The 230,000-nt window shown below is 46.3% G+C and overlaps 4 protein-coding genes across 6 annotated transcripts in view; 3 read left to right on the top strand and 1 right to left on the bottom strand.

Annotated features, from left to right (window-relative positions):
- Nucleotides 1-7,980: 7,980 nt before the first annotated feature.
- pusl1 (pseudouridine synthase like 1) lies at nt 7,981-35,240 on the top strand. The gene is made up of 4 exons (XM_055869906.1): nt 7,981-8,349; nt 32,232-32,286; nt 32,452-32,614; nt 33,054-35,240. Exons 1-4 carry the CDS (start codon nt 8,198-8,200, stop codon nt 33,089-33,091), a joined length of 408 nt encoding a protein of 135 aa, XP_055725881.1. The 5' UTR covers nt 7,981-8,197; the 3' UTR covers nt 33,092-35,240.
- A 6,472-nt stretch (nt 35,241-41,712) lies between these two features.
- tamm41 (TAM41 mitochondrial translocator assembly and maintenance homolog) lies at nt 41,713-62,463 on the top strand. The gene is made up of 8 exons (XM_055869907.1): nt 41,713-42,143; nt 43,545-43,727; nt 55,299-55,391; nt 56,814-56,964; nt 57,890-58,035; nt 59,086-59,251; nt 60,330-60,392; nt 60,506-62,463. Exons 1-8 carry the CDS (start codon nt 42,006-42,008, stop codon nt 60,580-60,582), a joined length of 1,017 nt encoding a protein of 338 aa, XP_055725882.1. The 5' UTR covers nt 41,713-42,005; the 3' UTR covers nt 60,583-62,463.
- A 1,758-nt stretch (nt 62,464-64,221) lies between these two features.
- Nucleotides 64,222-204,275, top strand: vgll4b (vestigial-like family member 4b). Of its 2 annotated transcripts, XM_055869909.1 has the most exons (6): nt 64,222-64,437; nt 68,559-68,635; nt 143,890-144,112; nt 193,038-193,278; nt 193,586-193,733; nt 198,984-204,275. In XM_055869909.1, the coding sequence occupies exons 2-6, from the start codon at nt 68,572-68,574 to the stop codon at nt 199,229-199,231; spliced, it is 924 nt and encodes a 307-aa protein (XP_055725884.1). In that variant the 5' UTR covers nt 64,222-64,437; nt 68,559-68,571; the 3' UTR covers nt 199,232-204,275. The 2 variants fall into 2 exon arrangements, with proteins under 2 accessions (XP_055725884.1, XP_055725883.1); XM_055869908.1 differs by lacking the exons at nt 64,222-64,437; nt 68,559-68,635 and adding an exon at nt 123,831-124,388.
- A 5,328-nt stretch (nt 204,276-209,603) lies between these two features.
- atg7 (ATG7 autophagy related 7 homolog (S. cerevisiae)) overlaps nt 209,604-230,000 on the bottom strand; it is a 98,760-nt gene continuing 78,363 nt past the window's right edge. For both annotated transcript variants that reach the window (XM_055869910.1, XM_055869911.1), the window contains exon 19: nt 209,604-210,659. In XM_055869910.1, the coding sequence (XP_055725885.1) occupies nt 210,627-210,659 (33 nt within the window). In that variant the 3' untranslated portion in view covers nt 209,604-210,626. The remainder of the gene's footprint in view (nt 210,660-230,000) is intronic.

The raw sequence follows: 230,000 nt of genomic DNA on the forward strand, positions 1-230,000 counted from the left end.
CGTTGTGTCTCTCTCCTCCCGGTGCAGCGACCACACCCGTTGTCTCTCTCTCTCCTCCCGGTGCAGCGACCACACCCGTTGTCTCTCTCTCCTCCCGGGTGCAGGGACCACACCCGTTGTGTCTCTCTCTCCTCCCGGGTGCAGGGACCACACCCGTTGTGTCTCTCTCCTCCCGGTGCAGCGACCACACCCGTTGTCTCTCTCTCTCCTCCCGGGTGCAGCGACCACACCCGTTGTGTCTCTCTCTCCTCCCGGGTGCAGCGACCACACCCGTTGTGTCTCTCTCTCCTCCCGGGTGCAGGGACCACACCCGTTGTCTCTCTCTCTCCTCCCGGGTGCAGCGACCACACCCGTTGTGTCTCTCTCTCCTCCCGGGTGCAGCGACCACACCCGTTGTCTCTCTCTCCCCCCGGGTGCAGGGACCACACCCGTTGTGTCTCTCTCTCCTCCCGGGTGCAGTGGCCACACCCGTTGTGTGTCTCTCCTCCCGGGTGCAGCGACCACACCCGTTGTGTCTCTCTCTCCTCCCGGTGCAGCGACCACACCCGTTGTCTCTCTCTCCTCCCGGGTGCAGGGACCACACCCGTTGTCTCTCTCTCTCCTCCCGGGTGCAGGGACCACACCCGTTGTCTCTCTCTCCTCCCGGGTGCAGGGACCACACCCGTTGTCTCTCTCTCCTCCCAGGTGCAGCGACCACACCCGTTGTCTCTCTCTCTCCTCCCGGGTGCAGGGACCACACCCGTTGTGTCTCTCTCTCCTCCCGGGTGCAGGGACCACACCCGTTGTGTCTCTCTCTCCTCCCGGGTGCAGGGACCACACCCGTTGTCTCTCTCTCCTCCCGGGTGCAGGGACCACACCCGTTGTCTCTCTCTCCTCCCAGGTGCAGCGACCACACCCGTTGTCTCTCTCTCTCCTCCCGGGTGCAGGGACCACACCCGTTGTGTCTCTCTCTCCTCCCGGGTGCAGCGACCACACCCGTTGTGTCTTTCTCTCCTCCCGGGTGCAGGGACCACACCCGTTGTCTCTCTCTCTCCTCCCGGGTGCAGCGACCACACCCGTTGTGTCTCTCTCTCCTCCCGGTGCAGCGACCACACCCGTTGTCTCTCTCTCCTCCCGGGTGCAGGGACCACACCCGTTGTGTCTCTCTCTCCCCCCGGGTGCAGGGACCACACCCGTTGTCTCTCTCTCCCCCCGGGTGCAGGGACCACACCCGTTGTCTCTCTCTCCTCCCGGTGCAGCGACCACACCCGTTGTCTCTCTCTCCTCCCGGGTGCAGCGACCACACCCGTTGTGTCTCTCTCTCCTCCCGGGTGCAGGGACCACACCCGTTGTGTCTCTCTCTCCTCCCGGTGCAGCGACCACACCCGTTGTCTCTCTCTCCTCCCGGGTGCAGCGACCACACCCGTTGTCTCTCTCTCCTCCCGGGTGCAGGGACCACACCCGTTGTCTCTCTCTCCTCCCGGGTGCAGGGACCACACCCGTTGTGTTTCTCTCTCCCCCCGGGTGCAGCGACCACACCCGTTGTGTTTCTCTCTCCCCCCGGGTGCAGCGACCACACCCGTTGTCTCTCTCTCCTCCCAGGTGCAGCGACCACACCCGTTGTCTCTCTCTCCTCCCGGGTGCAGGGACCACACCCGTTGTCTCTCTCTCCCCCCGGTGCAGCTACCACACCCGTTGTCTCTCTCTCCTCCCGGCTGCAGCGACCACACCCGTTGTGTCTCTCTCTCCCCCCGGGTGCAGGGACCACACCCGTTGTGTCTCTCTCTCCCCCCGGGTGCAGCGACCACACCCGTTGTCTCTCTCTCCTCCCGGGTGCAGGGACCACACCCGTTGTCTCTCTCTCCCCCCGGGTGCAGTGGCCACACCCGTTGTGTTTCTCTCTCCTCCCGGTGCAGCGACCACACCCGTTGTCTCTCCTCCCGGCTGCAGCGACCACACCCGTTGTGTCTCTCTCTCCCCCCGGGTGCAGGGACCACACCCGTTGTCTCTCTCTCCCCCCGGGTGCAGTGGCCACACCCGTTGTGTTTCTCTCTCCTCCCGGTGCAGCGACCACACCCGTTGTCTCTCTCTCCTCCCGGCTGCAGCGACCACACCCGTTGTCTCTCTCTCCTCCCGGGTGCAGGGACCACACCCGTTGTCTCTCTCTCCCCCCGGGTGCAGTGGCCACACCCGTTGTGTTTCTCTCTCCTCCCGGTGCAGCGACCACACCCGTTGTCTCTCTCTCCTCCCGGCTGCAGCGACCACACCCGTTGTGTCTCTCTCTCCCCCCGGGTGCAGGGACCACACCCGTTGTCTCTCTCTCCTCCCGGGTGCAGGGACCACACCCGTTGTGTCTCTCTCTCCCCCCGGGTGCAGCGACCACACCCGTTGTGTCTCTCTCTCCCCCCGGGTGCAGGGACCACACCCGTTGTCTCTCTCTCCTCCCGGGTGCAGGGACCACACCCGTTGTGTGTCTCTCTCTCCTCCCGGGTGTAGCGACCACACCCGTTGTGTGTCTCTCCTCCCGGTGCAGCGACCACACCCGTTGTGTGTCTCTCCTCCCGGTGCAGGGACCACACCCGTTGTGTCTCTCTCTCCCCCCGGGTGCAGCGACCACACCCGTTGTGTGTCTCTCCTCCCGGGAGCAGGGACCACACCCGTTGTGTGTCTCTCTCCTCCCGGGTGCAGCGGCCACACCCGTTGTGTGTCTCTCTCCTCCCGGGTGTAGCGACCACACCCGTTGTGTGTCTCTCCTCCCGGGTGTAGCGACCACACCCGTTGTCTCTCTCTCCTCCCGGGTGTAGCGACCACACCCGTTGTCTCTCTCTCCTCCCGGGTGTAGCGACCACACCCGTTGTCTCTCTCTCCTCCCGGGTGTAGCGACCACACCCGTTGTGTGTCTCTCTCCTCCCGGGTGCAGCGGCCGCCACAGAACATCAAAGTGTTTATCTCGCTGTCCGTGTTGCTGAAGCTGCAACATAATTACAGCCATTTTCTGACTGAAAAGTTCTGTTACCCGAAAATCCCTAATTTGTCTTGGAAAAACATTCCCTATTACATCAACCCATGCTCTCTTTACGTGACACACGTATGCATCGTATGCACGTGATCAAAGACCTATTATTACTAGAGAACGTTGGTGATGTAATTATTAGTCCAGAATGCCTGTTATTCCAGAGGACGATTCGGGCGGGATTAGTTTTTTCCCCAAATTGCACCCCCTGTAATTATTATAATTATATTTTTTAAATAAATTGACAGGTGTTTATTCTAGGCGTGAAGACATGTCCAGGTGATAGTGACACGCTGATAACTTGGTTCCCAAGTTTCTAAACCATACCGAACCATATTTCCTATATTGTCACCATAATATTTGAATTGAGGAAGTGTCATCATGATCATCAGGGTGTTTTAGTGATCCGCAGCACGTCCTAAATGCCCCCCAGCTTTCAGATGGCAGCTAAACAGTGCAAGTGCACTTGAGATGCATTTTTTAAGGCTTTTACAGATGAGAAAGTGAACTTATCATTTACAAACGTTTAGGTCAGTTGTATGCTGCTGCTTTGCCATCTATTAACAGCAAGGGGTTGCATTAAAGAGGCTCAATATTTTCTACTGATGCATTTGCCAATATTCAGTTCATATATATATATATATATATATATATATATATATATATATATATACACACAAACCGAAAGCATTCACTGTGAAAGTTGATGAGCTTCATGTAGGTCGTTCATATACAGTTTATGCATAGCGCTTTGTTCGATTTCTCAAATCTGTTATTGTTTTCTTGCTCAAACCTCGAGCAACACCTGTCAAACTCAAGACATTTCTCTCAAAACACAGGGATGTCGATTCGCCCCCCCAGGACTAATATTACCAGAGGACTTTTGAGTTCCCCCCCCCCCCCCTCCCCCCAAAAATACCAGTAGGTTATTTTGGCTGGAATTGTTATTCTCCTGACATAGCAGATTCGGACGGGACTAAAATGAGAGATGTGGTGTTTTGTGCTTGTGCATATAATTACATTACCCGACCTCCCCCAGTAAAACGAATCCCGTCCGAAGAGGGCACAATAGGGCCTGACCTATAGCATAATCATAATCACATATAATTACATTACCCGACCTCCCCCAGTAAACCGAATCCCGCCCGAAGAGGGCACAATAGGGCCTGACCTATAGCATAATCACATCAAAAAATTGGTTCCAACAAACTCTGAACACTATAACACACGGGAAAATGGCAAAATGGATGCAAAGGGCTTGACAAATAACTCGAAACAGGGGAATGTTTACTGAGGAAGTCAGATGTGTGGAATAAATGTGACTAGTTGTGGAAAATACCGGAGATCAAGAAGAAGGTAAGGAACAAGCGCCACGGGTGTATTATGTCATGCCAAACAGGTGCTGTATAGATGACAAAATCATTTTTCTGACTGTTTGGATCAACACAAAATAAATTATAGGCGAACCAGAGAGTCTGTTGTAACAATTTTAGTTTGTTTTTGCTAAGCCTTTATTACAGCAAAGACTTAAAACAGTCGCATTCATTCGTGAATGCAATTTCCCGAAATGGAACGGTTTATTTCATGTTTAAGCTAATTATTCAAAGCTCGTTTTTATTTGATCTTTAAACTAAAATGCTTGATTCGATTTCAAATCATAAATGATTATAAATGCTGTGTGAAGACATGACCAAATAAATGATTGATTGATACAGTAGCCTATATAAGTATTGAAATACATTGCATTTCTAAGTATTCAGACCCTTTGACTTTTTCCACATTTTGTTATATTACAGCCTTATTCTAAAATGGATTACATTTATAAAAAAAAATCCTCATCAATGTACACACAATACCCCATAATGACATCACAATACCCCATAAATAAATAAAAAACAGAAATTCCTTTTTTACATAAGTATTCAGACCCTTTGATATGAGACTTGAAATTGAGCTCCGGTGCATCCTGTTTCCATTGATCATCCTTGAGATGTTTATACAACTTGATTGGAGTCCACCTGTGGTACATTCAAATGATTGGACATGATTTGGAAAGGCACACACCTGTCTATATAAGGTCCAACAATTGACAATGCATGTCAGAGCAAAAACCAATCCATGAGGTCAAAGGAATTGTTCAAAGAGCTCCGAGACAGAATTGTGTCGAGGCACAGATCTGGGGAAGGGTACCAAAACATTGCTGCTGCATTGAAGGTCCCCAAGAACACGATGGCCTCCATCATTCTTAAATGGAAGAAGACTCTTCCTAGAGGTGGCAGCCGGGCCAAACTGATTAATCGGGGGAGAAAGGCCTTGGTCTGGGAGGTGACCAAGAACCCGATGGTCATTCTGACAAAGTTCCAGAGTTCCTCTGTTGATGGGAGAACTTTCCAGAAGGATAACCATCTCTGCAGCACTCCACCAATCAGGCCTTTATGGTAGAGTGGCCAGTTTTCAGTGGCAGGGACTGGGAGACTAGTCAGGATCCTTAGGAAAGATGAACGGAGCTAAGTACAGAGACATCTTTGATGAAAACCTGCTCCAGAGTGCTCAGGACCTCAGATGGGGGCGAAGGTTCACCTTCCAACAGGACAATGACACTAAGCACACAGCCAAGACAATGCAGGAGTGGCTTCGGGACAAGTCTCTGAATGTCCTTGAGTGGCCCAGCCAGAGCCCGGACTTGAACCCAATCTAATTTCTCTGGAGAGACCTGAAAATAGCTGTGCAGTGATGCTCCCCATCCAACTTGACAGAGCTTGAGAGGATCTGCAGAAAAGATTGGGAGAAACTCCGCAAATACATTTGTGCCAAGCTTGTAGCATCATACCCAAGAAGACTTGAGGCTGTAATCGCTGCCAAAGGTGCTTCAACAAAGTACTGAGTAAAGGGTCTGAAATACTTTTTTTATTTGTATTAATTAGCAAAACATTTTACTTTGTCACTATGGGTAAAAACAACTATTTAATACATTTTAGAATAAGGCTGTAACCTAACAAAATGTGGAAAAAGTCAAAGGGGTCTGAATACTTTCCGAAGGCACTGTGTAAGTAAGTTATGGTATTAAGACAGGATGCGCTCTTAGAGCTCCATGGTGGTTATACTTCCGATGGCATTGAGGAGTACATCAGTCACTGGCTTTATCAATAAGTGCAACGACGACGTTGTCCCCACAGTGACTGTACGTACGTACGTACGTACATACCCCAACCAGAAGCCATGGATTACAGGCAACATTCGCACTGAGCTAAAGGGTAGAGCTGCCGCTTTCAAGGAGCAGGACTCTAACACGGAAGCTTATAAGAAATCCCGCTCTGCCCTCTGACGAACCATCAAACAGGCAAAGCAGGACTAAGATTGAATTGTACTACACCGGCTCTGACGCTCGTCGGATGTGGCAGGGCTTGCAAACCATTACAGACTACAAAGGGAAGCACAGCCGAGAATTGCCCAGTGACACGAGCCTACCAGACGAGCTAAATAGCTTCTATGCTCGCTTTGAGGCAAGCAACACTGAGGCATGCATGAGAGCATCAGCTGTTCCAGACGACTGTGTGATCATACTCTCCGCAGCCGATGTCAATAAGTCCTTTAAACGGGTCAACATTCACAAGGCCGCTGGGCCAGACGGATTACCAGGACGTGCACTCCGAGCATGCTCTGACCAACTGGCAAGTGTCTTCACTGACATTTTCAGCATCTCCCTGTAATACCAACATGTTTTAAGCAGACCACCATAGTCCTTGTGCCCAAGAACACTAAGGTAACCTGCCTAAATGAATACTGAACCGTAGCACTCACATCTGTTGCCATGAAATGCTTTGAAAGGCTGGTCATGGCTCACATCAACACCATTATCCCAGAAATCCTAGACCCACTTCAATTTGCATACCGCACAAACAGATCCACAGATGATGCAATCTTTATTGCACTCCACATTGCCCTTTCCCACCCGGGCAAAAGGAACACCTATGTGAGAATGCTATTCATTGACTACAGCTCAGCGTTCAACACCATAGTGCCCTCAAAGCTCATCAATATGCTAAGGACCCTGGGACTAAACACCTCCCTCTGCAACTGGATCCTGGACTTCCTGACAGTCCGCCCCCAGGTGGTGAGGGTACGTAACAACACATCCGCCACGCTGATCCTCAACACTGGGGCCCCTCAGGGGTGCGTGCTCAGTCCCCTCCTGTACTCCCTGTAGTACAGTGGTAGGCCTGATCACAGACAACGATGAGACAGCCTATAGGGAGAAGGTCAGAGACCTGACCGTGTGGTGCCAGGACAACAACCTCTCCCTCAACATGATCAAGACAAAGGAGATGATTGTGGACTACAGGAAAAGGAGGACAGAGCACACCCCAATTCTCATCGACGAGGCTGTAGTGGAGCAGGTTGAGAGCTTCAAGTTCCTTGGCGTCCACATCACCAACAAACAAACATGGTCCAAACACACCAAGACAGTTGTGAAGAGGGCACGACAACACCTAGTAGTTTTATTTCATATTTGTTTGTTTTTTTGCTATATGCTTCGACTAAAGACATCTCAGTCGACCAACAGCCTATCGACCAAACAATTGACCAGTGGACTAAATGGGGTCAGCCCCTAGTACAATACCAGTTCCTATGTGACCTGTTACCTTTTGAACCCCTCACAGTTGATTTGATTTGATAGTCATATCACTCTTTTGGGAGCAGCTTACCTGTCTCTCAGGTGTTAAGAACAGTCCACGCATTCAACATTTGTCAACGGGGTGTATTAGAGACGAAGTCAGGTGCAGGACAGTAGAGTGATGTAAAACAGGCGCACTTTATTTTAGTTCCAAAAACCTGAGCACTACATCAATAAAACGCGCTCGGAACACGGAACGTCATAAAAGTAAAGCGCGTCATAAAACACCATAATAACAGGAAACAATTACTCACAAAACATGATGGGAAACATAAATACGAGTAGATTGAAATGAAAACCAGGTGTGTATGGATACAAGACAAGACAAAATGGATATAGGAAAAATGGACGGCGATGGCTAGAAAGCCGGTGACGTCGAACGCAGCCCGAACAAGGAGAGGATCCGACTTCGGCGGAAGTCTTGACACCATTTTTACAGGAATTAACATACATATAACCCTTAACCTTTACCCTTTAACATATGCCCCCTGCCTTCTCTTCCTCCTGACAGCGACCTGGATGTCGGTGCGATGCGCGATGCTGCCGCCCTGCTGGTGGGTACCCATAACTTCAGCTCCTTCCGAGCCCTGAACTCTGAGACACCGTTTAAAGACCCGGTAAAGACCCTGGAGAAGGCCAGTCTGGAACTCGGAGACGCCTTTGTACACAAACACTTCCACAGGTAACCTCTGACCTCTAACCCCTGACCCTAATCCTAACCCTATTTTGGAGCCTGGGGATGCTTTCGTATACAAAGACATTTCCACAGGTACCCTGACCTCTAACCCCTGACCCTATTTTGGAGCCTGGGGATGCTTTCGTATACAAAGACATTTCCACAGGTACCCTGACCTCTAACCCCTGAACTTTAACCCTAACGATAGCCCTTACCCTAACTGTGCAATAGCCACAGTGTGTTAGAAAGCCTTTAGTACCCAACACCATGTTTACATTGGTGGGGATTTGACTTTAAAAACCCTCCTGTAGGCCTCCCGGGTGACGCAGTGGTCTAGGGCACTGCATCGCAGCGCTAGCTGCGCCACCAGAGTCTCTGGGTTCGCGCCCAGGCTCTGTCGCAGCCGGCCGCGACCGGGAGGTCCGTGGGGTGACGCACAATTGGCCTAGCGTCGTCCGGGTTAGGGAGGGTTTGGCCGGTAGGGATATCCTTGTCTCATCGCGCTCCAGCAACTCCTGTGGCGGGCTGGGCGCAGTGCGCGCTAACCGAGGGGGCCAAGTGCACGGTGTTTCCTCCAACACATTGGTGCGGCTGGCTTCCGGGTTGGAGGCGCGCTGTGTTAAGAAGCAGTGCGGCTTGGTTTGGTTGTGCTTCGGAGGACGCATGGCTTTCGACCTTCGTCTCTCCCGAGCCCGTACGGGAGTTGTAGCGATGAGACAAGATAGTAATTACTAGCGATTGGATACCATGAAAATTGGGGAGAAAAGGGGGTATAATTTTTTTTTTTAAACTCTCCTGAATATTATTAGAATCAATCATCATTTTTCAGATCTGATCATTGTAGTGGCCTCTACCTAGAAGGGGAATAATCCATAGTGGAGGTTAGTGGGGGTGTTGGAGAGAGATTTGGTGAACTAAATGGTTTATTCCTCTGGCTGGGTTGTTCCTGTACTAAATACCATTTTCATGCCTTAATTATTAACCCCTGAAATATGGGTTGAGAGACAGATGGTATGTATTCAAACCAGCCATATTTATATGTGTTTATTTGTCTTATATGTGTTTATATGTTTATTTGTCTTATATGTGTTTACAGTATATGTTTATTTGTCTTATATGTGTTTATATGTTTATTTGTCTTATATGTGTTTATGTGTTTATTTGTCTTATATGTGTTTATGTGTTTATTTGTCTTATATGTGTTTATGTGTTTATTTGTCTTATATGTGTTTATGTGTTTATTTGTCTTATATGTGTTTATGTGTTTATTTGTCTTATATGTGTTTATATGTTTATTTGTCTTATATGTGTTTATATGTTTATTTGTCTTATATGTGTTTATATGTTTATTTGTCTTATATGTGTTTATATGTTTATTTGTCTTATATGTGTTTATATGTTTATTTGTCTTATATGTGTTTATATGTTTATTTGTCTTATATGTGTTTATATGTTTATTTGTCTTATATGTGTTTATTTGTCTTATATGTGTTTATGTGTTTATTTGTCTTATATGTGTTTATGTGTTTATTTGTCTTATATGTGTTTATTTGTCTTATATGTGTTTATGTGTTTATTTGTCTTATATGTGTTTATGTGTTTATTTGTCTTATATGTGTTTATGTGTTTATTTGTCTTATATGTGTTTATTTGTTTATTTGTCTTATATGTGTTTATGTGTTTATTTGTCTTATATGTGTTTATATGTTTATTTGTCTTATATGTGTTTATGTGTTTATTTGTCTTATATGTGTTTATATGTTTATTTGTCTTATATGTGTTTATATGTTTATTTGTCTTATATGTGTTTATATGTTTATTTGTCTTATATGTGTTTATATGTTTATTTGTCTTATATGTGTTTATATGTTTATTTGTCTTATATGTGTTTATATGTTTATTTGTCTTATATGTGTTTATTTGTCTTATATGTGTTTATGTGTTTATTTGTCTTATATGTGTTTATTTGTTTATTTGTCTTATATGTGTTTATGTGTTTATTTGTCTTATATGTGTTTATGTGTTTATTTGTCTTATATGTGTTTATATGTTTATTTGTCTTATATGTGTTTATTTGTCTTATATGTGTTTATGTGTTTATTTGTCTTATATGTGTTTATTTGTTTATTTGTCTTATATGTGTTTATGTGTTTATTTGTCTTATATGTGTTTATGTGTTTATTTGTCTTATATGTGTTTATTTGTTTATTTGTCTTATATGTGTTTATGTGTTTATTTGTCTTATATGTGTTTATTTGTTTATTTGTCTTATATGTGTTTATATGTTTATTTGTCTTATATGTGTTTATATGTTTATTTGTCTTATATGTGTTTATATGTTTATTTGTCTTATATGTGTTTATGTGTTTATTTGTCTTATATGTGTTTATATGTTTATTTGTCTTATGTGTTTATGTGTTTATTTGTCTTATATGTGTTTATATGTTTATTTGTCTTATATGTGTTTATATGTTTATTTGTCTTATATGTGTTTATGTGTTTATTTGTCTTATATGTGTTTATATGTTTATTTGTCTTATATGTGTTTATTTGTCTTATATGTGTTTATATGTTTATTTGTCTTATATGTGTTTATATGTTTATTTGTCTTATATGTGTTTATTTGTCTTATATGTGTTTATATGTTTATTTGTCTTATATGTGTTTATATGTTTATTTGTCTTATATGTGTTTATGTGTTTATTTGTCTTATATGTGTTTATGTGTTTATTTGTCTTATATGTGTTTATATGTTTATTTGTCTTATATGTGTTTATGTGTTTATTTGTCTTATATGTGTTTATGTGTTTATTTGTCTTATATGTGTTTATATGTTTATTTGTCTTATATGTGTTTATGTGTTTATTTGTCTTATATGTGTTTATATGTTTATTTGTCTTATATGTGTTTATATGTTTATTTGTCTTATATGTGTTTATTTGTTTATTTGTCTTATATGTGTTTATTTGTTTATTTGTCTTATATGTGTTTATGTGTTTATTTGTTTATTTGTCTTATATGTGTTTATGTGTTTATTTGTCTTATATGTGTTTATATGTTTATTTGTCTTATATGTGTTTATATGTTTATTTGTACAACATGTATTCCACCAGATTTAGCTCATTTTCTCTCGGCCCGAGCTCTGTGTACCGGTACATACACTACATGGCCAAAAGTATATGGACACCTGCCTGCTCATCGAACATCTCATTACTAAATCATGGGTGTTAATATGGAGTTGGTCACCCCCTTTGCTGCTATAACAGCCTCCACTCTTCTGGGAAGGCCTTCCACTAGATGTTGGAACATTGCTGCTATAACAGCCTCCACTCTTCTGGCAAGGCTTTCCGCTAGATGTTGGAACATTGCTGCTATAATAGCCTCCTCTCTTCTGGGAAGGCTTTCCACTAGATGTTGGAACATTGCTGCTATAACAGCCTCCACTCTTCTGGCAAGGCTTTCCGCTAGATGTTGGAACATTGCTGCTATAACAGCCTCCTCTCTTCTGGGAAGGCTTTCCACTAGATGTTGGAACATTGCTGCTATAACAGCCTCTTCTCTTCTGGCAAGGCTTTCCGCTAGATGTTGGAACATTGCTGCTATAACAGCCTCCTCTCTTCTGGGAAGGCTTTCCACTAGATGTTGGAACATTGCTGCTATAACAGCCTCCTCTCTTCTGGGAAGGCTTTCCACTAGATGTTGGAACATTGCTGCTATAACAGCCTCCTCTCTTCTGGGAAGGCTTTCCACTAGATGTTGGAACATTGCTGCTATAACAGCCTCCTCTCTTCTGGGAAGGCTTTCCACTAGATGTTGGAACATTGCTGCTATAACAGCCTCCACTCTTCTGGGAAGGCTTTCCGCTAGATGTTGGAACATTGCTGCTATAACAGCCTCCACTCTTCTGGGAAGGCCTTCCACTAGATGTTGGGACATTGCTGCTATAACAGCCTCCACTCTTCTGGGAAGACTTTCCACTAGATGTTGGAACATTGCTGCTATAACAGCCTCCACTCTTCTGGGAAGGCCTTCCACTAGATGTTGGAACATTGCTGCTATAACAGCCTCCACTCTTCTGAGAAGGCCTTCCACTAGATGTTGGAACATTGCTGCTATAACAGCCTCCTCTCTTCTGGGAAGGCCTTCCACTAGATGTTGGAACATTGCTGCTATAACAGCCTCCACTCTTCTGGGAAGGCCTTCCACTAGATGTTGGAACATTGCTGCTATAACAGCCTCCACTCTTCTGGGAAGGCTTTCCGCTAGATGTTGGAACATTGCTGCTATAACAGCCTCCACTCTTCTGGGAAGGCCTTCCACTAGATGTTGGGACATTGCTGCTATAACAGCCTCCACTCTTCTGGGAAGACTTTCCACTAGATGTTGGAACATTGCTGCTATAACAGCCTCCACTCTTCTGGGAAGGCCTTCCACTAGATGTTGGAACATTGCTGCTATAACAGCCTCCACTCTTCTGAGAAGGCCTTCCACTAGATGTTGGAACATTGCTGCTATAACAGCCTCCACTCTTCTGGGAAGGCCTTCCACTAGATGTTGGAACATTGCTGCTATAACAGCCTCCACTCTCCTGGGAAGGCTTTCCACTAGATGTTGGAACATTGCTGCTATAACAGCCTCCACTCTTCTGGGAAGGCCTTCCACTAGATGTTGGAACATTGCTGCTATAACAGCCTCCACTCTTCTGGGAAGGCCTTCCACTAGATGTTGGAACATTGCTGCTATAACAGCCTCCACTCTTCTGGGAAGGCCTTCCACTAGATGTTGGAACATTGCTGCTATAACAGCCTCCACTCTTCTGGGAAGGCTTTCCACTAGATGTTGGAACATTGCTGCTATAACAGCCTCCACTCTTCTGGGAAGGCTTTCCACTAGATGTTGGAACATTGCTGCTATAACAGCCTCCACTCTTCTGGGAAGGCCTTCCACTAGATGTTGGAACATTGCTGTGGGGACTTACTTACTTACTTGCTTCCATTCAGCCACGAGCATTAGTGAGGTTGGGCACTGATGTTGGGCGATTAGGCCTGGCTCGCAGTCGGCATTCAAATTCATCCCAAAGGTGTTCGATGGGGTTGAGGTCCGGGCTCTGTGCAGGCCAGCAATGTTGTTCCACACCGATTTCAACAAACTATTTCTGTATGTACCTCGCTTTGTGCACGGGGGAATTGTCATGCTGAAACAGGAAAGGGCCTTCCCCAAACTTTTGCCACCAAGTTGGAAGCACAGAATCGTCTAGAATGTAATTGTATGCTGTGGCGTTAAGATTTCCCTTCACTGGAACTAAGAGCCCTGAACCATGAAAAGCAGCCCCAGACCAATATTCCTCCTCCACCAAACTTTACAGTGGGCACTATGCATTCGGGCAGGTAGATTCGTAACGTCGGACTGCCAGATGGTGAAGCATGATTCATCACCCCACAGAACGCATTTCCACTGCTCCAGAGACCAATGGTGGCGAGCTTTACACCACTCCAGCCGACGCTTGGCATTGCGCATTTTGATCTTAGGCTTGTGTGCGACTGCTCGGCCATGAAGCTCCCCGACTAACAGTTACTGTGCTGACGTTGCTTCCAGAGGCAGTTTGGAACTTGGTAGTGAGTGATGCAACAGTCGGCGGTCCTGTTCTGTGAGCTTGTGTGGCCTACCACTTCGAAATCATTGAAGATAACATACAATAAAGTCTGGGACTTCTTTCCGTTGTGGTCCTCGTGAAACAAGATCCAACACGGTTGTATGACAGAGAGATAATAAAACATAAAAACAAAAGAAGAAGAACGTCTATCTCATCACTGCAGTGACATCGTAGGGTACATTTCATATGGGCAGACATCAAACCATTTTTTACTTTCTTTTTAAAGTATTGGCTGCGTGCTCGGTTTTTATACACCTATCAGCAACGGGTGTGGCTGAAATAGCAGAATCCACTCATTTGAAGGGTTGTTTATATACTTTTGGTCATGTAGTGTATTTCATAAAGGTCCCTATAGTAAGAAACAGGGGAAGCCTGCTTGTCAATTATTGATAAGCCCAAAGGTTTCGCCACACTTTTAGTACGGTGGTGTACAATGATATAGAGAGTATGAAGAGTACTGGAGAGACCGGGCAGGGCCGGGCAAGACAGGACAGGAGGAGATTACACAAGGATCAGAGGAGTTCCAGAGGAGGAGAGCTTCTAGAATGGTGTTGCGGTTCTAGAATGGTGTTGCTGTTCTAGAATGTTGTTGCTGTTCTATAATGTCATTGCTGTTCTAGAATGTTGTTGCGGTTCTAGAATGTTGTTGCGGTTCTAGAATGGTGTTGCTGTTCTAGAATGTCGTTGCTGTTCTAGAATGTCGTTGCTGTTCTAGAATGTCGTTGCTGTTCTAGAATGTTGTTGCGGTTCTAGAATTGTAACAGTCCTGACCTATTTATGTTAGTTTTTATGTGTTTTTGGTCAGGGCATGTGTTTTGGGTGGGCAGTCTATGTTATCTGTTTCTATGTTGGTTTCGGTTTGCCTGGTATGGCTCTTGATTAGAGGCAGGTGGTTTGCATTTTCCTCTAATCAAGAGTCATATTTAGGTAGGGCATTTCTCACTGTTTGTTTGTGGGTGATTGTCTCCTGTGATGTCTTCGTGTTGTTTCGATGTATTCACTTTTGGAGCTGTTTTGGCTGTTCGTATGTTTCGATGTCCGTTCCTGTTCGTGAGTTTACGTTTGTCTATGTAAGTTTATGTTCAGGTTGCGTCAACGTCGTTTTGTTATTTTGTAAGTTTTGAAAGTGTTTTGTTTTGTTTAGTCTACGTCGTATTTGTAATAAAAATGGCTTATTTCCCTGACTCCGCATTTTGGTCCGAAGATCCTTCTCTCCTCACCTCATCCGAGGATGAGGAGAGCGACAGCTATTACAAGAATGTTGTTGCGGTTCTAGAATGTTGTTGCTGTTCTAGAATGTCGTTGCTGTTCTAGAATGTCGTTGCTGTTTTAGAATGTCATTGCTGTTCTAGAATGTCATTGCTGTTCTAGAAGGTCGTTGCGGTTCTAGAATGTTGTTGCTGTTCTAGAATGTTCATCGCGGTTCTAGAATGTCGTTGCTGTTCTAGAATGTCGATGCTGTTCTAGAATGTTATTGCGGTTCTAGAATGTTGTTGCGGTTCTAGAATGTCGTTGTGGTTCTAGAATGTCCATCGCGGTTCTAGAATGTCGTTGCTGTTCTAGAATGTAGATGCTGTTCTAGAATGTTGTTGCGGTTCTAGAATGTTGTTGCGGTTCTAGAATGTCGTTGCGGTTCTAGAATGTCGTTGCTGTTCTAGAATTTTTTGTTTTATGTTCACTTTCCACAGTAACACAAACTCCGATACAGACACAAGCATAGACACCAGTCTAATCCTGCATGTGAAACAGATGCTTTATGTTCTTTATTCTGTTCTAGTAATATTGAGAAATAGTTTTGACATGAAACCTACTCTAAATTGTATTCCTGTTCCCATTCAGTTTGTCAGTGTTCCGTTTGCCAACATGTTATAACACACACACACATTATGTTCTTCTATCCCCTATACCCAAAATTCATTTCTCTAACCTTTAACCCTAACATTAACCTTAACCCAGACCATAAACCTAACCACTAACCCCTTACATGTCATCATCAGACAGCAGCATTGACATTCATTTGCATGTGACCCAGTTCTTACAGTGTAGCACCTAAAATGACTCCCTATTCTATTCCCTATCCCCTATTCCCTATTATATCTCCTATTCCCTATCCCCTATTCTATTCCCTATTCTATCCCCTATTCTATCCACTATTCTATCCACTATTCTATTCCCTATTCTATCCCCTATTCTATTCCCTATTCTATTCCATATTCTATTCTCTATTCTATCCCCTATTCTATCCCCTATTCTATTCCCTATTCTATTCCCTATTCTATCCCCTATTCTATTTCCTATTCTATTCCCTATTCTATTCCCTATTCTATTCCCTATTCTATTCCCTATTCTATTCTCTATTCTATCCCCTATTCTATCCCCTATTCTATTCCCTATTCTATTTCCTATTCTATTCCCTATTCTATTCCCTATTCTATCCCCTATTCTATTCCCTATTCTATCCCCTATTCTATTCCCTATTCTATCCCCTATTCTATCCCATATTCTATCCCCTATATAGAATGACTCCCTATTCTATCCCCTATTCTATTCCCTATTCTATTCCCTATTATATCTCCTATTTCCTATCCCCTATTCTATCCCCTATATAGAATGACCCCCTATTCTATTCCCTATTCTATCCCCTATTCTATTCCCTATTCTATCCCCTATTCTATTCCCTATTCCAGTGGTTCCCAAACTTTTTATAGTCCCGTACCCCTTTTAACATTCAACCTCCAGCTTTAGCTCCATCAGTACAGATACCAACACATCTTGACCACCAAAGTCCATTTGATGTCACAAAGCTGTCCAGTACTTAAAAAAATATCCTCCCATGTTGTCCTGGTTTTCAGAAGAGGATGTCTTCCTTAATTGACCCCCCCATAAACGTAACGGACATGTACCAGGAGCTGTGCCAGTCCCGCCACGTCTGTTGACTCATCCAGCTGTAACGCATATAATTCACTGGCTTGTATGCAAAGCAGTAATTGTTTCAAAACATCCCCTGCCATGTCACTGATGCGTCGTGAAACAGTGTTGTTTGATGAAGGCGTTGTCTGTGTAGTTTCTTTGGCCTTTTCCCCCCCAGCATGGTCTCAGCCATATCCGCGGCAGCAGGAAGAATTAAGTCCTCCACAATAGTATAGGGCTTGCCTGTCCTAGCCACTCGGTAGCTCACCATATAAAACGCTTCTAGCCCCTTCTTATTAATGGTATCTGTTGCTTTTATACATGTATTACTACTTGAAAGTCATCTTTATTCTCGCTCAAAAAACTCCCGTTACTTATTTTTTAAATGGACATGTTTTGTTTCTACATGTCTGTGCAAGAGGGAAGGTTTCATTGAGTTGTGAGATAGTACTTTTGCTCATATAACACACTGTGGGCTGAGGAAAGGCACTACTCCCAATATAAGTGAACCCCTCTTCGAAGGTCCAACGTCCCTGTCTGTTGTTCGGTGCTTTCCCGGGTAAGGGGGCAGTAGTTCTCTGGCTGCATCAGAGTCACAACCGTCAGTGTCCATGCTAGCTGGGCTAACAACAAATGTAGAATTACTGATGCTAGCATTGGATGTGCTCGTGGAAGCAAAACAGTAGAGCTGGTAGTAGCAGTCCTACCAGTAGAGCTGGTAGTAGCAGTACTATCAGTAGAGCTGGTAGTAGCAGTAATATCAGTAGTAGCAGTACTATCAGTAGTAGCAGTACTATCATTAGAGGTGGTAGTAGCAGTACTATCAGTAGAGCTGGTAGTAGCAGTAGAGCTGGTAGTAGCAGTACTATTAGTAGAGCTGGTAGTAGCAGTACTATCAGTAGAGCTGGTAGTAGCAGTACTATCAGTAGAGCTGGTAGTAGCAGTACTATCAGTAGAGCTGGTAGTAGCAGTCCTACCAGTAGAGCTGGTAGTAGCAGTACTATCAGTAGAGCTGGTAGTAGCAGTAATATCAGTAGTAGCAGTACTATCAGTAGTAGCAGTACTATCAGTAGAGGTGGTAGTAGCAGTACTATCAGTAGAGGTGGTAGTAGCAGTACTATCAGTAGAGGTGGTAGTAGCAGTACTATCAGTAGAGGTGGTAGTAGCAGTACTATCAGTAGAGCTGGTAGTAGCAGTACTATCAGTAGAGCTGGTAGTAGCAGTACTATCAGTAGAGCTGGTAGTAGCAGTACTATCAGTAGAGCTGGTAGTAGCAGTACTATCAGTAGAGCTGGTAGTAGCAGTACTATCAGTAGAGCTGGTAGTAGCAGTACTATCAGTAGAGCTGGTAGTAGCAGTACTATCAGTAGAGCTGGTAGTAGCAGTACTATCAGTAGAGCTGGTAGTAGCAGTACTATCTGTAGAGCTGGTAGTAGCAGTACTATCAGTAGAGCTGGTAGTAGCAGTAGAGCTGGTAGTAGCAGTACTATCAGTAGAGCTGGTAGTAGCAGTACTATCAGTAGAGCTGGTAGTAGCAGTACTATCAGTAGAGCTGGTAGTAGCAGTACTATCAGTAGAGCTGGTAGTAGCAGTACTATCTGTAGAGCTGGTAGTAGCAGTACTATCAGTAGAGCTGGTAGTAGCAGTACTATCAGTAGAGCTGGTAGTAGCAGTACTATCAGTAGAGCTGGTAGTAGCAGTACTATCAATAGAGCTGGTAGTAGCAGTACTATCAGTAGAGCTGGTAGTAGCAGTACTATCAGTAGAGCTGGTAGTAGCAGTAGAGCTGGTAGTAGCAGTACTATCGGTAGAGCTGGTAGTAGCAGTACTATCAGTAGAGCTGGTAGTAGCAGTACTATCAGTAGAGCTGGTAGTAGCAGTACTATCAGTAGTAGCAGTACTATCAGTAGAGCTGGCAGTAGCAGTACTATCAGTAGAGCTGGTAGTAGCAGTAGAGCTGGTACTATCAGTAGAGCTGGTAGTAGCAGTACTATCAGTAGAGCTGGTAGTAGCAGTACTATCAGTAGAGCTGGTAGTAGCAGTACTATCAGTAGAGCTGGTAGTAGCAGTACTACCAGTAGAGCTGGTAGTAGCAGTACTATCAGTAGAGCTGGTAGTAGCAGTACTATCAGTAGAGCTGGTAGTAGCAGTAGAGCTGGTAGTAGCAGTACTATCAGTAGAGCTGGTAGTAGCAGTACTATCAGTAGAGCTGGTAGTAGCAGTACTATCAGTAGAGCTGGTAGTAGCAGTAGAGCTGGTAGTAGCAGTACTATCAGTAGAGCTGGTAGTAGCAGTACTATCAGTAGAGGTGGTAGTAGCAGTACTATCAGTAGAGGTGGTAGTAGCAGTACTATCAGTAGAGCTGGTAGTAGCAGTACTATCAGTAGAGCTGGTAGTAGCAGTACTATCAGTAGAGCTGGTAGTAGCAGTACTATCAGTAGAGCAGGTAGTAGCAGTACTATCAGTAGAGCTGGTAGTAGCAGTACTATCAGTAGAGCTGGTAGTAGCAGTACTATCAGTAGAGCTGGTAGTAGCAGTACTATCAGTAGAGCTGGTAGTAGCAGTACTATCAGTAGAGCTGGTAGTAGCAGTACTATCTGTAGAGCTGGTAGTAGCAGTACTATCAGTAGAGCTGGTAGTAGCAGTACTATCAGTAGAGCTGGTAGTAGCAGTAGAGCTGGTAGTAGCAGTACTATCAGTAGAGCTGGTAGTAGCAGTACTATCAGTAGAGCTGGTAGTAGCAGTACTATCAGTAGAGCTGGTAGTAGCAGTACTATCAGTAGAGCTGGTAGTAGCAGTACTATCTGTAGAGCTGGTAGTAGCAGTACTATCAATAGAGCTGGTAGTAGCAGTACTATCAGTAGAGCTGGTAGTAGCAGTACTATCAGTAGAGCTGGTAGTAGCAGTAGAGCTGGTAGTAGCAGTACTATCGGTAGAGCTGGTAGTAGCAGTACTATCAGTAGAGCTGGTAGTAGCAGTACTATCAGTAGAGCTGGTAGTAGCAGTACTATCAGTAGTAGCAGTACTATCAGTAGAGCTGGCAGTAGCAGTACTATCAGTAGAGCTGGTAGTAGCAGTAGAGCTGGTACTATCAGTAGAGCTGGTAGTAGCAGTACTATCAGTAGAGCTGGTAGTAGCAGTACTATCAGTAGAGCTGGTAGTAGCAGTACTATCAGTAGAGCTGGTAGTAGCAGTACTACCAGTAGAGCTGGTAGTAGCAGTACTATCAGTAGAGCTGGTAGTAGCAGTACTATCAGTAGAGCTGGTAGTAGCAGTACTATCAGTAGAGCTGGTAGTAGCAGTAGAGCTGGTAGTAGCAGTACTATCAGTAGAGCTGGTAGTAGCAGTACTATCAGTAGAGCTGGTAGTAGCAGTACTATCAGTAGAGCTGGTAGTAGCAGTACTATCAGTAGAGCTGGTAGTAGCAGTACTATCAGTAGAGCTGGTAGTAGCAGTACTATCAGTAGAGCTGGCAGTAGCAGTACTATCAGTAGAGCTGGTAGTAGCAGTAGAGCTGGTACTATCAGTAGAGCTGGTAGTAGCAGTACTATCAGTAGAGCTGGTAGTAGCAGTACTATCAGTAGAGCTGGTAGTAGCAGTACTATCAGTAGAGCTGGTAGTAGCAGTAGAGCTGGTAGTAGCAGTACTATCAGTAGAGCTGGTAGTAGCAGTACTATCAGTAGAGCTGGTAGTAGCAGTACTATCAGTAGAGCTGGTAGTAGCAGTACTATCAGTAGAGCTGGTAGTAGCAGTCCTACCAGTAGAGCTGGTAGTAGCAGTACTATCAGTAGAGCTGGTAGTAGCAGTCCTACCAGTAGAGCTGGTAGTAGCAGTACTATCAGGAGAGCTGGTAGTAGCAGTACTATCAGGAGAGCTGGTAGTAGCAGTACTATCAGTAGAGCTGGTAGTAGCAGTACTATCAGTAGAGCTGGTAGTAGCAGTACTATCAGTAGAGCTGGTAGTAGCAGTACTATCAGTAGAGCAGGTAGTAGCAGTACTACCAGTAGAGCTGGTAGTAGCAGTACTATCAGTAGAGCTGGTAGTAGCAGTACTATCAGTAGAGCTGGTAGTAGCAGTACTATCAGTAGAGCTGGTAGTAGCAGTACTATCAGTAGAGCTGGCAGTAGCAGTACTATCAGTAGAGCTGGTAGTAGCAGTAGAGCTGGTACTATCAGTAGAGCTGGTAGTAGCAGTACTATCAGTAGAGCTGGTAGTAGCAGTACTATCAGTAGAGCTGGTAGTAGCAGTACTATCAGTAGAGCTGGTAGTAGCAGTAGAGCTGGTAGTAGCAGTACTATCAGTAGAGCTGGTAGTAGCAGTACTATCAGTAGAGCTGGTAGTAGCAGTACTATCAGTAGAGCTGGTAGTAGCAGTACTATCAGTAGAGCTGGTAGTAGCAGTCCTACCAGTAGAGCTGGTAGTAGCAGTACTATCAGTAGAGCTGGTAGTAGCAGTCCTACCAGTAGAGCTGGTAGTAGCAGTACTATCAGGAGAGCTGGTAGTAGCAGTACTATCAGTAGAGCTGGTAGTAGCAGTACTATCAGTAGAGCTGGTAGTAGCAGTACTATCAGTAGAGCTGGTAGTAGCAGTACTATCAGTAGAGCTGGTAGTAGCAGTACTATCAGTAGAGCTGGTAGTAGCAGTACTATCAGTAGAGCAGGTAGTAGCAGTACTACCAGTAGAGCTGGTAGTAGCAGTACTATCAGTAGAGCTGGTAGTAGCAGTACTATCAGTAGAGCTGGTAGTAGCAGTACTATCAGTAGAGCTGGTAGTAGCAGTACTATCAGTAGAGCTGGTAGTAGCAGTACTATCAGTAGAGCTGGTAGTAGCAGTAGAGCTGGTAGTTGCAGTACTATTAGTAGAGCTGGTAATAGCAGTACTATCAGTAGAGCTAGTAGTAGCAGTAGAGCTGGTAGTAGCAGTACTATTAGTAGAGCTGGTAGTACCAGTACTATCAGTAGAGCTGGTAGTAGCAGTAGAGCTGGTAGTAGCAGTACTATCAGTAGTAGCAGTACTATTAGTAGAGCTGGTAGTACCAGTACTATCGGTAGAGCTGGTAGTAGCAGTAGAGCTGGTAGTAGCAGTACTATCACCAGTACTATCAGTAGAGCTGGTAGTAGCAGTAGAGCTGGTAGTAGCAGTACTATCAGTAGAGCTTGTAGTAGCAGTACTATCAGTAGAGCTGGTAATAGCAGTACTATCAGTAGAGCTGGTAGTAGCAGTACTATCAGTAGAGCTGGTAGTAGCAGTACTACCAGTAGAGCTGGTAGTAGCAGTACTATCAGTAGAGCTTGTAGTAGCAGTACTATCAGTAGAGCTGGTAGTAGCAGTACTATCAGTAGAGCTGGTAGTATCAGTACTATCAGTAGAGCTGGTAGTAGCAGTACTACCAGTAGAGCTGGTAGTATCAGTACTATCAGTAGAGCTGGTAGTAGCAGTAGAGCTGGTAGAAGCAGTACTATCAGTAGAGCTGGTAGTAGCAGTACTATCAGTAGAGCTGGTAGTAGCAGTAGAGCTGGTAGTAGCAGTACTATCAGTAGAGCTGGTAGTAGCAGTACTATCTGTAGAGCTGGTAGTAGCAGTAGAGCTGGTAGTAGCAGTACTATCAGTAGAGCTGGTGGTAGCAGTACTACCAGTAGAGCTGGTAGTAGCAGTACTATCAGTAGAGCTGGTAGTAGCAGTCCTACCAGTAGAGCTGGTAGTAGCAGTACTATCAGTAGAGCTGGTAGTAGCAGTACTATCTGTAGAGCTGGTAGTAGCAGTACTATCTGTAGAGCTGGTAGTAGCAGTACTATCAGTAGAGCTGGTAGTAGCAGTACTATCAGTAGAGCTGGTAGTAGCAGTACTATCAGTAGAGCTGGTAGTAGCAGTACTATCAGTAGAGCTGGTAGTAGCAGTACTATCAGTAGAGCTGGTAGTAGCAGTAGAGCTGGTAGTAGCAGTACTATCGGTAGAGCTGGTAGTAGCAGTACTATCAGTAGAGCTGGTAGTAGCAGTACTATCAGTAGAGCTGGTAGTAGCAGTACTATCAGTAGTAGCAGTACTACCAGTAGAGCTGGTAGTAGCAGTACTATCAGTAGAGCTGGCAGTAGCAGTACTATCAGTAGAGCTGGTAGTAGCAGTAGAGCTGGTACTATCAGTAGAGCTGGTAGTAGCAGTACTATCAGTAGAGCTGGTAGTAGCAGTACTATCAGTAGAGCTGGTAGTAGCAGTACTACCAGTAGAGCTGGTAGTAGCAGTACTATCAGTAGAGCTGGTAGTAGCAGTACTATCAGTAGAGCTGGTAGTAGCAGTAGAGCTGGTAGTAGCAGTACTATCAGTAGAGCTGGTAGTAGCAGTACTATCAGTAGAGCTGGTAGTAGCAGTACTATCAGTAGAGCTGGTAGTAGCAGTACTATCAGTAGAGCTGGTAGTAGCAGTAGAGCTGGTAGTAGCAGTACTATCAGTAGAGCTGGCAGTAGCAGTACTATCAGTAGAGCTGGTAGTAGCAGTAGAGCTGGTACTATCAGTAGAGCTGGTAGTAGCAGTACTATCAGTAGAGCTGGTAGTAGCAGTACTATCAGTAGAGCTGGTAGTAGCAGTACTATCAGTAGAGCTGGTAGTAGCAGTAGAGCTGGTAGTAGCAGTACTATCAGTAGAGCTGGTAGTAGCAGTACTATCAGTAGAGCTGGTAGTAGCAGTACTATCAGTAGAGCTGGTAGTAGCAGTCCTACCAGTAGAGCTGGTAGTAGCAGTACTATCAGTAGAGCTGGTAGTAGCAGTCCTACCAGTAGAGCTGGTAGTAGCAGTACTATCAGGAGAGCTGGTAGTAGCAGTACTATCAGTAGAGCTGGTAGTAGCAGTACTATCAGTAGAGCTGGTAGTAGCAGTACTATCAGTAGAGCTGGTAGTAGCAGTACTATCAGTAGAGCTGGTAGTAGCAGTACTATCAGTAGAGCTGGTAGTAGCAGTACTATCAGTAGAGCTGGTAGTAGCAGTACTATCAGTAGAGCTGGTAGTAGCAGTACTATCAGTAGAGCTGGTAGTAGCAGTACTATCAGTAGAGCTGGTAGTAGCAGTACTATCAGTAGAGCTGGTAGTAGCAGTAGAGCTGGTAGTTGCAGTACTATTAGTAGAGCTGGTAATAGCAGTACTATCAGTAGAGCTAGTAGTAGCAGTAGAGCTGGTAGTAGCAGTACTATTAGTAGAGCTGGTAGTACCAGTACTATCAGTAGAGCTGGTAGTAGCAGTAGAGCTGGTAGTAGCAGTACTATCAGTAGTAGCAGTACTATTAGTAGAGCTGGTAGTACCAGTACTATCGGTAGAGCTGGTAGTAGCAGTAGAGCTGGTAGTAGCAGTACTATCAGTAGAGCTGGTAGTAGCAGTAGAGCTGGTAGTAGCAGTACTATCAGTAGAGCTTGTAGTAGCAGTACTATCAGTAGAGCTGGTAATAGCAGTACTATCAGTAGAGCTGGTAGTAGCAGTACTATCAGTAGAGCTGGTAGTAGCAGTACTACCAGTAGAGCTGGTAGTAGCAGTACTATCAGTAGAGCTTGTAGTAGCAGTACTATCAGTAGAGCTGGTAGTAGCAGTACTATCAGTAGAGCTGGTAGTAGCAGTACTATCAGTAGAGCTGGTAGTATCAGTACTATCAGTAGAGCTGGTAGTAGCAGTACTACCAGTAGAGCTGGTAGTATCAGTACTATCAGTAGAGCTGGTAGTAGCAGTAGAGCTGGTAGAAGCAGTACTATCAGTAGAGCTGGTAGTAGCAGTACTATCAGTAGAGCTGGTAGTAGCAGTAGATCTGGTAGTAGCAGTACTATCAGTAGAGCTGGTAGTAGCAGTACTATCAGTAGAGCTGGTAGTAGCAGTAGAGCTGGTAGTAGCAGTACTATCAGTAGAGCTGGTGGTAGCAGTACTACCAGTAGAGCTGGTAGTAGCAGTACTATCAGTAGAGCTGGTAGTAGCAGTCCTACCAGTAGAGCTGGTAGTAGCAGTACTATCAGTAGAGCTGGTAGTAGCAGTACTACCAGTAGAGCTGGTAGTAGCAGTACTACCAGTAGAGCTGGTAGTAGCAGTACTATCAGTAGAGCTGGTAGTAGCAGTACTATCTGTAGAGCTGGTAGTAGCAGTACTATCAGTAGAGCTGGTAGTAGCAGTCCTACCAGTAGAGCTGGTAGTAGCAGTACTATCAGTAGAGCTGGTAGTAGCAGTACTATCAGTAGAGCTGGTAGTAGCAGTACTATCAGTAGAGCTGGTAGTAGCAGTACTATCAGTAGAGCTGGTAGTAGCAGTACTATCAGTAGAGCTGGTAGTAGCAGTAGAGCTGGTAGTTGCAGTACTATTAGTAGAGCTGGTAATAGCAGTACTATCAGTAGAGCTAGTAGTAGCAGTAGAGCTGGTAGTAGCAGTACTATTAGTAGAGCTGGTAGTACCAGTACTATCAGTAGAGCTGGTAGTAGCAGTAGAGCTGGTAGTAGCAGTACTATCAGTAGTAGCAGTACTATTAGTAGAGCTGGTAGTACCAGTACTATCGGTAGAGCTGGTAGTAGCAGTAGAGCTGGTAGTAGCAGTACTATCACCAGTACTATCAGTAGAGCTGGTAGTAGCAGTAGAGCTGGTAGTAGCAGTACTATCAGTAGAGCTTGTAGTAGCAGTACTATCAGTAGAGCTGGTAATAGCAGTACTATCAGTAGAGCTGGTAGTAGCAGTACTATCAGTAGAGCTGGTAGTAGCAGTACTACCAGTAGAGCTGGTAGTAGCAGTACTATCAGTAGAGCTTGTAGTAGCAGTACTATCAGTAGAGCTGGTAGTAGCAGTACTATCAGTAGAGCTGGTAGTATCAGTACTATCAGTAGAGCTGGTAGTAGCAGTACTACCAGTAGAGCTGGTAGTATCAGTACTATCAGTAGAGCTGGTAGTAGCAGTAGAGCTGGTAGAAGCAGTACTATCAGTAGAGCTGGTAGTAGCAGTACTATCAGTAGAGCTGGTAGTAGCAGTAGAGCTGGTAGTAGCAGTACTATCAGTAGAGCTGGTAGTAGCAGTACTATCTGTAGAGCTGGTAGTAGCAGTAGAGCTGGTAGTAGCAGTACTATCAGTAGAGCTGGTGGTAGCAGTACTACCAGTAGAGCTGGTAGTAGCAGTACTATCAGTAGAGCTGGTAGTAGCAGTCCTACCAGTAGAGCTGGTAGTAGCAGTACTATCAGTAGAGCTGGTAGTAGCAGTACTATCTGTAGAGCTGGTAGTAGCAGTACTATCTGTAGAGCTGGTAGTAGCAGTACTATCAGTAGAGCTGGTAGTAGCAGTACTATCAGTAGAGCTGGTAGTAGCAGTACTATCAGTAGAGCTGGTAGTAGCAGTACTATCAGTAGAGCTGGTAGTAGCAGTACTATCAGTAGAGCTGGTAGTAGCAGTAGAGCTGGTAGTAGCAGTACTATCGGTAGAGCTGGTAGTAGCAGTACTATCAGTAGAGCTGGTAGTAGCAGTACTATCAGTAGAGCTGGTAGTAGCAGTACTATCAGTAGTAGCAGTACTACCAGTAGAGCTGGTAGTAGCAGTACTATCAGTAGAGCTGGCAGTAGCAGTACTATCAGTAGAGCTGGTAGTAGCAGTAGAGCTGGTACTATCAGTAGAGCTGGTAGTAGCAGTACTATCAGTAGAGCTGGTAGTAGCAGTACTATCAGTAGAGCTGGTAGTAGCAGTACTACCAGTAGAGCTGGTAGTAGCAGTACTATCAGTAGAGCTGGTAGTAGCAGTACTATCAGTAGAGCTGGTAGTAGCAGTAGAGCTGGTAGTAGCAGTACTATCAGTAGAGCTGGTAGTAGCAGTACTATCAGTAGAGCTGGTAGTAGCAGTACTATCAGTAGAGCTGGTAGTAGCAGTACTATCAGTAGAGCTGGTAGTAGCAGTAGAGCTGGTAGTAGCAGTACTATCAGTAGAGCTGGCAGTAGCAGTACTATCAGTAGAGCTGGTAGTAGCAGTAGAGCTGGTACTATCAGTAGAGCTGGTAGTAGCAGTACTATCAGTAGAGCTGGTAGTAGCAGTACTATCAGTAGAGCTGGTAGTAGCAGTACTATCAGTAGAGCTGGTAGTAGCAGTAGAGCTGGTAGTAGCAGTACTATCAGTAGAGCTGGTAGTAGCAGTACTATCAGTAGAGCTGGTAGTAGCATTACTATCAGTAGAGCTGGTAGTAGCAGTCCTACCAGTAGAGCTGGTAGTAGCAGTACTATCAGTAGAGCTGGTAGTAGCAGTCCTACCAGTAGAGCTGGTAGTAGCAGTACTATCAGGAGAGCTGGTAGTAGCAGTACTATCAGTAGAGCTGGTAGTAGCAGTACTATCAGTAGAGCTGGTAGTAGCAGTACTATCAGTAGAGCTGGTAGTAGCAGTACTATCAGTAGAGCTGGTAGTAGCAGTACTATCAGTAGAGCTGGTAGTAGCAGTACTATCAGTAGAGCTGGTAGTAGCAGTACTATCAGTAGAGCTGGTAGTAGCAGTACTATCAGTAGAGCTGGTAGTAGCAGTACTATCAGTAGAGCTGGTAGTAGCAGTACTATCAGTAGAGCTGGTAGTAGCAGTAGAGCTGGTAGTTGCAGTACTATTAGTAGAGCTGGTAATAGCAGTACTATCAGTAGAGCTAGTAGTAGCAGTAGAGCTGGTAGTAGCAGTACTATTAGTAGAGCTGGTAGTACCAGTACTATCAGTAGAGCTGGTAGTAGCAGTAGAGCTGGTAGTAGCAGTACTATCAGTAGTAGCAGTACTATTAGTAGAGCTGGTAGTACCAGTACTATCGGTAGAGCTGGTAGTAGCAGTAGAGCTGGTAGTAGCAGTACTATCAGTAGAGCTGGTAGTAGCAGTAGAGCTGGTAGTAGCAGTACTATCAGTAGAGCTTGTAGTAGCAGTACTATCAGTAGAGCTGGTAATAGCAGTACTATCAGTAGAGCTGGTAGTAGCAGTACTATCAGTAGAGCTGGTAGTAGCAGTACTACCAGTAGAGCTGGTAGTAGCAGTACTATCAGTAGAGCTTGTAGTAGCAGTACTATCAGTAGAGCTGGTAGTAGCAGTACTATCAGTAGAGCTGGTAGTAGCAGTACTATCAGTAGAGCTGGTAGTATCAGTACTATCAGTAGAGCTGGTAGTAGCAGTACTACCAGTAGAGCTGGTAGTATCAGTACTATCAGTAGAGCTGGTAGTAGCAGTAGAGCTGGTAGAAGCAGTACTATCAGTAGAGCTGGTAGTAGCAGTACTATCAGTAGAGCTGGTAGTAGCAGTAGATCTGGTAGTAGCAGTACTATCAGTAGAGCTGGTAGTAGCAGTACTATCAGTAGAGCTGGTAGTAGCAGTAGAGCTGGTAGTAGCAGTACTATCAGTAGAGCTGGTGGTAGCAGTACTACCAGTAGAGCTGGTAGTAGCAGTACTATCAGTAGAGCTGGTAGTAGCAGTCCTACCAGTAGAGCTGGTAGTAGCAGTACTATCAGTAGAGCTGGTAGTAGCAGTACTACCAGTAGAGCTGGTAGTAGCAGTACTATCAGTAGAGCTGGTAGTAGCAGTACTATCAGTAGAGCTGGTAGTAGCAGTACTATCGGTAGAGCTGGTAGTAGCAGTACTATCGGTAGAGCTGGTAGTAGCAGTAATATCAGTAACTATCAGTTAAGAACACATTCTTATTTACAATGACGGCCTTGTTCAGGGGCAGAACGACAGATTTTTACTTTGTCAGCTCGGGGATTCGATCTAGCAACCTTTCGGTTACTAGTCCAACGCTCTAACCACTAGGCTACCTGCCACCCCAAATGTATAGTCCCGTTGGAAAATATTATTGGACTGTTTGAAAATGTGAAGATTTTTTTTATTTTTTATTTTTCTTTCAAATGTGAATCACATTTTTAATTGGCGTACCCCCGGCGGCATAGTGCGCCACCCCTGGGGGGACCAGGTATACACCAGTTTGGGGATATCTGGTCTACCGTATCAAAAGCTTTGGCCAAGTCAATAAAAATAGCAACACAACATTGCTTAGAATCAAGGGCAATGGTGACATCATTTAGTACCTTTAAGGTTGCAGTGACACAACCATAACCGTGACCAACTGAATAAAGTAGTTCATTTTAGCCAATCGGTTCCCTTGGCAGCTTCTTCCCATGAATCTCAGCATGTTACCTAGCAACAACAACAACACTTCATCCTCCATTTTTTTTTTCTGAATAAGAAATCTGTAATTAATTCTTGACGTTTTGCCCGAGGAGGTCTTTGTCCCGCAATTGTACATCTAGCTAAGCAGTTTAGTGGTTGAAGGAGAGGTATTTCTGACGTTTGATAACGTCCACCAATACTCCATTATATCTCTAAGCCTGAGATCGCCACTTCATAATAAATAGAAGCAAACCAGCTTGTGAAACACTAAATACAACGATCCTTCAATAAAAAAGGTAGCTAGCTAACGACTGTAGTCACATTTTATCACAACGAACCAGTTTTAATGAAGAAGCAACTGTCTGTTCCGCCTCATGTCAGTGCAGTATGGAGTCAGCTCAGCTGCTGAATGTAGAGGTGCCCAAGACACGTGGGGGAAGGTGTTGTGGGAGATGATTGGTTGGTAGTTTAGGACGATTAAGCCAATGAGTAATTAGTGATGTGGGGTGAGAAGGGGGAAAAAAATCGATACAGTTGTATATATCGGGGTATTATTTTTGCCGATATATCGTAAATCTTTTTGACAATATCGCGTTATTTATTTTGAGGTAGTCGGCTGTAGTATTTTTCCTTCATAGCTTATTCTCCATCTTCTTTTTTTAAATAGGGGGAGGGGGGTGGCGATTTTCTCATGAGCAATATCTTTGAAACATCGAATCACAATTAAAGTACAGTATCGTATCGCAATACATATAGAATCGTGAGTATCGCAATACATATAGAATCGTGAGTATCGCAATACATATAGAATCGTGAGTATCGCAATACATATAGAATCGCGAGTATTGCAATACATATAGAATCGTGAGTATTGCAATACATATTGTATCGGCACCTAACTATCGTGATAATATTGCATTGTGAGGTCCCTGGCATTTCCCAGCCCTATGACTAATATGACGGGAGATTCTCCCAGCCCTATGACTAATATGACGGGAGATTCTCCAAGCGCTATGACTGATATGACGGGAGATTCTCCCAGCCCTATGACTGATATGACGGGAGATTCTCCCAGCGAGAGATTCTCCCAGCCCTATGACTAATATGACGGGAGATTCTCTCAGCCCTATGACTGATATGATGGGAGATTCTCCCAGCCCTATGACTGATATGACGGGAGATTCTCCCAGCCCTATGACTGATATGACGGGAGATTCTCCCAGCCCTATGACTGATATGACGGGAGATTCTCCCAGCCCTATGACTAATATGACGGGAGATTCTCCCAGCCCTATGACTAATATGATGGGAGATTCTCCCAGCCCTATGACTAATATGACGGGAGATTCTCCCAGCCCTATGACTAATATGACGGGAGATTCTCCCAGCCCTATGACTAATATGACGGGAGATTCTCCCAGCCCTATGACTGATATGACGGGAGATTCTCCCAGCCCTATGACTAATATGACGGGAGATTCTCCCAGCCCTATGACTAATATGACGGGAGATTCTCCCAGCCCTATGACTGATATGACGGGAGATTCTCCCAGCCCTATGACTAATATGACGGGAGATTCTCCCAGCCCTATGACTAATATGACGGGAGATTCTCCCAGCCCTATGACTGATATGACGGGAGATTCTCCCAGCCCTATGTGCTTTCAGTCTGCAGGGAGAGATGGCAGAAGAGCAGAGGTTCACACACACACACACACACACACACACACACACACACACACACACACACACACACACACACACACACACACACACACACACACACACACACACACACACACACACACGCACACACACACACACACACACAGAGGCACACACACACACACACACACACACACAGAGGCACACACACACACACACACACACACACACACACACACACACACACACACACACACACACACACACACACACACACACACACACACACACACACACACACCATATTTCTCTCCCTGCAGATTAAGACTGAAATACCACTAAAATAGGTAATTAGTCTAACCCCACCGTAGCCATTTTTAGGAGCCCTGTATCCTTGACCATCAGATCAGATACAGTGCATTCTGAAAGTATTCAGACCCCTTGACTTTTTACACATTTTGTTACATTACAGCCTTATTCTGAAATTGATTAAATTGTCCCCCCCCCCCTCATCATCAATCTACACACAATACCCCATAGTGACAAAGCAAAAACATTGTTTTTAGAAATGTGTGCAAATTTATATTTAAAAAAATAAATGGAAATATCGCATAAGTATTCAGACCCTTTACTCAGAACTTTGTTGAAGCACCTTTGGCAGCGATTACAACCTCGAGTCTTCTTGGGTATGACGCAACAAGCTTGGCACAACTGTATTTGGGGAGTTTCTCCTATTCTTCTCTGCAGATCCTCTCAACCTCTGTCAGGTTGGATTGAGAGAGTCACTGCACAGTTATTTTCAGGTCTCTCCAGAGATGTTCGATCAGGTTCAGGTCCGGGCTCTGATAGGGCCACTCAAGGACATTCAGAGACTTGTCCCGAAGCCACTCCTGCATTGTCTTGGCTGTGTACTTAGGGTCGTTGTCCTGTTGGAAGGTGAATCTTCGCCCCAGTCTGAGGTACTGAGCTCTCTGGAGCAGATTTTCATCAAGGATCTCTCTGTACTTTGCTCCTTTCATCTTTCCCTCGATCCTGACTAGTCTCCCAGTCCCTGCCGCTGAAAAACATCCCCACAGCATGATACATGATGCTGCCATCACCGTAGGGATGGTGCCAGGTTTCTTCCAGACGTGACGCTTGGCGTTCAGGTCAAGCGGGAAGCAAATCAGATAATGAATGAATGTGCACCATTGCTAAATGTTCTCTCTCACACACACACACACACACACACACACACACACACACACACACACACACACACATTTCTCTCCCTGCAGACTGAATACCACTTAAAAAGGTAATTAGACTAAACCCACATTAGCCATTATTAGGAGCCTTGTATCCTTGTGACCATCAGATCAGATACAGTATTACACCTGACAATCACTCCAGAGGTAGACATTGTTGCTGTGATGTTGACACAATGTCTCAAGACAACAGTTACCACACCTCCAGGCTTGTGGTACGAGGATGTCATTACTGGTGTTGTTTTACTGTCTCCGTCTCTGTCTCTCTCTCTGCAATATTTGAAATGTCTCTTGTCTTCTTGCAGAGATATTCAGTTCTGGGAGCTCACCTTCAAAAGCAGATCCTTCCTCTACAAACAGGTACGTTGTATTCCACCGTCACCGCCAGCCAGTGTGACCTGAGTGCTGATCGCCAGCCGTTGGTGAATATTAGTGGTGCCGTTACCGTGGTAATAAAAACCATGATTATTATGCATCAGTGGTGCATGTGAACCCAGACACTGTTACTCCTCTGCTTTGTTAAAGGTGCGTAGGATGACAGGGGCTCTGGTGGCAGTTGGCCAGGGACAGATGTCTGTCTCTGGGGTGAAGGAATTACTGGAGGCCCAGGACTCTCAGGCCTACCCACACAAGCTCACATCACCCCCAGAAGGACTCTTCCTCACCAGGGTGGAGTACCACCGGTCAGGTAAGCCTCACCTAACTTTCCAGTGTGTGTCTGAAAACTTTATCAGTAGCCGTCAAAATCAATTGCACTTCTCTTGATTCCTCGCATTCTCTCTCCTCACCACCTTCTCAAAGCCCATTGGATTAGAAGGTTAGAGGGGTAGGTCAAAGGGGAGCCAATGAGAAGGTGGTGAGGAGAGAAGACGTGAGGAATCAAGGAAGTGCAATTGAGATTCTCCCCCCATGTTTCCTCCGTCCTTGTTTCCTCAATTCCTCCCTCGGACGACCTCCTGAGCTGTGAGGAATTGATTAAACAATGACCGTGGAAGCAAGGACATTGATGGCAAGTAAAATGTTCAGATACAGTTCACACAATATACCTTCTATTTGACCTTTGTAGAGAAATTATTTTAGGGCACCATTTTTCCTTTCTGATGTCTGTTGTTTTTTGTCTTCCACAGACCTGCAGCTTTACACTCAGGAGGATTCACAGAGTTGATTGTGGTTCTTATGACCTAGGCCCAATCCCAAATGGACCCCTAGACGTTATGCCCTACGCATTTGTGGAGATCTGAGAGGATTTGAAAAGCAATTTACTAATACCTCCAATTTGCCCCTCTAATAGACTTGGTCAGGGGTGTCAAACTAATACCATGGAGGGTCTAGTGTCTGCAGGTTTTAGTTTTCTAACACCTAGATACCCAGGTGAGGGGAGGTCCTTACTGAGACCTTGACAACCAGGTGAGGGGTTCCTTACTGAGACCTAGACAACCAGGTGAGGGGAGGTCCTTACTGAGACCTAGACTACCAGGTGAGGGGAGTTCCTTACTGAGACCTAGACAACCAGGTGAGGGGAGTTCCTTACTGAGACCTAGACAACCAGGTGAGGGGAGTTCCTTACTGAGACCTTGACAACCAGGTGAGGGGAGTTCCTTACTGAGACCTTGACAACCAGGTGAGGGGAGTTCCTTACTGAGACCTTGACAACCAGGTGAGGGGAGTTCCTTACTGAGACCTAGACAACCAGGTGAGGGGTGTTCCTTACTGAGACCTAGACAACCAGGTGAGGGGAGGTCCTTACTGAGACCTTGACAACCAGGTGAGGGGAGGTCCTTACCGAGACCTTGACAACCAGGTGAGGGGTGTTCCTTACTGAGACCTAGACAACCAGGTGAGGGGAGTTCCTTACTGAGATCTAGACAACCAGGTGAGAGGAGTTCTTTACTGAGACCTAGACAACCAGGTGAGGGGAGTTCCTTACTGAGACCTAGACAACCAGGTGAGGGGAGTTCCTTACTGAGACCTAGACAACCAGGTGAGGGGAGTTCCTTACTGAGACCTAGACAACCAGGTGAGGGGAGTTCCTTACTGAGACCTAGACAACCAGGTGAGTTCCTTACTGAGACCTAGACAACCAGGTGAGGGGAGTTCCTTACTGAGACCTAGACTACCAGGTGAGGGGAGTTCCTTACTGAGACCTAGACAACCAGGTGAGGGGAGTTCCTTACTGAGACCTAGACAACCAGGTGAGGGGAGTTCCTTACTGAGACCTGGACGACCAGGTGAGAGGAGTTCCTTACTGAGACCTGGACGACCAGGTGAGGGGAGTTCCTTACTGAGACCTAGACAACCAGGTGAGGGGAGTTCCTTACTGAGACCTAGACAACCAGGTGAGGGGAGTTCCTTACTGAGACCTAGACAACCAGGTGAGGGGAGTTCCTTACTGAGACCTAGACAACCAGGTGAGGGGAGTTCCTTACTGAGACCTAGACAACCAGGTGAGGGGAGTTCCTTACTGAGACCTAGACTACCAGGTGAGGGGAGTTCCTTACTGAGACCTAGACTACCAGGTGAGGGGAGTTCCTTACTGAGACCTAGACAACCAGGTGAGGGGAGTTCCTTACTGAGACCTAGACAACCAGGTGAGGGGAGTTCCTTACTGAGACCTAGACAACCAGGTGAGGGGAGGTCCTTACTGAGACCTAGACAACCAGGTGAGGGGAGGTCCTTACTGAGACCTAGACTACCAGGTGAGGGGAGTTCCTTACTGAGACCTAGACAACCAGGTGAGGGGAGGTCCTTACTGAGACCTAGACAACCAGGTGAGGGGAGTTCCTTACTAATTAGTGACCTTAATTACAAGTACAAGGGAAGAGCAAAAACCCACTGACACTTGGTCTTCTGTGCAATGAGTTTGACACCTGTGGGTCAGGTGGAAGTTTCACCATATTGCTAATACAAATCAAATCCTCTCAGATCTCCACAAGTGCGTAAGTTGTAGGGTCTGGGAGTCCGTTTGTGATTGGGCCACAGTACAATGTCTCTCAACCTCCGCTCCGGGGACCTGTGGGAGACACATAGTGAACATCCTGGTATTGCTTGAATGTTTTGTTGGGTATATAAAACCTTTATTTTATGTATAGTACAGTATGTATTCTACTAAGTGTATATATGTATTTCTTGCTGTACTACGAAATGTATAATATGGTCATTATATCTGTTTTAAGACTATGTAAACTTTAATCTATGGAGGTGATTCTACTGTGTGAGTTAAATAAGTTCTCTCTCTCAGCCTGTAAATAATGTTTCCTGTATTCAGTGTTCCTGGTTCCTTAATTGTACTCAGTCTTATAAAATGATTTCACTGATGGAACAGTTGCAGCTCAACCTCCAGAATTACGAATTTCAAACGTCTAAACAGCCATTCAAAAAGACACTCGTCTGAGTTATCTATTTTTTTTAGCAGGTGCCTGGTAACGGTTGAATAAAATGAGGAAAAAATAATCTGATCTTTAGACGTTAAGCTTATTAAAGAGCAGTGATACTATCCAGAGCAGTGATACTATCCAGAGCAGTGATACTAACCAGAGCAGTGAGACTATCCAGAGCAGTGAGACTATCCAGAGCAGTGATACTATCCAGAGCAGTGATACTATCCAGAGCAGTGATACTATCCAGAGCAGTGAAACTATCAAGAGCAGTGATACTATCCAGAACAGTGATACTATCCAGAGCAGTGATACTATCCAGAGCAGTGAGACTATCCAGAGCAGTGAGACTATCCAGAGCAGTGATACTATCCAGAGCAGTGATACTATCCAGAACAGTGATACTATCCAGGGCAGTGAGACTTTCCAGAGCAGTGAGACTATCCAGAGCAGTGAGACTATCAAGAGCAGTGAGACAATCAAGAGCAGTGATACTATCCAGAGCAGTGAGACTATCCAGAGCAGTGATACTATCAAGAGCAGTGATACTATCCAGAGCAGTGAGACTATCCAGAGCAGTGATACTATCCAGAGCAGTGATACTATCCAGAGCAGTGATACTATCCAGAGCAGTGAGACTATCCAGAGCAGTGAGACTATCCAGAGCAGTGAGACTATCCAGAGCAGTGAGACTATCCAGAGTAGTGATACTATCCAGAGCAGTGATACTATCCAGAGCAGTGATACTATCCAGAGCAGTGATACTAGCAGTGATACTATCCAGAGCAGTGATACTATCCAGAGTAGTGATACTATCCAGAGCAGTGATACTATCAAGAGCAGTGAGACTATCCAGAGCAGTGAGACTATCCAGAGCAGTGAGACTATCAAGAGCAGTGAGACTATCCAGAGCAGTGAGACTATCCAGAACAGTGATACTATCAAGAGCAGTGAGACTATCCAGAGCAGTGAGACTATCCAGAGCAGTGAGACTATCCAGAACAGTGATACTATCAAGAGCAGTGAGACTATCCAGAGCAGTGAGACTATCCAGAGCAGTGATACTATCCAGAGCAGTGAGACTATCAAGAGCAGTGAGACTATCCAGAGCAGTGAGACTATCCAGAACAGTGATACTATCAAGAGCAGTGAGACTATCCAGAGCAGTGAGACTATCCAGAGCAGTGAGACTATCCAGAACAGTGATACTATCAAGAGCAGTGAGACTATCCAGAGCAGTGAGACTATCCAGAGCAGTGATACTATCCAGAGCAGTGAGACTATCAAGAGCAGTGAGACTATCAAGAGCAGTGAGACTATCCAGAGCAGTGATACTATCCAGAGCAGTGAGACTATCACGAGCAGTGAGACTATCCAGAGCAGTGAGACTATCAAGAGCAGTGAGACTATCAAGAGCAGTGAGACTATCCAGAGCAGTGATACTATCCAGAGCAGTGATACTATCAGAGCAGTGATACTATCCAGAGTAGTGATACTATCCAGAGCAGTGAGACTATCCAGAGCAGTGAGACTATCCAGAGCAGTGATACTATCCAGAGCAGTGATACTATCCAGAGCAGTGAGACTATCAAGAGCAGTGATACTATCCAGAGCAGTGAGACTATCAAGAGCAGTGATACTATCCAGAGCAGTGATACTATCCAGAACAGTGATACTATCCAGAGCAGTGATACTATCCAGAGCAGTGATATTATCCAGAGCAGTGATACTATCCAGAGTAGTGGTACTACCAAGAACAGTGAGACTACCAAGAACAGTGAGACTACCAAGAACAGTGAGACTACCAAGAGCAGTGATACTATCAAGAGCAGTGATACTATCCAGAGCAGTGATACTATCCAGAGCAGTGGGCAAGTTTCTTATTTTTTTTCCTCAAACTTCTAAAACAGCCAAACACGAGTCCCCATGTCGAATCAAATACTACATGTCATCATGTCCTGTCAGTTGTCAGTCAAATTCCCTAGTCAAACCAAAACTAACGTTTAAAGGGATACTTTGGGAATCATCATGCTAGCAGATACCCATAGACTTCCAGTCGTTGCGCTAACGCTAGTTAGCATTGGCTCGCGAAACTACCTCTAACTTCCTTCATACTGAACACAGAGAAAAATGGTATCCACAATTTCATCTGACTCTGGGGAAGTAGATAAAGGGCCTTCTTTGCCAAAATCCCGAAGTATCCCTTTAAAAACTATTGGTTGCTAAATCCGGAGAAATGACAGACCATGTAAATAAATAAAAACTGTTGGTCACTAAATCCGTCTCGATGGACCAGTAAAAACGTAAAAAACGTTTGGCTGGAATGCCCTCACCCGTCTGAGTGGCCGGCTGTGAATGCCCTCACCCGTCTGAGTGGCCGGCTGTGAATGCCCTCACCCGTCTGAGTGGCCGGCTGTGAATGCCCTCACCCGTCTGAGTGGCCGGCTGTGAATGCCCTCACCCGTCTGAGTGGCCGGCTGTGAATGCCCTCACCCATCTGAGTGGCCGGCTGTGAATGCCCTCACCCGTCTGAGTGGCCGGCTGTGAATGCCCTCACCCGTCTGAGTGGCCGGCTGTGAATGCCCTCACCCGCTATATACTGGTTGGTTTGGTTCTGCCCACTGTAGTGCTGTACTGTTAGAACTTGATGTTAAGGCTCGTCACTGTACTCTTGATAGTCACCACCACACACAGCTGTTTCTATTGGAGGATGTTTCTAGATGTTTCTATGACTGTGGTGACTTGAATGACATGGAATCTTATTGTTGTGGTTTTATAAGACAAAAGAAATGCACACATTTGCAATTATGCAATATACATATGTTCATGAATAAATGACAAATAGCATTACACTTACGACATGTCTATAAAGGCTTATAAACACAGCATCGCTATAAAACATAAACCTCTTGGAGAGAGAGAAACCAATTACTTGGATTGACAAAGGGTCAAAGTGTATTGCACCCTCTCTCTCTCCAGCCTTGGGTGAGATTCTTCCAGGCTGAGATCTTATCAGATCTGCCCTGGCGCCACAGTCGTAAATTACTCTGCACATGACCAAGCTCCAAGAACCCTCTGGGATGACTGGAATGACTCTGGGATGACTCTAGAATGACTCTGGGAGGACTCTAGAATGACTCTGGTATGACTCTAGAATGACTCTGGGAGGACTCTAGAATGACTCTGGGATGACTCTAGAATGACTCTGGGATGACTCTAGAATGACTCTGGGATGACTCTAGAATGACGCTGGGATGACTCTAGAAGCTCCCCCATGGAAGGACAATAAAACACCTTAATAAAGACCACTGTAGAAAATGCTGTGGTAGCGTCTGCATGCAAAATATGTTTACCAATACAACAATTAAACCACTTCTGCAACCAATGCAATAACGCTTATGGCAGTACGGAATAATACGTACATATGATAAACATTAGACAAAGCAGCATTTGGCAACTCTTAACATGAAAGAATAGTAAGAGCCATACAGTGGAACATATGGATGAAAGTTATCAAAGTAACAGGAAGTAATCATTCAGACATTTTACTGTCGACAATAAAAAGTCGCCAGAAACACGGCGTCTTCTCCCTTCGGACGACGACGAAGATAAACACTGACCTGAGTGGGCGGGTGCAGTGCCCAGATGAGCATTTCCAAGCGCTCTGATTGGTTGGGAATGGCAAGGCTATGATGGGTGAGAGATAACTAAGGTAGGCTGGGAAGCCAAATCAACGGGACTTAAGGGAAACTGAAGGGACTGTGAGGGGAGAGGAGAGGAGCAGAACAGGCTGTTATTTTTTGTTTACATTCCCTTTAAAAGCACAAGGAGGCATACTCCATGACAACTTGAGTTTTGTAGACTGGGGCACCTGTGGCTCGGCTCTGCAGGAAAAAAATCCTCAGGGAATTAATTACCTTTCCCCAACATGGCTGAAGAACCAGTGTGAGGTTCCGGCAGGCACTACGGTGTTGTAATATACAGTACCAAGTCAAAAATTTGGACAAACCTACACATTCAAGTTTTTTTTATTTATTTTTTACTATTTTCTACATTGTAGAATAATAATAAAGACATAAAAACTATGAAATAACACATATGGAATCATGTAGTAACCAAAAATGTGTTAAACAAATCAGAATATATTTTTGATTTTAGATTCTTCAAAGTAGCCACCCTTTGCCCCGATGAAAGCTTTGCACACTCTTGGCATTCTCTTAACCAGCTTCACCTGGAATGCTTTTCCAACAGTTTTGAAGGAGTTCCCACATACTGAGCATTTATTGGCTGCTTTATCTTCACTCTGTGGTCAAACTCATCTCAATTGGGTTGAGATCAGGTGATTGTGGAGGCCAGGTCATCTGATGCAACACTCCATCACTCTCCTTCTTGGTCAAATAGCCCTTACACAGCCTGGAGGTGTGTTGGGTCATAGTCCTGTTGAAAAAGAAACAATAGTCCCACTAAACGCAAACCAGATGGGATGGCGTATCGTTGCAGAATTCTGTGGTTCCTGACAGGTGAATTCTAAATAAATGACAGACAGTGTCACCAGCAAAGCACCCCCACACCACCGTTACTTGAACTCTGTGAAGGATTTATTTGGGCTGCAATTTCTGAGGCTGGTAACTCTGAACTTGTCCTTTGCAGCAGAGGTACCTCTGGCTCTTCCTTTCCTGTGGCAGTCCTCATGAGAGCCAGTTTCATCATCGCTCTTGATGGTTTTTGCGACTGTAGTTAAAGAAACTTTCAAAGTTCTTGACATGTCTTAAAGTAATGATGGACTGTCGTTTTCCTTTGCTCATTTGCGCTGTTCTTGCCATAATGTGGACTCGGTCTTTTACCAAATAGGGCTATCTTCTGTATAGCGCCACTACCTTGTCACAACACAACTGATTGGCTCAAACGCATTTGGAAGGATATTCTACAGGAACACCTGTTAATTGAAATGCATTCCAGGTGACTACCTCATGAAGCAGGTTGAGAGAATGCCAATAGTGTGCAAAACTGTCATTAAGGAAAAGGGTGGCTACTTTGAAGAATCTCAAATATAAAATATATTTTGATTTGTTTAACACTTTTTTGGTTAGTACATGATTCCACATGTGTTATTTCATAGCTTTTTTGTCTTCACTATTATTCTACAATGTATAAAGGTGTGTCCAAACTTTTGACTGGTACTGTAATTTATCTACGTAGACACACACACACACACACACAAGCACGCACGCACGCACGCACGCACACAACTATGATTAACACTACTTGACATGTGCTGCATTCTTAGTTTACGTAGTGATTGAATACTGTTCTCTCCCGAGCCACACGGTGGCAGTGAACACATGGAAAGGTCCTGCACGGTTGATATGAAACATTGAACCGTAAAAAACATTAGTGTCACGGCAGCAGCATTAAGATTTCCGTTTTTCTCTGATTTTGCCTTCAAAATAAAAGTGCCCGGTAAACGGTATGTGTACAATACGAACCCCCCCCCCCCCCCCCCCCCCCCCAAATGTGTAGCTTTTCATAGTCATAGCGCTTAATGTTACAATTATGTTGCTCAATTATAATTACATCAGAGAAAATCAAAACTGAATAAAATCACTACTTTATATAAGATAAGGAATATTATAAGGTGGGGCACATTGAGAAATGGATATGTTTTTCATGTAGTTGTCTGTTGTGTACATGACCGGTGCTACGCTTAAAAGGGTTTCCTGTTTCTTACAGATCTTATCACGGTTTTAATTTGTTTCCAGTTTTCTTGAGACGTATAGAGAAATAATAATAGGCACTAACTCCACCGTGGTTCGTTGGACAAAGCCTATTGGGAATAATGAATGGCGTGTTTGGATAAACGCCAAAAATAATGTATGGCTTTGTGAGATTTTATACGTTTTTTTCTATGAGAAAATCTTCCTCAGCCAACATAACTTTTTGTGAATTTTAAAGAATTAATGTTACGAAAAAAGCACATTAAGGTTTCATTATTCATAAAGGTAATGTTAACTGACTGATATTATCTCATAGAACAAAACATATAAGATCACCTGAGTCTGTTCTTTCCCCGTTCATTTTTCAACTCCACAGTTAACTCTTTCACCACAGACAACAGCGTCACTTTCAGTACAGTCAACCCCACAGTCAACTCTATCACCACAGACAACAGTGTCACTATCAGTACAGTCAACTCCACAGTCAATTTGCATTGGGCGCATTTATTTGACCTTGGAACATGTTTTAAAACTCAAATGTCACTTAAATATGAACACATATGACTACTTAATGTTAATGTTTAGATAATTATTTTTCACATCATTAATAAATACAGGTATTGACACTTTTCTACAATTTACGAGGGGGACTTTTATTTAGAACATTTCTGAAATTCCGTAACCCGGATGTACTTTCTTAGTGTTGATGACGAGACGCCGATCTTAAAAAAAATAACAACAGTGCGGCTAATATTGGCACATCTAGCTATGTATTAAAGTCATGAACCATGGTCAAAGATAAATTCTGTGCATTGCTATTGCGTAGGCTTATGTGACCGTTTGCTGCTTCACTTTTTGTCGTGTTTGTAATTATTAGATACGAAATAGCGGAGCCGGTTGAATATACTTTGCATGGCCGGTCATCTAAGTTGGCTGAGATGTCATTCTCCACGTTGTTGTAGCTCCATTTATATGAAAGCGACTTGCAATCATGACGCTTCCAGCTTTGCAAAACACCAGTGTGCTCTACCGAAGAATTCTGTCGCAGTTCCCTCAAGACATCAGCCTCGCATTTGCCTATGGCTCTGGAGTATTCAAACAAAATGGAACTAGCCAAGGTCAAATGGGGGTAAGTCATGAGACATAATATATTCTTTAGTATATGCATGTCATTAGACGAAATTATACAGACTTCGGCAGTAGGAGGCCTGGTCGCCAGTGTACTCTCTTGCCAATTTATGGAACCGTCTGTCATGCCAAACTTTGTAAGAGGACAACATGCACAACTAGCAATAGCGCAGAAATACACTATTATAAGTATCTATATATATATATACACAAAAGTATGTGGACACCTCTTCAAATGAGTGGATACGCCTATTTCAGCCACACTCGTTACTGACAGGTGTATAAAATCCAGCACACAGCCATGCAGTCTCCATAGGAAAAACATTGGCAGTAGAATGGCCCGTACTGAAGAGCTCAGTGACTTTCAATGTCGGACTGTCATAGGATGCTACCTTTACAACAAGTCCAATTTCTGCCCTGCTAGAGCTGCCCCGGTCAACTGTAAGTGCTGTTCTTGTGAAGTGGAAACGTCTAGAAGCAACAACTACTCAGCCGTGTAGTGTGTAAAAGAAAAACACTTCTGTCCTCGTTTGCAACACTCACTACAAGGCTAAGATCACCATCCACAATGCCAAGCGTCGGGCAGGAGTGGCACTAAGCTCGTCCGCCATTGGCCTCAGTGGAGCAGTGGAAACGCGTTCTCTGGCGTGATGAATCACTCTTCACCATACTGGAGTATGACGGACGAATCTAGGTTTTGGCCGATGCCAGGAGAACGCTACATGCCTCAATAGAATGCTACCTGCTCCGATGCATAGTGCCAACTGTAAAGTTTGGTGGATGAGGAATAATAATTGTCTGGGGCTGTTTTTCAAGGTTCGAGCCCCTTAGTTCCAGTGAAGGGAAATCAACGCCACAGCATACAATCACATTCTAGACAGTTCTGTGCTTCCAACATGGTGGAACAAGTTTGGGTAAGGCCCTTTCCTGTTTCAGCATGACAATTCCACCACGCTAAAAGCAAGGTCCATACAGAAATGGTTTGTTGAGATCGGTGTGGAAGAACTTGATTGGCCTGAACAGAGCCCTGCCCTCAACCCCATCGAACAGCTTTGGGATGAATTGGAATGCCGACTGCGAGCCAGGCCTAATCGCCCAACATCAGTGCCCGACCTCACTAATGCTCTTGTGCCTGAATGGAAGCAAGTCCGTGCAGCAATGTTCCAGCATCTAGTGGAAAGCCTTCCCAGAACAGTGTAGGCTGTTATAGCAGCAAAGGGGGACCAACTCTATATTAATGCCAATGATTTTGGAATGAGATGTTCGATGAGCAGGTGTCCACATACTTTTGGTCATGTAGTGTAGATATCAATACCGCGGTTGGTGAAATAATACAACAATGTGTAACATGACATTGATCAATGAATGTAACTGACAAGAACATCTCTTCTCCCCCTCCCAGAGAAACATGCTGGATTTTGTGTTGGCTGTAGACGATTCAGTCACCTGGCATACCATGAACCTGATGCAGAACAGAAAACACTATTCTGTATTAAAGTTCCTGGGTCCTAGGAAGATCAGCCGGATACAGGACGAACATGGGGCTGGGGTGTACTACAACACCTTAGTACCTGTGGATGGAAGGGTAAGAGTGTATGTTTTAGGTATTCCCTCAATGTCAGTTAGACCAAGGAGCTGATCGTGGAGCACGCCCCCCCCCCATCCACATCGATGAGGCTGCAGTGGAGCAGGTCGAGAACTTCAAGTTCCTCTGTGTCCAAATCACTAGTTTTAAAATGGTCCAAACACACACGGGCACAGTCGTGAAGAAGAAGAGACAGTGGGTCTTCCTCCTCAGGAGGTTGGAAAAGTTTGGGCCCTCAAATCGTCAGCTGTATCATTTGAGAGCATTTTGACTGGCTGCATCACTGCCTGGTATGGCAATAGCATCACCCTCGATCGCATGGTCTGACACCGACTTGTATATAGGTCCTGGATGGCCGGAAGCTTGGCCTCAGTGATGTACTGGGCCGTACGCACTACCCTCTGTAGCGCCTTACAGTCAGATGCCGAGCAGTTGCCATACCAGGCGGTGATGTAACCGGTCAGGATGCTCTCGATGGTGCAGCTGTATAACTTTTTGAGGATCTGGGGACCCATGCCAAATCATTTCCGTCTCCTGAGGGAGGAAAAGTGTTGTCGTGCCCTCTTCATGACTGGCTTGGTGTGTTTGGACCATGATAGTTCGTTGGTGATGTGAACACCAAGGAACGTGAGACTCTCAAGCCGCTCCACTACGGCCCTGTCGATGTTAATTGGGGCGTGTCTGCAGGTCCCACGTGGCAATCTCATTCCACGCAGGGCCGAGTGTCTGCGGGGCCGAGTGTCTGCGGGGCCGAGTGTCTGCGGGGCCGAGTGTCTGCGGGGCCGAGTGTCTGCGGGGCCGAGTGTCTGCGGGGCCGAGTGTCTGCGGGGCCGAGTGTCTGCGGGGCCGAGTGTCTGCGGGGCCGCGTGTCTGCGGGGCCGCGTGTCTGCGGGGCCGCGTGTCTGCGGGGCCGCGTGTCTGCGGGGCCGCGTGTCTGCGGGGCCGCGTGTCTGCGGGGCCGCGTGTCTGCGGGGCCGCGTGTCTGCGGGGCCGCGTGTCTGCGGGGCCGCGTGTCTGCGGGGCCGCGTGTCTGCGGGGCCGCGTGTCTGCGGGGCCGCGTGTCTGCGGGGCCGAGTGTCTGCGGGGCCGAGTGTCTGCGGGGCCGAGTGTCTGCGGGGCCGAGTGTCTGCGGGGCCGAGTGTCTGCGGGGCCGAGTGTCTGCGGGGCCGAGTGTCTGCGGGGCCGAGTGTCTGCGGGGCCGAGTGTCTGCGGGGCCGAGTGTCTGCGGGGCCGAGTGTCTGCGGGGCCGAGTGTCTGCGGGGCCGAGTGTCTGCGGGGCCGAGTGTCTGCGGGGCCGAGTGTCTGCGTGTCTGCGGGGCCGAGTGTCTGCGTGTCTGCGGGGCCGAGTGTCTGCGTGTCTGCGGGGCCGAGTGTCTGAGTGTCTGCGGGGCCGAGTGTCTGCGGGGCCGAGTGTCTGCGGGGCCGAGTGTCTGCGGGGCCGAGTGTCTGCGGGGCCGAGTGTCTGCGGTGCCGAGTGTCTGCGGTGCCGAGTGTCTGCGGGGCCGAGTGTCTGCGGGGCCGAGTGTCTGCGGGGCCGAGTGTCTGCGTGTCTGCGGGGCCGAGTGTCTGCGTGTCTGCGGGGCCGAGTGTCTGCGTGTCTGCGGGGCCGAGTGTCTGCGTGTCTGCGGGGCCGAGTGTCTGAGTGTCTGCGGGGCCGAGTGTCTGCGGGGCCGAGTGTCTGAGTGTCTGCGGGGCCGAGTGTCTGAGTGTCTGCGGGGCCGAGTGTCTGCGGGGCCGAGTGTCTGCGGGGCCGAGTGTCTGCGGGGCCGAGTGTCTGCGGGGCCGAGTGTCTGCGGGGCCGAGTGTCTGAGTGTCTGCGGGGCCGAGTGTCTGAGTGTCTGCGGGGCCGAGTGTCTGAGTGTCTGCGGGGCCGAGTGTCTGAGTGTCTGCGGGGCCGATTGTCTGAGTGTCTGCGGGGCCGATTGTCTGCGTGTCTGCGGGGCCGAGTGTCTGAGTGTCTGCGGGGCCGAGTGTCTGAGTGTCTGCGGGGCCGAGTGTCTGAGTGTCTGCGGGGCCGAGTGTCTGCGGGGCCGAGTGTCTGCGGGGCCGAGTGTCTGCGGGGCCGAGTGTCTGCGGGGCCGAGTGTCTGCGGGGCCGAGTGTCTGCGGGGCCGAGTGTCTGCGGGGCCGAGTGTCTGCGGGGCCGAGTGTCTGCGGGGCCGAGTGTCTGCGGGGCCGAGTGTCTGAGTGTCTGCGGGGCCGAGTGTCTGAGTGTCTGCGGGGCCGAGTGTCTGAGTGTCTGCGGGGCCGAGTGTCTGAGTGTCTGCGGGGCCGATTGTCTGAGTGTCTGCGGGGCCGATTGTCTGAGTGTCTGCGGGGCCGATTGTCTGAGTGTCTGCGGGGCCGAGTGTCTGAGTGTCTGCGGGGCCGAGTGTCTGCGGGGCCGAGTGTCTGCGGGGCCGAGTGTCTGCGGGGCCGAGTGTCTGCGGGGCCGAGTGTCTGAGTGTCTGCGGGGCCGAGTGTCTGAGTGTCTGCGGGGCCGAGTGTCTGAGTGTCTGCGGGGCCGAGTGTCTGAGTGTCTGCGGGGCCGAGTGTCTGAGTGTCTGCGGGGCCGAGTGTCTGAGTGTCTGCGGGGCCGAGTGTCTGAGTGTCTGCGGGGCCGAGTGTCTGAGTGTCTGCGGGGCCGAGTGTCTGAGTGTCTGCGGGGCCGAGTGTCTGAGTGTCTGCGGGGCCGAGTGTCTGAGTGTCTGCGGGGCCGAGTGTCTGAGTGTCTGCGGGGCCGAGTGTCTGAGTGTCTGCGGGGCCGAGTGTCTGAGTGTCTGCGGGGCCGAGTGTCTGAGTGTCTGCGGGGCCGAGTGTCTGCGGGGCCGAGTGTCTGAGTGTCTGCGGGGCCGAGTGTCTGCGGGGCCGAGTGTCTGAGTGTCTGCGGGGCCGAGTGTCTGCGGGGCCGAGTGTCTGCGGGGCCGAGTGTCTGAGTGTCTGCGGGGCCGAGTGTCTGCGGGGCCGAGTGTCTGAGTGTCTGCGGGGCCGAGTGTCTGCGGGGCCGAGTGTCTGAGTGTCTGCGGGGCCGATTGTCTGAGTGTCTGCGGGGCCGAGTGTCTGAGTGTCTGCGGGGCCGAGTGTCTGAGTGTCTGCGGGGCCGAGTGTCTGCGGGGCCGAGTGTCTGCGGGGCCGAGTGTCTGAGTGTCTGCGGGGCCGAGTGTCTGAGTGTCTGCGGGGCCGAGTGTCTGAGTGTCTGCGGGGCCGAGTGTCTGAGTGTCTGCGGGGCCGAGTGTCTGAGTGTCTGCGGGGCCGAGTGTCTGAGTGTCTGCGGGGCCGATTGTCTGAGTGTCTGCGGGGCCGAGTGTCTGAGTGTCTGCGGGGCCGAGTGTCTGAGTGTCTGCGGGGCCGAGTGTCTGAGTGTCTGCGGGGCCGAGTGTCTGAGTGTCTGCGGGGCCGAGTGTCTGCGGGGCCGAGTGTCTGAGTGTCTGCGGGGCCGAGTGTCTGAGTGTCTGCGGGGCCGAGTGTCTGAGTGTCTGCGGGGCCGAGTGTCTGAGTGTCTGCGGGGCCGAGTGTCTGCGGGGCCGAGTGTCTGCGGGGCCGAGTGTCTGCGGGGCCGAGTGTCTGCAGGGCCGAATGTCTGAGTGTCTGCGGGGCCGAGTGTCTGCGGGGCCGAGTGTCTGAGTGTCTGCGGGGCCGAGTGTCTGCGGGGCCGAGTGTCTGAGTGTCTGCGGGGCCGAGTGTCTGCGGGGCCGAGTGTCTGCAGGGCCGAGTGTCTGAGTGTCTGCGGGGCCGAGTGTCTGCGTGTCTGCGGGGCCGAGTGTCTGCGTGTCTGCAGGGCCGAGTGTCTGAGTGTCTGCAGGGCCGAGTGTCTGCAGGGCCGAGTGTCTGAGTGTCTGCGGGGCCGAGTGTCTGAGTGTCTGCGGGGCCGAGTGTCTGCGTGTCTGCGGGGCCGAGTGTCTGCGTGTCTGCAGGGCCGAGTGTCTGAGTGTCTGCGGGGCCGATTGTCTGAGTGTCTGCGGGGCCGAGTGTCTGCGGGGCCGAGTGTCTGAGTGTCTGCAGGGCCGAGTGTCTGAGTGTCTGCAGGGCCGAGTGTCTGAGTGTCTGCAGGGCCGAGTGTCTGAGTATCTGCAGGGCCGAGTGTCTGAGTGTCTGCAGGGCCGAGTGTCTGAGTGTCTGCGGGGCCGAGTGTCTGCGGGGCCGAGTGTCTGCGGGGCCGAGTGTCTGCGGGGCCGAGTGTCTGCGGGGCCGAGTGTCTGCGGGGCCGAGTGTCTGCGGGGCCGAGTGTCTGCGGGGCCGAGTGTCTGCGGGGCCGAGTGTCTGCGGGGCCGAGTGTCTGCGGGGCCGAGTGTCTGCGGGGCCGAGTGTCTGCGGGGCCGAGTGTCTGCGGGGCCGAGTGTCTGCGGGGCCGAGTGTCTGCGGGGCCGAGTGTCTGCGGGGCCGAGTGTCTGCGGGGCCGAGTGTCTGCGGGGCCGAGTGTCTGCGGGGCCGAGTGTCTGCGGGGCCGAGTGTCTGCGGGGCCGAGTGTCTGCGGGGCCGAGTGTCTGCGGGGCCGAGTGTCTGCGGGGCCGAGTGTCTGCGGGGCCGAGTGTCTGCGGGGCCGAGTGTCTGCGGGGCCGAGTGTCTGCGGGGCCGAGTGTCTGCGGGGCCGAGTGTCTGCGGGGCCGAGTGTCTGCGGGGCCGAGTGTCTGCGGGGCCGAGTGTCTGCGGGGCCGAGTGTCTGCGGGGCCGAGTGTCTGCGGGGCCGAGTGTCTGCGGGGCCGAGTGTCTGCGGGGCCGAGTGTCTGCGGGGCCGAGTGTCTGCGGGGCCGAGTGTCTGCGGGGCCGAGTGTCTGCGGGGCCGAGTGTCTGCGGGGCCGAGTGTCTGCGGGGCCGAGTGTCTGCGGGGCCGAGTGTCTGAGTGTCTGCGGGGCCGAGTGTCTGAGTGTCTGCGGGGCCGAGTGTCTGAGTGTCTGCGGGGCCGAGTGTCTGAGTGTCTGCGGGGCCGAGTGTCCGAGTGTCTGCGGGGCCGAGTGTCCGAGTGTCTGCGGGGCCGAGTGTCCGAGTGTCTGCGGGGCCGAGTGTCCGAGTGTCTGCGGGGCCGAGTGTCCGAGTGTCTGCGGGGCCGAGTGTCCGAGTGTCTGCGGGGCCGAGTGTCCGAGTGTCTGCGGGGCCGAGTGTCCGAGTGTCTGCGGGGCCGAGTGTCCGAGTGTCTGCGGGGCCGAGTGTCCGAGTGTCTGCGGGGCCGAGTGTCCGAGTGTCTGCGGGGCCGAGTGTCCGAGTGTCTGCGGGGCCGAGTGTCTGCGGGGCCGAGTGTCTGCGGGGCCGAGTGTCTGCGGGGCCGAGTGTCTGCGGGGCCGAGTGTCTGCGGGGCCGAGTGTCTGCGGGGCCGAGTGTCTGAGTGTCTGCGGGGCCGAGTGTCTGAGTGTCTGCGGGGCCGAGTGTCTGAGTGTCTGCGGGGCCGAGTGTCTGAGTGTCTGCGGGGCCGAGTGTCTGAGTGTCTGCGGGGCCGAGTGTCTGAGTGTCTGAGTGTCTGCGGGGCCGAGTGTCTGCGGGGCCGAGTGTCTGAGTGTCTGCGGGGCCGAGTGTCTGCGGGGCCGAGTGTCTGAGTGTCTGCGGGGCCGAGTGTCTGCGGGGCCGAGTGTCTGAGTGTCTGCGGGGCCGAGTGTCTGAGTGTCTGCAGGGCCGAGTGTCTGCAGGGCCGAGTGTCTGCAGGGCCGAGTGTCTGAGTGTCTGCAGGGCCGAGTGTCTGCAGGGCCGAGTGTCTGAGTGTCTGCAGGGCCGAGTGTCTGAGTGTCTGCAGTGCCGAGTGTCTGCGGGGCCGAGTGTCTGAGTGTCTGCGGGGCCGAGTGTCTGAGTGTCTGCGGGGCCGAGTGTCTGCGGGGCCGAGTGTCTGCGTGTCTGCGGGGCCGAGTGTCTGCGTGTCTGCGGGGCCGAGTGTCTGCGTGTCTGCGGGGCCGAGTGTCTGCGGGGCCGATTGTCTGAGTGTCTGCGGGGCCGAGTGTCTGCGGGGCCGAGTGTCTGCGGGGCCGAGTGTCTGCGGGGCCGAGTGTCTGCGGGGCCGAGTGTCTGCGGGGCCGAGTGTCTGAGTGTCTGCAGGGCCGAGTGTCTGAGTGTCTGCAGGGCCGAGTGTCTGAGTGTCTGCAGGGCCGAGTGTCTGAGTGTCTGCAGGGCCGAGTGTCTGCAGGGCCGAGTGTCTGCAGGGCCGAGTGTCTGCAGGGCCGAGTGTCTGCAGGGCCGAGTGTCTGCAGGGCCGAGTGTCTGCAGGGCCGAGTGTCTGCAGGGCCGAGTGTCTGCAGGGCCGAGTGTCTGAGTGTCTGCGGGGCCGAGTGTCTGAGTGTCTGCGGGGCCGAGTGTCTGAGTGTCTGCGGGGCCGAGTGTCTGCGTGTCTGCGGGGCCGAGTGTCTGCGTGTCTGCGGGGCCGAGTGTCTGCGTGTCTGCGGGGCCTAGTGTCTGCGTGTCTGCAGGGCCGAGTGTCTGCGGGGCCGATTGTCTGAGTGTCTGCGGGGCCGAGTGTCTGCGGGGCCGAGTGTCTGCGGGGCCGAGTGTCTGCAGGGCCGAGTGTCTGAGTGTCTGCAGGGCCGAGTGTCTGCAGGGCCGAGTGTCTGCAGGGCCGAGTGTCTGCAGGGCCGAGTGTCTGCAGGGCCGAGTGTCTGCAGGGCCGAGTGTCTGCAGGGCCGAGTGTCTGAGTGTCTGCAGGGCCGAGTGTCTGCAGGGCCGAGTGTCTGCAGGGCCGAGTGTCTGCAGGGCCGAGTGTCTGCAGGGCCGAGTGTCTGAGTGTCTGCAGGGCCGAGTGTCTGCAGGGCCGAGTGTCTGCAGGGCCGAGTGTCTGAGTGTCTGCAGGGCCGAGTGTCTGCAGGGCCGAGTGTCTGAGTGTCTGCAGGGCCGAGTGTCTGCAGGGCCGAGTGTCTGAGTGTCTGCAGGTCCGAGTGTCTGAGTGTCTGCAGGGCCGAGTGTCTGCAGGGCCGAGTGTCTGCAGGGCCGAGTGTCTGAGTGTCTGCAGGGCCGAGTGTCTGAGTGTCTGCAGGGCCGAGTGTCTGAGTGTCTGCAGGGCCGAGTGTCTGAGTGTCTGCAGGGCCGAGTGTCTGCAGGGCCGAGTGTCTGCAGGGCCGAGTGTCTGCAGGGCCGAGTGTCTGCAGGGCCGAGTGTCTGAGTGTCTGCAGGGCCGAGTGTCTGCAGGGCCGAGTGTCTGCAGGGCCGAGTGTCTGCAGGGCCGAGTGTCTGCAGGGCCGAGTGTCTGCAGGGCCGAGTGTCTGAGTGTCTGCAGGGCCGAGTGTCTGCAGGGCCGAGTGTCTGCAGGGCCGAGTGTCTGAGTGTCTGCAGGGCCGAGTGTCTGAGTGTCTGCAGGGCCGAGTGTCTGAGTGTCTGCAGGGCCGAGTGTCTGCAGGGCCGAGTGTCTGCAGGGCCGAGTGTCTGCAGGGCCGAGTTTTTGCAGGGCCGAGTGTCTGCAGGGCCGAGTGTCTGAGTGTCTGCAGGGCCGAGTGTCTGCAGGGCCGAGTGTCTGCAGGGCCGAGTGTCTGCAGGGCCGAGTGTCTGCAGGGCCGAGTGTCTGCAGGGCCGAGTGTCTGCAGGGCCGAGTGTCTGCAGGGCCGAGTGTCTGAGTGTCTGCAGGGCCGAGTGTCTGCAGGGCCGAGTGTCTGCAGGGCCGAGTGTCTGAGTGTCTGCAGGGCCGAGTGTCTGCAGGGCCGAGTGTCTGAGTGTCTGCAGGGCCGAGTGTCTGCAGGGCCGAGTGTCTGAGTGTCTGCAGGGCCGAGTGTCTGCAGGGCCGAGTGTCTGCAGGGCCGAGTGTCTGCAGGGCCGAGTGTCTGAGTGTCTGCAGGGCCGAGTGTCTGAGTGTCTGCAGGGCCGAGTGTCTGCAGGGCCGAGTGTCTGCAGGGCCGAGTGTCTGCAGGGCCGAGTGTCTGAGTGTCTGCAGGGCCGAGTGTCTGAGTGTCTGCAGGGCCGAGTGTCTGCAGGGCCGAGTGTCTGCAGGGCCGAGTGTCTGCAGGGCCGAGTGTCTGCAGGGCCGAGTGTCTGCAGGGCCGAGTGTCTGCAGGGCCGAGTGTCTGAGTGTCTGCAGGGCCGAGTGTCTGCAGGGCCGAGTGTCTGAGTGTCTGCGGGGCCGAGTGTCTGAGTGTCTGCGGGGCCGAGTGTCTGAGTGTCTGCGGGGCCGAGTGTCTGAGTGTCTGCGGGGCCGAGTGTCTGAGTGTCGGCGGGGCCGAGTGTCTGAGTGTCTGCGGGGCCGAGTGTCTGCGTGTCTGCGGGGCCGAGTGTCTGCGTGTCTGCGGGGCCGAGTGTCTGCGTGTCTGCAGGGCCGAGTGTCTGCGGGGCCGATTGTCTGCGGGGCCGAGTGTCTGCGGGGCCGAGTGTCTGCGGGGCCGAGTGTCTGCGGGGCCGAGTGTCTGCGGGGCCGAGTGTCTGAGTGTCTGCAGGGCCGAGTGTCTGAGTGTCTGCAGGGCCGAGTGTCTGCAGGGCCGAGTGTCTGCAGGGCCGAGTGTCTGCAGGGCCGAGTGTCTGCAGGGCCGAGTGTCTGCAGGGCCGAGTGTCTGCAGGGCCGAGTGTCTGCAGGGCCGAGTGTCTGCAGGGCCGAGTGTCTGCAGGGCCGAGTGTCTGCAGGGCCGAGTGTCTGCAGGGCCGAGTGTCTGCAGGGCCGAGTGTCTGCAGGGCCGAGTGTCTGCAGGGCCGAGTGTCTGCAGGGCCGAGTGTCTGCAGGGCCGAGTGTCTGCAGGGCCGAGTGTCTGCAGGGCCGAGTGTCTGCAGGGCCGAGTGTCTGCAGGGCCGAGTGTCTGCAGGGCCGAGTGTCTGCAGGGCCGAGTGTCTGCAGGGCCGAGTGTCTGCAGGGCCGAGTGTCTGCAGGGCCGAGTGTCTGCAGGGCCGAGTGTCTGCAGGGCCGAGTGTCTGCAGGGCCGAGTGTCTGCAGGGCCGAGTGTCTGCAGGGCCGAGTGTCTGCAGGGCCGAGTGTCTGCAGGGCCGAGTGTCTGCAGGGCCGAGTGTCTGCAGGGCCGAGTGTCTGCAGGGCCGAGTGTCTGCAGGGCCGAGTGTCTGCAGGGCCGAGTGTCTGAGTGTCTGCAGGGCCGAGTGTCTGCAGGGCCGAGTGTCTGAGTGTCTGCAGGGCCGAGTGTCTGCAGGGCCGAGTGTCTGCGTGTCTGCAGGGCCGAGTGTCTGCAGGGCCGAGTGTCTGCGTGTCTGCAGGGCCGAGTGTCTGCAGGGCCGAGTGTCTGAGTGTCTGCAGGGCCGAGTGTCTGCAGGGCCGAGTGTCTGCAGGGCCGAGTGTCTGCATGTCTGCAGGGCCGAGTGTCTGCAGGTGTTCGCTCCTCCCTTCTACTTGTTTGATGAATTAAGCACTGACCCTCACCTGGTTGTCTAGGTTACAGTAAGGAACTCCCCTCACCTGGTTGTCTAGGTTACAGTAAGGAACTCCCCTCACCTGGTTGTCTAGGTCTCAGTAAGGAACTCCTCTCACCTGGTTGTCTAGGTTACAGTAAGGAACTCCCCTCACCTGGTTGTCTAGGTTACAGTAAGGAACTCCTCTCACCTGGTTGTCTAGGTTACAGTAAGGAACTCCCCTCACCTGGTTGTCTAGGTTACAGTAAGGAACTCCCCTCACCTGGTTGTCTAGGTCTCAGTAAGGAACTCCTCTCACCTGGTTGTCTACGTCTCAGTAAGGAACTCCCCTCACTTGGTTGTCTAGGTTACAGTAAGGAACTCCCCTCACCTGGTTGTCTAGGTTACAGTAAGGAACTCCTCTCACCTGGTTGTCTAGGTCTCAGTAAGGAACTCCCCTCACCTGGTTGTCTAGGTCTTAATTGAAAGGAAAAACAAAAACCAGCAGACACTAGGCCCTCCATGGAATGAGTTTGACACCCCTGGTTTAGAGTCACTGCAATATGAATCTTGTTCCCAGACTCACTTCCATCCAAATGCACGGAGAGTCTGGTAGACCAGTGGGTCAAACTTGGCATTTGTTAACCAATTAGAAAGATGTGAGAAACTCCCGGCGCGATAGGCATTGGCTTAATCGTCTCAATCTACCAACCAATCATCTCCCAGAACACCTCCCCCCACGTGTCTTGGGCACCTCTGTTTACGTCCAGCATCAGCAGCTGAGCTGACTCCATACTGCACTGACAGAGGCGGAACAGACAGTTGCCGCTTCATTAAAACTTGTTCAGTTTCCATCCCAATTGTCGACTGATTTTCATGCAACTATTCTGAAATCTGCAGAAGAACAATTTGCGCATTTTCCCACCAGAAATGTGTTCTTATTAAATTGACTTGTTGCGGTTAAAATGCTGTGCGTGATTTAGTGCACATAGAAAATTACTTCTGCGGTTAAACTTAAATACCCATTGTAGCGAATATAAAAATAAAAAAAACAAGTTAAATGGGTTTTACATCGCATCTTCAACCCTACTGATGGTTTTGCGTTATTTAGCGAATGTGTCCACTGGCCTTGGCATGTGCTCTCTATGGGCCCGTTAGAACAGTTCTCAGATACAGGGCGGGTATAGCCTACATGACGACAATCTGGAACAAAGAGAGTCTTTTTTTGTTGTTGTCAAACGGTAGCCAAGCCTCAATCATCATGTCACCAGAATAAGACCCTCGATATTTACTGGAAAAGGAGCATCAAGCTCATCACCGTGTACTTTCACCACCCTGTGAAGTTGATCGTAACTTATTTCATCTGTAGTCTAATGAACTGCATGCTTTCCTGAGTCGTAGTGCCGCACCATATCTTCGCCAGACTCCAACTTTACTTCGATATGATGGTTATTAGATCGATATATGCGCATTAAGATGTTTCCACGGTCATTTCTCTCATAATTAATTTTACCAACACAAAAAGATCCCACGCAGTTCATCGTATTTTGTTTTTTGTTGTCATTTGGGATGTTTACGACAAAATGTTCTGTTTCCTTCAGGCCTGTTGTGACACTTTTTATCCGACATATATTTTACTCGCGTAAAAAGGTTGGATGGAAGCCTGGTTCGTTGTGATAAAATGTTACTTCAGTAGTTAGCTAGCTACCTTTTTTATTGAAGGATCGTTGTATTTAGTGTTTCACATGCTGGTTAGCTTCTATCTCAGGCTTAGAGATGTAATGGAGTATTGATGTACGTTATCAAACGCCAGAAATACCTCTCCTTCAACCACTAAACTACTTAGTCGTGCAATGTTACATCAATCTAAGACCTCCTCAGCAAAACATTCAATGAATAGCCAGATTTCTTGAGATATGTTGACTTATTCGGACAATTTGAGGGTGAAGTGTTGTTGCTAGGTAACACGCTGAGATTCATGGGGGAGATGCTGCCAAGGGAACCGATTGGCTAAAATGAAATGATGACACATCCTTTACTCAGTGAGGTCACTCCCATATAATTCTACTGTCACTCCCACTAAGGACAGTTTAGGATGGTTGATGTCCCAGGTTTATATGCGCTGTGTGCAATAGTCTGGGGATGAGGTTTCTACAATATAGAAAAACAAGTCAACTTGTAGAGAGCTTAGTTTAAAATAAAACTGCCGATGTGCCCTTGAGCAAGTCACATAATCCTAATTTGCTCCAGGGGCACCATACTACTATGGCAGAACCTGTAAAACAACCCATTTCACTGCACCTATCCACCATCTTGTTTTAATCTGGCTCGTCTCTATACCCTAAAGGTCTTTCTCTCTCTCTCTCGACAGATAATTAAGTATGGTGTGATCAGTACTGACTCTCTGATTGACGACCTGCTCCACTGGAAGACCATGTATATTGCTGGCAGACTGCACAAACCGGTAAGTGTTCGTCCCTGTAGTACAGGTGACTGTACATAGAGCAGAGGTTGTTGAGCATGTACATAACCATGATGTTAGTCATGTAATCACAGATACAACCATGTGATGGAACTATAGGTTTAGTTACAATTCAGTCGTGTACCATGGTTTTGGTACCTGACTGCTGTTGTGTAGGTGAAGATCCTAGTGCAGGGTGAGAACAGGAAGCTGACTATGTTATTGTTGTGTAGGTGAAGGTCCTAGTGCAGGGTGAGAATGGGAAACTGACTGTTATTGTTGTGTAGGTGAAGATCCTAGTACAGGGTGAGAACAGGAAGCTGACTATGTTATTGTTGTGTAGGTGAAGATCCTAGTGCAGGGTGGGAACAGGAAGCTGACTATGTTATTGTTGTGTAGGTGAAGATCCTAGTGCAGGGTGAGAACGGGAAACTGACTATGTTATTGTTGTGTAGGTGACGATCCTAGTGCAGGGTGAGAACAGGAAGCTGACTATGTTATTGTTGTGTAGGTGAAGGTCCTAGTGCAGGGTGAGAATGGGAAACTGACTGTTATTGTTGTGTAGGTGAAGATCCTAGTACAGGGTGAGAACAGGAAGCTGACTATGTTATTGTTGTGTAGGTGAAGATCCTAGTGCAGGGTGAGAACGGGAAGCTGACTATGTTATTGTTTAGGTGAAGATCCTAGTGCAGGGTGGGAACAGGAAGCTGACTATGTTATTGTTGTGTAGGTGAAAATCCTAGTGCAGGGTGAGAACGGGAAGCTGACTATGTTATTGTTGTGTAGGTGACGATCCTAGTGCAGGGTGAGAACAGGAAGCTGACTATGTTATTGTTGTGTAGGTGAAGATCCTAGTGCAGGGTGAGAACAGGAAGCTGATTATGTTATTGTTTAGGTGAAGATCCTAGTGCAGGGTGAGAACAGGAAGCTGATTATGTTATTGTTTAGGTGAAGATCCTAGTGCAGGGTCAGAACAGGAAGCTGATTATGTTATTGTGTAGGTGAAGATCCTAGTGCAGGGTGAGAACAGGAAGCTGATTATCTTATTGTTTAGGTGAAGATCCTAGTGCAGGGTGAGAACAGGAAGCTGATTATGTTATTGTGTAGGTGAAGATCCTAGTGCAGGGTGAGAACGGGAAGCTGATTATGTTATTGTTTAGGTGAAGATCCTAGTGCAGGGTGAGAACAGGAAGCTGATTATGTTATTGTTTAGGTGAAGATCCTAGTGCAGGGTCAGAACAGGAAGCTGATTATGTTATTGTGTAGGTGAAGATCCTAGTGCAGGGTGAGAACAGGAAGCTGATTATGTTATTGTGTAGGTGAAGATCCTAGTGCAGGGTGAGAACAGGAAGCTGATTATGTTATTGTGTAGGTGAAGATCCTAGTGCAGGGTGAGAACAGGAAGCTGATTATGTTATTGTGTAGGTGAAGATCCTAGTGCAGGGTGAGAACGGGAAGCTGCATGCAGCGTTGGTGGGGAACCTGAAGAGCGCTGTAACGGCCTCCTTCCTTATGCTGCCTGAGAGCTTCTCTGAAGAGGACCTGTTCCTGCAGATTGCTGGGCTCTCCTACGCCGGTGACTAGACTTGAGTTACATTTTGAATTATTTAGGGGCAGCTTACCATTACTTCATTTTAAATAAACAGAAACAAACACCTATCACTGAAAGTAAAACCTTTTTTAAAGTAGCTGCTATCTGCAAAGTCAATGTTTTTTTTTTTTTATCTTTCTCCCTAAGCTTTTGACTAGTGTATCATTACTAAAGCTATGCTTCCCAGTCAAAATGTAAAGTTTTTGTTAGTTTTAGTGTTCGTCAGGTTATTTTTTTCATCAGCTGTTTGTTTTTGAGGCAAGCTGAAAGTTCAGTGGCTGAAGTCTCCTCCCCTTCTTCATTGATTGGTCAACAGTAGGGATTCTTCAATTAAGTGTTTTTGTTGTCATTCAACTACAAGTTTTCATGTACATTTTTTTCACTTGAGAAATACTGCACCAAACATCTTAGTTTAGATGTTAAATTGCGCAACTAAGACCTCAGCAAAAACGTAAACAAAAAATATGTAAATAATGTTGATCTTTGATTTAATTCTGACTATTTTGAGGAAATGTTATGGCTATGTTGTTGTACGGCGTATGAAACGGGACAAAGAGTCATATTTTTTTCTGGTTTTCCAAGGAAATTTCTTTTTTAAGGGACTAAGCGAGGCACAGACGTTTGTGTCACCTCACCGAGTTCTACTAGGACCACAAACCCAATCTAGTACGCAAACGCTTTAATTCTCGGCCCGTGTTGCGTCCCAATTCACCACCCTTGAACACTTCATTTATATGCATTTAAAAATGGTGGAAACTCCCTCCACGCAATGCTTACACCAATCATATGCTTTTAAATCCATGACAGGGAGTGAAAACGCACACATGGTGAGAAGGGTGGAGAGTATTGGTTATTAGTGTACTGTTCTGCTGGTTGGTTGTGAAACTGTTTGTTGTCCCTCCCCTTCAAGGGGATTTCAGGATGGTGATTGGAGAAGACCGGTCCAAGGTGGCTAACATTGTCAAGGAAAACGTCCAACACTTCCGCATTCTGTACAACAATATTCTGCAAGAGTGTCCACAGGTGGTGTACAAGCCGCACCAGGGGAAACTGGAGGTGAGATGTGTGTGTGTGTGTGTGTGTGTGTGTGTGTGTACACTAGCCTCAGCAGGGGAGGCAGGAGGTGAGAAACACCGGTTTGGCCTCCATCCCAAATGTGTTCATATGATAATGTGTATACATTCTATATCAGGGCTCTCTAACTGTTTCCGGAGAGATACCCTCCTGTTAGTTTTAACTCCAACCCTGTTCCCGGAGAGATACCCTCCTGTAGGTTTTAACTCCAACCCTGTTCCTGGAGAGATACCCTCCTTTAGGTTTTAACTCCAACCCTGTTCCTGGAGAGATACCCTCCTGTAGGTGTGTTGTAGTTGAATAAGTCTGGAGGGTCAGTTTGTCCAGCTGATGCCCCTCCCCAGGACCCCTAACCAGCTGATGCCCCTCCCTAGGACCCCAAACCAGCTGACGCCCCTCCCCAGGACCCCTAACCAGCTGACGCCCCTCCCCAAGACCCCTAACCAGCTGACGCCCCTCCCCAGGACCCCTAACCAGCTGATGCCCCTCCCTAGGACCCCAAACCAGCTGACGCCCCTCCCCAGGACCCCTAACCAGCTGACGCCCCTCCCCAGGACCCCTAACCAGCTGACGCCCCTCCCCAGGACCCCTAACCAGCTGACGCCCCTCCCCAGGACCCCTAACCAGCTGACGCCCCTCCCCAGGACCCCTAACCAGCTGACGCCCCTCCCCAGGACCCCAAACCAGCTGACGCCCCTCCCCAGGACCCCAAACCAGCTGATGCCCCTCCCCAGGACCCCAAACCAGCTGACGCCCCTCCCCAGGACCCCAAACCAGCTGACGCCCCTCCCCAGGACCCCAAACCAGCTGACGCCCCTCCCCAGGACCCCAAACCAGCTGACGCCCCTCCCCAGGACCCCAAACCAGCTGACGCCCCTCCCCAGGACCCCAAACCAGCTGACGCCCCTCCCCAGGACCCCAAACCAGCTGACGCCCCTCCCCAGGACCCCTAACCAGCTGACGCTTCTCCCCAGGACCCCTAACGTGTGTGTGTGTTCTAGGTGTGTAATATGCTGTGTGTAAATCTTCCAGGTGGATAAGAGTCCAGAGGGTCAGTTTGTCCAGCTGATGGCCCTCCCCAGGACCCTGCAGCAGAGGATCACACGACTGGTGGACCCGCCAGGGAAGAACAGGGACGTGGAGGAGATACTACTACAGGTGGCCCAGGACCCAGACTGTGGTTCTGTGGTGCAGCAAGGTATGTAGTCCAGTGGCTAAGGAGGTGGACCTGTAGCCAAAGGTTGCCGGTTCAAATCCTGGACAAGGCGATGAAACAAGGGGTGAATCGATCTGACCGCTGGTACTGCTAAACCCAGACCAATGATGTACAGTTGAATCGGAAGTTTACATACACTTCAGTTGGAGTCATTAAAACTCGTTTTTCAACCACTCCACAAATTACTGGTTAACAAACTATAGTTTTGGCAAGTCGGTTAGGACATCTACTTTGTGCATGACACAAGTAATTTTCACATACCACTAATAGGTGAAAACAGTATTTTTTTTGTGAACAAATGTTTCATTTTGTCATTATAATAAGGTTGGTAGCAACACGTGGAAATCGTTGTGAAAATCTGTGAAAGTCGACTACAAAACCCACAATGCAATGCTCTCGCTATGGGCTGGCTAGCTAGCTATGATCAATGGGTCATTCGAGAGAAGACAACCTCCCGCGCTATGACAACGGCCGGTATTAAATCTGACTTGTATGATAGACGTTTTCGCGATCTAAAAAGTCCTATTCCTATAAACTTCCTATTGACTTGAGATTCAACAGACTAGTTTTTTTTCTGTCAATTCTGCATTGATATCAATGTGAGGATACTCTTTCACTCCAGTCAGCCCTCTTGAGGTTTATTGCGATGCTACCCTCCATACCGGATGCATTTCTGCCTGGTTGAACTGCAATAGCTCCGATACACGTGAAAAGACCCAGGGAATCGATGGAACATCCGCTCAGAGATCCACAAAATAACAATATAACATTCAAAGTGGGTGAATGTTTACTTTTAATAAATGCATGCTTTTCAAAATATGTTTTACAACGGTAAAGGGAGGATCAAGATAGGGGTGCAGTGGCTTCAAAACAGTGCCCCCTACCAGTCATCTAGTGTGTGTGTGTGTGTGTGTGTGTGTATGTATGTATGTATGTATGTATGTATGTATGTATGTATGTATGTATGTATGTATGTATGTATGTATATATATATATATATATATATATCTATAAATCATTGACCCAGACTCATCTCTTTCCTTCTGTTTCTTTTCTACAGGGATGTCGTCAATAGTGAAGTCTTCAAGCATAACTCAGACTGCCAAAGGAATCGCCACGGCTGGTAAAAAAAAAAAAAGAAGATTAGTTTGCCTCTATTATATATTTAACTCATTGAGGATATCAACACACGGGGCAGATGTACAGGTTTACCTGACTGTGTTCTCCATCATACAGGGCTGCTGAAGTCGCTGTCCTATAGCACCAAGAAGCTCCAGAAGATGTGGAAGGGCTGGAGAATGAAGACACCCTGATCCTCCCAGTTATATTGAAGCAATAAGGCCTGAGGGGGTGTGGTATATGGCCAATATACCACGGCTAAGGGCTGCTCGTCCGTTCGTACGTACAGCGCGACGCGGAGTACCTGGACACAGCCCTTAGCCGTGGTATATTGGCCATATACTGTATCACAAACCCCCGAGGTGCCTTATTGCTTAAATATAACTAGTTACCAATGTAATTTTAGAGCGGTAAAAATAAATGTTTTGTCATACCCGCGGTATACGGTCTGATATACCGCGGCTTTCAGCCAATCAGCATTCAGGGTTCGAACCACCCAGTTTATTAATGGTTATATACTGTACAGTCTCTTTCTGCTGAACTGAAATACCAACCTGTTCCCCTTGGGGTCATTGTTCCAAGAGGATGCAACATCACAGAATGTTTTAGATTGAAATGTGTTGTGTTCAACATATACACGATACCCTTGTCAATAAGCACAATAGGGAATTGTTACATTTTTATCTGCAGCGCTGTGAATGTTTCACCTAATTGAATTACAACCCAGTTACACAAAGAGGTCCTTTTTTAAAATGAATCACTGTTTCCCTGCACCTTTCCTAATCTACATATAGGGTCTGTTTGACATTTTTTAAATCGGCCATTACCTGGGGTGTATTCATTCCGCCAAAGCAAACGTTTTAAGTTGCAGACGTTTCGTCAAACAGAACAAAACCGGGAGTGCTGAGCGATTTTTAACTGAAATTTTGTAGGAGGTGGCTTATGGTAGACAAATTAACATTCAATTCTATGGCAACAGTGCCGGGTGAACATTCTTGCAATCAGCACGCTCCCTCAACTTGACATCTTGTGGCATTGTGTTGTGACAAAACGGCACATTTTTAAACGTGGCCTTTTTTGTCTCCAGCACAAGGTGCACCTGTGTAATGATCATGCCGTTTAATCCGTTTCTTGATATACCACACCTGTCAGGTGGATGGATTATCTTGCTCACTAACAAATTTATGCAGAAAATTTTGAGAGAAATAAGCTTTTTGTGCATTTCAGGAATATTTTACTTCAGCTCAAGAAACATGGGACCAACACTTTATATGTTGCGTTTTATATTTTTGTTCAGTGTACAATGACCATAATCCATTGCACGCCTACTTGTCTGGTCTGTGTGGTGCAGACATGGAGAGAGAGAAGACCACGGGATAGAGAGCAGCTGCTTTGCTAGGTATCTCTACCTGAAAATACATGATCCAAGTGATTGATAGTTGGTATCCAGCGGTCATAGAAGTATGCCTTATTTACTTTGAAGAACTACTAAAATAGTGATTCTGTCAGATAACATAGCACCAGCTCTATAGAGATGACTTAGTGATTCTGACAGACAGCAGCTCTATAGAGATGAGATGACTTAGTGATTCTGTCAGACAGCGTAGACAGCAGCTCTATAGAGATGACTTGGAATTCAAAATAATAAAGTTATCATATAGACCTGAAACAGCAGAAATACTTTATTAAAGTAATGTGAATAAATGATGGTTAAGTGATGAGCAGTAAATGGACAGTCAATACTGTCATGGGACTTATTGTTTCATTCTGTGTCAACCCACAATGCATTTCATGTCAAAAGAAAATAATTGAAACCAAAATTGAAAACCCAGGTACCAGGAGGGACCTACCTGAATTTGACTAGTAGAAACTCTCACCAAACTAAAATGTTTTGTTTGGCAGACTGAATTCTCCCCTGGATAACATCACGGTACATTGTGTGTCACCCACAATGATGTAGGGTGTAAGTGACTTTTTAGTGCACTTAAAAAGAGAATGAAAGAAACAGTATGTCACTCATATCCTTGTAAAATGGCAGTTTTTTTATGAGAATGGATTAAAGTGTCATCACCTTGCTTCTCAGTGTCATTGTCTCTCCCCCCCTCCATTGCGCTTAACTCAAACGTTTTTCTACATTATAGACGGGTTAGCTGACAACGAAAACAATGAGGCAGAATGCAATGTGTTGTGATTCTGAACGGTCAAATAGCGACAATGACAAGAAGCTGCCATGTGGGGAGACATGGGTGGCTCGTTTTTTATCTTGTTCTTGACACCATGTCTTGTTATGATTGTCACGTCTATGCTAATATGGTTAAAATTCACTATAGCTTGCTAACCAACAACTGCAATGATGTATTTGAGACAAGTGCTAATAGCGCAAAATGTAAGTTTTCAATAAACATTAAAGATGAAATATAGTTTACATGTAAACAACTCCAAGCCAACCCCGTATTGTTTTGCTCCATAGTTGCACGTGTTTGTTGCTAAACAACCAAGCAGTCTTTTTATATGATGTGTTTTGGATCATGTGTGTGACGAGAGAGCTAGTGCTAAATAAAATGGTTTGTTTCTGCTTATCTGCTGAATCACTAGACAAGTGTGGTTCTCTTTTAAAAAAAAGGGACTACCTTGACAAAGGAATTGTTATTCTTAAAAGCACATGGAAAACGCTATTGAAATACAGAGTTAAGCCTAGTTAGTTTATTACATTGAAAAATGAGCTTTTGCTCTGGACCCGTTAGGGCACATGATTTCTTCGAGGGTATATTGACGATCACATCTAATGTGCATCCTGCGCGGGATGAAAACAGGATTCACCCCCCCCCCCCTCCAATTTTTTTATTTTATCAAACAACTTGTGTTAAAAAATAAAACAGATCTGATCTCTACACTGGCTCAAGGGGAACCTGGGAAGGCAGGTCTTCCAGCACCAAATACCCCTTGCAAGTGCCAAAAACTTGTATACCTCAGCCACAATAATATCCAGTTTCTTAGACTTATTTGAGTCTTGTGCTGTACAGATTAACTGTGGCAATAATCCTTAACACACAGGGTATCTTTTGTGTGGCAGCAAACATTTACTACAGGCTGTGGTTGCGTCCACTACCGTCACTTGTTTTCTCAATTCTTTTTAAATCTCCTCCGCATAGGAGATTCCATTGACCTCAATCTCCTTTACAGGGAACTCCAGATCATGATCCCCACCACAATTGCAACACTGTCGTCCTTCTACACACCGTTCTTCAGTGTACTCGGTTCGTCTGTACACACACACACACACACACACACTTGAAACATTGTCAAATCCTTTACAATTCTTACACTGCAATGGTTTGGGACGAAAGCTCTTACAGCGTAGTTTACATAACCAGCTTCACATGCAGTAGGTACTTGCTCTTTATAAAAATAATAAAACAGGACCGACAGATATTCTTATTTTCCTCCATTCAACCAGCAGGTCTCTTCCCCTCAAACAGGTTTTCACACGCATCCCAACAATAAGCGATGCATTATCATTCACACACACATATCCTCCACTCCAATTTCAGACAATTTCCGTATTGTTCCAGTTTTCGATATTACTGTTGTCCATTCGGAACATTCATGTTGACCAATTATTCCTCGACGCGCTACTCGATTCGAACTCCGCATCCACTTCCGCCATCTTCCCTCCCACCTCATCGTTTGTCCCTCGGGCACACTATTTCCTTGTCTTGTACCTGCAAAGGATGTGATGCAATGTCATTATCATAATTTATGCCGATATTATTTCATAGAGCTCGACCAATGAGCGCTCTCCACTTTCACCACCTGCTAGGAAGAGAATTCTATCATTCCAAACATTCTTCCCCCTTTCGTTTACAACGAAGTTCGTAAGTTTTGTCAGACCGCTTAGCCATTGTTTTCCCACTCACCTCGGACACAAAACAATTAAATTGGTCCGTTGCTTTTCCCCCCTGTGGATTCAAACTGAGCCAGGATTGTTAGCGTTATTATCGGCGCGAATATAACTCCGAAGATCCCAAAGTGGCGCTCTAAGGAAGCTGGTATGTACCATGTAACGACTAGTCTACTATAATACTAGTTCGATGCTGAGACCTTTTAGTAACCTTCAATGCATGCTTGTTGCGTGACAAGTCATGAATGACATTGTTTTACAACTGAAAGTAGAGGGGGAAAATGTTTCCCAAGGTAAATGTAAGTGTGACTAATGATTTAATGATTGGGAGACGATGAGTAACATTATATCTTAGTTTTAGTAGGCTAAATAACGTTCGAATTTGAAGAAAATGTGCCATAATAAGTCGTACACGGTTTATGTACCCTCCTGTGTTAACTATTCCTAGTTACATGGGAAATGGGATACAGTTGTAACGTTGAAAATCTCATGAGAGAAATGTCCGATAGTGTAGACTATATCAAAGTGCTTTTCGAAAGTGGTTTTCCTGACGAAGAAAACACGAATGCAGGAAAGGTATCTTCGGAATGTTGAGTGTGGGAAGCGAGAGAAGGCGACGGGAGTAGTGCGTGCTGGAGCATTACAGTGGCGGCTGGTGACTCGAACAAAATTAGGAGGACCGGACACTCACGGTATAGGCACCGACCTCTGACGACAAAAAAAACTTGTTTGAAAAAAAACACCTAAGACAAATTATTTTAACCTAAAACATTTATTAAAGGCATTTTATAGTCAAATATTAATCTAGGTGGTAGCTGTGTGCAGGACAGGCTCATCATGGATGTATTGTGTAGAAGAGCTCAACACTTCCACACAGGACAGGATTGTACTGCTAAAGATGTGCAATTAGACTAAACCGCCAACACAAAATGATCACTTATCTCCCCTATTTATTGCAGGATTGTGATATGTGATTAATCAACATAGACACTAGTTCATTTAAAAAAGTTTAAACACTTCACTGAAAAGAATCAAACACTCCAAAATGTACGTGATCTAACTCGTATGTAAAGATTGGACATCCTAGTGTAACCAACAATAGATAATTGAGTAGTAACAAATAGGTTGTTATTATTACTAAAGCATCATTTCAGGTGAACAAAAATGACAAACCAACGGTGTCCAACGTTACTCTACTGATCCGTGATCGACTGGGTGAGCAGACTTCTATTCCAGCCCAGCAATAGCACACACGATTATCAACTCATTAGATTGGATAAACTGAATCGGGTCTGTTATTGCTGAGCTGAAACATAACCCTTCACCCAGCAGACCTCCAGTAGGGTTGGTCTGCTCCAATTGTAATAGGTTTATACATTGTGTGTGATTGTTTGTTTTTTTTACTGTTTTTTTGTGCTAACATAGGTAAACATAATCCATGGGAAATAGGATATTCCCTAAGTCTCAGGTTTGGGACATTCATTGAGATCTCACTCCATCATTTCCATGTATGAGGAAAGAAAAAATCTAAGATCAGGCTTCATTTTACTCAAATTAGACAGCACTGAATAATATGTTGTTGTTTGATTTGATTTTATTAGGATCTCTTTTAGTCCTTATTTGAACTAATCTTCCAAGAGTCATTAAAATATAATTTATAATTCTGTTATCTCTCCTTCCTCAAAGTTTTCCATGCTAGGGACTGGAACTCTACCTGACAACCGGAAATTAGCTAGCTGATTATATTTCATTAACTTAGCTAAACAGTATGTAAAGTTAGCTAGCTCACTAGCTAGCAGCTTATTTGAGTTAGCCTGCAAAGCGGCCTATTGTAGCTAACTAGCTAATAATACGTTTTTTTTTTTTTTTACATTTTCAAAATTTATTTACTTTCTTTAATATGTTCTGTCTCTGATTTAATTGAGTTCCCTAATTTTCTGGTGGTCGTGCGCAGCCAGCCAGCAGGCAAAAAGTGTGTATGTCACGTTTGAGCTAAGCACGCTTCTAAATCATACTTTTTATTTTATTTATTTATTTTTTATTTAACCTTTATTTAACCAGGTAGGCAAATTGAGAACACGTTCTCATTTACAATTGCGACCTGGCCAAGATAAAGCAAAGCAGTTCGACACATACAACAACACATAGTTACACATGGAGTAAAAACAAACATATAGTCAATAATACAGTGAAAAAGATAAAAAAATAAGTCTATATACAATGTGAGCAAGTGAGGTGAGATAAGGGAGGTGAAGGCAAACAGATATATGTATAAATAAATAAAAATATAAAAAGGCCATGGAGGCGAAGTGAGTACAACACAGCAAGTAAAATAAAAACTAAAAAAAACACTGGAATGGTTGGTTTGCATTGGAAGAAAGTGCAAAGTAGAGACAGAAATAATGGGGTGCAAAGGAGCAAAATAAATTAATAAATAAATACAGTAGGTAAAGAGGTAGTTGTTTGGGCTAAATTGTAGATGGGTTATGTACAGGTGCAGTAATCTATGAGCTGCTCTGACAGCTGGTGCTTAAAGCTAGTGAGGGAGATAGGTGTTTCCAGTTTCAGAGATTTTTGTAGTTCGTTCCAGTCATTGGCAGCAGAGAACTGGAAGGAGAGGCGTCCAAAGGAAGAATTGGTTTTGGGGGTGACTAGAGAGATATACCTGCTGGAGCGCGTGCTACGGGTAGGTGCTGCTATGGTGACCAGCGAGCTGAGATAAGGGGGGACTTTACCTAGCAGGGTCTTGTAGATGACCTGGAACCAATGGGTTTGGCGACGAGTATGAAGCGAGGGCCAGCCAACGAGAGTGTACAGGTCGCAGTGGTGGGTAGTATATGGGGCTTTGGTGACAAAACGGATGGCACTGTGATAGACTGCATCCAATTTATTGAGTAGGGTTTTGGAGGCTATTTTGTAAATGACATCACCGAAGTCGAGGATTGGTAGGATGGTCAGTTTTACAAGGGTATGTTTGGCAGCATGAGTAAAGGATGCTTTGTTGCGGAATAGGAAGCCAATTCTAGATTTGACTTTGGATTGGAGATGTTTGATGTGGGTCTGGAAGGAGAGTTTACAGTCTAACCAGACACCTAGGTATTTGTAGTTGTCCACATATTCTAAGTCAGAGCCGTCCAAAGTAGTGATGTTGGACAGGCGGGCAGGAGCAGGCAGCGATCGGTTGAAGAGCATGCATTTGGTTTTACTTGTATTTAAGAGCAGTTGGAGGCCACGGAAGGAGAGTTGTATGGCATTGAAGCTCGCCTGGAGGGTTGTTAACACAGTGTCAAAAGAAGGGCCAGAAGTATACAGAATAGTGTCGTCTGCGTAGAGGTGGATCAGAGAATCACCAGCAGCAAGAGCGACATCATTGATGTAAACAGAGAAGAGAGTCGGTCCAAGAATTGAACCCTGTGGCACCCCCATAGAGACTGCCAGAGGCCCGGACAACAGACCCTCCGATTTGACACACTGAACTCTATCAGAGAAGTAGTTGGTGAACCAGGCGAGGCAATCATTAGAGAAATACTAGGGGAAGAAGACATCCATTACTGTGCAAGTCTATGGGAGCTACAACCACAAGCCTCTATAGCACAGGTGTCAAACTCATTCCACGGAGGGCCGAGTGTCTGCGGGTTTTCGCTCCTCCCTTGTACTTGATTGATGAATTAACATCACTAATTAGTTAGGAACTCCCCACACCTGGTTGTCTAGGGCTTTATTGAAAGGAAAAAGCAAAAACCTGCAGACACTAGGCCCTCCGTGGAATGAGTTTGACACCCCTGCTCTATAGTATTGCATTGGAGGCTTCCCAGCTAGAGGAGAACGTGAAATTCCTGAACTCCGGCTATACCATGGTGCTACCCCTAGAGGGTGCTGTTGAGGCTACTGTAGACCTTCATTACAAAACGTGTTTTAATCAGGAATTTGGTGACGTGACTATATTTAGTATAGTTTTATCTATGAAGCAAAACTTTTATGTTTGAGTAGGAGGAGCCTCAACTGGAGCAATGAATCCACTACTTCGTTCATCAGTTCTGTCAGGACAACGTTTACCAACCGACACATGAGTTCTGTTAATGGGTACAAATGACACATTCTGCAAGACACGAGACACTAGTAAATAATGCGTCCTGCTTGGAGCACGTCATAACCCAGGTATAAGAAATGGTTATACGTGAAACGCTATTGTAACCATGTAGTCCATTTTCGTCATAGTACATAAAGATTGACAAATAACTAATCTAAATCTACATCTTTCTATTTTAGGTTGTTGTGAAGAATGGAGACGCCTTTGGATGTTCTGTCGAGAGCTGCGTCGTTAGTGCATGCGGATGACGAGAAACGTAAGTTTGCTCCTAATACAGTATCTGGGAAGAACTGTGTGTGTGCGTGTGCTTGAGCCTCTGAGCTACTGTCTCTGGTCAGATAATGGTGTCTGATATACTTGAGCCTCTAAGCTACTGTCTCTGGTCAGATAATGGTGTCTGATATACTTGAGCCTCTAAGCTACTGTCTCTGGTCAGATAATGGTGTCTGATATACTTGAGCCTCTAAGCTACTGTCTCTGGTCAGATAATGGTGTCTGATATACTTGAGCCTCTAAGCTACTGTTTGTGGGAAGTGCTCGTTATACTGTATGTAGCTAGGCAAATTAGGATTACCACATGCAACTGCCATCAGGGCCGTGTTGAGTAGGCACTGGCATGGCCTTAGTCCTACGGCTGGCCTTGCCTTGGCCTCAGCCCCTTACCTTACCCCTGGCCCTATCCTAGCCTGGCCCTACCCTGGACCTACCCTACCCTGACCCTACCCTGGATCTACCCTGGACCTACCCTGACCCTATCCTAGTCCTACCCTAGTTCTACCCTAGTCTTTTTCCCCAGTCCTACCATTCTCCTATCCTTGTCCCAGTCCTGCCCTACTAGTGTTGCACAGTATACCCAGAACTTCTGTACGGTTTTCTATACTAGAACAGGAAAAACAGTTCGGTACACAACCCTTGTATGCAAAGTAGTCCTGATTACAAAGCTGATTGTCACACAAACCTTATCCATTCCTTTAGTCTCCCCCGCCTCACATCTCTTCCAGTCCAGATCAGGCTCTAACACTGGCTCTACCCTGGCTCTAACACTGGCTCTACCCTGGCCCTACCTTGGTCCTATCCTGGTCTTACCCTGGCCCTACCCTGGCCCTACCCTGGCCCTACCCTGGCCCTACCTTGGCCCTACCTTGGCCCTATCCTAGCCCTACCCTGGCCCTCTCCTAGTCCTACCCTGGCCCTACCCTGGCCCTCTCCTAGTCCTATCCTGGCCCTATCTTATTCCTACCCTGGCCCTACCCTGGCCCTACCCTGGCCCTATCCTAGACCTACCCTGGCCCTATCCTAGACCTACCCTGGCCCTATCCTAGTCCTACCCTGGCCCTATCCTAGTCCTACCCTGGCCCTATCCTAGTCCTACCCTGGCCCTAACCTATTCTTACCCTGGCCCTACCCTGGGCCCTATCCTAGTCCTACCCTGGCCCTATCCTAGTCCTACTCTGGCCCTATCCTAGTCCTATCATAGTCCTATCCTAGTCCTATCCTAGTCCTATCCTGGCCCTATCCTATTCTTACCCTGGCCCTACCCTGGCCCTATCCTAGTCCTACCCTGGCCCTATCCTAGTCCTACCCTGGTCCTACCCTGGCCCTATCCTAGTCCTACCCTGGCCCTATCCTAGTCCTACCCTGGCCCTACCCTAGTCCTATCCTAGTCCTACCCTGGATTCTACCCTGGCCCTATCCTAGACCTACCCTGGCCCTACCCTTCCCCTACCCTGGCCCTACCTAGTCCTACCCTGGCCCTACCCTCCCCTACCCTGGCCCTACTGCTAGCCTAGCCTGGACCTATCTTTTTTCCCTGTCCCAGTCCTACCATTCTCCTGTTCCCGCCTCACGTCTCTCCCAGTCAAGATCAGCTTCTAACAGATCTGTGTCCAGAATAATAGTGAAGACATCAAAACTATGAAATAACACATATGGAATCATGTACTAACCAAAAAAGTGTTAAACAAATCAAAATATATTTTAGATTCTTCAACGTAGCCACCCTTTGCCTTGATGACAGCTTTGCACTGTGAAAGTTTGTTCAAGTGCAGTCGCAAAAACCATTAAGCGATATGATGAAACTGGCTCTCATGAGGACCACCACAGGAATGGAAGACCCAGAGTTACCTCTGCTGCAGTTCATTAGAGTTACCAGCCTCAGATTACAGCCCAAATAAATGCTTCACAGAGTTCAAGTACCAGACACATCTCAACACCAACTGTTCAGAGGAGACCGTGTGAATCAGGCCTTCATGGTCGAATTGCTGAAAAGAAACCACTGCTAAAGGACACCAATAAGAAGAAGAGACTTGTTTGGGCAAAGAAACACAAGCAATGGACATTAGACCGGTGGAAATCTGTCCTTTGGTCTGATGAGTCTACATTTGAGATTTTTGGTTCCAACCGCCTTGTCTTTGTGAGAAGCAGAGTAGGTGAACGGATGATCTCCGTATGTGTGGTTCCCACCGTGAAGCATGGAGGAGGAGGTGTGATGGTGTGGGGGTGCTTTGCTGGTGACGCTGTCTGTGATTTATTCAGAATTCAAGGCACATTTAACCAGCATGGCTACCACAGTATTCTGCAGTTATACGCCATCCAATCTGGTTTGCACTTAGTGGGACTATCATTTGTTTTTCAACAGGTCAATGACCCAACACACCTCCAGGCTGTGTAAGGGCTATTTGACCAATGAGAGTGATGGAGTGCTGCATCAGATGACCTGGCCTCCACAATCACCCGACCTCAACCCAATTGAGATGGTTTGGGATGAGTTGGACCACAGAGTGAAGGAAAAGCAGCCAACAAGTGCTCAGCATATGTGGGAACGCCTTCAAGACTGTTGGAAAAGCATTCCAGGTGAAGCTGGTTGAGAGAATGCAAAGCTGTCATCAAGGCAAAGGGTGGCTACTACTAAGAATCTAAAATATATTTTGATTAACTACATGATTCCATATGGGTTATTTCATAGTTGTCTCCAGTATTATTCTACAATGTAGAAAATAGTAAAAATAAAGAAAAACCCTTGAATGAGTAGGTGTGTCAACGTTTGACTGGTACTGTGTGTGTGTATTTTATTTACAAGCCCCAAAAATGTATATTTATTTATTTACAAAAAAATGTATGGGGTAAAGGATGCTGACAATTACATTGATGGGAGCTACACTCTATCTGCAATATTAAAGCGGATCTACCCCCCCCCCCCCCCCCCCCCCCCCACACACACACCATGATGTTGTTGTTTAGTTATATATATATTTTTTTTTTACCAAAGTCAGATATAATTGATTCATTAATTGCTTCATTCATGCATACAACAACAAAAAATGGCCCTTCTGTGACTTTGCCTAATACGCTTTTGGTTTATCTGACCGTGGTATCGTTTTGATATCAAGTATTGTGGTACTCAACCTGGTATCAAAGTCATAATTCTGGTATTGTGAAAGCCCTGCCCCAGTCCTACCCAAGCCCTAGGCCTTACAGTCACTCCTCATGGCTGTATCAACACATAAGCATGCTTCAATACTGGCTGAAACATTCCTTCCTAGATTAAGCAGCAGCAAATCCTTCTCAGCAGGCCTGCAGTCTGGCTAGAGCTAGGAGTACATGCCTGCAGTACATGCCTGCAGTCTGGCTAGAGCTAGGGGTACAGACAGGCAGTCTGGCTAGAGCTAGGAGTACAGGCCTGCAGTCTGGCTAGAGCTAGGAGTACAGGCCTGCAGTCTGGCTAGAGCTAGGGGTACAGACAGGCAGTCTGGCTAGAGCTAGGGGTACAGACAGGCAGTCTGGCTAGAGCTAGGAGTACAGGCCTGCAGTCTGGCTAGAGCTAGGAGTACAGGCCTGCAGTCTGGCTAGAGCTAGGGGTACAGACAGGCAGTCTGGCTAGAGCTAGGAGTACAGGCCTGCAGTCTGGCTAGAGCTAGGAGTACAGGCCTGCAGTCTGGCTAGAGCTAGGAGTACAAGCCTGCAGTCTGGCTAGAGCTAGGAGTACAGGCCTGCAGTCTGGCTAGAGCTAGGAGTACAGGCCTGCAGTCTGGCTAGAGCTAGGAGTACAGGCCTGCAGTCTGGCTAGAGCTAGGAGTACAGGCCTGCAGTCTGGCTAGAGCTAGGAGTACAGGCCTGCAGTCTGGCTAGAGCTAGGAGTACAGGCCTGCAGTCTGGCTAGAGCTAGGAGTACAGGCCTGCAGTCTGGCTAGAGCTAGGGGTACAGACAGGCAGTCTGGCTAGAGCTAGGAGTACAGACAGGCAGTCTGGCTAGAGCTAGGAGTACAGACAGGCAGTCTGGCTAGAGCTAGGAGTACAGACAGGCAGTCTGGCTAGAGCTAGGAGTACAGGCCTGCAGTCTGGCTAGAGCTAGGAGTACAGACAGGCAGTCTGGCTAGAGCTAGGAGTACAGGCCTGCAGTCTGGCTAGAGCTAGGAGTACAGGCCTGCAGTCTGGCTAGAGCTAGGAGTACAGGCCTGCAGTCTGGCTAGAGCTAGGAGTACAGACAGGCAGTCTGGCTAGAGCTAGGGGTACAGACAGGCAGTCTGGCTAGAGCTAGGAGTACAGACAGGCAGTCTGGCTAGAGCTAGGAGTACAGACAGGCAGTCTGGCTAGAGCTAGGAGTACAGACAGGCAGTCTGGCTAGAGCTAGGAGTACAGGCCTGCAGTCTGGCTAGAGCTAGGAGTACAGGCCTGCAGTCTGGCTAGAGCTAGGAGTACAGGCCTGCAGTCTGGCTAGAGCTAGGAGTACAGGCCTGCAGTCTGGCTAGAGCTAGGAGTACAGGCCTGCAGTCTGGCTAGAGCTAGGAGTACAGGCCTGCAGTCTGGCTAGAGCTAGGGGTACAGACAGGCAGTCTGGCTAGAGCTAGGAGTACAGACAGGCAGTCTGGCTAGAGCTAGGAGTACAGACAGGCAGTCTGGCTAGAGCTAGGAGTACAGACAGGCAGTCTGGCTAGAGCTAGGAGTACAGACAGGCAGTCTGGCTAGAGCTAGGAGTACAGACAGGCAGTCTGGCTAGAGCTAGGAGTACAGACAGGCAGTCTGGCTAGAGCTAGGAGTACAGGCCTGCAGTCTGGCTAGAGCTAGGAGTACAGACAGGCAGTCTGGCTAGAGCTAGGAGTACAGACAGGCAGTCTGGCTAGAGCTAGGAGTACAGACAGGCAGTCTGGCTAGAGCTAGGAGTACAGACAGGCAGTCTGGCTAGAGCTAGGAGTACAGACAGGCAGTCTGGCTAGAGCTAGGAGTACAGACAGGCAGTCTGGCTAGAGCTAGGAGTACAGACAGGCAGTCTGGCTAGAGCTAGGAGTACAGACAGGCAGTCTGGCTAGAGCTAGGAGTACAGACAGGCAGTCTGGCTAGAGCTAGGAGTACAGACAGGCAGTCTGGCTAGAGCTAGGAGTACAGACAGGCAGTCTGGCTAGAGCTAGGAGTACAGACAGGCAGTCTGGCTAGAGCTAGGAGTACAGACAGGCAGTCTGGCTAGAGCTAGGAGTACAGACAGGCAGTCTGGCTAGAGCTAGGAGTACAGACAGGCAGTCTGGCTAGAGCTAGGAGTACAGACAGGCAGTCTGGCTAGAGCTAGGAGTACAGACAGGCAGTCTGGCTAGAGCTAGGAGTACAGACAGGCAGTCTGGCTAGAGCTAGGAGTACAGACAGGCAGTCTGGCTAGAGCTAGGAGTACAGACAGGCAGTCTGGCTAGAGCTAGGAGTACAGACAGGCAGTCTGGCTAGAGCTAGGAGTACAGACAGGCAGTCTGGCTAGAGCTAGGAGTACAGACAGGCAGTCTGGCTAGAGCTAGGAGTACAGACAGGCAGTCTGGCTAGAGCTAGGAGTACAGACAGGCAGCTCAACACTCACTAGCAGGAAGAAAGAAAATGCTCTTTCATTCAGGGTTTTAAGGTTCCTGCATGGGCTGGTCTGTGTTTTCTTGCAAGTTTTTATTTTAATTTTAAAGAATTCTTGGGGAGGCAGGTAGCTTAATGGTTAGAGCGTTGGGCCAATAAATGAAAGGTTGCTAGATTGAATCCCAGAGTCGACAAGGTACAAATCTCTCGGTCTGCCCCTGAACAAGGCCTGTTCCTAGGCCGTTTTGAAAATAAGAATTTGTTCTTTACTGACTTGCCTTGTTAAATAAAGGTTAAATACAATTTTTAAAAACTAATATTAAAATGAGAAGTGCACTATAAAGGGAATAGGGTGCCATTTGGGAGACCGATATTGACAGAAGACCAGAGTGGTGCCCTCACCACCACCAATACAGGAGAAGACCAGAGTGGTGCCCTCACCACCACCAATACAGGAGAAGACCAGAGTGGTGCCCTCACCACCACCAATACAGGAGAAGACCAGAGTGGTGCCCTCACCACCACCAATACAGGAGAAGACCAGAGTGGTGCCCTCACCACCACCAATACAGGAGAAGACCAGAGTGGTGCCCTCACCACCACCAATACAGGGGAAGACCAGAGTGGTGCCCTCACCACCACCAATACAGGAGAAGACCAGAGTGGTGCCCTCACCACCACCAATACAGGAGAAGACCAGAGTGGTGCCCTCACCACCACCAATACAGGGGAAGACCAGAGTGGTGCCCTCACCACCACCAATACAGGGGAAGACCAGAGTGGTGCCCTCACCACCACCACCAATACAGGGGAAGACCAGAGTGGTGCCCTCACCACCACCACCAATACAGGAGAAGACCAGAGTGGTGCCCTCACCACCACCACCAATACAGGAGAAGACCAGAGTGGTGCCCTCACCACCACCACCAATACAGGAGAAGACCAGAGTGGTGCCCTCACCACCACCACCAATACAGGAGAAGACCAGAGTGGTGCCCTCACCACCACCACCAATACAGGAGAAGACCAGAGTGGTGCCCTCACCACCACCACCAATACAGGAGAAGACCAGAGTGGTGCCCTCACCACCACCACCAATACAGGAGAAGACCCAGAGTGGTGCCCTCACCACCACCACCAATACAGGAGAAGACCCAGAGTGGTGCCCTCACCACCACCACCAATACAGGAGAAGACCCAGAGTGGTGCCCTCACCACCACCACCAATACAGGAGAAGACCCAGAGTGGTGCCCTCACCACCACCACCAATACAGGAGAAGACCCAGAGTGGTGCCCTCACCACCACCACCAATACAGGAGAAGACCCAGAGTGGTGCCCTCACCACCACCACCAATACAGGAGAAGACCCAGAGTGGTGCCCTCACCACCACCACCAATACAGGAGAAGACCCAGAGTGGTGCCCTCACCACCACCACCAATACAGGAGAAGACCCAGAGTGGTGCCCTCACCACCACCACCAATACAGGAGAAGACCCAGAGTGGTGCCCTCACCACCACCACCAATACAGGAGAAGACCCAGAGTGGTGCCCTCACCACCACCACCAATACAGGAGAAGACCCAGAGTGGTGCCCTCACCACCACCACCAATACAGGAGAAGACCCAGAGTGGTGCCCTCACCACCACCACCAATACAGGAGAAGACCCAGAGTGGTGCCCTCACCACCACCACCAATACAGGAGAAGACCCAGAGTGGTGCCCTCACCACCACCACCAATACAGGAGAAGACCCAGAGTGGTGCCCTCACCACCACCACCAATACAGGAGAAGACCCAGAGTGGTGCCCTCACCACCACCACCAATACAGGAGAAGACCCAGAGTGGTGCCCTCACCACCACCACCAATACAGGAGAAGACCCAGAGTGGTGCCCTCACCACCACCACCAATACAGGAGAAGACCCAGAGTGGTGCCCTCACCACCACCACCAATACAGGAGAAGACCCAGAGTGGTGCCCTCACCACCACCACCAATACAGGAGAAGACCCAGAGTGGTGCCCTCACCACCACCACCAATACAGGAGAAGACCCAGAGTGGTGCCCTCACCACCACCACCAATACAGGAGAAGACCCAGAGTGGTGCCCTCACCACCACCACCAATACAGGAGAAGACCCAGAGTGGTGCCCTCACCACCACCACCAATACAGGAGAAGACCCAGAGTGGTGCCCTCACCACCACCACCAATACAGGAGAAGACCCAGAGTGGTGCCCTCACCACCACCACCAATACAGGAGAAGACCCAGAGTGGTGCCCTCACCACCACCACCAATACAGGAGAAGACCCAGAGTGGTGCCCTCACCACCACCACCAATACAGGAGAAGACCCAGAGTGGTGCCCTCACCACCACCACCAATACAGGAGAAGACCCAGAGTGGTGCCCTCACCACCACCACCAATACAGGAGAAGACCCAGAGTGGTGCCCTCACCACCACCACCAATACAGGAGAAGACCCAGAGTGGTGCCCTCACCACCACCACCAATACAGGAGAAGACCCAGAGTGGTGCCCTCACCACCACCACCAATACAGGAGAAGACCCAGAGTGGTGCCCTCACCACCACCACCAATACAGGAGAAGACCCAGAGTGGTGCCCTCACCACCACCACCAATACAGGAGAAGACCCAGAGTGGTGCCCTCACCACCACCACCAATACAGGAGAAGACCCAGAGTGGTGCCCTCACCACCACCACCAATACAGGAGAAGACCCAGAGTGGTGCCCTCACCACCACCACCAATACAGGAGAAGACCCAGAGTGGTGCCCTCACCACCACCACCAATACAGGAGAAGACCCAGAGTGGTGCCCTCACCACCACCACCAATACAGGAGAAGACCCAGAGTGGTGCCCTCACCACCACCACCAATACAGGAGAAGACCCAGAGTGGTGCCCTCACCACCACCACCAATACAGGAGAAGACCCAGAGTGGTGCCCTCACCACCACCACCAATACAGGAGAAGACCCAGAGTGGTGCCCTCACCACCACCACCAATACAGGAGAAGACCCAGAGTGGTGCCCTCACCACCACCACCAATACAGGAGAAGACCCAGAGTGGTGCCCTCACCACCACCACCAATACAGGAGAAGACCCAGAGTGGTGCCCTCACCACCACCACCAATACAGGAGAAGACCCAGAGTGGTGCCCTCACCACCACCACCAATACAGGAGAAGACCCAGAGTGGTGCCCTCACCACCACCACCAATACAGGAGAAGACCCAGAGTGGTGCCCTCACCACCACCACCAATACAGGAGAAGACCCAGAGTGGTGCCCTCACCACCACCACCAATACAGGAGAAGACCCAGAGTGGTGCCCTCACCACCAATACAGGAGAAGACCCAGAGTGGTGCCCTCACCACCAATACAGGAGAAGACCCAGAGTGGTGCCCTCACCACCAATACAGGAGAAGACCCAGAGTGGTGCCCTCACCACCAATACAGGAGAAGACCCAGAGTGGTGCCCTCACCACCAATACAGGAGAAGACCCAGAGTGGTGCCCTCACCACCAATACAGGAGAAGACCCAGAGTGGTGCCCTCACCACCAATACAGGAGAAGACCCAGAGTGGTGCCCTCACCACCAATACAGGAGAAGACCCAGAGTGGTGCCCTCACCACCAATACAGGAGAAGACCCAGAGTGGTGCCCTCACCACCACCACCAATACAGGAGAAGACCCAGAGTGGTGCCCTCACCACCACCACCAATACAGGAGAAGACCCAGAGTGGTGCCCTCACCACCACCACCAATACAGGAGAAGACCCAGAGTGGTGCCCTCACCACCACCACCAATACAGGAGAAGACCCAGAGTGGTGCCCTCACCACCACCACCAATACAGGAGAAGACCCAGAGTGGTGCCCTCACCACCACCACCAATACAGGAGAAGACCCAGAGTGGTGCCCTCACCACCACCACCAATACAGGAGAAGACCCAGAGTGGTGCCCTCACCACCACCACCAATACAGGAGAAGACCCAGAGTGGTGCCCTCACCACCACCACCAATACAGGAGAAGACCCAGAGTGGTGCCCTCACCACCACCACCAATACAGGAGAAGACCCAGAGTGGTGCCCTCACCACCACCACCAATACAGGAGAAGACCCAGAGTGGTGCCCTCACCACCACCACCAATACAGGAGAAGACCCAGAGTGGTGCCCTCACCACCACCACCAATACAGGAGAAGACCCAGAGTGGTGCCCTCACCACCACCACCAATACAGGAGAAGACCCAGAGTGGTGCCCTCACCACCACCACCAATACAGGAGAAGACCCAGAGTGGTGCCCTCACCACCACCACCAATACAGGAGAAGACCCAGAGTGGTGCCCTCACCACCACCACCAATACAGGAGAAGACCCAGAGTGGTGCCCTCACCACCACCACCAATACAGGAGAAGACCCAGAGTGGTGCCCTCACCACCACCACCAATACAGGAGAAGACCCAGAGTGGTGCCCTCACCACCACCACCAATACAGGAGAAGACCAGAGTGGTGCCCTCACCACCACCAATACAGGAGAAGACCAGAGTGCTGCCCTCACCACCACCAATACAGGGGACATGAGAAGACCAGAGTGGTGCCCTCACCACCACCAATACAGGAGAAGACCAGAGTGGTGCCCTCACCACCACCAATCTACCATACTCGGTTCCCAGAGCCAGACAGAAGCATGGCTTGGCAGACACTCGTCCATTCAAACAGGATCAACAACCTCCAGGCTTGTCTGATAGAACCTCTACCGCTATAGATCAGAGGGCTGTTATTCACAAAGAGAGTCAGGTAAGAGTAGGATTGTTGATCTAGAGTCAGGTCCCTCCTGTCCATAGAGTCTTGAGTTATTCATTATAAGCTAAACGTCTAAACTGATCCTAGATCTGCACAGAGACTGGGCCCTGAAGTTTTCCATTGTCTCATCACTCCACACTAGGGCTGTACACTCTTGGCATTCTCTCAACCAGCTTCATGAGGTAGTCACCTGGAATTATTTTTCTAAACAGTCTTGAAGGAGTTCCCACATATGCCGAGCACTTGTTGGCTGCTTTTCCTTCACTCTGCGGTCCAACTCATCCCAAACCATCTCAATTGAGTTGAGGTCGGGTGATTGTGGAGGCCAGGTCATCTGATGCAGCACTCCATCACTCTCCTTCTTGGTGAAATAGCCCTTACGCAACCTGGAGCCACGAGTGTGCAAAGCTGTCATCAAGGCAAAGGGTGGCTACTTTGAAGAATCTCAAATATAAAATATATATTTTAACACTTTTTTGGTTACTACATGATTCCATATGTGTTATTTCCTAGTTTTGATGTCTTCACTATTATTCCACAATGTAGAAAATAGTAAAAATAAAGAAAAACTCTAGAATGAGTAGGTGTGTCCAACCTGTTGACTGGTACTTTACATTTGCCACGGCTCGACAAAAAAAAAATAATATTGGTCAACCAAGAGCCTATCAACCAAACCATCGACTAAATAGGGTAAGCCCTACTCCACACACAGAAGGACTAGCAAGTTAAAACTTTTTTCTTTTTATTTAACCTTTAACCTTTATTTAACTAGGCTAGTCAGTTCGAACAAATTCTTATTTACAATGTCAGCCTCCCGGGAAACAGTGGGTTAACTGTCAGCCTTACCGGGAAACAGTGGGTTAACTGTCAGTCTACCGTGGAACACTGGGTTAACTGTCAGCCTACCGGGGAAGAGCGGGTTAACTGTCAGCCTACCGGGGAAGAGCGGGTTAACTGTCAGCCTACCGGGGAAGAGCGGGTTAACTGTCAGCCTACCGGGGAACACTGGGTTAACTGTCGGCCTACCGGGGAACAGCGGGTTAACTGTCAGCCTTACCAGGGAACAGTGGGTTAACTGTCAGCCTTACCAGGGAACAGTGGGTTAACTGTCAGCCTTACCAGGGAACAGTGGGTTAACTGTCAGCCTTACCAGGGAACAGTGGGTTAACTGTCAGCCTTACCAGGGAACACTGGGTTAACTGTCAGCCTTACCAGGGAACACTGGGTTAACTGTCAGCCTTACCAGGGAACACTGGGTTAACTGTCAGCCTACCGGGGAACACTGGGTTAACTGTCAGCCTTACCAGGGAACACTGGGTTAACTGTCAGCCCTACCAGGGAACACTGGGTTAACTGTCAGCCTACCAGGGAACACTGGGTTAACTGTCAGCCTTACCGGGGAACACTGGGTTAACTGTCAGCCTACCGGGGAACACTGGGTTAACTGTCGGCCTACCGGGGAACACTGGGTTAACTGTCGGCCTACCGGGGAACACTGGGTTAACTGTCGGCCTACCGGGGAACACTGGGTTAACTGTCGGCCTACCGGGGAACACTGGGTTAACTGTCGGCCTACCGGGGAACACTGGGTTAACTGTCAGCCTACCGGGGAACACTGGGTTAACTGTCAGCCTACCGGGGAACACTGGGTTAACTGTCAGCCTACCGGGGAACAGCGGGTTAACTGTCGGCCTTACCGGGAAACAGCGGGTTAACTGTCAGCCTACCGGGGAACACTGGGTTAACTGTCAGCCTACCGGGGAACACTGGGTTAACTGTCAGCCTACCGGGGAACACTGGGTTAACTGTCAGCCTACCGGGGAACACTGGGTTAACTGTCAGCCTACCGGGGAACACTGGGTTAACTGTCAGCCTACCGGGGAACACTGGGTTAACTGTCAGCCTACCGGGGAACACTGGGTTAACTGTCAGCCTACCGGGGAACACTGGGTTAACTGTCAGCCTACCGGGGAACACTGGGTTAACTGTCAGCCTACCGGGGAACACTGGGTTAACTGTCGGCCTTACCGGGGAACACTGGGTTAACTGTCGGCCTTACCGGGAAACAGTGGGTTAACTGTCAGCCTTACCAGGGAACAGTGGGTTAACTGTCAGCCTACCGGGGAACAGCGGGTTAACTGTCAGCCTTACCGGGGACATAGAGATAGACATAAATGGAGGGAGAAAGATAGACAGCAGGGCCCTGGTCTAAAGTAGTGCACTATATAGGAAATAGGGTCCTGGTCTAAAGTAGTGCACTATATAGGAAATAGGGTCCTGGTCTAAAGTAGTGCACTATATAGGAAATAGGGTCCTGGTCTAAAGTAGTGCACTATATAGGGAATGGCGGGCCATTTGAGATGCAGGCTCATGGGAACATAGTGAGAGCTCCTCTGGCCTTCTCCCCATGTCCCCTGCTGGGCTTTTGTTCTCCCTGGGCTGATGATGCCACTGTGTTGTGGTTGAGCGTGGTCTCTTTGTCCTAACACAATACAGATGACCTGTTTCCACAATAGACCTCAGCAGCACAGACTCAGCAGCACAGACTCAGCAGCACAGACTCAGCAGCACAGACTCAGCAGCACAGACTCAGCAGCACAGACTCAGCAGCACAGACTCAGCAGCACAGACTCAGCAGCACAGACTCAGCAGCACAGACTCAGCAGCACAGACTCAGCAGCACAGACTCAGAGCCCCATGGCCCCATAGCCCAGAGTAGGGCTGTTGCGGTGACTGTATTACCGCCACACCGGCGGTCACGAGTCATGAAATCAGTCAAATTCCACGTGACCCTTTGGTCACGGTAATTAGGCTTCTCCCAGCTCTGATGCTCCTGCTGGTCATTAGTAACCAAACTTGCTAACTGCCTGGTACTAAGCACTATAGATTTCGAGAAAATTAACAACTAAGTATTATTATTATTTTTTTAACTTCTCTCATTGACCTCTTAAATCCCAAACCCCAGCCTGGTCTGTTTCACAAAGTGTTCCTGCGATGTTGTACCTCTGGGCTTACAAACTCTGTGACTACGCTACTTCTGCTAGAACACTGATGGGTGGGAGAGGTTCCCTGGCCCAACTTTATCTTTGGGCGGTATCCAGATTGTCATAACGACTATTTTCAATCCGAAAGGTTAGCAATGCTAACAACTACATGTACAATCCCATAGTGAATGCTAGCTAAATGCTAGTTCTACAAGTAACTGAAACAATGCTAACAACTACATGTAAAATCCCATAGTGAATGCTAGCTAAATGCTAGTTTTACAAGTAACTGAAACAATGCTAACAACTACATGTAAAATCCCATAGTGAATGCTAGCTAAATGCTAGTTCTACAAGTAACTAAAACAATGCTACTTACAGTTTGCACAAAACAAATATTAGACAGAAAGGCTTTCTACTGTTACCAAGATACGCTTTTGTTTTATTTAACTTTTATTTAACAAGGAAAGTCAGAAATTCTTATTTACAATGACGGCCTCCCAAAAGGCCTCCTGCGGAGGGAATAAAGATATAAATAATAATAAAATATAAATATAGGCCAAAACGCACATCACAACAAGAGAGACAACACAATATAAAGAGAGACCTAAGATGACAACACAGCAAGGCAGCAACATATGACAACACAGCATGTTGGAAAGACCACATGACAACAACATGGTAGCAACACAGCATGGTAGCAACACAGCATGGTAGCAACACAGCATGGTAGCAACACAGCATGGTAGCAACACAACATGGTAGCAACACAACATGGTAGCAACACAACATGGTAGCAACACAACATGGTAGCAGTACAACATGGTAAAACGTTATTGGGCACAGACATCTGGCACAAAAGGGCAAGGACATAGAGACAAAACGTCACGCTTGATTGCAAGAAGGTAACCACTTAGCTAGGTAGCTAGCTACTAAATTAGAAAAACAAAACGCACAACTGCAGAGCATTTAGCCCATTTTAGACAGTTAACTTTAATAGTTCTAAAGTTATCTAGTAGTGAATTACATACTGTAACTAGATCACCTGGTGCACAAGGCTCCGGTCTCTCGTCGTCGTGACTGGGGACTCCTGGTAAGCTTCATAATGTAACGGGTGAAATCAGGAATACAATTTCCTTTTATCTCTAAAGTAATGCGCAAGTTGACTGCGGCTATTTACTTAAGTAAAATACAAATATTCAAATGTATAAAAAATAATAAAAACCGTTCAAATAAGTAGTATTGATGGTATTGAAAAACCAGTACACCCTGGTATACTGTATAGCACCCAAGCCTAACTACAATGCACTAGACTACGTTTACTTCTGCTACGACACGCGAGAGAAAGGTTCCCTGGCTGAACCACACTCACTGGATCACTCACTACTCTGTGGCGTTAACTAAACTACACTGGCGTCTCCCTCGTTTCTCTTATCTTGTGAGCAGACACGCAGTCCAATAGATGAAACATTTATAGTGTCTACACACTGTGGCAGGAGAGTAGCAGGAGGATTTATGTCTGTAGTACTGTCAAACTTGGTTGTATCCCGGCCTTTAACCTTTGTGTGTGTGTGTGTGTGTGTGATTGGCCCATCCGAGTCAGCACTGCTCCAGTTTCTCCACTTGCACCCAAACAGGAAGTTGTGGTGCTCCGGGTCAGTAGGCTGTTTCCGTCATCCTTCTCTTTCTCTCTCTGTGTAATTTGTTTTGTCATGGAATAAAAAAAATCTGTCTTTTCACATAGTTAGGTGGGGAAGTTTTCTCTCTTTTTAGTGTGTTTTTGTTTTCCTTGTGGGGGGGGGGGTACTCATTTTCATGCTATATATTTACATGAAGTGCAGTATATAAAAATAATCTTCCACCAACAGGTGTCTGTGCCACTGCACCACAGAACCAATAACCAAAGCATAATTTAACCGATTACCGACCAACGTCATCATGGTTTGCTTTTCACTATTCAAATAGACGAAGCTAATGTCAATCTCGACGAACAGAAAATACATGTCTCTCTATGGGCTATACAGTAGGCTTAGTTATAGGTCTACTGTACCCAATCTATAGAGTAGGCTTAGTTATAGGCCTACTGTACCCAATCTATAGAGTAGGCTTAGTTATAGGTCTACTGTACCCAATCTATAGAGTAGGCTTAGTTATAGGCCTACTGTACCCAATCTATAGAGTAGGCTTTGTTATAGGCCTACTGTACCCAATCTAGACACTAGGCTTTGTTATAGGCCTACTGTACCCAATCTAGACACTAGGCTTAGTTATAGGCCTACTGTACCCAATCTAGACACTAGGCTTAGTTATAGGCCTACTGTACCCAATCTAGACACTAGGCTTAGTTATAGGCCTACTGTACCCAATCTAGACACTAGGCTTAGTTATAGGCCTACTGTACCCAATCTAGACAGTAGGCTTTGTTATAGGCCTACTGTACCCAATTTAGACAGACAGGTTGATCGTTAACCCACGGCTCTGCATGCAGCCACCCATGGCACTGCATGTAACCACCCATAGCACTGCATGTAGCCACCCGCGGCACTGCATGTAACCACCCATAGCACTGCATGTAGCCACCCATAGCACTGCATGTAACCACCCATAGCACTGCATGTAGCCACCCGCGGCACTGCATGTAACCACCCATAGAACTGCATGTAGCCACCCGCGGCACTGCATGTAGCCACCCGCGGCACTGCATGTAACCACCCGCGGCACTGCATGTAACCACCCATAGCACTGCATGTAGCCACCCGCGGCACTGCATGTAGCCACCCATAGCACTGCATGTAGCCACCCATAGCACTGCATGTAGCCACCCGCGGCACTGCATGTAACCACCCGCGGCACTGCATGTAACCACCCATAGCACTGCATGTAGCCACCCGCGGCACTGCATGTAGCCACCCGCGGCACTGCATGTAACCACCCATAGCACTGCATGTAGCCACCCGCGGCACTGCATGTAACCACCCATAGCACTGCATGTAGTCACCCGCGGCACTGCATGTAGCCACCCATAGCACTGCATGTAACCACCCATAGCACTGCATGTAACCACCCATAGCACTGCATGTAGCCACCCGCGGCACTGCATGTAACCACCCGCGGCACTGCATGTAACCACCCATAGCACTGCATGTAGCCACCCGCGGCACTGCATGTAACCACCCATAGCACTGCATGTAGCCACCCGCGGCACTGCATGTAGCCACCCATAGCACTGCATGTAACCACCCATAGCACTGCATGTAGCCACCCGCGGCACTGCATGTAACCACCCATAGCACTGCATGTAGCCACCCGCGGCACTGCATGTAGCCACCCGCGGCACTGCATGTAACCACCCATAGCACTGCATGCAGCCACCCGCCGGCTCTGCATGGAGGACTAGGAGGTTTTTCCTCCATGAGATGTTTCCAACAGCAGCCTTTTAATGGTCCTGTCCTGGCCTGTCCTGGCCTGCTCGTTGGCCAACCTCCAGATAGAAATATATTATATAGACCACACATGCCTCTCTGGCATGTCGACTAAGGAATCACGTCAGCTCTGTTCATTGCATTTCTATGTGCAACGTTCCTCAACATTTGCCTATTGAACGTAGTCCTGCCCTACCTTCCCCTGCCCTTCCCATCTACCTGCTCTACCTTCCCCTGCCCTTCCCATCTACCTGCCCTACCTTCCCCTGCCCTTCCCATCTACCTGCTCTACCTTCCCCTGCCCTTCCCATCTACCTGCTCTACCTTCCCCTGCCCTTCCCATCTACCTGCTCTACCTTCCCCTGCCCTTCCCATCTACCGGCTCTACCTTCCCCTGCCCTTCCCATCTACCTGCCCTACCTTCCCCTGCCCTTCCCATCTACCTGCTCTACCTTCCCCTGCCCTTCCCATCTACCTGCCCTACCTTCCCCTGCCCTTCCCATCTACCTGCCCTACCTTCCCCTGCCCTTCCCATCTACCTGCCCTACCTTCCCCTGCCCTTCCCATCTACCTGCCCTACCTTCCCCTGCCCTTCCCATCTACCTGCCCTACCTTACCCTGCCCTTCCCATCTACCTGCCCTACCTTCCCCTGCCCTTCCCATCTACCTGCTCTACCTTCCCCTGCCCTTCCCATCTACCTGCTCTACCTTCCCCTGCCCTTCCCATCTACCTGCCCTACCTTCCCCTGCCCTTCCCATCTACCTGCCCTACCTTTCCCTGCCCTTCCCATCTACCTGCCCTACCTTCCCCTGCCCTTCCCATCTACCTACCCTACCTTCCCCTGCCCTTCCCATCTACCTGCTCTACCTTTCCCTGCCCTTCCCATCTACCTGCTCTACCTTCCCCTGCCCTTCCCATCTACCTGCTCTACCTTCCCCTGCCCTTCCCATCTACCGGCTCTACCTTCCCCTGCCCTTCCCATCTACCTGCCCTACCTTCCCCTGCCCTTCCCATCTACCTGCTCTACCTTCCCCTGCCCTTCCCATCTACCTGCCCTACCTTCCCCTGCCCTTCCCATCTACCTGCCCTACCTTCCCCTGCCCTTCCCATCTACCTGCCCTACCTTCCCCTGCCCTTCCCATCTACCTGCCCTACCTTCCCCTGCCCTTCCCATCTACCTGCCCTACCTTACCCTGCCCTTCCCATCTACCTGCCCTACCTTCCCCTGCCCTTCCCATCTACCTGCCCTACCTTACCCTGCCCTTCCCATCGACCTGTCCTACCTTCCCATCTACCTGCCCTACCTTCCCCTGCCCTTCCCATCTACCTGCCCTACCTTCCCCTGCCCTTCCCATCTACCTGCCCTACCTTACCCTGCCCTTCCCATCTACCTGCCCTACCTTCCCCTGCCCTTCCCATCTACCTGCCCTACCTTACCCTGCCCTTCCCATCTACCTGTCCTACCTTCCCATCGACCTGCCCTACCTTCCCCTGCCCTTCCCATCTACCTGCCCTACCTTCCCATCTACCTGCCCTACCTTCCCATCTACCTGCCCTACCTTCCCATCTACCTGCCCTACCTTCCCATCTACCTGCCCTACCTTCCCATCTACCTGCCCTACCTTCCCATCTACCTGCCCTACCTGCCCTACCTTCCCCTGCCCTTCCCATCTACCTGCCCTACCTTACCCTGCCCATCGACCTGCCCTACCTTCCCCTGCCCTTCCCATCTACCTGCCCTACCCTCCCATCTACCTGCCCTACCTTCCCATCTACCTGCCCTACCTTATCCTGCCCTGCCCATCTACCTGCCCTACCTTCCCATCTACCTGCCCTACCTTCCCATCTACCTGCCCTACCTTCCCCTGCCCTTCCCATTTACCTGCCCTACCTTCCTCTGCCCTTCCTATCTACCTGCCCTACCTTCCCATCTACCTGCCCTACCTTCCCATCTACCTGCCCTACCTTCCCATCTACCTGCCCTACCTTCCCATCTACCTGCCCTACCTTCCCCTGCCCTTCCCATCTACCTGCCCTACCTTCCCCTGCCCTTCCCATCTACCTGCCCTACCTTCCCATCTACCTGCCCTACCTTCCCATCTACCTGCCCTACCTTCCCATCTACCTGCCCTACCTTCCCATCTACCTGCCCTACCTTCCCATCTACCTGCCCTACCTTCCCATCTACCTGCCCTACCTTCCCATCTACCTGCCCTACCTTCCCATCTACCTGCCCTACCTTCCCATCTACCTACCTTACACTTCCCATCTACCTGCCCTACCTTCCCATCTACCTGCCCTACCTTCCCCTGCCCTTCCCATCGACCAGCCCTACCTTCCCCTGCCCTTCCCATCGACCAGCCCTACCTTCCCCTGCCCTTCCCATCGACCAGCCCTACCTTCCCCTGCCCTACCTTCCCCTGCCCTTCCCATCGACCTGCCCTACCTTACCCTGCCCTTCCCATCGACCTGCCCTACCTTCCCCTGCCCTTCCCATCTATCTGCCCTACCTTCCCATCTACCTGCCCTACCTTCCCATCTACCTGCCCTACCTTCCCCTGCCCTTCCCATCTACCTGCTCTACCTTCCCCTGCCCTTCCCATCTACCTGCCCTACCTTACCCTGCCCTTCCCATCGACCTGCCCTACCTTCCCCTGCCCTTCCCATCGACCTGCCCTACCTTCCCCTGCCCTACCTTACCCTGCCCTACCTTACCCTGCCCTACCTTCCCCTGCCCTACCTTACCCTGCCCTTCCCATCGACCTGCCCTACCTTCCCCTGCCCTTCCCATCGACCTGCCCTACCTTCCCCTGCCCTTCCCATCTACCTGCCCTACCTTCCCATCTACCTGCCCTACCTTCCCATCTACCTGCCCTACCTTCCCCTGCCCTTCCCATCGAACAGCGAGGTAGAGAGAGAGTTAATTTTATTAGGCCTATAGTGCATTTGGAAAATGCAGGGTTCAAGTCCAGACCGTGTTACTTTTTCCACATTTTGTTACGTTACAGCCGTATTCTAAAATGGATTCCATTATTTTTTCCCCTCATCAATCTAAACACAATACTCCATAATTACAAAAATGTTATATATATATATATATATATATATATATATATATATACTGCTCAAAAAAATAAAGGGAACACTTAAACAACACAATGTAACTCCAAGTCAATCACACTTCTGTGAAATCAAACTGTCCACTTAGGAAGCAACACTGATTGACAATAAATTTCACATGCTGTTGTGCAAATGGAATAGACAAAAGGTGTAAATTATAGGCAATTAGCAAGACACCCCCCAAAACAGGAATAATTCTGCAGTTGGTGACCACAGACCACTTCTCAGTTCCTATGCTTCCTGGCTGATGTTTTGGTCACTTTTGAATGCTGGCGGTGCTCTCTCTAGTGGTAGCATGAGACGGAGTCTACAACCCACACAAGTGGCTCAGGTAGTGCAGTTCATCCAGGATGGCACATCAATGCGAACTGTGGCAAAAAGGTTTCCTGTGTCTGTCAGCGTAATGTCCAGAGCATGCAGGCGTTGCCAGTACATCAGGAGACGTGGAGGAGGCCGTAGGAGGGCAACAACCCAGCAGCAGGACCGGTACCTCCGCCTTTGTGCAAGGAGGTGCACTGCCAGAGCCCTGCAAAATGACCTTCAGCAGGCCACAAATTGGCATGTGTCAGCATATGGTCTCACAAGGGGTCTGAGGATCTCATCTCGGTACCTAATGGCAGTCAGGCTACCTCTGGCGAGCACATGGAGGGCTGTGCGGCCCCACAAAGAAATGCCACCCCACACCATGACTGACCCATCGCCAAACCGGTCATGCTGGAGGATATTGCAGGCAGCAGAACGTTCTCCACGGCGTCTCCAGACTCTGTCACTTCTGTCACATGTGCTCATGTGCTCAGTGTGAACCTGCTTTCATCTGTGAAGAGCACAGGGCGCCAGTGACGAATTTGCCAATCTTGGTGTTCTCTGGCAAATGCCAAACGTCCTGCACGGTGTTGGGCTGTAAGCACAACCCCCACCTGTGGACGTCGGGCCCTCATACCACCCTCCATGGAGTCTGTTTCTGACCGTTTGAGCAGACACATGCACATTTGTGGAAGAGTCCAGGAAGAGTCTTGTTGGTTCCACCCTTCTTCCATTTAATAAAGATGGAGGCCACTGTGTTCTTGGGGACCTTCAATGCTGCAGAATTGTTTTTGTACCCTTCCCCAGATCTGTGCCTCAACACAATCCTGTCTCTGAGCTCCATGGACAATTCTTTCGACCTCATGGCTTGATTTTTGCTCTGACATGCACCGTCAACTGTGGGACCTTATATAGACAGGTGTGTGTGCCTTTCCAAATCATGTCTTACCACAGGTGGACTCCAAGTTCCAACCATTCTTTATATCGTTGATCTTAAGCTTCATAAATACCACTTTTGTTTTCTTTTCATTGAGTTAGTAGTAGTTAGTAGTTAGTAGTTAGTAGTTAGTAGTTAGTAGTTAGTAGTTAGTAGTAGTAGTTAGTAGTTAAGTCACATCATTTCTCAATTTGCAGTAAGTCAGCCAGTCTGATGTGCAGACAGATTTATTAGCCACTCCTTTTTGTCCCATTTTCTTTCAACCATACAGTTTTTCATTTCCTCATCAATCCATGGAGTCTTAACAGTTCTAACAGTCAGTTTCTTAACAGGTGCATATGTTAATCAATAATTGGAAGAAGCAATTTCATAAATTCATCAAGTGCAGCGTCTGGATGCTCCTCATTAATCACATCAGACAAACAAACATTTTTAACACCATCCACATGAGTCATAGCAAAATATTTTGTATGATCTCTTATACACTATTTTATGCCCAGTTTTTGGAACTTCCTGGACTATATTGTGACGCATGTAATTCCAGTTGATATGGCGAGGGTTGTTTTGTTTGCACAATGCGCTGTCTGTGCACCAGTACATTGTCTATAAAAGTGGATCCTCGTGATTGTATTTTCCTTCATTTGTAGACCACATACAATGCATTCGGAAAAATATTCAGACCCCTTCACTTTTTCCACGTTACATTACTTATTCTAAAATAGATTTTTTTTTAAACAAATTCTCATAAAAACTTGGAGTACTTTTAAATGGAATTCTGGGCAGAAAGACAAATTCAACTACATCTTTCATCGAATCAGATGGCTTATCCATCACAAAACCATTTGATGTTGCCAAATATTTTTATGATTACTTCATTGGCAAAGTGGGCAAACTTAGGCAGGAAACGCCAACAACGAACAGTGAGCCATCGCATTTATGCATAAAAAATAATGAAAGAAAAGCATTGCAAGATTGAATTTTGTAAAGTTAGTGTGGGAGAGGTGGAAAAATGATCATTGATCAATAATGACAAACCTCCTGCCATTGACAACTTAGATGGAAAGCTACTGAGGATGGTAGCTGACTCTATAGCCACTCCTATCTGTCATATCTTTAATCTGAGTCTAGAGGAAGGTGTTTGTCCTCAGGCCTGGAGGAAAGCCAAAGTCATTCCACTACCCAAGAGTGGTAAAGCGGCCGTTACTGGTTCTAACAGCAGACCTATCAGCTTGCTGCCAGCTCTTGGCAAACTGTTGAAAAAAAAAAATGGTGTTTGACCTAACACAATGCTACTTCTCTGTAAACAAATTAACAACAGACTTTCAGCATGCTTATAGAGAAGGGCACTCAACATGTTCTACACTGACACAAATGACTGATGATTGGTTGAAAGACATTGATAAGATGGTTATGGGAGCTGTACTGTATAGATTTCAGTGCAGCCTTTGATATTATTGACCATAACCTTTTGTTGAGAACTCATGTGTTATGGCTTTTCAACCTCTAACATATCGTTGATTTAGAGCTATTTATCTAATAGAACTGATGGTTTTCTTTAATGGAAGCTTCTCTAATGTTAAACATGTAACGTGTGGTGTACCGCAGGGCACCTCTCTAGGCCCTCTACTCTTTTCTATTTTTACCAATGACCTGCCACTGGCGTTAAACAAAGCCTGTGTGTCCATGTATGCTGGTGATTCAACCATATTCGCATCAGCAACCACAGCTAATGAAGTCACTGAAACCTTTAACAAAGAGTTGCAGTCTGTTTTGGAATGGGTGGCCAGTAATAAACTGGTCCTGAACATCTCTAAAACTAAGAGCATTGTATTTGGTACAAATCATTCCTTAAGTTCTAGACCTCAGCTGAATCTGATAATGAACGGTGTGGCTGTTGAACAAGTTGAGAAGACTAAATTACTTGGTCTTACCTAAGATTGTAAACTCTCATGGTCTAAACATATAGATTCAATGGTTGTAAAGATGGAAAGAGAGCTAGCCGTTATAAAGAGATGCTTTTTTGACACCACACTCCAAAAAGCAAGTTCTGCAGGCTCTAGTTTTGTCTAATCTTGATAATTGTCCAATCGTGTTGTAAAGTGCTGCAAAGAAAGACCTAGTTAAGCTGCAGCTGGCCCAGAACAAAGCGGCACATTTTGCTCTTCATTGTAATCAGAGGGCTGATATAAATACTATGCATGCCAGTCTCTCTTGGGCTAAGAGTTGAGAAGAAACTGATGGCATCATGTCTTGTTTTTCTAAGAAACACTAATGTGTTAGATTCCAAATTTGTTTGCATAGTCAATTTACACACAGCACTGACACACACACACACACAACCAGACATGCCACAAGGGGTCTTTTCACAGTCCCCATGTCCAGAACAAATTTAAGGAAATGTACAGTATTATACAGAGCCATAAGTGCATGGAATTCCCTTCCATCTTATACAGAGCATGTGACCTGGTTTAAAAAACAGATAAAGCAACACCTCTCCCCCATGTGACCTACTTGTGTGTATGTACTGACATGTATGTAGAACTGATAGATGTGCACACACACACACTACATGTTCATGATTTAAATGTCTGTAAATGGTAAAGTATTTTGTCTGTATTGTCTTTTTCCTTATGTGTCTGACCTCAGTAAGACTATGTCACCATTTGCTTCGGATAATGGGGATCCTAATAAATCTAAATTAATTTCCCTGCTAGACATGCTGACCCAGAAACCACTGACCTCTTGTCCAGGATTGCCCACTGTTTCTCTCTCTGCTCCTAGTAAGCAGAGCGTTGGGCCTCTGCTAACTCCAACCCACTAACCTCTTGTCCAGGATTGCCCACCGTCTCTCTCTCTGCTCCTAGTAAGCAGAGCGTTGGGCCTCTGCTAACTCCAAACCTCTGACCTCTTGTCCAGGATTGCCCACTGTTTCTCTCTCTGCTCCTAGTAAGCAGAGCGTTGGGCCTCTGCTAACTCCAACCCACTAACCTCTTGTCCAGGATTGCCCACCGTCTCTCTCTCTGCTCCTAGTAAGCAGAGCGTTGGGCCTCTGCTAACTCCAAACCTCTGACCTCTTGTCCAGGATTGCCCACCGTCTCTCTCTCTGCTCCTAGTAAGCAGAGCGTTGGGCCTCTGCTAACTCCAACCCACTAACCTCTTGTCCAGGATTGCCCACCGTCTCTCTCTCTCTGCTCCTAGTAAGCAGAGCGTTGGGCCTCTGCTAACTCCAAACCTCTGACCTCTTGTCCAGGATTGCCCACCGTCTCTCTCTCTCTGCTCCTAGTAAGCAGAGCGTTGGGCCTCTGCTAACTCCAAACCTCTGACCTCTTGTCCAGGATTGCCCACCGTCTCTCTCTCTGCTCCTAGTAAGCAGAGCGTTGGGCCTCTGCTAACTCCAACCCACTAACCTCTTGTCCAGGATTGCCCACCGTCTCTCTCTCTGCTCCTAGTAAGCAGAGCGTTGGGCCTCTGCTAACTCCAACCCACTAACCTCTTGTCCAGGATTGCCCACCGTCTCTCTCTCTGCTCCTAGTAAGCAGAGCGTTGGGCCTCTGCTAACTCCAACCCACTAACCTCTTGTCCAGGATTGCCCACCGTCTCTCTCTCTGCTCCTAGTAAGCAGAGTGTTGGGCCTCTGCTAACTCCAAACCTCTGACCTCTGCTAGGCTTGCGTGTGTGTGTGAGAACATGAGACATAGGTTTCAGAGAGGGGTGGTTTTGGTGCGTTTCTCCTACCGTCTGCATACCAGAGTATTGTGCTGTGTCGGGGAGATCTCGTGTATACTAGATCGCCTGTGAACTATGCAGGGCTGTGGAGATCTACTGAGAGGTGGTTTCATCAAGATCCTCCTCCTCCCACATACCATTTTTACATGTATACATTATATTCAGTCATCTTGTCCAGAAGGGCTTACAGGAGTCCCCGACTACAAAGAATCTTGGTCGACCGAGAGTCGTCCTGTTCTTTCGACCGATCAATTGGTCAATATTGAAACTTAAGTTTCCGTATATAGACAGGCCCCTATGTGTTTTGAATAATAAAATCAATTAGAAATGCACTGAGCTTGTCTGATGCTTTAAGCACACTCTGATTCAATAATTAAGACGCACAAATGACTCAAGAAAGAGCCCGATGGTCACTGTGTTTAAAAAGAAAATAATAATAAATGACACGTAATGCCGGGTATGATTCCCAATTAGAGACAACGATAGACAGCTGTCCCTGATTTGAGAACCATACCCGGCCAAAACATAGAAACAGAAAACATAGAAATAAAGAAACTAGAATGCCCACTCTAGTCACACCCTGGCCTAACCAAAATAGAGAATAAAAGCCTCTATGGCCAGGGCGTGACAGTACCGCCCCCCCCCCCCCCCCCAAAAGGTGCGGACTCCGGAAAACCTGACTTCATGGGGAGGGTCCGGGTGGGCATCTACTTCGGTGGCGGCTCTGGTGCGGGACGCAGATCCCGCTCCACCTCTGGCTCCCCCCACTTTGGTGGCGCCACTCGACTGGGGACCCTCGCTGCAGGCCCCGGACTGGGGACCCTCGCTGCAGGCCCCGGACTGGGGACCCTCGCTGCAGGCCCCGGACTGGGGACCCTCGCTGCAGGCCCCGGACTGGGGACCCTCGCTGCAGGCCCCGGACTGGGGACCCTCGCTGCAGGCCCCGGACTGGGGACCCTCGCTGCAGGCCCCGGACTGGGGACCCTCGCTGCAGGCCCCGGACTGGGGACCCTCGCTGCCGGCCCCGGAGTCACATGACCTGGGTGGGTGTGACTCCATATGATCTACTACTGCATTGGTATTGGTAGACACACAGACCCACAGTGGAGTCTCCAGACCCTTACTGGAGCTTAGTACCTCAGATGCCTTCATCTCTGTCTCTCTGTTGTCATGAGACTCTTCCTTCATAGGCCAGAGATAACGTAGTGCCAAGACACATGTTGGCTTGTTTCCCACTGGACTGTTTTGTAACTCACTGACTCATATTTCCAGAGAAAGAGAAAGGTATGGGGCTTGTTTGTTATCACCTGTGTGTCTCAGACTCAGTCCCATGGATCAGAGCCTCGCGGCAGTCCCATGGATCAGAGCCTCGCGGCAGAGGCGCGGATCAGAGCCTCGTGGTAGACCAGAGAAGATAAGACAACGTAATCACAAGCCAGTCCCACACGTTAGGGCTGTTTTCTAACTCACTGGCTCATGTGTCCAGAGAAAGGGGTGGGGCTCAGCATGTCTGTCTGTTTCAGAGGATTGAGAAGGAATAGGCAGTCTGTCTGTCTGTTTCAGAGGATTGAGAAGGAATAGGCAGTCTGTCTGTCTGTTTCAGAGGATTGAGAAGGAATAGGCAGTCTGTCTGTCTGTTTCAGAGGATTGAGAAGGAATAGGCAGTCTGTCTGTCTGTTTCAGAGGATTGAGAAGGAATAGGCAGTCTGTCTGTCTGTTTCAGAGGATTGAGAAGGAATAGGCAGTCTGTCTGTCTGTTTCAGAGGATTGAGAAGGAATAGGCTGTCTGTCTGTTTCAGAGGAATGAGAAGGAATAGGCAGTCCTGTCTGTCTGTCTGTCTGTCTGTCTGTTTCCGTGTGTGAATTTAGAACAAGGTGGGTCAACTGAGTAGGGATTGGTTGTTCAGAGAGGCTGTTCAGCTAATGAGTAGGGATTGGTTGTTCAGAGAGAGGCTGTTCAGCTAATGAGTAGGGATTGGCTGTTCAGCTAATGAGTAGGGATTGGTTGTTCAGAGAGGCTTTTCAGCTAATGAGTAGGGATTGGTTGTTCAGAGAGAGGCTGTTCAGCTAATGAGTAGGGATTGGCTGTTCAGCTAATGAGTAGGGATTGGTTGTTCAGAGAGGCTTTTCAGCTAATGAGTAGGGATTGGTTGTTCAGAGAGAGGCTGTTCAGCTAATGAGTAGGGATTGGTTGTTCAGAGAGAGGCTGTTCAGCTAATGAGTAGGGATTGGTTGTTCAGAGAGAGGCTGTCCAGCTAATGAGTAGGGATTGGCTGTTCAGCTAATGAGTAGGGATTGGTTGTTCAGAGAGGCTTTTCAGCTAATGAGTAGGGATTGGTTGTTCAGAGAGAGGCTGTTCAGCTAATGAGTAGGGATTGGCTGTTCAGCTAATGAGTAGGGATTGGTTGTTCAGAGAGGCTTTTCAGCTAATGAGTAGGGATTGGTTGTTCAGAGAGAGGCTGTTCAGCTAATGAGTAGGGATTGGCTGTTCAGCTAATGAGTAGGGATTGGTTGTTCAGAGAGGCTTTTCAGCTAATGAGTAGGGATTGGTTGTTCAGAGAGAGGCTGTTCAGCTAATGAGTAGGGATTGGCTGTTCAGCTAATGAGTAGGGATTGGTTGTTCAGAGAGGCTTTTCAGCTAATGAGTAGGGATTGGTTGTTCAGAGAGAGGCTGTTCAGCTAATGAGTAGGGATTGGCTGTTCAGCTAATGAGTAGGGATTGGTTGTTCAGAGAGAGGCTGTTCAGCTAATGAGTAGGGATTGGCTGTTCAGAGAGAGGCTGTTCAGCTAATGAGTAGGGATTGGTTGTTCAGAGAGAGGCTGTTCAGCTAATGAGTAGGGATTGGTTGTTCAGAGAGAGGCTGTTCAGCTAATGAGTAGGGATTGGTTGTTCAGAGAGAGGCTGTTCAGCTAATGAGTAGGGATTGGCTGTTCAGAGAGGCTGTTCAGCTAATGAGTAGGGATTGGCTGTTCAGCTAATGAGTAGGGATTGGTTGTTCAGGGATTGGCTGTTCAGCTAATGAGTAGGGATTGGCTGTTCAGCTAATGAGTAGGGATTGGTTGTTCAGGGATTGGCTGTTCAGCTAATGAGTAGGGGTTGGTTGTTCAGAGAGAGGCTGTTCAGCTAATGAGTAGGGATAGGCTGTTCAGCTAATGAGTAGGGATTGGTTGTTCAGCTAATGAGTAGGGATTGGTTGTTCAGAGAGGCTGTTCAGCTAATGAGTAGGGATTGGTTGTTCAGAGAGGCTGTTCAGCTAATGAGTAGGGATTGGTTGTCCAGATTGGCTGTTCAGCTAATGGTGTTCTGCATGAAACATGCAAATTAAGCTGCCATCTAACAAAGACACTCTGGATTGGTGTCAACTGGAGACAAATGTAATCACTGCTTATGACAACCAGGGTGTATTCATTCTGTTTGGAGCCCTTCGTTTCCTTTGCTTCCCGTTTTAACAAACGTTTTGCAACAGAATTGACGGAATGAAAACACCCCTGCACTATTTGTATTAGTAGCTGCGACCCGTTGTGGTCGGGACCCGTTGTGGTCGGGACCCGCTGTGGTCGGGACCCGCTGTGGTCGGGACCCGCTGTGGTCGGGACCCGCTGTGGTCGGGACCCGCTGTGGTCGGGACCCGCTGTGGTCGGGACCCGCTGTGGTCGGGACCCGCTGTGGTCGGGACCCGCTGTGGTCGGGAGACGCTGTGGTCGGGACCCGCTGTGGTCGGGAGACGCTGTGGTCGGGACCCGCTGTGGTCGGGAGACGCTGTGGTCGGGACCCGCTGTGGTCGGGACCCGCTGTGGTCGGGACCCGCTGTGGTCGGGACCCGCTGTGGTCGGGACCCGCTGTGGTCGGGAGACGCTGTGGTCGGGACCCGCTGTGGTCGGGACCCGCTGTGGTCGGGACCCGCTGTGGTCGGGACCCGCTGTGGTCGGGACCCGCTGTGGTCGGGAGACGCTGTGGTCGGGAGACGCTGTGGTCGGGAGACGCTGTGGTCGGGAGACGCTGTGGTCGGGAGACGCTGTGGTCGGGACCCGCTGTGGTCGGGACCCGCTGTGGTCGGGACCCGCTGTGGTCGGGAGACGCTGTGGTCGGGACCCGCTGTGGTCGGGACCCGCTGTGGTCGGGACCCGCTGTGGTCGGGACCCGCTGTGGTCGGGACCCGCTGTGGTCGGGACCCGCTGTGGTCGGGACCCGCTGTGGTCGGGACCCGCTGTGGTCGGGACCCGCTGTGGTCGGGACCCGCTGTGGTCGGCCGCCGTGGTTTGGGACCCGCCGTGGTTTGGGACCCGCCGTGGTTTGGGACCCGCCGTGGTTTGGGACCCGCCGTGGTTTGGACCCTCTTCTGGGTTGACTTAAGGATGGGTAGGGTTTTTGGAAAATAGGGGGGTGGGACAGACCCATGGCTAAAACACGAGGTGACCTTCGGGGAGTTGAGGTTAGAGGTCAATGAGGTCAGAGTGCAGCTGTTGAACTGTATCTTAGAGTGAGAGCAGAGCGGCAATGCAGCTAGCTGTGTGTGTGTGTGTGTGTGTGTGTGTGTGTGTGTGTTGAACTGTATCTGAGAGCAGAGGGGGAGCTGTACAGGTCAGGAATGCAGCATGAGGACTGTTTTGCGATGTGTGTGTGTTGTGTGTTGTGTGATGTGTGTGTGTGTGTGTTGTCGGATGTCTGTCTGGAAGAGAGGTATGATTGACTAAGATGGTTTTGTAAATAACACCACTTGTACAGTTACTGGCCTAAACGCAATAGCCCATAATGTCAAAGTGGAATTGTGTTTTCAGAATTTTTTTACAAATTAATTAAGAATAAAAAGCTTGAATCAATAACTATTCAACCCCGTTGTTATGGCGATGCCTAAATACGTTCAGGAGTAAAGGTACTTTACTCAGTACTTTGTTGAAGCACCTTTGGCAGTGATTATAGCCTTGAGTATTCTTGGGTTTGATGCTACAAGCTTGGCACACCTGTATTTGGGGAGTTTGTCCCATTCTTCTCTGCAGATCATCTCAAGCTCTGTCAGGTCGGATGGGGAGTGTTGCTGCACAGTTATTTTCAGGTCTCTCCAGAGATGTTTGATCGTGTTCAATTCCAGGCTCTGGCTAGGCCACTCAAGGACATTCAGAGACTTGTCCCGAAGCCACTCCTGCGTTGTCTTGGCTGTGTGCTTAGGGTCGTTGTTCTGTTGTAAGGTAAACCTTCACACCAGTCTGAGGACCTGAGTGCTATGGAGTAAGTTTGCATTAAGGATCTCTCTGTACTTAGCTCCATTCATCTTTCCCTCGATCCTGACTAGTCTCCCAGTCCCTGCCGCTGTAAAACATACCCACAGCATGATGCTGCCACCACCATGCTTCACCGTAGGGATGGTGCCAGGTTTCCTCCAGACATGACACTTGGCATTCAGGCCAAAGAGTTCAATATTGGTTTCATCAGGCCAGAGAATCTTGTTTCTCATGGTCTGAGAGTCCTTTAGGTGCCTTTTTGCAAACTCCAAGTGGGCTGTCATGTGCCTTTTACTGAGGAGTGGCTTCCGTCTGGCCACTTTACCATAAAGGCCTGATTGGTGGAGTGCTGCAGAGATGGTTGCCCTTCTGGAAGGTTCTCCCATCTCCACAGAGGAGCTCTGTCAGAGTGACCATCAGGTTCTTGGTCACCTCTCTGACCAAGTCCCTTCTCTCCCGATTGCGGTTCCAAACTTCTTCCATTTAAGAAAGATGGAGGCCACTGTGTTCTTGGGGACCTTCAAAACTGCAGAATTTGTTTGGTACTCTTCCCAAGATCTGTGCCTCGACACAATCCTGTCTCAGAGCTCTACGGACAATTCCTTCAACCCCAAGGTTTGGATTTTGCCTTGACATACACTGTCAACTGTGGGACCTTGTATAGACAGGTGTGTGTGCCTTTCCAAATCATGTCCAATCAATTGCATTAACCACAGGTGGACTCCAATCAAATTGTAGTAACATCTCAAGGATGATCAATGGAAACAGGATGCACCTGAGCTCAATTTCGAGTCTCATAGTCTGAATATTATTGTAAATAAGGTATTTGTTTTTATTTTTAATACATTGGCTAAAATTTCTAAAAACCTGTTTTCGCTTTTTCATTATGGGGTATTGTGTGTAGATTGAGGATAAAAAATGTGTATATATATATATATTTATATATATTTTCTAACACAGGCAGTTAGAAAAGCCAAGGCTAGCTTTTTCAAGCAGAAATTTGCTTCCTGCAACACAAACTCAATAAGGTTCTGGCACACTGTAAAGTCCATGGAGAATAAGAACACCTCCTCCCAGCTGCCCACTGCACTGAAGATAGGAAACACAGTCACCACTGACAAATCCACTATAATTGAGAATTTCAATAAGCATTTTTCTACGGCTGGCCATGCTTTCCACCTGGCTACCCCTACCCCGGTCAACAGCACTGCACCCCCCCACAGCTACTCGCCCAAGCCTTCCCCATTTCTCCTTCTCCCAAATCCAGTCAGCTGATGTTCTGAAAGAGCTGCAAAATCTGAACCCCTACAAATCAGCCGGGCTAGACAATCTGGACCCTTTCTTTCTAAAAGTATCTGCCGAAATTGTTGCAACCCCTATTACTAGCCTGTTCAACCTCTCTTTCGTGTCGTCTGAGATTCCCAAAGATTGGAAAGCAGCTGCGGTCATCCCCCTCTTCAAAGGGGGGGACACTCTAGACCCAAACTGCTACAGACCTATATCCATCCTACCCTGCCAAGTCAACAAACAGATTACCGACCATTTCGAATCCCACCACACCTACTCCGCTATGCAATCTGGTTTCAGAGCTGGTCATGGGTGCACCTCAGCCACGCTCAAGGTCGTAATTGATATCTTAACCGCCATCGATAAGAAACAATACTGTGCAGCCGTATTCATTGGCCTGGCCAAGGCTTTCGACTCTGTCAATCACCACATCCTCATCGGCAGACTCGACAGCCTTGGTTTCTCAAATGATTGCCTCGCCTGGTTCACCAACTACTTCTCTGATAGAGTTCAGTATGTCAAATCGGAGGGTCTGTTGTCCGGGCCTCTGGCAGTCTCTATGGGGGTGCCACAGGGTTCAATTCTTGGACTGACTCTCTTCTCTGTATACATCAATGATGTCGCTCTTGCTGCTGGTGAGTCTCTACGCAGACGACACCATTCTGTATACTTCTGGCCCTTCTTTGGACACTGTGTTAACTAACATCCAGATGAGCTTCAATGCCATACAACTCTCCTTCCGTGGCCTCCAATTGCTCTTAAATACAAGTAAAACTAAATGCATGCTCTTCAACCGATCGCTGCCTGCGCCTGCCCGCCTGTCCAGCATCACTACTCTGGACGGCTCTGACTTAGAATATGTGGACAACTACAAATACCTAGGTGTCTGGTTAGACTGTAAACTCTCCTTCCAGACCCACATCAAACATCTCCAATCCAAAGTTAAATCTAGAATTGGCTTCCTATTCCGCAACAAAGCATCCTTCACTCATGCTGCCAAACATACCCTTGTAAAACTGACCATCCTACCAATCCTCGACTTCGGTGATGTCATTTACAAAATAGCCTCCAGTACCCTACTCAATAAATTGGATGCAGTCTATCACAGTGCCATCCGTTTTGTCACCAAAGCCCCATATACTACCCACCACTGCGACCTGTACGCTCTCGTTGGCTGGCCCTCGCTTCATACTCGTCGCCAAACCCCCTGGCTCCAGGTCATCTACAAGACCCTGCTAGGTAAAGTCCCCCCTTATCTCAGCTCACTGGTCACCATAGCAGCACCCACCTGTAGCACGCGCTCCAGCAGGTATATCTCTCTGGTCACCCCCAAAACCAACTCTTCCTTTGGCCGCCTCTCCTTCCAGTTCTCTGCTGCCAATGACTGGAACGAACTACAAAAATCTCTGAAACTGGAAACACTTATCTCCCTCACTAGCTTTAAGCACCAGCTGTCAGAGCAGCTCATAGACTACTGCACCTGTACATAACCCATCTACAATTTAGCCCAAACAACTACCTCTTTACCTACTGTATTTATTTATTTTGCTCCTTTGCACCCCATTATTTCTATCTCTACTTTGCACCTTCTTCCACTGCAAATCAACCATTCCAGTGTTTTACTTGCTATATTGTATTTACTTTGCCACCATTGCCTTTTTTTTGCCTTTACCTCCCTCATCTCACCTCATTTGCTCACATTGTATATAGACTTATTCTTCTAATGTATTATTGACTGTATGTTTGTTTTACTCCATGTGTAACTCTGTGTTGTTGTATGTGTTGAACTGCTTTCCTTTATCTTGGCCAGGTCGCAATTGTAAATGAGAACGTGTTCTCAACTTGCCTACCTGGTTAAATAAAGGTAAAATAAATACAAATTGTACCCCACACATACAATTATATGTAAAGGTCCTTAAGTTGACTAGTGAATTTCAAGCACAAAGACCACAAAGGGTTTTCCAATGCCTTGCAAAGAAGGGCACCCATTGGTAGATAGGTAAAAAAAGAAAATCCTAGATGGAAAACTTATTAACAGATTAACCCTTCAGCAGGATAATAACCTAAAACACAAGGTCAAATCTACACTGGAGTTGCTTACCAAGACGACATTGAGTGTTCCTGAGTGGCCAAGTTACAGTTTTGACTTAAATCTGATTTGAAAATCTATGGTAAGACTTGAAAATGGTTGTCTAGCAATGATCAACAACCAATTTGACAGAGCTTGAGTCATTTTTTTTTTTAATGAATAATGTGAAAATATATGAAATATTGTACAATCCCGGTGTGGAAAGCTCTAAGAGATTTACCCAGAAAGACACTCAGCTGTAATCGCTGCCAAAGGTGATTCTGACATGTTTTTACTCAGGGGTGTGAATAATTATGTAGATTAGATTTCTGTATTTAATTTTCAATAAATTAGAAAACATTTCTAAAAACATGTTTTCACTTTGTAGTGGTGTGGGTGTGTGTGTGTGGGGGGGGGGGGGGGTGGCTAAACTAATCAATTTAATACACTTTGAATTTAGGCTGTAACACACAACAAAATGTGGATTAATTCAACGGGTATGAATACTTTCTGAAGGCACTGTATTCTGGTACACCATGCTTGAGCCGTGCACACAATCCAAACGATGCTATTTACAATATGCTCAGACCGAACTGGTTTTAACAAAATACACAACATTATACAAAAAAGGTATGTGGACATCCCTTCAAATAAGTGAATTCAGCCACACCCGTTGTATAAAATCGAGCACACAGCCATGCAATCTCCATAGACAAACATTGGCAGTAGAATGGCCCCTTACTGAAGAGCTCAGTGACTTTCAACGTGGCATCGTCATAGGATGCCACCTTTCCAACGAGTCAGTTCGTCAAATTTCTGCCCTGCTAGAGCTGCCCCGGTCAACTGTTATTGTGAAGTGGAAACGTCTAGGAGCAACAACGTTTTATCTGTGAAGTGGTAGGCCACACAAGCTTGCTAGCTAACTACATCACCTCATATTGGGGTTTCTACCTTATTTCCTGAGTATCTTTCACAGCCAAGGGACTCCATACATACACAATATACTAAGATGAGTCCCAACTGGCACCCTATTCCCAAAATAGTGCACTACTTTTGACCAGGTAATGTTTATAGGTAATAGGTGTTTTGACCCAGGTTAATGGGTATAGGTAATAGGTGTTTTGACCCAGGTTAATGGGTATAGGTAATAGGTGTTTTGACCCAGGTTAATGGGTATAGGTAATAGGTGTTTTGACCCAGGTTAATGGGTATAGGTAATAGGTGTTTTGACCCAGGTTAATGGGTATAGGTAATAGGTGTTTTGACCCAGGTTAATGGGTATAGGTAATAGGTGTTTTGACCCAGGTTAATGGGTATAGGTAATAGGTGTTTTGACCCAGGTTAATGGGTATAGGTAATAGGTGTTTTGACCCAGGTTAATGGGTATAGGTAATAGGTGTTTTGACCCAGGTTAATGGGTATAGGTAATAGGTGTTTTGACCCAGGTTAATGGGTATAGGTAATAGGTGTTTTGACCCAGGTTAATGGGTATAGGTAATAGGTGTTTTGACCCAGGTTAATGGGTATAGGCAATAGGTGTTTTGACCCAGGTTAATGGGTATAGGTAATAGGTGTTTTGACCCAGGTTAATGGGTATAGGCAATAGGTGTTTTGACCCAGGTTAATGGGTATAGGTAATAGGTGTTTTGACCCAGGTTAATGGGTATAGGTAATAGGTGTTTTGACCCAGGTTAATGGGTATAGGTAATAGGTGTTTTGACCCAGGTTAATGGGTATAGGCAATAGGTGTTTTGACCCAGGTTAATGGGTATAGGCAATAGGTGTTTTGACCCAGGTTAATGGGTATAGGCAATAGGTGTTTTGACCCAGGTTAATGGGTATAGGCAATAGGTGTTTTGACCCAGGTTAATGGGTATAGGCAATAGGTGTTTTGACCCAGGTTAATGGGTATAGGCAATAGGTGTTTTGACCCAGGTTAATGGGTATAGGTAATAGGTGTTTTGACCCAGGTTAATGGGTATAGGTAATAGGTGTTTTGACCCAGGTTAATGGGTATAGGTAATGTGGTGTTTTGACCCAGGTTAATGGGTATAGGTAATGTGGTGCCGTTTTGACCCAGGTTAATGGGTATAGGTAATGTGGTGCCGTTTTGAAATGCAGCCTATGGATCTATGGCTCCATACACTCCCTGCTGTCACACAAGACCTTCTTGAACGTTCTATAATCCGTCAAGAGAATGGTGAGAGCAACAGGCTGTAGATTTATGAAGGTGGTGCAAATGACAAACATGTCTTTTTTTTCTTTTTTTCTCGAATCTAGACATTTTTTTTTCTACAACAAACATTACCCTGAGAATTTGACTAAGGAAAGTAAGAAACCAGGAAGTGAATTTAGAGAGCCAAAGTAAGAAACCAGGAAGTGAATTTAGAGAGCCAAAGTAAGAAACCAGGAAGTGAATTTAGAGAGCCAAAGTAAGCAACAGTAACACCCTGTTTTGTTAACCTTTAATTTCGGTTGCTGAGGCATTCTGAACCAAACACAGGCGAAAGGGGCCCATCGAGAGACCAAACCAGGGCCTGTATTCATTAAGCGTCTCCAACCCCCACCCTGTTCATATAACCTTGTTCGTTATGATCAAAAAGGTGAAACTGGCCCTAGATCAGCACTCCCAGTGTCAGACTCTTTGTGAATACAGGCCCAGATCTCACACACACCAAAAAGGATTAATTAGTCGTTCAGACTCGATTCCACGGTTTTCATCTGGCCTCTCATCAGTGAGATTACAGATCCTCTTTTAACTTCTCTCTCACACAACCCTAAAGGGATTTAGAGAGTGGGTGTGGTCTATTCACACCGAAGACCCCACACCTTCAACTCCTCCCACCTCTCCTTAGTCCAAACTAACACTGAAGATCCCTAACCCAAACCTTCACAACTCCTCCCACCTCCCCTAGTCCAAACTAACACTGAAGATCCCTAACCCACATCTTCAACTCCTCCCACCTCCCCTAGTCCAAACTAACACTGAAGATCCCTAACCCACACCTTCAACTCCTCCCACCTCCCCTAGTCCAAACTAACACTGAAGATCCCTAACCCACATCTTCAACTCCTCCCACCTCCCCTAGTCCAAACTAACACTGAAGATCCCTAACCCAAACCTTCAACTCCTCCCACCTCCCTTAGTCCAAACTAACACTGAAGATACCTAACCCACACCTTCAACTCCTCCCACCTCCCCTAGTCCAAACTAACACTGAAAATCCCTAACCCACATCTTCAACTCCTCCCACCTCCCCTTAGTCCAAACTGAAGATCCCTAACCCAAACCTTCAACTCCTCCCACCTCCCCTAGTCCAAACTAACACTGAAGATCCCTAACCCAAACCTTCAACTCCTCCCACCTCTCCTTAGTCCAAACTAACACTGAAGATCCCTAACCCAAACCTTCACAACTCCTCCCACCTCCCCTAGTCCAAACTAACACTGAAGATCCCTAACCCACATCTTCAACTCCTCCCACCTCCCTTAGTCCAAACTAACACTGAAGATACCTAACCCACACCTTCAACTCCTCCCACCTCCCCTAGTCCAAACTAACACTGAAGATCCCTAACCCACATCTTCAACTCCTCCCACCTCCCCTTAGTCCAAACTAACACTGAAGATCCCTAACCCAAACCTTCAACTCCTCCCACCTCCCCTAGTCCAAACTAACACTGAAGATCCCTAACCCAAACCTTCAACTCCTCCCACCTCCCCTAGTCCAAACTAACACTGAAGATCCCTAACCCAAACCTTCAACTCCTCCCATCTCCCCTAGTCCAAACTAACACTGAAGATCCCTAACCCAAACCTTCAACTCCTCCCATCTCCCCTAGTCCAAACTAACACTGAAGACTTCCCTCTTCCTCACAAACCTGCCCAACCTCACCCCATAACCCCCTCCTCTCCCCCTCCCAACCCAATTCCAGACTAAAGACAAGTTCTATCTGAAGAGTCCATTGTCTGGTGTTTCACACATTGTGCAGAATGCAGAACTCTCCATCAGGCCAGGTGTAGAACACTGATCCCATCCAGACTATGGCAACATGTTAAATGTGCAAACAGAAGGGAAAAAACTCCAGACCACCTTTACTCCACACACAGAGACACAGTGTAGCCTAGTGGTTAGAGCGTTGGACTAGTAAGCGAAAGGTTGCAAGATCAAATCCCCGAGCTGACAAGGTACAAATCTGTCATTCTGCCCAAGAACAAGGCAGTTAACCCACTGTTCCCCGGTAGGTCGTCATTGTAAATAAGAATTTGTTCTTAACTGACTTGCCTAGTTAAATAAAGGTAAAATGTTAAAAAAATATATAAAACATACAAAACTCTCCCTCGCCCTCCATTTGGTAAATCTGACCATAATTCTATCCTCCTGATTCCTGCTTACAAGCAAAAAAATGTAAAGCAGGAAGCACCAATAAACAAGTGGTCAGATGAAACAGATGCTAAAGAAGAAGCTACAGGTGGCATTGAGGAGTACACCACATCAGTCATTGGCTTCATTAATAAGTGCATTGATGACTTCGTCCCAAACAGTGACCATACGTACATACCCCAACCAGAAGCCATGGATTACAGGCAACATCTGCACTGAGCTAAAGGCTAGAGCTGCTGCTTTCAAGGAGCGGGACTCTAACCCGGAAGCTTATAAGAAATACCGCTATGCCCTCCGACGAACCATCAAACAGGCAAAGCATCAATACAGGACTAAGATCAAAACGTACTACACCGGCTCTGACGCTCGAAGGATGTGGCAGGGCTTGCAAACAATTACAGACTACAAAGGGAAGCACAGCCGAGAGCTGACCAGTGACACAAGGCTACCAGACGAGCTAAACTACTCTATGCACGCTTCAAGGCAAGTAACACTGAAACATGCATGAGAGCACCAGCTGTTCCGGAAGACTGTGTGATCACTCTCTCCGCAGCCGATGTAAGACCTTTAAACAGATCAACATTCACAAGGCCGCAGGGCCAGACGGATTACCAGGACGTGTGCTGCGAGCATGCGCTGACCAACTGGCAAGTGTCTTCACTGACATTTTCAACCTCTCCCTGTCCGAGTCTGTGATACCAACATGTTTTAAGCAGACCACCATAGTCCCTGTGCCCAAGAACACTAAGGTAACCTGCCTAAATGACTACCGACCCGTAGCACTTACGTCTGTAGCCATGAAGTGCTTTGAAAGGCTGGTCATGGCTCACATCAACACCATTATCCCAGAAACTCTAGACCCACTCCAAGTTGCATACCGCCCCAACAGATCCACAGATGATGCAATTTCTATTGCACTCCACACTGCCCTTTCACACCTGGACAGAATTAACACCTATGTGAGAATGCTATTTATTGACTACAGCTCAGCATTCAACACCATAGTGCCCTCAAAGCTCATCACTAAGGTAAGGACCCTGGGACTAAACACCTCCCTCTGCAACTGGATGCTGGACTTCCTGACGGGCCGCCCCCAGGTGGAAAGGGTAGTTAACAACACATCCGCCACGCTGATCCTCAACACAGGGGCCCCTCAGGGGTGCGTGCTCCATCCACTTCTGTACTCCCTGTTCACTCATGACTCTATGGCCAGGCACGACTCCAACAACATTAAGTTTGCTGATGACACAACAGTGGTAGGCCTGAACACCAACAATGACGAGACTATCGGGAGGAGGTCAGAGACCTGGTTGTGTGGTACCAAGACAACAACCTCTCCCTCAATGTGATCAATACAAAAGAGATGATTGTGGATGACACGAAAAAGAGGACCGAGCACGCCCCCCATTCTTAACGACGGGGCTGCAATGGGGCAGGTTGAGAGCTTCAAGTTCCTTGGTGTTCACATCACCAACAAACTAGAATGGTCCAAACACACCAAGACAGTGGTGAGGAGGGCACAACAAAACCTTTTCCCCTCAGGAGAATTAAAAGATTTGGCATGGGTCCTCAGATTCTCAAAAGGTTTTACAGCTGCACCATCGAGAGCATCCTGACGGGTTGCATCACCGCCTGGTATGGCAACTGCTGGGCCTCCGACCGCAAGGCACTACAGAGAGTAGTGTGTACGGCCCAGTACATCACTGGGGCCAAGCTTCCTGCCATCCAGGACTTCTATACCAGGCGTTGTCAGAGGAAGGCTCTAAAAACTCCAGCCACCCTAGTCATAGACTGTTTTCTCTGCTAAAGCACGGCAAGCGGTAACAGAGCGCCAAGTCTAGGTCCAAGAGGCTTCTAAACAGCTTCTACCCCCCCCCAAGCCGTAAGACTACTGAACATCTAATCAAATGGCTACCCAGACTATTTTCATTGCCCTCCTCTCTTTTACGCCGCTGCTACTCTCTTGTTATCTATGCGTAGTCACTTTAATAACTCTACCTACATACTACCTCAACTAACCGGTGCCCCCGCACATTGACTCTGTACCGGTACCCCCTGTATATATTCTCGCTATTGTTATTTTACTGCTGCTCTTTAATTACTTGTTACTTTTATTTATTTTTCATGTTTTTTTTTTAAATTGCAATGTTGGTCAGGGACTTGTAAGTAAGCATTAGCGTGTGACTTGATTTGACTGCTGGCTGCTATTGTCTTCTATGGTGGCTAGGGTTAGGAGGTAAGACCACACACACACTGTCTTAATAGGACTGGGCCAGTCTGTCAGACATTTCAGCAGACAGGCAGGCAGGCCAGTGTATGACCAGGAAGACTCTCTATGACGTGTGTGTGTTCAGAGAGAAACATGGGCGTCTACTTCAACATCAGTAGTTTTCAGCAAATGAGAGCTTGATATGTCAGATTATATACATTTCCACCATGATTGACTGTATTCTACTGTAAAGTGACTATTACTGTTAAGTGTTCATGACACACAGACACACAGACACACAGACACACAGACACACACACACTGCATCTGGTGTAATTCTACCCCCCCCCCCCAGCCTAACAGTTTAGCTACACTACATGCTGTTCTACCTGCGACTCATAAACCAACTCAAATCTGTCCCTCTAGTCTTCCTCTGAGTTTTTTTTTGGGTGATATCTGCAAGCTAAAATGCTTGATTTTGCTCTTTGAAATTATGTGACGATTTTGTCAAATTTGTTTGACTGAACTATATTATTTGTTTAAAACCACTACATTAAAGGACTGGAACTTCTGACAACCATACTATTGACCAGGACTAAAGGACTGGAGGATACATTGAGAAGGGATTAGTTGTTAGATAGCTAGTAGCTACAAGTTTAGGAGTTTGTGTTAGGAGTGTTTTGCTACCAGTCTGAAGTCATTAGCTAGTAGCTACAAGTTTATAATTGTTATAGTTTGAACTTGACATGGACTGAAATAGTTACGTTATTCATTTTGGGTGACGGTATCAACTCACTTTTTAATACGTTTTGAGCTAATATTCTATTAAGAGGAACAAGGACTCTAAGCAGTAGAACATTTTGAGGTGGCCCGGTACTTCGGTGAACTTCTGCCCAAGTCAAGTACTGGTAATGACTACAGGTTTAGAAGGGTTTTACAATAGAGCAGGTCAGGACATTTCCAAGGAAGAGGTGTGTCTCAATAACAACAGAAGGGATGGGTGTGTGTGTGTAGGTGTGTGTGTGTGTAGGCGCGTGTGTGTGTGTGTAGGCGCGTGTGTGTGTGTGTAGGCGCGTGTGTGTGTGTGTAGGCGCGTGTGTGTGTGTGTAGGCACGTGTGTGTGTGTGTAGGCACGTGTGTGTGTGTGTAGGCACGTGTGTGTGTGAGTCTGTGTGTGTAGGTGTAGGTGTGTGTGTGTAGGCGCGTGTGTGTAGTTGTAGGTGTGTGTGTGTGTGTAGGCGTGTGTGTGTGTGTGTAGGCGTGTGTGTGTGTGTGTGTGTGTGTGTGTGTGTGTGTGTGTGTGTGTAGACGTGTGTGTGTGTGTAGACAGCCCAGGTTTTATAGGTTTCAAAATGAAACGGGCCCCAGTTGCCCCCACAGACTGTGTGGTGTGACCACAGCAGCAAACTTAAGCCGAGACAAGGAGGGGGTGGGCACAACCATGCTGACCACAGGGAAGGTTGGAATGAGTGGGGCTTGGATTTGGCTGCCATAGCAACGTAGTAATACCAGGGGCTGCAGCCCAGTAGGAGCCCAGCAGCATGAGTTACATTAGTTCTGTAATACCCTCACACTGACCTCTCATACTGCTAGTTGAACTACCCTCACACTGACCTCATACTGCTAGTTGAACTACCCTCACACTGACCTCATACTGCTAGTTGAACTACCCTCACACTGACCCCTCATACTGCTAGTTGAACTACCCTCACACTGACCTCATACTGCTAGTTGAACTACCCTCACACTGACCTCATACTGCTAGTTGAACTACCCTCACACTGACCTCATACTGCTAGTTGAACTACCCTCACACTGACCTCATACTGCTAGTTGAACTACCCTCACACTGACCTCTCATACTGCTAGTTGAACTACCCTCACACTGACCTCTCATACTGCTAGTTGAACTACCCTCACACTGACCTCTCATACTGCTAGTTGAACTACCCTCACACTGACCTCTCATACTGCTAGTTGAACTACCCTCACACTGACCTCTCATACTGCTAGTTGAACTACCCTCACACTGACCTCTCATACTGCTAGTTGAACTACCCTCACACTGACCTCATACTGCTAGTTGAACTACACTCACACTGACCTCATACTGCTAGTTGAACTACCCTCACACTGACCTCTCATACTGCTAGTTGAACTACCCTCACACTGACCTCATACTGCTAGTTGAACTACCCTCACACTGACCTCTCATACTGCTAGTTGAACTACCCTCACACTGACCTCATACTGCTAGTTGAACTACCCTCACACTGACCTCATACTGCTAGTTGAACTACCCTCACACTGACCTCATACTGCTAGTTGAACTACCCTCACTGACCTCATACTGCTAGTTGAACTACCCTCACACTGACCTCATACTGCTAGTTGAACTACCCTCACACTGACCTCTCATACTGCTAGTTGAACTACCCTCACACTGACACCTCATACTGCTAGTTGAACTACCCTCACACTGACCTCTCATACTGCTAGTTGAAGTACCCTCACACTGACCTCTCATACTGCTAGTTGAACTACCCTCACACTGACCTCTCATGCTGCTAGTTGAACTACCCTCACACTGACCTCTCATGCTGCTAGTTGAACTACCCTCACACTGACCTCATACTGCTAGTTGAACTACCCTCACACTGACCTCTCATACTGCTAGTTGAACTACCCTCACACTGACCTCATACTGCTAGTTGAACTACCCTCACACTGACCTCATACTGCTAGTTGAACTACCCTCACACTGACCTCATGCTGCTAGTTGAACTACCCTCACACTGACCTCTCATACTGCTAGTTGAACTACCCTCACACTGACCTCATACTGCTAGTTGAACTACCCTCACACTGACCTCATACTGCTAGTTGAACTACCCTCACACTGACCTCATACTGCTAGTTGAACTACCCTCACACTGACCTCTCATACTGCTAGTTGAACTACCCTCACACTGACCTCTCATACTGCTAGTTGACCTACCCTCACACTGACCTCATACTGCTAGTTGACCTACCCTCACACTGACCTCATACTGCTAGTTGAACTACCCTCACACTGACCTCATACTGCTAGTTGAACAACCCTCACACTGACCTCTCATACTGCTAGTTGAACTACCCTCACACTGACCTCTCATACTGCTAGTTGAACTACCCTCACACGGACCTCATACTGCTAGTTGAACTACCCTCACACTGACCTCATACTGCTAGTTGAACCACCCTCACACTGACCTCTCATACTGCTAGTTGAACTACCCTCACACTGACCTCATACTGCTTGTTGAACTACCCTCACACTGACCTCATACTGCTAGTTAAACTACCCTCACACTGACCTCATACTGCTAGTTGAACTACCCTCACACTGACCTCTCATACTGCTAGTTGAACTACCCTCACACTGACCTCTCATACTGCTAGTTGAACTACCCTCACACTGACCTCTCATACTGCTAGTTGAACTACCCTCACACTGACCTCTCATACTGCTAGTTGAACTACCCTCACACTGACCTCATACTGCTAGTTGAACTACCCTCACACTGACCTCATACTGCTAGTTGAACTACCCACACACTGACCTCATACTGCTAGTTGAACTACCCTCACACTGACCTCATACTGCTAGTTGAACTACCCTCACACTGACCTCATACTGCTAGTTGAACTACCCTCACACTGACCTCATACTGCTAGTTGAACTACCCTCACACTGACCTCATACTGCTAGTTGAACTACCCTCACACTGACCTCTCATACTGCTAGTTGAACTACCCTCACACTGACCTCATACTGCTAGTTGAACTACCCTCACACTGACCTCATACTGCTAGTTGAACTACCCTCACACTGACCTCATACTGCTAGTTGAACTACCCTCACACTGACCTCATACTGCTAGTTGAACTACCCTCACACTGACCTCTCATACTGCTAGTTGAACTACCCTCACACTGACCTCTCATACTGCTAGTTGAACTACCCTCACACTGACCTCATACTGCTAGTTGAACTACCCTCACACTGACCTCATACTGCTAGTTGAACTACCCTCACACTGACCTCATACTGCTAGTTGAACTACCCTCACACTGACCTCTCTTACTGCTAGTTGAACTACCCTCACACTGACCTCATACTGCTAGTTGAACTACCCTCACACTGACCTCATACTGCTAGTTGAACTACCCTCACACTGACCTCATACTGCTAGTTGAACTACCCTCACACTGACCTCATACTGCTAGTTGAACTACCCTCACACTGACCTCATACTGCTAGTTGAACTACCCTCACACTGACCTCATACTGCTAGTTGAACTACCCTCACACTGACCTCATACTGCTAGTTGAACTACCCTCACACTGACCTCTCATACTGCTAGTTGAACTACCCTCACACTGACCTCTCATACTGCTAGTTGAACTACCCTCACACTGACCTCTCATACTGCTAGTTGAACTACCCTCACACTGACCTCTCATACTGCTAGTTGAACTACCCTCACACTGACCTCATACTGCTAGTTAAACTACCCTCACACTGACCTCATACTGCTAGTTGAACTACCCTCACACTGACCTCTCATACTGCTAGTTGAACTACCCTCACACTGACCTCATACTGCTAGTTGAACTACCCTCACACTGACCTCTCATACTGCTAGTTGAACTACCCTCACACTGACCTCTCATACTGCTAGTTGAACTACCCTCACACTGACCTCATACTGCTAGTTGAACTACCCTCACACTGACCTCATACTGCTAGTTGAACTACCCTCACACTGACCTCATACTGCTAGTTGAACTACCCTCACACTGACCTCTCATACTGCTAGTTGAACTACCCTCACTCTGACCTCTCATACTGCTAGTTGAACTACCCTCACACTGACCTCTCATACTGCTAGTTGAACTACCCTCACACTGACCTCATACTGCTAGTTAAACTACCCTCACACTGACCTCTCATACTGCTAGTTGAACTACCCTCACACTGACCTCTCATACTGCTAGTTGAACTACCCTCACACTGACCTCTCATACTGCTAGTTGAACTACCCTCACTGACCTCATACTGCTAGTTGAACTACCCTCACACTGACCTCATACTGCTAGTTGAACTACCCTCACACTGACCTCTCATACTGCTAGTTGAACTACCCTCACACTGACCTCTCATACTGCTAGTTGAACTACCCTCACACTGGCCTCTCATACTGCTAGTTGAACAACCCTCACACTGACCTCTCATACTGCTAGTTGAACTACCCTCACACTGGCCTCTCATACTGCTAGTTGAACAACCCTCACACTGACCTCATACTGCTAGTTGAACTACCCTCACACTGACCTCATGCTGCTAGTTGAACTACCCTCACACTGACCTCATTCTGCTAGTTGAACTACCCTCACACTGACCTCATGCTGCTAGTTGAACTACCCTCACACTGACCTCATACTGCTAGTTGAACTACCCTCACACTGACCTCATACTGCTAGTTGAACTACCCTCACACTGACCTCTCATACTGCTAGTTAACTACCCTCACACTGACCTCTCATACTGCTAGTTGAACTACCCTCACACTGACCTCATACTGCTAGTTGAACTACCCTCACACTGACCTCTCATACTGCTAGTTGAACTACCCTCACACTGACCTCTCATACTGCTAGTTGAACTACCCTCACACTGACCTCATACTGCTAGTTGAACTACCCTCACACTGACCTCTCATACTGCTAGTTGAACTACCCTCACACTGACCTCACACTGACCTCTCATACTGCTAGTTGAACTACCCTCACACTGACCTCATACTGCTAGTTGAACTACCCTCACTGACCTCTCATACTGCTAGTTGAACTACCCTCACACTGACCTCATACTGCTAGTTGAACTACCCTCACACTGACCTCTCATACTGCTAGTTGAACTACCCTCACACTGACCTCTCATACTGCTAGTTGAACTACCCTCACACTGACCTCATACTGCTTGTTGAACTACCCTCACACTGACCTCATACTGCTAGTTGAACTACCCTCACACTGACCTCTCATACTGCTAGTTGAACTACCCTCACACTGACCTCTCATACTGCTAGTTGAACTACCCTCACACTGACCTCATACTGCTAGTTAAACTACCCTCACACTGACCTCATACTGCTAGTTAAACTACCCTCACACTGACCTCATACTGCTAGTTAAACTACCCTCACACTGACCTCTCATACTGCTAGTTGAACTACCCTCACACTGACCTCATACTGCTAGTTGAACTACCCTCACACTGACCTCATACTGCTAGTTGAACTACCCTCACACTGACCTCATACTGCTAGTTGAACTACCCTCACACTGACCTCATACTGCTAGTTGAACTACCCTCACACTGACCTCTCATACTGCTAGTTGAACTACCCTCACACTGACCTCATACTGCTAGTTGAACTACCCTCACACTGACCTCATACTACTAGTTGAACTACCCTCACACTGACCTCTCATACTGCTAGTTGAACTACCCTCACACTGACCTCATACTGCTAGTTGAACTACCCTCACACTGACCTCATACTGCTAGTTGAACTACCCTCACACTGACCTCATACTGCTAGTTGAACTACCCTCACACTGACCTCTCATACTGCTAGTTGAACTACCCTCACACTGACCTCATACTGCTAGTTGAACTACCCTCACACTGACCTCATACTGCTAGTTGAACTACCCTCACACTGACCTCATACTGCTAGTTGAACTACCCTCACACTGACCTCATGCTGCTAGTTGAACTACCCTCACACTGACCTCTCATACTGCTAGTTGAACTACCCTCACACTGACCTCTCATACTGCTAGTTGAACTACCCTCACACTGACCTCATACTGCTAGTTGAACTACCCTCACACTGACCTCATACTGCTAGTTGAACTACCCTCACACTGACCTCATACTGCTAGTTGAACTACCCTCACACTGACCTCATACTGCTAGTTGAACTACCCTCACACTGACCTCATACTGCTAGTTGAACTACCCTCACACTGACCTCTCATACTGCTAGTTGAACTACCCTCACACTGACCTCATACTGCTAGTTGAACTACCCTCACACTGACCTCTCATACTGCTAGTTGAACTACCCTCACACTGACCTCATACTGCTAGTTGAACTACCCTCACACTGACCTCTCATACTGCTAGTTGAACTACCCTCACACTGACCTCTCATACTGCTAGTTAACTACCCTCACACTGACCTCTCATACTGCTAGTTAACTACCCTCACACTGACCTCTCATACTGCTAGTTGAACTACCCTCACACTGACCTCTCATACTGCTAGTTGAACTACCCTCACACTGACCTCATACTGCTAGTTGAACTACCCTCACACTGACCTCTCATACTGCTAGTTGAACTACCCTCACACTGACCTCTCATACTGCTAGTTAACTACCCTCACACTGACCTCTCATACTGCTAGTTGAACTACCCTCACACTGACCTCATACTGCTAGTTGAACTACCCTCACACTGACCTCATACTGCTAGTTGAACTACCCTCACACTGACCTCATACTGCTAGTTGAACTACCCTCACACTGACCTCATACTGCTAGTTGAACTACCCTCACACTGACCTCTCATACTGCTAGTTGAACTACCCTCACACTGACCTCATACTGCTAGTTGAACTACCCTCACACTGACCTCATACTACTAGTTGAACTACCCTCACACTGACCTCTCATACTGCTAGTTGAACTACCCTCACACTGACCTCATACTGCTAGTTGAACTACCCTCACACTGACCTCATACTGCTAGTTGAACTACCCTCACACTGACCTCTCATACTGCTAGTTGAACTACCCTCACACTGACCTCATACTGCTAGTTGAACTACCCTCACACTGACCTCATACTGCTAGTTGAACTACCCTCACACTGACCTCTCATACTGCTAGTTGAACTACCCTCACACTGACCTCATACTGCTAGTTGAACTACCCTCACACTGACCTCTCATACTGCTAGTTGAACTACCCTCACACTGACCTCTCATGCTGCTAGTTGAACTACCCTCACACTGACCTCATACTGCTAGTTGAACTACCCTCACACTGACCTCACACTGCTAGTTGAACTACCCTCACACTGACCTCACACTGCTAGTTGAACTACCCTCACACTGACCTCATACTGCTAGTTGAACTACCCTCACACTGACCTCTCATACTGCTAGTTGAACTACCCTCACACTGACCTCTCATGCTGCTAGTTGAACTACCCTCACACTGACCTCATACTGCTAGTTGAACTACCCTCACACTGACCTCATACTGCTAGTTGAACTACCCTCACACTGACCTCATACTGCTAGTTGAACTACCCTCACACTGACCTCATACTGCTAGTTGAACTACCCTCACACTGACCTCATGCTGCTAGTTGAACTACCCTCACACTGACCTCATGCTGCTAGTTGAACTACCCTCACACTGACCTCTCATACTGCTAGTTGAACTACCCTCACACTGACCTCTCATGCTGCTAGTTGAACTACCCTCACACTGACCTCTCATGCTGCTAGTTGAACTACCCTCACACTGACCTCATACTGCTAGTTGAACTACCCTCACACTGACCTCATGCTGCTAGTTGAACTACCCTCACACTGACCTCATGCTGCTAGTTGAACTACCCTCACACTGACCTCATGCTGCTAGTTGAACTACCCTCACACTGACCTCATACTGCTAGTTGAACTACCCTCACACTGACCTCTCATACTGCTAGTTGAACTACCCTCACACTGACCTCATACTGCTAGTTGAACTACCCTCACACTGACCTCATACTGCTAGTTGAACTACCCTCACACTGACCTCATACTGCTAGTTGAACTACCCTCACTGACCTCTCATACTGCTAGTTGAACTACCCTCACACTGACCTCTCATACTGCTAGTTGAACTACCCTCACACTGACCTCATACTGCTAGTTGAACTACCCTCACACTGACCTCTCATACTGCTAGTTGAACTACCCTCACACTGACCTCTCATACTGCTAGTTGAACTACCCTCACACTGACCTCTCATACTGCTAGTTGAACTACCCTCACACTGACCTCTCATACTGCTAGTTGAACTACCCTCACACTGACCTCATACTGCTAGTTGAACTACCCTCACACTGACCTCATACTGCTAGTTGAACTACCCTCACACTGACCTCTCATACTGCTAGTTGAACTACCCTCACACTGACCTCTCATACTGCTAGTTGAACTACCCTCACACTGACCTCATACTGCTAGTTGAACTACCCTCACACTGACCTCATACTGCTAGTTGAACTACCCTCACACTGACCTCTCATACTGCTAGTTGAACTACCCTCACACTGACCTCATACTGCTAGTTGAACTACCCTCACACTGACCTCTCATACTGCTAGTTGAACTACCCTCACACTGACCTCATGCTGCTAGTTGAACTACCCTCACACTGACCTCATGCTGCTAGTTGAACTACCCTCACACTGACCTCATACTGCTAGTTGAACTACCCTCACACTGACCTCACATACTGCTAGTTGAACTACCCTCACACTGACCTCTCATACTGCTAGTTGAACTACCCTCACACTGACCTCTTACTGCTAGTTGAACTACCCTCACACTGACCTCTCATACTGCTAGTTGAACTACCCTCACACTGACCTCTCATACTGCTAGTTGAACTACCCTCACTGACCTCATACTGCTAGTTGAACTACCCTCACACTGACCTCTCATGCTGCTAGTTGAACTACCCTCACACTGACCTCATACTGCTAGTTGAACTACCCTCACACTGACCTCATACTGCTAGTTGAACTACCCTCACACTGACCTCATACTGCTAGTTGAACTACCCTCACACTGACCTCATACTGCTAGTTGAACTACCCTCACACTGACCTCTCATACTGCTAGTTGAACTACCCTCACACTGACCTCTCATACTGCTAGTTGAACTACCCTCACACTGACCTCTCATGCTGCTAGCTGCAGAATTGACCCAGGAAACAGCAGAGGGAGCACGCACCTTTCCACATCGTCTGTGGACCTATTGGGGCGGTGAGCAAATTGAAGTGGGTCTAGGGTGTCAGGTAGGTTGGAGGTGATATGATCCTCGACTAGTCTCTCAAAGCACTTCATGATGACAGAAGTGAGTGCTACGGGGTGATAGTCATTTTGTTCAGTTACCTTCGCTTTCTTGGGATACAGGAACAATGGTGGCCATCTTGAAGCATGTGGGGACAACAGGCTGGGATAGGGAGAGATTGAATTTGTCCCTAAAGACACCAGCCAGCTGGTCTGCGCGTGCTCTGAGGACGCGGCTAGGGATGCCGTCTGGACAGACATCCTTGCGAGGGTTAACACGCCTAAATGTCTTACTCTCGTCGGTCACGGAGAACGAGAGCCCACAGTCCTTGTTAGCGGGCTGCGGGCTTCTCTCTGTACGATTTTGTATTTCATATATCTTTGTCTATTGGATGTTCTTATAAGCACTTTAGTATTTCCTAGAGTTATTAAAGTGACTATGCATAGATAATAACAGAGGGTAGCAGCGGTGTAAATGAGGGGGGGGAGAATGCAAATAGTCTGGGTAGCCATTTGATTAGCTGTTCAGGAGTCTTATGACTTGGGGGGGTAGAAGCTGTTGATCCGTCTTATGGCTTGGGGGGGTAGAAGCTGTTCAGGAGTCTTATGACTTGGGGGGGGGGGGTAGAAGCTGTTCAGGAGTCTTATGACTTGGGGGGGGGGGGGGGGGGGTTAGAAGCTGTTCAGGAGTCTTATGGCTTGGGGGGGGTAGAAGCTGTTTAGGAGTCTTATGGCTTGGGGGGGTAGAAGCTGTTCAGGAGTCTTATGGCTTGGGGGGGGGGGGTAGAAGCTGTTCAGGAGTCTTATGACTTGGGGGGGTAGAAGCTGTTCAGGAGTCTTATGACTTGGGGGGGGGGGGTAGAAGCTGTTCAGGAGTCTTATGGCTTTGGGGGGGGGGGGTAGAAGCTGTTCAGGAGTCTTATGGCTTGGGGGGGGGGGGGTAGAAGCTGTTTAGGAGTCTTATGGCTTGGGGGGGGGGGGGGGGGGGGGTAGAAGCTGTTTAGGAGTCTTATGGCTTGGGGGGGGTAGAAGCTGTTTAGGAGTCTTATGGCTTGGGGGAGGTAGAAGCTGTTCAGGAGTCTTATGGCTTGGGGGGGTAGAAGCTGTTCAGGAGTCTTATGGCTTGGGGGGGTAGAAGCTGTTCAGGAGTCTTATGGCTTGGGGGGGGGGGGTAGAAGCTGTTCAGGAGTCTTATGACTTGGGGGGGTAGAAGCTGTTTAGGAGTCTTATGGCTTGGGGGAGGTAGAAGCTGTTCAGGAGTCTTATGGCTTGGGGGGTAGAAGCTGTTCAGGAGTCTTACGGCTTGGGGGGGTAGAAGCTGTTCAGGAGTCTCTTGGACCTAGACTTTACGCTCCGGTGCCGCTATCTGAAAATGTAATGTTTTTGATCGTTTGGAAGTTTAGTGAAGCCCGTTCATTTTCAATGAAAGAAGTGAAGTGGGGGATGGGGGGGGAGTTGGAATAAGCTGGACTTTATTCATATACCCAGCGAAGTCGCGTCGTGATTGACTAATCGAAGCTCACTATAGCTTCCAGCCCCTACTGGATTGGCTGTTGATACCTAGCAGTACATCGCATGCTTGCTAGCACCCACACGAAGGCAAAGCTAGCGTGACTATAGTAGGTCACTGTTGTTAGCCATACAGTACGCCTTTGCAAAAGTGATTCCTCATTATGACATGATCGACTTTACCCTGTATATCTAAAATATGACCATATACACTGATTGTTTGGTGAACCTGAACAATCAAAATATCAAATGTATTTATAAAGCCCTTCTTACATCAGCTGATATCTCAGTGCTGTACAGAAACCCAGCCTAAAACCCCCAAACAGCAAGCAATGCAGGTGTAGAAGCACTGTGGCTAGGAAAAACTCCCTAGAAAGGCCAAAACCTAGGAAGAAACCTAGAGAGGAACCAGGCTATGAGGGGTGGCCAGTCCTCTTCTGGCTGTGCCGGGTGGAGATTATAACAGAACATGGCCAAGTTGTTCATAGATGACCCTACAGGGTCAAATAATAATCATCACAATACAGTCTATTGTAAGCCCCGTGTAGAGGGTCTAGTCAGATGAGCGAGGATGATGTAGTTCTACTAGTCTGGCTGTTCCCATCACCTCCCTATCTGACCTTTTTCCTCCTCTGTATTGTCAGGTATTACTACTTCGCCAGGCTCAAACACAGTGTAGTGACTTTAACTCAACTAAATGGTTCAAGACTTAGGTTTGACAGTCGCTAGATCAGGGTTTAGGTCCCAGTTAGGGAATTCACTTCAATGTCTGTTTTTTAACCAGGTCAGTTGACTGAGAATACATTCTCATTTACAGCAACGACCTGGGGAATAGTTACAGGGGAGATGAATGGGCCAATTGGAAGCTGGGGGGTAATTAGTTGGCCACGATGGTATGAAGGCCAGATTGGTAATTTAACCAGGACACCAGGGTTAACACTCTACTCTTATGATAAGTGCCATGGGATCTTTTGCAACCACAGAGAGTCAGGACCCCTGTTTAACGTCCCATTGGAAAGACGTCACCCTTCACAGGGCATTGGGATATTTGTCCCTAATCACTGCCCTGGGGCATTGGGATATTTGTCCCTAATCACTGCCCTGGGGCATTGGGATATTTGTCCCTAATCACTGCCCTGGGGCATTGGGATATTTGTCCCTAATCACTGCCCTGGGGCATTGGGATATTTGTCCCTAATCACTGCCCTGGGACATTGGGATATTTGTCCCTAATCACTGCCCTGGGGCATTGGGATATTTGTCCCTAATCATTGCCCTGGGACATTGGGATATTTGTCCCAATCACTGCCCTGGGACATTGGGATATTTGTCCCTAATCATTGCCCTGGGACATTGGGATATTTGTCCCTAATCATTGCCCTGGGACATTGGGATATTTGTCCCTAATCATTGCCCTGGGACATTGGGATATTTGTCCCTAATCATTGCCCTGGGACATTGGGATATTTGTCCCTAATCATTGCCCTGGGACATTGGGATATTTGTCCCTAATCATTGCCCTGGGACATTGGGATATTTGTCCCTAATCATTGCCCTGGGACATTGGGATATTTGTCCCTAATCACTGCCCTGGGACATTGGGATATTTGTCCCCAATCACTGCCCTGGGGCATTGGGATATTTTATTTCAGACCAGAGGAAAGGGTGCCTCCTACTGGCCCTCCAACACCACTTCCAGCAGCATCTGGTCTCCCATCCAGGGACTGACCAGGACCAACCGTGCTTAGCTTCAGAGGCAAGCCAGCAGTGGACTGCAGGGTGGTATGCTACTGTTTAGTAAACATAATTTACTAACGGCTCATATCATACGCCTATGTATATGCTTGTGAAAAGAAGAGATGCACTTGTAGTCAATGTCTGCTGTGGTTTTTGACCCTGTGTTTCTATCGCGAATTAGCTTCCAAGAACTGTGACAAAGCTGTTAGCTGTGAATGAAATGTCTGTTTTTGTTGACATGTTGGCCGTGAAAGCCGTCTGTCAGGTAGTGGTTTTCTGTACCACTAGAGGGCAGTAGAACATCACTGTACATTGTCCTGGAATAACTTTGTAAACTCGGCAACTGATTTCTACATGGATTTACTTTGTAAATAAGGTCTAATTTAATATTCGGTAAGATATTTGGTCAATTATCAGGACATTTGCAATTTTTTGTCTCCTATTAAAATGAAGAAATCATGTGGTATTTAAAGATTTGAGTAGTGGATTTTGAGGAACGGTTCTATAACAATAGAGAACACTACAGAATTATAGGTGCCAAACTGTTTTGTCTTGAAGAACACAATAGTTCCATAAGGTCACAGTGAATGTCCCATCTGTTTGGAAGCAGGAACCAGGTTGAATGCATTTCTGAATAGAGCTCTCTTTGTATGTTGTTTTGGCCAAGACCACACCGTTTCCTGTCTGCCAAATTTTACATGGGCTACTAACCCCTCCTTGTTTTTTTGCTTTTCTTTCTCCTCGCTCTCTCCCACACTCACTGGCTCCCACCTCCTCTTCAGGGCCGGATTACCGCATTTGGGGCAAGCCCCCCCCCCCCCCCCCCCCCCTTCCCCCTCCGCACACACAAATAAAAAAAATCTGCAAACTCACACTATTTCAACACATTATGCCATTGTGTAGAGAAAAATGTGCAAGTTTATGAGATTCTACACATTCTGTCTTGATGCTAAGAAAAGGCATTTAAAGATAATTTCCTGCAATTCTTCACTTTTTGCCATGAGGCAGGGTGGAAAATTAGCAGTTTCTATGGTTCATCTCATGATTTTGTTCACATTTTGACATGAGGCTGAGAGAATTTTACAGTTTTAAAGCAAATTTCCCTGCAATTCTACACTTTTGTAAAAAAATGTCACCCCCTTTTTTCCTCCCCAATCACGATCTTGTCTCACCCGCTGCAACTCCCCAACGGGCTCGAGGGGGGCGAAGGTCGAGTCACGCGTCCTCCGAAACATGACCCGCCAATTCCGCGCTTCTTATCACCCTCTCGCTTAACCCGGAAGCCAGCTGCACCAATGTGTCACACCGTTCAACTGACGACTGAGGTTAGCCTGCAGGCGCCCGGCCCGCCACTAAGAGTCGCTAGAGCGCGATGAGACAAGTAAAGACCCCCCCCCCTTCCCGGCCAAACCCTCCGCTTATCCGGACAACTCTGGGCCAATTGTGCGCCACCCTATGGGACTCCCGGTCACAGACGGTTCTGATACAGCCCGGGATTGAACCCGGGTCTGTAGTGACACCACTGCGATGCAGTGCCTTAGACCGCTGTGCCATTCGGGAGACCCAATTCTACACTTTTTGCTATCATATGCAAATGTTTTGGTGGGGGGGGTTTGGGGGCCCCCCTGGAGTGCCCATGTGTTGGTAATCCGGCCCTGCTTCTTTTCCCTCTCTCACCCCTCACTGGTCCTGCCTGGCCCTGCATTTGGAAGGTTGGTCTTGTGAAAAAAAAAATCCCTGACATCTGAGGAGCTCCCGGGATTTAGCAAGCATGCCTAGTGGTCGCAGCCTGCTCTGAGGAAACGGGGTGTACATTCGAGTCATACCAAGCAAAGCCTGCGTGTCAGTGCAGTCGACTTTACAGCTGGCTGTAAGGTTAGGAAGAACTGGCGATACCTTTTTTTTTGTCTGAACATTTATACAATCTTTACAAGTATTATAAAAACTCAATTTTGAATTTTGTCGGGAACTATTTTAAAGCGTTTTTACCTTGATTCGATGCTATTATTTTTGCGCGTGGAAAACTTGAGCTGAAGGCTGGGCCTTTTTAGCTGCTCTGTGTCGACCGACTCGTCCACGTAAATTTAAACTGACTGCATCGTTTTCCCCTCTCGACTCGGTTGGAAGCAAAAAAAGCTGGTCTTTTTTGCTAAACTGTTAAATGCTTGTTTCAAAAATGGATCTGTTGAACTATCAGTACCTGGACAAAATGAACAACAACATCGGCATACTCTGCTATGAAGGTAAACACATTACTTTAATCAACTCCGTTATTTTGTTGATTTGGGAAACTGTTTTTACACGTGAAATTGCAACGAACAAAATGACATAAAGCATGACATTTAAAATCGCTGGTTAATTTGTTGCTTATAACTTTTATTATATTATCTGTTTTGAAAAAAGAAAAAAAAAGCTGAAATTGTATTACTTCATAAAAGTTTCATGATTTGTGTTTTAAATAAATCGGAAATATCACATCCTCCCCCCCTACTACTGCTCTAGATGTGTTGGATACTCATGGAATAATGTGTTTTCTATCGTAGAAGATATTCAACATATTACAAGTGTTAAAGTAGCAGTAAGAGTTTTTTAACTGAAACCGTATCAACTGAAATACACTTTCACGCCAGGGGATATTTCCTCTAGAAATGTGGGAATACATCTGACCTCGTTTCCATTCTGTTGCCCCCCCCCCCACCCCCCCCCCCCACTACACACCAATGTTGTACTATTGAAACTAAGATTTAAAGAAACATGTCTCTTATTGAACATCAGAGGATCCGTCATTCCCAGTGTAATTGTTATTGTTCAGTCTTGTGTGAATATCAGCTCTTACCGACACAAGTTATTATTGACTCACAGGAATGATAGAGAGGATTTGCAGAATTGATCTGATTTGCTCAATATTAGATTGTTGTATTTTGACTTATCTACCTGCTGGACAATTTGGTCATCCATTTGCGCTCGAGCGGGGGTGTGTGTGTCTCTGTGTGTGTCTCTGTGTGTGTCTCTGTGTGTGTCTCTGTGTGTGTCTCTGTGTGTGTCTCTGTGTGTGTCTCTCTATCTGTGTGTGTGTGTGTGTGTGTCTCTCTATCTGTGTGTGTCTCTGTGTGTCTCTGTGTGTCTCTGTGTGTGTCTCTGTGTGTGTCTCTGTGTGTGTCTCTGTGTCTGTGTCTGTGTCTGTCTGTGTCTGTGTCTGTGTCTGTGTGTGTCTGTGTCTGTGTGTCTGTGTCTGTGTGTGTCTGTGTCTGTCTCTGTGTCTGTCTGTGTCTGTCTGTGTCTGTCTGTGTCTGTCTGTGTCTGTCTGTGTGTCTCTGTGTGTCTGTGTGTCTCTATGTGTCTGTGTGTCTCTATGTGTGTGTGTGTGTGTCTCTCTCTCTGTGTGTGTCTCTCTCTCTGTGTGTGTGTGTGTGTGTCTCTGTGTGTGTCTCTCTCTCTCTGTGTGTCTCTCTGTGTGTGTGTGTGTGTCTCTGTGTGTGTCTCTCTCTCTCTGTGTGTCTCTCTGTGTGTGTGTGTGTGTCTCTGTGTGTCTCTGTGTGTGTCTCTCTCTCTGTGTGTGTGTGAATATCAGAACATCTCCCCCACTGACCTAGATTCTGGTGGAGGAATTATCCCGGTTGTGTCAGACACACTCACCATGTCGACGTATCACTGACAGAGAGTCATTGTCTCCGTTCTTGTCCTCTACTTTTATCAGGTAATAAATAGTACTAGGCTGCTCCAGACAGAGATGGACTTTACATGCTGTTTTGACTGTTGTTGGTTAGGCCTATCTGTGGTCAATTGGTCCTCCATTGTGGACCATAATCACACTGTATTTACATATTTCACTCCAGCACAGCGGTTGATGAAATCCATGGGGCTTTTTTTAATGAGGAGAAGGATAATTGTGGATATTCACTATAAGCTAAGTGATGTCCTGCATTGCGTCATTACGTGTTGTTTTCCAACAGGGTGCGAGGCGGTCATCATGACTAGAGGGTCCAGTATATACGGGTCTGTAGGTGTTGGGTAATGACTCTGAGTCTAGTGGTTCAAATACTATTTTCAAGTCATTTCAAATACTTAGTAGCTCTAGATATGCTAGATTTAGCTTTCCTGTTGCAATCAAACCAATAGAAACGTCCCTAAAGTACAAACCCTAACCCTGCCCTTGTGGCACTCCGGGCTAAAACCAAAAATCATTTGAAACAGAATTTGAACTGAGGAAGGTGTGCTAAAGAGGATGACAGTGTAGGGGTGGCGGAGGGGTCACCAGCCCCTAGCACCGTCAAACTCAACTCTGGACCTCGAAGACAGTTCCACTGCTGGTTTCATTGTTCCCCTCTAATCAGGGACTGATTCAGAACCGAGACACCAGGTGGGTGTTAATTAATGATCAGGTAGAACAGAACACCATCAGTACTCTGGAACTCGTAGGGCATTGTTTCCCAGACTTGGTCCTCGGGACTCCCAAGTGGTGCACGTTTTGTGTTTTGACCTAACGCTACACAGCCGATTCAGCTAATCATCAAGCTTTGATCATTTGAATCAGCTGTGTTGAATTAAGAGTTGAATCCCCCTAGCCCTCCTGTTGCTGACCGTCACTAGCTGTCGGTCAGAGGGGTAGACAGACATATCATGCATGCTTTCCTTCCTGGGTTCAACATGATCTCTCTCTCTCACCCAATCACTCTCTCGGATCTCTCTATCGCTCAATCACTCTCTGAGATCTCTCTCGGATCTCTCGCTCTCTGATCTCGCTCAATCGCTCAATCACTCTCTCTGATCTCGCTCTCAATCGCTCAATCACTCTCTGAGATCTCTCTCGGATCTCTCGCTCTCTGATCTCGCTCTCTGATCTCGCTCAAATCGCTCTCTGATCTCTCTCTCTGATATCTATCTCCTCTCTCTCGGATCTCGCATTCTCTCGCTCTCTCTCTCTCTCTCGCTCTGATATTAATTCAATTTAAATTCAATAAATTCAAATTTATTGGCATGGGAAACATATGTTTACATCTCTTACCTCTCTCTAGGTTCTCTCTCTCTGATCTCTAGCTCTCTTTCTGGTTTCTCTATCTGATGTCTGTGAGGTGGAAATTGGAGACAGAGGGATGGACTGATATGTAAATAGAATAGCTCATCAGAACGACAATCACAAACCTTAAATCCACCCGCATGCCCACTTCCTGGTTTGGCTACTGCCTGCGTCACCACATTCCCTATGGGCCCTGGTCCAAAGTAGTGCACTATATAGGGCCCTGGTCCAAAGTAGTGCACTATATCGGGAGTGGAGTGCCATTTGTAATGACATGGTCATGGCCTACATGCTGCTGCTGGTAGGGTACATTTAAACCTGCCTGTCACAGCGACAGGGCCTTAATCACTGAGTCCATCCAGCGTGTTGCTTACTAAGGGGATTCTCAACATTCCATCAGTGGAATGAACAGCAGTGTCCCAACATATCAAGATCTGGCTTTCTGTAAATCCCTGTGAGCTACAGAGAGAAATATCGACAGTGCCCGTGCGTGAAGCATGTTTTCTTCTTTTGGCTCTATACTCAAAAGTTTGGATTTGAAATCAAACAATGACTATCAGTGCAAGACTGTCAGCTTTAATTCGAGGGTAATTTGATCCATATCGGGTGAACCGTTTAGAAGTTACAGCACTCTTTGTACATCGTCGTCCCCCTATTTTAGAGGAGCAAAAATAACGGCACAAATTCACTTGTGTATTGAAGTAGTAAAAAGTAGGGATGCAAATGTTGGTCAATTTTGCTGCCGGCTAACTGACCCTCTACCTGATCATCAAACAGTACATGTTTTCCCCCAAAACAGTAAAATGACGTGACCAACAGAAAATACTATCAGAGATCTGTATTTAATGGCGAGATGCTTATGTTTTCCCCTTAACGATGGGAGTCGTCCCAAAATAAGCACGTAGAAACACATTGGGCTTATTTTGGACAGATTTTTGTCGAGAGTGAAACCTCTCCCTTTGCCTCTTCCTCTCTGATACCATGCATACAAAGACCAGACATTTGTCATTAATTAAGGCTTGCTATTGTTGCATGCTTCCATTAAGCTCTATCATCTCAGTCAAAATAGACTATAGCATAATATTTAAAAAAACGCATGTTTTTTTTGTCTCTTATCTTTTACCAGATCTATTGGGTTATATTCTCCTACATTAGTTTCACATTTCCACAAACTTCAAAGTGGTTCCTTTCAAATGGTATCAACAATATGCACATCCTCGCTTCAGGGCCTGAGCTACAGGCAGTTAGATTTGGGTATGTCATTTTAGGGGCAAATTGGGGAAAAAAGGGGCGGATCCTTAAGAGGTTCATGCAACTCCTGTAATGAAACAGCTAATAATTTTCAAAATGCAAATCAGCGGAATACACAGTTCTAAACAGCCTAATATGAGCAGTTGTGACAGAGATGAAAATCTCTGTGAGAGAAACTAACAAAGATGGGGAGTCTAATAGCAACAACTGTGATGGGTTGTGGGATGCACGATATATCGGTAAGCATATCGGAATCGGCCGTTATTAGCTAAAAACTTCCAACATCGGCATCAGCCGGAAAAAGGGGGATGCTTGCAAGCCGAAGAACACCATCCCAACCGTGAGGCACGGGGGTGGCAGCATCATGTTGTGGGGGTGCTTTGCTGCAGGAGGGACTGGTGCGCTTCACAAAATAGATGGCATCATGAGGAAGAAAAATTTGATGGATTTTTTTGAAGCAACATCTCAAGACATCAGTCAGGAAGTTAAAGCTTGGTTGCAAATAGGTCTTCCAAATGGACAATGACCCCAAGCATACTTCCAAAGTTGTGTCAAAATGGCTTAAGGACAACAAAGTCAAGGTATTGGAGTGGCCATCACAAAGCCCTGACCCCTATAGAAAATTTGTGGGCAGAACTGAAAAAGTGTGTGCGAGCAAGGAGGCCTACAAACCTGACTGTTACACCAGCTCTGTCAGGAGGAATGGGCCAAAATTCACCCAACTTATTGTGGGAAGCTTGTGGAAGGCTTCCTGAAACATTTGACCCAAGTTAAACAATTTAAAAGCAACACTACCAAATACTAATTGAGTGTAGGTAAACTAATTAAAATAAAGTGGTAATCCTAACTGACCTAAGACAGGGAATTTTTACTAGGATAAAAGGTCAGGAATTGTGAAACTTAGTTTAAATGTATTTGGCTAAGGTGTATGTAAACTTCCAACTTCAACTGTTTGTGGTGTGTGTGTGTGTGTATGTATATGTATATATATATAACCTACAGTTGGGAGCTCGTGGCAAATCTGTCAGTGAACAGCATGCAGCCAAAACAGGCCTTTCACTACATTTCAAACATGGGATAGCACAGGTTGGAAAGCAAATGGCTCCTGCTGAAACAAAAATACTTATCTGTCTGTTGACTTATAAAATATTTAATCAACTTCAAAATTAGGCCTATTGAGCGAACGGCATAATTTTTTACAAACTTAAACGAGTGAGATCGGCTATTAGGCACGAGCGTCGGCCATTGCCGGTGAGTGAGCTGCGAATCATTTAGTGAAACTGGAAAGTTTTCTAAGGTTGTAATTAATGTAATTAATAATAGTTCCTCTTGACATTGTACAATATGTGTGTCTCCTCCAACACCACACGCCTAGGCCGAGGATATTGATGGATTCAAGACGAGGTCGTTTAAAAAAAATTCAATCTCAGATTCTCAATTTGTCAGTGTCAAAGTAGCCTGACATTTCATTCCTTTGTGAAAAAGGATTAAAAATGTATTATTAAATTTATTATTAAAAAGGATTCTGCTAAAGTCTCCAGTCATGTAAAATGAAACAGGAAATGCATTTTTATAAAAAGCCCGATTTTATTTCCCCCGGACTTTAGGCTACAAAATAATTCTGCAAGCTCCTCTACTTGTTCATCTGTAGTCTGGACCTCTATGTAAATGCGATGATATGAATGCAATGCTTTATTATGAATTAGATTTTTCCGTTACCTCAGAGTTCCCCAGATCCCCTCTGCTCTTACTTTTTGTTCCGGCACCTTCCGATTGACAAATTTGAGCACTGTGAGGAAATCTTCATCAAATAATTGCCTCCACATTTTTAATTTTTTTTTAATACATTTTACCCCCTTTTCTCGTGGTATCCAATTGTTAGTAATTACTATCTTGTCTCATCGCTACAACTCCCGTTCGGGCTCGGGAGAGACGAAGGTCGAAAGCCATGCGTCCTCCGAAACACAACACAACCCAACCAAGCGCGCCTCCAACCCGGAAGCCAGCCGCACCAATGTGTCGGAGGAAACACTGTGCACCTGGCTCCCTTGGTTAGTGCGCACTGCGCCCGGCCCGCCACAGGAGTCGCTGGTGCGCGAGGAGACAAGGATTTCCCTACCGGCCAAACCCTCCCTAACCCGGACGACGCTAGGCCAATTGTGCGTCGCCCCACGGACCTCCCGGTCGCAGCCGGCTGCGACAGTGCCTCCACATTTCTATGGATGGATTTTTGCAAGGTAAGACACGCCTCATTCATAAAATATTCAGGTTTCAAACAATTATACCGTCTCCAGCTCACCTTACGTTATACCGTCTCCAGCTCACCTGACGTTATACCGTCTCCAGCTCGCGTTACGTTATACCGTCTCCAGCTCGCGTTACGTTATACCGTCTTATTTAAGACGTAATTTAATGTGTTTAAGTCCCAAATGGCACCCTATTTCCCTAGATAGGCCCTGGTCTAAAGTAGTGTACTATATAGGGCCCTGGTCTAAAGTAGTGTACTATATAGGGCCCTGGTCTAAAGTAGTGTACTATATAGGGCCCTGGTCTAAAGTAGTGTACTATATAGGGCCCTGGTCTAAAGTAGTGTACTATATAGGGCCCTGGTCTAAAGTAGTGCACTATATAGGGAATAGGGCTCTCGTCAGAAGTAGTGCACTATGTAGGGAATAGGGCCCTATTCGATGTGAATTTGTTTATCTGAAATCCCAAAATGATCCCAGATCAGCATTTCTCCTCGTGCTCTGTCGTGGTCACTGTCCGTAATACCGGGTCCAGCAGAATGTCTTCTGCCTCCATCTCTGTCCACTCCGCCGCCCGGCTAGTCACGTGACCCGATGACAGGACGGAATCCATCTCTACCCAGAAGCTACATTGTGCTGTGAACTTACTGTATCTGTTTGGTCTGTCCCAGTCACTCCGGACCACGGCAGCAAGGCCGCAGACTGATCACTGAGCTATTTTTGGTATGCAGCTCTGAAGAAGAGGGGGAGCACATGTGTAGTAGTCTATTCCAGAGTAGAGAGACTAGCTGTCTGGACCTGTGGACAGAGTAGAGAGACTGGCTGTCTGGACCTGTGGATAGAGTAGAGAGACTGGCTGTCTGGACCTGTGGACAGAGTAGAGAGACTGGCTGTCTGGACCTGTGGACAGAGTAGAGAGACTGGCTGTCTGGACCTGTGGACAGAGTAGAGAGACTGGCTGTCTGGACATAATAAGTATAGATGTTTAACTAATAAGGATTTAGTTAAGTTGGACTGAGACAGAAGCTGCTATCTCCTTTCAATTCAATTTCATTTCAAATTCAATTCAAGGGTGCTTTAGTGGCATGGGGAAACATATGTTAACATTGCCAAAGCAAGTGAAAATAGATAATAAAGAAAAGTGAAATAAACCACAAATGTACTGGTAACATTACACTCACAAAAGTTGTAAAATAGTGTAGACATTTCATATGTTATATGAATTGCAATGTTGTAACAATATGTAAACAGTTAAAGTACAGAAGGGAAAATAAATAAACATAAATATGGGTTATATTTACAATGGTGTTTGTTCTTCACTGGTTGCCCTTTTCTTGTGGCAACAGGTCACACATCTTGCTGCTGTGATGCACACTGTGGTATTTCACCCAGTAGATATGGGAGTTTCTCAAAATCTGGGTTTTTTTTTCAAATTCTTTGTGGATCTGTGTAATCTTAAGGGGAAATATGTGTCTCTAATATGGTCCTACATTTGGCAGGAGGTTAGGAAGTGCAGCACAGTTTCCACCTCATTTTGTGGGCAGTGTGCACATAGCAGACCTGGCTTTCAAGAGAAGACAGGCTGAGGGAGGCCTCTCTCTGTCTTCTCTTGAGAGACAGGTCTGCTGAGGGAGGCCTCTCTCTGTCTTTTCTTGAGAGACAGGTCTGCTGAGGGAGGCCTCTCTCTGTCTTTTCTTGAGAGACAGGTCTGCTGAGGGAGGCCTCTCTCTGTCTTTTCTTGAGAGCCAGGTCTGCTGAGGGTGGCCTCTCTCTGTCTTCTCTTGAGAGCCAGGTCTGCTGAGGGAGGCCTCTCTCTGTCTTCTCTTGAGAGACAGGTCTGCTGAGGGAGGCCTCTCTCTGTCTTCTCTTGAGAGACAGGTCTGCTGAGGGAGACATCTCCCATCTCTGTCTTTGATGGATAACTACTTTGTTATAACACCTTTCTTTGACCTAAGGCCTTGTTTGGTTCAGCCAGTCCAAACATAGCTCTGTGACCACCTGTGTCCTGGGCCTCTTACCCTGGCTGGCCTGTCATTGGCTCCGTCCGGTTGTTGTCATCTGCTGTGGCTCTGCTGGGTTGAACTGGCTTCACTTCCTGCCCCTTCTAGCTGAGTTTAAAGTGTCTCAACTCTCTCTGAGCCAGCCCCTGCCCCTGCTAGCTGAGTTTAAAGTGTCTCAACTCTCTCTGATCCAGCCCCAGCCCCTGCTAGCTGAGTTTAAAGTGTCTCAACTCTCTCTGAGCCAGCCCCTGCCCCTGCTAGCTGAGTTTAAAGTGTCTCAACTCTCTCTGAGCCAGCCCCAGCCCCTGCTAGCTGAGTTTAAAGTGTCTCAACTCTCTCTGAGCCAGCCCCAGCCTGCCTGCTGGGGGAATGCTGACTGTCCCTTTTCCTGCTGAACAGGAGAAAAGTGTGTGTGTGTGTGTGTGTGTGTGTGTGTGTGTGTGTGTGTGTGTGTGTGTGTGGAGATGAGAACCCATCGAGCTATGGGCCTTTGTTGTCCCACTCCCAACGGCTGCCGTGGGTAGCGTACGAATAGCCTGCCTTCTCCTAGATCTGTCTGTATCGTCATCCTAACTCTTTTTGGCACAGGGCTGGGTAAAACCGCACAAACAGGACTGGTACCATGTAGCATTATTTTATGCTACACTAATAAAATAAAATCATGGAGATGGACGGCTTGGTTAGCGCTAGCTGGAGATGACCGGCTTGGTTAGCGCTAGCTGGAGATGACCGGCTTGGTTAGCGTTAGCTGGAGATGACCGGCTTGGTTAGCGTTAGCTGGAGATGACCGGCTTGGTTAGCGCTAGCTGGAGATGACCGGCTTGGTTAGCGTTAGCTGGAGATGATCGGCTTGGTTAGCGTTAGCTGGAGATGACCGGCTTGGTTAGCGTTAGCTGGAGATGACCGGCTTGGTTAGCGTTAGCTGGAGATGACCGGCTTGGTTAGCGTTAGCTGGAGATGACCGGCTTGGTTAGCGTTAGCTGGAGATGACCGGCTTGGTTAGCGTTAGCTGGAGATGACCGGCTTGGTTAGCGTTAGCTGGAGATGACCGGCTTGGTTAGCGTTAGCTGGAGATGACCGGCTTGGTTAGCGTTAGCTGGAGATGACCGGCTTGGTTAGCGTTAGCTGGAGATGACCGGCTTGGTTAGCGTTAGCTGGAGATGACCGGCTTGGTTAGCGCTAGCTGGAGATGACCGGCTTGGTTAGCGCTAGCTGGAGATGACCGGCTTGGTTAGCGCTAGCTGGAGATGACCGGCTTGGTTAGCGCTAGCTGGAGATGACCGGCTTGGTTAGCGTTAGCTGGAGATGACCGGCTTGGTTAGCGTTAGCTGGAGATGACCGGCTTGGTTAGCGTTAGCTGGAGATGACCGGCTTGGTTAGCGTTAGCTGGAGATGACCGGCTTGGTTAGCGCTAGCTGGAGATGGACGGCTTGGTTAGCGCTAGCTGGAGATGACCGGCTTGGTTAGCGCTAGCTGGAGATGGACGGCTTGGTTAGCGCTAGCTGGAGATGACCGGCTTGGTTAGCGTTAGCTGGAGATGACCGGCTTGGTTAGCGTTAGCTGGAGATGACCGGCTTGGTTAGCGTTAGCTGGAGATGACCGGCTTGGTTAGCGTTAGCTGGACATGACCGGCTTGGTTAGCGTTAGCTGGACATGACCGGCTTGGTTAGCGTTAGCTGGACATGACCGGCTTGGTTAGCGTTAGCTGGACATGACCGGCTTGGTTAGCGTTAGCTGGACATGACCGGCTTGGTTAGCGTTAGCTGGACATGACCGGCTTGGTTAGCGTTAGCTGGAGATGACCGGCTTGGTTAGCGCTAGCTGGAGATGACCGGCTTGGTTAGCGCTAGCTGGAGATGACCGGCTTGGTTAGCGCTAGCTGGAGATGACCGGCTTGGTTAGCGCTAGCTGGAGATGACCGGCTTGGTTAGCGTTAGCTGGAGATGACCGGCTTGGTTAGCGTTAGCTGGAGATGACCGGCTTGGTTAGCGCTAGCTGGAGATGACCGGCTTGGTTAGCGCTAGCTGGAGATGACCGGCTTGGTTAGCGCTAGCTGGAGATGGACGGCTTGGTTAGCGTTAGCTGGACATGACCGGCTTGGTTAGCGTTAGCTGGACATGACCGGCTTGGTTAGCGCTAGCTGGAGATGGACGGCTTGGTTAGCGCTAGCTGGAGATGGACGGCTTGGTTAGCGTTAGCTGGAGATGGACGGCTTGGTTAGCGTTAGCTGGAGATGGACGGCTTGGTTAGCGTTAGCTGGAGATGGGCGGTTTGGTTAGCGCTAGCTAGCACAGGGGAACAAGAGGGCATTGTTTCGTGTTTGTTTTGACTCTTTTATGTAACTGACTTTCATGCGTTTCTAAGTATTTATAAAAGGCATCCACATGCCAGGGACTCAGTTTAGGTTACAGAGAATGTAGGCCATAAATATAATTTAACAGAGACATAGGGTCAATGTTTAGTTTCTGCTAAGAGAGGGTTGGGGGGGGGGTTGAGGTTCTCCCCTCTCTGAGCCTCTAACTCCAGCCTTCCCGTCGTGTTTGAAGTCCGCCCGAGGGCTCTCTCTCCCTCTCATCATGTAGAACTTAATAAGAGTCTTTGAGTAGATCAAACACGCAGTGTTTCCCCTGACACAGATCTTTGTTTCATACCGCTCTGCTCTGTTCAGACGACAGCTTACCTTACTACTGTACAATAAAGGTTGACTGAGCTGTTGTTAGGCTTCACTTTGTTGTGTCATGCTCAAAGAGGAAAGGGCCTCCCCCGAATTGTTGCCACAAAGTTGGAAGCACAGAATCGTCTAGAATGTCATTGTATGCTGTAGTGTTAAGATTTCCCTTCACTGGAACTAAGGGGCCCGAACCATGAAAAACATTATTCAATTATTCTTCCTCCACCAAACTTTACAGTTGGAGCTTTGCATTTGGGCAGGTTGCATTCTCCTGGCATCCGTCAAACCCAGATTTGTCCATCGGACTGCCAGATGGTGAAGTGTGATTCATCACTCCATAGAACACATTTCCACTGCTCCAGAGTAAAATGGCAGCGAGCTTTACACCACTCCAGCCGATGCTTGGCATTGCGCATGGTGATCTTAGGCTTGAGCCGTTGTTGCTCCTAGACGTTTTCACTTCACAATAACAGCACTTACAGTTGATCGGGGCAGCTCTAGCAAGGCAGAAAATTGACCAAATGACTTGTTGGAAAGGTGGCACCCTATGACGGTGCCACGTTGAAAGTCACTGAGCTCTTCAGTAAGGGGCCATTCTTTTGCCTATGTTTGTCTATGGAGATTGCATGGCTGTGCGCTCGATTTTATACACCCGTCACCAACAGGTGTGGATAAAATTTGAAGAGGTGTCCACATACTTGTGTTCATATATAGTTGTGTGTGTGTGTGTCTATATACAGTTTAGCTAAATACATTTAAACTCAGTTTTTTACAATTCCTGACATTTAATCCTTTTTCAGTTCTGCCCACACATTTTCTATAGGATTGAGATCAGGGCTTTGTGATGGCGACTCAATACCTTGACTTTGTTGTCCTTGAGCCATTTTGACACAACTTTGGAAGTATGCTTGGGGTCATTGTCCATTTGGAAGACCCATTTGCGACCAAGCTGATGTCTTGAGATGTTGCTTCAATATATCCACATAATTTTCCTACCTCATGATGCTATCTATTTTGTGTAGTGCACCAGTCCCTCCTGCAGCAAAGCACCCCCACAACATGATGCTGCCCATGCTTCACGGTTGGGATGGTGTTCTTTGGCTTGCAAGCATCCCCCTTTTTCCTCTAAACATAACGATGGTCATTATGGCCAGTCAGTTCTATTTTTGTTTTATCAGACCTGAGGACATTTCTCCAAAAAGTACCATCTTTGTCCCCATGTGCAGTTGTAAACCGTAGTCTGGCTTTTTTATGGCGGTTTTGGAGCAGCGGCTTCTTCCTTGCTGAGCGGCCTTTGAGGTCATGTCGATATAGGACTCGTTTTACTGTGGATATAGATACTTTTGTACCTGTTTCCTCCAGCATCTTCACAAGGTCCTTTGCTGTTGTTCTGGGATTGATTTGCACTTTTCGCACCAAATTATGTTCATCTCTAGGAGACAGAACGCGTCTCCTTCCTGAGCGGTATGACGGCTGCGTGGTCCCATGATGTTTATACTTGCGTACTATTGTTTGTACAGATGAACGTGGTACCTTCAGGCGTTTGGAAATTGCTCCCAAGGATGAACCAGACTTGTAGAGGTCTACAACTTTTCTTCTGAGGTCTTGGCTGATTTCTTTGATTTTCCCATGATGTCAAGCAAAGAGGCACTGAGTTTGAAGGTAGGCCTTGAAATACATCCACAGGTACACCTCCAATTGACTCAAATGATGTCAATTAGCCTATCCGAAGCTTCTAAAGCCATGACATAATTTCCTGGAATTTTCCAAGCGGTTTAAAGGCACAGTCAACTTAGTGTATGTAAACTTCTGACCCACTGGAATTGTTATACAGTGAATTATAAGTCAAATAATCTGTCTGTAAACAATTGTTGGAAAAATTACTTGTCATGCACAAAGTAGATGTCCTAACCGACTTGCCAAAACTATAGTTTGTTAACATGAAATGTGTGGAGTGGTTGAAAAACAAGTTTTAATGACTCCAACCTAGGTGTATGTTATCGTCCGACTTCAACTGTATATCACACACACAGATAGAGATACGGTATCCATGGATACACACACACTAGCGGTCAAAGTTTTAGAACACCTACTCATTTCAGGGTTTTTCTTAATTTTTTAAAACTAATTTCTTAATTGTAGAATAATAGTGAAGACATCAAAACTATGAAATAACACACATGGAATCATGTAGTAACCAAAAAAGTGTTAAACAAATCAACATTTATTTTATATTTGAGACTCTTCAAATAGCCACCCTTTTGCCTTGATGACAGCTTTGCACACTCTTGGCATTCCGCTGTAAATAAGAATTTGTTCTTAACTGACTTGCCTAGTTAAATAAGGCCTGATTCACGCAGTCTCCTTTGAACAGTTGATGTTGAGATGTGTCTGTTACTTGAACTCTGTGAAGCATTTATTTGGGCTGCAATTTCTGAGGCTGGTAACTCTAATGAACTTATCCTCTGCAGCTTAGGTAACTCTGCCTCTTCCTTTCCTGTGGCAGTCCTCATGAGAGGACTGCCCGGGTTAGGGAGGGTTTGGCCGGTAGGGATATCCTTGTCTCAGTATGTAAAAAAAAAAAAAAAAATGTAATAAAATGTATGCACTCTACTGTAAGTCGCTCTGGATAAGAGCGTCTGCTAAATGACTAAAATGTAAATGAGAGCCAGTTTCATCATAGCGCTTGATGATTCTTGCGACTGCACTTGAAGAAACTATCAAAGTTCTTGAAATGTTCCGGATTGACTGACCTTCATGTCTTAAAGTAATGATGGACTGTTGTTTCTCTTTGCTTATTTGAGCTTTTCTTGCCATAATATGGACTTCGTCTTTTACCAAATACGGCTTTCCTCTGTATATCACCCCTACCTTGTCACAGCACAACTGATTGGCTCAAACGCATTAAGAAGGAAATAAATTCCACAAAGTAACTTTTAACAAGCCACACCAGTCAATTGTAATCCATTCCAGGTGATTACTTCATGCAGCTGGTTGAGAGAATGCCAAGAGTGTGCAAAGCTGTCATCAAGGCTATTTGAAGTATCTCAAATAAATATATCAAATGTTTTCTGATTTGTTTAACACTTTTGGTTACTACATGTGTTTTATTTCATAGTTTTGATGTCTTCACTATTATTTTATAATGTAGAAAATTGTAAAAAATAAAGAAAAACCCTGGAATAAGTAGGTGTCCAAACTTTTGACTGGTAGTGTATATATTACAGCCACTAACCTTTGCCCCCGCACATGTACCCTAAATATAGCTTTGTTTCTGTTATTTTATTTATTTATTATTATATATTATCTATAATTGTTATTTTTCAACAACAAAAAATTATTGTTCAGTTTATTTAGTATTGCCTTTCTTAACACTTTTTTCTTAAAGTAAGGCGTTGTTGGTTAAGGGCTTGTAAGTAAGCAGGCAGCCCTGTCTCCCAGGATGTGTGACGCCCCCAAGACCACAGCCAATCGCATGCAGACAACAACGCAGCTAGTCTTGTAAGCAGTTCACTGTAAGGTCTCCATCTTTTTTTGTATTCGGCCCATGTGACAAATAACATTTTGTTTTGATCAGTTGTCAGACCAGGTGACAGACCAGGTGACAGACCAGGTGTCAGACCAGGTGACAGACCAGGTGACAGACCAGGTGACAGACCAGGTGACAGACCAGGTGACAGACCAGGTGACAGACCAGGTGACAGACCAGGTGACAGACCAGGTGACAGACCAGGTAGAATGGCCGATATGATCTAAACCGTTTTGCTACATTTGGATCCGTTTGTAACATTTTGAATCGGATTGAACCGGTTTTCTGAGCGGTCGATTGGGTTCTGAGGACCGATGCACTCTTAACGAGGCGTATTGGTGAATTGGGTTTATGGAGTCCCGTTTCAGTGTACATTGTTGACATGCGTACTCGTTGTTTTACATGTCAATGTTACGTGGCAGGATAGTCAGGCTGTAGCTGACTTGTTGTTCGATGACTCGTCGGGCTGTAGTTGACTTGTTGTTGGATGGCTCGTCGGGCTGTAGTTGACTTGTTGTTGAATGACTCGTCGGGCTGTAGTTGACTTGTTGTTGGATGGCTCGTCAGGCTGTAGCTGACTTGTTGTTGGATGGCTCGTCGGGCTGTAGTTGACTTGTTGTTGGATGGCTCGTCGGGCTGTAGTTGACTTGTTGTTGAATGACTCGTCGGGCTGTAGTTGACTTGTTGGATGTCTCGTCGGGCTGTAGCTGACTTGTTGTTGAATGACTCGTCGGGCTGTAGTTGACTTGTTGTTCGATGACTCGTCGGGCTGTAGTTGACTTGTTGGATGGCTCGTCGGGCTGTAGTTGACTTGTTGTTGGATGGCTCGTCGGGCTGTAGTTGACTTGTTGTTGAATGACTCGTCGGGCTGTAGCTGACTTGTTGTTGGATGGCTCGTCGGGCTGTAGCTGACTTGTTGTTCGATGACTCGTCGGGCTGTAGTTGACTTGTTGTTGGATGGCTCGTCGGGCTGTAGTTGACTTGTTGGATGACTCGTCGGGCTGTAGTTGACTTGTTGGATGACTCGTCGGGCTGTAGTTGACTTGTTGTTGGATGGCTCGTCGGGCTGTAGTTGACTTGTTGTTGGATGGCTCGTCAGGCTGTAGCTGACTTGTTGTTGGATGACTCGTCGGGCTGTAGCTGACTTGTTGTTGGATGACTCGTCGGGCTGTAGTTGACTTGTTGTTGGATGACTCGTCGGGCTGTAGTTGACTTGTTGTTGGATGACTCGTCGGGCTGTAGTTGACTTGTTGTTGGATGACTCGTCGGGCTGTAGTTGACTTGTTGTTGGATGGCTCGTCGGGCTGTAGTTGACTTGTTGTTGGATGGCTCGTCGGGCTGTAGTTGACTCGTTGTGTTGTGAGTGGCTGTGCTGTGTTTAAATGTTTTTTTATTTTTTTATTTAACCTTTATTTAACCAGGTAGGCCAGTTGAGAACAAGTTCTCATTTACAACTGTGACCTGGCCAAGATAAAGCAAAGCAGTGCGACACAAACAACACAGAGTTACACATGGGATAAACAAACATACAGTCAATAACACAATAGAAAAATCTATATACAGTGTGTGCAAATGAGGTAAGATAAGGGAGGTAAGGCAATAAATAGGCCACAGTGGCGAAATAATTACAATTTAGCAATAAACACTGGAATGGTAGATGTGCACAAGATGAATGTGCAGGTAAAGATACTGGGGAGGAAGATAAATAAATACAATATGGGGATGAGGTAGTTGGATGGGCTATTTACAGATGGGCTATGTACAGGTGCAGTGATCTGTGAGCTGCTCTGACAGCTGATGTTTAAAGTTAGTGAGGGAGATATGAGTCTCCAGCTTCAGTAATTTTTGCAATTCGTTCCAGTCACTGGCAGCAGAGAACTGGAAGGAAAGGCGGCCAAAGGAGGATTTGGCTTTGGGGATGACCAGTGAGATATACCAGCTGGAGCGCGTGCTACGGGTGGGTGCTGCTCTTGTGTTGTGAGTGGCTTCGTTGGTTTGTTTTTAGTGGCTGTGTTTTGTTATGAGTGTTTGGCTGGCTGGATAGTAAGGCTGTAGCTTGTAGGCTGTAGCTTGTAGGCTGTAGCTTGTAGGCTGTAGCTTGTAGGCTGTAGCTTGTAGGCTGTAGCTTGTAGGCTGTAGCTTGTAGGCTGTAGCTTGTAGGCTGTAGCTTGTAGCTTGTAGCTTGTAGGCTGTAGCTTGTAGGCTGTAGCTTGTAGGCTGTAGCTTGTAGGCTGTAGCTTGTAGGCTGTAGCTTGTAGGCTGTAGCTTGTAGGCTGTGCTGTTAGTGGATGGTTAAAGTCAGACCGTCCCACTAAACTATTCTCTTAATTACCTCTTCTCTTTCTCAATCTTTCGCTTTTTCGCTGTCTCTTTCTCTCCCTCTTTCTCGCGCTCTCTCTCTCTCTCTCTCTCCTGCCAAAAACAATGATGTCACCTCCGTTGCCATGGAGCGCTCTGACTAGCAGAAACACGCCAGTCAGGAAAATGGGCCGCTTGTTTAGAAGGCTCCCTCTGCACATTCTAGACATTTCTAAATGCTCTTAGTTCATTCCATTTCAATACTCGTTGTTTCAATTGTTTCCCAATAAGAATGGACTGGATTGTTTCCCCCCTAGTATTTCGTGTTTATTTTATTTCTGTGAACAATACTTTGCATTGAGTTGTATGACCCCCCCCCCCTAGGCCTAGATTGACAATGTGACTACTGTGAATTGGTGAGGTGAACAATGCTGTGCGTTGTTAACGGACAGGAGATGTGTGTGTGTGTTGTAATGATCTGATTTGAAATGTTTCACATGACACGTAAACTCCGCTCAGTAAAATGCTTCTCAGAGTTGAGTGAGTGTAACACTGGGATAAACTCATCTAGTGGAAAGTCCCCGTGCGTACATGTTGCCAGTAGTACTTTTCCTGTCGTCGTCTCCCCCCCCCCTCTCCCACACACACACAAACACCACGAACTCTCTGCTATGCTTTGCTATTTTCTGGGACCAAGAAGGAACAGCATACATCATGTATTCTAACATGTTTTCGTTATTCATTCCATTTCAAACCAGTTTTCCTGCAGACCTACCATTGCTAGGACATTCAACATTCAGCAAAGTGTTTTACAATGTTTACCGGACGGTTTGATGCTAAATAAGACAATAAAACATTATCTGTGTGGTTAGTGTACACTTTTTAACACAGTAGTGAAGTACCATTCCCAGCTGCTCCACGGTACTGTAATCTAGCTGAATTATTCCACGGTACTGTAATCTAGCTGAATTATTCCACGGTACTGTAATCTAGCTGAATTATTCCACGGTGCTGTAATCTAGCTGAATTATTCCACGGTGCTGTAATCGAGCTGAATTATTCCACGGTGCTGTAATCGAGCTGAATTATTCCACGGTACTGTAATCGAGCTGAATTATTCCACGGTACTGTAATCGAGCTGAATTATTCCACGGTACTGTAATCGAGCTGAATTATTCCACGGTACTGTAATCGAGCTGAATTATTCCACGGTACTGTAATCGAGCTGAATTATTCCACGGTACTGTAATCGAGCTGAATTATTCCACGGTACTGTAATCGAGCTGAATTATTCCACGGTACTGTAATCGAGCTGAATTATTCCACGGTACTGTAATCGAGCTGAATTATTCCACGGTACTGTAATCGAGCTGAATTATTCCACGGTACTGTAATCGAGCTGAATTATTCCACGGTACTGTAATCGAGCTGAATTATTCCACGGTACTGTAATTGAGCTGAATTATTCCACGGTACTGTAATCGAGCTGAATTATTCCACGGTACTGTAATCGAGCTGAATTATTCCACGGTACTGTAATCGAGCTGAATTATTCCACGGTACTGTAATCGAGCTGGATTATTCCACGGTGCTGTAATCGAGCTGGATTATTCCACGGTGCTGTAATCGAGCTGGATTATTCCACGGTGCTGTAATCGAGCTGGATTATTCCACGGTGCTGTAATCGAGCTGGATTATTCCACGGTGCTGTAATCGAGCTGGATTATTCCAAGGTGCTGTAATCGAGCTGGATTATTCCACGGTGCTGTAATCGAGCTGGATTATTCCACGGTGCTGTAATCGAGCTGGATTATTCCACGGTGCTGTAATCGAGCTGGATTATTCCACGGTGCTGTAATCGAGCTGGATTATTCCACGGTGCTGTAATCGAGCTGGATTATTCCACGGTGCTGTAATCGAGCTGGATTATTCCACGGTGCTGTAATCGAGCTGGATTATTCCACGGTGCTGTAATCGAGCTGGATTATTCCACGGTGCTGTAATCGAGCTGGATTATTCCACGGTGCTGTAATCGAGCTGGATTATTCCACGGTGCTGTAATCGAGCTGGATTATTCCACGGTGCTGTAATCGAGCTGGATTATTCCACGGTGCTGTAATCGAGCTGGATTATTCCACGGTGCTGTAATCGAGCTGGATTATTCCACGGTGCTGTAATCGAGCTGGATTATTCCACGGTGCTGTAATCGAGCTGGATTATTCCACGGTGCTGTAATCGAGCTGGATTATTCCACGGTGCTGTAATCGAGCTGGATTATTCCACGGTGCTGTAATCGAGCTGGATTATTCCACGGTGCTGTAATCGAGCTGGATTATTCCACGGTGCTGTAATCGAGCTGAATTATTCTCATTTATGTTTAACAACCATGTGGACGTGATCAGAAGAAAGTTAGAGAATAACTTTTTACTGTCCGTCCGCATCAGTCACTTGGTTCAACCATATTCCTGGAATCCCAAGTGAAATTAGGTTGAAATGGAAGAGGATTTCACAGTTTAAAACCCGGGAGGGTGTTTGTTTTTCTGAGTGGCCGTAGTGTTGTTGTAGAGGGGTTTTTCCTTGCTGTGATTGTGTAGAGATGTATTACCTACCTCGACATGTCTCTGGAGAAGGTCAGTCTTTCCTCAGGAAGCTATGTTTTAATGTTGAAGATACACTTCCTCCCCATTTTGAGAACAAGACTCCTACATGTTGTCTTCTCTCTCCCCATCCAGGCGAAGCAGCGCTGCGAGGTGACCCCAGGATGCACCAGTCCATGTCCCTGTCATCATCTGGCGGCACCAACCATAGTCACCGGACAGGTCCTCCTCCCATCAGCCCCGGCAAGAGGAAGCACAGTCTCAGCCACAGCACAGGACAGGACCAACAGGACAATGATGACCAAGACTGTGACAACCAACACGTGGCCAAGATGAGCCGGCTGTTTGCTGCACAGCTGTAAGGAAACACACACAAAGTGACAGATTTCTGCAGATGACGTTAAGTTTTCTTCACATGCATTTCTACCATCTTATTGGAATGTTGCCTTCGGTGCAGGAATGTCAACGTTTCCAAAAGTATTGCAGATGTCCACTGTTGTCAGAGGGGCCACGTGAGGGCTGTGCCGCCAGCCATAAACAGTAGTTAGTTGTAAACATTAGTAATCCTGGATGACCTGAGAGAGATTGCTCTGCCGGGAGGTTGTCATGGCTCTATTCATTCCTCACGTACCATGGCTGGGCTGTGGAGCTGGCGGGGGCTGACCATGCCCTCCCTATGTTTCCGGGCTGCTTCTCAAATGGCACAACTAGGTCAAAAGGTAGTGCACTATATAGAATAATATAGGTTATATAGGGAATAGGGTGCCATGTGAGGATGCAGCCCTGGTGGTTGAGGCTGCTGCCCACATAACACATTTCTGCCTTCCTGCTTGTCGTCTTCTCCCCCCCCCTGCTTGTCTTCTCCTCCCCTTCCCTGCTTCTCCTCCCCTCCCCACCCCTGCTTGTCTTCTCCTCCCCTCCCCTCGCTCCCCTGCTTGTCGTCTTTCCCCCCCCCCCTGCTTGTCTTCTCCTCCCCTTCCCTGCTTCTCCTCCCCTCCCCTCCCCTGCTTGTCGTCTTCTCCCCTCCCCTCGCTCCCCTGCTTGTCATCTTTCCCCCCCCTGCTTCTCCTCCCCTCCCCTGCTTGTCGTCTTCTCCCCTGCTTGTCGTCTCCCCCCCCCCCCCCCTGCTTCTCCTCCCCTCCCCTGCTTGTCGTCTTCTCCTCTCCTCCCCTCCCCTGCTTGTCGTCTTCTCCTCTCCTCCCATTCCCTGCTTGTCGTCTTCTCCTCTCCTCCCATTCCCTGCTTGTCTTCTCCTCTCCTTCCCTGCTTGTCTTCTTCTCCTCTCCTCCCATTCCCTGCTTGTCTTCTCCTCTCCTTCCCTGCTTGTCTTCTTCTCCTCTCCTCCCATTCCCTGCTTGTCTTCTCCTCTCCTTCCCTGCTTGTCTTCTCCTCCCATTCCCTGCTTGTCTTCTCCTCTCCTTCCCTGCTTGTCTTCTCCTCTCCTTCCCTGCTTGTCTTCTCCTCTCCTTCCCTGCTTGTCTTCTCCTCTCCTTCCCTGCTTGTCTTCTCCTCTCCTTCCCTGCTTGTCTTCTCCTCTCCTTCCCTGCTTGTCTTCTCCTCTCCTTCCCTGCTTGTCTTCTCCTCTCCTTCCCTGCTTGTCTTCTCCTCTCCTTCCCTGCTTGTCTTCTCCTCTCCTTCCCTGCTTGTCTTCTCCTCTCCTTCCCTGCTTGTCTTCTCCTCTCCTTCCCTGCTTGTCTTCTCCTCTCCTTCCCTGCTTGTCTTCTCCTCTCCTTCCCTGCTTGTCTTCTCCTCTCCTTCCCTGCTTGTCTTCTCCTCTCCTTCCCTGCTTGTCTTCTCCTCTCTTTCCCTGCTTGTCTTCTCCTCTCCTTCCCTGCTTGTCTTCTCCTCTCCTTCCCTGCTTGTCTTCTCCTCTCCTTCCCTGCTTGTCTTCTCCTCTCCTTCCCTGCTTGTCTTCTCCTCTCCTTCCCCTTCCCTGCTTGTCTTCTCCTCTCCTCTCTTCCCCTCCCCTGCTTGTCTTCTCCTCTCCTCTCTTCCCCTCCCCTGCTTGTCTTCTCCTCTCCTCTCCTCCCCTCCTTTTAGTTAGGTAGTCATATTAGCTATCTATCTATGCTGGCTCCTTGATGAGGTGGTTATCGTACATCTGAACAAATGAATGTGTGACGTGTTGTACTTTTGGATGATTTCGTGATAACGACAAAACTGTTATGTAGTGAGAAGTCGTGATCTTAAAATAACAAAGGAATAGTTTTTTTTTTTACGTACCATGGTGTCTAGACAGAGCAGAACCCCGTCGATGTGAACGGAGCCATGCTCTTCCGTCCGTTTCCTGTAGTCCAGGATCAGCATCTAGTGCTTGTTAACAACCTGGTAATCTTGGGCGGAATCCAGATTTTCTCATACCGGGATTTACGGTAATACCGGCAAAGCACACAAGGGGCTGCTAAAAACATAAGAAAAGCCCATTGAGCCTCTATCAGAATGTAACAACAAAATAAATTGCACAAACTAATTGCCAAATTACATAGACCCTCTTAATTAAATGCTAATGAGTGAAAACAAACGAATTACAATAACAGAGACTCGCCAATAGATAAAGAATGCTATTGATTCGCCAGCTCGCTTGACAAACAAACACGTGACTGGCTCAACTTTTCTACGGTAATCTTTATCATTTTAAATAATAAAAAAGTATCAACAAATACTAAAATGTATTGAAAAACTAATAATAACGTTTTCACGGTATTGAAAAACCATTTCCGTGGCTTTTTCCAAATACCCCGGTATATGGTATGTGTTACGACCTGGGAATGTGTTAATTAGGAGCCCTCCATAAGACAGACCAAACAATGACAGCACTTCGTCACCACAGACAGGTAGGCTGCGGGGCAGGCAGTCAGGCAGACAGACAGGTAGGCTGGGGGGCAGTCAGACAGGTAGGCTGGGGGGCGGTCAGACAGACAGGTAGGCTGGGGGGCGGTCAGACAGACAGGTAGGCTGGGGGGCGGTCAGACAGACAGGTAGGCTGGGGGGCGGTCAGACAGACAGGTAGGCTGGGGGGCGGTCAGACAGACAGGTAGGCTGGGGGCGGTCAGACAGACAGGTAGGCTGGGGGCGGTCAGACAGACAGGTAGGCTGGGGGGCAGGCAGGCAGGTAGGCTGGGGGGCAGGCAGACAGGTAGGCTGGGGGGCAGGCAGACAGGTAGGCTGGGGGGCAGACAGACAGTTAGGCTGGGGGGCAGACAGACAGTTAGGCTGGGGGGCAGACAGACAGGTAGGCTGAGGGGCAGACAGACAGGTAGGCTGAGGGGCAGGCAGTCAGGCAGACAGACAGGTAGGCAGTCAGGCAGACAGACAGGTAGGCAGTCAGGCAGACAGACAGGTAGGCTGGGGGGCAGACAGACAGGTAGGCTGGGGGGCAGACAGACAGGTAGGCTGGGGGGCAGTCAGACAGGTAGGCTGGGGGGCAGTCAGACAGGTAGGCTGGGGGGCGGTCAGACAGACAGGTAGGCTGGGGGGCGGTCAGACAGACAGGTAGGCTGGGGGCGGTCAGACAGACAGGTAGGCTGGGGGCGGTCAGACAGACAGGTAGGCTGGGGGCGGTCAGACAGACAGGTAGGCTGGGGGCGGTCAGACAGACAGGTAGGCTGGGGGGTAGGCAGACAGGTAGGCTGGGGGGCAGGCAGACAGGTAGGCTGGGGGGCAGGCAGACAGGTAGGCTGGGGGGCAGGCAGACAGGTAGGCTGGGGGGCAGGCAGACAGGTAGGCTGGGGGGCAGGCAGACAGGTAGGCTGGGGGGCAGGCAGACAGGTAGGCTGGGGGGCAGGCAGACAGGTAGGCTGGGGGGCGGTCAGACAGACAGGTAGGCTGGGGGGCGGTCAGGCAGACAGGTAGGCTGGGGGGCAGGTAGTCAGGCAGACAGGTAGGCTGGGGGGCAGGTAGTCAGGCAGACAGGTAGGCTGGGGGGCAGGTAGTCAGGCAGACAGGTAGGCTGGGGGGCAGGTAGTCAGGCAGACAGGTAGGCTGGGGGGCAGGTAGTCAGGCAGACAGGTAGGCTGGGGGGCGGTCAGGCAGACAGGTAGGCTGGGGGGGCGGTCAGGCAGACAGGTAGGCTGGGGGGGCGGTCAGGCAGACAGGTAGGCTGGGGGGCGGTCAGGCAGACAGGTAGGCTGGGGGGCGGTCAGACAGACAGGTAGGCTGGGGGGCGGTCAGACAGGTAGGCTGGGGGGCAGGTAGTCAGGCAGACAGGTAGGCTGGGGAGCGGTCAGACAGGCTGGGGGGCAGGCAGGCAGGCAGACAGGTAGGCTGGGGGGCAGACAGACAGGTAGGCTGGGGGGCGGTCAGACATACAGGTAGGCTGGGGGGCAGGTAGTCAGGCAGACAGGTAGGCTGGGGGGTGGTCAGACAGACAGACAGGCTGGGGGACAGGCAGACAGACAGACAGGCTGGGGGGCAGGCAGACAGACAGACAGGCTGGGGGGCAGGCAGGCAGACAGACAGGCTGGGGGGCAGGCAGGCAGACAGGTAGGCTGGGGGGCAGGCAGGCAGACAGGTAGGCTGGGGGGCAGACAGACAGGTAGGCTGGGGGGCAGGTAGTCAGGCAGACAGACAGGCTGGGGGACAGGCAGACAGACAGACAGGCTGGGGGGCAGGCAGACAGACAGACAGGCTGGGGGGCAGGCAGGCAGACAGGTAGGCTGGGGGGCGGTCAGACAGGCAGGTAGGCTGGGGGACAGGCAGACAGACAGGTAGGCTGGGGGGCGGTCAGACAGACAGACGCGGTCAGACAGACAGACAGACAGACAGGATCATATCACAGTTGGTTAAACTAACATAACTCTAAGGCATCACTACAGACCCTGGTTCGATCCCGGGCTGCATCACAACCGGCCGTGATCGGGAGTCCCATAGGGCGGCGCACAATTGGCCCAACGTCGTCCTGATTAGGGGTTTGGCCGGTGTATGGCCGTCATTGTAAATAAGAATTTGTTCTTAACTGACTTGCCTAGTTAAATAAAGGTTAGACATATACTGTTTTTTTTGGCACATGACAATTGTCCTTTTTTAACCTTTTGAGCGGTTTGTCTCAACAGAAGATAGTACTGTCTAAATGGGATAGCAAGGGTTATCTCTTATCTGATTTATTACAGCTTCCAGATCAGTAGTTTTAACGCCTCATTGGTGACAGACGGAGGGCAACGTCTAGGGATGTTGTATCATACGGCATAGTTCTGCAGTCGTAAACTAACTTGCAATAAAAGTAGGTGCCGTTTTCCAGCACCAAGTCTGTAGTTCTTCAGATAACCAGGTTCATTCTGGGTAATGATGTCAACTTCACTCTGCTGCTGTCTTGAATAAGTGTTGTGTTACTGATTTAGGTATATTTTGGACAGTGTCACTGGAATGCTCGCAGCTGGGTTTCCCAATGTAATCCGTGATAGTTTGCAGCTCCTGCCACATCTGATGAGCGTCAGAGCTGGTATGGTATGATTTGATCTTAGTCCTGTATTGATGCTTTGCCTGTTTGATGGCATAGCAGGATTGTTTTCATAAGCGTCCTGGTTAGTGTCCCGTCCTTGGAAGCGGCAGCTATAGCCTTTAGCTCAGTGCGGATGTTGCCTGTAATCCATGGCTTCTGGTTGGGAAATGTACGTGCGGTCACTGTGGGGACGACACAGTCAATGCACGTATTAATGAAACTGGTGACTGATGTGGTAAACTACTCAATACCATCGGATAAGTCCCGGAACACATTCCATAGTCTGTGCTAGCAAAACAGTCCTGTAGCTTAGCTTCATTGTACCACATCTGTATTGAGATCGTCACTGATACTTCCTGTTTTGAATTTTAGCTTGTAAGCAGGAATCAGGAGCATTGTCAGATTTGCCAAATGGAGGGTGAGAGAGAGCTTTGTAATGTGTCTCTGTATGTGTGTGGAGTAAAGGTGTGAATGAAACAATGGCGACAGACAGAGGGCAACGTCTAGGGATGTTGTATCATGTGTGCCTGTGTGTGTTGCCGTGGCAATAACCTGCAGCTTTGTGTGTGCCTGTTAGCTGCAACCTGACCCTTCATTCTGGTGCTGGGCTGCACCTAGTTCTCTCTCTGGTTTCTATTATGGTGTTAGTCAGTCAGGGCAGACCTGGGCCCTCGGGCTTAGGGGTGAGGGACACAGGAAAACAAGCAACCTTTGTCACAAGACCCTGTAACGTGGAAACGAGGGTAATATTTCCCTCCCTGGTCAGTTCAGCAGCAAAACCATGAAAATGTAGACTTGTTGAATTGTAAGACAAACCGCTCTGTGTTGTTGACTGGAGTTCAGACGACAGGCAGCGGGGGCCATTTTCTCTTTCTCAAAACAAAGAGCCCTTATCCTGTCAGTCAGATGGCTGTGGGCTGGAAGCCTGCTACTGCCCGTCTCTCTCCCTCTGTCGTGTTCCCTGCTGCAGTTACTCTCCTGTTAGCTGTCCCTGTCTGTCTGCATGAGCTCCATGACTACAGCTTTAGCGCCACGACTACAGCGCCACGACTACAGCGCCACGACTACAGCGCCACGACTACAGCGCCACGACTACAGCCCCACGACTACAGCCCCACGACTACAGCGCCACGACTACAGCGCCACGACTACAGCGCCACGACTACAGCGCCACGACTACAGCGCCACGACTACAGCCCCACGACTACAGCTTTAGCGCCACGACTACAGCGCCATGACTACAGCTTTAGCGCCACGACTACAGCGCCACGACTACAGCGCCACGACTACAGCGCCACGACTACAGCGCCACGACTACAGCCCCACGACTACAGCGCCACGACTACAGCTTTAGCGCCACGACTACAGCGCCACGACTACAGCTTTAGCCCCACGACTACAGCCCCACGACTACAGCTTTAGCCCCACGACTACAGCTTTAGCCCCACGACTACAGCTTTAGCCCCACGACTACAGCTTTAGCCCCACGACTACAGCTCCACGACTACAGCCCCACGACTACAGCCCCACGACTACAGCCCCACGACTACAGCCCCACGACTACAGCTTTAGCCCCACGACTACAGCTTTAGCCCCACGACTACAGCTTTAGCCCCACGACTACATCTTTAGCCCCACGACTACAGCCCCACGACTACAGCTTTAGCCCCACGACTACAGCCCCACGACTACAGCCCCACGACTACAGCCCCACGACTACAGCCCCACGACTACAGCTTTAGCCCCACGACTACAGCCCCACGACTACAGCCCCACGACTACAGCTTTAGCCCCACGACTACAGCTTTAGCCCCACGACTACAGCTTTAGCCCCACGACTACAGCCCCACGACTACAGCTTTAGCCCCACGACTACAGCCCCACGACTACAGCTTTAGCCCCACGACTACAGCCCCACGACTACAGCCCCACGACTACAGCTTTAGCCCCACGACTACAGCTCCACGACTACAGCTTTAGCCCCACGACTACAGCTCCACGACTACAGCTTTAGCCCCACGACTACAGCCCCACGACTACAGCTCCATGACTACAGCTCCATGACTACAGCCCGGTTGATGTAGAACTGAATATAGATGGGCTGACTGGGGTTGATGTAGAACTGAATATAGATGGGGTTGATGTAGAACTGAATATAGATGGGGTTGATGTAGAACTGAATATAGATGGGGTTGATGTAGAACTGAATATAGATGGGGTTGATGTAGAACTGAATATAGATGGGGTTGATGTAGAACTGAATATAGATGGGGTTGATGTAGAACTGAATATAGATGGGGTTGATGTAGAACTGAATATAGATGGGGTTGATGTAGAACTGAATATAGATGGGGTTGATGTAGAACTGAATATAGATGGGGTTGATGTAGAACTGAATATAGATGGGGTTGATGTAGAACTGAATATAGATGGGGTTGATGTAGAACTGAATATAGATGGGGTTGATGTAGAACTGAATATAGATGGGGTTGATGTAGAACTGAATATAGATGGGGTTGATGTAGAACTGAATATAGATGGGGTTGATGTAGAACTGAATATAGATGGGCCGACTGGGGTTGATGTAGAACTGAATATAGATGGGTCGACTGGGGTTGATGTAGAACTGAATATAGATGGGGTTGATGTAGAACTGAATATAGATGGGCCGACTGGGGTTGATGTAGAACTGAATATAGATGGGTCGACTGGGGTTGATGTAGAACTGAATATAGATGGGGTTGATGTAGAACTGAATATAGATGGGGTTGATGTAGAACTGAATATAGATGGGGTTGATGTAGAACTGAATATAGATGGGGTTGATGTAGAACTGAATATAGATGGGGTTGATGTAGAACTGAATATAGATGGGCTGACTGGGGTTGATGTAGAACTGAATATAGATGGGGTTGATGTAGAACTGAATATAGATGGGGTTGATGTAGAACTGAATATAGAGCGTTAACTCTTTATCAGAGAGGGATTGGAAGGTTCCAGAAGACCTTCTAAATACAGTGTAGCTGTTTGGGACCTGCAGAGCCCTGTGGTTTGTATGACGCTGGCAGTATAGCAGGAGCAATGTTCATAACCTGTGGTCCTCCCTCCTCTACTCCCCCTGTGTATAGTGTGAGTGTGTGTGTGAGAACCTGTGGTTGTGCGTCCCTCCCTCCAGCCTGATTCTTCCCAGATGTTTCCTGTGAGACTGCAAGGTCACACACACACACACACACACACACACACACACACACACACACACACACACACACACACACACACACACACACACACACACACACACACACACACACACACACACACACACACACACAGCGAGAGAGAGGCTCCACTTACTCAGTGAGTTGAAGCAGAAATATAAACCTAACCCAGCCCATCAACAGTTGTGGGGTTTCTTCTCAAACAAACGACACTGAAACACAATTGTGAGAAAAAGCTCTGGGGTTTTATTGCTCTCTAGGCCATTTTCACACACAAGACACCCTTCTTTGCCTCTGAATAAAGTATTCAAGCTAACTAACATTGTTATCTTATGAAGTGCAGTCCAACCCTATATCTGTCAACAGGAGAAGGTAACAATTCGACAGTCATCTATGAGTAAACAAACTGGAACTTGTAAAATGAATCACTTTGCTGTTCTACGAGAGGCGTGATGAATGACTAAAGAACTACAAAGACCAGTGGACTTTCAGGGTTTTCTCAGACTCTCTGGAAAGTAGTTAGTGTAATTAAAGAACTACAAAGCTACGTAGTTACATTAACGTATGGGTTAGTACTCTGTCTCAGCATTGTTCATTAACATATGAGTTAGTATTGTCTCAGCGTAATCACATTAACATATGGGTTAATATTCTGTCACATTAACATATGGGTTAGTATTCTGTCACATTAACATATGGGTTAGTATTCTGTCACATTAACATATGGGTTAGTATTCTGTCACATTAACATATGGGTTAGTATTCTGTCACATTAACATATGGGTTAGTATTCTGTCACATTAACCTATGGGTTAGTATTCTGTTACATTAACATATGGGTTAGTATTCTGTCTCGGCATAGTCACATTAACATATGGGTTAGTATTCTGTCACATTAACATATGGGTTAGTATTCTGTTACATTAACATATGGGTTAGTATTCTGTCTCAGTGTAGTCACATTAACATATGGGTTAGTATTCTGTCACATTAACACATGGGTTAGTATTCTGTCACATTAACATATGGGTTAGTATTCTGTCACATTAACATATGGGTTAGTATTCTGTCACATTAACATATGGGTTAGTATTCTGTCACATTAACATATGGGTTAGTATTCTGTCACATTAACATATGGGTTAGTATTCTGTCACATTAACATATGGGTTAGTATTCTGTCACATTAACATATGGGTTAGTATTCTGTCACATTAACATATGGGTTAGTATTCTGTCACATTAACATATGGGTTAGTATTCTGTTACATTAACATATGGGTTAGTATTCTGTCTCAGCATAGTCACATTAACATATGGGTTAGTATTCTGTCTCAGTGTAGTCACATTAACATATGGGTTAGTATTCTGTCACATTAACACATGGGTTAGTATTCTGTCACATTAACACATGGGTTAGTATTCTGTCACATTAACATATGGGTTAGTATTCTGTCACATTAACATATGGGTTAGTATTCTGTCACATTAACATATGGGTTAGTATTCTGTCACATTAACATATGGGTTAGTATTCTGTCACATTAACATATGGGTTAGTATTCTGTCACATTAACATATGGGTTAGTATTCTGTCACATTAACATATGGGTTAGTATTCTGTCTCAGTGTAGTCACATTTACATATGGGTCAGTATTCTGTCATATTAACATATGGGTTAGTATTCTGTCTCAGTGTAGTCACATTAATGTATGGGTTAGTATTCTGTCAGTGTAGTCACATTAACATATGGGTTAGTATTCTGTCTCAGCATAGTCACATTAATGTATGGGTTAGTATTCTGTCTCAGCATAGTCACATTAACATATGGGTTAGTATTCTGTCTCAGTGTAGTCACATTAATGTATGGGTGAGTATTCTGTCTCAGCATAGTCACATTAACATATGGGTTAGTATTCTGTCTCAGTGTAGTCACATTAATATATGGGTTAGTATTCTGTCTCAGCATAGTCACATTAACATATGGGTTAGTATTCTGTCATATTAACATATGGGTTAGTATTCTGTCTCAGTGTAGTCACATTAATGTATGGGTTAGTATTCCGTCTCAGAATAGTCACATTAACGTATGGGTTAGTACTCGCTCTCAGCATTGTTCATAGTCACATTGACATATGGGTTAGTGTTCTGTCTCAGCGTAGTCACATTAATGTATGGGTTAGTATTCTGTCTCAGCATAGTCACATTAACATATGGGTTAGTATTCTGTCTCATTGTAGTCACGTTAATGTATGGGTTAGTATTCTGTCTCAGTGTAGTCACATTAACATATGGGTTAGTATTCTGTCACATTAACATATGGGTTAGTATTCTGTCTCAGTGTAGTCACATTAACGTATGGGTTAGTATTCTGTCTCAGTGTAGTCACATTAACATATGGGTTAGTATTCTGTCTCAGCATAGTCACATTAATGTATGGGTTAGTATTCTGTCTCAGCATAGTCACATTAACATATGGGTTAGTATTCTGTCTCAGTGTAGTCACATTAATGTATGGGTGAGTATTCTGTCTCAGCATAGTCACATTAACATATGGGTTAGTATTCTGTCTCAGCATTGTTCATTAACATATGGGTTAGTATTCTGTCTCAGTGTAGTCACATTAATGTATGGGTTAGTATTCTGTCTCAGTGTAGGCACGTTAATGTATGGGTTAGTATTCTGTCAGTGTAGTCACATTAACGTATGGGTTAGTATTCTGTCTCAGCATAGTCACATTAACGTATGGGTTAGTACTCTGTCTCAGCATTGTTCATTAACAAATGGGTTAGTATTCTGTCTCGGTGTAGTCACATTAACGTATGGGTTAGTACTCTGTCTCAGCATTGTTCATTAACAAATGGGTTAGTACTCTGTCTCAGCATTGTTCATTAACATATGGGTTAGTATTCTGTCTCAGTGTAGTCACATTAATGTATGGGTTAGTATTCGTCTCAGCATAGTCACATTAACATATGGGTTAGTATTCTGTCTCATTGTAGTCACGTTAATGTATGGGTTAGTATTCTGTCAGTGTAGTCACATTAACATATGGGTTAGTATTCCGTCTCAGAATAGTCACATTAACGTATGGGTTAGTACTCGCTCTCAGCATTGTTCATAGTCACATTGACATATGGGTTAGTATTCTGTCATATTAACATATGGGTTAGTGTTCTGTCTCAGCGTAGTCACATTAATGTATGGGTTAGTATTCTGTCTCAGCATAGTCACATTAACATATGGGTTAGTATTCTGTCTCATTGTAGTCACGTTAATGTATGGGTTAGTATTCTGTCTCAGTGTAGTCACATTAACATATGGGTTAGTATTCTGTCACATTAACATATGGGTTAGTATTCTGTCTCAGTGTAGTCACACTAATGTATGGGTTAGTATTCTGTCTCAGTGTAGTCACATTAACATATGGGTTAGTATTCTGTCTCAGCATTGTTCATTAACATATGGGTTAGTATTCTGTCTCAGTGTAGTCACATTAATGTATGGGTTAGTATTCTGTCTCAGTGTAGTCACGTTAATGTATGGGTTAGTATTCTGTCAGTGTAGTCAGATTAACGTATGGGTTAGTATTCTGTGACATTAACGTATGTGTTAGTATTCTGTCTCAGCATAGTCACATTAACGTATGGGTTAGTACTCTGTCTCAGCATTGTTCATTAACAAATGGGTTAGTACTCTGTCTCAGTGTAGTCACATTAACGTATGGGTTAGTATTCTGTCACAGCATTGTTCATTAACAAATGGGTTAGTATTCTGTCTCAGTGTAGTCACATTAACGTATGGGTTAGTATTCTGTCTCAGCATTGTTCATTAACATATGGGTTAGTATTCTGTCTCAGTGTAGTCACATTAACGTATGGGTTAGTATTCTGTCTCAGCATTGTTCATTAACGTATGGGTTAGTATTCTGTCTCAGCATTGTTCATTAACAAATGGGTTAGTATTCTGTCTCAGTGTAGTCACATTAACGTATGGGTTAGTACTCTGTCTCAGCATTGTTCATTAACATATGGGTTAGTATTCTGTCTCAGTGTAGTCACATTAATATATGGGTTAGTGTTCTGTCTCAGCATTGTTCATTAACAAATGGGTTAGTATTCTGTCTCGGTGTAGTCACATTAACGTATGGGTTAGTACTCTGTCTCAGCATTGTTCATTAACAAATGGGTTAGTATTCTGTCTCAGTGTAGTCACATTAACGTATGGGTTAGTACTCTGTCTCAGCATTGTTCATTAACATATGGGTTAGTATTCTGTCTCAGTGTAGTCACATTAACGTATGGGTTAGCATTCTGTCACAGCATTGTTCATTAACGTATGGGTTAGTATTCTGTCTCAGCATTGTTCATTAACAAATGGGTTAGTATTCTGTCTCAGTGTAGTCACATTAACGTATGGGTTAGTACTCTGTCTCAGCATTGTTCATTAACATATAGGTTTGTATTCTGTTACATTAACATATGGGTTAGTATTCTGTCTCAGTGTAGTCACATTAACATATGGGTTAGTATTCTGTGACATTAACATATGGGTTAGTATTCTGTCACATTAACATATGGGTTAGTATTCTGTCACATTAACATATGGGTTAGTATTCTGTCACATTAACATATGGGTTAGTATTCTGTCACATTAACATATGGGTTAGTATTCTGTCACATTAACATATGGGTTAGTATTCTGTCACATTAACATATGGGTTAGTATTCTGTCACATTAACATATGGGTTAGTATTCTGTCACATTAACATATGGGTTAGTATTCTGTCACATTAACATATGGGTTAGTATTCTGTCACATTAACATATGGGTTAGTATTCTGTCACATTAACATATGGGTTAGTATTCTGTCACATTAACATATGGGTTAGTATTCTGTCACATTAACATATGGGTTAGTATTCTGTCACATTAACATATGGGTTAGTATTCTGTCACATTAACATATGGGTTAGTATTCTGTCACATTAACATATGGGTTAGTATTCTGTCACATTAACATATGGGTTAGTATTCTGTCACATTAACATATGGGTTAGTATTCTGTCACATTAACGTTTTGGTTAGTATTCTGTCACATTACCGTTTGGGTTAGTATTCTGTCTCAGCGTAGTCACATTAACGTATGGGTTAGTATTCTGTCTCAGCGTAGTCACATTAACGTATGGGTTAGTATTCTGTCTCAGTGTAGTCACATTAATATATGGGTTAGTTTTCTGTCTCAGCATAGTCACATTGACATATGGGTTGGTATTCTGTCATATTACCTTATGGGTTAGTGTTCTGTCTCAGTGTAGTCACATTAATATATGGGTTAGTATTCTGTCTCAGCATAGTCACATTAACATATGGGTTAGTATTCTGTCTCATTGTAGTCATGTTAATGTATGGGTTAGTATTCTGTCAGTGTAGTCACATTAACATATGGGTTAGTGTTCTGTCTCAGCATAGTAACATTAACATATGGGTTAGTATTCTGTCTCAGTGTAGTCACATTAATATATGGGTTAGTATTCTGTCTCAGCATAGTCACATTAACATATGGGTTAGTATTCTGTCTCATTGTAGTCATGTTAATGTATGGGTTAGTATTCTGTCAGTGTAGTCACATTAACATATGGGTTAGTGTTCTGTCTCAGCGTAGTCACATTAACGTATGGGTTAGTATTCTGTCTCAGCATAGTCACATTAACATATGGGTTAGTATTCTGTCTCAGCATAGTCACATTAACATATGGGTTAGTATTCTGTCTCAGTGTAGTCACATTAGTATATGGGTTAGTATTCTGTCTCAGCATAGTAACATTAACATATGGGTTAGTATTCTGTCTCATTGTAGTCACGTTAATGTATGGGTTAGTATTCTGTCTCAGTGTAGTCACATTAACATATGGGTTAGTATTCTGTCACATTAACTTATGGGTTAGTATTCTGTCTCAGTGTAGTCACATTAATGTATGGGTTAGTATTCTGTCTCGGCGTAGTCACATTAATGTATGGGTTAGTATTCTGTCTCAGTGTAGTCACATTAACGTATGGGTTAGTATTCTGTCTCAGTGTAGTCACATTAACATATGGGTTAGTATTCTGTCTCAGCATTGTTCATTAACATATGGGTTAGTATTCTGTCTCAGTGTAGTCACATTAATGTATGGGTTAGTATTCTGTCTCAGTGTAGTCACGTTAATGTATGGGTTAGTATTCTGTCAGTGTAGTCACATTAACGTATGTGTTAGTATTCTGTCTCAGCATAGTCACATTAACGTATGGGTTAGTACTCTGTCTCAGCATTGTTCATTAACAAATGGGTTAGTACTCTGTCTCAGTGTAGTCACATTAACGTATGGGTTAGTATTCTGTCACAGCATTGTTCATTAACAAATGGGTTAGTATTCTGTCTCAGTGTAGTCACATTAACGTATGGGTTAGTACTCTGTCTCAGCATTGTTCATTAACAAATGGGTTAGTACTCTGTCTCAGTGTAGTCACATTAACGTATGGGTTAGTATTCTGTCACAGCATTGTTCATTAACAAATGGGTTAGTATTCTGTCTCAGTGTAGTCACATTAACGTATGGGTTAGTATTCTGTCTCAGCATTGTTCATTAACATATGGGTTAGTATTCTGTCTCAGTGTAGTCACATTAACGTATGGGTTAGTATTCTGTCTCAGCATTGTTCATTAACGTATGGGTTAGTATTCTGTCTCAGCATTGTTCATTAACAAATGGGTTAGTATTCTGTCTCAGTGTAGTCACATTAACGTATGGGTTAGTACTCTGTCTCAGCATTGTTCATTAACATATGGGTTAGTATTCTGTCTCAGTGTAGTCACATTAATATATGGGTTAGTGTTCTGTCTCAGCATTGTTCATTAACAAATGGGTTAGTATTCTGTCTCGGTGTAGTCACATTAACGTATGGGTTAGTACTCTGTCTCAGCATTGTTCATTAACAAATGGGTTAGTATTCTGTCTCAGTGTAGTCACATTAACGTATGGGTTAGTACTCTGTCTCAGCATTGTTCATTAACATATGGGTTAGTATTCTGTCTCAGTGTAGTCACATTAACGTATGGGTTAGCATTCTGTCACAGCATTGTTCATTAACGTATGGGTTAGTATTCTGTCTCAGCATTGTTCATTAACAAATGGGTTAGTATTCTGTCTCAGTGTAGTCACATTAACGTATGGGTTAGTACTCTGTCTCAGCATTGTTCATTAACATATAGGTTTGTATTCTGTTACATTAACATATGGGTTAGTATTCTGTCTCAGTGTAGTCACATTAACATATGGGTTAGTATTCTGTGACATTAACATATGGGTTAGTATTCTGTCACATTAACATATGGGTTAGTATTCTGTCACATTAACATATGGGTTAGTATTCTGTCACATTAACATATGGGTTAGTATTCTGTCACATTAACATATGGGTTAGTATTCTGTCACATTAACATATGGGTTAGTATTCTGTCACATTAACATATGGGTTAGTATTCTGTCACATTAACATATGGGTTAGTATTCTGTCACATTAACATATGGGTTAGTATTCTGTCACATTAACATATGGGTTAGTATTCTGTCACATTAACATATGGGTTAGTATTCTGTCACATTAACATATGGGTTAGTATTCTGTCACATTAACATATGGGTTAGTATTCTGTCACATTAACATATGGGTTAGTATTCTGTCACATTAACATATGGGTTAGTATTCTGTCACATTAACATATGGGTTAGTATTCTGTCACATTAACATATGGGTTAGTATTCTGTCACATTAACATATGGGTTAGTATTCTGTCACATTAACATATGGGTTAGTATTCTGTCACATTAACGTTTTGGTTAGTATTCTGTCACATTACCGTTTGGGTTAGTATTCTGTCTCAGCGTAGTCACATTAACGTATGGGTTAGTATTCTGTCTCAGCGTAGTCACATTAACGTATGGGTTAGTATTCTGTCTCAGTGTAGTCACATTAATATATGGTTTAGTTTTCTGTCTCAGCATAGTCACATTGACATATGGGTTGGTATTCTGTCATATTACCTTATGGGTTAGTGTTCTGTCTCAGTGTAGTCACATTAATATATGGGTTAGTATTCTGTCTCAGCATAGTCACATTAACATATGGGTTAGTATTCTGTCTCATTGTAGTCATGTTAATGTATGGGTTAGTATTCTGTCAGTGTAGTCACATTAACATATGGGTTAGTGTTCTGTCTCAGCGTAGTCACATTAACGTATGGGTTAGTATTCTGTCTCAGCATAGTCACATTAACATATGGGTTAGTATTCTGTCTCAGCATAGTCACATTAACATATGGGTTAGTATTCTGTCTCAGTGTAGTCACATTAGTATATGGGTTAGTATTCTGTCTCAGCATAGTAACATTAACATATGGGTTAGTATTCTGTCTCATTGTAGTCACGTTAATGTATGGGTTAGTATTCTGTCTCAGTGTAGTCACATTAACATATGGGTTAGTATTCTGTCACATTAACTTATGGGTTAGTATTCTGTCTCAGTGTAGTCACATTAATGTATGGGTTAGTATTCTGTCTCGGCGTAGTCACATTAATGTATGGGTTAGTATTCTGTCTCAGTGTAGTCACATTAACGTATGGGTTAGTATTCTGTCTCAGTGTAGTCACATTAACATATGGGTTAGTATTCTGTCTCAGCATTGTTCATTAACATATGGGTTAGTATTCTGTCTCAGTGTAGTCACATTAATGTATGGGTTAGTATTCTGTCTCAGTGTAGTCACGTTAATGTATGGGTTAGTATTCTGTCAGTGTAGTCACATTAACGTATGTGTTAGTATTCTGTCTCAGCATAGTCACATTAACGTATGGGTTAGTACTCTGTCTCAGCATTGTTCATTAACAAATGGGTTAGTACTCTGTCTCAGTGTAGTCACATTAACGTATGGGTTAGTATTCTGTCACAGCATTGTTCATTAACAAATGGGTTAGTATTCTGTCTCAGTGTAGTCACATTAACGTATGGGTTAGTACTCTGTCTCAGCATTGTTCATTAACAAATGGGTTAGTACTCTGTCTCAGTGTAGTCACATTAACGTATGGGTTAGTATTCTGTCACAGCATTGTTCATTAACAAATGGGTTAGTATTCTGTCTCAGTGTAGTCACATTAACGTATGGGTTAGTATTCTGTCTCAGCATTGTTCATTAACATATGGGTTAGTATTCTGTCTCAGTGTAGTCACATTAACGTATGGGTTAGTATTCTGTCTCAGCATTGTTCATTAACGTATGGGTTAGTATTCTGTCTCAGCATTGTTCATTAACAAATGGGTTAGTATTCTGTCTCAGTGTAGTCACATTAACGTATGGGTTAGTACTCTGTCTCAGCATTGTTCATTAACATATGGGTTAGTATTCTGTCTCAGTGTAGTCACATTAATATATGGGTTAGTGTTCTGTCTCAGCATTGTTCATTAACAAATGGGTTAGTATTCTGTCTCGGTGTAGTCACATTAACGTATGGGTTAGTACTCTGTCTCAGCATTGTTCATTAACAAATGGGTTAGTATTCTGTCTCAGTGTAGTCACATTAACGTATGGGTTAGTACTCTGTCTCAGCATTGTTCATTAACATATGGGTTAGTATTCTGTCTCAGTGTAGTCACATTAACGTATGGGTTAGCATTCTGTCACAGCATTGTTCATTAACGTATGGGTTAGTATTCTGTCTCAGCATTGTTCATTAACAAATGGGTTAGTATTCTGTCTCAGTGTAGTCACATTAACGTATGGGTTAGTACTCTGTCTCAGCATTGTTCATTAACATATAGGTTTGTATTCTGTTACATTAACATATGGGTTAGTATTCTGTCTCAGTGTAGTCACATTAACATATGGGTTAGTATTCTGTGACATTAACATATGGGTTAGTATTCTGTCACATTAACATATGGGTTAGTATTCTGTCACATTAACATATGGGTTAGTATTCTGTCACATTAACATATGGGTTAGTATTCTGTCACATTAACATATGGGTTAGTATTCTGTCACATTAACATATGGGTTAGTATTCTGTCACATTAACATATGGGTTAGTATTCTGTCACATTAACATATGGGTTAGTATTCTGTCACATTAACATATGGGTTAGTATTCTGTCACATTAACATATGGGTTAGTATTCTGTCACATTAACATATGGGTTAGTATTCTGTCACATTAACATATGGGTTAGTATTCTGTCACATTAACATATGGGTTAGTATTCTGTCACATTAACATATGGGTTAGTATTCTGTCACATTAACATATGGGTTAGTATTCTGTCACATTAACATATGGGTTAGTATTCTGTCACATTAACATATGGGTTAGTATTCTGTCACATTAACATATGGGTTAGTATTCTGTCACATTAACATATGGGTTAGTATTCTGTCACATTAACATATGGGTTAGTATTCTGTCACATTAACGTTTTGGTTAGTATTCTGTCACATTACCGTTTGGGTTAGTATTCTGTCTCAGCGTAGTCACATTAACGTATGGGTTAGTATTCTGTCTCAGTGTAGTCACATTAATATATGGGTTAGTTTTCTGTCTCAGCATAGTCACATTGACATATGGGTTGGTATTCTGTCATATTACCTTATGGGTTAGTGTTCTGTCTCAGTGTAGTCACATTAATATATGGGTTAGTATTCTGTCTCAGCATAGTCACATTAACATATGGGTTAGTATTCTGTCTCATTGTAGTCATGTTAATGTATGGGTTAGTATTCTGTCAGTGTAGTCACATTAACATATGGGTTAGTGTTCTGTCTCAGCGTAGTCACATTAACGTATGGGTTAGTATTCTGTCTCAGCATAGTCACATTAACATATGGGTTAGTATTCTGTCTCAGCATAGTCACATTAACATATGGGTTAGTATTCTGTCTCAGTGTAGTCACATTAGTATATGGGTTAGTATTCTGTCTCAGCATAGTAACATTAACATATGGGTTAGTATTCTGTCTCATTGTAGTCACGTTAATGTATGGGTTAGTATTCTGTCTCAGTGTAGTCACATTAACATATGGGTTAGTATTCTGTCACATTAACTTATGGGTTAGTATTCTGTCTCAGTGTAGTCACATTAATGTATGGGTTAGTATTCTGTCTCGGCGTAGTCACATTAATGTATGGGTTAGTATTCTGTCTCAGTGTAGTCACATTAACGTATGGGTTAGTATTCTGTCTCAGTGTAGTCACATTAACATATGGGTTAGTATTCTGTCTCAGCATTGTTCATTAACATATGGGTTAGTATTCTGTCTCAGTGTAGTCACATTAATGTATGGGTTAGTATTCTGTCTCAGTGTAGTCACGTTAATGTATGGGTTAGTATTCTGTCAGTGTAGTCACATTAACGTATGTGTTAGTATTCTGTCTCAGCATAGTCACATTAACGTATGGGTTAGTACTCTGTCTCAGCATTGTTCATTAACAAATGGGTTAGTACTCTGTCTCAGTGTAGTCACATTAACGTATGGGTTAGTATTCTGTCACAGCATTGTTCATTAACAAATGGGTTAGTATTCTGTCTCAGTGTAGTCACATTAACGTATGGGTTAGTATTCTGTCTCAGCATTGTTCATTAACATATGGGTTAGTATTCTGTCTCAGTGTAGTCACATTAACGTATGGGTTAGTATTCTGTCTCAGCATTGTTCATTAACGTATGGGTTAGTATTCTGTCTCAGCATTGTTCATTAACAAATGGGTTAGTATTCTGTCTCAGTGTAGTCACATTAACGTATGGGTTAGTACTCTGTCTCAGCATTGTTCATTAACATATGGGTTAGTATTCTGTCTCAGTGTAGTCACATTAATATATGGGTTAGTATTCTGTCTCAGCATTGTTCATTAACAAATGGGTTAGTATTCTGTCTCGGTGTAGTCACATTAACGTATGGGTTAGTACTCTGTCTCAGTGTAGTCACATTAATGTATGGGTTAGTATTCTGTCTCGGCGTAGTCACATTAACGTATGGGTTAGTATTCTGTCTCAGTGTAGTCACATTAACGTATGGGTTAGTATTCTGTCACATTAATGTATGGGTTAGTATTCTGTCTCAGCATAGTCACATTAACGTATGGGTTAGTATTCTATCTCAGTGTAGTCACATTAACGTATGGGTTAGTACTCTGTCTCAGCATTGTTCATTAACAAATGGGTTAGTATTCTGTCTCAGTGTAGTCACAGTAACGTATGGGTTAGTACTCTGTCTCAGCATTGTTCATTAACAAATGGGTTAGTATTCTGTCTCAGCATTGTTCATTAACGTATTGGTTAGTACTCTGTCTCAGCATTGTTCATTAACGTATGGGTTAGTACTCTGTCTCAGCATTGTTCATTAACGTATGGGTTAGTACTCTGTCTCAGCATTGTTCATTAACGTATGGGTTAGTACTCTGTCTCAGCATTGTTCATTAACGTATGGGTTAGTACTCTGTCTCAGCATTGTTCATTAACGTATGGGTTAGTACTCTGTCTCAGCATTGTTCATTAACGTATGGGTTAGTACTCTGTCTCAGCATTTTTCATTAACGTATGGGTTAGTATTCTGTCTCAGTGTAGTCACATTAATGTATCGGTTAGTATTCTGTCTCAGCATTGTTCATTAACGTATGGGTTAGTACTCTGTCTCAGCATTGTTCATTAACGTATGGGTTAGTACTTGGGGTTGACTCTACGACGGTGCCAGTAGAATTGCTACAGTAAAACATTGATTAAAGCTGCAGTCTGGGATTTTGGAAGCCACTTAATGGTTGTTTTAAGTCTTGGTGTTTTTCCCAATCGCAGCTGTAGACCGGAGTGTGTTTTAATGTTGTACCAGCACGTATTACTTCATCCTTTATGTATTGCAGGTTGGTTTTGATTCTGTAATTAATGGATAAAAGCTGAATAAAAGCGGTGGGTTCTGCCACCACACAACCACTAATAACAGCCCTGTATCTAAGCCAACGTCTAGTAAATAACAGTAATATATAGGACTATACAGCATCTTACTTTACCTAGTGACTGACCATACATACAGTGATCTATAGTAATCTCTCAACTCTCGCTTTCTCTCTCTCTGTCTGTCTGCCTCACTGTCTGTCTGCCTCACTCACTCACTCTCTCTCTGTCTGTCTGCCTCACTCTCCGTCTGTATGCATCTCTGTCGGTCTGCCTCACTCTCTGTCGGTATGCATCTCTGTCTGTCTGCCTCACTCTCCGTCTGTATGCATCTCTGTCTGTCTGACTCACTCTCTGTCTGTCTGACTCACTCTCTCTCTGTCTGTCTGCCTCACTCTCCGTCTGTCTGCCTCACTCTCCGTCTGTCTGCATCTCTCTTTCTGTCTGCATCTCTCTTTCTGTCTGCATCTCTCTTTCTGTCTGCATCTCTCTTTCTGTCTGCCTCTCTGTCTGTCTGTCTGCCTCTCTGTCTGTCTGTCTGCCTCTCTGTCTGTCTGTCTGCCTCTCTGTCTGTCTGTCTGACTCTCTGTCTGTCTGTCTGACTCTCTGTCTGTCTGTCTGCCTCACTCTCTCTCTGTCTGTCTGTCTGCCTCACTCTCTCTCTGTCTGTCTGTCTGCCTCACTCTCTCTCTGTCTGTCTGTCTGCCTCACTCTCTCTCTGTCTGTCTGTCTGTCTCACTCTCTCTCTGTCTGTCTGCCTCACTCTCTCTCTGTCTGTCTGCCTCACTCTCTCTCTGTCTGTCTGCCTCACTCTCTCTCTGTCTGTCTGCCTCACTCTCTCTCTGTCTGTCTGCCTCACTCTCTCTCTGTCTGTCTGCCTCACTCTCTCTCTGTCTGTCTGCCTCACTCTCTGTCTGTCTGTCTGCCTCACTCTCTGTCTGTCTGTCTGCCTCACTCTCTGTCTGTCTGTCTGCCTCACTCTCTGTCTGTCTGTCTGCCTCACTCTCTGTCTGTCTGTCTGCCTCACTCTCTCTCTGTCTGTCTGCCTCACTCTCTCTCTGTCTGTCTGCCTCACTCTCTCTCTGTCTGTCTGCCTCACTCTCTCTCTGTCTGTCTGCCTCACTCTCTCTCTGTCTGTCTGCCTCACTCTCTCTCTGTCTGTCTGCCTCACTCTCTCTCTGTCTGTCTGCCTCACTCTCTCTCTGTCTGTCTGCCTCACTCTCTCTCTGTCTGTCTGCCTCACTCTCTGTCTGTCTGTCTGCCTCACTCTCTGTCTGTCTGCCTGCCTCACTCTCTGTCTGTCTGTCTGCCTCACTCTCTGTCTGTCTGTCTGCCTCACTCTCTGTCTGTCTGTCTGTCTGTCTGTCTGCCTCACTCTCTCTCTGTCTGTCTGTCTGTCTGCCTCACTCTCTCTCTGTCTGTCTGTCTGTCTGTCTGCCTCACTCTCTCTCTCTCTGTCTGTCTGTCTGTCTGCCTCACTCTCTCTCTCTCTGTCTGTCTGTCTGTCTGCCTCACTCTCTCTCTCTCTGTCTGTCTGTCTGTCTGCCTCACTCTCTCTCTCTCTGTCTGTCTGTCTGTCTGCCTCACTCTCTCTCTCTGTCTGTCTGTCTGTCTGCCTCACTCTCTCTCTCTGTCTGTCTGTCTGCCTCACTCTCTCTCTCTGTCTGTCTGTCTGTCTGCCTCACTCTCTCTCTCTGTCTGTCTGTCTGTCTGCCTCACTCTCTCTCTCTGTCTGTCTGTCTGTCTGTCTGTCTGCCTCACTCTCTCTCTGTCTGTCTGTCTGTCTGTCTGCCTCACTCTCTCTCTGTCTGTCTGTCTGTCTGTCTGCCTCACTCTCTCTCTGTCTGTCTGTCTGTCTGTCTGCCTCACTCTCTCTCTGTCTGTCTGTCTGTCTGCCTCACTCTCTCTCTGTCTGTCTGTCTGTCTGTCTGCCTCACTCTCTCTCTGTCTGTCTGTCTGTCTGTCTGCCTCACTCTCTCTCTGTCTGTCTGTCTGTCTGCCTCACTCTCTCAATTCAATTCAAATTTATTTTTTGGGAAACATATGTTTACATTGCAAAAACCAAATGCAATAGACATTGAACAAAAGGGAAATAAGCAAGGGAAACATTAGTAAATATTAGAAAAGTTTTTAAATAATATAGACATTTCAAATGTTATATTATTGGCAATGTACAAGTAGTTGAAGTCTGAAAGGGAAAATAAATAAATATAGGTTGTATTTACAATGTTTGTCTTCCACTGGTTGCTCTTTTCTCTTGGCAGCGGGCCACATCTTGCTGCTGTGCTTACACACTGCGGTATTTCGCCTATTTTCGCCATATGGGAGTTTATCAATGTTTAATTTGGTTTCAAATTCTTGGGGGAAATATGTGTCTCTAATATGGTCAAACATTTGGCAGGAGGTTAGGAAGTGCAGCTCAGTTTCCACCTCATTTTGTGGGCAGTGTGCACATAGCCTGTCTTCTCTTGAGAGCCAAGTCTGCCTTCTGCGGCCTTTCTCAATAGCAAGGCTATGCTCACTGTGTCTGTACATAGTCAAAGCTTTCTTTCATTTTGGGTCAGTCACAGTGGTCAGGTATTCTGCCACTGTGTACTCTCTGTTTAGGGCCAAATGGCATTTTAGTTTGCTCTGTTTTTTATTCTTTCCAGTGTGTCAAATAGTTATTTTTTTGCGTTCTCATAATTTGGTTGGGTCTAAATGTATTGCTGTCCTGGGGCTCTGTGGGGTCTGTTTGTGTTTGTGAACAGAGCCCCAGAACCAGCTTGCTTAGGGGACTCTTCTCCAGGTTTATCTCTCTGTAGCTGAGGGGTCTGTTTGTGTTTGTGAACAGAGCCCCAGAACCAGCTTGCTTAGGGGACTCTTCTCCAGGTTTATCTCTCTGTAGGTGAGGGGTCTGTTTGTGTTTGTGAACAGAGCCCCAGAACCAGCTGGCTGAGGGGACTCTTCTCTAGATTCATCTCTCTGTAGGTGAGGGCTCTGAGGGGTCTGTTTGTGTTTGTGAACAGAGCCCCAGAACCAGCTGGCTGAGGGGACTCTTCTCCAGGTTCATCTCTTTCTCTACGTGAGGGATTTGTTGTGTAATGTGTGACCATCACTTTCTTTTAGGTGGTTGTAGAATTGAACAGCTCTTTTCTGGATGTAGATAACTAGTGTGTGTCGTCCTAATTCTGCTCTGTATTGTTTGGGGTTTTGTGTTGTAGACAAAGTATATTTTTACGTAATTTGCATGCAGAGTCTCAATTGGGCCCGTTTGTCCCATTTTGTAGATTCTTAGTTGGTGAGTCGACCCCAGACCTCACAACAACAGAGGAGAAATGGGTTCTATAACGGATTGAAGTATTTTAAACCAGATCCTAATTGGGATGCTGAGTGTTATGTTCATTATGATGGCATATTAGGCCCTTCTAGCCTTGTCTCTCAGATCGCTCACAGGAAGTTACCTCTGGTGTTAATGTTTAGGCCAAAGTAGGTGTAATTCTTTATGTGCTCTAAGGCAACGGTGTCTAGATAGAATTTGTATTTATTTGTCTTGGCTACTGGACCTTTTCTGGAACACCATTATTTTTGTCTTTCTGAGATTTACTGTCAGGGTCCAGGTCTGGCAGAATCTGTGCAGAAGATCTAGGTGCTGCTGTAGACCCTCCTTGGTTGGGGACAGATCTAGGTGCTGCTGTAGACCCTCCTTGGTTGGGGACAGATCTAGGTGCTGCTGTAGGCCCTCCTTGGTTGGGGACAGATCTAGGTGCTGCTGTAGGCCCTCCTTGGTTGGGGACAGATCTAGGTGCTGCTGTAGACCCTCCTTGGTTGGGGACAGATCTAGGTGCTGCTGTAGACCCTCCTTGGTTGGGGACAGATCTAGGTGCTGCTGTAGACCCTCCTTGGTTGGGGACAGATCTAGGTGCTGCTGTAGGCCCTCCTTGGTTGGGGACAGATCTAGGTGCTGCTGTAGACCCTCCTTGGTTGGGGACAGATCTAGGTGCTGCTGTAGACCCTCCTTGGTTGGGGACAGAAGTGACAGATCATCAGCAAACAGTAGACATTTGACTTCAGATTCTAGTAGGGTGAAGCCGGGTGTTGCAGACTGTTCTAGTGCCCTCGCACTAGAATATAATTTATATATGTATGCATATATGTATGTATGTGTGTGTACATATATATATATATATATATATATATATATATATATATATATGTGTTAGAGGGTGGTGCTCAAGCTGCATCCGTGTGTTACCCCACAGACCCAACGATAGAAATCTGTGTGTTTAATGCTCATTTTATCTGTGCACTTGTTGTTCGTGTACATTTACTTTATGTCATATGCTAAACCCCCAAAACCGCTTTCCATCCATTTGTGTAGCAGACCCTCGTAACAAATTGAGTCAAACTTGTTTTTTGTTGTGTGTTTTTTTAAATAAGTGCACGTGGTGTGTAGTACAGTCATTTTCTCTCGCTCTTTCTGAAATTAAATTTAAGATAAACTTTCAGAAAATGTCTTACTATTGCTGCTGAGGTGCATTAGGTTTTGTGTCTCCAAGCAGTGAAAGGTTTAGTAGAGAACAGTTCTCGTGAAAAGACTACTACAACTTGCCCAGATTAGACCCTGTGTTTTCCCTCCCTTTCCCGCCCTTTCCCTCCCTTTCCCTCCCTTTCCCTCCCTTTCCCTCCCTTTCCCTCCCTTTCCCTAGACAGCGCCTTGCCAAGTTTGGGAGGCCCCAGCCAGTCTTTCTAGTGGGAGGATGCTGGGTTGGATTCTAGCCACCCCCAGAACCTCCCAGCTTCCCGATACCCCAGCCAGCCACAGCTCTCCCTGGTCACATCCCATTCACAACCCTCTTTATCAAAAACAAAATGCAGCTTCATGTTTTCACATGAAGTTGATTTAAATACGTCTAACACTTTTCTGTAAAGGTTTGGAGTGAACGGGGGAGGGGGATGTGATGTTTCCCCTCTTCTGTGGGCTGCTGTTTCAGCTTGCTGGGGGAAGTTGAAGAGCCCAGGGAGAAACCGAGAACATGTTGAGACTCCTCTCTCTAGGGAACACTAATAACATGGAGGGATTACCCTCAGTACTCTACTTAACTCTACTCTACTTACTCTCAGTACTCTACTTAACTCTACTCTACTTACTCTCAGTACTCTACTTAACTCTGCTCTACTTACTCTCAGTACTCTACTTATCTCTGCTCTACTTACTCTCAGTACTCTACTTAACTCTGCTCTACTTACTCTCAGTACTCTACTTAACTCTACTCTACTTACTCTCAGTACTCTACTTAACTCTGCTCTACTTACTCTCAGTACTCTACTTATCTCTGCTCTACTTACTCTCAGTACTCTACTTAACTCTGCTCTACTTACTCTCAGTACTCTACTTAACTCTACTCTACTTACTCTCAGTACTCTACTTAACTCTACTCTACTTACTCTCAGTACTCTACTTAACTCTACTCTACTTACCCTCAGTACTCTACTTATCTCTGCTCTACTTACTCTCAGTACTCTACTTAACTCTGCTCTACTTACTCTCAGTACTCTACTTAACTCTGCTCTACTTACTCTCAGTACTCTACTTAACTCTGCTCTACTTACCCTCAGTACTCTACTTAACTCTACTCTACTTACCCTCAGTACTCTACTTATCTCTGCTCTACTTACTCTCAGTACTCTACTTAACTCTGCTCTACTTACTCTCAGTACTCTACTTAACTCTACTCTACTTACTCTCAGTACTCTACTTAACTCTACTCTACTTACTCTCAGTACTCTACTTAACTCTACTCTACTTACCCTCAGTACTCTACTTATCTCTGCTCTACTTACTCTCAGTACTCTACTTAACTCTGCTCTACTTACTCTCAGTACTCTACTTAACTCTGCTCTACTTACCCTCAGTACTCTACTTAACTCTACTCTACTTACCCTCAGTACTCTACTTAACTCTGCTCTACTTACCCTCAGTACTCTACTTAACTCTGCTCTACTTACCCTCAGTACTCTACTTAACTCTGCTCTACTTACCCTCAGTACTCTACTTAACTCTACTCTACTTACTCTCAGTACTCTACTTAACTCTGCTCTACTTACTCTCAGTACTCTACTTAACTCTGCTCTACTTACCCTCAGTACTCTACTTAACTCTACTCTACTTACCCTCAGTACTCTACTTAACTCTGCTCTACTTACTCTCAGTACTCTACTTAACTCTGCTCTACTTACCCTCAGTACTCTACTTAACTCTGCTCTACTTACCCTCAGTACTCTACTTAACTCTACTCTACTTACTCTCAGTACTCTACTTAACTCTACTCTACTTACCCTCAGTACTCTGCTCTACTTACTCTCAGTACTCTACTCTACTTACCCTCAGTACTCTACTTAACTCTACTCTACTTACTCTCAGTACTCTACTTAACTCTACTCTACTTACCCTCAGTACTCTGCTCTACTTACTCTCAGTACTCTACTCTACTTACTCTCAGTACTCTACTTAACTCTACTCTACTTACCCTCAGTACTCTACTTAACTCTACTCTACTTACTCTCAGTACTCTACTTAACTCTGCTCTACTTACCCTCAGTACTCTACTTATCTCTGCTCTACTTACCCTCAGTACTCTACTTATCTCTGCTCTACTTACCCTCAGTACTCTACTTATCTCTGCTCTACTTACCCTCAGTACTCTACTTATCTCTGCTCTACTTACCCTCAGTACTCTACTTAACTCTGCTCTACTTACTCTCAGTACTCTACTTATCTCTGCTCTACTTACCCTCAGTACTCTACTTAACTCTGCTCTACTTACCCTCAGTACTCTGCTCTACTTACCCTCAGGACTCTACTCTACTTACCCTCAGTACTCTACTTAACTCTGCTCTACTTACCCTCAGTGCTCTACTTAACTCTGCTCTACTTACCCTCAGGACTCTACTTAACTCTGCTCTACTTACCCTCAGTACTCTACTTAACTCTGCTCTACTTACCCTCAGGACTCTACTTAACTCTGCTCTACTTACCCTCAGTGCTCTACTTAACTCTGCTCTACTTACCCTCAGGACTCTACTTAACTCTGCTCTACTTACCCTCAGTACTCTACTTAACTCTGCTCTACTTACCCTCAGTACTCTACTTAACTCTGCTCTACTTACCCTCAGTACTCTACTTAACTCTGCTCTTTTAATCAAAACTGGGAGGATATTTTAATGTGGTGCTTAAACATTGACAGCAACAAACTGGACAGACTTTCATGGACAGACTGTGGTCTGTATTTGAGCCTCTAGTCTAACCAGTAAGGTGGAACAAACATAATCCATTATTTTGAGAGCAAGTCAAGTCTCCTCCACCAAACTGAAGCTAGTTGGTGGCTGTTGACTCGTAGGGGCCTGTAGGGACCCAGCATAAAGACAGAGGAAGTATGCTGGGGAGGTGTACTGAGGGAGAAGGGTGAGAGTGTAGCCCAGTTTACTACTAGTAGAAATACCCTGGAAACTGCAGAAAGTAGGAGAGAGCGGGGGAGAGGAAGGAAACACTGCAGTTCATTCTCTCATTGCTAGTGGCACATGTATATACTACCTCTCTCTCTCTACACCCCCCTCTTTCTCTCTCTCTCTCTCTCTCTCACTCACTCTCTCTACACATTTCTCTCTCTCTCTCAATTCAATGGGCTTTATTGGCATAGGAAACTCTCTCTCTCTCTCTCTCTACACATCTCACTCTCTACATTTCTCACTCTCTCTCTCTCTCTACATTTCTCACTCTCTCTCTCTACATTTCTCACTCTCTCTCTCTACATTTCTCACTCTCTCTCTCTACACCTCTCTCTCTCTACACCTCTCTCTCTCTACACCTCTCTCTCTCTACACCTCTCTCTCTCTACACCTCTCTCTCTCTACACCTCTCTCTCTCTACACCTCTCTCTCTCTACACCTCTCTCTCTCTACATTTCTCACTCTCTCTCTCTACACATCTCTCTCTCTCTACACCTCTCTCTACATTTCTCACTCTCTCTCTCTCTACACATCTCTCTCTACATTTCTCACTCTCTCTCTACACATCTCTCTCTCTCTTCACCTCTCTCGCTCTACATTTCTCACTCTCTCTCTCTCTACACCTCTCTCTCTCTACATCTCTCTCTCTCTCTCTACACCTCTCTCTCTACATTTCTCACTCTCTCTCTCTCTCTACATTTCTCACTCTCTCTCTCTACATTTCTCACTCTCTCTCTCTACATTTCTCACTCTCTCTCTCTACACCTCTCTCTCTCTACACCTCTCTCTCTCTACACCTCTCTCTCTCTACACCTCTCTCTCTCTACACCTCTCTCTCTCTACACCTCTCTCTCTCTACACCTCTCTCTCTCTACACCTCTCTCTCTCTACACCTCTCTCTCTCTACACCTCTCTCTCTCTACACCTCTCTCTCTCTACATTTCTCACTCTCTCTCTCTACACATCTCTCTCTACACCTCTCTCTCTCTCTACACCTCTCTCTCTACATTTCTCACTCTCTCTCTCTCTACACATCTCTCTCTACATTTCTCACTCTCTCTCTACACATCTCTCTCTCTCTTCACCTCTCTCGCTCTACATTTCTCACTCTCTCTCTCTACACCTCTCTCTCTCTACACCTCTCTCTCTCACTCTCTCTCTACAATTCTCTCTCTCACTCTCTCTATACATCTCTCTCTACACATCTCTTTCTCTCTCTACTCAATTCAATTCAATTCAATGGGCTTTATTGGCATGGGAAACATGTGTTAACATTGCCAAAGCAAATGAGGTAGACAATACACAAAAGTGAAACAAACAAAACAAATTAACAGTAAACATTACACATACAGAAGTTTCAAAACAATAAAGACATTACTAGTGTCATATTAAATATATACAGTGTTGTAACAATGTACAAATGGTTAAAGCACACAAGTTAAAATAAGTAAGCATAAATATGGGTTGTATTTACAATGGTGTTTGTTTTTCACTGGTTGCCCTTTTCTTGTGGCAACAGGTCACAAATCTTGCTGCTGTGATGGCACACTGTGGAATTTCACCCAGTAAATATGGGAGTTTATCAAAATTTGATTTGTTTTCGAATTCTTTGTGGATCTGTGTGATCTGAGGGAAATATGTGTCTCTAATATGGTCATACATTGGGCAGGAGGTTAGGAAGTGCAGCTCGGTTTCCACCTCATTTTGTGGGCAGTGTGCACATAGCCTGTCTTCTCTTGAGAGCCATGTCTGCCTACGGCGGCCTTTCTCAATAGCAAGGCTATGCTCACTGAGTCTGTACATAGTCAAAGCTTTCCTTAAGTTTGGGTCAGTCACAGTGGTCAGGTATTCTGCCACTGTGTACTCTCTGTTTAGGGCCAAATAGCATTCTAGTTTGCTCTGTTTTTTTGTTAATTCTTTCCAATGTGTCAAGTAATTATCTTTTTGTTTTCTCATGATTTGGTTGGGTCTAATTGTGCTGTTGTCCTGGGGCTTTGTGGGGTGTGTTTGTGTTTGTGAACAGAGCCCTAGGACCAGCTTGCTTAGGGGACTCTTCTCCAGGTTTATCTCTCTGTAGCTGAGGGGTCTGTTTGTGTTTGTGAACAGAGCCCCAGAACCAGCTTGCTTAGGGGACTCTTCTCCAGGTTTATCTCTCTGTAGGTGAGGGGTCTGTTTGTGTTTGTGAACAGAGCCCCAGAACCAGCTTGCTTAGGGGACTCTTCTCCAGGTTCATCTCTCTGTAGGTGAGGGGTCTGTTTGTGTTTGTGAACAGAGCCCCAGAACCAGCTTGCTTAGGGGACTCTTCTCCAGGTTCATCTCTCTGTAGGTGAGGGGTCTGTTTGTGTTTGTGAACAGAGCCCCAGAACCAGCTGGCTGAGGAGACTCTTCTCCAGGTTCATCTCTCTGTAGGTGGGGACTCTTCTCTAGATTCATCTCTCTGTAGGTGAGGGCTCTGAGGGGTCTGTTTGTGTTTGTGAACAGAGCCCCAGAACCAGCTGGCTGAGGGGACTCTTCTCCAGGTTCATCTCTTTCTCTACGTGAGGGATTTGTTGTGTAATGTGTGACCATCACTTTCTTTTAGGTGGTTGTAGAATTGAACAGCTCTTTTCTGGATGTAGATAACTAGTGTGTGTCGTCCTAATTCTGCTCTGTATTGTTTGGGGTTTTGTGTTGTAGACAAAGTATATTTTTACGTAATTTGCATGCAGAGTCTCAATTGGGCCCGTTTGTCCCATTTTGTAGATTCTTAGTTGGTGAGTCGACCCCAGACCTCACAACAACAGAGGAGAAATGGGTTCTATAACGGATTGAAGTATTTTAAACCAGATCCTAATTGGGATGCTGAGTGTTATGTTCATTATGATGGCATATTAGGCCCTTCTTGCCTTGTCTCTCAGATCGCTCACAGGAAGTTACCTCTGGTGTTAATGTTTAGGCCAAAGTAGGTGTAATTCTTTATGTGCTCTAAGGCAACGGTGTCTAGATAGAATTTGTATTTATTTGTCTTGGCTACTGGACCTTTTCTGGAACACCATTATTTTTGTCTTTCTGAGATTTACTGTCAGGGTCCAGGTCTGGCAGAATCTGTGCAGAAGATCTAGGTGCTGCTGTAGACCCTCCTTGGTTGGGGACAGATCTAGGTGCTGCTGTAGACCCTCCTTGGTTGGGGACAGATCTAGGTGCTGCTGTAGACCCTCCTTGGTTGGGGACAGATCTAGGTGCTGCTGTAGACCCTCCTTGGTTGGGGACAGATCTAGGTGCTGCTGTAGGCCCTCCTTGGTTGGGGACAGATCTAGGTGCTGCTGTAGGCCCTCCTTGGTTGGGGACAGATCTAGGTGCTGCTGTAGGCCCTCCTTGGTTGGGGACAGATCTAGGTGCTGCTGTAGACCCTCCTTGGTTGTGGACAGATCTAGGTGCTGCTGTAGACCCTCCTTGGTTGGGGACAGAAGTGACAGATCATCAGCAAACAGTAGACATTTGACTTCAGATTCTAGTAGGGTGAAGCCGGGTGTTGCAGACTGTTCTAGTGCCCTCGCACTAGAATATAATTTATATATGTATGCATATATGTATGTATGTGTGTGTACATATATATATATATATATATATATATATATATATGTGTTAGAGGGTGGTGCTCAAGCTGCATCCGTGTGTTACCCCACAGACCCAACGATAGAAATCTGTGTGTTTAATGCTCATTTTATCTGTGCACTTGTTGTTCGTGTACATTTACTTTATGTCATATGCTAAACCCCCAAAACCGCTTTCCATCCATTTGTGTAGCAGACCCTCGTAACAAATTGAGTCAAACTTGTTTTTTGTTGTGTGTTTTTTTAAATAAGTGCACGTGGTGTGTAGTACAGTCATTTTCTCTCGCTCTTTCTGAAATTAAATTTAAGATAAACTTTCAGAAAATGTCTTACTATTGCTGCTGAGGTGCATTAGGTTTTGTGTCTCCAAGCAGTGAAAGGTTTAGTAGAGAACAGTTCTCGTGAAAAGACTACTACAACTTGCCCAGATTAGACCCTGTGTTTTCCCTCCCTTTCCCGCCCTTTCCCGCCCTTTCCCTAGACAGCGCCTTGCCAAGTTTGGGAGGCCCCAGCCAGTCTTTCTAGTGGGAGGATGCTGGGTTGGATTCTAGCCACCCCCAGAACCTCCCAGCTTCCCGATACCCCAGCCAGCCACAGCTCTCCCTGGTCACATCCCATTCACAACCCTCTTTATCAAAAACAAAATGCAGCTTCATGTTTTCACATGAAGTTGATTTAAATACGTCTAACACTTTTCTGTAAAGGTTTGGAGTGAACGGGGGAGGGGGATGTGATGTTTCCCCTCTTCTGTGGGCTGCTGTTTCAGCTTGCTGGGGGAAGTTGAAGAGCCCAGGGAGAAACCGAGAACATGTTGAGACTCCTCTCTCTAGGGAACACTAATAACATGGAGGGATTACTCTCAGGACTCTACTTAACTCTACTCTACTTACTCTCAGTACTCTACTTAACTCTACTCTACTTACCCTCAGGACTCTACTTAACTCTGCTCTACTTACCCTCAGGACTCTACTTAACTCTGCTTTACTTACTCTCAGGACTCTACTTAACTCTGCTCTACTTACTCTCAGTACTCTACTTAACTCTACTCTACTTACCCTCAGGACTCTACTTAACTCTACTTACCCTCAGTACTCTACTTAACTCTACTCTCAGTACTCTACTTAACTCTACTCTACTTACCCTCAGTACTCTACTTAACTCTACTTACCCTCAGTACTCTACTTAACTTTGCTCTACTTACTCTCAGTACTCTACTTAACTTTGCTCTACTTACTCTCAGTACTCTACTTAACTCTGCTCTACTTACCCTCAGTACTCTACTTAACTCTGCTCTACTTACTCTCAGTACTCTACTTAACTTTGCTCTACTTACTCTCAGTACTCTACTTAACTCTGCTCTACTTACTCTCAGTACTCTACTTAACTCTACTCTACTTACCCTCAGTACTCTACTTAACTCTGCTCTACTTACCCTCAGTACTCTACTCTACTTACTCTCAGTACTCTACTCTACTTACTCTCAGTACTCTACTTAACTCTGCTCTACTTACCCTCAGTACTCTACTTAACTCTGCTCTACTTACTCTCAGTACTCTACTTACTCTCAGTACTCTACTCTACTTACTCTCAGTACTCTACTTAACTCTGCTCTACTTACCCTCAGGACTCTACTTAACTCTGCTCTACTTACCCTCAGTACTCTACTTAACTCTGCTCTACTTACCCTCAGTACTCTACTTAACTCTACTTACTCTCAGGACTCTACTTAACTCTGCTCTACTTACCCTCAGTACTCTACTTAACTCTGCTCTACTTACCCTCAGTACTCTACTTAACTCTACTCTACTTACTCTCAGTACTCTCCTTAACTCTGCTCTACTTACCCTCAGTACTCTACTTAACTCTGCTCTACTTACCCTCAGGACTCTACTTAACTCTGCTCTACTTACCCTCAGTACTCTACTTAACTCTGCTCTACTTACTCTCAGGACTCTACTTAACTCTGCTCTACTTACCCTCAGTACTCTACTTAACTCTACTTACTCTCAGGACTCTACTTAACTCTGCTCTACTTACCCTCAGTACTCTACTTAACTCTACTTACTCTCAGTACTCTACTTAACTCTGCTCTACTTACTCTCAGTACTCTACTTAACTCTGCTCTACTTACTCTCAGTACTCTACTTAACTCTGCTCTACTTACCCTCAGTACTCTACTCTACTTACCCTCAGTACTCTACTTAACTCTGCTCTACTTACCCTCAGTGCTCTACTTAACTCTGCTTACCCTCAGTACTCTACTTAACTCTACTCTACTTACTCTCAGTACTCTACTTAACTCTGCTCTACTTACTCTCAGTACTCTACTTAACTCTGCTCTACTTACCCTCAGTACTCTACTTAACTCTGCTCTACTTACCCTCAGTACTCTACTCTACTTACTCTCAGTACTCTACTTAACTCTGCTCTACTTACCCTCAGTACTCTACTTAACTCTACTCTACTTACCCTCAGTACTCTACTTAACTCTGCTCTACTTACCCTCAGTACTCTACTTAACTCTGCTCTACTTACCCTCAGTACTCTACTTAACTCTGCTCTACTTACCCTCAGTACTCTACTTAACTCTGCTCTACTTACCCTCAGTACTCTACTCTACTTACTCTCAGTACTCTACTTAACTCTGCTCTACTTACCCTCAGTACTCTACTTAACTCTACTCTACTTACCCTCAGTACTCTACTTAACTCTACTCTACTTACCCTCAGTACTCTACTTAACTCTACTCTACTTACCCTCAGTACTCTACTCTACTTACCCTCAGTACTCTACTTAACTCTACTCTACTTACCCTCAGTACTCTACTTAGCTCTACTTACCCTCAGTACTCTACTTAACTCTACTCTACTTACCCTCAGTACTCTACTTAACTCTGCTCTACTTACTCTCAGTACTCTACTTAACTCTACTCTACTTACCCTCAGTACTCTACTTAACTCTGCTCTACTTACCCTCAGTACTCTACTCTACTTACTCTCAGTACTCTACTCTACTTACTCTCAGTACTCTACTTAACTCTGCTCTACTTACCCTCAGTACTCTACTTAACTCTGCTCTACTTACTCTCAGTACTCTACTTACTCTCAGTACTCTACTCTACTTACTCTCAGTACTCTACTTAACTCTGCTCTACTTACCCTCAGGACTCTACTTAACTCTGCTCTACTTACCCTCAGTACTCTACTTAACTCTGCTCTACTTACCCTCAGTACTCTACTTAACTCTACTTACTCTCAGGACTCTACTTAACTCTGCTCTACTTACCCTCAGTACTCTACTTAACTCTGCTCTACTTACCCTCAGTACTCTACTTAACTCTACTCTACTTACTCTCAGTACTCTCCTTAACTCTGCTCTACTTACCCTCAGTACTCTACTTAACTCTGCTCTACTTACCCTCAGGACTCTACTTAACTCTGCTCTACTTACCCTCAGTACTCTACTTAACTCTGCTCTACTTACTCTCAGGACTCTACTTAACTCTGCTCTACTTACCCTCAGTACTCTACTTAACTCTACTTACTCTCAGGACTCTACTTAACTCTGCTCTACTTACCCTCAGTACTCTACTTAACTCTACTTACTCTCAGTACTCTACTTAACTCTGCTCTACTTACTCTCAGTACTCTACTTAACTCTGCTCTACTTACTCTCAGTACTCTACTTAACTCTGCTCTACTTACCCTCAGTACTCTACTCTACTTACCCTCAGTACTCTACTTAACTCTGCTCTACTTACCCTCAGTGCTCTACTTAACTCTGCTTACCCTCAGTACTCTACTTAACTCTACTCTACTTACTCTCAGTACTCTACTTAACTCTGCTCTACTTACTCTCAGTACTCTACTTAACTCTGCTCTACTTACCCTCAGTACTCTACTTAACTCTGCTCTACTTACCCTCAGTACTCTACTCTACTTACTCTCAGTACTCTACTTAACTCTGCTCTACTTACCCTCAGTACTCTACTTAACTCTACTCTACTTACCCTCAGTACTCTACTTAACTCTGCTCTACTTACCCTCAGTACTCTACTTAACTCTGCTCTACTTACCCTCAGTACTCTACTTAACTCTGCTCTACTTACCCTCAGTACTCTACTTAACTCTGCTCTACTTACCCTCAGTACTCTACTCTACTTACTCTCAGTACTCTACTTAACTCTGCTCTACTTACCCTCAGTACTCTACTTAACTCTACTCTACTTACCCTCAGTACTCTACTTAACTCTACTCTACTTACCCTCAGTACTCTACTTAACTCTACTCTACTTACCCTCAGTACTCTACTCTACTTACCCTCAGTACTCTACTTAACTCTACTCTACTTACCCTCAGTACTCTACTTAGCTCTACTTACCCTCAGTACTCTACTTAACTCTACTCTACTTACCCTCAGTACTCTACTTAACTCTACTTACCCTCAGTACTCTACTTAACTCTACTCTACTTACCCTCAGTACTCTACTTAACTCTACTTACCCTCAGGACTCTACTTAACTCTACTCTACTTACCCTCAGTACTCTACTTAACTCTACTTACCCTCAGTACTCTACTTAACTCTGCTCTACTTACCCTCAGTACTCTACTTAACTCTGCTCTACTTACCCTCAGGACTCTACTTAACTCTACTCTACTTACCCTCAGTACTCTACTTAACTCTACTTACCCTCAGTACTCTACTTAACTCTGCTCTACTTACCCTCAGTACTCTACTTAACTCTGCTCTACTTACCCTCAGGACTCTACTTAACTCTACTCTACTTACCCTCAGTACTCTACTTAACTCTACTTACTCTCAGTACTCTACTTAACTCTGCTCTACTTACCCTCAGTACTCTACTTAACTCTGCTCTACTTACTCTCAGTACTCTACTCTACTTACCCTCAGTACTCTACTTATCTCTGCTCTACTTACCCTCAGTACTCTACTTAACTCTGCTCTACTTACCCTCAGGACTCTACTCTACTTACCCTCAGTACTCTACTTAACTCTGCTCTACTTACCCTCAGTACTCTACTTAACTCTGCTCTACTTACTCTCAGGACTCTACTTAACTCTGCTCTACTTACTCTCAGTACTCTACTTAACTCTACTCTACTTACCCTCAGGACTCTACTCTACTTACCCTCAGTACTCTACTTAACTCTGCTCTACTTACCCTCAGTACTCTACTTAACTCTGCTCTACTTACTCTCAGGACTCTACTTAACTCTACTCTACTTACTCTCAGTACGCTACTTAACTCTGCTCTACTTACCCTCAGTACTCTACTTAACTCTGCTCTACTTACCCTCAGTACTCTACTCTACTTACCCTCAGTACTCTACTTAACTCTGCTCTACTTACCCTCAGTACTCTACTTAATTCTGCTCTACTTACTCTCAGGACTCTACTTAACTCTACTCTACTTACTCTCAGTACGCTACTTAACTCTGCTCTACTTACCCTCAGTACTCTACTTAACTCTGCTCTACTTACCCTCAGTACTCTACTTAACTCTGCTCTACTTACTCTCAGTACTCTACTTAACTCTACTCTACTTACCCTCAGTACTCTACTTATCTCTGCTCTACTTACCCTCAGTACTCTACTTAACTCTGCTCTACTTACTCTCAGGACTCTACTTAACTCTGCTCTACTTACCCTCAGTACTCTACTTAACTCTACTTACTCTCAGGACTCTACTTAACTCTGCTCTACTTACCCTCAGTACTCTACTTAACTCTACTTACTCTCAGTACTCTACTTAACTCTGCTCTACTTACTCTCAGTACTCTACTTAACTCTGCTCTACTTACTCTCAGTACTCTACTTAACTCTGCTCTACTTACCCTCAGTACTCTACTCTACTTACCCTCAGTACTCTACTTAACTCTGCTCTACTTACCCTCAGTGCTCTACTTAACTCTGCTTACCCTCAGTACTCTACTTAACTCTACTCTACTTACTCTCAGTACTCTACTTAACTCTGCTCTACTTACTCTCAGTACTCTACTTAACTCTGCTCTACTTACCCTCAGTACTCTACTTAACTCTGCTCTACTTACCCTCAGTACTCTACTCTACTTACTCTCAGTACTCTACTTAACTCTGCTCTACTTACCCTCAGTACTCTACTTAACTCTACTCTACTTACCCTCAGTACTCTACTTTACTCTACTTACCCTCAGTACTCTACTTAACTCTACTCTACTTACCCTCAGTACTCTACTCTACTTACCCTCAGTACTCTACTTAACTCTACTCTACTTACCCTCAGTACTCTACTTAGCTCTACTTACCCTCAGTACTCTACTTAACTCTACTCTACTTACCCTCAGTACTCTACTTAACTCTACTTACCCTCAGTACTCTACTTAACTCTACTCTACTTACCCTCAGTACTCTACTTAACTCTACTTACCCTCAGGACTCTACTTAACTCTACTCTACTTACCCTCAGTACTCTACTTAACTCTACTTACCCTCAGTACTCTACTTAACTCTGCTCTACTTACCCTCAGTACTCTACTTAACTCTGCTCTACTTACCCTCAGGACTCTACTTAACTCTACTCTACTTACCCTCAGTACTCTACTTAACTCTACTTACCCTCAGTACTCTACTTAACTCTGCTCTACTTACCCTCAGTACTCTACTTAACTCTGCTCTACTTACCCTCAGGACTCTACTTAACTCTACTCTACTTACCCTCAGTACTCTACTTAACTCTACTTACTCTCAGTACTCTACTTAACTCTGCTCTACTTACCCTCAGTACTCTACTTAACTCTGCTCTACTTACTCTCAGTACTCTACTCTACTTACCCTCAGTACTCTACTTATCTCTGCTCTACTTACCCTCAGTACTCTACTTAACTCTGCTCTACTTACCCTCAGGACTCTACTCTACTTACCCTCAGTACTCTACTTAACTCTGCTCTACTTACCCTCAGTACTCTACTTAACTCTGCTCTACTTACTCTCAGGACTCTACTTAACTCTGCTCTACTTACTCTCAGTACTCTACTTAACTCTACTCTACTTACCCTCAGGACTCTACTCTACTTACCCTCAGTACTCTACTTAACTCTGCTCTACTTACCCTCAGTACTCTACTTAACTCTGCTCTACTTACTCTCAGGACTCTACTTAACTCTACTCTACTTACTCTCAGTACGCTACTTAACTCTGCTCTACTTACCCTCAGTACTCTACTTAACTCTGCTCTACTTACCCTCAGTACTCTACTCTACTTACCCTCAGTACTCTACTTAACTCTGCTCTACTTACCCTCAGTACTCTACTTAATTCTGCTCTACTTACTCTCAGGACTCTACTTAACTCTACTCTACTTACTCTCAGTACGCTACTTAACTCTGCTCTACTTACCCTCAGTACTCTACTTAACTCTGCTCTACTTACCCTCAGTACTCTACTTAACTCTGCTCTACTTACTCTCAGTACTCTACTTAACTCTACTCTACTTACCCTCAGTACTCTACTTATCTCTGCTCTACTTACCCTCAGTACTCTACTTAACTCTGCTCTACTTACTCTCAGGACTCTACTTAACTCTACTCTACTTACCCTCAGTACTCTACTTAACTCTGCTCTACTTACCCTCAGTACTCTACTTAACTCTACTCTACTTACCCTCAGTACTCTACTTAACTCTGCTCTACTTACTCTCAGTACTCTACTTAACTCTGCTCTACTTACTCTCAGTACTCTACTTAACTCTACTCTACTTACCCTCAGTACTCTACTTAACTCTGCTCTACTTACTCTCAGTACTCTACTTAACTCTGCTCTACTTACTCTCAGTACTCTACTTAACTCTACTCTACTTACCCTCAGTACTCTACTTAACTCTGCTCTACTTACTCTCAGTACTCTACTTAACTCTGCTCTACTTACCCTCAGTACTCTACTTAACTCTGCTCTACTTACCCTCAGTACTCTACTTAACTCTGCTCTACTTACCCTCAGTACTCTACTTAACTCTGCTCTACTTACCCTCAGTACTCTACTTAACTCTGCTCTACTTACTCTCAGTACTCTACTTAACTCTGCTCTACTTACCCTCAGTACTCTACTTAACTCTGCTCTACTTACCCTCAGTACTCTACTTAACTCTGCTCTACTTACCCTCAGTGCTCTACTTAACTCTGCTCTACTTACCCTCAGGACTCTACTTAACTCTGCTCTACTTACCCTCAGTACTCTACTTAACTCTACTTACTCTCAGTACTCTACTTAACTCTGCTCTACTTACCCTCAGTACTCTACTTATCTCTGCTCTACTTACCCTCAGTACTCTACTTAACTCTGCTCTACTTACCCTCAGTACTCTACTTAACTCTACTTACTCTCAGTACTCTACTTATCTCTGCTCTACTTACCCTCAGTACTCTACTTAACTCTGCTCTACTTACCCTCAGGACTCTACTTAACTCTGCTCTACTTACCCTCATTACTCTACTTAACTCTGCTCTACTTACCCTCAGTACTCTACTTAACTCTGCTCTACTTACCCTCAGTACTCTACTTAACTCTGCTCTACTTACTCTCAGTACTCTACTTAACTCTGCTCTACTTACCCTCAGTACTCTACTTAACTCTACTCTACTTACCCTCAGTACTCTACTTAACTCTGCTCTACTTACCCTCAGTACTCTACTTAACTCTGCTTACCCTCAGTACTCTACTTAACTCTGCTCTACTTACCCTCAGTACTCTACTTAACTCTGCTCTACTTACCCTCAGTACTCTGCTCTACTTACCCTCAGGACTCTACTCTACTTACCCTCAGTACTCTACTTAACTCTGCTCTACTTACCCTCAGTGCTCTACTTAACTCTGCTCTACTTACCCTCAGGACTCTACTTAACTCTGCTCTACTTACCCTCAGGACTCTACTTAACTCTGCTCTACTTACCCTCAGGACTCTACTTAACTCTGCTCTACTTACCCTCAGTACTCTACTTAACTCTGCTCTACTTACCCTCAGTACTCTACTTAACTCTGCTCTACTTACCCTCAGTACTCTACTTAACTCTGCTCTTTTAATCAAAACTGGGAGGATATTTTAATGTGGTGCTTAAACATTGACAGCAACAAACTGGACAGACTTTCATGGACAGACTGTGGTCTGTATTTGAGCCTCTAGTCTAACCAGTAAGGTGGAACAAACATAATCCATTATTTTGAGAGCAAGTCAAGTCTCCTCCACCAAACTGAAGCTAGTTGGTGGCTGTTGACTCGTAGGGGCCTGTAGGGACCCAGCATAAAGACAGAGGAAGTATGCTGGGGAGGTGTACTGAGGGAGAAGGGTGAGAGTGTAGCCCAGTTTACTACTAGTAGAAATACCCTGGAAACTGCAGAAAGTAGGAGAGAGCGGGGGAGAGGAAGGAAACACTGCAGTTCATTCTCTCATTGCTAGTGTCACATGTATATACTACCTCTCTCTCTCTACACCCCCCTCTTTCTCTCTCTCTCTCTCTCACTCACTCTCTCTACACATTTCTCTCTCTCTCTCAATTCAATGGGCTTTATTGGCATAGGAAACTCTCTCTCTCTCTCTCTACACATCTCACTCTCTACATTTCTCACTCTCTCTCTCTCTCTACATTTCTCACTCTCTCTCTCTACATTTCTCACTCTCTCTCTCTACATTTCTCACTCTCTCTCTCTACACCTCTCTCTCTCTACACCTCTCTCTCTCTACACCTCTCTCTCTCTACCTCTCTCTCTCTCTACACCTCTCTCTCTCTACACCTCTCTCTCTCTACACCTCTCTCTCTCTACACCTCTCTCTCTCTACACCTCTCTCTCTCTACATTTCTCACTCTCTCTCTCTACACATCTCTCTCTACACCTCTCTCTCTCTCTACACCTCTCTCTACATTTCTCACTCTCTCTCTCTCTACACATCTCTCTCTACATTTCTCACTCTCTCTCTACACATCTCTCTCTCTCTTCACCTCTCTCGCTCTACATTTCTCACTCTCTCTCTCTCTACACCTCTCTCTCTCTACATCTCTCTCTCTCTCTCTACACCTCTCTCTCTACATTTCTCACTCTCTCTCTCTCTCTACATTTCTCTCTCTCTCTCTCTACATTTCTCACTCTCTCTCTCTACATTTCTCACTCTCTCTCTCTACATTTCTCACTCTCTCTCTCTACACCTCTCTCTCTCTACACCTCTCTCTCTCTACACCTCTCTCTCTCTACACCTCTCTCTCTCTACACCTCTCTCTCTCTACACCTCTCTCTCTCTACACCTCTCTCTCTCTACACCTCTCTCTCTCTACACCTCTCTCTCTCTACACCTCTCTCTCTCTACACCTCTCTCTCTCTACACCTCTCTCTCTCTACATTTCTCACTCTCTCTCTCTACACATCTCTCTCTACACCTCTCTCTCTCTCTACACCTCTCTCTCTACATTTCTCACTCTCTCTCTCTCTACACATCTCTCTCTACATTTCTCACTCTCTCTCTACACATCTCTCTCTCTCTTCACCTCTCTCGCTCTACATTTCTCACTCTCTCTCTCTACACCTCTCTCTCTCTACACCTCTCTCTCTCACTCTCTCTCTACAATTCTCTCTCTCACTCTCTCTATACATCTCTCTCTACACATCTCTTTCTCTCTCTACTCAATTCAATTCAATTCAATGGGCTTTATTGGCATGGGAAACATGTGTTAACATTGCCAAAGCAAATGAGGTAGACAATACACAAAAGTGAAACAAACAAAACAAATTAACAGTAAACATTACACATACAGAAGTTTCAAAACAATAAAGACATTACTAGTGTCATATTAAATATATACAGTGTTGTAACAATGTACAAATGGTTAAAGCACACAAGTTAAAATAAGTAAGCATAAATATGGGTTGTATTTACAATGGTGTTTGTTTTTCACTGGTTGCCCTTTTCTTGTGGCAACAGGTCACAAATCTTGCTGCTGTGATGGCACACTGTGGAATTTCACCCAGTAAATATGGGAGTTTATCAAAATTTGATTTGTTTTCGAATTCTTTGTGGATCTGTGTGATCTGAGGGAAATATGTGTCTCTAATATGGTCATACATTGGGCAGGAGGTTAGGAAGTGCAGCTCGGTTTCCACCTCATTTTGTGGGCAGTGTGCACATAGCCTGTCTTCTCTTGAGAGCCATGTCTGCCTACGGCGGCCTTTCTCAATAGCAAGGCTATGCTCACTGAGTCTGTACATAGTCAAAGCTTTCCTTAAGTTTGGGTCAGTCACAGTGGTCAGGTATTCTGCCACTGTGTACTCTCTGTTTAGGGCCAAATAGCATTCTAGTTTGCTCTGTTTTTTTGTTAATTCTTTCCAATGTGTCAAGTAATTATCTTTTTGTTTTCTCATGATTTGGTTGGGTCTAATTGTGCTGTTGTCCTGGGGCTTTGTGGGGTGTGTTTGTGTTTGTGAACAGAGCCCTAGGACCAGCTTGCTTAGGGGACTCTTCTCCAGGTTCATCTCTCTGTAGGTGATGGCTTTGTTATGGAAGGTTTGGGAATCGCTTCCTTTTAGGTGGTTGTAGAATTTAACGGCTCTTTTCTGTATTTTGATAATTAGTGGGTATCGGCCTAATTCTGCTCTGCATGCATTATTTGGTGTTCTGCGTTGTACACGGAGGATATTTTTGCAGAATTCTGCATGCAGAGTCTCAATTTGGTGTTTGCCCCATTTTGTGAAATCTTGGTTGGTGAGCGGACCCCAGACCTCACAACCATAAAGGGCAATGGGCTCTATGACTGATTCAAGTATTTTTAGCCAGATCCTAATTGGTATGTTGAAATTTATGTTCCTTTTGATGGCATAGAATGCCCTTCTTGCCTTGTCTCTCAGATCGTTCACAGCTTTGTGGAAGTTACCTGTGGTGCTGATGTTTAGGCCGAGGTATGTATAGTTTTTTGTGTGCTCTAGGGCAACGGTGTCTAGATGGAATTTGTGGTCCTGGCGACTGGACCTTTTTTGGAACACCATTATTTTGATCTTACTGAGATTTACTGTCAGGGCCCAGGTCTGACAGAATCTGTGCAGAAGATCTAGGTGCTGCTGTAGGCCCTCCTTGGTTGGTGACGGAAGCACCAGATCATCAGCAAACAGTAGACATTTGACTTCGGATTCTAGTAGGGTGAGACCGGGTGCTGCAGACTGTTCTAGTGCCCGCGCCAATTCGTTGATATATATGTTGAAGAGGGTGGGGCTTAAGCTGCATCCCTGTCTCACCCCACGACCCTGTGTGAAGATATGTGTGTTTTTTGCCAATTTTGTCCGCACACTTGTTGTTTGTGTACATGGATTTTATAATGTCGTATGTTTTACCCCCAACACCACTTTCCATCAATTTCTATAGCAGACCCTCATGCCAAATTGAGTCGAAGGCTTTTTTGAAATCAACAAAGCATGAGAAGACTTTGCCTTTGTTTTGGTTTGTTTGGTTGTCAATTAGGGTGTGTAGGGTGAATACATGGTCTGTTGTACGGTAATTTGGTAAAAAGCCAATTTGACATTTGCTCAGTACATTGTGTTCATTGAGGAAATGTACGAGTCTGCTGTTAATGATAATGCAGAGTATTTTCCCAAGGTTACTGTTGACGCATATTCCACGGTAGTTATTGGGGTCAAATTTGTCTCCAATTTTGTGGATTGGGGTGATCAGTCCTTGGTTCCAAATATTGGGGAAGATGCCAGAGCTAAGGACGATGTTAAAGAGTTTTAGTATAGCCAATTGGAATTTGTTGTCTGTATATTTGATCATTTCATTAAGGATACCATCAACACCACAGGCCTTTTTGGGTTGGAGGGTTTTTATTTTGTCCTGTAACTCATTCAAGGAAATAGGAGAATCCAGTGGGTTCTGGTAGTTTTTAATAGTTGATTCTAGTATTTGTATTTGATCATGTATATGTTTTTGCTCTTTATTCTTTGTTATAGAGCCAAAAAGATTGGAGAAGTGGTTTACCCATACATCTCCATTTTGGATAGATAATTCTTTGTGTTGTTGTTTGTTTAGTGTTTTCCAATTTTCCCAGAATTGGTTAGAGTCTATGGATTCTTCAATTACATTGAGCTGATTTCTGACATGCTGTTCCTTCTTTTTCCGTAGTGTATTTCTATATTGTTTTAGTGATTCACCATAGTGAAGGCGTAGACTCAGGTTTTCCGGGTCTCTATGTTTTTGGTTGGACAGGTTTCTCAATTTATTTCTTAGATTTTTGCATTCTTCATCAAACCATTTGTCATTGTTGTTCATTTTTTTCGGTTTTCTATTTGAGATTTTTAGATTTGATAGGGAAGCTGAGAGGTCAAATATACTGTTAAGATTTTCTACTGCCAAGTTTACACCTTCACTATTGCAGTGGAACGTTTTACCCAGGAAGTTGTCTAAAAGGGATTGGATTTGCTGTTGCCTAATTGTTTTTTGGTAGGTTTCCAAACTGCATTCTTTCCATCTATAGCATTTCTTAATGTTACTCAGTTCCTTTGGCTTTGATGCCTCATGATTGAGTATTGCTCTGTTCAAGTAGACTGTAATTTTGCTGTGATCTGATAGGGGTGTCAGTGGGCTGACTGTGAACGCTCTGAGAGACTCTGGGTTGAGGTCAGTGATAAAGTACTCTACAGTGCTACTGCCAAGAGATGAGCTATAGGTGTACCTACCATAGGAGTCCCCTCGAAGCCTACCATTGACTATGTACATACCCAGCGTGCGACAGAGCTGCAGGAGTTGTGACCCGTTTTTGTTGGTTATGTTGTCATAGTTATGCCTAGGGGGGCATATGGGGGAGGGAATGCTGTCACCTGCAGGCAGGTGTTTGTCCCCCTGTGTGCTGAGGGTGTCAGGTTCGTGTCCAGTTCTGGCATTTAGGTCGCCACAGACTAACACAGACAGACTAGGTCGCCACACTCTCTCTCTCTCTACATTTCTCACTCTCTCTCTCTCTCTCTCTACACCTCTCTCTCTACATTTCTCTCTCACTCTCTCTCTACATTTCTCTCTCTCACTCTCTCTATACATCTCTCTCTACACATCTCTTTCTCTCTCTACACATCTCTCTTTCTCTACATCTCTCTCTCTCTACACTCTCTCTCTCTCTACACATCTCTCTTTCTCTACATCTCTCTCTCTCTACACCCACCCCACCCTCAGCTGACCAGATGTGTTATGTTGGTAAATAAAGACGTTGTCTGGGGGCAAGTGGTAGAGGTAACAGATGCTTTCCTCAACACTCTGGTGTCCTAGTTCTGTAGTTGTTTTGTTGCCTTGTGGAAGAATAGACCTCCTAACTTAGTCACGTCTGCTAATGGGTCTGTCGTAACATGTGTTTTCCTTTGTTTCTCACAATGTTAACGTTCCCTTGTATTGTTGTGGTGCTGTTCTGAAATATAGCTGAACTGGTATGTATTAAAGCAGGGGTTCTCCAACCTCTCCTCGGGGGAACCCCCAGGTTTCAAAAGCACTGTATTAAAGTAGAGTTGAACATGAGCTTGACCTGGTGCAGTATGGGAGTGTTTTAATTATAATTATATATATTTTTAATGAAACCTTTATTTAACTAGGCAAGTCAGTTAAGAACAAATTCTCATTAACATGACGACGTGCAGTAACGTGACGACTTCCTGTAACGTGACGACTTCCTGTAACGTGACGACTTCCTGTAACGTGACGACTTCCTGTAACGTGACGACTTCCTGTAACGTGACGACGTGCCGTAACGTGACGACTTCCTGTAACGTGACGACTTCCGTAACGTGACGACGTGCCGTAACGTGACGACTTCCTGTAACGTGACGACTTCCTGTAACGTGACGACTTCCTGTAACGTGACGACTTCCTGTAACGTGACGACGTGCCGTAACGTGACGACGTGCCGTAACGTGACGACTTCCTGTAACGTGACGACTTCCTGTAACGTGACGACTTCCTGTAACGTGACGACTTCCTGTAACGTGACGACTTCCTGTAACGTGACGACTTCCTGTAACGTGGCGACGTGCCGTAACGTGACTCAATGCTGCAGAAATGTTTTGGTACTCTTCCCCAGATCAGTGCCTCGACACAATTCTGTCTCGGAGCTCTACGGACAATTCCTTCGACCTCATGGCTTGGTTTTTGCTCTGACATGCACTGTCAACTGTGGGACCTTATATAGACAAGTATGTGCCTTTCCAAATCATGTCCAATCAATTGAATTTACCACAGCCAATATTTCTAAAAAACAGTTTTTGCTTTGTCGTTATGAGGTGGTATTGTGTGTACATAGATTAGGAAAATGGAACAATTTCAAAGATTTGACTTTCAAAGATTTGTACAGTTCATACTGTACCAGTCAAAAGTTTGGACACTCCTACTCATTCAAGGGTTTTTCTTTATTTGTACTATTTTCTACATTGTAGAATAATAGTGAAGACATCAAAACTATGAAATAACACATATGGAATCATGTAGTAACCAAAAAAAGTAAATAGATTTTAGATTCTTCTAAGTATCCACCCTTTGCCTTGATGACAGCTTTGCAGACTCTTGGAATTCTCTCAACCAGCTTCATGAGGAATGTTTTGCCAACAGTCTTGAAGGAGTTCCCACATATGCTGAGCACTTGTTGGCTGCTTTTCCTTCACTCTGCGGTCCAACTCATCCCAAACCATCATATATTTGTTCCGTGTACATACACTGTGTACAAAACATTAGCAACACCTGCTCTTTCCATGACAGACTGACCAGGTGAATCCAGGTGAAAGCTCTGATCCCTTATTGATGTCACCTGTTAAATCCACTTCAATCAGTGTAGAGGAAGGGGAGGAGACGGGTTAAAGAAGGATTTTTAAGCCTTCAGACAATTGAGACATGGATTGTGTATGTGTGCCATTCAGAGGGTGAATGGGCAAGTCAAAATATTGAAGTGCCTTTGAATTGGGTATGTTAGTAAATGCCAGGCGCACCGGTTTGTGTCAAGAACTGCAGCGCTGCTGGGTTTTTCCACATTGAACAGTTGCGTGTATCAAGAATGGTGTTTTGTGTGTTTTTGACGACCCCCCCCCCCCCCCCCTATGCCAAGCCCTGTGTATTAATAGCTGTGCTACTGTGACTACCTGGTGCCCATAGCTGTGACTACCTGGTGCCCATAGCTGTGACTACCTGGTGCCCATAGCTGTGACTACCTGGTGCCCATAGCTGTGACTACCTGGTGCCCATAGCTGTGACTACCTGCTGCCCATAGCTGTACTGCTGTGACTACCTGGTGCCCATAGCTGTGACTACCTGGTGCCCATAGCTGTGGCTCTCCTCCTCCTCGTACAATCCCCTCTTGTTCTTCTGGGTCCTGTTCACCAGGCACCAAACAGAAGAAAACACTCAAACAGGGAGGGGAACTACCTGAGCTCGTTCAATAAGAAGTGTAAACATGTTTTCCGTTGCCCTATTGAATTACCCTTTTTCTTCTTTGTCTGTTTTAGAAGGGTTGGACTAAAACAGAAGACAAGTTTCGTTTCCGTTGGGCAATAAATGTAATCTTCTCCTACTCTCTACAGAGGCAAGCCTTCCAACGGAAACTATCGTAGTTCCAAGGACCCAAGGGACCGAAGCCGCAGCCCCATAGAGAGAGCCGCCGCCCCCTCCATGGGTCTCCATGGCAACCACCACCTGTACGCCCCCCACCACCACATGCCCAGCCTGGCCATGGACCAGCCTCTCGCCCTGACTAAAAACAACATGGACGCCGCCCGCACCCTCGCCATCTCGCCCACCGTCAGTCCTGTGGAACGCCAGCAGGTAGAGAGAGAGACACACAGTCTTTCAAAGCTCAGAACATGCAGGTAAAAAGTTGTCTTCAAACCACATGCTAAAGGCCTAAACGTGTGTGTGTGTGTGTGTTGTGTGTGTTGTGTGTGTTGTGTGTGTTGTGTGTGTTGTGTGTGTTGTGTGTGTTGTGTGTGTGTGTGTGTGTGTGTGTGTGTGTGTGTGTGTGTGTGTGTGTGTGTGTGTGTGTGTGTGTGTGTGTGTGTGTGTGTGTGTGTTGTGTGTGTTGTGTGTGTTGTGTGTGTTGTGTGTGTTGTGTGTGTTGTGTGTGTGTGTTTAGAATCGTCCGTCGGTGATAACGTGCGCTCCGGCCAACAACCGGAACTGTAAGCTGTCTCACAACGGCTGTTCCAACAACCGGAACCTGTCTCACAACGGCTGTTCCAACAACCTGCCCAACAACTACAGCAGGAGACCAGCCAGCAACTGTAAGTACTATACCACAATATATTATACACATTATATGTACTATACCACAATATATTATACACATTATATGTACTATACCACAATATATTATACACATTATATGTACTATACCACAATATATTATACACATTATATGTACTATACCACAATATATTATACACATTATATGTACTATACCACAATATATTATACACATTATATGTACTATACCACAATATATTATACACATTATATGTACTATACCACAATATATTATACACATTATATGTACTATACCACAATATATTATACACATTATATGTACTATATCACAATATATTATACACATTATATGTACTATACCACAATATATTATACACATTATATGTACTATACCACAATATATTATACACATTATATGTACTATACCACAATATATTATACACATTATATGTACTATACCACAATATATTATACACATTATATGTACTATACCACAATATATTATACACATTATATGTACTATATCACAATATATTATACACATTATATGTACTATACCACAATATATTATACACATTATATGTACTATACCACAATATATTATACACATTATATGTACTATACCACAATATATTATACACATTATATGTACTATACCACAATATATTATACACATTATATGTGCTATACCACAATATATTATATGTACTATACCACAATATATTATACACATTATATGTACTATACCACAATATATTATATGTACTATACCACAATATATTATACACATTATATGTACTATACCACAATATATTATATGTACTATACCACAATATATTATACACAATATATGTACTATACCACAATATATTATACACATTATATGTACTATACCACAATATATTATACACATTATATGTACTATACCACAATATATTATATGTACTATACCACAATTTATTATACACATTATATGTACTATACCACAATATATTATACGTACGTCTATGCTGTAAGTACTATACCACAATATATTATACACATTATATGTACATCTATGCAGTAAGTAGCATACTATAGTTCCATATTATACCATAATACTACCAGTACAGAACCACAAGATCTTGCCGACAGAGATGGTCGCCTCGCTTCGCGTTCTTAGGAAACTATGCAGTATTTAATTTTTTGGTGTATTATTTCTTACATTGTTACCCCAGGAAATCTTAAGTCTTATTACATACAGCCGGGATGAACTATTGGATATACGAGCGACGTTAACTTACCAACATTACGACTAGGAATGCGACTTTCCCGACTAGGAATGCGACTTTCCCGACTAGGAATGCGACTTTCCCGACTAGGAATGCGACTTTTCCGAAGCGGATCCTCTGTTTGGACCACCACCCAGGACAATGGATCTTCTCCCAGAAGCCGACCCAAAACAACGTCGCTGCAGAAGAGGCAGACGGAGCGGCCTCCTGGTCAGGCTCCGTAGACGTGCACACCACCCACCGCTCCCAAATATACTACTCGCCAATGTCCAGTCTCTTGACAACAAGGTAGACGAAAATAGAGCAAGGATTGCCTTCCAGAGAGACATCAGAGATTGTAACATTCTCCGTTTCGCGGAAACATGGCTCTCTCGGAATACGTTGTCAGTCTTTGTCAGGCTTCTTCATGTGCCGACAGAGATGAACAACTCTCTGGGAAGAGGAAGGGCGGGGTTTTATGCTTCATGATTAACGACTCATGATGTAATCATAATAACATACAGGAACTCAAGTCCTTCTGCTCACCCAACCTACAATTCCTTACAATCAAATGCCGGCCATATCACCTCCCAAGAGAAATCTCGTCGGTTATCATCACAGATGTGTACATTCCCCCTCAAGCAGACACCATGACGGACCTCAAGGAACTTCACTGGACTCTATGTAACTGGAAACCATATATCCTGAAGGTTGCATTTACTGTAACTGGACATTTTAACAAAGCAAATTTGAGAACAAGGCTACCTAAATTCTATCAGCATATTGATTGTAGCACTCGCGCGGGCAATACACTCGACCACTGCTACTGCATACAAGGCCCTCCCTCGCCCTCCCTTTGGGCAAATCTGACAAACTCCATCTTGCTCCAACTGTCTTATAGGCAGAAACTCAAACAGGATGTACCCGTGACTAGAACCATTCAACGCTGGTCTGACCAATCGGAATCCACGCTTCAAGATTGTTTTGATCACGCAGACTGGGATGTGTTCCGGTCAGCCTCAGAGAATAACATCGGTCTATACTCGGTGAGGGTTTCCGGGATGATGGTGTTGATGTGAGCCATGACCAGACTTTCAAAGCACTTCATGGCTACTGACGTGAGTGCTACCAGGCGGTAATCATTTAGGAAGGTTACCTTAGTGTTCTTGGGGTCAGGGACTATGGTGGTCTGTTTGAAACATGTAGGTATTAGATTCGGTCAGGGGGAGGTTGAAAATGTCAGTGAAGACACTTGCCAGCTGGTCCACGCATGGTTTCAGTACATGCCTTGATATCCGTCTGGCCCCGCGGCCTTGTGAATGTTGACCTGTTTAAAGGTCTTGCTCACATCGGCTACGGAGAGCGTGATCACACAGTCGTCCGGAACAGCTGGTGCTCTCATACATGCTTCAATGTTGCTTGCCTTGAAGCGAGCATAAAAGGCATTTAGCTCCCCTGGTAGGCTCGCGTCACTGGGCAGCTCACGGCTGGGTTTCCCTTTGCAGTCCTTAATAGTTTGCAAACCCTGCCACATCCAACGAGCGTCAGAGCCGGTGTAGTAGGATTCAATCTTAGTCCTGTATTGATGCGTTGCCGGTTTGATGGTTCGTCTGAGGGCATAGCGAGATTTCTTACAAGTGTCCGGATTAGTGTCCTGCTCATTGAAAGCAGCAGCTCTAGCCTTTAGCTCGGTGCGGAAGTTGCCTGAAATCCATTGCTTCTGGTTGGGAAATGTACGTACGGTGGGGATGAAGACATCAATGCACTTATTGATGAAGCGGGTGACTGAGGTGGTATACTCCTCAATTCCATTGGATGAATCAAGGAACATACTCCAGTCTGTGCTAGCAAAACAGTCCTGTAAAGTAGCATCCGTGTAAATCTCGGATGACCACTTAGAGCAGAATATATTGATAAAAGTCACCTTGTCCGAGAGAGATTTACACGGTTATGAATTTAATTTATTTTGGGTAACAGACATGTACAATGTGGACCCAGAGTATACCACGTATTAATTATCAAAACATCACGCAAGTTTAAGCCTACATTTATGGTGGAAAAATTATTGGAACCATTTCTCTGTTTGACCGGAAGGTTTTATGGGTATTATGACACCTCCACTGAGGGGCTCTATAGTACACTACTTTTGAGCAGCGGCCTACTATAGTCCCATTCTACTGGTCTACATTATTTATTTATTTAACTGGGCGAGTCAGTTAAGAACAAATTCATATTTACAATGACGGCCTAGGAACAGTGGGTTAACTGCCTTGTTCAGGGGCAGACCAGCGTTCAACACCATAGTGTCCACAAAGCTCATCACTAACCTAAGGGTGCGTGCTTAGTCCCCTTCTGTACTCCCTGTTCACCCATGACTGCATGGCCAGGCACGACTCCAACACCATCATTAAGTTTGCTGATGACACAACAGTGGTAGGCCTGATCACCGACAACAATGAGACGGCCTATAGGGAGGAGGTCAGAGACCTGGCAGTGTGGTGTCAGGACAGCAACCTCTCCCTCAATGTGAGCAAGACAAAGGAGCTGATCGTGGACTACAGGAAAATGAGGGTCGAACAGGCCCCCATCCTCATTGACGGGGCTGTAGTGGAGCGGGTCGAGAGTTTCAAGTTCCTTGGTGTCCACATCACCAACAAACTAACATGGTCCAAACACACCAAGACAGTTGTGAAGAGGGCACAACAAAACCTATTCCCCCTCAGGAGACTGAAAAGATTTGGCATGGGTCCTCAGATCCTCAAAAGGTTCTACAGCTGCACCATCGAGAGCATCCTGACCAGTTGCATCCCTGCCTGTTATGGCAACTGCTCGGTATCCGACTGCAAAGCACTACAGAGGGTAGTGTGTACGGCCCAGCACATCACTGGGGCCAAGCTTTCTGCCATCCAGGACCTCTATACCAGGAGGTGTCAGAGGAAGGCCCTAAAAATTGTCAAAGACTCCAGTCACCCAAGTCATAGACTGTTCTCTCTGCTAAAGCACAGCAAGCGGTACCGGAGCACCAAGTCCAGGACCAAAAATCTCCTTAACAGCTTCTACCCCCAAGTCATAAGACTCCAGAACAATTAATCAAAATGGCCACCCGTACTATTTACATAGTTTGCATAGTTGCACTGCTGCTAATCACTGTCTGTGTATAGTCACTTTACCCCTACCTACAAATTACCGGTACGCCTTGTTATTCTTATGTCATTTTATTGTTACTTTTAATTACATTTTTTACTTGTTTAGTTAGAAAATATTTTCTTAACTCTATTTCTTGAACTGCATTGTTGGTTAAGGGCTTGTGAGTAAAGTGTGCACCTGTTGTTTTCAGCACGATGTGACATATACAATCTGATTTGAATAAAAGGACTCATCGTAGATATAACCCGTTTTAGCATGGGCATTACCATCGAGGGCTTCCACCATTTTTTTTTTAAGTAGTCAACTGGGTGAGGATTCAAATGTGTTGGGAACGATCGGGCCAATTATCAGAGAGCATTGTCTTCTTCAAAGTGGGTTGCCTATGGCAACGGCTTTAAACTATAGCACCGCCATCTAGTGGCCACGAGAGTTAGTTCAGGATCCCAGCACTGCAGGTGGCAGTAAATCACCAATGTCAGCTTTATGTTTGTTTTCCCAACACAAAGGAAGAAGGAAATGGACTACTTTTAAAATGGATATTGTCTCAATGAAGCTACCTTGTCTGTCCGATGACATAATGACACCGATCCAATGATGAGTCCTCTATTTAAGTCTTACGGTTCTAGCAGTTGGTCCAGTGGAAAAACACCAGATTGGACTGTTCCACAGCCAGCCGTTATGAAACACACAGGTCTCTCTGACAGCAGGCTGGTTTACCATGTTCTGTCTTCTGTCTGACGGGTCAATATATGTAAAGTCCTGTAGCTGTAGTAGATTTAATGACCTGGTGTCTGTGTAGTTTGCTTCTTTCTCCTCTCCCCTCACACAAAAAGTGAAATGTCCTCTCCTCTTCTCTCCCCCTCTCTTCAGCCAATACGGTGTGTGTTGACCCGGTGATCGAGGAGCATTTCCGCCGCAGCCTGGGGAGGAACTACAAACAGCCGGATCCCGTCACTAACTCTGTGTCCATCACCGGCTCTGTGGACGACCACTTCACCAAGGCCTTAGGAGAGACCTGGCTGCAGATCAAAGCCAAAGGAAGCTCCTCCTCCTCCCCTGACTCGTCTCCCAACAGTCACATGGTCAACCACAGCCACTCCCCCTCGGTTGTGTCCTGAAGGGAGGGAGTAGAGTAGGCCAATCAGAGCCAGATATACCCCGCCCTGTTCACTGTAACCCACCACAGGGCTGGTTGAACCGCTACTGGGAGGGTGTTTTTGGGGTTTTGCTCCAGCCCTGCACTAACGCCATCTAACACACCTGGAGCAAGATCCCAGAGGAGTAACAGATTTTAGATCAGGGTCGTATTCACTTAGTTTTCTGTTGTTATTTAGCTATAATGTGCACAAATGCATACGACCCAGGTGTGCTTTATAACAGGGCTGGAGCAAAACCCTGCATGCTCCAGTTTCTCTCTAGACGGGAAGAGGGGTTGGCCTCGGTCCCTGGTATAATACTACCCTGAATGATTTTGGCCCCACAGAGAGCTGTGTTAGTAGCTAGCTATATAGCCATGTACATAACCATAGAGGATAGAGGGGGGGGTTTCCTTTTTGTCATTTAGTTGGATTGTGTTATTTTGTAGCTTTGCGTTATTGGATGCCCAAAAAACGTTGACAAGAAAAGCTAAACGTGAGGAAAGTGTTTGTTTCTATGGATTCTATATGGAGAAGCAGCCACCAACCACATGCCTTCGTTACCAAAGAGAACTCGCATGCAAATCTGTCGCCCCATTTTTTTAAAAAGAAAGAAAAGGACATTATTTTTATTTCACCCATCCGATTTATTTGCCTTTCCATCTCTCTAGCACCCCACTGTAAAGTATCGTCTCCCATCATCTACCCTTCTCCCCTCTCCTCTCCTCCTATCTCCTCTCTTCTCCTACCGGCGCTTCTCTCTAGCACCCCACTGTAAAGTATCGTCTCCCATCATCTACCCTTCTCCCCTCTCCTCTCCTCCTATCTCCTCTCTTCTCCTACCGGCGCTTCTCTCTAGCACCCCACTGTAAAGTATCGTCTCCCATCATCTACCCTTCTCCCCTCTCCTCTCCTCCCATCTCCTCTTCTCTCCCCTCTCCTCTCCTCCTATCTCCTCTCTCCTCTACCCTCTTATCCCCTCTCCCCTCTCCTCTCCTCTCTCCTCTACCCTCTTCTCCCATCTCCTCTCCTCTACCCTCATCTCTCCTCTAACCTCCTCTCCTCTACCCTCATCTCACCTCTAACCTCCTCTCCTCCTCTAACCTCCTCTCCTCTACCCTCTTCTCTCCTCTACCCTCTTCTCTCCTCTACCCTCTTCTCTCCTCTACCCTCTTCTCACCTCTAACCTCCTCTCCTCCTCTACCCTCATCTCTCCTCTACCCTCCTCTCCCCCATTTTCTCCTATTTGTCCAGTTGTCCTGTACGTCAGTTGTATGCGTATTTGAAAAGACAAGGCCGACTGATTTGCACTAATGTTGAGGGACCCGATGTTGCATATCAACCTCCCGATGGACACGCTACACGCTACACGCTACACGCTACATGCTGATAACATACTCTAGAACAATACTTTTAGAAGTTTAGAGATTCGCTTTTGTGATGTTGCATCATGTGGTCAAAACAGCCTTTTCTTTCTGGGACGGAGATGAGAGCAAGAGATGTATTTTTCTTTATTCTAACACTTGCTATTGTTGGTGTGTTGTCCTTTTTAAAATGTTCTATTCCTCCTGAGGCATTGTTGAATTTCCTCTGGTTTAGAATAGAGAGCTCCTCTCTCTCTGCAGCAGTGTGGTTGGTTGGTAGATTTGGGCTCTATGGTTTATTATAGAGAGCTCCTCTCTCCAGCAGTGTGGTTGGTAGGTAGATTTGAGCTCTATGGTTTATTATAGAGAGCTCCTCTCTCCAGCAGTGTGGTTGGTAGGTAGATTTGGGCTCTATGGTTTATAATAGAGAGCTCCTCTCTCTCTCCAGCAGTGTGGTTGGTAGGTAGATTTGAGCTCTATGGTTTATAATAGAGAGCTCCTCTCTCCAGCAGTGTGGTTGGTAGGTAGATTTGAGCTCTATGATTTATTATAGAGAGCTCCTCTCTCCAGCAGTGTGGTTGGTAGGTAGATTTGGGCTCTATGGTTTATAATAGAGAGCTCCTCTCTCTCTCCAGCAGTGTGGTTGGTAGGTAGATTTGAGCTCTATGGTTTATAATAGAGAGCTCCTCTCTCCAGCAGTGTGGTTGGTAGGTAGATTTGAGCTCTATGGTTTATTATAGAGAGCTCCTCTCTCCAGCAGTGTGGTTGGTAGGTAGGTTTGGGCTCTATGGTTTATTATAGAGAGCTCCTCTCTCCAGCAGTGTGGTTGGTAGGTAGATTTGAGCTCTATGGTTTATTATAGAGAGCTCCTTTCTCCAGCAGTGTGGTTCGTAGGTAGATCTGAGCTCTATGGTTTATCATAGAGAGCTCCTCTCTCCAGCAGTGTGGTTGGTGGGTAGATTTGAGCTCTATGGTTTATAATAGAGAGCTCCTCTCTCCAGCAGTGTAGTTGGTAGGTAGATTTGAGCTCTATGGTTTATAATAGAGAGCTCCTCTCTCTCTCCAGCAGTGTGGTTGGTAGGTAGATTTGAGCTATATGGTTTATAATTGAGAGCTCCTCTCTCCAGCAGTGTGGTTGGTAGGTAGATTTGAGCTCTATGGTTTATTATAGAGAGCTCCTCTCTCCAGCAGTGTGGTTGGTAGGTAGGTTTGGGCTCTATGGTTTATTATAGAGAGCTCCTCTCTCCAGCAGTGTGGTTGGTAGGTAGATTTGAGCTCTATGGTTTATTATAGAGAGCTCCTTTCTCCAGCAGTGTGGTTGGTAGGTAGATCTGAGCTCTATGGTTTATCATAGAGAGCTCCTCTCTCCAGCAGTGTGGTTGGTGGGTAGATTTGAGCTCTATGGTTTATAATAGAGAGCTCCTCTCTCCAGCAGTGTGGTTGGTAGGTAGATTTTAGCTCTATGGTTTATTATAGAGAGCTCCTCTCTCCAGCAGTGTGGTTGGTAGGTAGATTTGAGCTCTATGGTTTATAATAGAGAGCTCCTCTCTCCAGCAGTGTGGTTGGTTGGTAGATTTGAACTCTATGGTTTATAATAGAGAGCTCCTCTCTCCAGCAGTGTGGTTGGTTGGTAGATTTGAGCTCTATGGTTTATTATAGAGAGCTCCTCTCTCCAGCAGTGTGGTTGGTAGGTAGATTTGGGCTCTATGGTTTTTAATGAGAGCTCCTCTCTCCAGCAGTGTGGTTGGTAGGTAGATTTGGGCTCTATGGTTTATTATAGAGAGCTCCTCTCTCCAGTAGTGTGGTTGGTAGGTAGATTTGAGCTCTATGGTTTATAATAGAGAGCTCCTCTCTCCAGCAGTGTGGTTGGTAGGTAGATTTGAGCTCTATGGTTTATAATAGAGAGCTCCTCTCTCCAGCAGTGTGGTTGGTTGGTAGATTTGAGCTCTATGGGTTGAAAGTTAGAACAAATAACCGTACAGAATAAGACATGTTTGTTTTTAAATAGCTGGTATCTATTCATGTTAATTAGACATTTCAATCTCAATACTAGACTTTCTTCTCGATGTATTTGTGTTCAGTAATAGTCGTAGATTACACTTACTGCTGGTACAGTTGTACTCCATGTTATTATTTAGGTATCTTCAGTGATATTCTCTCTGGGAGCAGCCAGCTAGCGACAAAGTCACAGCGAGGACAGCCTCCTATACTGCTCTATCTGATCAGTTGGAGTATAATCTACAACGTTGACATGACGTCTCTACAACGTTGACATGACGTCTCTACAACGTTGACGCGACGTCTCGACAACGTTGACGCGACGTCTCGACAACGTTGACGCGACGTTTCGACAACGTTGACGCGACGTTTCTATAACGTTATTAATCATCCCTGGTTCAGGATGAGACAGCGTTTTTTTTTCTTCTCATGACTGAATAAGAGAAAGGAATAAAACAACCGGCCAGAGAGATGGACCCAGACTCAACCACACGCTGATCATGATTCTGTTGAGCCGGTTGCTTTTTATTTCGTATTTTCGATGTTTCTTCTTCTCTGATGAACAACTATGTTGTGTAGCGGTAGGTAGCCTGCTGCGGCTTGTGAAACTGACTCGTTTGAATAGCTCCTTTACCAACCTGTATCCAGGCAGCATACATTCCTTCCTGTAGGAAACATCTAGTACAGGTGTTTTAGTCTTCTCAGTATAGCTACTAACTTATTAACGGAAAGGTGTTGATTAGAGTTTTCGAAAATTCAGAAATGTTTCCAAAATTCCTAGATTTCCCGGAAATTCCGGTTGGAAGATTCTGGAAAAATCCAGGGATCCTCCAACCGACTAAAATTTCTGGGAAAGAAGTTACCGGAAATGTACAACCCTAGTGGCGATTGATAACTATGAGGTGCTAGAACATGGTAAAGATCTAAGGGTTTATGAGGCACTGTCCATCTTAACGCTTTTAAAAACCCTTTATACATGTCCTTTACATTCCGTCATCACAACTCATATCCTTGGACATTTAACATATTTACATTGACTAAGCTACACTTCCTAGATGCTACCCTATTCCCTAGGCAGTGCCCTACGTTTGGCCGGCCCTTCATCTCCTCAGAGGAAGACGAGCAGAAACGAGAGCAAGGCCAGGAGGGCTACATGGGAACGGACTCTTTTGATAATATTCTCTTTTGGTGCTTTTCTCAAACTTGTCTGTCCAAAAGGTAGTGCACTATGTAGGGAATAGGCAGCCATTTGGGAAGGAGCCGAAAACATATTTTTCTTGAGAGCCGGGATCCAGCTGCCAGTCAGTTGTTATTGTTATTATTATTATTATTGACTTTAATGTTTAATGAGTTTAGATGTAAAAGAAACTCTTCTAATCTATAGTAGTTCATAACAGATGAATGATTGGTCTGTACTTTCTGTAAATGTTATATGAGAACGTTTTATTTAGGCCATCGTGGTGAAATGAACTGTCATTTTTTAGTGCATGAACACAGAGGGAAGGGGACACTAGTGTCCCTGAAGTCATTTATCCTAAAACACATTTCATTACCGTCACTAGGTAGTAGTAGGGTTGCTAATTTTCCAATACCTTTTCCCAAAAGTCCCAGGTTTTATAGATTCACAGTATCAGGAGGGGGAAAGCAGAAAATGTGGGAATCCTCTAAGCCACAGGTGTCAAACTCATTCCACGGAGGGCCGAGTGTCTGCGGGTTTTCGCTCCTCCCTTGTACTTGATTGATGAATTAACATCACTAATTAGTTAGGAACTCCCCACACCTGGTTGTCTAGGGCTTTATTGAAAGGAAAAACCAAAAACCTGCAGACACTAGGCCCTCCGTGGAATGAGTTTGACACCCCTGCTCTAAGCGGAATCTGGGAGTTTTTGGGAAAGTTAACGGAAGTTTGGAATCTCTCACTTTTGTTCTGCTTCGGCAACACAATTCCCTATTCCCTACACGCTGTAGGAAAATCACTTCATGACAAAGTATTTTTTATATAGGTAACTATAAGACCATCATTACGCTGTGCGTAACGAAATGTACAGAGAAAATAAAAAAAATCATAGGTATTTTTGGAGCATCAATGAATTTGTTAATGATATGTAGCTATTTAATTTCCTTTTTCTTTTTTTGTCCAATCATGCGTTTTATTACTTTTTCTTTTTGTTGTTAAAAAAAAAAGAAAGAAAAAAAAGTTGATCTTTTTTGTTTTGTTTTTTAGATGTTAAATTTTTCATTTTTTTAAAAGGTTAAAGTGCAGGAACACAGTAATAATATGAAAAAAACACTGCATTGATGATAGACACTTGTGTATTTTGGTCAGTTATAATGCTGCATAAAGGCTACTCAGCAGACAGTCTACAAAGGCATAATGGTTATGTCCCAACAATCAACGGATTCCCTACATAGGGAAAAGTGCCATTTGTAACCAATCCTCTTTATTTCAACCATTTGCCTCTTGAGACAATTGAACAAAATATCGTTGTCATCCATCTTGTTTGACTTCTTTTGTGATCCGGTAAAAACAGGTATAGCCAGATAGTCATCCAACCAGTATGGGATAAAGATGCTTCTGTATTAGCTATGTTATTTAATGGAAGATCCCAGGAAGACTAACTGCGTCCATCCCAAAATTGAACCCTTTCCCCTATATAGTGTACTAGTCAACAGCAGATACATAGGGAATTAGGTACCCTTTCGGGATGCAACCAATGAAACACTAAATATTCAAGTTGCTTCACTTGGAAGCTACATCAACATTGTAGTATTCTACTGTCCATGCTGTTAGTAAATCTGTGTTAAACCTTCGTTTTGTGGCCTTGTTCCTCCAACTAAAAAAGGTTTTGGCAGGCCACCTTTTTTGTACTTAAGTAGTATCGATGAACAATAAACTGCTCTTAAACCTCACGTTGTGTCTCGGTCTGGTCACTTATGTTATTAGTTATATTACTCTGTCTGGTTACTTATGTTATTAGTTATATTACTCTGTCTGGTTACTTATGTTATTAGTTATATTACTCTGTCTGGTCACTTATGTTATTAGTTATATTACTCTGTCTGGTCACTTATGTTATTAGTTATATTACTCTGTCTGGTCACTTATGTTATTAGTTATATTACTCTGTCTGGTCACTTATGTTATTAGTTATATTACTCTGTCTGGTCATTACTGTTTATTACCAAGTCTCTAAACCCTGAGTCTGTCCCTAGCGTTAAATAATTAGTTATTACCAAGTCTCTAAACCCTGAGTCTGTCCATAGCGTTGGAGTCCTAGTCTGAGTTTCTTTATACTCAAGAGTACTACACTGGTTTTTAATGGTATATTTTATGTGTTAATAACTACTAGAACGTGGTGGATCAGTCAGGTATGGTTATTAGTATGTTGAGTTATATATATATATATATATATATTTATATATATATATATATTTATATATAACAGTTGTAAAGTACTTAAGTATAAATACTATAAAGTACTACTTAAGTAGGTTTTGGGGGTATCTGTACTTTTACTTCACTACATTCCTTAGGAAAAGTATGTACTTTTTACTCCATACATTTTCCCTGACACCCAAAAGTACTCGTTACATTTTGAATATTTAGCAGGACAGAACATTTTTGAAATCCTTATGGAGAGAATATCCCTGGGCATCCCTACTGCCTGTGATCTGGTGGACTCACTAAACACACACTTTGTTTGTAAATGTCTGTGTTGGAGTGTACTTTTACTTTTGATACGTAAGAATATTTAAACGAAATACTTTTGAACTTTAGTATTTTACTGGGTGACTTAAAGTATTACTTGAGTCATTTTCTATTAAGGTATCTTTACATTTACTTAAGTATAACAATTGGGTACTTTTTATATATATATTTTTATTTATTTGTTGATGATTGAGATATACACTGACCAGACAGTTTATTAGGTACACCCATCTAGTACCAGGGTCAGACCCCCCCTTTGCCTCCTGAACAGACTGAATTGGTCCATTACTCTGCCATCAGCATGACGCACAGGAAGTGGGAGTCATCGGTGCAGGCGATGTTTTATCACGCCTCATTTGTCCAGTGTTGGTGATGGCGCGGCCACTGGAGCCGCTGCTTCCTGTTCTTAGCTGATAGGAGTGGAACCCGATGTGTTCTTCTGCTGCAATAGCCAATCAGTAACAAGGATCGACGAGTTGTGAGTTCCAAGATGTCGTTCTGCACATGACTGTTGTACTGTGCTGTTATTTGTCTGTTTGTGGGCCGCCTGTTAGTTTGTGAGATACTGTCTCCGGCGTGCCTGGGAACAACGATCATACCACAGTCACTTAAGTCACTTTTTGCCCATTCTAATGTTCAATCAAACAGTAACTGAATGCCTCAATGCCTGTCCGCCTGCATTTTCAAGTTTTGCCATAGATTTTATAAGCCGATTCAAGTCAAAACTGTAACTTGGCCACTCTGGATCATTCAACGTCGTCTTGGTAAGCAACTCCAGTGTATATTTGGCCTTGTGTTTTAGGTTATTGTCCTGCTGAAAGGTGAATTAATCTCCCCGTGTCTGTTGGAAAGCAGACAACCAGCTTTTACTCTAGGATTTAGCTCTGTTACATTTATTTTTTATCCTAAACAACTTCCTAGTCCTTGCTGATAAGTATACCCATAACATGATGCAGCCTCCACCATGCTTGAAAATATGAAGTGGTACTCAGTGATGTGTTGGATTTGCCCCAAACATACCGCTTTGTATTCAGGACAAAAAGTTCAGTTTGCCACATTTGTTGCAATATTACTTTATGCATCCTGTTTGCAAGGATCTGTTTTGGAATATTTTAATTCTGTACAGGCTTCTTTTCACTCTGTCAATTAGTTTAGTACTGTGGAGTAATTACAGTGTTAACCCATTCTCAGTTTTCTCATATCACAGCCGTTAAACTCTTAATTGTTTTAAAGTCACCATTGGCCTCATGGTGAAATCCCTGAGCGGTTTCCTTCCTCTCCGGCAACTGAGTTAGGAAGGACACCTGTAATCTTTGTAGTGACTGGATGTATTGATACACCAGCCAAAGTGTAAATAACAACTTCATCATGGTCAAACGGATATTCAAAATCTACCAATCGGTGCCCTTCTTTGCAAACCATTGGAAAACCTCCATGGTCTTTGTGGTTGAATCTGTGCTTGAAATTGACTTAAGGGACCTTACAATTATCTGTATGTGTTGGGATACAGAGATGTGGTAGCCAGTTAATGTTAAACCCTGAAATTCCCTGCTCGACTAAGGGACCTGACAGGTAATTGTAGGTGTGGGAAACAGAGATAAGGTAGTCATTCTAAAATCATGTTAAACACTATTATTGCAAACAGAGTGAGTCCATGAAACTTATGTGACCTGTTAAGCACATTTGTACTCCTGAGCCTATAAAGGGTTAAATACTTATTTACTCAGCACATTTTTTTTTTTTTAGCTTGTTATACATTTCTAAAAGCATAATTCCACTTTGACATTATGGGGTGAAACCTTTGAGGCATTTGGAAAGTATTCAGACCCCTTTTTCCACATGTTATGGTCACTCTAACAGAGCTCCTCTGTGGAGATGGGAGAACCTTCCAGAAGGACAACAATCTCTGCAGCACTCCACCTATCAGGTCTTCATGGTAGTGGCCAGATGTGCCTTTTACTGAGGAGTTTGTCAAAAGGCACCTAAAGGATTATTATATTTTATTTATCCAGGGTAGGCCAGTTGAGAACATGTTCTCATTTACAACTGCGACCTGGCCAAGATAAACCAAAGCAGTTCGACACATACAACAACACAGAGTTACACACAAACGTAGTCATTCTCTGGTCTGATGAAGCCAAAATTTAACTCCTAGGCCTGAATGCCAAGCGTCACATCTGGAGGAAACCTGGCACCATCCCTACGGTGAAGCATGGTGGTGGCAGCATCATGCCGTGGGGATGTTTTTCAGCAGCAGGGACTGGGAGACTAGTCAGGATCGAGGGAAATATGAACGGAGAAAAGTACAGAGAGATCCTTGATGAAAACCTGCTCCAGAGCTCTCAGGACCTCAGACTGGGGTGAAGGTTCACTTTCCAACAGGACAACGACCCTAAGCACACAGCCAAGACAATGCAGGAGTGGCTTCGGGACAAGTCTCAATGTCATTGAGTGGCCCAGCCAGAACCTGGACTTGAACCCAATCGAATATCTCAGGAGACCTGATAATATCTGTGTAGCGACGCTCCCCATCCAACCTGACAGGATCTGCAGAGAAGAATAATAAATACAAGTGTGCAGTGTAATACCCAAGAAGACTCGAGGCTGTAATCGCTGCTAAAAAGGTGTTTCAACTAAAGAGTCTGAATACTTATGTAAATGTGATATTTTTTTATTTGTAATACATTTTCAAAATTTCTAAAAACCTGTTTTTTCTTTGTCATTGTGTATGTACACACCTGCCCTTTCCATGACAGACTGACCAGGTGAAAGCTATGATCCCTTGATGTCACCTGTTAAATCCACTTCAATCAGTGTAGATGAAGGGGAGGAGACGGGTTAAAGAAGGATTTTTAAGCCTTGAGACAATTGAAACATGGATTGTGCATCATTCAGAGGGTGAAAGGGCAAGACAAAAGACTGAAGTGCCTTTGAACGGGGTATGGGTAGTAGGTGCCAGGCGCACTGGTTTGAGTGTGTCAAGAACTGCAACGCTGCTGGGTTTTTCACACTCGACAGTCTCACGTGTGTATCAATAAATGTCCATCACCCAAAGGACATCCAGCCAATTTGACACAACTGTGGGGAAGCATTGGAGTCAACATGGGTCAGCATCCCTGTGGAACGCTTTCAACACCTTGCACAGTTCATGCCCTGACGAATTGATGTTGTTCTGAGGGGGAGAGGGGGGATTCAACTTAATATTAGGAAGGGGTTCTTAAATGTTTGGTACTCAGTGTATATAGGTGGTTGATGTGGATGAAATGAAATGAAGAGGACAACATCCATACAGGGAACATTTAATTTGATTTACATCCAATGTAAGAGTCAAATATGGCTTTTATCTGTACTTGACCAAAGATGTTACAAAAAAGGACAAGACGCAACATGACAAAATCTGAAAACTTACAGTGGTGGCATCATTCTGCGTTTCACAAACCGTGGTACCTACCCTCAGGGTTGTAAAGCAGTTCCTATTGTGTGTTGTACTGTATTGTAGGTCTACATCAAGCCATATTTCCACAGTGTAATATGTGTGAAAAGTCCCTGAAACTGCAATAGTAAAGGGCTTACATGTGTTACATATATATACTGTATGTTACAGGAGAAGGTCAATTTTGGGACATATATACATTCCCCGTAACACATTTGAAACAGGAAAGGAGACAGCATATATTACAAGTTAAATCAGTTGACAGACAGTGAGCTGGGTATGGGTCGTATCAGGACAACTTATCTGGGAAACAAATAACACAAATGATTCAAGATAGACTGAAAAGCATTTAAACAATCTTTACATTCCCCCTCAGAACATAGAAGGTATAGAACAGAATGTCTCACCATATTAGTTGTCATGAGAGCGACACTGTTATAATGCGAGGGGTTCTCCCTTAACACTACAGACATTCTTTACATTTCAGATGTTTATTAGATGTTAATATTAAACCGTATCAGTAACATTTTAAAGATGACCTTTTTTCATCCTGATGATACCCAACGTCAATTCAAACAGTTTCAGAAAATACTCGGAAGACCCGATATTCTTAATTCAACTCTTGACCATTTCAAATGTTGTTAGCCGTTATTTAAACTGTATCAGGGGGGCATATATAAACACCAACCGGGGTTTAGAAAATAATAATAATAGTGAAGAAAGGCCCATTATATATGTTCTGAACTCTGACCAGAAGAGATGAGAAGTGATGGCTTGTGGGAACGCAGTAGAATGGCTTTGGGACTGTGTTCCGTGTTCTGTGTTCTGTGTTCCGTGTTCCAATTCTAGAACTGTGAGGTTTCGGGTTCCGTCTCAGATGCTCTCATCATCACTCATGTCCCAGATCTAAAGACAATAAAACAAACATAACAGAAATGAGATAAAGTGCTCACATGTAGAAGAGACAGAAGGAATGGGTTTGATTCCATATCAGAGAGACTGTACAGAAAGCCATCGCCAAGCCCTGAATGTGACCACAGATTATCCACTATTTTTTATTTTATTTATTTATTTTACCGTTAAAATAAATAGTGTGTTTGAGTAGGATCAGGGACAGACTACCACACTGCCCGTGAGTGTTCGTTGAGATGGAAGGGGAGGAGACTGTGGTTCAGTAACTACAGCACCACTGTGGTAGTCAGGTCCAGTAACTACAGCACCACTGTGGTAGTCAGGTCCAGTAACTACCGTAACACTGTGGTAGTCAGGTCCAGTACCTACAGCACCACTGTGGTAGTCAGGTCCAGTAACTACAGCACCACTGTGGTAGTCAGGTCCAGTAACTACAGCACCACTGTGGTAGTCAGGTCCAGTAACTAAAGCACCACTGTGGTAGTCAGGTCCAGTAACTACCGTAACACTGTGGTAGTCAGGTCCAGTACCTACAGCACCACTGTGGTAGTCAGGTCCAGTAACTACAGCACCACTGTGGTAGTCAGGTCCAGTAACTACAGCACCACTGTGGTAGTCAGGTCCAGTAACTACAGCACCACTGTGGTAGTCAGGTCCAGTAACTACAGCACCACTGTGGTAGTCAGGTCCAGTAACTACAGCACCACTGTGGTAGTCAGGTCCAGTAACTACAGCACCACTGTGGTAGTCAGGTCCAGTAACTACAGCACCACTGTGGTAGTCAGGTCCAGTAACTACAGCACCACTGTGGTAGTCAGGTCCAGTAACTACCGTAACACTGTGGTAGTCAGGTCCAGTAACTACAGCACCGCTGTGGTAGTCAGGTCCAGTAACTACAGCACCGCTGTGGTAGTCAGGTCCAGTAACTACAGCACCGCTGTGGTAGTCAGGTCCAGTAACTACAGCACCGCTGTGGTAGTCAGGTCCAGTAACTACAGCACCACTGTGGTAGTCAGGTCCAGTAACTACCGTAACACTGTGGTAGTCAGGTCCAGTACCTACAGCACCACTGTGGTAGTCAGGTCCAGTAACTACAGCACCACTGTGGTAGTCAGGTCCAGTACCTACAGCACCACTGTGGTAGTCAGGTCCAGTAACTACCGTAACACTGTGGTAGTCAGGTCCAGTAACTACCGTAACACTGTGGTAGTCAGGTCCAGTAACTACAGCACCACTGTGGTAGTCAGGTCCAGTAACTACAGCACCACTGTGGTAGTCAGGTCCAGTAACTACAGCACCACTGTGGTAGTCAGGTCCAGTAACTACCGTAACACTGTGGTAGTCAGGTCCAGTAACTACAGCACCGCTGTGGTAGTCAGGTCCAGTAACTACAGCACCGCTGTGGTAGTCAGGTCCAGTAACTACAGCACCACTGTGGTAGTCAGGTCCAGTAACTACAGCACCACTGTGGTAGTCAGGTCCAGTAACTAAAGCACCACTGTGGTAGTCAGGTCCAGTAACTACAGCACCGCTGTGGTAGTCAGGTCCAGTAACTACAGCACCACTGTGGTAGTCAGGTCCAGTAACTACAGCACCACTGTGGTAGTCAGGTCCAGTAACTACAGCACCACTGTGGTAGTCAGGTCTAGTAACTACAGCACCACTGTGGTAGTCAGGTCCAGTAACTACAGCACCACTGTGGTAGTCAGGTCCAGTAACTACAGCACCACTGTGGTAGTCAGGTCCAGTAACTACAGCACCACTGTGGTAGTCAGGTCCAGTAACTACAGCACCACTGTGGTAGTCAGGTCCAGTAACTACAGCACCACTGTGGTAGTCAGGTCCAGTAACTACAGCACCACTGTGGTAGTCCCAGAGAGAGACAGAGAAGAGCCCTTTCTATCCCTGTCTGTGGTTTTGGCATGACGGCCCTGCCTTGGTTTTCAACAGGGAGTCTGCAAGAGGGAGGCTATAATTATGCACATCATTATCTTAATTACAGCCCCCGGAGTGGGCCTTTACACAGCCTCCAGAGGAACAGAATTCAATAAGAGCTTAAATGGGCGTTTTAGGCATTGGACATGAGATCAATGTGGACATGATTGATATAGGTCCCCTCCTGTGTTGTGACGATTGATATAGGTCCCCTCCTGTGTTGTGACGATTGATATAAGTCTCTCCCGTGTTGTGACGATTTATATAGGTCTCTCCCGTGTTGTGACGATTGATATAGGTCCCCTCCTGTGTTGTGACGATTGATATAGGTCCCCTCCTGTGTTGTGACGATTTATATAGGTCTCTCCCGTGTTGTGACGATTGATATAGGTCCCCTCCTGTGTTGTGACGATTGATATATAGTACCAGTCAAATGTTTGGACACACCAACACCTACTTTTTCTTTATTTTTACTATTTTCTACATTATAGAATAATAGTGAAGACATCAAAACTATGAAATAACACATATGGAATCATGTAGTAATGCAAACATGTATTTCCTTCTTAATTCAAGGCACTCTTAACCAGCATGGCTACCACAGTATTCTGCAGTGATACGTCATCCCATCTGGTTTGCACTTAGTGGGACAATCATTTGTTTTTCAACACCACAATGACCCAAAACACACCTCTAGGCTGTGTAAGGGCTTTATGACCAAGAAGGAGAGTGATGGAGTGCTGCATCAGATGAACTGGCCTCCACAATCACCCGACCTCAACCCAATTGAGATGGTTTGGGATGAGTTGGACCGCTGAGTAAAGGAAAAGCAGCTAACAAGTGCTCAGCATATGTGGGAACTCCTTCAAAACGGTTGGAAAAGCATTCCAGGTGAAGCTGGTTAAGAGAATGCCAAGAGTGTGCAACGCTGTCATCAAGGCAAAGGGTGGCTACTTAGAAGAATCTCAAATGTGTTTAACACTTTTTTGGTTACTACATGATTCCATATGGGTTATTTCATAGTTTTGATGTCTTCACTATTATTATACAATGTAGCAAATAGTAAAAATGAAGAAAAACCCTTCAATGAGTAGGTGTGTCCAAACTTTTGACTGGTACTGTATATCAATGAATTGGCGAGGGCACAAGAACAGTTTGCAGCACCCGGCCTCACCCTACTAGAATCCGAAGTCAAATGTCTACTGTTTGCTGATGATCTGGTGCTTCTGTCCCCAACCAAGGTGGTCCTACAGCAGCACCTAGATATTCTGCACAGATTCTGTCAGACCTGGACCCTGACAGTAAATCTCAGTAGGACAAAAATAATAGTGTTCCAAAAAAGGTCCAGTTGTCCGGACCACCAATACAAATTCCATCTAGACACCAATGCCCTTGAGCACACAAAAAACAATACATATCTTGGGCTAAACATCAGAGCCACAGGTAACTTCCACAAAGCTGTGAACGAGCTGAGAGACAAGGCAAGAAGAGTGTTTTATACCATCAAAAAGGGACATACCGATCTGGCAAAAAATACTTGACTCTGTTACAGAACCCATTGCCCTTCATGGTTGTGAGGTCTGGGGTCCGCTCACCAACCAAGAATTCACAAAATGAGACAAACGCCAAATTAAGATTCTGCAAAAAATATCCTCCGTGTACAACGTAAAACACCAAATAATGCACGCCGAGCAGAATTAGGCCGATATCCGCTAATTATCAAAATACAGAAAGAACCGTTAAATTCTACAACCACCTAAAAGGAAGCGATTCCCAAACCTTCCATAACAAAGCCATCACCTACAGAGAAATTAACCTGGAGAAGAGTCCCCTAAGCAAGCTGGTCCTGGGGCTCTGTTCACAAACACAAACACACCCCACAGAGCCCCAGGACAGCAACACAATTAGACCCAACCAAATCATTAAAAAACAAAAAGATAATTACTTAACACATTGGAAAGATTTTACCAAAAAACTAGAATGCTATTTGGTCCTAAACAGAGAGTACACAGTGGCAGAATAACTGACCACTTTGACTGACCCAAACCTAAGGAAAGCTTTGACTATGTACAGACTCAGTGAGCATAGCCTTGCTATTGAGAATTGCCGCTGTAGGCAGACCTGGCTCTCAAGATAAGACAGGCTATGTGCACACTGCCCACAAAATGAGGTGGAAACTGAGCTGCACTTCCTAACCTCCTGCCCAATGTATGACCATATTAGAGACACATATTTCCCTCAGATTACACAGATCCACAAAGAACTTGAAAACAAACCCAATTTTGATAAACTCCGATATCTACTGGGTGAAATTCCACAGTGTGTCATCACAGCAGCAAGATTTGTGACCTGTTGCCACAAGAAAAGGGCAACCAATGAAGAACAAACACCATTGTAAATACAACCCATATTTATGCTCATTTATTTTCCTTTTGTACTTGCCATGCCAATAAAGCCCTTAAAATGAATTGTGAAACAGATGAGAGACGGGGAGAGAGACAGGGAGGGAGAGAGACAGGGAGGGAGAGAGACAGGGAGGGAGAGAGACAGGGAGGGAGAGAGACAGGGAGGGAGAGAGAGGGGGAGGGAGAGAAAGGGGGAGAAAGAGAGACGGGGAGAGAGAGAGACGGGGAGAGAGAGAGAGAGAGACAGGGAGGGAGAGAGGGAGGGAGAGAGAGAGACGGGGAGGGAGAGAGACGGGGAGAGAGAGAGACGGGGAGAGAGAGAGAGAGAGACAGGGAGGGAGAGAGGGAGGGAGAGAGAGAGACGGGGAGGGAGAGAGACGGGGAGGGAGAGAGAGACAGGGAGGGAGAGAGAGACAGGGAGGAAGAGAGACAGGGAGGAAGAGAGACAGGGAGGAAGAGAGACAGGGAGGAAGAGAGACAGGGAGGGAGAGAGAGGGGGAGGGAGAGAGACAGGGAGGGAGAGAGACGGGGAGGGAGAGAGACGGGGAGGGAGAGAGACGGGGAGGGAGAGAGAGACGGGGAGGGAGAGAGAGACGGGGAGGGAGAGAGACGGGGAGGGAGAGAGACGGGGAGGGGGAGAGAGACGGGGAGGGGGAGAGAGACGGGGAGGGAGAGAGAGACGGGGAGGGAGAGAGAGACGGGGAGGGAGAGAGAGACAGGGAGGGAGAGAGAGACAGGGAGGGAGAGAGACAGGGAGGGAGAGAGACAGGGAGGAAGAGAGACAGGGAGGAAGAGAGACAGGGAGGGAGAGAGACAGGGAGGGAGAGAGACAGGGAGGGAGAGAGAGGGGGAGGGAGAGAGACGGGGAGGGAGAGAGACAGGGAGGGAGAGAGACAGGGAGGGAGAGAGACAGGGAGAGAGAGAGAGGGGGAGACAAAGAGAGCGAGTGCTCAAGTGGGACATAACAGCACATTCATATCAAACAAAGTATCTTCATTGTTCCTCTGTTGAGAGGGAGACAGCAAGAGAGAGAGGGAGACAGTGAGAGAGAGAGGGAGACAGTGAGAGAGAGAGGGAGACAGTGAGAGAGAGAGGGGGAGACAGCGAGAGAGAGACAGCAAGAGAGAGAGAGGGAGACAGTGAGAGAGAGACAGCGAGAGGGAGACAGCAAGAGAGAGAGGGAGACAGCAAGAGAGAGAGACAGCGAGAGGGAGACAGCAAGAGAGAGAGGGAGACAGTGAGAGAGAGGGGGGGAGAGAGCGAGAGAGAGAGAGGGGGGAGACAGCGAGAGAGAGAGGGGGAGACAGCGAGAGAGAGAGAGGGGGAGACAGCGAGAGAGAGAGAGGGGGAGACAAAGAGAGCGAGCTGCAGTGGGACCTAACAGCACATTCATATCAAACAAAGTACCTTCATTGTTCCTCTGTTGCTGCTTTATAAACATCAAAAGGACAGTGAGCGGAAATGCTTTGAAACAGACCAACTGGTGCTCAGAGCCTCTGTGTGTGTGTGTGTGTGTGTGTGTGTGTGTGTGTGTGTGTGTGTGTGTGTGTGTGTGTGTGTGTGTGTGTGTGTGTGTGTGTGTGTGTGTGTGTGTGTGTGTGTAAAATCTGGATAGCTAGTTGGTACTAAAACCAACACTTTACTTTGGGGGGATATTTGGTTAGTTCCAGTACTGTGTTATTCCAAACAGCCCTGTAGTTTTATAGAATAAACAATCCAAACTCCTATATCTTTCTCAGAACAGTTACCCTGTCCTTCGGCCATTTTGTCATTTCCATTTTCCTTTCTCCTTTCTGATCGTTGCTGGAACTCTAAGACCGAGATATGGAACATGTCTGTCTCTTTGAACTAAGGTAGAAGCAGAAGACCAGTCCTGCAGTCATCGTTCAGTCTGCTGATTCCCCTCTTATCTACTGGGAACAGGTTATGTATGACTAAACTCTAATCAAGGCTGTACAAGAGATATGACTGAATCTGCTGGAATTGGCAACTGCAATCTACTAGAATTGGCAAATTGTCTGTGCCTGCCCTAAACTAGCCAGAGATGAAGCCTGCCCTGGCCGGGACTAGCCAGAGATGGAGCCTGCCCTGGCCGGGACTAGCCAGAGATGGAGCCTGCCCTGGCCGGGACTAGCCAGAGATGGAGCCTGCCCTGGCCGGGACTAGCCAGAGATGGAGCCTGCCCTGGCCGGGACTAGCCAGAGATGGAGCCTGCCCTGGCCGGGACTAGCCAGAGATGGAGCCTGCCCTGGCCGGGACTAGCCAGAGATGGAGCCTGCCCTGGCCGGGACTAGCCAGAGATGGAGCCTGCCCTGGCCGGGACTAGCCAGAGATGGGGCCTGCCCTGCCCAGGACTAGCCAGAGATGGAGCCTGCCCTGCCCAGGACTAGCCAGAGATGGAGCCTGCCCTGGCCGGGACTAGACAGAGATGGAGCCTGCCCTGGACTAGCCAGAGATGGAGCCTGCCCTGCCCAGGACTAGACAGAGATGGACCCTGCCCTGGCCTAAACTAGCCAGAGATGGAGCCTGCCCTGGCCGGGACTAGCCAGAGATGGAGCCTGCCCAGGACTAGCCAGAGATGGAGCCTGCCCAGGACTAGCCAGAGATGGAGCCTGCCCTGCCCAGGACTAGACAGAGATGGAGCCTGCCCAGGACTAGCCAGAGATGGAGCCTGCCCAGGACTAGCCAGAGATGGAGCCTGCCCAGGACTAGCCAGAGATGGAGCCTGCCCTGGACTAGCCAGAGATGGAGCCTGCCCTGGCCGGGACTAGCCAGAGATGGAGCCTGCCCAGGACTAGCCAGAGATGGAGCCTGCCCTGGACTAGCCAGAGATGGAGCCTGCCCAGGACTAGCCAGAGATGGAGCCTGCCCTGGCCGGGACTAGACAGAGATGGAGCCTGCCCTGCCCAGGACTAGCTAGAGATGGAGCCTGCCCTGCCCAGGACTAGACAGAGATGGAGCCTACCCTTGTAGCTGAATTACCATAATTGTACCACCGACAGTAGCTCTTAAACCACCATCTGTTTTACATATATTATGATTAAAAACACATAAAGAAAACAGTCCTCCTTTTATCTCTGGGATTAAAACTGGAACCATTAGCAGCAGTTAAACAAAGGACCACACAGGGAAGGAGCAGCGTTAACAGCTTGAACATGGGGCCCTTACGTCGCCCAGAGTGCACCAGACCTGGGTTCAAATATTAGCGGAAAACTTTTAGCGTTTGCTTCAGCCTGCCTGGAGTTTCCTATCAATTCCATTGCAACAGGCAAGGTCAATCAAGCCCAGATAATGTATTTGAAATGATTTCCAGGTCCCAGGTCTTCTTAAATGTCCCATTCAGGAGGGGATGAATGTAGATTTAAGCACCGACTGGGTGCAGGCCATTAGGCAGGGCTGCTGACTCAGAGTCAGATGTATACAAAAAATCACAAGAGCTAATTGTAAATACGAATGGTTGTATACATAAATCACTAATTATAGATCATTATAAACACTAACACAATGCAGAAGCCTGATTATTTGGATCAGAGTCGTCGGAACTCTAATGACGAGGATGAAACAGGAAACAAGATACTTGAAATGAATTATTAATTAAAAACCTCTGATTCACTACATCCACAGATAATCAGTCTCAGAAACCCTCTAATTCCCTACATCCACAGATAATCAGTCTCAGGAAAATCTAAATTCACTACATCCACAGATAATCAGTCTCAGAAACCTCTAATTCACTACATCCACAGATAATCAGTCTCAGAAACCCTCTAATTCCCTACATCCACAGATAATCAGTTTCAGAAACCCCCTAATTCACTACATCCACAGATAATCAGTTTCAGAAACCCCCTAATTCACTAAATCCACAGATAATCAGTCTCAGAAACCCCCTAATTCCCTACATCCACAGATAATCAGTCTCAGAAACCCCCTAATTCACTACATCCACAGATAATCAGTCTCAGAAACCCCCTAATTCACTACATCCACAGATAATCAGTCTCAGAAACCCCCTAATTCCCTACATCCACAGATAATCAGTTTCAGAAACCCCCTAATTCACTACATCCACAGATAATCAGTCTCGGAAAACCCCTAATTCACTACATCCACAGATAATAAGTCTCAGAAACCCCCTAATTCACTACATCCACAGATAATCAGTCTCAGAAACCCCCTAATTCACTACATCCACAGATAATCAGTCTCAGAAACTCCTAATTCACTACATCCACAGATAATTAAGTCTCAGAAACCCCCTAATTCACTACATCCACAGATAATCAGTCTCAGAAACCCCCTAATTCACTACATCCACAGATAATCAGTCTCAGAAACCCCCTAATTCACTACATCCACAGATAATCAGTCTCAGAAACCCCCTAATTCACTACATCCACAGATAATCAGTCTCAGAAACCCCCTAATTCACTACATCCACAGATAATCAGTCTCATCAACTGAACACAACACATTCACTGCTCAAGTGAACTGCCAGTCACTACAACATGCTGCTGTCACAGGATATAGTTAGCAGTTATTTCCCACGTCATTGTTCCATATCCTGTCTGATGAATCACTGGTGAGATTACGCAACAGCTCTGTGTGTCAACGAGCTCACCTGGTCGTGTAGATGTTAGAGCCTGTAGACCAGTGTCCCAACTCCAGTCCCCCCCGACAGCCCAACTCCAGTCTCCCCCGACAGCCCAACTCCAGTCCAACCCCGACAGCCCAACTCCAGTCCAACCCCGACAGCCCAACTCCAGTCTCCCCCGACAGCCCAACTCCAGTCTCCCCCGACAGCCCAACTCCAGTCGGCTGTTGAGGGGTTGGACTGGAGTTGGGCTGTCGGGGGGGACTGGAGTTGGGCTGTCGGGGGGGACTGGAGTTGGGCTGTCGGGGGGGACTGGAGTTGGGCTGTCGGGGGGGACTGGAGTTGGGGGGACTGGAGTTGGGCTGTTGGGGGGACTGGAGTTGGGCTGTTGGGGGGGGACTGGAGTTGGGCTGTTGGGGAGGACTGGAGTTGGGGGGACTGGAGTTGGGCTGTTGGGGAGGACTGGAGTTGGGGGGACTGGAGTTGGGCTATTGGGGGGGACTGGAGTTGGGGGGACTGGAGTTGGGCTGTTGGGGGGACTGGAGTTGGGCTGTTGGGGGGGACTGGAGTTGTAAAACACTACTGTAGAACCACAACACAGCCGCTCACCATACCTCACACAAATGAACAGAAATTTATGCAACAAGCTCACCTGTGGTTTACCAGAAGCTGTGGAAAAAGTGACTAAGATACGAAGACAATAGGACTACTGCCCAGGTGGCTGAGTTACCATAACAGCTGGTTTGTATTTTCCAGTAAGATACAAGTCTGGATTTGTAAAAGCCTAAAATCAGTCTGTCCTAGTAGGGCTTCGACTATCATAACAGCCAGCCAGCCAGCCAGCCAGCCAGCCAGCTAGTTAAGTCCAGTAAATTAGACTATCATAACAGCTAGTTAAGTCCAGTAAGTTAGACTATCATAACAGCTAGTTAAGTCCAGTAAGTTAGACTATCATAACAGCCAGCCAGCCAGCCAGCTAGTTAAGTCCAGTAAGCCTGTCTGTCTGTCTGTCTGTCTGTCTGTCTGTCTGTCTGTCTGTCTGTCTGTCTGTCTGTCTGTCTGTCTGTCTGTGTATTACTTAGGAGTCTGCCCAGCTGTGTATCATCAGGTTCCAGGGTTTTCATTGGTTAAGTATTGTCCAGTATCTCTGAAAGGTGTCCTGTCAGTGTTTCCCCATCACTCTTCTAAGGAATCTGTTCTTCTCTGTCTGGCAGAAAACAGTCATTCTAACATGACAGAACGCAGCTCTACCTTTTAAAAAAACATTCATTATTTCCTCTCCCATGTTTCAGAGGTAGATCGATGTCACACACACTCAGCGACTGACGTCAGAGTAAGTTAACAGAGGTCAGGTGTAGTTTAGGTGTAGTGTAGTGTGTGTGTGTGTGTGTGTGTGTGTGTGTGTGTGTGTGTGTGTTCTTAGCCTTGGTCTCAGGAGGGAACTGTGTGAGCAGGCCAGCACTGAACCTGACGTAACTTGCTGTTCCGTGTGTGTGTTAGTCAGGCTGTGACAGAAGAATAACAGGGTTAGAGTGGGAACAGGGTTAGAGTGGGAACAGGGTTAGAGTGGGAACAGGGTTAGAGTGGGAACAGGGTTAGAGTGGGAACAGGGTTAGAGTGGGAACAGGGTTAGAGTGGGAACAGGGTTAGAGTGGGAACAGGGTTAGAGTGGGAACAGGGTTAGAGTGGGAACAGGGTTAGAGTGGGAACAGGGTTAGAGTGGGAACAGGGTTAGAGTGGGAACAGGGTTAGAGTGGGAACAGGGTTAGAGTGGGAACAGGGTTAGAGTGGGAACAGGGTTAGAGTGGGAACAGGGTTAGAGTGGGAACAGGGTTAGAGTGGGAACAGGGTTATAGTGGGAACAGGGTTATAGTGGGAACAGGGCAGGGAGACTTGTAGTGGGAACAGGGTCCTAGTGGGAACAGGGCAGGGGGACTTGTAGTGGGAACAGGATTATAGTGAAGATCCCAGCTGAGGTCATGTCCTGCCTGTGTTTTCTAACTCAGACCAGGCTACAGAAACAACACACCAGAACCAGGCTTAGAGGAAAAGATGAGGAGGAGGGGGGGGGGAGTGTTTCAGAAACACCAGGGGTTTCCCCACTCTGTCAGCAGGGGCCCTGGACTGCTTTCCTGCATGACCTCTCCTCTCTCCCAGGCTGTCACCACCTTACAGTCATACAGTCCCTACAGTACAGTCACCACTGAACAACCCAACACTAACAACCAACCAGTACTGGCAATCTGTACTATAGCTAACCCTGAGTCCTACTAACAACCGCAAACATCTACCACCAATATCTACCTTCACCATCCTCAAACGACCCTCCCCATCCTCAAACTACCCTCACCATCCTCAAACTACCCTCCCCACTACCCTCACCATCCCCAAACTACCCTCAACATCCCCAAACTACCCTCAACATCCCCAAACTACCCTCAACATCCCCAAACTACCCTCCCCATCCCTCAACATCCCCAAACTACCCTCCCCATCCCCAAACTACCCTCACCATCCTCAAACTACCCTCACCATCCTCAAACTACCCTCACCATCCCCAAACTACCCTCACCATCCTCAAACTACCCTCACCATCCTCAAACTACCCTCAACATCCCCAAACTACCCTCACCATCCCCAAACTACACTGCCCATCCCCAAACTACCCTCCCCATCCCCAAACTACCCTCACCATCCTCAAACTACCCTCCCCATCCCCAAACTACCCTCACCATCCTCAAACTACCCTCACTACCCCCAAACTACCCTCAAACTACCCTCACCATCCCCAAACTACCCTCAAACTACCCTCACCATCCTCAAACTACCCTCCCCATCCCCAAACTACCCCCAAACTACCCTCACCATCCCCAAACTACCCTCACCATCCTCAAACTACCCTCACCATCCTCAAACTACCCTCACCATCCCCAAACTACCTTCCCCATCCCCAAACTACCCTCCCCATCCTCAAACTACCCTCCCCATCCTCAAACTACCCTCCCCATCCTCAAACTACCCTCAAACTACCCTCACCATCCCCAAACTACCCTCAAACTACCCTCACCATCCTCAAACTACCCTCCCCATCCCCAAACTACCCCCACCATCCCCAAACTACCCTCACCATCCCCAAACTACCCTCACCATCCCCAAACTACCCTCAAACTACCCTCACCATCCTCAAACTACCCTCCCCATCCCCAAACTACCCCCACCATCCCCAAACTACCCTCACCATCCCCAAACTACCCTCCCATCCCCAAACTACCCCCAAACTACCCTCCCCATCCCCAAACTACCCCCAAACTACCCTCCCCATCCCCAAACGACCCTCCCCATCCCCAAACTACCCTCCCCATCCCCAAACTACCCTCACCATCCCCAAACTACCCTCACCATCCCCAAACTACCCTCACCATCCCCAAACTACCCTCCCCATCCCCAAACTACCCTCAACATCCACAACAACCCAAAACCACTTCACAAAGAGTATCTCTCGCCGATTCTACTTCTCCCTCAACTTCCCCACCCATAGTCACCCTTCTTTCTCGGCTCCATTTCCAGCAGATTCACTTAAATACCAGCTAGAAAAACACAGTCCGTCTCTCCTGGGTGTGGTGGTCGAGAGTGAGAGCGAGCGAGAGTGAGCACCAGCTGTGGTTTGTTGTTCCTCTGGATAGAGAGAGGCCGTGCAACTTCTCTCTCTCTCTCTCTCTCTCTCTCTCTCTCTCTCTCTCTCTCCCTCTCCCCCTCTCCCCCTCTCTCCCTCTCTCCCTCTCTCCCTCTCTCCCTCTCTCCCTCTCTCCCTCTCTCCCTCTCTCCCTCTCTCCCTTTTCCTCTTCCTCTTCCTCTTCCTGTCACTCTCTTTTTCTCTGCCTCTCTATTTATCTTTCTCTCTCCCTCTTCCTGTCTCTCTTTTCCTCTCGCTCTACCCCAATGTTCCTTTCTTTCTCTCGCTCCCTTTTCCGGTCTCTCTCTCCCTTTTTTATCTCCTTCTCTCACGGTGTGTGTGTGTGTGTGTGTGTGTGTGCGCGTGTGACACATTTCCTTCCCTACATAAGCGGTTCAGGAAAACCCTTGCCAGTGATTCCGTCCCAAACCCTGTTAATTTCACAGTGACTTTAACTCAACCGATTAAAATCAGCAGTAGCTCTCCTGTATTGGACTGAAAACCATCCAAAACGGACAGAGAATAAACACCCACAGCTACAATCAGGAGCCTGATGTTTTGTGTTACTGGCTGGATCTAAAGTCAACAACGTATGAAAGATATACATTTTCTGAGATATAGTATATTTACATACATTTATATACTATATTTTAAACAGACTTGTTTCCTCAAAACCTCACCCCGAGGAAAACACTACTACTACCACTACCACTACTAGTATTACTACCACTACTAGTATTACTACCACTACAATACCACTACTAGTATTACTACCACTACTACTAGTATTACTACCACTACAATACCACTACTAGTATTACTACCACTACAATACCACTACTAGTATTACTACCACTACAATAACACTACTAGTATTACTACCACTACAATAACACTACTAGTATTACTACCACTACAATATCACAACTAGTATTACTAACACTGCTAAACTCAGCAAAAAAAGAAATGTCCCTTTATCCCTGCCTTTTTCCCTACAAACGGGAGGCAATTAAGGTCACAGTTATGAAAACTTAGGACACTAAAGAGGCCTTTCTACTGACTCCAAAATACCAAGAGAAAAATGCCCAGGGTCCCTGCTCATCTGCGTGAACATGCCTTAGGCATGCTGCAAGGAGGCATGAGGACTGCAGATGTGGCCAGGGCAATAAATTGCAATATCCGTACTGTGAGACGCCTAAGACAGCGCTACAGGGAGACAGGACGGACAGCTGATCATCCTCGCAGTGGCAGACCACGTGTAACAACACCTGCACAGGATCGGTACATCCCGAACATCACACCTGCGGGACAGGTACAGGATGGCAACAACAACTGTCCGAGTTACACCAGGAACGCACAATCCCTCCATCAGTGATCAGACTGTCCTCAATAGGCTGAGAGAAGCTGGACTGAGGGCTTGTAGGCCTGTTGTAAGGCAGGTCCTCACCAGACATCAACGGCAACAATGTCGCCTATGGGCACAAACCCACCGTCACTGGACCAGACAGGACTGGCAAAAAGTGCTCTTCACTGACGAGTCGCGGTTTTGTCTCACATGGGGTGATGGTCAGATTCGCGTTTATCGTCGAAGGAATGAGCGTTACACCGAGGCCTGTACTCTGGAGCGGGATCGATTTGGAGGTGGAGGGTCCATCATGGTCTGGGGCGGTATGTCACAGCATCATCGGACTGAGCTTGTTGTCATTGCAGGCAATCTCATCGCTATGCGTTACAGGGAAGACATCCTCCTCCCTCATGTGGTACCCTTCCTGCAGACTCATCCTGACATGACCCTCCAGCATGACAATGCCACCAGCCATACTGCTCATTCTGTGCGTGATTTCCTGCAAGACAGGAATGCCAGTGTTCTGCCATGGCCAGCGAAGAGCCCGCATCTCAATCCCATTGAGCACGTCTGGGACCTGTTGGATCGGAGGGTGAGGGGGCTAGGGCCATTCCCCCCCAGAAATGTCCGGGAACTTGCAGGTGCCTTGGTGGAAGAGTGGGGTGACATCTCACAGCAAGAACTGGCAAACCTGGTGCATTCCACGAGGAGGAGATGCACTGCAGTACTTAATGCAGCTGGTGGCCACACCAGACACTGGCTGTTACTTTTTATTTTGACCCCCCCCCCCCCCCCCCCCCTTTGTTCGGGGACACATTATTCCATTTATATTAGTCACATGTCTGTGGAACTTGCTCAGTTTGTCATTAATCAAAAAATATATATATAATGTTTTAATGTACTTCTTTTTTACGTTTTAATAATAACGACACGCATACATATATATATATATATATCATCTTTTTAGTCCAAAAACAGAAAAGGTTCTCTTTAGAACACCAAAGAATCATTTTTTCTAAGCCTATTTTACATTACCCGTACGTAATGTTTACACTGAAATAGCAGTTACAACAATCTGCTTTCTGTCAGTCTGAGTAATAAGCGGGAGCAGAACATGGGATTTTCCCATAGAGTAGTCTCTAGCCTCGTCCAAGACAAGTCATTACTCAGCTGAGAGAGAGAAAGAGAGAGCGATGAGGAGAGAGAGAACACAAAGTGGCTAAACTCTGGTGCCCAAACACTAGGCACGCCCTGGAGCTGTTATCAGAGGACAGACTAGGGTGCCCCGGCCACATCACAATTCACACGGGCACAAATGGAACAAGCAGGAGCCACAGCACTCAAGGGAGTGATTGAAAAAAGCTTCTTCCACTTTCCACAAGGCACAAGTGGTTATCTCCACCCCGCTACCACGGAAATACTCTCACCCTGCCACCATACAGCGGGTGAATGCAAGCATTTCCCAGGACTGTGCCTCAAAACCTAACGTCTACCTGGCCCACCACTCCACCCTGGACTTGAACAGCCTTTATGACCAGGTCCACCTCTACAAGGCAGCAATCCTAACTTTCTAATTCCTCTAGGTTACAGAGAGCTGGTAGTCCCATCCACAAACTACCAGGTGGGTGGTATAGAGGAGACGGACCCACTGGTTGCCCTCTAGGTTACAGAGAGCTGGTAGTCCCATCCACAAACTACCAGGTGGGTGGTATAGAGGAGATGAACCCACTGGTTTCCCTCTAGCTTACAGAGAACTGGTAGTCCCATCCACAAACTACCAGGTGGGTGGTATAGAGGAGACGGACCCACTGGTTGCCCTCTAGCTTACAGAGAGCTGGTAGTCCCATCCACAAACTACCAGGTGTGAAACAGGAAAGAGATGTAGGGGGTATGCTCATTTGGTAGAGCAGACCTAACCCACTAATAAAATAGACAAAATAAAATTCTGATCTCAACAGAGAAACATTTCGTCATGTGTGCTACCTATATCAATACTTTAACGATGACAGCTTCTCCATCCTAGAGGGGGAGATCAACCATTTCCAGGCCCAGGGACATGTACTAGTCTGTGGCGACCTAAATGCCAGAACTGGACACGAACCTGACACCCTCAGCACACAGGGGGACAAACACCTGCCTGGAGGTGACAGTATGCCCTCCCCCATATGCCCCCCTAGATACAACTATGACAACATAACCAACAAAAACGGGTCACTGCTCCTGCAGCTCTGTCACACGCTGGGTATGTACATAGTCAATGGTAAACTTCGAGGGGACTCCTATGCTAGGTACACATATAGCTCATCTCTTGGCAGTAGTACTGTAGACTATTTTATCACTGACCTCAACCCAGAGTCTCTCAGAGCGTTCACAGTCAGCCCACTGACACCTATTAGATCACAGCAAAATCACACTACTTGAACAAAGCAATACTCAATCATGGCATCAAAGCCAAAGGAACTGAATAATATTAAGAAATGCTATAGATGGAAGGAAAGTAGTGTGGAAATCTACCAAAAAACAATTCGGCAACAACAAATTCAATCCCTTCTAGACAATTTCCTGGATAAAATGTTCCGCTGTAATAGAAGGTGTAAACTTAGCAGTAGAACGCCTAAACAGTATATTTGACCTCTTGGCTTCCCTATCAAATCTAAACATTTCAAGCAGACAAACTAAGAAAATTAACAACATTGACAAATGGTTTGAGGAAGAATGCAAAAACCTAAGAAAGAAATTGAGAAACCAATCCAACCAAACACCTAGAGACCCAGAAAACCTGAGTCTACACCTTCACTATGGTGAATCACTAAAACAATACAGAAATACACTATGGAAAAAGAAGGAACAGCACGTCAGAAATCAGCTCAATGTAATTGAAGAATCCATAGACTCTAACCACTTCTGGGAAACTTGAAACAAACAACACGAAGAGTAATCTTTCCAAAACGGAGATGTATGGATAAACGACGTCTTGGCTCTATAACAAAGAACAAAAACATTTACATGATCAAATACAAATCTTAGAATCAACTATTAAAGACTACCAGAACTCACTGGATTCTCCAATTACCTTGAATGAGCTACAGGACAAAATACAAACCCTCCAACCCTAAAAGGCCTGTGGTGTTGATGGTATCCCGAATGAAATGATAAAATATACAGACTACAAATTCCAATTGGCTATACTAAAACTCTTTAACCTGTTTGGGATAGGGGGCAGCATTTTCACGTTCAGATGAAAAGCGTGCCCAGAGTAAACTTCCTGCTACTCAGGCCCAGAAACTAATATATGCATACTATTAGTATATTTGGATAGAAAACACTCAGAAGTTCCTAAAACTGTTTGAATGATGTCTGAGTATAAGAGAACATACAGCAGGCAAAAACCTGAGAAAAATCCAACCAGGAAGTGGGAAATCTGAGGTTTGTAGTTTTTCAACTCTTTGCCTATCTAATATACAGTGTCTATGGGGTCATATTGCACTTCCCACGGCTTCCACTAGATGTCAACAGTCTTCAGAACCTTGTTTGAGGCTTCTACTGTGAAGGGGGAGAGAATGAGAGCTGTTTCAACCAGATGTCTGGCAGAGTGCCATGACCTGGTCATGCGCGTGGCCGTAAGAGCGACCTGCGTTCCATTGCATTTTTAAAGACAAAGGAATTCTCCGGTTGAAACATTATTGAAGATGTATGTTAAAAACATCCTAAAGATTGATTCTATAGATCGATTGACATGTTTCTACGAACTGTTATATAACTTTTTGGACTTTTTGTCTGAACTTTTGCCTGGACTTGCCCGCGCCTCGTGAGTTTGGATTTGTGATCTATTTGGACATAAATTATGGACTTTATCGAACAAAACAAACATCTATTGTGGAACTGGGATTCCTGGGAGTGCATTCTGATGAAGATCATCAAAGTGAATATTTATAATGCTATTTCTGACTTCTGTTGACTCCACAACATGGCGGGTACCTGTATGGCTTGTTTTTGTGTCTGAGCGCCGTACTCAGATTATAGCATGGTGTGCTTTTTCGGTAAAGCTTAGCCGTAAGAAGTTAACATCCTCCTCAGCTCTGGCATCTTCCCCAATATTTGGGACCAAGGACTGATCACCGCAATCCAGAAAAGTGGAGACATATTTGTCCCCAATAACTACCCTGGGATATGTGTCAACATCAACCTTGGGAAAATCCTCTGCATTATAATTAACAGCAGACTTGTACATTTCCTCAGTGAAAACAATGTCTGAGCAAATGTCAAATTGGCTTTTTACCAAATTACCGTACTACAGACCACACATTATAAAATCCATGTACACAAAACAACAAGTGTGCGGTTAAACATTGGCAAAAAACACACATTTCATCCACAGGGCCGTGGGGTGAGACAGGGATGCAGCTTAAGCCCCACCCTCTTCAACATATATGTCAATAAATTGGCGAGGGCACTAGAACAGTCTGCACCACCCGGCCTCACCCTCCTAGAATCTGAAGTCAAATGTTTGCTGATGATCTGGTGCTTCTGTCCCCAACCAAGGAGGGTCTACAGCAGCACCTAGATCTGTCCCCAACCAAGGAGGGCCTACAGCAGCACCTAGATCTGTCCCCAACCAAGGAGGACCTAAAGTAGCACCTAGATCTGTCCCCAAACAAGGAGGGTCTACAGCAGCACCTAGATCTTCTGCACAGATTCTGCCAGACCTGGGCCCTGACAGTCAATCTCAGTAGGACAAAAATAATGGTGTTCCAAAAAAAGGTCCAGTTGCCAGGACCACCAACACAAATTCCATTGAGACACTGTTGCCCTAGAGAACACAAAAAACAATACATCCCTAGGCCTTAACATCAGCGCCACAGGTAACTTTCACAAGACTGTGAACGATCTGAGAGACAAGGCAAGACTTCTATGCCATCAAAAGGAACAGAAAATTCGACATAACAATTAAGATCTGGCAAAAAAATACTTGAATCAGTTATAGAACCCATTGCCCTTTATGGTTGTGAGGTCTGGGGTCCGCTCACCAAAGAATAATTCACAAAATGGGGCAAACACCAAATTGAGACTGCATGCAGAATTCTGCAAAAAATATCCTCCGTGTACAACGTAAAACACCAAACAATGCATGCACAGCAGAATTAGGCCGATACCCACTAATTATCAAAATAGAGAAAAGAGACGTTAAATTCTACAACCACCTAAAAGGAAGCGAATCTTTGACTACGTACAGACTCAGTGAGCATTGCCTTGCTATTGAAAAAGGCCGCTGTAGGCAGACTTGGCTCTCAAGAGAAGACAGGCCATGTGCACACTGCCCACAAAATGAGGTGGAAACTGAGCTGCACTTCCTAACCTCCTGCCAAATGTATGACCATATGAA

Source organism: Salvelinus fontinalis, chromosome 18 (assembly GCF_029448725.1).
Source record: "Salvelinus fontinalis isolate EN_2023a chromosome 18, ASM2944872v1, whole genome shotgun sequence".
NCBI classification, from domain to species: domain Eukaryota; kingdom Metazoa; phylum Chordata; class Actinopteri; order Salmoniformes; family Salmonidae; genus Salvelinus; species Salvelinus fontinalis.

Excerpts from the sequence above, each read along its gene's own strand:
- pusl1 (XM_055869906.1), top strand. The coding sequence starts at position 8,198 with ATGCGCGATGCTGCCGCCCTGCTGGTGGGTACCCATAACTTCAGCTCC. Across the intron at positions 32,287-32,451 it reads GATCCTTCCTCTACAAACAG|GTGCGTAGGATGACAGGGGC; the intron begins GTACGTTGTATT and ends GCTTTGTTAAAG. Across the intron at positions 32,615-33,053 it reads GGTGGAGTACCACCGGTCAG|ACCTGCAGCTTTACACTCAG; the intron begins GTAAGCCTCACC and ends TGTCTTCCACAG.
- vgll4b (XM_055869908.1), top strand. The coding sequence starts at position 124,307 with ATGCTTGTTTCAAAAATGGATCTGTTGAACTATCAGTACCTGGACAAA. Across the intron at positions 124,389-143,889 it reads CGGCATACTCTGCTATGAAG|GCGAAGCAGCGCTGCGAGGT; the intron begins GTAAACACATTA and ends CTCCCCATCCAG. Across the intron at positions 193,734-198,983 it reads CAGGAGACCAGCCAGCAACT|CCAATACGGTGTGTGTTGAC; the intron begins GTAAGTACTATA and ends CCCTCTCTTCAG.
- tamm41 (XM_055869907.1), top strand. The coding sequence starts at position 42,006 with ATGACGCTTCCAGCTTTGCAAAACACCAGTGTGCTCTACCGAAGAATT. Across the intron at positions 42,144-43,544 it reads CTAGCCAAGGTCAAATGGGG|AGAAACATGCTGGATTTTGT; the intron begins GTAAGTCATGAG and ends TCCCCCTCCCAG. Across the intron at positions 60,393-60,505 it reads CAAAGGAATCGCCACGGCTG|GGCTGCTGAAGTCGCTGTCC; the intron begins GTAAAAAAAAAA and ends TCCATCATACAG.